The sequence below is a fragment of the Elgaria multicarinata genome, chromosome 3 (assembly GCF_023053635.1).
Source record: "Elgaria multicarinata webbii isolate HBS135686 ecotype San Diego chromosome 3, rElgMul1.1.pri, whole genome shotgun sequence".
NCBI classification, from domain to species: domain Eukaryota; kingdom Metazoa; phylum Chordata; class Lepidosauria; order Squamata; family Anguidae; genus Elgaria; species Elgaria multicarinata.
The window spans coordinates 165,443,458-165,731,815 of record NC_086173.1 but is presented as its reverse complement, the minus strand read 5'-3'; the positions used below and the strand labels follow the sequence as shown (position 1 = coordinate 165,731,815).

General features: G+C 46.1%; 5 protein-coding genes and 1 long non-coding RNA gene across 10 annotated transcripts; 3 read left to right on the top strand and 3 right to left on the bottom strand.

Moving 5' to 3' along the window:
* The first annotated feature begins 15,928 nt into the window (after positions 1-15,928).
* On the top strand, positions 15,929-30,057 carry LOC134396308 (zinc finger protein 420-like). Of its 2 annotated transcripts, XM_063122755.1 has the most exons (5): positions 15,929-16,131; positions 21,309-21,435; positions 26,615-26,718; positions 26,935-27,061; positions 27,725-30,057. In XM_063122755.1, exons 1-5 carry the CDS (start codon positions 15,982-15,984, stop codon positions 29,776-29,778), a joined length of 2,562 nt encoding a protein of 853 aa, XP_062978825.1. In that variant the 5' UTR covers positions 15,929-15,981; the 3' UTR covers positions 29,779-30,057. The 2 variants fall into 2 exon arrangements, with proteins under 2 accessions (XP_062978825.1, XP_062978826.1); XM_063122756.1 differs by lacking the exons at positions 21,309-21,435; positions 26,615-26,718.
* Positions 30,058-55,805: 25,748 nt separating this feature from the next.
* Positions 55,806-64,917, top strand: LOC134396386 (zinc finger protein 420-like). Of its 2 annotated transcripts, none has more exons than XM_063122869.1 (3): positions 55,806-55,818; positions 60,613-60,739; positions 62,808-64,917. In XM_063122869.1, the coding sequence occupies exons 2-3, from the start codon at positions 60,706-60,708 to the stop codon at positions 64,451-64,453; spliced, it is 1,680 nt and encodes a 559-aa protein (XP_062978939.1). In that variant the 5' UTR covers positions 55,806-55,818; positions 60,613-60,705; the 3' UTR covers positions 64,454-64,917. The 2 variants fall into 2 exon arrangements, with proteins under 2 accessions (XP_062978939.1, XP_062978940.1); XM_063122870.1 differs by lacking the exon at positions 55,806-55,818 and adding an exon at positions 60,321-60,399.
* Positions 64,918-96,936: 32,019 nt separating this feature from the next.
* Positions 96,937-132,845, top strand: LOC134396316 (uncharacterized). Its single transcript, XM_063122764.1, has 8 exons — positions 96,937-97,003; positions 105,770-105,852; positions 108,482-108,608; positions 113,647-113,727; positions 114,386-114,447; positions 116,325-116,451; positions 127,212-127,241; positions 130,679-132,845. The coding sequence occupies exons 2-8, from the start codon at positions 105,778-105,780 to the stop codon at positions 132,649-132,651; spliced, it is 2,475 nt and encodes an 824-aa protein (XP_062978834.1). The 5' UTR covers positions 96,937-97,003; positions 105,770-105,777; the 3' UTR covers positions 132,652-132,845.
* A 10,871-nt stretch (positions 132,846-143,716) lies between these two features.
* On the bottom strand, positions 143,717-235,913 carry LOC134396271 (alpha-2-macroglobulin-like). Of its 2 annotated transcripts, none has more exons than XM_063122690.1 (37): positions 235,732-235,913; positions 230,919-231,099; positions 226,751-226,913; positions 224,480-224,532; positions 219,631-219,651; positions 215,327-215,513; positions 212,942-213,026; positions 207,073-207,199; positions 204,481-204,595; positions 201,385-201,494; positions 198,604-198,762; positions 197,758-197,979; positions 194,443-194,506; positions 192,458-192,541; positions 189,473-189,615; positions 186,031-186,180; positions 185,373-185,546; positions 178,329-178,416; positions 176,761-176,905; positions 172,762-173,014; positions 170,145-170,271; positions 168,418-168,539; positions 167,465-167,516; positions 165,358-165,441; positions 163,749-163,925; positions 161,620-161,704; positions 160,396-160,552; positions 159,453-159,527; positions 157,468-157,633; positions 153,619-153,848; positions 151,516-151,734; positions 149,382-149,509; positions 147,390-147,480; positions 146,450-146,518; positions 145,824-145,926; positions 145,522-145,563; positions 143,717-143,926 (listed from the first exon to the last, which is right to left on the bottom strand). In XM_063122690.1, the coding sequence occupies exons 1-37, from the start codon at positions 235,821-235,823 to the stop codon at positions 143,901-143,903; spliced, it is 4,569 nt and encodes a 1,522-aa protein (XP_062978760.1). In that variant the 5' UTR covers positions 235,824-235,913; the 3' UTR covers positions 143,717-143,900. The 2 variants fall into 2 exon arrangements, with proteins under 2 accessions (XP_062978760.1, XP_062978761.1); XM_063122691.1 differs by having other exon boundaries at positions 176,761-176,902.
* LOC134396495 (uncharacterized) lies at positions 156,212-157,193 on the bottom strand. Of its 2 annotated transcripts, none has more exons than XR_010025269.1 (3): positions 157,128-157,193; positions 156,717-157,035; positions 156,212-156,253 (listed from the first exon to the last, which is right to left on the bottom strand). It is a non-coding gene; the product is annotated as an uncharacterized LOC134396495 (long non-coding RNA). The 2 variants fall into 2 exon arrangements; XR_010025270.1 differs by lacking the exon at positions 156,212-156,253 and adding an exon at positions 156,452-156,486 and having other exon boundaries at positions 156,762-157,035.
* A 25,251-nt stretch (positions 235,914-261,164) lies between the features above and the next one.
* Positions 261,165-270,281, bottom strand: LOC134395745 (zinc finger protein 420-like). Its single transcript, XM_063121908.1, has 4 exons — positions 270,219-270,281; positions 268,641-268,767; positions 266,211-266,294; positions 261,165-262,760 (listed from the first exon to the last, which is right to left on the bottom strand). Exons 1-4 carry the CDS (start codon positions 270,279-270,281, stop codon positions 261,202-261,204), a joined length of 1,833 nt encoding a protein of 610 aa, XP_062977978.1. The 3' UTR covers positions 261,165-261,201.
* Positions 270,282-288,358: the final 18,077 nt, after the last annotated feature.

Genomic DNA, 288,358 nt, shown 5'->3' with positions numbered 1-288,358 from the left:
TCTTGATAGGCTATCTCTGTCTAACTACCGACCTGTCTCTTTGTTGCCGTTTGTTTCAAAGATCCTGGAGCGTGCGGTCTACTCTCGCTGTCTTGACTTTCTTTCTAGTAACTCTGCTTTGGATCCATTTCAATCTGGATTCCATCCTCTGCATTCCACCGAAACAGCCCTTACTAAGATCACCAATGATCTCCTTACTGCCAAGTCTAAAGGCCATTATTCCGTTCTTATTCTCCTTGATCTAACTGCAGCCTTTGACACGGTTGATCATGATCTTCTCTTAGATTCCCTTCATGACCTTGGATTTTGTGGCTCTGTCTATAACTGGTTTGCCTCCTATCTAGCGGGTCGCTCTTTCAGCGTGTTGACTAATGGCAGCTCGTCTTCCTCCTTTCCCCTTTCAGTAGGGGTTCCGCAAGGCTTGGTGCTTGGCCCGTTGTTGTTTTTCTTATACATGTTGCCCTTGGGCAAGCTTATTCAATCTCATGGCCTCCAATACCATCTGTACGCCGATGATACACAACTATATCTGTCATCTCCGGAACTTTCTCCTGATGTTCATGATCGTATCTCGGCATGTCTTTCAGATATCTCAGCTTGGCTGCTTCATCGTCGCTTGAAACTTAACATGGCAAAGACTGAATTGCTTGTTTTTCCTCCTAAACCTTCTCCCCATCTCTCATTCTCTCTTACTGTCAATGATGTTACGCTTACTCCGGTCAAGGAAGCTCGTAGCCTTGGCTTTATATTCGACTCCTCGCTCTCCTTTATTCCTCATATTGAGGCAGTAGCTAAATCTTGTTGATTTTTCCTGTATAATATTGCCAGGATTCGATCATTTTTGTCTGTCTCTTCTGCCAAGACGCTTGTTCATGCACTGGTTATTTCACGGTTGGACTACTGCAACCTTCTTCTCTCTGGCCTTCCTTCTTCTCACATCAGTCCATTGGTTTCTGTTCACCACTCTGCCGCAAAGATCATCTTCTTGGCTCGCCGCTCTGACCATGTTACTCCGCTTCTGAAATCTCTTCATTGGCTTCCAATTCACTTCAGAATCCAATATAAACTTCTCCTGTTAACCTTCAAAGCTTTTCACGGTCTAGCTCCTTCCTATCTCTCCTCTCTCATCTCACACTATTGCCCCGCTCGTGCTCTTCGCTCCTCTGATGCCATGTTTCTCGCCTGCCCAAGGGCCTCTACTTCCCTTGCTCGGCTTCGTCCATTTTCGTCTGCTGCCCCTTACGCCTGGAACGCTCTTCCAGAACACTTGAGAACTACCAACTCAATCACAGCTTTTAAAGCTCAACTAAAAACTTTTCTTTTTCCTAAAGCTTTTAAAACTTGATGTTGTGCAGACTTCTACTGTTACTTTCTACTGTTAGTTTTACCCTACCCTGTGCCTGCTTACCCTACCCTGTACCTGTTTGCATTCTCTTCCCCTCCTTATTGTTTTACTATGATTTTATTAGATTGTAAGCCTATGCGGCAGGGTCTTGCTATTTACTGTTTTACTCTGTACAGCACCATGTACACTGATGGTGCTATATAAATAAATAATAATAATAATAATAATAATAATAATAATAATAATATGTGGCCAAAGTACTTCAGTTTTGCCTTTAATACCATTCCCTCAAGTGAGCAGTCTGGCTTTATTTCCTGGAGTATGGATTGGTTTGATCTTCTTGCAGTCCAAGGCACTCTCAGAATTTTCCTCCAGCACCACAGTTCAAAAGCGTCTATCTTCCTTCGCTCAGCTTTCCTTATGGTCCAGCTCTCGCAGCCATAGGTTACTACGGGGAATACCATTGCTTTAACTATGCGGACCTTTGTTGTCAGTGTGGTGTCTCTGCTCTTAAATATTTTATCAAGATTTGTCATTGCTCTCCTCCCAAGAAGTAAACGTCTTCTGATTTCCTGGCTGCAGTCAGCGTCTGCAGTAATCTTTGCGCCCAGAAAGACAAAGTCTGTCACTGCCTCCACGTTTTCTCCCTCTATTTGCCAGTTATCAATCAAGCTAGTTGCCATAATCTTGGTTTTTTTGAGGTTTAACTGCAACCCGGCTTTTGCACTTTCTTCTTTCACCTTTGTCATAAGGCTCCTCAGCTCCTCCTCGCTTTCAGCCATCAAAGTGGTGTCATCTGCATATCTGAGATTGTTAATGTTTCTTCGTGTGATTTTAACTCCAGCCTTGGATTCGTCAAGCCCAGCACGTCGCATGATGTGTTCTGCATACAAGTTGAATAGATAAGGTGAGAGTATACAACCCTGCTGTACTCCTTTCCCAATCTTAAACCAGTCCGTTGTTCCGTGGTCTGTTCTTACCGTTGCTACTTGTTCGTTATACAGATTCCTCAGGAGGCAGACCAGATGACTTGGTATCCCCATACCACCAAGAACTTGCCACAGTTTGTTATGATCCACACAGTCAAAGGCTTTGGAGTAGTCAATAAAACAGAAATAGATGTTTTTCTGGAACTCCCTGGCTTTCTCCATTATCCAGCGGATATTGGCAATTTGGTCTCTAGTTCCTCTGCCTTTTCTAAACCCAGCTTGTACATCTGGCAATTCTCGCTCCATGAATTGCTGGAGTCTACCTTGCAGGATCTTGAGCATTACCTTGCTGGCATGTGAAATAAGTGCCACTGTCCGATAGTTTGAACATTCTTTAGTGTTTCCCTTTTTTGGTATGGGGATATAAGTTGATTTTTTCCAGTCCGATGGCCATTCTTGTGTTTTCCAAATTTGCTGGCATATGGCATGCATCACCTTGACAGCATCATCTTGCAATATTTTAAACAGTTCAGCTGGGATACCGTCGTCTCCTGCTGCCTTGTTATTAGCAATGCTTCTTAAGGCCCATTCAACCTCACTCTTCAGGATGTCTGGCTCTAACTCACTGGCCACACCGTCTGAGCTATCCCCGATATTATTATCCTTCCTATACAGATCTTCCATATATTCTTGCCACCTTTTCTTGATCTCTTCTGTTTCTGTTAGGTCCTTGCCATCTTTGTTTTTGATCATACCCATTTTTGCCTGGAATTTACCTCCGATGTTTCTAATTTTCTGGAAGAGGTTTCTTGTCCTTCCTATTCTATTGTCTTCTTCCACTTCCGCACATTGCTTGTTTAAAAATAATTCCTTATCTCTTCTGGCTAACCTCTGGAATTTTGCATTTAATTGCGCATATCTCCCCCTATCACTGTTGCCTTTTGCTTTCCTTCTTTCTTGGGCTACTTCCAGTGTCTCAGCAGGCAGCCATCTTGCCTTCTTGGTTTTCTTTTTCTTTGGGACGTTTTTTGTTGCCACCTCTTGGACAATGTCGCGAACTTCTGTCCATAGTTCTTCCGGGACCCTATCTACTAAATCTAGTCCCTTAAATCTGTTCTTCACTTCCACTGCATATTCATTAGGAATATTATTGAGCTCATATCTAACTGATCTGTGGGTCTTCCCTATTCTCTTTAGTTTGATTCTAAATTGTGCAATAAGAAGTTCGTGATCTGAACTACAGTCAGCTCCAGGTCTTGTTTTTACTGTCTGTATAGATGTCCGCCACCTTTGGCTGCAAAGGATGTAGTCAATCTGATTTCGGTGTCGGCCATCTGGTGAAGTCCATGTATAAAGCCATCTTTTTGGTTGTTGGAAGAGAGTGTTTGTTATGCACAGTGAGTTGTCCTGGCAGAATTCTATCAGCCTATGTCCCGCTTCATTTTGTTCTCCTAGACCATGCTTACCTGTAATTCCAGATGTCATTTGACTGCCCACCTTAGCGTTCCAGTCTCCTGTAACGAAAATAACATCTCTTTTTGGTGTATTATCCAGTAGGTGCTGCAGATCCTCATAGAACTGATCTACTTCTGCTTCTTCAGCATCTGTGGTTGGGGCATATATTTGGATCACTGTGATGTTAAATGGCTTACCCTGAATTTGAATTGAGATCATTAAGCCACCATTTCTTTCCTGTGTCTTTTACTACTCACGAATCTGAAGAAAGCCTTTTTATTGCGTTTAGCATCCCTCGCTAATCTCAGCTCATTCTCAGGTTTAGCCTTCCTGGCGAGTCCATGGATCTTCACGACATACCTGGGTTTCAATACCACACAGCAGGAAGTCTACCACAACAACTACTCTTCTCTTCTTCTTGGTCGACAGATCTTCTGAGTCTTGTTCACTGCTGCATTGTGTCTCCTGTAATTCTTCCTCTGCAGACTGTCCTCTAGTAGCTGAAAGTGGTCGTTTAACTCTAATTGTTACACCGGTGTAGAATGCCTTCTAGTTCTTCTGCTCCTAACTGTCACCCTTTTCCAGGGAGTTTCCTCTTCATGTCGAGTTCAGGCAGGAACACGAACATTGCGCACACTTTGCGGGTCACCAGTGCTAGAGACTCCTTTCTGCCCGCACTGTCTACCGATTATAGGAGAATTGCCTTGCTTTGTCCTATCTTCTCTGAAGGTGCACAATTTATTTATTTATTTCACTTATATTTATTTCACCGCTCCCATAGCAAGGGCTCTCTGGGCGGTTTACAGAAATTCTAAAATTGAGATAAAAACAAGTATACAAAACTTAAAACTCTAAAACACAGAACATACACACATAAAGCATTAAAAACCGTTAAAAAACTAAACATGTGGGTGATTAAGATGTGCTGCCATATGCCTGGGCAAAGAGGAAAGTCTTAACCTGGTGCCGGAAAGATAGCAGAGTTGGTGCCAGGCGGGCCTTGTCAGGGAGATCATTCCACCATAGTCTGGGGGCCACCACCAAAGAGGCCCTGTCCCTCGTTGCCACACTCCGAGCCTCTCTCGGAGTAGGCACCTGGAGGAAGACCTTATATGTTGAATGTAGTGACCAGGTATATTCACGTCGGGAGTGGCGTTCCATCAGGTATTGTGGTCCCAAGCCATGTAAGGCTTTATAGGTCAAAACCAACACCTTGAATTGGGCTCGGAAACATACAGGAAGCCAGTGCAAGCAGACCAGAGCAGGTGTTATATGGTCAAACCTTCTGGTTCCCGAAATCAATCTGGCCGCTGCATTTTGCATGAGCTGCAGCTTCCGAACCGTCTTCAAAGGCAGCCCTACATAGAGCGCATTGCAGTAATCTAACTTGGAGGTTACCAGAGCATGAACAACTGAAGCCAGGTTATCCCTGTCTAGATAGGGGCGTAGCTGGGCCACCAACCGGAGTTTGTAGAAGGCACTCCATACCACGGAGGTCACCTGAGCCTCAAGTGACAATGATAGATCTAAAAGAACCCCCAGGCTACAAACCTACTCCTTCAGGGTGAGTGCAATCCCATCCAGAACCGGTAGAACACCCCCCCATCCTGTCAGCGGAATCACCTACTAACAGCATCTCAGTCTTGACTGGATTGAGTCTCAGTTTATTAGCCCTCATCCAGTCCATTGTCGCAGCCAGGCACCAGTTCAACACATCCACAGCCTCTCCTGCTGAAGATAAAAAGGAGAAATGGAGCTGCGTGTTGTCAGCATACTGATGACAGCATACTCCAAAGCTCCGGATGGCCGCACCCAGCGGCTTCATGTAAATGTTAAACAACATGGGTGAGAAAACCGACCCCTGCGGGACCCCATACTTGAGAGTCCACGGGGCCGAGTAATGTTCCCCAAGCACCACCTTCTGTATCCGTCCCACCAAATAAGAGCGGAACCACTGCAGACAACAAGAAGACCTGAGGAAAACACCTGGAAAGGCAAGTGTTCTTCAACAAATTAAAGTGCTTCAACGACAACTATCAACAGTATGGTATATGGGCGGGGGGCATTTAGTGAAACAAAGAAATTTTGAATCACCAAATATCACTATTAAATAATGATTAGAAGTTATTCACAGCAACCTTGGCGGAAAGACTGAAGAAAGTCCTACAAGAATCCATTCATAAGGATCAAGGTGGCTTCTTATCCAAAAAAACAGATGGGAGACAAAGTAAGAATAGTTTTAAATGTTGTGGAATATCTGGCGAAACATCATGTTTGCAGAGAAAGCATTTTACAACCTTAGTTGGATTTTTTTACTTAGAACCTTAGAAGAACTGGACTTTGGAGTAAATGTTATAAAGTGGGTGAAATCCATCCATAACTCTCAAAAAACACAAATAATGATTAATGGAGATGTCTCCAAACCATGTGAAATACAAAGAGGGACAAGACAGGGCTGCCCACTGTTGATTTTAGTGTTGGAATTGCTGGATTCAGATATAAGACAAGCTGAGAGAATAGGAGGAGTAAAGATTAAAAAAAAGAGAGACCTATAAGTTGAGGGCATTTGCGGATGATTTTGTTTTGAGCCTGGAAGATCAGAAGGGTATTGAAATTTTGATAGAGAAGACAGGTTTTCAAATTGAAAAGAAGGAAAAATATTTGGGAATTGTTTTGACAAACATGAATTATATGTTATTTCATAATAATTATGTTAAGGTTTGGAATGAAGTTAAAAAGGTTTTTCAAAGGGTTTTGGGGAGAATTGCAACAATTAAAATTAATGTTTTGCCTAGAATGTTATTTTTGTTTCAAACAATACCTATTGTAACATTGGATTTACCATTTGAGCAGTGACAGAGAGAGAAAGATCTACGTTTATACGACAATCAAAAAAACCAAGAGTTAAAATTAAAATATTGCAGGATTTAAAAGAAAGAGGAGGGCTGGGCCTACCAGACCTCAAAGTGTATTTCTTCGACTGCTGTTTAATGTGGATGAAAGATTGGTTGTTGATGATAAACAGGAGACAGTTGGAACTGGAAGGACACGAATTGAGATTTGGATGGCATGGCTACTTGTGGTACGATAAAGCCAAGGTTAACGTAAAATTTAGTAATAACCTAAGACGTGCTGTTTTAAGAATATGGAACAAATATTAACCAAGGTTCTGTCAGAAAATACCACTTTGGGTATCAGCCCAGGGGAGTATTCATAGAAGGGAATTGACAAGTATGCCTAAATGGTTGACATATAATGATGTATTACAAATGTCACAAGATGAATATCAGTTAAAATCAAGGGAGGAACTGCTGAAAGATGGTCATACGTGTTTTGGTATGTACAAATTAGGTTTCCTTGTGCACAACTCATGGAAAGGTTTAAAATAGACAAAAGAATGGTGGGTTTGAGCAATCAAAATCTGAATTTGAAATGACGTTATGTCCAAATGATGAACGTGTTATCTCAAAGATATATAAACTTTTATTAAAGTATGAGATGGAGGATGAGCAGGTAAAAGATTGTATGATAAAATGGGCTCAAATGTTTGGATACAACGTTTCAATGGAACAGTGGGAGAATTTGAGGGAGGGAGTTTGAAATTTACATGATGTTCAAGACTTAAAGAGAATTTTTATAAAAGATGATGTACAGATGGTATATATCTCCTGTAAAGTTAGCTAAAATGTATAAGAGTGCCTCAGGAAACTGTTGGAAATTAGGAAGAGGAGGAGGAGAAGAAGAAGGAACCTTTTATCATCTTTGTTAGACTTGTAAAAAAGCCAAAGCATTCTGGATACAAATACACTCTTGAATTCAAAAAAATACTAAAGACTAACATACAAATGAAACGGGAGCCTTCCTACTGGGACTAATGAAACACCAACAATGAATGAATGGATGTTGAAGATGTTGGAGTTGGCGGAGATGGCAAAACTCACATTGATAATGAGAGAAAAGTCCACGTCCACATTTACATCTGAACGGAAACCTCTGATAATTTTTTTGCAAGTAACAGAGAGAAATGATGTATTTGTCTGTGGAGATATAGTTAAGATAGAAGAAAGAAATGAATTTGTTTATTGTGTTAAATGTAATGGAGGAATGAGAAAAGATAGTTCGCATTTCTGATATGAAGAAAGCCGAAAGTACACCTTAACCATAGATGATTTTTTAATTGTATTTTTGTTTGCACTTTTGTTTGTACTCTATGTAATGTTCTTGTGGTATGGATCTCTGTGATGTTTGAAATAATAATAAAAATATGCTAGGAAGATACGTTGTCTGTCCCTTCGGGGACAGTACTGTACAGGTGCCACAGGGAAGAATTTATTAAATAGTGCCGCCCTCGCCTTGCCTCGCTAGTCCCTGCCACTACCACAGCAGCCTCTCCCACAGGGATTGTCCGTCCGGGCGCAACTATTCCCCAGCCAGGCTAATGGCAAATGCGATCTGTGCACTTTCCTGAAGCATAGAAAATGTGTAGCCTGCTCCCCTACTTCCCGCACTCTTTTCCCAGAGGTTTTAAAATAAATTGGAACCCCCCTCCCCAGGGGGTATGAAAACCCAGAGATTCTGGGGGAAACCGGCCAGGTGTTTACCCGAGCTGCACTCCTGGAACAATCCTCATGGCCATGGGGACTCACAGCATCAGGCAAAGTGTATTCCTCCCAGATCAGCAGGCAAGTGCTTAAGCCAGGACTACTCAGACAGCTTTGGAAGGTGCTGGCTCCAGGGAAAGTTCCTTCCCCACAGTCAGACATGCTGTGGGGACTTTTCTTCCACATTTTCAGCACTCCATGCTTGTGTGAATTTTCTATGGGTCATCAAGGTTGATTGTTGAAATACTCTACTCCAATTGTATTCATTCTTCTGGGAGTCTTTTAAAACTGAAGGATCTGCTCTACTGAAAGGTGTTACTATTAGAATTTACTGGACTCTTCCTCATGTGTGACCTTGATGAAATATTCTACTCCAATTGTATTCGTTCTCCTGTAACGGAGTCTTCTAAAACCAAGGGCTCTGCTCTACGGAAAGGTTTTTCCACATTCCAGTTACTATTAGAATTTGCTGGACTCTTCCTTATGTGTGACCTTCAATGCGAGTTCAAGCTTTTGCTATGATGGACGCTGACTGCACAGTTTGAGCGCTGATGGAGCTTCTGCCTGCATGAATTCTTTGATGCGATTTAAGATGTATTGCATGACTACAACGTGAATAAATACTACTACTACAATGCCAAACAAGAAGATAATTAATCACAATAAATAAAATTAAAAGTCAGAAATATAAAATCAAATTACACTAAATAAAACCTAAGTGCAGCTGACTGAAAGACAAGGACTGTGCTATGTTTTCTCTGTGGGCAAGTATGGATTTGCTATGGGCAAATGCTTTCATTGGCTTTATTATGTCCTGCTTTTGTGGATGAAGGGAGCCCCGCTGTTCACATCCTAAGAGCAGGTGGAAATCATGGTTCGCTTCCGTCCCTGTTTGGGGTTCAAGTGCAGGGAACAGAGAGGGCTTATAGTGGAGCCATGGGATGCATTGGGAGAGAAACTCTGGTTCATCAGCAGACCTCTTATTTCGAGGAGGGCCGAAGGTTTTCCTGCCTTGAGCCTGAGATGGATTCAGACCTGCTCTCAAAGAAGGGGTCCAGGTGTGCAACAAGAGGCCACCATGAGAAGAAGTTGCCGTGTGTGTTTTGGCCTCACGACTAAAACACACACGGCTCCATGGCTCCATAATCTTCCTGTACCCTGATAAAACCTCACCCAACATTAGGGTGAACCTATGGAAAGGAGGACAGGGCTCCTGTATCTTTAACAGTTGCATAGAAAGGGGAATTCCTGCAGGTGTCATTTGTATACATGGGGAACCTGGTGAAATCCCCTCTTCATCGCAACAGTTAAAGCTGCAGGAGCTATACTAGAGTGACCAGGTTTAAAAGAGGGCAGGGCTCCTGCAGCATTAACCGTTGTGATGAAGAGGGAATTTCACCAGGTTCTCCATATATACAAATGACACCTGCAGAAATTCCCTTTTCTATGCAACTGTTAAAGATACAGGAGCCCCGTCCTCCTTTTCTCAGGGTCACCCTACTTAACCTCCGTCTTTTTAGAGCATCTATTCGTGTTTCGAGTTCTGAGGGGCACCAGGTTGGGGAACGCTGTTCTGCAGCAAGGGCAGGCAGAAGGACGGAGGGCTCCCATGCCGGAGGCTGCGTTACGCACTCAAAGGGGAAACGGCTGTGGATCCCACAAAGCCCCCAGGAGCAGATGGGGCGGCGATGCTGCTGGGGGGATAAAAGACCCCCTCCCCCAATGGAAAAGCCCCCTTCCCAGGTCCGTGTCTCTGCCAGGAGCCTCTGCGGCTCTCTAGTGCTGCCTCGACCGAAGGGTTAAAGAGGCGGAGAGGGGGCTGGGTCCTAGAGCCCAGGCTGGATGAGGCCCCTCCCTTCCGGCCCCACACTTCCTCCTCCCCCCCATTGCAAAGGAGCCTGGGATTTCCCCCCTGCTCCTGCGAGCGTCGTCGTCCGCCCCGCCCCTCCGCCTGCAGCCTCTTTTCCCCTGCAAAGGAGCCGGTGAGTGCAGATTGCAAGGGGGTCCCAGGGGGGAGGGGGCAGAAAGAGAGCCCCCCCAAGGACGGGGGGTGCAGGTTTGGGGCAGGGGGTGGGTGGAAGAGAGAGGGAGCCCCGAGCCCCCCCCCCCCACTTACAGCCTCTCCAGGAGACCCCCGCCTTGCACCTCCTTCCCCACCCCCCATGACTAGGGGATCGCGGAAGAGAAGGCTGCAGAAAGGAGGGGGGTCTGGGTGGGACACAAGAGGAAAGGTCCCGGGTGGGGAGGAGGAATGTCCCCCCCCCCCCCGTGGGTAAAAGGCTGCCCTGGTGTCCTGTTTGCATTGCAATTTTTATTTTGTTTCCTCTCCCTGATTCAAACCTAGTGAATAAGTAAAATTCATAAGTCACTTTGGCCACGAGGCCTTCGAAATACAACCTGGGGCGCTTTTGTTTGTTAAGAAGGGAGCCTGCTGTTGGTTTTAGTCCGTCCCTCTTTGACGTATTAAATGAGTCCGATGTTCATATCCTGAGAGTGGGGAGAAACCGCAGTTACTCAGGTCCCTGATTGGGGTTCAAGTGCTGGGAGCAGAGAGGGCTTAGAAAGGGAGCAGTGGGACGGATTGGGAGAGAAACTCTGGTTCATCAGCAGACCTCTTATTTCCTGGAGGGCCGAAGGTTTTCCTTTCTGGAGCCTGAGATGGACTCAGACCTGCTCTCAATGCAGGATCGTGAACAAGAGGCCTCCATGAGAAGAAGTTTCAATGTGTGTTTGATGCCTCAAGGCTAGAGGCTCCTTGAGTTCAGAATTTTCCTTATATTCAATAAACAAAAAACCTACGGTTTACAAAACAACGTTAAAGGCGCTACAGTTTTCAACCAAACTCCAAAAAGCAGGGAAATTGGGAGTTAAGGCTCACAAGCCTTTAACGCCACATCCTCCCTAAGGAGGCAGAAAGTGCCAGTGAAATTCTCATTCTCCAAAAACAGATATAAACCATGAGGACAGGATGGAGAATAGGATATGCAGAGGTGGCGGTGGGGTTGTGGAAAACTGATGATGAACAACTTAGCGCCACCTACTTCTCTTTGTTTTGTTTAGAGCAGCCCTTCCTCAACCTGGTGCCCTCCAAAGGTGTTGGACTACAACTCCCATCATTGCAAGTCAGTATGTCCCATGGTCAGGAAAGTTGGGACAGCGGGATAGGGAACGCTGTTCTATATCCTTACCAAATACAGGGGCTGCACAATATTTTTTTCTCACACACATCTCGCATAGAGCAGCACGATTGATAACAGAAGGGACACTATTTGTTGGAGATGTAGAACTGCTTTGAGAGAATGAGAATTTCACTGGCACTTTCTGCCTCCTTAGGAAGGATGTGGCGTTAAAGGCTTGTGAGCCTTAATTCCCAATTTCCCTGCTTTTTGGAGTTTGGTTGAAAACTGTAGAGCCTTTAATGTTGTTTTGTGAAACATAGTTTTTTTTATTTATTGAATTCCATGGCTTTGTGTAACGGATGACCACACAGGAAAGAATCCATATAAATGTATGGGATGTGGGGAAAGCTTCAGCTGTAGTGTGACCTTGAGTAGACATCAAAGAACTGACACAGGGGAGAAAAAAATATTTTTAAAATAATTTCCCAATTTACACTATTTAAAAAATTTAAATTATGACACTATAGTTTAATTATTTTAAAAACCACACTAAAATTTAAAATTTTTACTATATTGACATTAAAGAATCCACTTAAAGCAAGGATCAGAGTATCTAGCATTTTTCATATAACTGCTTGATAACCCACATATCACATAACTTCCAAATGAAAGGCATCACCAAATGTTGCTTCCTTTCTCGTATTTTCTTGCTATGTCAATAACTGGAGATCGTTGCTAACAATACATTTAGGTATTTATTGCAGAGCTTTGGCTATGGGGTGGTTTATCAATGTAATAAATAAATACACCCAGGCTATGGGGCGGTATATAAATGTAATTCCTTATGCCCCCCTTTCCCGGCTTTCCTTCAGCCTACACTACCTTACAGGGTCATTGTGAGGATAAAATGAAGAGGAGGATGAAGAGGACTACATGCCCTGGACTACTGGAACTGCTGAGGGGCATTGAATTCTATGATTCTGTGAATCTAAATCTACAGCAACTGGAGGGTGCCGGGTTGTAGCAAAAACTAGGTCCCTTAACCATTTCTCTGGTGTGAAGTAATGTTTTGGGTATAAGATTCATGGATGTACATTTTAGAAAATGTTTTCCTTTCATACAAACATAAAGCAGCAGATTTAGCTTCTAAGAAGCAGGGACACAGAGAAAGGAAAATATTTTCTATGTACAACCAAAACCATTCACCTTCCTTCACACCAAATATTTTTTAAGAGACCTATATCTGTGTTCAAATTCAAAATACACACACACACACACACAAATCTATAAAAGAAAGCTTAAAATGTAGTTCAGCACCTTTAAAAGAAACACATACTAGTTGAATAAGCTTAAATTCATGGCAGATAGGCCAGGGTTAACCTCCTCTCATTCCTAGTCTCAACTCAATATTCCTTATAAAGTTTAAACTTTATAAGAGGCTTGGGTGAGGAACTGCCACCGCAAAGGAAAGTTTGCCATATATTCTTTACGTTGAATTAAGAAGGATGCACCAGCACTTCAAACACACCCACCCACCCCTCCCTCTTCACAATCACAGACACACAACAAAGTCAATCAAACCCCTACCTGAGCCAGCCAGGTTTTCTTTTTCCTTGGAGGCCAGGAAAGACTTCCTTCCAAGCAAGGCAGATAGTTTCTCCCTCCCTCCCTGGCCTCCACAGCAGTGTGGGGAAGGAGAGGGTCCAGACAGGGCTTTGGCTCAACTGCAGAAGGAAATGGCTCCTAGATGAGCCAGGCGACAAATCATATTTCCAACATTCCAATCTATTTGAGACAGGAGGGAGGGGGGAGAGCAACTCTACTGAGTATGCTCCTGCTCTATTGGGCCTTCCATTCACTTTAATGGGGCAAAGAAATATATTAATTAAAATCAACTGAAGCGAATTTTAAAAAAAGAAAAGCCATTCCAAAAACTAGAAGGACAGGGGGACACGATCCCACCACTGGTTTGAAGGGTAAGGGTCCCAATTCAGAGCTTTTAGTGAGCAAAAAAGTCATCGCCACCCAGAAGCAGATCTGTGTCAGTTTGAAGCAGAGAGGCTTTTCCCACTTTGGTACTTTGAACTGCCATCCTGCCCTCAATATATCACCAATTTTCTTGAAACGTGCAGGGTGTGTAAAACCAGCATTTCTTTCTGGCAGGTCTCCGTTTCAGAAAGATTGGTGAATCATTTTCCATTTTATGAACATCGGAATGACCCACCCTCAATTTCGGCCTTAACATGATGGAATGCTCTTTTCACTGATCACCTATAACACAGGGAAACACTCCCGTAATACTGATAAGGCCGGGCGTAACATCGGCTGCCTAAAACCATGAAATTGTAGACTATATTGTTATGTGGTTGAAAGCTTTTATCATTGCATCTATCTACTTTGGACTGGTGGAAGTTTAACTAGAGATCAATAGCAATTCAACTCCTGCTAGTTGGGCCTGGCACTCTTTCCACGTTGTTTTCTGACACGCCTTAGGAAGAGTTAAACTGCAGTGTGTTTGGCAGAGTGTACACATGTATTTCTTTCCAGTCATTGCGTGTTTCACGTTTTGCTTCCGTATGTGACGTCCTTTTCCATTTACTTCCCTTAAACCATTCATCTCTTAAGGCTTCCTTAGTGGCATATTTCATTTGTTTAACAAGCTGAAAAAGTATTCACTGTTTTCTTGCTTAATTTTAAAATAAACGTTCACACATTATTAACTTTTAACGGCATTAATTCAGCTCTGGTTACACACACACTCTCTCCCATCGGGGCAGAGTAAGAGCTTCATTTTCAACCACAAATCTAGTTGAAAAATCTGCCCGGGGGTCGCGGAGCCCCCTTTGAGACAGGTGCTGGCTCTTACGAACAAGGCGGTCTGTTCTCAGCTTCACCCTGTCCAGGAATTCAAGCAAATAGGTATGTGGGCTTCCCCTGTGCCCACCCTGTGCTCATAAAATTGCTTTGGGCCTTTTCTCTAGAAATCAAAGTATCTACGCTTCCGCAGTAACTGGGAAATGTATTAAGGATGCAACCATGACACCAACTCTTGTGAAGAGTATTGAAACACTAGTTTCACAAGATTGTGTGCCTCCTAGGAAGAGGGTGTCGTGGCTTGCTTTAGAAACAGCGAACAGTAAAATGAACAGATAGAATAATAGAATCATAGAATAGCAGAGTTGGAAGGGGCCTACAAGGCCATCGAGTCCAACCCCCTGCTCAATGCAGGAATCCACCCTAAAGCATCCCTGACAGATGCTTGTCCAGCTGCCTCTTGAAGGACTCTAGTGTGGGAGAGCCCACAACCTCCTACATCTTAAGAGTCTTTGTCCACCACTCAGCGATCCCACTTAGAGGAGACCCACCTTTTCCGGGTTCCTCGACACACCCTCGAAATACCAGCTCTGAAGCTTGGATTTGTGGTCTACCTTGCCAGGCTGGTGTTTACAAGAATCAAATTATTGGGGAAGGCACATGGGCCTTGTAGCTGGCGGGGGGGGGGGGGGGGCGTTCGGCCGTCCTTCGGCAGAATGATCAGTCAAGCAGCCATCTGGCTCAGTTACCAGGTTTTATCAAGGCAGCCGGTAGCCCAAGGCCGTTCCACAGGGTTGTTGATCTGTGCAGCTGAAGGTGGGAACCTTCTCGCCTCACCGGGAGCCCTGGAGAGCTTCTTGTTTGTGGATTGGTGGAGCCAGGCCACCCCACCTGCTTAGCTCTGGGGATAAGTTAGTTGGTTTCTAGTTTTTGGTCTCTGTTCATTTGGGGAAGGGTCATTCGGCTCGAGGTCCAGAAGGGTGGCAAAGGGACCCCCGTGCCATCAGGTATTAGGTAGCCAGGACTGAGTGTCTTTCTTTGGGTGGCTCTGACTCAACGGCTTGCCGTGATGTGGCTTTTATTGCTCTTTTAAAGTTGTTTAATTTCTGCTGTGGCCTTTTAGTTTCATTGTAACTTTTAGACTGTTTTCCCACACACACCCTCCCCTGTCTCCTGTTAATTGTTCATACGCTCAGGGCCTTACTCTGATTTAATAAATTGCCTGAAGCCTTGGTGAAGTGTGGTTATTTTCAGGTGAACTGGCTCCAGTTCCAGTGTTTCACTGGGAAACGGTGGGAGAAGGACGGCTGGGTTGGGAACTTTAACCAGTTCTACCTTGTGTGCCTCCTTCACAATCTCCATTTTAATTCCTACAGCACAGTCCCTGCCTCAAAGGAGAAATTGGCAGCCAAGGCAGGAGACTGTTTCGAGTCCTGGTGGGAGCAGAGATGGAGAAGAGCGTGAAGATGGAAGAGCAAAGCTTTGCAGGCCCTGAACCAGAAAACGTCTCCTGCAACATCCAGGAAGGGAGCCGTGCAGAGCCCTGGGAAGGAAGAGTGCAGCAGGACCAGCCTGGGAGCAACACCTGCTCAGACGTGGAGCTTCAGCCCTTCAGGGACTTCTGCTACCAGGAGGCCGTGGGGCCCCGAGGGGTTTGCAGCTGTCTCCACCACCTTTGCTGCCAGTGGCTGAAGCCAGAAGAGCACACGAAATCTCAGATGCTGGACCTGGTGGTCCTGGAGAAGTTCCTGGCTGTCCTGCCCCGGGAGATGGTGAGCTGGGTCAGAGAATGTGGAGCGGAGACCAGTTCCCAGGCGGTGGCCCTGGCAGAAGGCTTCCTCCTGAGTCAGGCAGAGGACCAAGAGCAGGTGAGAGCATTTCATCTTGATAACTAACAGGGAAGGAAGAAAAGGAACCTCTCGTGCAAGCACTGAGTCATTACTGACTCTTGGAGGGACACCAGCTTTCGCTGACGTTTTCTTGGCAGGCCTTATAGCGGGGTGGTTTGCCGTTGCCTTCCCCAGCCATTATTACCTTTCCCCCAGCTAACTGGGTACTCATTTTACTGACCTCGGTAGGATAGAAGGCTGAGTTGACCCAAACCGGCTGCCTGAAACCAGTTTCCACTGGGATTGAACTCGGGTTGTGGGGAGAGTTTCGGCTGCAGAAATTGCTGCTTTACCACTCTGCGCCACACGAGGCTTAACTAACAGGGACTGTGTTCTTACTACTTATCTCAACATTATTTTACATGTCCTTTAAGGAAAGGATGCCCCAATTTCCAATGGTCCAACCCCCAAGTATAGTTGCTCTTCATGTGTAGAGCAGGCCCTCATTGGAGGATAGTTAAGCTAACACTGGATGGTTAAAATATGCAGTTCCCTACCAGAGGATGTAGTGATGGCCACCAATTTAGATGGTTTAAAATGGGGGTTAGACAAAATCCTGTAGGAGAAGGCTGTGGATGGCTGCTAGTCCTGATGGCTATATCCTACCTCCAGGTGATGGACCACTGTGGGGAGAGAATGCTGGACTAGATGGACCCTTGTTCTGATCCAGAATGGCTCTTCTTAGTTTCTCATGACGACAGGAGAACTGAATGGGTTTGTGAAGTTCTGGGGAAGGAGGGGATCCTTCTTCAACTGGTGTCAGAGTCCTCCCAACAGAACAGGAATACCATTTGTAGATACCAACCTCCCATGTTTACAGTGGAAAATGCTGGGTATCAGGGAATGTCTGGGGGGTTCTGTCTTTCCTTGTGGCTGGTGTTCTAGCACTTTGCTTATAGAGTCATAGAATTATAGAATAGCAGAGTTGGAAGGGGCCTAAAAGACCATCGAGTCCAACCCCCTGCTCAATGCAGGAATCCACCCTAAAGCATCCCTGACAGATGGTTGTCCAGCTGCCTCTTGAAGGCCTCTAGTGTGGGAGAGCCCACAACCTCACCAGGCAACTGATTCCATTGTCGTACTCCTCTAATAGTCAGGACGTTTTTCCTGTTGTCCAGCTGGAGTCTGGCTTCCTTTAACTTGAGCCCGTTATTCCATGTCCTGCACTCTGGGAAGATCGAGAAGAGATCCTGGCCCTCCTCTGTGTGACAACCTTTGAAGTATTTGAAGAGTGCACTCATGTCTCCCTTCAATCTTCTCTTCTCCAGGCTAAACATGCCCAGTTCTTTCGGTGTCTCTTCATAGGGCTTTGTTTGCAGACCCCTGATCGTCTTGGTTGCCCTCCTCTGAACACGCTCCAGCTTGACTGCGTCCTTCTTCAATTGTGGAGCCCAGAACTGAATGCAATACTCTAGAAGCCTAACCAGGGCCGAATTAGAGGAACCAGTACCTCACGTGATTTGGAAGCTATACTTCTATTAATGCAGACCAAAATAGCATTTGCCTTTTTTGCAACCATATCGCACTGTTGACTCATATTCAGCTTGCGATCTACAGCAATTCCAAGATCCTTCTCGTTTGTAGTATTGCTGAGCCAAGTATCCCCCATCTTGTAACTGTGCCTTTGGCTTATATTTGCTAAATGTAGAACTTGGCATTTATCCCTATTAAATTTCATTCTGTTGTTTTCAGCCCAGCACTCCAGCCTATCAAGATCACTTTGAAGTTTGTTTCTGTCTTCCAGGGTATTAGCTATCCCACCCAATTTGGTGTCATCTGCAAATTTGATCAGCGTTCCCTGCACCTCCTCGTCCAAATCATTAATAAAAGTGTTGAAGAGCACTGGGCCCAGGACTGAGCCCTGCGGCACCCCACTCGTTGCCTCTCCCCAGTTTGAGAAGGTTCCATTCATAAGTACTCTTTGAGTCCGATTCTGTAGCCAACTGTGAATCCACCTAATAGTTGTTCCATTTAGCCTACTTTTTGCTCTTTTGTTATTCACAATATCATGGGGCACTTTGTCAAACGCTTTGCTGAAGTCAAGATATATGACGTCCACAGCATTCCCACAGTCCGCAAGGGAGGTTATCCTATCAAAAAATGAGATCAAATTAGTCTGACAGGATTTGTTCTTGACAAATCCCTGTTGGCTTCTAGTAATCATTGCATTGTTTTCAAGGGGCTTACAGATTGACTTATTTAGTATCTGCTCCAGAATCTGCTCCAGGGATGGATGTCAGACTGACTGGTCTGTATTTCCCAGGTTCCTCCTTTTTGCCCTTTTTGAAGATAGGGACAACGTTAGCCCTCCTCCTGTCGTCCGGCACCTCACCCATTTTCCATGATTTTGCAAAGATAATAGACAAAGGTTCTGAGAGTTCTTATCCCAGGGCTTAATTCTCAGCCCCGTGACAAAGACACAAGTTCCTGTGCTGTGTGGCTTTGATGGTAGATCAACTTTGTGAACCGCCCAGAGAGCTCCAGCTATTGGGCGGTATTTAAATGTAATAAATAAATAAATAAACAAACTTCAGAATGAGACCTGAAAGTCAAACCGATTGGGAAATGCTGCCCTCGGCCCTGACCTGACCCATTTCATTCCTTCCCACCTCCCCCTTCTCTGTCTGGGATCCTCCCTCCTGTAAACAAAGTAAGTTTAAGAAAACTTACACTTTTGGAGCGAATGCAGCTTTTGTGCTCACAGATGCGGGTTCTGATGCTTCTTGTGGTCATACCAATGTACAATAAATTACATGGACTCTTGATGGCATGAATCACAAAAGCTGCATTCGCTGCAAAAGACTTCAGGCACCTCTGGTCAAGCATTTTCTTGATATGGGCCATGATGACAAAGACCTGAGATTCTGGATTATTGAAAGGATTGGAGGATATGGGACAAGAGTAGACCATCGACTAAGAAGGAGGGAAATATTCTGGGTTTTCACCTTAAGGACATTACAACCACAAGGACTCAACGAAGAGTGTAATTGGAGGCCTTGGTTGTAATCCTGTTCTTCTATTTTAAAGTACAGCTCTATTGTATTCCTTTTCTGTCATTTCTTGACATTGTTTTGATATATATTTTCATTCTTATATGTAGTAAGTATTATTAGATTTGTATTAACTATGTTTTAAGCATCATATCAGTCCACTCAGTGCCCTTTTAGGGATCATACAGGCCGTGAGTATGGTTGCTACACGTTTTAGGACTTGAAAAGCAGCCTAATCAGGAGCAAATTTCGGAGATTACTTACAATGAGATTGAACAGATTGTGGGATTTAAAGTAGAGGTTACACCAAGGATTGCATTACTCTCACTGCATGATGATCTTAAATGTAATAAAGAAATGAAATAATTGATAACGAACCTGCTGACAGCTGCAAGGTTGATAGTAACTAGGAATTGGAAAATTACAGGAGATTATTGTATTGAAGAATGGTATAAAGAAGTGTGGGGCATTGCTATAAACGATAAATTGACATGTAATATAAAAATGAAAAGAGGCATAGTAAAAACGAATGATTTTGAGAGTATATGGAAAAAGTTCCTGGAGTTTGTATTTTCTAAAGGAAGGGGGGATCCACCAACAGATGAAACTATGAGTTTTTGGAAACAAGAATGAGATCCCGAGGTGGGGGGAGCACTGTTATGTTTATTATATTATGTTTAACAGGTTAACATCGAATATATGATAGTAAGGTATTATAATGTCTTTGTATTAAGTGATTTTGATTTGTGTTTGTTGTTTCAAAAATATATATATATGTGTATATATATATATATATATATATATATATATAAAAAGGACCAAATTTCGGAGATTACTTACTCCTCAATTAGTTGAGGAGGGGCAGGGAACGCTGATCAAATTGACAGATGACACAAAATTGGGTGGGATAGTTAATACCCTGGAAGACAGAAACAAACTTCAAAGTGATTTTGATAGGCTGGAGTGCTGGGCAGAAAACAACAGAATGAAATTTAATAGGGATAAATGCCGAGTTCTACATTTAGGAAATAGAAACCAAATGCACAGTTATAAGATGGGGGATACTTAGCTCAGCAATACTACAAAGGAGAAGGATCTTGGAATTGTTGTAGATCGCAAGCTGAATATGAGCCAACAGTGTGATGTGGCTGCAAAAAAAGCAAATATTATTCTGGGATGCATTAATAGAGGTATAGCTTCCAAATTGTGTGAAAAACTGGTTCTCCTCTATTCAGCACTGGTTAGGCCTCATCTAGAGTATTGCGTCCAGTTCTGGGCTCCACACTTCAAGAAGGATGCAGACAAGCTGGAGAGTGTTCAAAGGAGGGCCATGAGGATGAACAGGGGTCTGGAGACAAAGCTCTATGAGGAGAGATTGAAAGAATTGGGCATGTTTAGCCTGGAGAAGAGATTGGGAGGAGACATGATAGCACTCTTAAAATATTTAAAAGGTTGTCACGCAGAGGAGGGCCAGGATCTCTTCTCGATCCTCCCAGAGTGCAGGACCCGGAATAACAGGCTCAAGTTACAGGAAGCCAGATTGTGTCTGGACATCAGGGAAAACGTCCTGACTGTTAGAGCAGTACGAAAATGGAATCAGTTCCCTAGGGAGGTTGTGGGCTCTTCCACACTGGAGGCCTTCAAGAGGCAGCTGGACAACCATCTGTCAGGGGTGCTTTAGGGTAGATTCCTGCATTGAGCAGGCAGTTGGGCTCTATGGCCTTGTAGGCCCCTTCCAACTCTATGATTATATGTACACCACTTTCTGGGGAACGTGGGCAGGAGGGTGCTGTTGCACTCATGTCCTGCTTGTGCTCTTCTTACGTTCTTATGATCACAGGAGAAATGAATGGGTTTGTGAAGTTCTGGGGAAGGAGGGGATCCTTCTTCAACAAGTGTCAGAGTCCCCCCAACGGAACAGGAATAGCATTTGTAGATGCCAAACTGCTGTGTTTACAGTGGAAAATGCTGGATATCAGGGTTGAACTCTTAGCCCCCTGACAAAGGCACAAGTTCCTGTGCTGTGTGGCTTGGATGGTAGATCAACTTTAGAATGAGACCTGAAGGACAAAGCTATTGAGATATGCTGCCCTTGGCCTTGACCTGAGCTGTTTCTTTCCTTCTCTAATCCCTCTTCTCTGCCTGGGATCCTCCCTCCTGCTCCAGGTCCAGGGGATGTTGGCCAGAGCACCCACAGATTTCCCTGAGGCAGGGAAGGCTCCACCGGGCATCACACAGAGGCTGCTGGACAGGTGGATCTTGCAGGAGGGAGACGGAGGACCCTCCTCACTGGGTAAGGATTAGTGCACGTATTTCCCCATGGTCTCCCTCCCTCAATTACGCCTGAAGTGCATGAGCTGTCTTAATGTTCTTCTTATATATATATATTAACTTTTACCTACCACAATACAATTAACAACAAAAAAACATAGTACATAAACATAAAATAGCATTTGTATCATATATACATACTTAAGCTATTAAACATATTCATGCTCAACATAAAAGTGCACCCCCCACCTCGGGATCTCATTCCTGTTTCCAAAAACTCATAGTTTCTTCTGTTGGTGGTTTCCCGCTTCCCTTAGAAAACACAAATACTAAGAACTTTTTCCAAATTCCCTCAAAATCATTCGTTTTTACTATACCTCTTTTCATTTTAATATTACATGTCAATTTATCATTAATAGCAATATCCCACACTTCTTCATGCCATTCTTCAACACAATAATCTCCTTGTGTCTTCCAGTTCCTAGCTACGATTAACCTTGCAGCCGTCAGCAAATTCGTTATCAGTTCCTTAATTTCTTTACTACATTTAAGATCTTCTTGCAGTGAGAGTAATGCAATCCTTGGTGTATCTTCTATTTTCATTCCAACAATCTGCTCAATTTCGAAGAACACCATCTTCCACAACTTTTGCACATATTTACAATCCCACCACATATGTAAGTATGTTCCTTTTTCACCACAACCCCTCCAACAATCTGCTGAATGCTGATTATTAATCTTGTTTAATCTAACCGGAGTTAGGTACCACCTCCATAAAATTTTATAATAGTTCTTTATTCTTACTGACATATTTCTCAACACTCTCAGTCTCCATAGTCTTTCCCAACTCTGCTGTCCTATTTGTATCTTCAAATCTGTCTCCCAAACCGATTTTCCTACACTATCCAACAATCCTTTCTCAGTTAATATATTATATAATTGACTCATTAACCTTTTTGTCCCTATATTTTGTCCCTTATCGATTTCTTTTTTTACAATTAATTTCTCAAACTTGGTCATCTCTCCACACTCTCCATTTTCTCTTACCCAATTTTTAGTCCATTCCATAATTTAACCAAGTTAATTTTTTATCTTTTAAAACCTCTTCCATCTTCTCTCTTGTATTCATCCCTCTTAACCATTCTCTTAATTTCATTTTATTTTTCTCTATTAGAACTTTACTTAATCTATTCTTTAAATCTTCAGGAAAATTCTTTAACATTATCACCGGTGTTAAAGGGGAGCTGCTTGAAAGCAATTCCTTTTTATATTTGTTCCAAAGTTCCCAATGGAACTTCAAAAACTGATTACCTAAATCATCAACCCATTTTCTTTTCCCTCTTTCCTTAAAGAATACATTATGCAAATTTAATTCTATATTACTTGTGCTTTTTTCATCCATCCAATCTAAATCACCTACACCTAAAATTGCTTCAACAATATGAACTAATGTTTGGGAGTCCCAATCCTCCCTTTCTTTGTCTTAAATACCATTTACTTTTATTAATCCTAGATTTCTTCTCTGCATTACAATAATTATTTATAATATTCTGCCAACTTTTTAACTCTAGATCTGAGATTCTTATTGGTAACATCCTAAAAACAAAATTAATCTTAGGTAAAATCTTCATCTTTATTAAAGCTATTCTTCCAAACCATGAAAGGTTCAATCTTTTATATTTTTTTAATTTTTCTAATATCTCTTTTTTCAAACCACTTAAATTCTCGTTTTCTAAATCTTCTAAATTTTTAGTAATCCTAATTCCCAAATATCTATTTTTCTCTTTACTTTTCAATTCTGTAACATTCCCTTCCCGCTCCTTTTCCTCCTTTTTAGTGTAGTTAAATAACATCAATTCCGATTTTGCCCAATTTATTCTTAACCCAGTAACTTCTTCAAATTCTTTCAACTGCTGTTTAATTCTTTCCATCTTACCTATAGGATCTTTAATAGTTATCAAAGTATCATCTGCAAACATATTCAATTTTATTTTATTACTACTACCTATCCCCTCTATCTCCCCATCATCTCTTATTACATTTGCCAATAATTCCATAACCAATACAAACAGGACCGGCGAGAGTGGGCAACCTTGTCTTGTCCCTCTGGCTAGTCGTATCTTGTCCGTAACTCCATCATTTACTACCACTACAGCTGTATTTTGGGAGTATAACTGCTCTATTATAGCTTTAAATTTGTTTCCAAACCACATTTTATTTAGAACCATCTTTAGTGCTTGCCAACTCACACAATCAAAAGCCTTAAAAATGTCCAACGCTAAGATACCTGCTTTAATCTTTGACTTTTTTATCCCCTGAATTACATTCAAAACTCTACCCACTAAAGTGTGCATCTGTCTTCCTGCTATAAAACCACATTGGTCTTCCCCTACATAGTTAGCTATAAATTTGTTTAATCTTTTAGCCAAAATAGTTGGAAAAAAAATTGCATCTTGATTTATTAACGAAATTGGTCTATAAGAATCAGGGAGAGTCAAATCCTTATCAGGCTTCGGAATTAAAATTATTATAGAATGCTCCCATGATTCTGGAATCTTCTCCCCTTCCAAAATAGCATTATATAATTTCAATAACTTTGGCACTATTAATGGTTTAAATTTTTTATAAAGCTCTGGTCCTAGACCATCTGCCCCAGGTGCTTTCCCCACTTTCAGCTGGTCTATAACCTCCTCTATTTCACTTTGCAATATAATTTTGTCCATTATTTCCTTATGCTCTTTTTCTAATCCCTTCTTCAAGAATTTGTCCTCATACACTTCCATCCTCTTCTTTTGGGTATCTTTTCCCTTATATAAATCTTCAAAAAATTCCTGAAATTTTTTTATTTTATCCTTCATCATGTGACAATAATTGCCTTGCTTATTTTTTACTGATCCTATCCCATTTTTAGCTTTTTCCTTTTGTGTGAGCTTAGCAAGCATTTTCGAATTCTTATTACTATTTTGAAAATATTCTCTTTTCATATAAATTAAATTCCTCTGAACTTCTTCTAAGTTTATATTCTCGAATTCCTTTTTCTTTGCTTGTAGTTCTATTAACTTATGTTCATTTTTAGATTGCCAATATTCTTTTTCCCATTATTATCTCTTTCTCTAATTTAACCTGCAATACATCCTGTTGTCTTTTTAGGTTGCACGTTTCCATGATACAAATCCCCCTAATCACAGCCTTCATGGTATCCCAAACACTGCGGTCCTTGTTCCTCCCTTTTCATTTATTTCCCAGGTTTCTGACAATTCCTCTTGCATTTTCTCAATCACTTTAATATGCTTAAATATCTTGGTATTCAATCTCCACCTTAACACTTCTTTGTAATCCTTACTAACTGTAAAATCTAAACTTACCAATGCATGATCCGTTACTCTAATTACCCCTAATTCCATTCTGCATAGCTTAGTTACAAACTCTCTGGAGACAAAAATATGATCTATCCTAGAATATGTATGATGGACTGGAGAGTAAAACGTAAATCCAGGATCCGCCTCTCTAAGAACTCTCCAACAATCAACAAAATCTTTTTCTTTAATTAATTTATTTAAAATAGTAACGTTATTTCTCTTTTCTACCTTAGTGGGGTTTGACCTGTCTACTCTATTATCCGTAACCATATTAAAATCTCCCACCAAAATAACATATCCCTCCTTAAATTCTTCTAACTCTCTGAGTACCTGTTCATAAAATTCTCTTTGTTTATCATTTGGTGCATAAACATTAATCAAAGTATACATTTTCCCTTCAATTTGACCTTTAATCAAGAGATATCTCCCATTCCCATCCTTTTTAATATTCTCCAGCGTAAATCCACTTCTTTTTGAAATTAAAATGGCCACCCCATTTTTTTTTAAGTCCTCAACGACTTTCCATAATAAACTGACCATTTCAGGCGAATTACATTTGTCTCATCGTTACATTGAGGCATTTCCTGCAGAAAAATAATGTCAGAACCATCACTATTTAACAATTGTTCCATTCTCCTCCTTTTCATGACTGCCCCCAGACCCTTAAAATTAAGCGTTGAGATTCTTATCTTCTTATCCATACTTAATTCTTTGGTCTTCTTTCCGATCCCTTATGTGCTGAGAATCTAATTTATATACATAAGAACATAAACCCCCATTCATACCCTTCCCTCCCACCCCACTTCCCAACTCCCTCCCCCCACCCTCCCTCCCATATCTTTTCCCCGGGAGTCTAACACTCCAGCCATAATTATTAACCTGGGGGGGGGGAAGGTGAGCCAGGAAAACAGAACCAGTAAGACTTCTGATATAATTATACTGCTTATCATCACAATATTAACCAATGTACATCCCACCCCCTACTGCGCCTCTTTCTTCCTCCTCCTCATCCTTTGCATCATCGCCGACGTCATCTCGTGGACCCAAACCTAAACTCTCAAGAAGCTCCAGGCCTTGCTGAAAAGAAAAAACTTTGTAATTTTTCTCCTTATATGAAAAACGCAGAAAAACTGGGTACCCCCGAGCATAGGGTATCCCCCTCTTCTTCACCTCCGCTGTTATGGGCTTGACGCTGTGTCTCCATTCCAAAGTTTGTTGACATAAATCATTAAAAACCTGCACTGGAACTCCTTGGAACTTCAGCTCTCCCAGCGATCTCAGCTCCCTTCTCCCAGCGATCTCAGCTCCCTCTTAATGTTCTTCTTGAGCCTGGTTTTGCTGGGGGAAATACTCAAAAAGGAAATGTTTAGTAATGTTGTTTGAGGGTATCAGACCCACTCTGGCTTGGTCTTACACACTCAACAACTAAGGTCCTCCTCCAGGCGCCTACTCAGAGGGAAGATCGGAGGACGACAACAAGGGAGAGACCTTCTCTGTGGTGGCCCCCCAGCTGTGGAACAATCTCCCCAATGTGGTTCACTTCACATGGCACCGACATTGTTATCTTTTCAGTGCCAGGTCAAGCAATATGTAATTAATTAGCCTGGGTCTGTTTTTTTAGGGTCATAGTTTTAAAACTTGTTATAGTAGGTTTGTATGTATGTGTATATTGTATGTTTTCGCAGTTTTAAATATTTGGATATTGTTTTTAAGTGCTTCGGCTATCGTATGGTAAAGAAATGCAATAAATGAATAAACACTGAAAATAAACAATGAAAATGGGAATAGTTAAGAATGTTAACTTACCTACTCACCTTCCCACCTTCTTTGCCTTCCTCACAGGGAGCAAAACAACCTGCAGGGGAAGTGAACTGATCCTGGTGGGTCCTTCTGGGCCTCGTTCGCTTGGCGGTGGAGCGGAAGCAGTTTCTGCACAGCCTGGGCAGGTAGGGGAGTCCTGGGGGCCTCCGTCTCCTGCACATCTCTTTGGTCCTGGAAGAACCTGTCCCTTTAGCCTTTGCTCTTCCCCAAGATGGCGGCTAGGAAGGCCTTGAAGGTCACTCACAATGCTTTGGCATTCAGAAAAAGGACCTCACCATCCTTGTCTTCATGGATTGCTACATAATGCTTAAAGAGAATATCATTTCTTCTTCTTCTTTCAGGGTCTGGTGACCTTTGAGGAGGTGGCCGTGCATTTCTCGGAGGAGGAGTGGGCTCTGCTGGATCCAGGCCAGAGGACTCTGCACAAAGAAGTCATGGAGGAGAACCGTGGGATCCTGACCTCTTTGGGTAAGGAATGGGACTCCTCTGGGTAAGGCTCCCTCTCTGCCTTCTTGCCAGATCCTGGAAGGTGGAATTTCAGCTCTTCTTTCTTTGTGTCAGTGCAGAATACAAAAGTCATTGACTCCGAAGACCTGACAAAACGTTGAGAAAAGCCCCTTGATGGACTTGCTCTGTGGCAGAGATGGCTGCCAACCCATCTTACTTTGCTGCTATAATTGCATCTGCGTAATATTGAAGACAGATATTATCTTAATGGTCTCCATGGAGGAGAGGAGAGTTCAGCCTTTTCAGAAGACAGCTCTGGACAGCTTGCTTTTCATTTTAAGATATAACTAGACATTGAAAATAACCATTAGGATTGAATTCCCACTTTCCTGTTCCCAGTTAAACGATCAGCTAGGAGAAAATGGCAGCTTTTAAGTGTATTTTATTTTTACAGTATTTTATGTTGTTCATTTATTCTCTCAACTACTTTATATGAGCTATTCCATATAAATGAAAGCATTGTATGGCAGTCTAGTTCTCAGTTCTATTTATCATCAGGATATCTAATATCTCTAGAAGGATCTGCCTCACCAACGATTTTTTATTTTTTATCCTGTGAATTAAATCAGCAACCATTTCTTTTGTTCCAAGATTTCAAGATGATTTCTATGTTTATACTTGCAGGTGATCACAGGGAGACCAAGACAAATGACCCACACCAGAGAAGGGAAACTGAAACTGAAGGGGAGAGGGAAAACGAATCCATTTCTTTTGAAGGATCAGAGGTCTGTGAAACTCCAATACTGGAAGCACCAAGTAAAAAGAACATTTGTAAAAGGAAGAAACAGAGTAAAACTCAGAAGATTCAATCTAACAAATATCAAAGGTTTCAGTGCTTAGTGTGTGAAAAACAATTCACTTTCAACTCACACCTTAACTTGCATAAAAGAATTCGCACTGGGGAGAAGCCCTATAAATGCTTTGAGTGCGGGAAGAGCTTTGCTCGCAGAGAAAGCCTTAAGCTGCATCAAACAATTCACACTGGGAAGAAGCCCTATAAATGCTTAGAGTACGGGAAGAGCTTTGCTTGCAGTGCAAGGCTTAAGCTGCATCAAAGAATTCACACTGGGGAGAAGCCCCATAAATGCTTAAAGAGGGGGATGAGCTTTGCTCGCAGCACGAGTCTTAAGCAGCATCAAAGAATTCACACTGGGGAGAAGCCCTATAAATGCTTTGAATGCGGGAACAGCTTTGCTCAGAGCACACTCCTTAAGCGCCATCAAAGAATTCACACTGGGGGGAAGCCCTATAAATGGTTTGAGTGCGGGAAGAGCTTTGCTCACAGCGAAAGCCTTAAGCGCCATCAAAGAATTCACACTGGGGGGAAGCCCTATAAATGCTTTGAGTGTGGGAAGAGCTTTGCTCGCAGCGAAAGCCTTAAGCTGCATCAAACAATTCACACTGGGGAGGAGCCCTATAATTGCTTTGAGTTCGGGAAGAGCTTTGCTTGCAGCGAAAGCTTTAAACTGCCTCAAAGAATTCACACTGGGGAGAAGCCCTATAAATGCTTAGAGTGCGGGAAGAGCTTTGCTCAGAGCAATCTCCTTAAGCGCCATCAAAGAATTCACACTGGGGAGAAGCCCTATAAATGCTTTGAGTGCGGGAAGAGCTTTGCTCACAGCGAAAGCCTTAAGCGCCATCAAAGAATTCACACTGGGGGGAAGCCCTATAAATGCTTTGAGTGTGGGAAGAGCTTTGCTCGCAGCGAAAGCCTTAAGCTGCATCAAACAATTCACACTGGGGAGAAGCCCTATAATTGCTTTGAGTGCAGGAAGAGCTTTGCTAGCAGCGAAAGCTTTAAACTGCATCAAAGAATTCACACTGGGGAGAAGCCCTATAAATGCTTAGAGTGCGGGAAGAGCTTTGCTCAGAGCACACACCTTAAGCAGCATCAAAGAATTCACACTGGGGAGAAGCCCTATAAATGCTTTGAGTGCGGGAAGAGCTTTGCTCGGAGCACAAGCCTAAAGCAGCATCAAAGAATTCACACTGGGGAGAAGCCCTATAAATGCTTTGAGTGCGGGAAGAGCTTTGCTCGGAGCACAAGCCTTAAGCTGCATCAAAGAAATCACACTGGGGAGAAGCCCTATAATTGCTTTGAGTGCGGGAAGAGCTTTGCTTGCAGCAAAAGCTTTAAACTGCATCAAAGAATTCACACTGGGAAGAAGCCCTATAAATGCCTTGAGTGCGGGAAGAGCTTTGTTGTGAGCTCAAACCTTAAGCATCATCAGAGAATTCACACTGGGGAGAAGCCCTATAAATGCTTTGAGTGCGGGAAGACCTTTGCTCGAAGCACACACTTTAAGCAGCATCAAAGAATTCACACTGGGGATAAGCCCTATAAATGCTTTGACTGCGGGAAGAGCTTTGCTCGGAGCACAGGCCTTAAGCAGCATCAAAGAATTCACACTGGGGAGAAGCCCTATAAATGCTTTGACTGCGGGAAGAGCTTTGCACAGAGCAGCAGCCTTAAGCTGCATCAAAGAAATCACACTGGGGAGAAGCCCTATAAATGCTTTGAGTGTGGGAAGAGCTTTGCTGTCTGCAGCAGCCTTAAGCTGCATCAAAGAATTCACAATGGGGAGAAACCCTATAAATGCTTAGAATGCGGGAAGAGCTTTGCTCGGAGCACACGCCTTAAGCAGCATCAAAGAATTCACACTGGGGAGAAGACCTAGAAATGCTTTGAGTGTCGCAAGGTCTTTGCTCTGAGCTCACACCTTAAGCAACATCAAAGAATTCTATTAAAGCAGCCCAAAACAGCATTTGCTATTTTTGCAGCCATTTCACAGTGTTGGCTCATATTCAGCTTGTGATCTAGAACAATTCCAAGGTGGTTCTTGTTTGTAGTATTGCTGAGTCATGTATCCCCCGTCTTGTAAATGTGCATTTGGTTTCCTTTTCCTAGGTGTAGAATTTGGCATTAATCCCAATTAAATTTCATTCTGTTGTTTTCAGCCCAGCACTCCAGCCTATCAAGATCACTTTGAAGTTTGTTTCTGTCTTCCAGGGTATTAGCTATCCCACCCAATTTGGTGTCATCTGCAAACTTGATACACATTCCCTGCACTTCCTTCAATATTTAATAAAAATGTTGAAGAGCACTGGGCCCAGGACTGATCCCTGTAGTACCTCACTCCTTACCTCCCCCCAGATTGAGAAGATACTGTTGATAAGCATTCTTTGAGTCTGAGTCTGTGGCCAACTATGTATCCATCTAATAGTTGTTCTATCTAGCCCACTTTTAGCTCTTTTGTTTATCGGAATATCATGGGGCACTTTGTCAAAAGCTTTGCTGAAGTCAAGATATATGACATCCACAGCATTCCCACAGCCCACAAGGGAGGTTATGCGATCGAACAATGAGATCAGATTAGTCTGACAGGATTTGTTCTTGACAAATCCCTGTTGGCTTCTAGTAATTATTGCATTGTTTTCAAGGTGCTTACAGATTGACTTCTTTAGAATCTGCTCCAGAATTTCCCCAAGGATGGATGTCAGACTGACTGGCCTGTCTTTTCCCAGGTTCCTCCTTTTTGCCCTGTTTGAAGAAGAGACAGTGTTAGCCCTCCTCCAGACATATGGCCCCTCACCCGTCTTCCATGATTTCCCAAAGATAATAGACGGTGGTTCTGAGAGTTCTTCCACTAGCTCCTTCATTACTCTAGGATGCAGTTCATCAGGCCCTGGAGATTTGATCTCATTCAAGGAAATTAGGTGTTCCTTGACCATTTGTTTATCAATCTCAGACTGCAATCCTGCCCCCTCATACTTGTGCTTCACTTTTTCCAGAGGGGTCATAGACCCGCTTTTGGGAAAAGACTGACCAAAGCAGAAATTGAGCACTTCAGGCTTTTCTTTGTCATCTGTTATCAATTACCCATCCTCGTCAAGCAGTTGAACCACCATTTCTTTCCTGTGTGTTTTACTATTCACGTGTGTGAAGAAAGCCTTTTTATTGTTTTAGCATCCCTCGCTAATCTCAGCTCATTCTCAGCTTTAGCCTTCCTGATGCCATTTCGGCACTTCTGTGCCCCCTGTATGTAGTCTTCTTTTGTAGCCTGGCCTTCTTTCCTCTTCCTGTATGTATCCTTTTTTTGTTTTCAGGTCATCTCTAAGCTTTTTGTGGAGCCACATTGGTTTCTTCTGTTGTCTTCTATCTTTTTTTCCTTGTTGGAATGGTTTGTAATTGTGCTGTTAAAATTTCTTTTTAATACTCCCACCCATCTTGGACTCCTTTTCTCATTAGGGTCACTTGCCATGGGACCTTGCTTATCATAGTCCTAAGTTTATTAAAATCAGCTTTTCTAAAATCCAGAGTATGTGTACAGCTACACTCAGCTTTTGTCTCCTTTATAACCAAGAATTCAAGTACGAGGTGGTCACTTTCCCCCAGAGTTCCCGTAACTGCTACTTTATCCACTAAGTCATCCCTATTGATCAATATCAAATCAACGATTGCTGATCCTCTAGTTCCTTCCTCCACTTTCTGTAGGAGGAAGTGATCACCCACACTTTTGGCAGTATTTGTCTCCCAAAAGATATCAGGGCAATTGAAGTCCCCCATCACTACTACATCACACTTCCTTGAAACACTGGCAATTTGTTTCTCAAAAGTTTAGTCCTTGTCTTCTCCTTAATTGGGTGATCAGTAGCACTCCAATTATAATTTTCTTTTTAGTCCTCACCACATTTCTTTTAACCCTGATGCTCTCGATGGGGCTCCCAGTCTGATCCGCCTGTATTTCTGTGCAGGGATAGGTATTTTAAACATATAGTGCAACTCTGCCTCCCTTTCTATTTTTTCTGCTCTTTTTGAATGAGTTATATCCTTCAATTGCTATATTCCAGTCATGGGAGGGCTGGGTCTACTGGACCTCAAAGTGTATTTCTCAGACTGCTGTTTAATGTGGATGAAAGATTGGGTGTTGGTGAAAAATAGGAGACTGTTGGAACTGGAAGGACACGAATTGAGATTTGGATGGCATGGGTATTTGTGGTACGATAAAGCCAAGGTTAATGTAGAATTTAATAAGAACGTGAACCAAGGTTCTGTCAGAAAATACCACTTTGGGTATCAGCCCAGGGGGCTATTCATAGAAGGGAATTGACAAGTATGCCTAAATGGTTGACATTTAATGTTGTATTACAAATGTCACAAGATGAATATCAGTTAAAATCAAGGGAGGAACTGCTGAAAGATGGTCGTACGTGTTTTGGTATGTACAAATTAGGTTTCCTTGTGCACAAGTCATGGAAAGGTTTAAAATAGACAAAAGAGGGGGGGGCGAAGCTTGACGGCCATGGTGCTGGTAAGGTTTTTGTAATTCTCTAACCGGCCATGCCAGGAAAATCAATTATCTCTTTTTAAAAGGGCATAAATCTCAAAACAACACAATGGAAAAGGACTATGAATATTAGGTGTTTTAGTTGCTGATATGGTTAAAGTTTAAAGGATGTTTGAAGTGAGATTTTTTAAAAAAGCGAATGGAGGAACGTCTCTGTCTATGCCTAGCTATTTCGTCCATCTCAGTGGAAAGCGAAACTAATTAACTGCTAGATGCAGGCAGTTAATGGTTTGTTTTTGTTAGAGATGCGGACTTGATTTATGGCGAATCTCACTTGTACTGGAAAGTGAAGAACTGTGAAAACTTGCTTTTAAGAGTGAAAGTAACTTAGACACAAATTGACTGAATGACGGTTGCTAATTGAGTCGGGGGGGTGCTTTACTACTGTGGACTGTTAGCAGCGTTTTGAGGGGAGACGGTCGTCTGTTGATTCGGGACTTTGTGTTTGTATCGGTCTCCCCCGGTGAATGCTGTTTTGATGTGTGGTGGAATTCCCCCCCCCCCCAAAGAAGAAAGAGTGATTAAGTATTGGAGCAGAGAGAAAGGAAAAAAAAACCAGTTTGCTAGAAGGGAGCTGGGGCTGGATGAGATTTATACCCTATGTCTAACATCAAAAAGAGGATTAAGAAAGAATTTCAAAAGTTAAGTGTTCAGAAAAACGACCAAGTAATCATAACCTAGCCCACCTGGAAGAATCAGCTTTAGAAGGAGAAAAGGAAGACACAAACCCAGCTCTTTTAGATACAAAGCCAGTTAAAGAAGAAAACATGGCTGAAGGGGGAAAAGAAACTGGCACTCAGCCAGCCTCCATAGCTGAAATCCAAGCTGTTGTTGCAGGAAATAACACAGTCATTTTTTAAAAAATGGACCAGCAAACGGACAGTCTTAAACAACAGATGCGTGTCCTGGTGGATAAAATTATGCAGAATTCCAACGCAATCAAGGATTTGGAGGCAGGAGCAGACCTGACCCAGAAGAAGCAAGAGGCTTTTGAAAAATCAACAAACGTGCGATTTAATGAACATGAATTAAGGCTAATAGCTTTGGAGGATCAATCTCGCCGTTCATCAATTCAAATAAAACATTTAAAGCAAACACGAGAGGATCTCAGAGAAATAATCCTGAATTGGTTCAAAGAGTTGATGCCTGATTTGCAAATTGATGGATTTGAAATTGATAGAGTACACAGAGTGGACGGGCAAAATTACAAAGGGGCGATTAGAGACATTTTGGTGAAATTTGGTAATTATTATAAAAAAGAGCAAATCATGAAGAAATTGAGGTCTATGGCCCAGATACAGTATAAGGGCAAATCAGTGCAAATTTACAATGATCTTTCTCAGCATACATTGAATTGGAGGCGTAGTGTTAAGCCAATAACTGAAATATTAGTGAAGAAAAACATCACATATTCGTGGGGTTATCCTGTTTTTCTAAGATTTACATATGGAGGGGGGGAGCACAAAGTAACCTCTCTGGATCAGGGTAAAGAGTTGTTGAAGAGCTTGGGTCTGTTTGGGGAAGCAAGCGGGATTGGAACAGGTGGGGGGGATGAGGCTGGGGCATCTGGGATGTAACAGAATTGTTAATTGTATTATGAGATAATTGTAGTCAGAAATGTTAAGCATAGAAACCTTGCCGGCCTGGCGCAGCACTGCCTCCCCCTCCCCTTAAAGTAGATGGCTGGAGTATTAGACTCACAGGGATGTGGGGGGGGGAAGAGTTGGGGGGAGGGGAGGGGGGAAGGGAGGATGGTAGGGGGTAGAGTAAGGGGAATGAGGGTTATATTTTGGTGTTTGTGTTTTTTGTTTCTATGTAAATTTGAGTTTCAGAGCACAAGGGATCGAAAGAGACTCCAAAAGTGTTAGGCCCTCTGAAGAGTTGTTGGGGATGGATTCAGAGGAGGAAGAAGCAGAACCTTTACAGGCAGAGGCTAGTGTCACTGCTGCTGAACTGGTGCCAGCTGGGAGTGGGGTCAACGCAGAGAATGAAGTGGAAGCAGAGCCAAGTACCAGCAAGCCGGTGATTAAACCAGCAGGGAGTTTGGCCAATTCAGAAGACACAGAGGGAGAAGCAACAAACTTACCCGCACAGTTGTTTAGGCAGCATAGGGCAGAAAAGGAAGCCCAGCGCAGATCTCTGCGTATTTATACTAGACGCCAACTAAATAGGGAACACCTGTAGCTGCCAGGGAGGGGTATTTAGAGAGCTGGGAAGCAACAGGAACTTTGCCAGAGATTAACTGAGCATCCTGGCGAAAGCTCTTGATTCCTGCTTCGGATCGTGGTGACCCTGTATCCTGGTTGAACTTTGGACTGGCTTGGAATTCGTGACCTGCTCCTATCCCTGAACTTCTGGACTGTTTCATGGACTCTCGCTACCTCTCGTAAGCCCTTGACTTTTGGAACGGAACTGGACTTTGCTTTATGTTTAAATGTCTTGTACTCTGACATTAAAGAGTTAACTGTGTTATTTCACAGCACAGATAAAGACGAACTTCATTGTTTGCTGAGTTTGTGGCCAAGTTCTTGAGGTTTTGTCTGGGCACGCTGCCCACATCTGTATCTCTGTCTAATTAGCTGGTCTTGCTGGCAGCTTTCCCGGACAGAATAATCTCTGGCCAAACGGACCAGCAGTTGGACATGGAGGGATTCTTAGAACAACAAAAACAGTTAGCAGAGCAGGTGGCACACCTGACGCAATTAGTTACAATGCTCCACGCCCAAGTTGCTCAAACAGTCAGCAGGCCTCCTCCTCCTCTTCCTCCACGAAAGAGTAAATGTTTTGCTGCATTACCAAAGAAATTTGCTGGTGACAGGGGCATGCTGGACAGTTTCATTGCCAATTGCAAACTGCATTTTAAGGTCAGGCCGGAGGATTTTGTGAATGATTCCCTAAAGGTAGCTTTTATGGTTTCCTTATTGTCTGGGTCTGCTAGCAAATGGGTGACGCCGTATTTGAATCAGGATAGCCCCCTGCTGGACAATCTGGACAATTTCATAAAGGAGATGACAGCTACCTGGGGAGATCCTGTCAAGGCTGAGACAGCGGAGCAGCGCATTCGAGACCTGCATCAGGGGAAAGGATCTGTGGCAGAGTATGCCACTAATTTTCGGCTCATAGCTCAGGACTTGCAGTGGAATGACAGTGCGCTCCAGTCACAATTCTGCTATGGGCTGTCAGATGGGGTGTTGGATGAGTTGGCCCGGTCAGCACCTCCGGCATCACTTGCCTTACTCATCAAACAGGCGAACAGGATGGACGCTCGGCTGACTGCACGTCATCAGGCCCGGAGAGGAGTGTCCCTGGGGAGTGGGGAACCAGTTCCAGTATCAACATCAACATCTTCAGCAGGTTTTTCTCCTGGCACAGGGGAGGAGCCCATGCAGCTTGGAGGCACCCGGGCCCGCTTGTCAACGATGGAGAAACAATGCAGGAGAGCGGAGGGTTTGTGTTTGTACTGTGGACTTGAGGGGCATTTCGCTCATTTTTGCCCGGCCAAGGGACGAAAGGCTCCCCCGTCGGAAAACGGGTTATCCCAGGCATAGAAGGGTTCGCTAGTCTGGGAGAGTGCGGGGCAGGTGCTTCCTCATCTCCACCTGGACCCCGTAAGGACCCTTTGCTGGTGCCTGCCACACTTGGGGTGGATAATGCCCAGGTGTTTTTCGTGGGAGCCATGATTGATTCTGGTGCTTCTAGCAACTTTATGGACTCAGATTTTGCTCGCCAGCAGCAGATTTCGCTACAACCATTGGCAGAGCCAAGGCCGGTGGAAACTATTGATGGGCGGCTTTTGAAGTCCGGTCCAGTGACGCACCAGACAGTTTTACTTACGCTGGAGATCCAAGGGCATGTGGAACGGTTGCGGTTCTATGTGACGGCAGTTCCGCACTTTCCAGTAGTTTTGGGAATGCTGTGGTTGACCCAGCATGATCCGCATATTTCTTGGGGGAGGCGGGAAGTGCTTTTTGCTTCCCCATATTGCCAAGATCACTGCTGGCCGGAGTGGGTGCCGGCTGCTGTGGTCAAAGACTCCGCAACAGACTGTGTAGCCCTCCCGGCGAAATACAGTGAGTTTGCGGATGTGTTTGATCAGAAGGAAGCCGATAGACTCCCACCACATAGGGTGTATGACTGCTATTGATCTAGTACCTGGGGCCTCTATACCGGCGGGGCGTCTCTATTCTCTCTCTGAGCCGGAATTGGCAGTACTGCGGGACTTTTTAGAGAAAAATCTACGGAAAGGCTTTATTCGACCTTCCAAGTCTCTGGCGGGCGCCCCTGTGTTCTTTGTCCGTAAAAAGTCAGGGGAGCTGTGCTTATGTAATGACTATAGAATGCTAAATCGCATCACGGTGCGTAACCGGTATCCCTTACCTCTGATCCCAGAACTGTTAGAGCGCTTGCAGCAGGCCAAGTCTTTCACCAAATTGGATCTCAGGGGGGCGTACAATTTGGTGCGGGTAGGGGAGGGGGACGAATGGAAGACGGCCTTTCTGACCAGATATGGTCACTACGAGTATACCGTCATGTCTTTCGGGCTTTGTAATGCTCCCGCTATTTTTCAGCATTTTGTTAATGATGTTTTCAGAGATTATTTGGACAGATTTGTTATTATTTATTTGGACGATTTTCTTATTTATTCCCCGAATCAGACAGCACATGACGCTCATGTCCGGGCAGTCCTGCAGAGGCTACGTGAGCACAGGCTGTATGCCAAGTTGGACAAGTGTGCCTTTGACTTGCAGGAGGTGGACTTTTTGGGGTATCATATTTCTGCCAAGGGGGTGGAAATGGATCGGTCCAAGGTAGAGGCGGTTCTTTCTTGGCAACTGCCTCAGAATCGGAAGGAGGTGCAGCGTTTCTTGGGATTTGCAAATTTTTACAGCCGCTTCATTCCGGAGTTTGCGGCCCTGGTGGCACCCATCACGCAGCTATTGAGGGGCAAAGTCCTGTTTTGTTGGACTTCCATGGCACAGCTGGCATTTGTGCGGTTGAAGGAGCGGTTTACAGCTGCCCCAATCCTGCAGCATCCAGATCCTCGCAGGCCATTTGTGGTGGAGACGGATGCCTCGGATGTCGCGGTCAGGGCCGTGTTACTGCAGGCGGGCAACATGGAATCATCTTTGTTGCCATGTGCTTTTTTCTCGAGACAGCTTACAGCTCCAGAGCGAAATTACACAATTTGTGAGAAGGAGCTTTTAGCCATGAAGGCTGCTTTCGAGGTTTGGCGGCATTTGTTGGAGGGAGCAGCACATCCAGTGGAGGTACGCACCGATCACCGTAATCTGGAGTACCTGCAGACGGCGCGGAAGTTGACTCAACGGCAGAAGCGGTGGTCGTTGTTTTTCAGTCGGTTCAATTTTAAGTTGAAATATATACCCCGCGCCCAGAACCGGCAGGCGGATGCTCTCTCTCGTAAGCCAGAATACGCCGCAGAGCCAGAGGGGGAGATGCGGGCCACGATCCTCCGCCCAGAACATTTTGCAGTTGCCTCATTGCCCCCGACATTGTTGGATCAGATTTGTGTGCTGCAGGGGAGGGACACTTTTGTATCTGACCACGCGAAGGAGGAAGCTCCAACACCATTCACCATGCGGGAGGGGCTCTTATATCATCGGAGTTGGCTGTACGTGCCAGCCGGTTCCTGTCGGGACATGGTGCTACGGTTGGGCCATGATAGTCGGCCGGCAGGACATTTCGGTTTATACAAGACTCTGCATTTGCTCACCAGGGAGTTCTGGTGGCCCCGTGTTCATGCTGATGTTGCACACTATGTTCAGAGTTGTCCAGTGTGCCGGCGGGCGAAGGTGGCAAGGGGAAAGCCGGTGGGTTTGTTGCATCCTTTAGCCACTCCTGCGGGGCCCTGGCGTGTGATATCCATGGATTTCATTAATGATCTGCCACTATCTGCGGGACATACATCCATTTTTGTAGTGGTTGATCTTTTCTCAAAGATGGCCCATTTCGTTCCGTGTGCAGGCTTGCCTACGGCAAAGGAGACGGCTTGCTTATTTGTTCATCAGGTCTTCCGGTTGCATGGACTTCCAGAGGGGATTGTTTCAGACCGGGGTGCGCAGTTTACGGCCCGTTTTTGGAGGTCGCTGTTGCAAGTTTTGGACATTACTGCACACATGTCCTCGGCGTACCATCCACAGACGGATGGTCAGACAGAACGCACCAATGCTACCTTGGAGCAATATCTAAGGTGTTATACTAATTATCAACAAGATGATTGGTCCGAGTTGCTCCCTTTGGCGGAGTTTGCATACAACAACTCGGTGCATGCCTCAACACAACAGACTCCATTTTTTGCAACAGGGGGATTTCATCCACGGTGGTTTCCAGCGGTTCTGCCCTCTACGGCAGTTCCCGCAGCGGATCAGTGGTTGCGGGAGTTGCAGGCCGCGCAGTCCCTGTTGCAGGAGCAGTTGCAGGTGGCCAAGGAAGCTTACAAATTGGGGGCGGATCGAAAGAGACAAGAGGGGCCAGCTCTAAAGGTCGGGGATCATGTGTGGCTGTCCACCCAGCATCTTCCTCTTCAACGACCATGTCGAAAGTTGGACGCCCGTTTTATTGGTCCATATCCTATCACGGCGCAGGTCAATCCTGTGGCGTTTAGGTTGCAGTTGCCTCGAACGTTAAGGATCCACCCTGTATTTCATCGCTCGTTGTTGGTTCCAGCTACAGGGGTGCAACCTGACGCTAGTGCTACTGCTCCCCCTGTTCCACTCATGGTGGATGGGGAAGAGGAGTTTGAGGTAGCGCAGGTGTTGGATTCCTGTCAACATCGGGGTCGGCTCCAGTATTTAATTGACTGGCTGGGGTATGGTCCAGAGGAGCGCTCCTGGGAGAATGCGGGGGACGTACATGCTCCAATCCTCATTCAGGCCTTTCACAGGCAGTACCGGGCAAAGCCGGGTCCTCCTGGTGTGGCGGGAGGAGACTCTAGGGGAGGGTGTAGTGTTAGGCCCTCTGAAGAGTTGTTGGGGATGGATTCAGAGGAGGAAGAAGCAGAACCTTTACAGGCAGAGGCTAGTGTCACTGTTGCTGAACTGGTGCCAGCTGGGAGTGGGGTCAACGCAGAGAATGAAGTGGAAGCAGAGCCAAGTACCAGCAAGCCGGTTCTTGAGGTTTTGTCTGGGCACGCTGCCCACATCTGTATCTCTGTCTAATTAGCTGGTCTTGCTGGCAGCTTTCCCGGACAAGAAGGGTGAATATGGATAAAAAGATAAAAGCATCAACACTCAATGTTAAAGGTTTGGGGGCAGTCATGAAAAGGAGGAGAATAGAACAAATGTTTAATAGAGAAGGATCTGATATTATGATGATCCAAGAAACACACCAAGGCTTTGATAATGTGAATATGATAAAATTAAAGCGGCTAGCTTATTATGAAAAGTCATTGGGGACTTCAAAAAAAATGGAGTGGCCACTATTAGAAGATATGAAAAAGGATGATAGTGGTAGATATCTTATGATAAAAGGTAAAATTGAAGGAAAGACATATACATTAATTAATGTTTATGCCCCAAATGAAAGACATAGAGAGTTTTTTATAAAATTATTTAAAGAAATAGAAGATTTTAAGGAGGGGTATGCTATTTTAGCTGGGGACTTTAATATGGTTATGGATAACAGATGGGACAGGTCGAACCCCACTAATGTTGAAAAGAGGAATAATATAACTATATTGAATAAATTAGTAAAAGAAAATGATTATTTGGATTCTTGGCGTTTACTCAACGGGGTTAAGCCTGGGTTTTCATATTTTTCCCCAGTTCATCATACATACTTCAGGATAGATTATATTTTTGTTTCAAAAGATTTGGCAGCGAAGATTTGTAAAATGGAAATGGGGGTAATAAAGGTAACTGATCACGCTTTGTTAAGTTTAGAATTTGCAGTTAAGAAGAATTACAAAGAGGCGTACAGATGGAAACTGAACGCAAAAATATTGAAATATAATAAAGTGGTAGAAAAAATTCAGAAGGAATTGTCAGAGTCATGGGAAATTAATGAAAAGGGAGGAACAGCGGGGTCAGTCGTTTGGGACACCATGAAGGCTGTAGTAAGAGGAATTTGTATTAGAGAAATGTGTAGCTTAAAAAGACAACAACATGCAGAGCAGGAGAAGCTAGAGATAGAAATTAGAAGTTTGGAGGAAGAATATTGGCAAGGTAAAAATAAATATAAATTAGTGGAAATACAAGCTAAGAAGAAACAATTAGAAAATTTAAATTTGGAGGAGGTTCAAAAAAATTTAATATATATGAAAAGGGAATACTTTGAAAACAGTAATAGGAATTCTAGATTGCTTGCCAGGCTCACACAAAAAGAAAAAGGGAGGAATGGGATAGAAGCATTGAAGGATAATAGGGGGAATTATCGTTATACAATGAAAGATAAAATAAAAATCTTTCAGAAATTTTATCAGGAATTATATAAGGGTAAAGAAATTCAACAAGAGAAGGTGGAGGAATATATTGGAAGGTATATAAAGAAGGGAATAAAAACAGTACATAAAGAGCAAATGGAGAAGGTAATAACTCAAAGAGAAGTTGAGGATGTAATTGATAATTTGAAAGTGGGTAAATCACTGGGAGCAGATGGGATAGGATCAGAATACTATAAAGTTCTTAAAGAGTTTCTAGTTCCGAAATTAGTGAAACTTTATAATGATATATTATTAGGAGATAAGATACCAGAATCATGGGAACATTTATTGATAATATTAATTCCAAAACCAGATAAAGATTTGACTATCCCTGATTCATATAGACCTATCTCATTAATAAATCAGGATGCCAAAAAATTTTCATCGATTATGGCTAAACGGTTAAATAAATTTATATCAGAATATATAGGAGAGGATCAATGCGGATTTGTGGCAGGAAGGCAGATGCATAGTTTAGTGGGGAGAGTTTTAAATGCAATAAATGCAATAAAAATGTCATATACTAAGGCAGGAATTTTGGCACTGGATATTTTTAAGGCTTTTGATTGTGTGAGCTGGCAGGCATTAAAGATTATTGTAGATAAAATGGGATTTGGAAATAAATTTAAAAATATAATAGAACAGTTATATTCCCAAAATACAGCTGTAGTGGTGGTAAACGACGGACTCACTGAAAAGATACGACTAGCCAGAGGTACAAGACAAGGATGTCCGCTCTCGCCGGTCCTGTTTGTAATGGTTATGGAAGTATTGGCGAATGCATTAAGGGATGATGGAGAGATAGAAGGAATTGGAGAGGTAATAAATAAAGGGAAATGAAGTTGAATATGTTTGCGGACGATACCTTATTGACTATTAAAAATCCAATAAGAAAAATGGATAGAATTGAATATCAATTGAGAGAATTTGAAGAAGTTACAGGGTTAAGAATAAATTGGTCTAAATCAGAGATGATGTTGATTAATTATACTAAGAAGGAAGAAAAGGAATGGGAGCATAAGGGAATAGAAATGAGAGTTAAGGAGGAAATTAAATACTTGGGAATTAAACTTACAAAAAATTTAGAGAATTTAGAAAAGGTGAATTTAACGAGGTTAAAGAAAGAGGTATTAGAAAAATTGGAAAAATATAAAAGATTAAATTTATCTTGGTTTGGAAGAATAGCACTAATAAAAATGAAGATTTTAGCTAAAATTAATTTTGTGTTTAGGATGTTACCAATAAAAATCTCTGAAAATGAGATAAAAAGTTGGCAAAATATTATTAATAAATTTTGTAACAGAGAAAAGAAAGCGAGGGTAAATAAGAATAATTGGTATTTAAGCCAAAAAAAGGGTGGATTGGGTCTCCCAAATATAAAATTATACTATGTAGCAAATAGATTAAGACATATTGTAGAAGCAATAATAGGAGTAGGAGATTTACATTGGATGGAGGACAAAATTACAAGTAATGTAGAGATGAGTTTGGAAAATGTCTTTTTTAAGGAATGAGGGAGAAAGTGGGTTGGAAGTATAGATAATCCACTCCTGAGGACTCAATGGGAAATTTGGAGTAAATTTAAAGGGAAGTTGCTTCCGAGCAACTCTCCCTTATCACCGGTGATAATGTTGAAAAATTTCCCAGAGGATCTGAAGGGTAGATTATGTAAAATATTAAAAGAGAAAAATAAAATGAAATTAAAGGATTGGTTAAGAGATATAAAAACAAGAGAAGATATGGAAAATTTGTTAAAAGAGAAAAAATTATCTTGGTTAGAGTATGCGCAATTAGAACAATGGAATAAAAAGTGGATTAAAGATAATAGAGTTTGTAGAGAAATGACGAAGTTTGAAGAGTTAATAGTAAATAAGGAAAAAGGTAAAGGAGGTAGTATAGTCTTAAAAGGGTTAATGAGCGAAATATATAAAATATTGTTAGAAAAGGAGTTAAGGGATAGCTCATGGAAAATGGTATGGGAGACAGATTTGAAAGTACAAATAGGGCGACAGAGCTGGGAGGGACTGTGGAAACAAAGAGTGTTGAGAAGTATGTCAGTAAGAATAAAAGAGAATTATTTTAAAATTTTGTGGAGGTGGTACCTAACCCCGATAAGATTGAATAAGATAAATGAGCAGCACTCAGCAAATTGTTGGAGAGGTTGTGGGGAGAAAGGAACGTATTTACATATGAGGTGGGAATGCAAAGATGTGCAAAGATTATGGAAGATGGTGTTTTTTGAAATTGAAGAAATAGTTGGAATGAAAATAGAACAAACACCAAAGATTGCATTACTGTCACTATTTGAAGATTTAAAATGTGGAAAAGAAATTAAAGAGCTGATATCAAGCTTGCTGACTGCAGCACGATTGATGGTAGCTAGGAACTGGAAGATTCAAGGGGAATACTCTATTGAAGAATGGTATAAAGAAGTATGGGATATAGCTATTAATGATAAACTGACTTGTAATATTAAGTGGAGAAAAGGTATAACCAAAATAAATGAGTTTGAAGGAATCTGGAAACAGTTCCTAATATTTGTGTTTACTAGGGGAAGTGGGAAACCGCCAGCAGAAGAAACGATAAGATTTTGGAATCAGGAATAGATCCCGAGGTGGGGGGTGCACTTTTATGTTAAAAATGATTATGTATGGTATGATATTTTATAGTTAATATCTATTCAACATATATGTATTCAACATTTATTCAACATGTATGTAGTGGTTGTTTGGATGTAATTTTTTATTGTAATGTTTTATTGTATGTTTAATTAATGTGGAAAAGCAATAAAAAAAAGATAAAATAGACAAAAGAATGGTGTGTTTAAGCAATCAAAATCTGAATTTGAAATGACGTTATGTCCAAATGATGAACATGTTATCTCAAAGATACATAAACTTTTATTAAAGTATGAGACGGAGGATGAGCAGGTGAAAGACCGTATGATAAAATGGGCTCAAAACTTTGGATACAACGTTTCAATGGAACAGTGGGAGAATATGGGGGGGGGAGGTTTGAAATTTACATTATGTTCAAGACTTAAAGAGAATTTTTATAAGATGATGTACAGATGGTATATGTCTCCTGTAAAGTTGGCTAAAATGTATAAGAGTCCCTCGGGAAACTGTTGGAAATTAGGAGGAGGAGGAACCTTTTATCATCTTTGGTGGACTTGTAAAAAAGCCAAAGCATTCTGGATACAAATACACTCTTGAATTCAAAAAAATTCTCAAGACTAACATACAAATGAAACGGGAGCCTTCCTACCGGGACTAATGGATAAACAGCCGAAAGAGAAGGGGGGAACTTTATTTCTATATATGACAACGGCAGCGAGACCATTGTATGCACAAAAATGGGAGAATGAAACACCAACAGCGAATGAATGGATGTTGAAGATGTTGGAGTTGGCGGAGATGGCAAAACTCACATCGATAACGAGAGAAAAGTCCACATCCACATTTATATCTGAATGGAAACCTCTGATAGCATTTTTGCAAGAAACCGAGAGAAATGACGTATTTGTCTGTGGAGATATAGTTAAGATAGAAGAAAGAAATGAATTTGTTTACTGTGTTAAATGTAATGGAAGAACGAGAAAAGATAGTTCGCGTTTCTGATATGAAGAAAGCTGAAAGTACACCTTAACCTTAGATGATTTTTTAATTGTATTTTTGTTTGTACTCTTTGTAATGTTCTTGTGGTATGGATGTCTGTGATGTTTGAAATAATAAAAAAAAATTATGCTAGGAAGACATGTTGTCTGTGACTTTGAGCAAAAATAAATAGAAGGCAGTAGTTTTTAAATGACTAATTTATATAAGGTTCCTGAAAGCACACAACTACCCAAACCACTAGTGAAGAGAGATGATTAACAAGAAACCCATTTATGGTTTGGGTCGTTGTGTGCTTTCCGGCACATTATATATATCAATCTGTGCCTTTGGGGACAGTACTGTACGGATGCCACAGGGAAGAATTTATTAAATAGTGCCCGCCTTGCCTTGCCTCACTGGTCACCACCACTACCGCCACCTCGCCCCATGCTGCTGCTGTCACTACTGCTACCACAGCAGCCTCTCCCACAGGGATTGTCCATCCGGGCGCAAATATTCCCCAGCAAGGCTAATGGCAAATGCGATCTGTGCACTCTCCTGGAGTCCAGAAAACGTGCAGCCTGCTCCCCCACGCTTTTTCCAGAGGTTTTAAAATAAATTGAAAATTCCCCCCGGAACCCCCCAGAGGGTATGGAAACCCAGAGATTCTGGGGGAAACCGGCCAGGTGGTTACCAGAGCTGCACTCCTGGAACAATCCTCATGGCCATGGGAACTCACAGCGTCAGGCAAAGTGTATTCCTCCCAGATCAGCAGGCAAGTGCTTAAGCCAGGACTACTCAGACAGCTTTGGAAGGTGTTGGCTCCAGGGAAAGTTCCTTCCCCACAGTTGGACATGCTGTGGGGAATTTTCTTCCCCATTTTCAGCACTCTGTGCTTGTGTGAATTTTCTATGGGTCATCAAGGTTGATTGATGAAATATTCTACTCCCATTGTATTCGTTCTTCTGGGAGTCTTTTAAAACCAAGGGATCTGATCTACTGAAAGGTGTTACTATTAGAATTTACTGTACTCTTCCTCATGTGTAACTTTCAAAGCGATTTCAAGCCTTTGCTATGATGGACGCTCACTGCACAGTTTGAGCACTGATTTTCAAAATCAATTTACCTTAGGGCAGGCCCACCACATATGTTCTATTTTTTAAAAAAACTGTTTAAAGCATTTTTATAGCGCCGCATCACCATTTCTGGCATCGTGGCGCTTTCCAATAACGTATAAAAGAATTCCATTAAACCCCTCAACATATGCTTATATGTCCGTTCTCTACACTCCGGGGATGCCCCGGCCCTCACCATCGATAATTTCCTTGGTGTAAGATACCATTTGTGGGTCAGTTTTACTATAAATTCCCTATTTTAAACCGATATTGTTTTAAGAAGCCTTCCAAATATCTTTCTCTACATGGATTCCAAGATCCGTTTCCCACACCATCCAGAGTGGGTCACTTATGCCTATTTCAGATGCTATAATTCAATGAGGACCACAATTATACTTCCAAATTGGCAAGACATTGTACATGTTCAAAAGACATCTTAAACCCTGCTGGTTAAGGCTTTTTGGTTAAGCAGCATGGTTTGAGTGTCGTGTCCGATGCAGTTTACTAAGCCTTGGTTACTTCCTAACCTGCCAGACTGTCTGCAGCGTACTTAGAGGTTCTAACCTTAGCTTAAAGTGTTTTGTGCGAAAGCACAGCTTATGGTTAGTGCTAACCCCAGAGAACCACAGTCTAACTAACCACAGTCCCTGGAATGTCGTCCGAACACGCACACCGAAACTCCCTCCCACTTTATCCCTTCCATGTGAATCCACTGTTTAGAAACAACGTCTTCCATCGAGGGATTTCTATGGTGGGGTGGGGGTGGGGTCTCAGAATAATGAGCTTTGACTCACCCAGGAGGGAGGGGGGGAAAGGAGCAGGGATTTTGCTACTTAAACTTTGTGCATGCTCAATAAAGGACTTTGGTCACTTCAACCCTCCATGTGTGCGTGAGTATTACTACAGGGGTGGTCTCAGAATAACCTGCCAAGTCCAGGGATCCCCCACCCACCCTTCTCATATTGCTACATTTAATTGATACTGCCAATGTTGTGGTGGGCTTTCAATGATCCAAACCGGACAACGTTTGAAATAGGAATAAGTGCTTTTGGCACCAACATCATTTGAATGGCTGCTGAACACTCCTGAAGGCCTAACTGTTGCTTCTTCCACTTCCTAGGGTTTTTTGAGTAGCGCCCCTTGCTTGCTGATGAAAACGTCAACTTGAGCATCGGTTTCCACCCTCTGAATAAATTTTCTACATTCTAAGCACCTATAGGGCTTCTCCCCTGTGTGAGTGCTTTGATGAAATCTAAGTTTGCAGCTCTGGCTGCAGCTACTTCCACTGTCTAAGCATTTATAGGGCTTCTCCCCTCTGTGAATTCTTTGGTCATCCCACAGGGCAACCAGGGCAGTTCTGTTCCAAAACCAGGCCTGAAGCCCGATGGAACAGGATCTAGATAACCCAACCAGTCACAGCCCCTCGGCTAGCTTTTATTAGCCAGGAGGGACAGGGATCGAGAGGGCAAGGGGTTGGCTGCATGGCTGCAAGCACCTTGTCCACATCCTCAGTCCGCAACAACTGGAACTGATCCCACAAAACCGGGCAGACGGAGGCATTGGACACATTCTGTCCTCAAAGTGCAATGCAAAAAGTTCGCAGTGGGTCCTTGACTGGGCCAGGGCCCCATTTGCTGGGGAGGATGTGAACACCCCACGGACCACCCAGAAGAGCTCCGTTGGACGGCTACTCAAGGACGCAACAGAGGCAGCAAAAGAAGCCTTCTTATGACAATGGGGTTACTTGGATACACACACTCCTTCTCTTCAGACTGCCCATCTCACAACTTGGAGCAAAAACAAAATCAAAATCCTGGACTCCACAATCAGAGCACTGGAAGAGCTTTTCTCCAGTGTAAATTCTTTGATGCAAGTTACAGTGTGTGCTCTGACGAAAACGCTTTCCACATACAAAACATTCATGGCGCTTCTCACCTGAATGGATCATTTGAGGCAAGCTACAATCTGTGATTGAATTACTTTCCACACTCTGAGCATTTATAAGGCTTTTGAGAACCCTCTGAAGCACTGAAGCTCCACGTCTGAGCAGGTGCTGCTCCCAGGCTGGTCCTCCTGCACTGTTCCTTCCCAGGGCTCTGCACTGCTCCCTTCCTGGATGTTTCCTGCTTCAGGGCCTGCAAAGCTTTGCTCTTCCATCTTCACGCTCTTCTCCATCTGCGCTCCCACCAGGACTCAAAAGGTCTCCTTCCTTGGCTGCCAATTTCTCTCTTCAGGCAAGGACTGTCCTGTAGGAATTCAAATGGAGGAGCTGCATGAATTAGATACAGCTCTGGCCAACTTAATACCCAGGACCTGTCTCCGATGGGTCCCTACAACCCTGGTCCCACAGGAACCCGGCTCCTGATTGAAAAAGAGGGTCTGACTCTGCCCCAATGGGAGAGAAAGTGTAACCAGAGCAGACTTAAGGCTATTGAAAACGCGTGAAGGTTTATTTTAAAAGCTAAGCAAGAAATCAGTGAACAAATGAAACATGCCACCCAGGAAGCCTTAAGATACAAATGTTTCTTAAGGATCTATCCTAGAGTGACCAGATTTAAAAGAGGGCAGCTTTAACTGTTGTGATGAAGAGGGAATTTCACCAGGTTCTCCATATATACAAAAGACAACTGCTGAAATTCCCTTTTCTATGCAATTGCTAAAGATACAGGAGCCCCGTCCTCCTTTTCTCAGGATCACCCTATTTAACCTCTCTCTTTTTAGAGCATCTATTCTTGTTTAGAGTTCTGAAGGGCACCAGATTGGGGAAGGCTGTTCTGCAGCAAGGGCAGGCAGAAGGATGGAGGGCTCCCATGCAGGAGGCTGCGTCTGTGGAGCCCACAAAGCCCCCAGGAGCAGATGGGGCGGCGATGCTGCAGAGGGGATAAAAGACCCCCCCCCCAAGGAAAAGACCCCTTCCCAGGTCCATGTCTTCGTCAGGAGCCTCTGCGGCTCTCTCGTGCTGCCTCCACCGAAGGGTTAAAGAGGCGGAGAGGAGGCTGGGTCCTAGAGCCCAGGCTGGATGAGGCCCCTCCCTTCCGGCCCCACACTTCCTTTCCCCCCCCCCCCATTGCAAAGGAGCCTGGGAGTCTCCCCCTGCTCCTGCGAGCCTCGTCTGTCTGTCGTCTTCAGCCTCTTTTCCCCTGCAAAGGAGCCGGTGAGTGCAGATTGCAAGGGGGTCCCAGGGGGGAGGGGGCAGAAAGAGAGCCCCCCCAAGGACGGGGGGTGCAGGTTTGGGGCAGGGGGTGGGTGGAAGAGAGAGGGAGCCCCGAGCCCCCCCCCCCACTTACAGCCTCTCCAGGAGACCCCCGCCTTGCACCTCCTTCCCCACCCCCCATGACTAGGGGATCGCGGAAGAGAAGGCTGCAGAAAGGAGGGGGGTCTGGGTGGGACACAAGAGGAAAGGTCCCGGGTGGGGAGGAGGAATGTCCCCCCCCGTGGGTAAAAGGCTGCCCTGGTGTCCTGTTTGCATTGCAATTTTTATTTTGTTTCCTCTCCCTGATTCAAACCTAGTGAATAAGCAAAATTAACAAGTCACTTTGGTCACGAGGCCTTCGAAATAAAACCTGGGGCGCTTGTTGATTAAGAAGGGAGCCTGCTGTTGGTTTTAGTACGTCCCTCTTTGATGTATTAAGTGAGCCCGAAGTTCACATCCTGAGAGTGGGGAGAAATCGCTGTTACTCTGGTGCAATTTTGGGGTTCAAGTGTTGGGAGCAGAGAGGGCTTAGAAAGGGAGCAGTGGGACGGATTGGGAGAGAAACTCTGGTTCATCAGCAGACCTCTTATTTCCCGGAGGACCGAAGGTTTTCCTTTCTGGAGCCTGAGATGGACTCAGTCCTGCTCTCAATGCAGGATCGTGAACAAGAGGCCTCCGTGAGAAGACATGTGTGTTTGATGCCTCAAGGCTAGAGGCTCGCTGAGTTCAGAATTTTCCTTATATTCAATAAACAAAAAACCTACGGTTTACAAAACAACGTTAAAGGCGCTACAGTTTTCAACCAAACTCCAAAAAGCAGGGAAATTGGGAGTTAAGGCTCACAAGCCTTTAACGCCACATCCTCCCTAAGGAGGCAGAAAGTGCCAGTGAAATTCTCATTCTCCCAAAGCAGATATAAACCATGAGGACAGGATGGAGAATAGGATATGCAGAGGTGGCGGTGGGGTTGTGGAAAACTGATGATGAACAACTTAGGGCCACCTACTTCTCTTTGTTTTGTTTAGAGCAGCCCTTCCTCAACCTGGTGCCCTCCAAAGGTGTTGGACTACAACTCCCATCATTGCAAGTCAGTATGTCCCATGGTCAGGAAAGTTGGGACAGTGGGATAGGGAACGCTGTTCTATATCCTTACCAAATACAGGGGCTGCGCAATATTTTTTTCTCACACACATCTCACATAGAGCAGCACGATTGATAACAGAAGGGACACTATTTGTTGGAGATGTAGAACTGCTTTGAGAGAATGAGAATTTCACTGGCACTTTCTGCCTCCTTAGGGAGGATGTGGCGTTAAAGGCTTGCGAGCCTTAATTCCCAGTTTCCCTGCTTTTTGGAGTTTGGTTGAAAACTGTAGAGCCTTTAATGTTGTTTTGTGAACCGTAGGTTTTTTTATTTATTGAATTTCATGGCTTTGTGTAATGGATGACCACACAGGAAAGAAGCCATATAAATGTATGGGATGTGGGTAAAGCTTCAGCTGTAGTGGGACCTTGAGTAGACATCAAAGAACCGACACGGGAGAAAAAAATATGTTTAAAATAATTTCCCAAGTTACACTATTTAAAAAATTTAAATTATGACACTATAGTGTAATTATTTTAAAAACCACACTAAAATTTAATTTTTTTACTATATTGACATTAAAGAATCCACTTAAAGCAAGGATCAGAGTATCAAGCATTTTTCATATAACTGCTTGATAACCCACATATCACATAACTTCCAAATGAAAGGCATCACCAAATGTTGCTTCCTTGCTCATATTTTCTTGCTATGTCAATAACTGGAGATCGTTGTTAACAATACATTTAGGTATTTATTGCAGAGCTTTGGTTATGGGGTGGTTTATCAATGTAATGAATAAATACACCCAGGCTATGGGGCGGTATATAAATGTAGTTCCTTATGCCCCCCCTTCCCGGCTTTCCTTCAGCCTACACTACCTTACAGGGTCGTTGTGAGGATAAAATGAAGAGGAGGATGAAGAGGACTACATGCCCTGGACTACTGCAACTACTGAGGGGCATTGAATTCTATGATTCTGTGAATCTAAATCTACAGCATCTGGAGGGTGCTGTAGCAAAAACTAGGTCCCTTAACCATTTCTCTGGTGTGAAGTAATGTTTTGGGTATAAGATTCATGGATGTACATTTTAGAAAATGTTTTCCTTTCATACAAACATAAAGCAGCACATTTAGCTTATAAGAAGCAGGTACACAGAGAAAGGAAAATATTTTCTATGTACAACCAAAACCATTCATCTTCCTTCATAGTAGATTTTTTTAAGAGACCTATATCTGTGTTCAAATTCAAAACACACACACACACACACACACACACACACACACATCTATAAAAGAAAGCTTAAAATGTAGTTCAGCACCTTTAAAAGAAACACACACTAGCTGAAGAAGCTTAAATTCATGGCAGATAGGCCAGGGTTAACCTCCTCTCATTCCTAGTCTCAACTCAATATTCCTTATAAAGTTTAAACTTTATAAGAGGCTTGGGTGAGGAACTGCCACCCCAAAGGAAAGTTTGCCATATATTTTTTACTTTGAATTAAGAAGGATGCACCAGCAGTTCAAACACACACACACACCTCTCCCTCTTCACAATCACAACAAAGTCAATCAAACCCCTACCTGAGCCAGCCAGGTTTTCTTTTTCCTTGGAGGCCAGGGAAAGGCTTCCCTCCAAGCAAGGCAGATAGTTTCTCTCTCTCTCCCTGGCTTCCACAGCAGTGTGGGGAAGGAGAGGGTCCAGACAGGGCTTTGGCTCAACTGCAGAAGGAAATGGCTCCTAGATGAGCCAGGTGACAAATCTTATTTCCAACATTCCAATCTATTTGAGACAGGAGGGAGGGGGGAGAGCAATGCTACTGAGAATGCTCTTGCTCTATCGGGCCTTCCAGTCACTTTAATGGGGCAAAGAAATATATTAATTAAAAATCAACGGAAGCGAATTAAAAAAAAAGAAAAGCCATTCCAAAAACTAGAAGGACAGGGGGACAAGATCCCACCACTGGTTTGAAGGGTAAGGGTCCTAATTCAGAGCTTTTAGTGAACAAAAAAATCGTCACCACCCGGAAGCAGATCTGTGTCAGTTTGAAGCAGAGAGGCTTTTCCCACTTTGGTCTGCCATCCTGCCCTCAATATTTCACCAATTTTCTTGAAACGTGCAGGGTGTGTAAAACCAGCATTTCTTTCTGGCAGGTCTCCATTTCAGAAAGATTGGTGAATCATTTTCCATTTTATGAACATCGGAATGACCCACCCTCAATTTCGGCCTTAACATGATGGAATGCTCTTTTCACTGATCGCCTATAACACAGGGAAACACTCCCGTAATACTGATAAGGCTGGGCGTAACATCGGCTGCCTAAAACCATGAAATTGTAGACTATACTGTTATGTGGTTGAAAGCTTTTCTCATTGCATCTATCTACTTTGCACTGGTGGAAGTTTAACTAGAGATCAATAGCAATTCAACTCCTGCTAGTTGGGCCTGGCACTCTTTCCACGTTGTTTTCTGACACGCCTTAGGAGGAGTTAAACTGCAGTGTGTTTGGCAGAGTGTACACATGTATTTCTTTCCAGTCATTGCGTGTTTCACGTTTTGCTTCCGTATGTGACGTCCTTTTGCATTTACTTCCCTTATAAACTAGGGTGACCTTATGAAAAGGAGGACCGGGCTCCTGTATCTTTAACAGTTGTATTGAAAAGGGAATTCCAGCAGGTGTCATTTGTATATATGGGGAACCTGGTGAAATTTCCTCTTCATCACCACAGTTAAAGCTGCAGGAGCTATACTAGAGTCACCAGATTTAAAAGAGGGCAGGGCACCTGTAGCTTTAACTGTGGTGATGAAGAGGGAATTTTACCAGGTTCTCCATATATACAAATGACACCTGCTGGAATTCCCGTTTCAATACAACTGTTAAAGATACAGGAGCCCTGTCCTCCTTTACATATGATCACCCTATATAAACCATTCATCTCTTAAGGCTTCCTTAGTGGCATATTTCATTTGTTTAACAAGCTGAAAAAGTATTCAGTGTTTTCTTGCTTAATTTTAAAATAAACTTTCGCATATTATTAACTTTTAATGGCATTCATTCAGCTCTGGTTACACACTCTTACTCCTGTTGGGGCAGAGTCAGAGCTTCATTTTCAACCACAAATCTGGTGGAAAAATCTGCCCGGGGGTCGCGGAGCCCCCTTTGAGACAGGTGCTGGCTCTTACGAACAAGGCGGTCTGTTCTCAGCTTCACCCTGTCCAGGAATTCAAGCAAATAGGTATGTGGGCTTCCCCTCTGCCCACCCTGTGCTAATAAAATTGCTTTGGGCCTTTTCTCTAGAAATCAAAGTATCTATGCTTCCGCAGTAACTGGGAAATGTATTAAGGATGCAACCATGAGACCAACTCTTGTGAAAAGTATTGAAACACTAGTTTCACAAGATTGTGTGCCTCGTAGGAAGAGGGCGTCGTGGCTTGCTTTAGAAACAGCGAACCGTAAAATGAACAGATAGAATCATAGAAATGCAGAGTTGGAAGGGGCCTGCAAGGCCATCGAGTCCAACCCCCTGCTCAATGCAGGAATCCACCCTGAAGCATCCCTGACAGATGCTTGTCCAGCTGCCTCTTAAAGGCCTCTAATGTGGCAGAGCCCAGAACCTCCCTAGGTAACTGATTGCATTGTCGTACTGCTCTAACAGTCAGGAAGTTTTTCCTGATGTCCAGCCGGAATCTGGCTTCCTTTAACTTGAGCCCGTTATTCCGTGTCCTGCACTCTGGGAGGATCGAGAAGAGATCCTGGCCCTCCTCTGTGTGACAACCTTTCAAGTATTTGAAGAGTGCTATCATGTCTCCCCTCAATCTTCTCTTCTACAAGCTAAACATGCCCAGGCTAAACATGGATGTCAGACTGACTGGTCTGTAGTTCCCAGGTTCCTCATTTTTGCCCTTTTTGAAGATAGGGACAACGTTAGCCCTCCTCCAGTCGTCCGGCACCTCACCCGTCTTCCATGATTTTGCAAAGATAATATAGAAAGGTTCTGAGAGTTCTTATGCCAGGGCTGAATTCTCAGCCCCCTGACAAAGACACAAGTTCCTGTGCTGTGTGGCTTGGATGGTAGATCAACTTTAGAATGAGAAGTGAAAGCCAAACCGATTGGGAAATGATGCCCTCGGCCCTGATCTGACCCATTTCTTTCCTTCCCACCTCCCCCTTCTCTGTCTGGGATCCTCCCTCCTGTAAACAAAGTCAGTTTAAGAAAACTTACACTTTTGGAGCGAATACAGCTTTTGTGCTCACAGGTGCGGGTTCTGATGGTTCTTGTGGTCATACCAATGTACAATAAATTACATGGACTCTTGATGACATGAATCGCAAAAGCTGCATTCGCTGCAAAAGACTTCCGGCACCTCTGGTCAAGCATTTTCTTGATATGGGCCATGATGACAAAGACCTGAGATTCTGGATTATTGAAAGGATTGGAGGATATGGGACAAGAGTAGACCATCAACTAAGAAGGAGGGAAATATTCTGGATTTTCACCTTAAGGACATTACAACCACAAGGACTCAAGGAAGAGTGTAATTGGAGGCCTTGGTTGTAATCCTGTTCTTCTATTTTAAAGTACAGCTCTATTGTATTCCTTTCCTGTCATTTCTTGTCATTGTTTTGATATGTATTTTCATCCTTATATGTAGTTAGTATTATTAGATTTGTATTAACTATGTTTTAAGCATCATATTAGTCCACTCGGTCCCCTTTAAGGGAGCATACAGGCCGTGAGTACGGTTGCTACATGTTTTAGGACTTGAAAAGCAGCCTAATCATGAGCAAATTTCAGAGATTACTTACTCCTCAATTAGTTGAGGAGGGGCAAGGAACGCTTATCAAATTGACCGATGACACAAAATTGGGTGGGATAGCTAATACCCTGGAAGTGTGATGTGGCTGCAAAAAAAGCAAATACTATTCTGGGATGCATTAATAGAGGTATAGCTTCCAAAATGTGTGAAGAACTGGTTCTCCTCTATTCGGCCCTGGTTACGCCACATCTTAAGTATTGCGTCCAGTTCTGGGCACCACACTTCAAGAAGGATGCAGACAAGCTGGAGAGGAAAGATTGAAAGAACTGGGCATGTTTAGCCTGGAGAAGAGAAGAAAATATTTAAATGGTTGTCACGCAGGGGAGGGCCTGGATCTCTTCTCAATCCTTCCAGAATTCAGGACACGGAATAACGGGCTCAAGTGACAGGAAGCCAGATTGTGTCTGGACATCAGGAAAAACTTCCTGACTGTTAGAGCAGTAAGACAATGGAATCAGTTACCTAGGGAGGTTGTGGGCTCTCACACACTAGAGGCCTTCAAGAGGCAGCTGGACAACCATCTATCAGTTATTCTTTAGGGTGGATTCCTGCATTGAGCAGGGGGTTGGACTCTGGTCTTGTAGGTTTCTTCCAACTCTATGATTTCTGGGGAATGTGGGCAGGAGGGTGCTGTTGAACTCATGTCCTGCTTGTGCTCTTCTTACGTTCTTATGATCACAGGAGAAATGAATGGGTTTGTGAAGTTCTGGGGAAAGAGGGGATCCTTCTTCAACAAGTGTCAGAGTCCTCCCAACAGAACAGGAATAGCATTTGTAGATGCCAAACTGCTGTGTTTACAGTGGAAAATGCTGGATATCAGGGTTGAACTCTTAGCCCCCTGACAAAGGCACAAGTTCCTGTGCTGTGTGTCTTGGATGGTAGATCAACTTTAGAATGAGACCTGAAAGGTAAAGCTATTGAGAAATGCTGCCCTTGGCCTTGACCTGAGCCGTTTTCTCTAATCCCTCTTCTCTGCCTGGAATCCTCCCTCCTGCTCCAGGTCGAGGGGATGTTGGCCAGAGCACCCACAGATTTCCCTGAGGCAGAGAAGGTTCCACCGGGCATCACACAGAGGCCGCTGGACAGGTGGATCTTGCAGGAGGGGGACGGAGGACCCTCCTCACTGGGTAAGGATTAGTGCACGTATTTCCCCATGGTCCCCTCCCTCTATTACACCTGAAGTGCATGAGCTGACTTAATGTTGTCCTTGAGCCTGATTTTGATGGGGGAGATACTCAAAAAGGAAATGTTGTTTAGTAATGTGGTTCAAGGGTATCAGACCCACTCTGGCCCGGTCTTACGCACTCAACAACTAAGGTCCTCCTCCAGGCGCCTACTCAGAGGGAAGATCAGAGAACGACAACAAGGGAGAGGCCTTCTCTGTGGTGGCCCCCCAGCTGTGGAACAATCTCCTCAGTGTGGTTAGCGTGGCACCGATATTGTTATCTTTTCAGTGCCAGGTCAAGCAATATGTAATTAATTATCTTGGCTCTGTTTTTTTAGGGTCATAGTTTTAAATCTTGTTAAAGTAGTTTTATATGTATGTGTATTTTATATGTTTTTGCAGTTTTAAATATCTGGATATTGTTTTTAAGTGCTTCGGCTATGGTATGGTAAAGAAATGAAATCAATAAATAAACAATGAAAATGGGAATAGTTAATCATAGAATCATAGAATAGCAGAGTTGGAAGGGGCCTACAAGGCCATCGAGTCCAACCCCCTGCTCAATGCAAGAATCCACCCTAAAGCATCCCTGACAGATGGTTGTCCAGCTGCCTCTTGAAGGCCTCTAGTGTGGGAGAGCCCACAACCTCCCTAGGTAACTGATTCCACCGTCGCACTGTTCTAACAGTTAGGAAGTTTTCTTGATGTCCAGCCGGAATCTGGCTTCCTTTAACTTGAGCCCGTTATTCTGTGTCCTGCACTCTGGGAGGATCGAGAAGAGATCCTGGCCCTCCTCTGTGTGACAACCTTTTAAGTATTTGAAGAGTGCTATCATGTCTCCCTTCAATCTTCTCTTCTCCAGGCTAAACATGCCCAGTTCTTTCAATCTCTCTTCATAGGGCTTTGTTTCTAGACCTCTGATCATCCTGGTGCCCTCTTCTGAACACGCTCCAGCTTGTCTGCGTCCTTCTTGAATTGTGGAGCCCAGAACTGGACGCAATACTCTAGATGAGGCCTAACCAGGGCCGAATAGAGAGGAACCAGTACCTCACGTGATGTAGAAGCTATACTTCTATTAATGCAGCCCAAAATAGCATTTGCCTTTCTTGCAGCCATATCGCACTGTTGGCTCATATTCAGCTTGTGATCTACAACAATTCCAAGATCCTTCTCATTTGTAGTATTGCTGAGCCAAGTATCCCCCATCTTGTAACTGTGCCTTTGGTTTCTATTTCCTAAATGTAGAACTTGGCATTTATCCCTATTAAATTTCATCCTGTTGTTTTCAGCCCAGCACTCCAGCCTATCCAGATCACTTTGAAGTTTGTTTCTGTCTTCCAGGGTATTAGCTATCCCATCCAATTTTGTGTCACCTGCAAATTTGATCAGCGTTCCCTGCACCTCCTCGTCCAAATCATTAATAAAAATGTTGAAGAGCACTGGGCCCAGGACTAAGCCCTGCGGCACCCCACTCATTGCCTCTCCCCAGTTTGAGAAGGTTCTATTGATAAGTTGCGATTTTCTGTTTTACTCTGTACAGCACCATGTACATTGATGGTGCTATATAAATAATAATAATAATAATAATAATAATAATAATAATAATAAGTACTCTTTGAGTCCGATTCTGTAGCCAACTGTGGATCCACCTAATAGTTGATCCATCTAGCCCACTTTTAGCTAGTTTGTTAATCAGAATGTCATGTGGTACTTTGTCAAAAGTTTTGCTGAAGTCAAGATATATTACGTCCACAGCATTCCCACAGTCCACAAGGGAGCTTATCCTATCAAAAAATGAGATCAAATAAGTCTGACAGGATTTGTTCCTTGCAAATCCATGTTGGCTTCTAGTAATCACTGCATTGGTTTCAAGGTGTTTACAGATTGACTTCTTTATAATCTGCTCCAGAATTTTCCCAGGGATGGATGTCAGACTGACTGGTCTGTAGTTCCTAGGTTCCTCCTTTTTGCCCTTTTTGAAGATAGGGACAACGTTAGCCCACCTCCAGTCGTCCGGCACCTCACCCGTCTTCCATGATTTTGCAAAGATAATAGACAAAGGTTCTGAGAGTTCTTCCGCTAGCTCCTTGATTACTCTTGGATGCAGTTCATCGGGCCCTGGAGATTTAAACTCATTCAAGGAAATTAGGTGTTCTTTGACCATTTGCTTATCAATCTCAAACTGCAATCCTGCCCCCTCAACTTCTGCTTCACTTTTTCCAGGGGGGTCATAGACCCGCTTTTAGGAGAAGACCGAGGCAAAGTAGGAATTGAGCACTTCAGCCTTTTCTTTGTCATCTGTTATCAATTTGCCATCCTCATTAAGCAGTTGAACCACCATTTCTTTCCTCTGTCTTTTACTATTCATGTATCTGAAGAAAGCCTTTTTATTGCTTTTAGCATCCCTCGCTAATCTCAGCTCATTCACAGCTTTAGCCTTCCTGACGCCATTTTGGCACTTCTGCGCCACTTGTCTGTACTCTTCTTTTGTAGTCTGGCCTTCCTTCCACTTCCTATGTGTATCCCTTTTTGTTTTCAGGTCATCTCTAAGCTTTTTGTGGAGCCACATTGGTTTCCTCTGTTGTCTTCTATCTTTTCTCCTTGTTGGAATTGTTTGTAACTGTGCCTTTAAAATTTCATTTTTTAGATACTCCCACCCATCCTGCACTCCTTTTCTCATTAGGCTCCCTTGCCACAGGACCTTACTTGTTATAGTTCTGAGTTTGTTAAAATCAGCTTTCCTAAAATCCAGAGTACGTGTATGGCTACGCTCGACTTTTGTCTCCTTCATAATCAAGAATTCAAGTATGACGTGGTCACTTTCCCCCAGAGTTCCCGTAACTGCCACTTTATCCACTAAGTCATCCCTATTGGTCAATAACAAGTCAAGGATTGCCGATCCTCTAGTTCCTTCCACCACTTTCTGTAGGAGAAAGTTATCACCCATACATGTCAGGAATTTCTTGGAAGGGCCGCTTTTGGCAGTAATGGTCTCCCAACAGATATCAGGGTAATTGAAGTCCCCCATCACTACTACATCACACTTCCTTAAAACACTGGCAATTTGTTTCTCAAAAGTTTCGTCCTCGTCTTCTCCTTGATTGGGTGGTCGGTAGTAGACTCCGTTTATCATATTCTTTTTATTCCTAGCCCCATTTATTTTAATCCAGACGCTCTCGACGGGGCTCCCAGTCTCATCCGCCTGTATTTCTGTGCAGGGATAGGTATTTTTAACATATAGTGCAACTCCACCTCCCTTTCTATTTCTTCTGTTCTTTTTGAACAAGTTATATCCTTCAATTGCTATATTCCAGTCATGGGAGTCATCCCACCAAGTTTCAGTTATACCTATCAAGTCGTATTTGCCTTCATGTAATAAGAGTTCAAGTTCATTCTGTTTGTTTCCCATGCTCTGGGCATTAGTATATAGACATCGAAGACCATGTGTTTTATAGTCTGGCTTTGTTCCTACCTTGTTGCAGACACTATTTTGGGACTCTGTTGGAGCTGTTCTCTGTACTGTGGTGCATTGGCCTTCATCCATTGTTGCCTCAATATGTACGTCTCCCACCCCCATAAGATTCAGTTTAAAGCCCTCCTTATGAAGTTCTTCATGCTGTGGCCGAACTCATTCTTTCCAGCCCTTGTGAGGTGCAACCCATCCCTTGCCAGCAGTCCATGTTCCAAGTAGCGTAGTCCGTGATCCCAGAATCCAAACCTCTCACAATGGCATCACCTTCGAAGCCAGTCGTTCATTCGGAGTATTTTTCTTTCCCTTTCTAATCCTCTTCCAAGAACCGGGAGGATGGATGATAAAACTACCTGGGCCCCAAAGTTCTTCAGTTTCCTTCCCAGAACTTCAAAGTCTGAAATGATTTCTTCGTAGCTCTGCTTGGCGACATCATTTGTTCCCATATGGATGAGAAGAAAGGGGTATGTGTCCGTGGGCTTTATGAGCTTCGGTAACCCTTCAGTCACATCTCTAATCTGTGCTCCAGGGAGACAGCACACCTGGCGAGTCCATGGGTCTTCACGACATACTTGGGTTTCAATCCCACGCAGCAGGGAGTCTCCCACAACGACTACTCTTTGCTTCTTCTTGGTTGACCTACCTTCTGCCTCTTGGTCACTGTTGCATGGTGTCTCCTGTACTTCCTCCTCTGCAAACTGTCCTTCAGTCTCATTCTCCAGAAGCTGAAAGCGGTTGCTTAACCCCAATGGCTCCACCGGTGCAGAACGCCCTCTAATTCCTCTGCTCCTAACTGTCACTCTTTTCCAGGGAGTTTCCTCTTCATTGGCTTTCCTCCCCTCAGCATACTCCACTTCTGCTTCAGCTGGCTGTTGTTCTTCAATCTCATGTGCTTCTTGTTGCTGTTGCAGTTGTTGTAAGAATGTTAACTTTCCTTCTCACCTTCCCACCTTCTTTACCTTCCTCACAAGGAGCAAAAAAACCAGCAGGGGAAGTGAACTGATCCTTGGAGGTCCTTCTGGGCCTCGTTCGCTTGGTGGTGGAGCGGAAGCAGTTTCTGCACAGCCTGGGCAGGTAGGAGAGTCCTGGGGGCCTCCGTCTCCTGCACATCTCTTTGGTCTTGGAAGAACCTGCCCCTTTAGCTTTTGCTCTTCTCCAAGATGGCTGCTAGGAAGGCCTTGAAGGTCGCTCACAATGCTTTGGCATTCAGAAAGAGGACCTCACCATCCTTGTCTTCATGGATTGCTACATAATGCTTAAATAGAACATCATTTCTTCTTCTTTCAGGGTCTGGTGACCTTTGAGGAGGTGGCCGTGCATTTCTCGGAGGAGGAGTGGGCTCTGCTGGATCCAGGCCAGAGGACTCTGCACAAAGAAGTCATGGAGGAGAATTGTGGGATCCTGGCCTCTCTGGGTAAGGAATGGGATTCCTCTGGGTAAGGCTCCCTCTCTGCCTTCTTGCCAGATCCTGGAAGGTGGAATTTCAGCTCTTCTTTCTTTGTGTCAGTGCAGAATACAAATGTCATTGACTCCGAAGACCTGACAAAACATTGAGAAAAGCCCCTTGATGGACTTGCTCTGTGGCAGAGATGGTTGCCAACCCATCTTCCTTTGCTGCTATAATTGCATCTGCGTAATATTGAAGATGTTACAGATATTATCTTAATGGTCTCCATGGAAAAGAGGAGAGTTCAGCCTTTTCAGAAGACAGCTCTGCACAGCTTGCTTTTTATTTTAAGATATAACTAGACATTGTTATCGAGCAATTTATTGTTATCAAGCAAAATAGACATTGTTATCCAGCAAGTTTGGAAAACCCAAGAATGGCCATCAGACTGGAAAAAATCAACTTATATTCCCATACCAAAAAAGGGAAACACTAAAGAATGTTCAAACTATTGGACAGTGGCACTTATTTCACATGCCAGCAAGGTAATGCTCAAGATCCTGCAAGGCAGACTCCAGCAATTCATGGAGCGAGAATTGCCAGATGTACAAGCAGGGTTTAGAAAAGGCAGAGGAACTAGAGACCAAATTGCCAATATCCGCTGGATAATGGAAAAAGCCAGGGAGTTCCAGAAAAACATCTGTTTCTGTTTTATTGACTATTCTGAAGCCTTTGACTGTGTGGATCATAACAAACTGTAGCAAGTTCTTGGTGGTATGGGGATACCAAGTCATCTTGTCTGCCTCCTTAGGAATGTGTATAACGAACAAGTAGCAACGGTAAGAACAGACCACGGAACAACGGACTGGTTTAAGATGGGGAAAGGAGTACGGCAGGGTTGTATACTCTCACCTTACCTATTCAACTTGTATGCAGAACACATCATGCGACGTGCTGGGCTTGACGAATCCAAGGCTGGAGTTAAAATCGCAGGAAGAAACATTAACAATCTCAGATATGCAGATGACACCACTTTGATGGCTGAAAGCGAGGAGGAGCTGAGGAGCCTTATGACGAAGGTGAAAGAAGAAAGTGCAAAAGCCGGGTTGCAGTTAAACCTCAAAAAAACCAAGATTATGGCAACCAGCTTGATTGGTAACTGGCAAATAGAGGGAGAAAACGTGGAGGCAGTGACAGACTTTGGATTTCTGGGTGCAAAGATTCCTGCAGACGCTGACTGCAGCCAGGAAATCAGAAGACGTTTACTTCTTGGGAGGAGAGCAATGAGAAATCTTGATAAAATAGTTAAGAGCAGAGACACCACACTGACAACAAAGGTCCGCATAGTTAAAGCAATGGTATTCCCCGTAGTAACCTATGGCTGCGAGAGCTGGACCATAAGGAAAGCTGAGCGAAGGAAGATAGATGCTTTTGAACTGTGGTGTTGGAGGAAAATCCTGAGAGTGCCTTGGACTGCAAGAAGATCAAACCAGTCTATACTCCAGGAAATACAGCCAGACTGCTCACTTGAGGGAATGGTATTAAAGGCAAAACTGAAGTACTTTGGCCACATAATGAGAAGACAGGATACCCTGGAGAAGAGGCTGATGCTAGGGAAAGTGGAAGGCAAAAGGAAGAGGGGCCGACCAAGGGCAAGATGGATGGATGATATTCTGCAGGTGACAAACTTGACCTTGGGGGAGCTAGGGGTGGCAATGGGCTGGTCCATGAAGTCACGAAGCGACTGAACAAATAAACAACAACATTGAAAATAACCATTAGGGTTGAATTCCCACTTTCCTGTTCCCAGTTAAATGATCTGCTAGGAGAAAATGGCAGATTTTAAGTGTATTTTATTTTTACAGTATTTTATGTTGTTCATTTATTCTCTCAACTACTTTATATGTGTTCCTCCGTATAAATGAAAGCATTGTATGGCAGTCAGGTTCTCAGTTCTATTAATCATCGGGATATTTAATATGTTTAGAAGGATCTGCCTTACCAACGATTTATTTATTTTTATCCTGTGAATCAAATCAGCAACCATTTGTTTTGTTCCAAGATTTCAAGATGATTTCTGTGTTTATACTTGCAGGTGATCACAGGGAGAGCAAGAAAAATGGCCCACACCAGGGAAGGGAAACTGAAACTGAAGAGAAGAGGGAAAACGAATCCATTTCTTTTGAAGGATCAGAGGTCTGTGAAACTCCAATACTAGAAGCACCAAGTAAAAAGAACATTTGTAAAAGGAAGAAACAGAGTAAAACTCAGAAGATTCAATCTAACAAATATCAAAGGTTTCAATGTTTAGTGTGTGAAAAACAATTCACTTTCAACTCACAACTTAACTTGCATCAAAGAATTCACACTGGGGAGAAACCCTATAAATGCTTAGAATGCGGGAAGACTTTTGCTCAGCTCACACATCTTAAGCAGCATCAAAGAATTCACACTGGGGAGAAGCCCTATAAATGCTTAGAATGCGGGAAGACTTTTACTCAGCTCACACATCTTAAGCAGCATCAAAGAATTCACACTGGGGAGAAGACCTATAAATGCTTAGAGTGTGGGAAGAGCTTTGCTCTGGGCAAACAACTTAAGCAGCATCAAAGAATTCACACTGGGGGGAAGCCCTATAAATGCTTTGAGTGTGGGAAGAGCTTTGCTCTGGGCAAACAACTTAAGCAGCATCAAAGAATTCACACTGGGGAGAAGCCCTATAAATGCTTAGAGTGCGGGAAGAGCCTTGCTCACAGCACAAGCCTTAAGCGGCATCAACAAATTCACACTGGGGAGAAGCCCTATAAATGCTTTGAGTGTGGGAAGAGCTTTATTCAACGCACAAGCCTTAAGCTGCATCAAAGAATTCACAATGGGGAGAAGCCCTATGAATGCTTAGAGTGTGGGAAGAGCTTTGTGCGCAGCTCAAGCCTTAAGCACCATCAGGAAATTAACACTCGGGAGAAGCCCTATAAATGCTTAGAGTGCGGGAAGAACTTTTTTCAGAGCAACGTCCTTAAGAAGCATCAAAGAATTCACACTGGGGAGAAGCCCTATAAATGCTTAGAGTGCGGGATGAACTTTGCTCAGAGCACAACCCTTAAGCAGCATCAGGGAATTCACACTGGGGAGAAGCACTATAAATGCTTAGAGTGCGGGAAGAACTTTGCTCATAGCAATGTCCTTAAGCAGCATCAAAGAATTCACACTGGGGAGAAGCCCTATAAATGCTTTGAGTGCGGGAAGAACTTTGCTCAACGTGCAAACCTTGAGCGGCATCAAAGATTTCACACTGGGGAGAAGCCCTATAAATGCTTAGAATGTGGGAAGACCTTTGCTCAAAGCGCAAGCCTTAAGCTGCATCAAAGAATTCACACTGGAGAGAAGCCCTATAAATGCTTAGAGTGTGGGAAGAGCTTTGCTCAAAGCGCAAGCCTTAAGCTGCATCAAAGAATTCACACTGGAGAGAAGCCCTATAAATGCTTACAGTGTGGGAAGAGCTTTACTCAAAGCACAAGCCTTAAGCTGCATCAAAGAATTCACACTGGGGAGAAGCCCTATAAATGCTTAGAGTGCGGGAAGAGCTTTGCTCAGGGTATGCATCTTAAGCAGCATCAAAGAATTCACACTGGGGAGAAGCCCTATAAATGCTTTGAGTGCGGGAAGAGCTTTGCTCGGGGTATACATCTTAAGCAGCATCAAAGAATTCACACTGGGGAGAAGCCCTATAAATGTTTTTAGAGTCGGAAGATCTTTGCTCTGTGCTCAAGCAGCATCAAAGAATTCTATTAAAGCAGCCCAAAATAGCATTTCCTTTTATTGCAGCCATATCACAGTGTTGGCTCATATTCTGCTTGTGATCTACAACAATTCCAAGATCCTTCTCGTTTGTAGTATTGCTGAGCCAAGTATCCCCCATCTTGTAAATGTACATTTGGTTTCCTTTTCCTAGGTGTAGAAGTTGGCATTAATCCCCATTAAAATTCATTCTGTTGTTTTCATATCAGCACTCCAGCCTGTCAAGATCACTTTGAAGTTTGTTTCTGTCTTCCAGGGTAGTAGCTATCCCACCCAATTTTGTGTCATCTGCAAACTTTATAAGCGTTCCCTGCACCTCCTTCAATATTTAATAAAAATGTTGAAGAGGACTGGGCCCTGGACTGATCCCTGCGGTACCCCACTCCTTACCTCCTCCCAGATTGAGAAGGTACTGTTGATAAGCATTCTTTGAGTCTGAGTCTGTGGCCAACTATGTATCCATCTAATAGTTGTTCCATCTAGCCCACTTTTAGCTCTTTTGTTTATCGGAATATCATGGGGCACTTTGTCAAAAGCTTTGCTGAAGGCAAGATATATGACATCCACAGCATTCCCACAGTCCACAAGGGAGGTGTACATTGATGGTGCTATATAAATAAATAATAATAAAATAATAATAATAATAATTCTTTCCTGCGTGTTTTACTCTTCACGTATCTGAAGAAAGCCTTTTTATTGCTTTTAGCATCCCTCGCTAATCTCAGCTCATTCTCAGTTTAAAATGAATGCTTTGCCTAGAATGTTATTTTTGTTTCAAACAATACCCATTGTAACATTGGATTTACCATTTGAGCAGTGACACAGAGAGAGATATCTCAGTTTAAATGGCAAGCAAAAAACCCAAGAGTTAAAATTAAAATATTGCAGGATGCAAAAGAAAGAGGAGGGCTGGGCCTACCAGATCTCAAAGTGTATTTCTCGGACTGCTGTTTAATGTCGATGAAAGATTGGGTGTTGGTGAAAAATAGGAGACTGTTGGAACTGGAAGGATACAAATTGAGATTTGGATGGCATGGGTATTTGTGGTACGATAAAGCCAAGGTTCATGTAGAATTTAATAATAACGTAATAACGTAAACCAAGGTTCTGTCATAAAATACCACTTTGGGTATCGGCCCAGGGGGCTATTCATAGAAGGGAATTGACAAGTATGCCTAAATGGTTGACATATAATGATGTATTATTATTATTCCCTTTCTCGGCTTCGTCCATTTTCCTCTGCTGCCCCCTACGCCTGGAACGCTCTTCCAGAACATCTGAGATCTAGAAGTTCAATCGCAGCTTTTAAAGCTCAGCTAAAAACTTTTCTTTTTCCTAAAGCTTTTAAAACTTGATGTTGTTTGGACTTTATACTGTTAGTTTTACCCTACCCTGTGCCTGTTTACCATACCCACTGCCTGTTTGCATTCTCTTCCCCTCCTTATTGCTTTACTATGATTTTATTAGAATGTAAGCCTATGCGGCAGGGTCTTGCTATTTACTGTTTCACTCTGTACAGCACCATGTACATTGATGGTGCTATATAAATAAATAAATAAATAAATTAATAATAATAATAATAATAATAATAATAATACAAGTGTCACAAGATGAATATCAGGTAAAATCAAGGGAGGAACTGCTGAAAGATAGTCATACATGTTTGGGTATGTACAAATTAAGTTTCCTTGTGCACAAGTCATGGAAAGGTTTAAAATAGGCAAAAGAATGGTGGGTTTGAGCAATCAAAATCTGAATTTGAAATGACGTTATGTCCAAATGATGAACATGTTATCTCAAAGATACATAAACTTATTAAAATACGAGACGGCGGATGAGCAATTAAAAGACTGATAAAATGGGCTCAAAACTTTGGATACAACGTTTCAATGGAACAGTGGGAGAATAAGGGGGGGGGGAAGGTTTGAAATTTACATTATGTTCAAGACTTAAAGAGAATTTTTTAATATGATGTACAGATGGTATATGTCTCCTGTAAAGTTGGCTAAAATGTATAAGAGTCCCTCGGGAAACTGTTGGAAATTAGGAGGAGAAACCTTTTATCATCTTTGGTGGACTTGTAAAACAGCCAAAGCATTCTGGATACAAATACACTCTTGAATTCAAAAAAAATTCTCAAGACTAACATACAAATTAAACGGGAGCCTTCCTTCTGGGACTAATAGATAAACAGCTGAAAGAGAAGGGGGGAACTTTATTTCTATATATGACAACGGCAGCGAGATCTTTGTATGCACAAAAATGAGAGAATGAAACACCAACAACGAATGAATGGATGTTGAAGATGTTGGAGTTGGCGGAGATGGCAAAACTCACATCGATAACGAGAGAAAAGTCCACATCCACGTTTTTATCTGAATGGAAACCTCTGATAGCATTTCGAGAGAAATGATGTATTTGTCTGTGGAGATATAGTTAATTTAGAAGAAAGAAAGGAATTTGTTTACTGTGTTGTAATGGAGGAACGAGAAAAGATAGTTCGCATTTCTGATATGAAGAAAGCCGAAAGTACACCTTAACCTTAGATGATTTTTTTATTGTATTTTTGTTTGTACTCTTTGTAATGTTCTTGTGGTATGGATGTCTGTCATGTTTGAAATAATAAAAAAGAATTATGCTAGGAAGACATGTGGTCTGTGACTTTGGGCAAAAATAAATAGAAGGCAGTAGTTTTTAAATGACTAATTTATATAAGGTTCCTGAAAGCACACAACTACCCAAACCACTAGTGAAGAGAGATGATTAACAAGAAACCCATTTATGGTTTGGGTAGTTGTGTGCTTTCCGGCACCTTATATATATTAGTCTGTGCCTTTGGGGACAGTACTGTACGGATGCCACGGGGAAGAATTTATTAAACAGCGCCCGCCTTGCCTTGCCTCACTGGTCACCACCACTACCGCCACCTCGCCCCATGCTGCTGCTGCCACTACTGCTGCCGCAGCAGCCTCTCCCACAGGGATTGTCCATCCGGGCGCAAATATTCCCCAGCCAGGCTAATGGCGAATGCGATCTGTGCACTTTCCTGGAGTTCAGAAAACATGCAGCCTGCTCCCCCACGCTTTTTCCAGAGGTTTTAAAATAAATTGAAAATTCCCCCCCGGAGCCCCCCAGAGGGTATGAAAACCCAGAGATTCTGGGGGAAACTGGCCAGGTGGTTACCAGAGCTGCACTCCTGGAACAATCCTCATGGCCATGGGGACTCACAGCGTCAGGCAAAGTTTATTCCTCCTAGATGAGCAGGCAAGTGCTTAAGCCAGGACTACTCAGACAGCTTTGGAAGGTGCTGGCTCCAGGGAAAGTTCCTTCCCCACAGTCGGACATGCTGTGGGGACTTTTCTTCCACATTTTCAGCACTCCATGCTTGTGTGAATTTTCTATGAGTCATCAAGGTTGATTGATGAAATATTCTACTCCCATTGTATTCGTTCTTCTGGGAGTCTTTTAAAACCAAGGGCTCTGCTCTACTGAAAGGTGTTACTATTAGAATTTACTGGACTCTTCCTCATGTGTGACCTTCAAAGCGATTTCAAGCCTTTGCTATGATGGACGCTCACTGCACAGTTTGAGCACTGATGGAGCTTCTGCCTGCATGAATTGTTTGATGTGATTTAAGATGTATTGCATTGACTGAAGTTCGTTCTGCACTCCGAGCATTGAAGGGGCTTCTCCCCTGTATGCCTACTTTGATGGGATGGAAGACTTGCACAATGACTGAAAATCTTTCCACGAGCATTTATATGGCCTCTCCCCAGTGTGGATTCCTCCATGGGTTTGAAAGATCAAACTGTGAGTGAACCTCTTTCCATGCTCCATTACTGAAGGTGAGCAATTTCTGCTACACTCTTGGTTACCACCTTTCAATAGGAAGGCCGTTCCAATCCTTCCAGTGTTTTACTATCAACCATCTTGCCGCTGACGATAAGAGTCTCACTAGTTTTTTTCTTTTCAGCTCACCATCGAATCCCAAATATACAGTAAATCTTAGTAGGCTAAATCTGGAGATGGCTGATCCCATTGCCCATGATCAAACTATTCTCTTAAACACTGATTTTCAAAATCAATTTACCTTAGGGCAGGCCCACCACATATGTTCTATTTTTAAAAAAAACTGTTTAAAGCATTTTTATAGCGCCGCCTCACCATTTCTGGCATCGTGGCGCTTTCCAATAACGTATAAAAGAATTCCATTAAACCCCTCAACATATGCTTATATGTCCGTTCTCTACACTCCGGGGATGCCCCGGCCCTCACCATCGATAATTTCCTTGGTGTAAGATACCATTTGTGGGTCAGTTTTACTATAAATTCCCTATTTTAAACCGATATTGTTTTAAGAAGCATTCCAAATATCTTTCTCTACATGGATTCCAAGATCCGTTTCCCACACCATCCAGAGTGGGTCACTTATGCCTCAGATGCTATAATTCAATGAGGACCACAATTATACTTCCAAATTGGCAAGACACTTATTGTACATGTTCAAAAGACACCTTAAACCCTGCTGGTTAAGGCTTTTTGGTTAAGCAGCATGGTTTGAGTGTCGTGTCCGATGCAGTTTACTAAGCCTTGGTCACTTCCTAACCCGCCAGACTGTCTGCAGCGTACTTAGAGGTTCTAACCTTAGCTTAAAGTGTTGTGTGCGGAAGCACAGCTTATGGTTAGTGCTAACCCCAGAGAACCACAGTCTAACTAACCACAGTCCCTGGAATGTCGTCCGAACACGCACACTGAAACTCCCACTTTATCCCTTCCATGTGAATCCACTGTTTAGAAACATCGTCTTCCATCGAGGGATTTCTATGGTGGGGTAGGGTGGTCTCAGAATAACCTGCCAAGTCCAGGGATGCCCCACCCACCCTTCTCATATTGCTACATTTAATTGATACTGCCAATGTTGTGGTGGGCTTACAGTGATCCAAACCGGCAACGTTTGAAATAGAAATAAGTGCTTTTGGCACCAACATAATTTGAATGGCTACTGAACACTCCTTAAGGCCTAACTGTTGCTTCTTCCACTTCCTAGGGGTTTTTGAGTAGCGCCCCTTGCTTGCTGATGAAAATGTCAACTTGAGCATCGGTTTCCACCCTCTGAGTAAATTTTCTACATTCTAAGCACCTATAGGGCTTCTCCCCTGTGTGAGTGCTTTGATGAAATCTAAGTTTGCAGCTCTGGCTGCAGCTACTTCCACTGTCTAAGCATCTATAGGGCTTCTCCCCTCTGTGAATTCTTTGATGTCGTTTGAAGTGTGCACTCTGAGCACAGTTCTTTCTGCGCTCTGAGCCCTTATGGGCCTTCTCCCCTATTTGTATTCTATGAGGCCACTTCAGATGTGTCCTGCAAGCAAAGCACTTTCCGCATTCTAGGGCTCCTCGCCTATGTGGATGTTTTGATGTGCTTTAAAGATTCACGTTGCGATTGAAACTCTTTCCGCATACTGAGCATGTGGAACCACCAGGAGCAGGCCCTCACGTGACCACAATGACAGGGCAGGTTCATAGGGGAGAAGGCGCTCTCTCAGGCATCCTGGTCTCAAGTCGTTTGTGACTTTGTACACTTGGACTAGAACCTTAATCCTGGCCCAATAGCAAATAGGCAGCCGGTGCAGTTCCCTCAGCAACACAGATGGGTCTCAGAGTTCCCATGAAAGTACGAACTGGAGCTTTCACAGGGAGGAGGGGGGCCCACCCAGAACAGGCAAGGAGCCTCTCCGCCAGAGTCTGGAACCACTCACCCACAAAGCTCCCATCCTGCCAGGATTCCGTTTCAGTTTATTTATTGCATTTCTGCACCATCCAACCGCTGAAGTTTTCAGGGCGGTTTACAAAAATTAAAACCATAAAATACAACCACAGTATAAATCTACAATATAAGAGTACAGAAGAATCAATGGGGTCAATTGCCCCTTGTCCCTCTCCCTGCAAAGGTCATCCCACAGGGCAACCAGGGCAGTTCTGTTCCAAAACCAGGCCTGAAGCCCGATGGAACAGGATCTAGATAACCCAACCAGTCACAGCCCCTCGGCTAGCTTTTATTAGCCAGGAGGGACAGGGATCGAGAGGGCAAGGGGTTGGCTGCATGGCTGCAAGCACCTTGTCCACATCCTCAGTCCGCAACAACTGGAACTGATCCCATAAAACCGGGCAGACGGAGGCATCGGACACCTTCTGTCCTCAAAGTGCAATGCAAAAAGATCGCAGTGGGTCCTTGACTGGGCCAGGGCCCCATTTGCTGGGGAGGATGTGAACATCATAGAATAGCAGAGTTGGAAGGGGCCTACAAGGCCATCGAGTCCAACCCCCTGCTCAATGCAGGAATCCACCCTAAAGCATCCCTGACAGACGGTTGTCCAGCTGCCTCTTGAAGGCCTGTAGTGTGGGAGAGCCCACAACCTCCCTAGGTAACTGATTCCATTGTCGTACTGCTCTAACAGTCAGGAAGTTTTTCCTGACGTCCAGCTGGAATCTGGCTTCCTTTAACTTGAGCCCGTTATTCCGTGTCCTGCACTCTGGGAGGATTGAGAAGAGATCCTGGCCCTCCTCTGTGTGACAACCTTTTAAGTATTTGAAGAGTGCTCTCATGTCTCCCCTCAATCTTCTCTTCACCAGGCTAAACATGCCCAGTTCTTTCAGTCTCTCTTCATAGGGCTTTGTTTCTCGTCATCCTCCTTTTGCTGAAAACACCCGTGCTGAGAGGCAGTAGGCAACTGGGTCTGAGTATACACTTCAAATGGAGCACTGCCTGTGCATAGCTCGAGCTGATGAGGGGAGCGCACACCACAGGTGTGGGTGAAAAGTGAGGCTTCAGTGGAAACAGCTGGGACTCATCAGCCTGTAGCTATCAGGCACTGGGAATGAACAGGAACAGGAGGGTGGTGTGAAGAGCAAAACAAGGGGAAACAGGCTGGTGAACACTGTTCAAATTTGCAGATGACACAAAATTGGGTGGGACAGCTAATACCCTGAAAGACAGAAACAAACTTCCAAGTGATCTTGATTGGCTGGAGTGCTGGGCTGAAAACAACAGGATGAAATTTAATAGGGATAAATGCCAAGTTCTACATTTAGGAAATAGAAACCAAAGACACAGTTACAAGATGGGGGATACTTGGCTCAGCAATACTATGAAGGAGAAGGATCTTGGAATTGTTGTAGATCGCAAGCTGAGTAAGAGCCAACAGTGCGATACGGCTGCAAGAAAGGCAAATGCTCTTTTGGGCTGCATTAATAGACGTATAGCATCCAAATCACGTGAGGTCCTGGTTCCTCTCTATTCGGCCCTGGTTAGGCCTCATCTAGAGTATCGCGTCCAGTTCTGGGCTCCACAATTCAAGAAGGACGCAGACAAGCTGGAGCGTGTTCAGAGGAGATGATCAGGAACAGGAAGGTGTAACTCCTCACTCTGTTGTGAGTTTGCATGCTTACCAGCCTTCAGTGCTGTATCTAGAGGAAAGGACATATAATAAAAGCTTACTGCACTGACTCGTTTACCTCTGCAATTATGGAAACTTAGGAAGAGGGTAGGTTTAATGTGCCTCTAATGGGGACCCACTCCCAGTTCAATTCCATTTGGAGGAAAGGTGAGGATGTGGAGCAGGTGAGGAAGCAACAATGTATAGAGCTATGCAGGGACCTCCCGATCCATTCTGGATCCCAATCCAGACCTTCCGGATTGGGTCGGAACCACTCTGGATCAATTCAGATCTCTTCTGAACCGATCCAGATCCGGAGGTCCGGATTTCCCCCCATAGACATACATTGGAAAAGAAAAACGCCTATAACATTTTTGTTTTTCAAGATACAGACATGTAACTGAGCACCATGATAGCTTCCACTTAGGACCTTAGGCATGGCCACATTGAAGGAAAATGGATCATGCCCTGATTTTTAACGATTTAACTGAACTATTCCCTCAATTTACAAAACTGCATTCGTCTCTGTCATTTTTGAAGATACATACATGTAACTGGGCACCATGATGGCTTCTAAATAGATCCTTAGTCGTGCCAATTTTGAAGCAAAGTGGATGGTCCCCTGATTTTTAGGAAATTTTTAAAGTTAAACCTCAACCACAGTATCCTTCAGAAATAAAGTGTATTGGAAAGGAGAATGCCAGACTTCCCCTTTCAGCTTCCTTTTCACCAGTTCCCTCATTTTAGAGAGGGTTCCTCTTTTGAAGTCAAATGTGTCTGTGTTGAACTTCCTCGGAAGTTTCCCACTTAAATACATATGAAATCTTATAGCACTGTGGTCGCTGTTGCCAATTGGTTCAACAACATTTACATCTCGTACTAGGTCTTGGGTGACACCACTAAGGATTAAATTCAGGGTCACCTTCTCTCTGGTCAGTTCCATGATCAGCTATTCTAGGACACAGTTGTTTCAAGCATCAAGAAATTTGACCTTTGTGTCGTCACTAAAATATGCATTTATCCAGTCAATATGGGGGTTATTGAAGTTGTTTTTTCATTCCCCATCTGAGGATCAACCTGAGCATTTTGGTCAGAAGGGGACAATAACATCTGAAGTACTTTGGCCACATAATGAGAAGACAGGATACCCTGGAGAAGAGGCTGATGCTAGGGAAAGTGGAAGGCAAAAGGAAGAGGGGCCGACCGAGGGCAAGATGGATGGATGATATTCTGGAGGTGACAGACTTGACCTTGAGGGAGCTGGGGGTGGCGACAGCCAACAGAAAGCTCTGGCGTGGGCTGGTCCATGAAGTCACGAAGAGTCGGAAACGGCTGAACGAATAAGCAACAACATATCATGTTCTCAACTAACGCCATTGAAGCCCTGCAACAAACCCCATTCTCCAGGCTGAGCGTAGCCAACGAGCTACGAATCAAGGAGATGGGACCAGATATGCCCAAGCTGATGGTCCGTCATTGTGCGAGTGAAAGAGGCAAGGAATATACCCGGAAGTTCACCTCGTTCGTGGTAAGAACGCAAGGCCTGGCTCTGTGGGAGCAAAGTGCATGATGCTGTTTTCTGCTTCCCTTGCTTGCTGCTGTGGGGCGAGAAGGCATGGACAAAGACGGCCATCAGGGACTTGAAACATCTCACTGAGAACACCAAGAAGCACAGGAAGAGGGGCCGACCAAGGGCAAGATGGATGGGTGATATTCTGGAGGTGACAGACTTGACCTTGGGGGAGCTAGGGGTGGCGACAGCCGACAGAAAGCTCTGGCGTGGGCTGGTCCATGAAGTCACGAAGAGTCGGAATCGACTGAACGAATAAACAACAACAGTCCTAAATTACTTTTGGTATCGTCACCCACAGCAATTCTACAGAGGATGCCCCTTTTAAGGTTTCTATTCTGCTTTACGTTATGCCTTCATTTGTGAATCACTTTGGGAAGCAGCAGAGGTGATCTCTACCTCCTTGCTCTCTGATCCCCTCTTTTTTCTTGAAATGGGCTTCTCCAAATCACGCGAGGTTCCCCTCTATTCAGCACTGGTTAGGCCTTATCTTAAGTATTGCATCCAGTTCTGGGCTCCTCACTTCAAGAAGGATGCAGACAAGCTGGAGCATGTTCAGAGGAGGGCAACCAGGATGATCAGGGGTCTGGAAACAAAGCCCTATGAAGAGAGACTGAAAGAACTGGGCATGTTAGGGGCGGATCTACACTAGTCCTATACCGTTGCTAGTGTCCCTTTCTAACGTGGTTCTCTGTATCGGTTCTCTGTAGCGGTAATGTTACTGCAGGGCACATGGTGCAATCCTTCCTTTGTTCTCCCTCTTCTCCGAGAGTTGCTGGGTTTGCTCTGCCCATTGCCTGCCTCATTCCTAGCCAGCATTGGCACACACACAAACCCTCTCCCAAAACATCTTAATGCAGGTCTCAGGGAATAGCCTGAGTGCATAGGAGCCAGCCACTTTGCTGAAGCTAAGCAGGGTTGGGTCTGGTCAGGGTTGGGATGAGAGACCAAATTGAAAAGTTTTAGCAGCAGCCGCATTTAAGCATTTCATGAGTTTTGGACTTTGGACCCTTGTTAATTTTTCTGCACGGAGCTACAGCAATCCTTTGAGCGCTCCTCAGCTCCTTTGGAAAGAGGGGGGAAATGTTAAAAAAAAACTCATAAAAAATCAACCGATGACCCAATTTGATTCAAATTTGGTACTTGAATTACTGTGCCAATTTTGGTGTCTTTATCTATAAAGCTTACGTAGAAGTAAGCATTTGTTTAAAATCCTGCTCCTGCGCCCACAGCAGCGGCTGGGGCGAATCTTTTGCAAAGGAAGGAAAGGAAAGGAACCTCTCGTGCAAGCACTGAGTCATTACTGATTTACGCTGGATGCATGGGACTACTTCACAATCAAAGCAGATTCTAAGGTGGGAAACTTCTGAGTCCTTTGCATGCAATTGTCAGTGATTGCACAGTATAACGCTGGTGTGATTTATCTGCTGTAGCAGATAAGATAGCAAACGGGGCGAAGGAAGGAGAACAGGAAGTGGGCGGAGCAAACCCAGCAGCTCTGAGAAAGGGAGAGGAGAATTACCGGTAGGACGAGGCACATGAATCTGTAGCCACGCTGGAACTAAGAAATAGAACCTGTAAGTACGACTCATTTACAACGTTGGAGACCCAGGGTCACGTGACGCTATGTGTCACAGTAACCCATTCATAACATTAGAATAACACCAGTGTAGATTCCCACCTGGAGAAGAGAAGATTGAGGGGAGACATGACAGCATTCTTCAAAGACTTGAAAGGTTGTCACACAGAGGAGGGCCAGGATCTCTTCTCGATCCTCCCAGAGTGCAGGACACAGAATAACGGGCTCAAGTTAAAAGAAGCTAGATTCCAGCTGGACATCAGGAAAAACTTCCTGACTGTTAGAGCAGTACGACAATGGAATCAGTTACCTAGGGAGGTTGTGGGCTCTCCCACACTAGAGGCCTTCAAGAGGCAGCTGGACAACCATCTGTCAGGGATGCTTTAGGGGGGATTCCTGCATTGAGCAGGGGGTTGGACTCGATGGCCTTGTAGGCCCCTTCGAACTCTGCTATTCTATGATTCTATGATCTATTCCTGTATTCATATCGTGTTGTAGTAGTGTTATACAGATTTCCACTGTTACAGGAAATCAAAGCTACTAACCAATAACACCATCCAGAAAGTCCTCCCAGAGGGAGGTTCCACGTATGGGGATGTAAGAGTTACATGCACGCACACACGAAGAAGAGATACAAATTAGTACATGGTGTGATGTTAGAGAGGAGTTCCCATGGCCTGAAGACAAAGAAGCGTGTGTAAGTGATCAAACGGACCAATAAAGTTTGAATACTAACCACACCAACTTAACCCATAAGCTGCCTTTGCACATGCGTGTTTACACATGTGTGTCAATAAATGTTTGATTGCACTAACAAGCACACATCAACATCACTAACCACATGGTAAATCACACGGACCAATGAATGTATGCTGATGGTGTTGATAACATAAATGTATAAAAACAACCCCTCCATGTTTGAGGGGCGTGACATTGCTTCTGAGTGAGCGACAGTGTTCACCCTAACTGCAGTTTAGTAAAATAAGAAAAACCCAAGAATCCTCTGCCTGTCTTTCTACCAAGTGTATGCATATCTGGACATTCTGTTGCACTTGGTCCAAACATACTTGTGTAACAGTAGTGTGCTTTGGGAACTTTGTAACATTAGATTACACTACTGCCTTCCTTTTTTTGAATGAGAGGTGTAGTGCTGGCATGTCACTCTCTCTCAGCCCCCATTTTCCTGACCTCTCGCTAACTCTCCTTGTTCTCCTTCTAACTGCTTTTCTCCAGCTGCCACTCACCCCGCCCACCATTCCGTTCTAGCCTCAGCTGCCAGTCATTCCTCCATTCACCCTTCTGTGTCAATGGCAAAGTCAGGCTTTTACATAAAAATCATAAACTTTATTCAGTAATTCTTGCATCTGTCTTGGAATGTTGTGCTTTTGTTATAACAGGGGTGAATGCAGCATAAAAAAATCTCATCAAGTTAAAAGGCCTTGGAAATATATAATCAGTCACTTGGCACTTAAAAGCCATTAACGCAGTCACTAGGCAAGCCTGCCTGGGAAAAAGAAATCCTTAAGCAGAGTGCTACAACTAAGAGAGGCCGACCAAGGGCGAGATGGATGGATGATATTCTGGAGGTGACAGACTTGACCTTGGGGGAGCTAGGGGTGGCGACGGCCGACAGAAAGCTCTGGCGTGGGCTGGTCCATGAAGTCGCGAAGAGTCGGAAACGACTGAACGAATAAACAACAACAAACAACTAAGAAGGCCGGCTCTCCCACCACACCTCAGATGTGTTCAAAATTTAACATGTTATTCAGGGACCTAGGCTTGTGCCTATAACTCCCAGCATGCCTTGGGTGGGAGGGAAGCCTACTAATCCATCTCTAGGCTCAGATGGCATGTTTGTTTTTGATCATGAGATGCTCCTTTGTATTCAGCTCAGGCCTTAGTACAATAATGTAGCACTTGGGAAGAAAGATGCAGCCCAATAAACCAGCACTGGAGGCCAACATAGAGAAGACCTGCACGGCTACCATGTATTTCCCCTTGGTACTCAGGTAGGTGGGCACAAAGGACACCCAAACACTGCAGAAGACCAGCATGCTGAAGGTGATCAGCTTGGCTTCATTGAAGGACCCAGGCAGCTTCCTGGCTAGGAAAGCCACCGTGAAGCAGATGGCAGCCAGGAAGCCCATGTAGCCAAGGGCAGCATAGAACATGACAGCAGACCCTTCGTTGCATTGCAGGATGATCTGTCCAGGCTGGGAGTGCAGGTCAGAGTCAGGGAATGGCAGAGAGCTTCCCAGCCAGATGATGCAGATGAGAACTTGGACACTGGAAGAAGAAATGACAATGGAGTTGGCCAAAGTCTTCCCCAGCCATCTCCTCAGATTGTTCCCTGGCTTTGTGGCCAGGAAGGCCAGCACCACCGTGATCGTCTTGGCCAACACAGAAGAGACGGCAACTGAGAAGATGATGCTGAAGGCCGTTTGTCTGAGGAGGCAGGTCCCTTTCCTTGGCTGGCCGATGAAGAGGAAGGAGGACAAGAAGGAAAGCAGGAGGGAGATGAGGAGAATGTAGGAGAGGTCCTGGTTGTTGGCCTTGACTATTGGTGTTTCAAGGTTTTTAATGAAGATGCCTAACACAAAGCCTGTGGTTAAGGACAGGAAGAGGGCAAAGCAAACCAGGATGATCCCCAAAGGGTCTTCATAGGAGAGAAAGATTATGATCTTGTGGACACAGTGATCTTGGGCCTTGTTCGGATGCTGATCTTCTGGACACTTGCTGCAATAGTCTGCATCTGAAAAGAACATCAGAAGTGCCATTCTGGATCAGGCCAAGGGTCCATCTAGTCCAGCTCTCTGTTCACACAGTGACCAACCAGCCATCAGCCAGGGATGAACTAGCAGGACATGGTGCAACAGCACCCTCCCACCCATGTTCCCCAACAACTGGTGCACACCGGCTTATTGCCTCGAATACTGGAGATAGCACACAAGTATCAGGGCTAGTAGCCATGGATAGCCTTCTCCTCCAGGACTTTATCCAACCCCCTTTCGAAGCAATCCAGATTGGTCGCCATCACCACGCCTTGTGGTAGTGAGTTCCATAATTTAACTATGCGCTGTGTGAAGAAGCACTTCCTTTTTGGAGAGCAACTTCAGCATCACTAATATCAATCGTACATCCAGAACATTCTGTTCTCTATTCCATTTGGAACAAAGACGGGGATGTGAGGTCAGGAAACCACAGCGACCTGGTTCACAGAAAAAACAACGGTTAATAAGCCACAGAAGGTTGCTAACCAGGGTATGCATGGGTGTGGGTTGATGTGCCTTCCGAACCCAGCAAGGCTGGCTGGCTGTGGTGGCTAACAAAACCACCCAGAACCCGAGGCAACTGGCACACATAGGGTGGCTAACAAACCACCATGGCTTATTAACCTCCCTGTGATTGTGTGAACCCACGCAATGCATATTATTATTATTATTATTATTATTATTATTATTATTATTATTATTATTATTTGTATCCCAACTTTTGCCCAAGACTGGGCCTCAGGAGGGAGAGGAGAGAAGCTGCTCTTTTTCCTTTTTAAACAGATTTTATTAGTTTTCCAAGATTAATTAATTTATTTATTTACAGCCGAAACTCTCTGGGCGGTTCACAAAAATTAAAATCATGAAAAGAATCAAAACAACGAACAACCTGAAAGCACAAATACAAAATGCAGTATAAAAAGCACAACCAGGATAAAAGCCACGCAGCAAAATTGATATAAGATTAAAATACAGAATTAGAACGGTAAAATTTAAATTTAAGTTAAAATTCAGTGTTAAAATACTGAGAGAATAAAAAGGTCGTCAGCTGGCAATGAAAAGAGTGCAGTGTAGGCGCCAGGCGGACCTCTCTGGGGAGCTCGTTCCACAGCTGGGGTGCCACAACCGAGAAAGCCCTCCTCCTAGTAGCCACCAGCCTCATTTTCTTTGGCAGGGGCTCACGGAGAAGGGATGAAAGGAGAAAGAGAAGAAGAAGGAGGAGGAGGAGGAAGAGGAGGAGGAAGAGGAGGAGGAGGAGGAGGAGGAGGAGGAGGAGGAGGAGGAGGAATCACAATTAAAATAAAACAAAGAACATCAACATTCAAGTAGAATGGATAAAGCCATCAGTAAAACCACATTCTCTCTATGTGCTGAAACAGCTGTGGAAATACAAGCATCCTAAGCTGGTAGAAATGGTAGGAGATGGTACTTCCTGGGGAGGGCATTCCATTAGCAGATTGCCACAACTAAAAAGGTCCTCTCTGGTCACCGCCCAACTAATTTCTGATGCTCTCAGCATCTGGAACAAGGCCTCTGATTATGAACGTAGAGTTTGGGTACTCTTGAATCTTTGACCTATTTCCCAAGGGAACGCTCATACCTCTGAGGTCACCCACCTTCCTGAGTGGAGACCGTCCCTTCCTTACACGGAGCGCAAGCATAGCAGCAAGGCGGCTCTCCTTCCCGGACCTCCTTGGCATACCCATGGCGACAGCTCTCGACGCACCTGGAACGAGGCACCGTCTAGCAACGAAGAGAAGGAGCATCAAGGGGAAAGTATATTTGGGTCTACGGGAATGAATCATAGCATTTAGAAAGGACCCCGTGGGATCTCTAGGTTTCATTGCCCCCAAGTAACTCCAGTGATTGTTTATTTGTTGAGGGAAGCATTTTCGGTGCACAACGGCATGGCGGAGAAACCACTTTGGTGTATTTCTTTGTTTCAGCATTTATATCTCAACTTTCTGAACATAGATATATTGAAGACAGCAATAAAACATGTCACCTGATTAAGGGTGCAATCCTATGCATGTTTAGACATTAACAATGCCTTACAACTCCCATCATCCCCCAGCCAGCATCTGTATTTCGACCAATGCTTCTTAACTTCCAAGTGTGGTGTAGTGGTTAGAGTGTCGGACTGGGAGTCGGGAGATCCGGGTTCTAGTCCCCATTCGGCCATGGAAACCTACTGGGTGACTTTGGGCCAGTCACAGACTCTCAGCCCAACCCACCTCACAGGGTTGTTGTTGTATGCAATCCTGTATGTGTTTTCTCCACAACAATTCCCTCTATGCTCAATGGGATGTACTTCCAGGTAAGTGTGCACGGAATTGCACTAGACACCACATATGTATGATTCCATATATTATTAGAACTTCACAGATGCCACAAACCCATAATATGACGCAACTCTTCTCCTCCTACCGCTTTAAAATGCCTGGGCCACACAATGGCATCTAGGTTAATGGTGAGCTTTATATCATGGGACGCCTGTCGTTGGATACTTCCAATTTTCTCCCTTCCGTAAGAATAGTTGGGAAACAGCACCCAGTTCACAATCTCAAAGTCGGCTTCCAGATCCTCATTCCCGTCCAGTCTCAGTCCGTCTATAGAAATATTAGAAAGCTGGGCTTCTCTTAAGAAAGTGTGAAGCTAGAGTGACAGAGAAAAGAAACAGCATTTAAAAAACATAAAAGGGGATTCAGTCCGTTAGCCCTCTTCACTTTCAACTCTAACCTTCTGGACTAGTGCACAACGTCATAGAATCATAGAATCAAAGAACAACAGAGTTGGAAGGGGCCTCCAAGGCCATCAAGTCCAACCCCCTGCTCAATGCAGGAATCCACCCTAAAGCATCCCTGACTGGTGGTTGTCCAGCTGCCTCTTGAATGCCTCTAGGGTGGGAGAGCCCACAACCGCCCTAGGTCACTGATTCCATTGTCAGAGCAGCATAGAATAGTAGAGTTGGAAGGGGCCTACAAGGCCATCGAGTCCAACCCCCTGCTCAATGCAGGTATCCACCCTAAAGCATCCCTGACAGATGGTTGTCCAGCTGCCTCTTGAAGCCCTCTAGGGTGGGAGAGCCCACCACCGCCCTAGGTAACTGGTTCCATTGTCAGAGCAGCATAGAATAGTAGAGTTGGAAGGGGCCTACAAGGCCATCGAGTCCAACCCCCAGCTCAATGCAGGAATCCACCCTAAAGCATCCTTGACAGATGGTTGTCCAGCTGCCTCTTGAAGGCCTCTAGTGTGGGAGAGCCCATCACCGCCCTAGGGAACTGGTTCCATTGTCGTCCTGCTCTAACAGTCAGGAAGGTTTTTCTGATGTCCAGCCGGAATCTGGCTTCCTGTCGCTTGAGCCCGTTATTCCGTGTCCTGCACTCTGGGAGGATCGAGAAGAGATCCTGGCCCTCCTCTGTGGGACAACCTTTTAAGTATTTGAAGAGTGCTATCATGTCTCCCCTCAATCTTCTCTTCTCCAGGCTAAACATGCCCAGTTCTTTCAGAGCTTCATCCCACGTACCTGCTTCCCTCGGATTATCCCCCGTAGCACTAAGCTTTCACGGCTGTTGTTGTTTTTGCTACCGGGCAACAGAGATCCTTTGCATACCAGGAAATGAGTTTAACGGGGGAAATGTAAAAAAAATCATTTTAAAAAATCAACAGATGACCCAATTCAATTCAAATTTGGTATGCTTAAAGCTCTCCCTAACATCTATTACTGTGCCAATTTTGGTGTCTTTACCTTTAAAGCTTACACAGATGTAAGCATTTCTTTAAAATCTTTCTCCTGGGCACCAGAAGAGGCTCAGAAGATTCGTTCAAAAAGAAGGGGCTAAATATGGTGAATCTTTTTTTGCTTTATAGCACAATTAAGGCAGGATGCATGGGAGTACTTCACAATCAAAGCAGATTATAAGGTGGAAAACTTCTGAGTCCTTTGCATGCAATTCACTGTGATTGCACAGTATAACGCTGGTGTGATAAAGCTCTCAGGATCTTGCTAGACCTCCCTGATAATCCGGTGGGGAGTAGGGGCGAGGCTGCGCTGCAGCTAGCGCGGGCCGTCGCCCCTAGCTAGACGTAACACGCGACGGGGTAAGGGAAAGCCCCGTAGCATCGGCCATTTTTTTAACCTTAAAAGGGCCATGTGCGCAGGAATGCACCAACGAAAAGGTAAGTCTTTTTTTAAAAAAAATAAAGGGTTCCCCGCTCCCCCTGCCCCCGATTTCCCCACACACAATGTCTGATGGCCCCCCTGCTCACTCGCCTGTCCGCCCATCTGTCCGCCCACTCACCCGCCATGTCCACCCCCTGCTCGCCTTGTCCACCCCCCTCTTGCCTGCCCGCCCACCCCCTGCTCTCCATGTCCACCCCCCACTCACCTGCCCGCCCGTCCACCCAGCCCCCCGCTCGCTATGTTCGCTCGCCCGCCTGCCCATCCCTCGCTCGCCATGTCTGATGTCCCCTCCACTACCTCCAGCCGTGATCTCCCCACCCTGGCTCCGCTCTTCCCCCCATCTCTCCTGGCCCGGGTCTGCTCCTTTAGGGTGACCAACTGTCAGGATTTCCCCGGATTTGTCCTGGTTTTTGTTCTTTCCATGGCGTCAGGGAGGATTTTCTATAATTTTCAATAATGTCCTGGAATGACACACCTTCCTCTTTAAGGCTGCCATTAGCATGGCAGGAGGGAGTGACATACTTTCTTGAGGCACATCATTCCCCCACCCCAAGCTCCAGTTGAGGTCTTAAAGGGGAAAGTGGGTCATTCGTGGACATTATAGAAAAGGCCCCAATTGGAGTGGATGGTGGTGGTGCAGAATGAAATCCTTTCCCCTCCTCCACTCCAATCGGGTTCTTTAAGGTGGCAGGGGAATAATGTACTTTCTGCAGGACTCAGAAAGCTGCTTCCCCACACACACACTAGGTGTCCTCTTTTTTGGTTTCCCAAATATGGTCACCCTAGCTCCTTCCCCCCCCGGCCCCCATCTCCCCCCCCCCCCCGTGTTTCCCTCCTGGCCCGATGGGCACAGCGCTCCTATGGAGCACTGTGTCCCATCCGCCACTTTCCTGGCTACTCGCACATAAGTGCGGCAGCCAGGGAAAGCGGTGGAACGATCCACACGCTCGCAGTTCCGGCCTCAGCCCGAAGCGTGGTCATGTTGCAAAAGAAAAAGGGAATACCTGCCACGGCTGCAGCTTGGGGTGATCCAATTTTTCTCCTCTGCTGATTATCGACTTCTGCTTAGATCGGGATGCATATGCAGCGTGAAAGGCCTGGGCCACTGCTTGCACACTGATGTATGTTCTGTAGCTGTCTTGAGACAGGACTCTCTCAATCTCCTCCTGGGGTAGCCTCCACCGATTCCCATTCTCTGTGAACCTCGTCCAAATTCTCATGGACAAAACATGTTTCGAAATGAAACAGTCCAAGGTTTTAACCCAAAACCATTCAGTAACCATGGAAAATGGTTCATAATAGTCACGTTTTGTCCTTTTGGGGGTCTTCAGTATAAAGGACAAAGAGCCATGAAGGGATGCGAAGGAATCTGGTGCAAACGTCAAGCTCAGGTTGATGTCCTGAAAAGTTGTCGTGATCCAGACTTTTGTCCCGGTTTGCTCCTTTTCAAGAACACTTTGCATTACGACAATTGGATAAAGGCCGTAGTGAGAGTCTGCATAGTAGACAACTACATTCACTTGTCTCCACGTGACAGGTAGTCCGCTCTCAAACAGCTGGTGTAGGATCGTTCGTGGGAGTCTTTTTGAGAAGGCCACACAAATGCCACTCCTGCTCATCAGGGGTGCCAGGGCACTCATGAACCTCTCCCCATTGTCACTGTCTGGAGCAAAGAGACCGATCCACGTCCATCCGAAAAACAGCAGCAGTCGGGCGATCCCCGGGTACTGGGTTTCTTCTTTGGGGGCCGTCCGGTAGACCAAAGGGAAGTGAGTTTTATCGTTAAGAAAATGAGCAGCAAAGCCATAACTGATCTAAGGATAAAGGAAGAGGTAGGTTTTGTTTTCAGAGCAAAGATCACATACAGTATTTATTAAACTGAAAAAATATTAATGTCTATGAGAGCTGTGGGGTATATGGTGATGTGGAGAGCCAAAGGATCTGGAGGATCTTTCCTGGGGCAGCCATATTATTTTATGTGACTTGGTCTAAGAGGTATGGCAGGGTCCTCACCAGTGGAGCCAAAATATCTGACAGAACTTTTCTGGGGAAGATGTGGGGCCACTAGAGGTGGATTAATTCTGCCCCTTGCCATGAGTTAGCTCACAGTACCTGGACACTGAAGGCACCCAAGCCCTTTCCCCCTAGGCATGAATAGAATCATAGAATAGTAGCGTTGGAAGGGGCCTACAAGGCCATTGAGTCCAACCCTATGCTCAATGCAAGAATCCACCCTACAGCATCCCGGACAGATGGCTGTCCGGCTACCTCTTGAAGGCCTCTAGTGTGGGAGAGCCCACGACCTCTCTAGGTCATTGGTTCCATTGTCGTACTGCTCTAACAGTCAGGAAGTTTTTCCTGATGTCCAGCTGGAATCTGGCTTCCTTTATCTTGAGCCCATTATTCTGTGTTCTGCACTCTGGGAGGATCGAGAAGAGAATACAAACCTTCCACTTACGCATGGGCCTTTGTGAGCATATGAGCCCTTGGCCATTGCTGGATCATGCCCAACCCAATTATTTGGGTTGGCATGATATTATTATTATTATTATTATTATTATTATTATTATTATTATTATTCCAACCCCAATTACGGTCTTCCTCCGGCCCCACTTTTGAATGCCCTGGATCTCCTTCCAAAACAACAACAGCACAGCTCCAACACACACTCCAAATGCAAACATCCCCACCGGCAGAAGGGGAGATAATTCAACCCAGTGCACAGTTTCCATTTCTATGCAGCTGGCTCCTCTCCCTTCCCCATTCATACCTGTGGGATTTTGTAGATGCTCGACATGGACGAAATAAAGATGGAGAGTTCAGATTCAACACCTTCAAGGACAGCCAGCAGGTTATTCCTTCTCCCACAGCTGTAATTTGGAATCTCGCTTTGACCACCAGCAAGCAGATGTAGCATGGCGTAGGAGGTCGTTCTTCCATAAAAATTGGTCTCATAGATGTTGTAGCCTAGGGTGATGTTGGGTAAGAGCATGGGGTTCTCATTGATCTCCTGAATGGCCAACAAGAAGGACAACATACGCCAGTACCTTGGGGGAAGCAATCTGAAAAGCAATGCATGAAAATAAAAATTAGGGCTGTGCAAGGACCCCCCTATCTGCTCTGGATCCCGATCCGATCCGCTTCGGGTCAATTCCCCGAATCGGAGTGGAGCACAGCCCTAAAATAGACGTGTCACACTGTCATCCTCTATGCAATGAGAACAAAGTGTCCATTTCTTTCTCTTATAAATCTAAAGCGTTCTTAAGGCATTATTATTGTTGTTGTTGTTATCATCATCATCATCATCATCATCATTCTCTTTTCTTGCTCCTGGTGTTTTTACTAGACAGGCATGTTGGGCTTTGCCAAGTCATGATGTCTTTTACTGACTGTTAGAGCAGTGCGACGGTGGAATCAGTTACCTAGGGAGGTTGTGGGCTCTCCCACACTAGAGGCCTTCAAGAGGCAGCTGGACAAGCATCTGTCAGGGATGCTTTAGGGTGGATTCCTGCATTGAGCAGGGGGTTGGACTCGATGGCCTTGTAGGCCCCTTCCAACTCTGCTATTCTATGATTCTATGATTCTATGATTCAGAAATTTCCTGACTATTGAAAATGTTTAATGTATGACTGCTTTCAGGATGTTGGTGTGGATGTACTTTGGGAAGCTCAGTTTCTGAAGGGATTCTGTAAAACAAAACAAAAAACAAAACACAATGACGTGATGCCAGTGACTAATGTGACTAACAGACGTGCTGGGCTGAAAACAACAGCATGAAATTTAATAGGGATAAATGCCAAGTTCTACAACTAAGAAATAGAAAACAAATGCACAGTTACAAGATGAGGGATACTGGGCTCAGCAATACTACAAGCAAGAAGGAACCTGGAATTGTTGTACTCAAAGAGTACTCAAAGAGTTGTACTCAAAGTACTCAAAGAGTACTTATCAATGGAACCTTCTCAAACTGGGGAGAGGCAACGAGTGGGGTGCCGCAGGGCTCAGTCCTGGGCCCAGTGCTCTTCAACATTTTTATTAATGATTTGGACGAGGAGGTGCAGGGAACACTGATCAAATTTGCAGATGACACAAAATTGGGTGGGATAGCTAATACTCTGGAAGACAGAAACAAACTTCAAAGTGATCTTGATAGGCTGGAGTGCTGGGCTGAAAACAACAGAATGAAATTTAAGAGGGATAAATGCCAAGTTCTACATTTAGGGAATAGAAACCAAAGGCACAGTTACAAGATGGGGGACACTTGGCTCAGCAATACTACAAACGAGAAAGATCTGGGGAATTGTTGTAGATCGCAAGCTGAATATGAGCCAACAGTGCAATATGGCTGCAAGAAAGGCAAATGCTATTTTGGGCTGCATTAATAGACGTATAGCTTCCAAATCACATGAGGTACTGGTTCCTCTCTATTCGGCCCTGTTTAGGCCTCATTTAGAGTATTGGGTCCAGTTCTGGGCTCCACAATTCAAGAAGGACGCAGACAAGCTGGAGCGTGTTCAGAGGAGGTAGGGTGACCATATTTGGGAAACCAAAAAAGAGGACACCTAGTGTGTGGGGGGGAAGCAGCTTTCTGAGTCCTGCAGAAAGTATGTTATTCCCCCGCCACCTTAAAGAACCCGATTGGAGTGGAGGAGGGGAAAGGATTTCATTCTGCACCACCACCATCCACTCCAATTGGGGCCTTTTCTATAATGTCCACGAATGACCCACTTTCCCCTTTAAGACCTCAATTGGAGCTCGGGGTGGGGGAATGATGTGCCTCAAGAAAGCATGTCATTCCCTCCTGCCATGCTAATGGCAGCCTTAAAGAGGAAGGTGTGTCATTCCAGGACATTATTGAAAATTATAGAAAATCCCCCCTGACACCATGGAAAGAACAAAAACCAGGACAAATCCGGGGAAATCCTGACAGTTGGTCACCCTAGAGGAGGGCAACCAGGATGATCAGGGGTCTGGAAACAAGGCCCTATGAAGAGAGACTGAAAGAACTGGGCATGTTTAGCCTGGAGAAGAGAAGATTGAGGGGAGACATGAGAGCACTCTTCAAACACTTCAAAGGTTGTCACACAGAGGAGGGCCAGGATCTCTTCTCGATCTTCCCAGAGTGCAGGACACGGAATAACGGGCTCAAGTTAAAGGAAGCCAGATTCCAGCTGGACATCAGGAAAAACTTCCTGACTGTTAGAGCAGTTGCCTGGTGAGGTTATGGGCTCTCCCACACTAGAGGCCTTCAAGAGGCAGCTGGACAACCATCTGTCAGGGATGCTTTAGGGTGGATTCCTGCATTGAGCAGGGGGTTGGACTAGATGGCCTTGTAGGACCCTTCCAACTCTGCTATTCTATGATTCTATGATTCTATGAAGCCAGATTCCACCTGGACTTCAGGAAAAACTTCCTGACTGTTAGAGCAGTACGACCATGGAACCAGTTACCTAGGGAGGTTGTGGACTCTCCCATACTAGAGGCCTTCAAGAGGCAGCTGGACAACTATCTGCCAGGTATGCTTTAGGGTGGATTCCTGCATTGAGGTGAGAGTTGGACTCGATGGCCTTATAGGCCCCTTCCAAGTCTACTAATCTATGATTCTGTGAATTATTGTAAACGTTTCCTGTTGCTATCATTCTTTAGCTGAACAAGAGAAGAGAGGAGCCCTTACTGTATATAAGCAAAACACATGAAGAATGATACAAGCTACAGGAAAAAGCTGTGCAAATCATAACTGTATTGGCCAAAGAGTCAGATAGCATATTACATATAACATGACATTGCTAATATATGTAAATACATTTAAATTTATACAGATTCTTATACTTGAAATCCATGCAAACATATATGTGATAAGAGAACCAGCCAATACGTAGAATAATAAAACGACTCCGGATTGTGATAAACGTTTCAGTACTTCTTCAGTCAACTCTGCATGACGAAACCTTGAAACTTTAATAATTAAAGGTGCTTAATGTCCCCCTCGCTACACCTTGGAGGTGAGCTAAAAACAAGGGAAACAAGTAATTATTCCTGCAAAACTTACTGGAAATTTGTCTAAATATTATTAAATAACGTAATCGAATGTGATACCTTCCTATATCAGGACTTTAAATCTTTTAATTTCTTAGAAAAAGGCTCCAGTTGTATTCGGCAGGATCTCACCTACGGCAACAGTTAAAGGTGAGTGAAAATGACTATAAATTGTAACCATCTTAGAGGTAGGATAAATATCAAATCACTTGCCTGCAAGAGTCCCCCTTGTATAAATCTTATCTTGAAAACAAAGGTGAGGGAGGCAGTGAATTTCTAATAAGGAGCAGCAATGTATGAGGTACAATGTAGTGAAAACAGCTGCGTAAGAGTGGTAATATAATCAGTGGTAAGACAACATGCTAATGGTCCAAGTGAGGGGTTGATTTAGCTTTCATAGCCACTCGTGTGTATTTCTCTCTCTTTTCCTCTTCCTTGCCTACATCATTTTGTCATTAGGTATTGCTAGGTCAATGAGGTATGTGTGTTTTTCTGTTTTGTCCATAACTGTTATGTCTGGTTGATTGCAAAGTTCTCGGTTGCTATACCTTGGTCCCGGATGACGATGATTTATATTGCCCCATCAACAATAAAAGAGTAAAGCAGCAAATTCCTGCCACAATCTTAAACATTCAAATAAAATTACAAATCTAAACCAAGAAGAAGGGAAGGCATTCCTGCAGCTTTAAGCCAAATGTGCTTCCAGTCTGTGCCTTGTCTTTCTTTTAAAGCAAAGAGGGTGTTTGCTTTTTAGGGTGAAACTATGCAACTATGCAAGGAACCCCTATTTATCCAGCCCTATGTGATGATGTCCCACTATTGATATCCTATTTCTCTTTCAAAAGGCACCACAAGGAAAATGGATGGAGGGTGAATGACCAGAGATGACCTACACTACTGCTTTATAACAGTATATAATGGTTTTGACAACAGTTTGAGCTCAGGACACATTTCAAGCATTTTCAAAGTGTTATATCCTGTGCCTTCGATCTGGCCCAAGTTTGCAAGAAGCGCTCTAGGAGTAATTGAGAGCAATCCTGACTAAAACCAGGAAGCCATAGCTGTGTTCTATTTTGCTATAACTAGTTAGTGACTGACCAAACTCTCCCAAGCGTCCTAATTTTTGTGATAAATCTGATGTGAAGTATATTTGCTTTAACCAGGGCAGGATCTACACTCCTGCTTTAAAATGGTTTATATTTATTTATTTATTTATTACATTTTTATACGGCCCAATAGCCGAAGCTGTCTGGGCGGTTCACAAAAATTAAAACCATAATAAAACAACCAACAGGTTAAAAGCACAAAAACAAAATACAGTATAAAAAGCACAACCAGGATAAAACCACGCAGCAAAATTGATATAAGATTAAAATACAGAGTTAGAACAGTAAAATTTAAATTTAAGTTAAAATTAAGTGTTAAAATACCGAGAGAATAAAAAGGTCTTCAGCTGGCGATGAAAGGAGTACAGTATAGGAGCCAGGCGGACCTCTCTGGGGAGCTCATTCCACAACCGGGGTGCCACAGCGGAGAAAGCCCTCCTCCTAGTAGCCACCTGCCTCACTTTCTTTGGCAGGGGCTCACAGAGAAGGGCCCCTGTAGATGATCTTAAGGTCTGGGTAGGTACATATGGGAGGAGGTGTTCCTTCAAATAACCTGGCCCCAAACCGTTTAGGGCTTTAAATGTCAATACCAGCACTTTGAATCGGGCCCGGACCTGGACTGGCAGCCAATGAAGTTGTAAAAGGACTGGCGTAATGTGATCTCACCAGCCAGTCCCTGTTAGTAAACGGACTGCCCTGTTTTGTACCAGCTGAAGCTTCCGGAAGCTTATAACAGTAGTGACAACTTTTGGGGCCAGTTTTCAAAACGTTTTCAAAGTGTTATCTCCTGCTTGGTGTAGATCTATCCCAGGGGTACCAGGAAATATGGGAAGAGTTCACTCTAGTTGGGAATCATTAAACCATCCTGACTTACGCATCAACTCTGTTAGAAGGGGACTTGGAAAAGACGTACGGTTGTTGAGTCTTAAAATATTGTGAGGATATAACTCCACTAATGAGGTAGTCTCCTGGCCGGTGATAATGTGATGCTCCTTTTGCATCTCCAATCAGATTCTCGGGACATTTTATCTTCTGTATCTCCTGGGCTGCATGGGACAGCAACAGCAACAGCAGCAGCACTGATATCATTCTGTGTCTACCTGCTTCCTACAAGTCCCCTGTGACTGCTCCTCTCACCTCCGTAGACATCAGATTAGAAGACATTAAAAAAAAAAAAACCTTGCTAGACAGAAGGTGCAATTTCTTTACAAATACAATAAGTACTGAATTGGGAAGAGGAGGTTCTATTAAACTGCACCACAGGCATCATCATCTTCCTCCACCCTAGATTTTAGCTCCGGCTCTCGATTGTTTTCAGAACCTATTTAATGCACCAAGCTTTTCAGGCACAGGTCAACAGTTTTCCTGATACTGCCTTGATTCTGATGTTTAGTTGATTGGTCTCAGCGGCAATCTCCAGTAAGCTCCCTTGTGCCTTGGCAAGAATTAAAACAAATCACTATCTTTCCGATAATTCTAAGGGGAAGTGTCGCTTCTGAAACTTCGTGGACTCTGCATGGCAAAAGGCGCAGATGCAGAGCTGGGGAAAAACATGTTTGTGGGAACGCATTGACATGGGACCATGTTCTGAATCTGATGTGGCTCCATGAGGGGAGAAGCTCAGCTGGGCCTGAACTTTATTAAGGAAATACAACAAAAGATCAAGAATGAAGAACAACTAGTCAAGTTGGAGCGTGTTCAGAGGAGGGCAACCAGGATGATCAGGGGTCTGGAAACAAAGCCCTATGAAGAGAGACTGAAAGAACTGGGCATGTTTAGCCTGGAGAAGAGAAGATGGACGGGAGACATGATAGCACTCTTCAAGTCCTTGAAAGGTTGTCACACAGAGGAGGGCCAGGATCTCTTCTCGAGCCTCCCAGAGTGCAGGACACGGAATAATGGGCTCAAGCTACAGGAAGCCAGATTCCGGCTGGACATCAGGAAAAACTTCTTGACTGTTAGAGCAGTACGACAATGGAATCAGTTGTCTGGTGAGGTTGTGGGCTCTCCCACCCTAGAGGCCTTCAAGAGGCAGCTGGACAAGCATCTGTCAGGGATGCTTTAGGGTGGATTCCTGCGCTGAGCAGGGGGTTGGACTCGATGGCCTTGTAGGCCGCTTCCAACTCTGCTATTCTATGATTCTAGAACATCTGGACTTCCACAGCATTAGAACATAAGAAGAGCCAAGCTGGATCAGACTGAGGGTCCATCTAGTCCAGCACTCTGTTCACACAGTGGCCAACCAGCCATCGCCCAGAGACCAACAAGGCAGGACATGGTGCCATGTTCCCCACCAACTGTGTACAAAGCCATCAGAACTAGTAGCCATTGATAGCCTTCTCCTCCAGGAATTTATCCAACCCCATTTAAAGCCATCCAAATTGGTGGCCATCACTACATCTTCTGGTAGTTAATTCCACAGTTTAACTATGCACTGTGTGAAGAAGTCCTTCCTTTTATCTGTCCTGAATGTCCCACCAATCGGCTTGATGGGATGACCCCGGGTTCTAGTATTATGAGAGAGGAAGAAAAAATGTCTCCCTCTCCACATTCTCCACACCATTCAAACTTTTGTACAACTCAATCATGGTTCCCCTTATCGCCCTTTTTTTGCCAAGTGAAACAATCCCAGCTGTTGTAACCTTCCTTCTTGGGGAGATGTTCCAGAGCCTTGATCCTTTTAGGTGCCCTTGTCTTGTGTTTTTTCCAACTCTACAATGTCTTTTTTTTAGGTGTAGTGACCAGAACTGCACACAGTATGTGATTGTACCGTAAATTTGTATAAAGGCTGTATGATTTTGCAATTTTTATTCTCAGTTCCTTTTTCTAATTATGTTTAACATGGAGTTTGCCTTTTTACACCCCCCACACATTGGTTTGTCATCATCAAGCTGTCCACCACAACCCCAAGATCTATTGGTTGGGCACCACTAGCTCCGATCCCATCAGGTTATATTTGAAATTTAGGAGGGGGATTGCCTGAATGTACATCCCTTTACACTTACATTCAACGGTACACCTTTCCTACTGAGCGCATGCATGCTAAGGTTGAAAAAGGCCTCTGTATTCACTCTTAAGGGGCAAAGAAATATTCATTAAAAATCAACCGAAGGGAATATTAAAAAAAGAAAAGCCATTCCACCAACTAGAAGGAAGGAGGAGGAAGACTCCACCACTGGATTAATTACTAAGGATTTCCTGACTTCAGAAATCATGAGCACATATCCACAACTGCCTATGTTACCAGAGTCATTTTGATTCAGAGGGTTTCCCCCCCTTTTGTACTTTAAACTGCCCTCCTTCCCAAAATCTTTCACCAAACTTCTTGAAATTTTCAGGGTATGTAAAACCAACATTTCTTTGTGGCACATGTAAATTTCAGGAAGATTGGTGAAACATGTTCAATTTTATGAACGTTAGAATGACACACACCCCAATTACTGGTTTATAATGGCGGAATGCACAATCTACTCATTGTCCTTAACTACATGAACACTGCAGTGTCCTGGTAAATTCACACAATTAATTCTTGCGAAATAATTCTTGAGAAATAACAACAATGTCACAGAATCATAGAAAGGCAAAGTCACAGAATCATAGAATAGCAGAGTTGGAACGGGCCTACAAGGCCATCGAGTCCAACCCCCTGCTCAATGCAGGAATCCACCCTAAAGCATCCCTGACAGATGGTTGACCAGCTGCCTCTTGAAGGCCTCTAGGGTGGGAGAGCCCACAACCTCCCTAGGTAACTGATTCCATTGTCGTACTGCTCTAACAGTCAGGAAGTTTTTCCTGATGTCCAGCTGGAATCTGGCTTCCTTTAACTTGAGCCCGTTATTCCGTGTCATGCACTCTGGGAGGATCGAGAAGAGATCCTGGCCCTCCTCTGTGTGACAACTTTTTAAGTATTTGAAGAGTGCTATCATGTCTCCCCTCAATCTTCTCTTCTCCAGGCTAAACATGCCCTGTTCTTTCAGTCTCTCTTCATAGGGCTTTGTTTCCAGACCCCTGATCATCCTGGTTGCCCTCCTCCTTGTCTGCGTCCTTCTTGAATTGTGGAGCCCAGAACTGGACACAATACTCTAGATGAGGCCTAACCAGGGCTGAATAGAGAGGAACCAGTACCTCACGCGATTTGGAAGCTATACTTCTATTAATGCAGCCCAAAATAGCATTTGCCTTTCTTGCAGCCATATCGCACTGTTGGCTCTTATTCAGCTTGCGATCTACAACAATTCCAAGATCCTTCTCGTTTGTAGTATTGCTGAGCCAAGTGTCCCCCATCTTGTAACTGTGCCTTTGGTTTCTATTTCCTAAATGTAGAACTTGGCATTTATCCCTATTAAATTTCATTCTGTTGTTTTCAGCCCAGCACTCCAGCCTATCAAGATCACTTTGAAGTTTGTTTCTGTCTTCCAGGGTATTAGCTATCCCACCCAATTTGGTGTCATCTGCAAATTTGATAAGCGTTCCCTCCACCTCCTCGTTCAAATCATTAATAAAAATGTTGAAGAGCACTGGGCCCAGGACTGAGCCCTGCAGTACCCCACTCGTTACCTCTCCCCAGTTTGAGAAGGTTCCATTGATAATTTATTTATTTATTTATTTATTTTATTTTATTTTTATACCGCCCAATAGCCGAAGCTCTCTGGGCGGTTCACAAAAATTAAAACCATCATAAAACAACCAACAGGTTAAAAGCACAAGGACAAAATACAGTATAAAAAGCACAACCAGGATAAAATCATGCAGCAGAATTGATATAAGATTAAAATACAGAGTTAGAACAGTAAAATTTAAATATGTTAAAATTAAGTGTTAAAATACTGAGAGAATAAAAAGGTCTTCAGCTGGCGACAAAAGGAGTACAGTGTAGGCGCCAGGCGGACCTCTCTGGGGAGCTCATTCCACAACCGGGGTGCAACAGCGGAGAAAGCCCTCCTCCTAGTAGCCACCTGCCTCACTTCCTTTGGCAGGGGCTCACGGAGAAGGGCCCCTATAAATGATCTTAAGGTCAGGGCAGGTACATATGGGAGGAGGCGTTCTTTCTAATAACCTGGCCCCAAACCGTTTAGGGCTTTAAATGTCAATACCAGCACTTTGAATCAGGCCTGGACCTGGACTGGCAGCCAATGAAGTTGTAAAAGGACTGGCGTAATGTGATCTCACCGGCCAGTCCCTGTTAGTAAACGGGCTGCCCTGTTTTGTACCAGCTGAAGCTTCCGGACCGTTTTCAAAGGCAGCCCCACGTATAACGCATTGCAGTAATCCAAACGAGAGGTTATCAGAGCATGGATAACTGTAGCTAGGCTATCTCTGTCCAGATAAGGGCGTAGTTGGTATGTCAACCTAAGCTGATAAAAGGTGCTTTTTGCCACTGAGTTCACCTGTGCCTCAAGTGACAGTTCTGGATCCAAGAGCACACCCAAACTACGGACCCGATCCTTTAGGGAGAGTGCAACCCCGTCCAGGACAGGGCAAACATCACCTCGCCGGACAGATGAACCACCCGCTAACAGTACCTCTGTCTTGTCTGGATTGAGTCTCAGTTTGTTAGCCCTCATCCAGTCCATTACCGTGCCCAGGCACTGGTTCAGAACAGTCACTGCCTCACCTGGGTTTGATGAAAAGGAAAGGTAGAGCTGGGTATCATCTGCATATTGATGACACCTCAGTCCACATCTCCGGATAACCTCCCCCAGCGGCTTCATGTATATGTTAAACAGCATAGGGGATAAGATAGAGCCCTGTGGAACCCCATGGCTTAGGAGCCACGGCACAGAGCAATAATCCCCCAGCACCACCTTCTGGAATCGGCCATCCAAGTAGGAGCGGAACCACTGCAATGCAGTATCTCCAACTCCCAGCTCAGACAACCTATCCAGAAGGATACCATGGTCGATGGTATCGAAGGCCGCTGAGAGGTCCAGGAGAACCAACAGGGTCACACTCCCCCTGTTTCTCTCCAGACAGAGGTCATCCCACAGGGCGACCAAGGCAGTTTCCGTTCCAAAACCAGGCCTGAAACCCGATTGAAATAGATCTAGATAATCCGTTTCATTCAAGAGTGCCTGGAGTTGTCCTGTACTCTTTGTTGTCTAAGTACTCTTTCAGTCCGATTCTGTAGCCTACTGTGAAAACCACCTAATAGTTGTTCCATCTAGCCCACTTTTAGCTAGTTTGTTAATCAAAATGCCATGTGGTACTTTGTCAAAAGCTTTGCTGAAGTCAAGATGTATGATGTCCACAGCATTCCCACAGTCCACAAGGGAGGTTACCCTATCAAAAAGTGAGATTAAATTAGTCTGACAGGACTTGTTCTTGACAAATCCATGTTGGCTTCTAGTGATCACCACATTGATTTCAAGGTGTTTACAGATTGACTTCTTTAGAATCTGCTCCAGAATTTTCCCAGGGATGGATGTCAGGCTGACTGGTCTGTAGTTCCCAGGTTCCTCCTTTTTGCCCTTTTTGAAGATAGGGACAATGTTAGCCCTCCTCCAGTTGTCCGGCACCTCACCCATCTTCCAAGATTTTGCAAAGATAATAGACAAAGGTTCTGAGAGTTCTTCCACTAGCTCCTTCATTACTCTAGGATGCAGTTCATCAGGCCCTGGAAATTTGAACTCATTCAAGGAAATTAGGTGTTCTTTGACCATTTGTTTATCAATCTCAAACTGCAATCCTGCCCCCTCAACTTCTGCTTCACTTTTTCCAGGGTGGTTAATAATATTAGGGTGACCCAATGAAAAGGAGGACAGGGTTCTGTATCTTTAACAGTTGTATAGAAAAGGGAATTTCAGCAGGTGTCATTTGTATATATGGAGAACCTGGTGAAATTCCCTCTTCATCACAACAGTTAAAGCTGCAGGAGCTATACTAGAGTGACCAGATTTAAAAGAGGGCAGGGCACCTGCAGCTTTAACGGTTGTGATGAAGATGAAATTTCACCAGGTTCTCCATATATACAAATGACACCTGCTGAAATTCCCTTTTCTATGGAACTGTTAAAGAAAGATACAGGAGCCCTGTCCTCCTTTTCATGTGGTCACCCTAAATTGAAGTGCACTGACAGCTGTTTGGGCCCACTGACAAAGCTTCATTCCACTTTCATAGTGTTGTATCCTGCTCGGTGTAGATGTGACAGTGGGCCCCAACAGTTGTCAGTGCACTTCATTACCACTATAAAGCAGTAGTGTGGCTCCTACCTTTTATATACTGCTTTCATAATGGAATATCCCGCTTGGTGTAGATGAGCCCCAGGCGAAGACCTTTTTATTCTCTCAGCATTTTAACAGTCTGTAAATTCGATTTTAACTTTGCTGTTTTAAAACTGTATTTTCAATTTGCATGTCTGCACCGCTGCTGGTTTTCTCCTGGTTGTGCTTTTATATTGTATTTTGCATCCTGTTTTAATTTTTTTGTGAACCGCCCAGGGAGCTTCGGCTACTGGGCGGTATAAAAATGCAATAAATAAATTGATTGATATAATATTGCAACGGTTTCAGCCCTAAAATATTGTTCTCAAGGGGTTTTAAGATACGCCACTATTTTGGGCATGGGTTTTTAAATAAAGGGGTCATTCCGGCCTGCTCCATTCCGGCTTTTGCAGCTTGCCCTAGGCTGAGGGTTAAAGGGAGGAAGGGTTCAACTTCCTAGAGAGGCATTTTTTTTGGGGGGGGGAGAGATTCCGTCACTTCCTGCCTTTCCCCCCTCCCACCCCAATCCCCCCCGCAGCCTTCCCTTCCCTTCCCTTGCAAATCCTCGCGTGGCTCCAGCTGCGCCCGGTGAGCGCAAAAGCGCAGCGGAGACAGGGTAAGCGGGGTGGGGGCAGCCGGGGAGGGGGCTTGACGTGGGCGGTCCCGGGTGGGCGAGTTAGGGGGCAGAGAAGCCCCTGCTGCAAGAGAAGGGGGCAGAGGGGTCGGAGGCAACTTAAGAGTAGACCCATTGCAATGAACGAGACTTTGGGGTCGGTCGGGGCTCACTTCTCCATGGGGCTTGGGGTGGCTTTTACTCGGACGCATCTCCAAGTGGGAAGGTGGGGAGACCCCCACCGCACCCCCCCTTGGATCGGTGCCACTGCAGGCTTGGGAGTGGGGCAGGACGAAGCCGAGGAGGGAAGGGGGGGCTTTGGAAAATGCCCAGGCGGAGAAAGGCAGGGGGTGTATTCAGAACAGCCTTCCGTGTAATTGGGGGCAGGACAGAGGAGTTAGATGATTATTATTATTATCATTATCATTAATAATAATAATAATAATAATAATAATAATAATAATGTATTTACATTTGTATACCGCCCCATAGCCGAAGCTCTCTGGGCAGCTACCTACACTTCCCAGTTTCTCCCAATCAGCATAGCTGGCTGGCTGGGGTAGGGGATGTTGGGAGTTGTAGTCCAAAACACCGCCTCCCCAACCCAGTTTGGGGAGGCTGTTCCAGAGGGACGATTGTGGAACACCACCAGTCCAAAAGCCTCGTGCAGAAATGGTTCCATCTTATTTTTTATTTTATTTATTTATTAAATTTAAATTTATTTATTTATTTATTAAATGTATATACCGCCCCACAACCGTAGCTATATTGCATTTATATACTGCCTTTTTTCCTCGAAGGAACCCAAGGCGTCGTCCATAATCCTCCTCCTCTCCGTTTTTATCCTCACAATACAACAACCCTGTGAGGTGGGTTGAGCTGAGAGGCTGTGCCTGGCCCAAAGTCACCCAGTGGGTTTCCGTGGCCGAGTGGGGACTAGAACCCGGATCTCCCGACTCCCAGTCCGACACTCTAGCTGCTACACCACGCTGGCTCTCCTTCTTCTCCCCCTTAAAGGATTTGAAGGGGAAGAGACCTACGAAGTGGTGGGCGAAGTTGGGAGGGTTACACCCAGCCACACCACACCCTCATTCTGCATTTGGGGGGCAGAGCGAAGCACAATAAAATTTCTCCTCTGAAAACACGAAAAGATGGCAAAGGGCAAGGAGGCAGCTGCCAATTTGAGCCGTGTGGGTGTGTGTTGAGAGCCTGACACACACACACACACCCTCACACACACACCATCACACACACAATTAATTTGCCCCAGGGGAAGGTGGCCTCATCCTGGGTTCCTTACCACCCACCACTTGGAGCTTCTTACTTTCCTGCTCTCTGCAAGGCCTAGAAGCCAAGTGGGTTTGGGTGGAGAAGGGGAGACAGATGGAGACCCCCACCCACCCACCCGTACCCCGCTGCAAAACTTCCAGCCAGGCTGAAAAGAGAGACTGCAGGCAGGCAGAAAGGGGAAAAGGCACGTTGATTTGGACTGGGGGAGGGAAGGAATAAATTTGCTGTTTTAACGGCTTCTGCATTATAGTTTTTGATTCTGCCAAACCCAACCAGAAATAGGGGTGAAGGGTAATGAAAATACTCTTAAGTAAATACATGTACTGTTCCTGTCTGGTGGAGTCCAGGAGCAAGGCCCGTGTGTCATAGATCACATTACGCCAGTCCTTTTCCAACTTCATTGGCTGCCAGTCCAGGTCTGGGCCCGATTCAAAGTGCTGGTATTGACATTTAAAGCCCTAAACGGTTTGGGGCCAGGTTATTTGAAGGAACGCCTCCTCCCGTATGTACCTGCCCGGACCTTAAGATCATCTACAGGGGCCCTTCTCCGTGAGCCCCTGCCAAAGGAAGTGAGGCAGGCGGCTACTAGGAGGAGGGCTTTCTCCGCTGTGGCACCCCGGTTGTGGAATGAGCTCCCCAGAGAGGTCCGCCTGGCGCCTACACTGTACTCCTTTCGTCGCCAGCTGAAGACCTTTTTATTCTCTCAGTATTTTAACACTTAATTTTAACTTAAATTTAAATTTTACTGTTTTAACTCTGTATTTTAATCTTATATCAATTTTGCTGCGTGGTTTTACCCTGGTTGTGCTTTTTATACTGTATTTTGTATTTTTTGCTTTTAATCTGTTGGTTGTTTTATGATGGTTTTAATTTTTGTGAACCGTCCAGAGAGCTTCAGCTATTGGGCGGTATAAAAATGTAATAAATAAATAAATAAAATAGGGCAGGAGTGGACAACATCTGGCTTTCCAGATGTTTTGCTTCGCGCTCCCATTATGTGCTGGTTAGGGCCAAAGCATCTGGAGGGCCATTGAAGGGTCAAGTGCAGATATGCCCACACCATTGCTTAACTCTCCCATAACACACATGTGCCAGGTTTGCATGCCATGACAAACAGGACTTGGATAAACAAAATGGCGCCCAGCGGGCATTGCGAACTGCAGGTCTTACACTCAAGCAGCAATAATAGGACAATGAGGTCTCTCAAACGTTATAAAATTCATAAAAAGTGGCTTAAAATTGCACAGGTAAAGCCATAAAGACAAAGTAATAATACAATCCTTAAAAAATTTCTAAGAAATTGATCAATAATATTGCTAAAATTATATGGGAGAAGGTGAAAGGCAACTTTTGAACCAACTCATTTTAAATCTACCAGGCAAAATACCTGGTCCACCACTCTGCCGCTAAGATCATCTTCTTGGCCCGCCGCTCTGACCATGTCACTCCACTTCTGAAATCTCTTCATTGGCTGCCAACTCACTCCAGAATCCAATATAAACTTCTCCTGCTGACCTTCAAAGCTCTTCACGGTCTAGCTCCTGCCTATCTCTCTTCTCTCATCTCACACTATCGCCCCGCTCGTGCTCTCCGCTCCTCTGATGCCATGCTTCTCGCCTGCCTAAGGACCTCCATTTCCCTTACTCGGCTTCGGCCTTTTTCTTCTGCTGCCCCTTACGCCTGGAACGCTCTTCCAGAACACTTGAGAACTACAAACTCAATCACTGCTTTTAAAACTCAGCTAAAAACTTTTCTTTTCCCTATAGCCTTCAAATATTGAGTTTGTTCTGACTCTATACTGTTTAGCTTCACCCTACCCGGTGCCTGTTTATACTTCCCTGTGCCTGTTCGCATTCTCCTCCCCTCTTTATTGTTTACTACAACTTATTAGATTGTAAGCCTACGGTGGCAGGGTCCTGCTATTTACTGTGTTATCTGTACAGCACCATGTACATTGATGGTGCTATATAAATAAATAATAATAATAATAACCTCTCTATCCTGTTCATATAATAAGAGTTGGAGGGGGGCCTATAAGGCCATCAAGTCTAACCCCCTGCTCAGTGCAGGAATCCACCTTAAAGCATTAGCGTTATAAACACAATCTGTAGAATGTAATGTTGTGTGTTTTCACTGGATAGTCTTTGCTGACAGGTTTGCAAGCATTCAGATGTGTGCTACAGCATTTTCAATTTCAAAAACAGTATCACTCAGAATATGTGCTTTGGGGAGGGGGGTTAAAATAAAGAAATATTAGTTTTACATCTTGTCAATCTTCCTCCACTGTTTACAAAACACCCACTACCTTCGTTTCAAATAAAGCTCACCATATATTTAAGAGTGGGTCCTGTGAAGTACTTCCCCACTCAGACCAGTATGACCTAAATAAAAATTATAAATTCAAAGTTGAAGCAACAAACATCTATAAAAGTAGATTACACCAGAGTAGCAGTGGTTCTCTAGGCAAAGGGAACCATTTTTTTCACTGTGGAATATCCTCCAACAGGTACAAGAACCTGTTAATACCTGTCTTGCTTTGCCTTGGGTAGACATAGAAAGAATTGGTGCTGTCATTCTGTTCGTCTGTTTTCTTTGTATTTTGGGCTGGAGGAATACTTTTCTATCCACGCTTTTAGCTTTATATAGTTGCTGTATTGTATTAACACCTCTTGGTTTCCTTTAGGTGTCACTTTCTAATTTCTACATCATGGAAGTTCACGCTGCCTTTTACCCTTTGTAAAGTCAAATTTTATGTTGTGTTTAGAATTCATAAATTCATCAAATCCCTTAACTAAGGGTCCATCTAGTCCAGCATTCTGTTCACACAGCTGTCAATAGGAAACCCCCAAGAGTTTTCTCCAGCCCATGTTCCCCAGCAACTGGTGTACATAGGCTTTCTGCCTTGGATATTGGAGATAGCACACAACCATCAGCCATGGATAGCCTTCTCTTCCAGGGATTTGTTTAATTCCCTTTTAATTTGGATGGCTTTAAGAGGGAGTTGGATAAATTCCTGGAGGAGAAGGCTATCCAGGGCTACTAGCTCTGATGGTTGTGTGCTATCTCCAGTATCCAAGGCAGTAAGCCTATGTACACCAGTTGCTGGGGAACATGGATGGGAGGGTGATGTGGATCTTATGCCTTGCTTATGGGTTTCCCATGGGCAGCTGATTGGTCATAAGAGCCCTGTTGGATCAGACCAAGGGTCCATCTAGTCCAGCACTCTGTTCACACGGTGGCCAACCAGCTGTTGACCAGGGACCCGTAAATGAGGTCATGATAGCACTCTTCAAATACATAAAAGGTTGTCACTCAGAGGAGGGCCAGGATCTCTTCTCGATCCTCCCAGAGTGCAGGACACGGAATAACAGGCTCAAGTTAAAGGAAGCCAGATTCCAGCTGGACATCAGGAAAAACTTCCTGACTGTTAGAGCGGTACGACAATGGAATCAGTTACCTAGGGAGGTTGTGGGCTCTCCCACACTAGAGGCCTTAAAGAGGCAGCTGGACAACCACCTGTCAGGGATGCTTTAGGGTAGATTCCTGCATTGAGCAGAGGGTTGGACTCGATGGCCTTGTAGGCCTCTTCCAACTCCACTATTCTATGATTCTATGAAACTGGACTCGGGTGCAACAGCACCCTCCTGCCCATGTTCCCCAGCAACTGATGTATCCTGGACTAGAGGAACCCTTGGCCTGATCCATCAGGGCACTTCTGATCTCTTAAATCTCCTAATGTTATTGTTACTTGTGTGAAAGATTTGCAGTTCGCCCTGACGTCTCATTCTCCTTTGGTTAGGAAATTATCTTTAACCTTTTGCTTTTCTTACTCTTACCCTGCACTTTGGCCTTGGAAGAGAGAGCAAAATAACATCACCATGGGGCAATTCAGGGGCTGCATTTGCAAAGTCTTGCAAATAACTTTCTGGTTAGTCATTTTGTTCCTCCGGGTTTACACTTTAAAATTTCAGATCTGGGGTCTCAAGGTAACAAACCACAAACACACACACACACACACACACACACACCCCTCAAGAAATACTTTATGCTGATTTCTAACCATCCTATTTAAGCCAGATGGAAGGAAAGAGTATCTGCCGAATTTACTTTTGTTTAATCTTTTACCCTTTAAGCTGTGAAACCCTTAAAAAAAAAAAACATACTGTGTCAGAATTGCAAACGGGAAAAGGCTACTTCTACCTCTAAAAGAGGTCTCAGCAGGAAAAATTGACTCACCTAGGTGACCTTTTGTCACTTTAATGAGGTCTTTGTTTAAGACAATTATCCAAATCACCCAGGCTTATCTTTTTTGCCTGGAGGGGTGAGGACCAGAAATATTAATGCAAAAGACCCATCAACTCCCCATTTTCCTTGCCACAATGGCTGGCTGAAAAGCATTGTGAGCAACTTATTTTGATTTGTGTTCATTGCTAAATCCTGCTGTTCCAAAAAGTGCTTCTACCCCATTCAAATTACCCCAGACTTTAAAAATGGCTTTCCTCACACCTCCATTTCCTTCCCCCTTTTCTATTAGCAGCCACACACTAGCAAGGCACTCACGGCCACTGATTTTGGTCTGGCATTTGCCTCCCTCTCCAAAGGGCTAGTTCCACCAACCCCATCTAAAGTCAGCTGCTGTCTTTTGGCTCAATGCATGACTTAAAACCAAGGTGGATTTGATTTAAATCAATTTGATTTAACTCAGAAAGACTCGATTTAATCATGTGACTTCCCCCTCTCCCAAAAAAGTGCACTCTATTGAATTTTTTGAAACTTCGCACTTAAAAGGTTAAAGGGGTTGATTCTGTGTACATAGATTTGCAAAGGCACAATGGGATTGTGACCTCTGTAGACACAAATTCACAGTTTTGAGAACTGTAAAACCAAGCAGCTGTGACAATATCTTCTAGATAGAAAAATTGCCCAATAATCCTACCGAAACCTCTGGAAGAGCATGACATGGTGAATGGATTAATGGAATTCATTTGCCCCCAAAATTTAAACATTGCATGAATATTCAACCTCGTGTTACATAACTAAAAACTAATCCTTATTTCACATTGAATAATCTTTGTACTATAATGTATCTTAAATAGAAAACTATCTTTAGATAGATTTTCCTCAAAAAGCATTTTATTTAAAAAAATCCGATTTAAATAAAAGAAAAATCCGATTTTTATTTTATTTTTTAAATCATTGATTTTTATCCACCCTGCTCGAAGTAGAGGGTGTTGGTTTAGCCCCTTAATTTTGATGCTCTAGGAGAGTGCTGTGAGTCTCTTGTGCTGTGAAGTGCTGTGAAGATTGAGGGGAGACATGAGAGCACTCTTCAAATACTTAAAAGGTTGTCACACAGAGGAGGGCCAGGATCTCTTCTCGATCCTCCCAGAGTGCAGGACACGGAATAACGGGCTCAAGTTAAAGGAAGCCAGATTCCAGCTAGACATCAGGAAAAACTTCCTGACTGTTAGAGCAGTACGACAATGGAATCAGTTCCCTAGGGAGGTTGTGGGCTCCCCCACATTAGAGGCCTTCAAGAGGCAGCTGGACAACCATCTGTCAGGGATGCTTTAGGGTGGATTCCTGCATGGAGCAGGGGGTTGGACTCGATGGCCTTGTAGGCCCCTTCCAACTCTGCTTTTCTATGATTCTATGATTCTTGGCTCAGACTGAAGTGAGTGTAAAGTAGGGCTATGCACAGACCCCCCCCAAAACCTCTTCATGGCCCGATCCGGAACTTTCGATCCACCCCTCCCCCGCTCTGCTCCATGGAGCAAGATCCGGAGGGGTGGATTGAGATTCCCCCCCCTTCCCTACTTACTTGCCTCCACCACGGAGGCAAGTAAGTGGGGAAGGGGGGACAAAATGGGGGCCGAATAAGCCCCCCCTGCCCCCTTACCTGGCTCCGCCACCATCGCCACACGGACTGCAGTGGCGGAGCCAGGTAAGCCCCCCTCCCCCACTTACCTGCCTCCATCGCGGTCCGTCGCAGGCTTCAACTGAGACCCGGGCCTCAGTTGAAGCCTGTGCCAGACCTCGACAGACACCGGTAAGCCCACTTCCCCCCTGGCCCCTTACCTGGCTCTGCTGTCGTCACCGCATGAACTGGTGGCGCCAGGTGAGCCCCCCCTCCCCACTTACCTGCGTTCGGAGCTCCGGATGGAGGCGAACCGCTTCGCCGCGATCCGCAGCTCCCCCTATCCAATTTGGATCCGCCTTTGGCAGAGGCGGATCGGGTCGCTCCATTCCAGATTCGCGATCTGAATCGGAGTGGAGCACAGCCCTAGTGCAAATGAGGTAACTGTTTGCCCACTGCCTACACTGCAGGGAGCCTGGAGATCCCCCTTCATTCATGTGCTTGGTTTACAAATTATATGCATGCCATGTGCACACCTCCATGCAGACTAAGGCAAAACGTCTTTAACACCAGGGATGTGTTACTCCAGCTTTTCTTACTTTTATGTGGATAAGAGGAGTAAGACTTTTTCATAGAATCATAGAAGAGCAGAGTTGGAAGGGTCCTACAATGCCATCCAGTCCAACCCCCCGCTCAATGCAGGAATCCACCCTAAAGCATCCCTGACAGGTGGTTGTCCAGCTGCCTCTTGAATGCCTCTAGTGTGGAAGAGCCCACAACCTCCCTAGGTCACTGATTCTATTGTCGTACTGCTCTAACAGTCAGGAAGTTTTTCCTGATGTCCAGCTGGAATCTGGCTTCCTTTAACTTGAGCCCGTTATTCCGTGTCCTGCACTCTGGGAGGAGCGAGAAGAGATCCTGGTCCTCCTCTGTGTTTGGATGTTCAGGCATAGAACAGAAGATGCATGAGGAGAGACATGACGGTCCAACACTCTGAGCGTTTTTGATCAAACGCACAGAGGGAAACCACTGATTTTCATACCTGGAACTTCCAGAGGAAACATGAATTCTTGTTTTTGAATTGTTTTATGATGTTTCGGTTATTTTTAACAGAAATTGTTTTTACATACTTTTATAGTGTGTATTCTGTATTGACTACGTTACATTAGTTTTGTAATGATTTTCTTTTTTAAGTTGCCTTTGGGTGTTTTTAAAAGGAAATTTTATCTGTTTATTTATTACATTGATGTACCGCCCCATAGCCGAAGCTCTCTAGGCGGTTTATAAAGGGTAAAAACAGTGAACATTAAAAACAAATAGACAAAAATTTCAAACCATCAAAAGCATAAAAACAAGAAAACCCATTTAAAACAACTATTCTGGGGTCAGCATATGTTGTTAACTACCTGGGAGAAGAGAAAAGTCTTGACCTGGCGCAGGAAAGGTAACAATGTTGGCGCCAGGCCAGCCTCGCGTGGACATCATTCCATAATTGGGGGGGTCACCACTGAAAAGGCCCCCTCTAGGTAGGGCATAATAGGATTGAATATCTTAGAGCGTAATCGATCAAGAAATAATGACAGATTAAAAACAACACATGCAAACCTTTATCTTCCTCACAGGCAGTATAATGTTCTCAGTGACACATTCTGGACCATCTCTTTTTCTTGGTGAAGTAGAAAGAGTCACTCTGCGTTCAGCTCAGGTAAGGGAAGGACAGCAGGAATGCTTCCTTTTGAGTTACGAGGACCTTCTGTTCTTACTTCTACAGCTGGAAAATGTCAGGGCTGCCCAGTAAAAAGTGGTGGCCAAATTCCTGCTCACACGGGGGTTGGACTTGATGGCCTTATAGGCCCCTTCCAACTCTACTATTCTATGATATGGTTCTATGAAACATTTTTATCTTCCAGGACAGCACCAAAATACCCCTCCCTATCTTCACCTTCTAGAAGGAGAATTGTTTCTATCTCAGTGGGCCGGTTCACACGTAATGCTAACCCATGGCATGGGTTCTTGAATCCTGGGTTGTCGGGATGTGCGAAAGCAGCCGCGCTAACTAACCATAGTTTGTTAACCACAAACAACACAGAAAGGGAACTCACAGTTTGTTGTTGGGTTGTGAACTCTGGATTGTTTAAATCATGGGTTGTCGTGTGCAAATCCAGAGGGCGGGTTGTTTCAGCAGGAAACAGAGGTGGCAGTACTACTACAGCCCTGTTCAAACAACACGCTAAACCATACTGCTTAACCCCCAAAATGGTTAACGGAGTGCATTAACCTTAATGCATTCCATTAACCATTTGGGGGTTAAGCAGCATGGTTCAGCGTGTTGTCTGAACAGGGCCAGAGAGAGGGAGAAGTCAAAGGAAGAGGGAAATAAACAACCCAGAGACTGAGAAAACAAACCACAGTTTGTTCAACTCTCTACCATGAAACTAAACTGTGGCTTACGTGCGAATCACAGGCCTGTGTGATTAAGTGGAGTGTAGGACCTTCCCATGCATGTGTTGGAATGCATGGGAGGACAAAACCAAAAAGAGGGTGTTAAGAAAAAAGGAAAGGAAAGGAACCTCTCGTGCAAGCACTTGAGCCATTCTAACTCCTAGAGGGACGCCTGCTTTTGCTGGCATTTCCTTGGCAGACTTTGTAGGTGGTTTGCCATTGCCTTCCCCAGTTGTAGCGGGGTGGTTTGCCATTGCCTTCCCCAGTCGCAGTTACCTTTCCCTCAGCTAGCTGAGTACTCATTTTACCAACCTCAGAAGGATGGAAGGCTGAGTCGACCTGAGCCGGCTGCCTGAGAACCAGCTTCCGTTGGGATCGAACTCAGGCCGTGGGGAGAGTTTCGGCTGCAGTAACTGCCGCTTACCACTCTGTGCCACACGAGGCTCGTTAAGAAAAAACATAGGCCTTAATTTGAACCAAACAAAAAATACAACCCAGTGAACTGTCAGGTTCAAGAGAACTCTCCTTCTGGGCTGATGTTAAAAGTGTGTGTTCAGGGCTGGGTTTCCTGACAGAGGTGATGGTGGTAGACTAATGTGGCGTAGGTTAATTTACAGAGGAGGGCAACCAGGATGATCAGGGTCAGGAAATAAAGCCCTGTGAGGAGAGATTGAAAGAACTGGGCATGTTTAGCCTGGAGAAGAGAAGATTGAGGGGAGACATGGTAGCACTCTTCAAATACTTAAAAGGTTGTCACACAGAGGAGGGCCAGGATCTCTTCTCTGTCATCCCAGAGTGCAGGACATGGAATAACAGCCTCAAGTTACAGGAAGCCGGATTCCGGCTGGACATCAGGAAAAACTTCCTGACTGTTCGAGCAGTACGACAATGGAACCAGTGACCTAGGGAGGTGGTGGGCTTTCCCACACTAGAGGCCTTCAAGAGGCAGCTGGACAACCATCTGTCAGGGATGCTTTAGGGTGGATTCCTGCAATGAGCAGGGGGTTGGACTCAATGGCCTTATAGGCCCCTTCCAACTCTACTATTCTATGATTCTATGAAATCACTTTCCAAGTATATTAGCTTGTGCCTGGTATCAAAAAATCTGACACATGGTGGGATACAGGTAGAGGAGCCAATGTCCCCAAACACTTGAACAGAGGCATATATATTTGGGGAGCTACTCTTCCTTTGAAAACGGCAAAGTCCCAAATTATCGAAATAAATTTCAGGCAGGAATTAGGAGTCGTAGGAATCCTATGTGGAAGTGTTTTTTTTCATTGGCATGCATGAAGATGCTGTTTGAACACGCTTGTTATGGATTATGATAGAGGTGTACAAAATTATGCATGATATGGAGAATGTGGATAGGAAGACATTTCTCTCTCTCTCTCTCTCTCTCTCTCTCTCTCTCTCTCTCTCTCTCTCAAAATACTAGAACCCAGTGGGGTCATCCCATGAAGCTGATTGGTGGGAAGTTCAGGACAGATAAAAGGAAGGACTTCTTCACACAGCACAGTTAAATTATGGAACTCACTACCACAAGATGTAGTGATGGCCACCAATTTGGATGGCTTTAAAAGGGGGTTGGATAAAGTCCTGGAGGAGAAGGCTATCCATGGCTACTAGCCCTGATGGTTGTGTGCCACCTCCTGTATTCAAGGCAGTAAGCCTGTGTGCACCAGTCACTGGGGAACATGGGTGGGAGGGTGCTGTTGCACCATGTCTTGCTTTGTTAGTCCCTGGTCGAGAGCTGGTTGACCACTGTGTGAACAGAGTGCTGGACTAGATGGACCTTCCATCTGATCCAGCATGGCACTTCTTATGTTCTATGGGGCTGACAAGGTTACCTGTGATTTTTCCAATGAGAAATGCATTCTTTTTCTTTTAAGGTCCCAGTCTCCTTTGAGGAGGTAGCTGTGCATTTCACCAAAGAAGAGTGGTCTCTGCTGGGTCCAGCCCAAAGGGCGCTGTACAAGAATGTCATGCTGGAGAATTATGAGCATGTGACCTCTCTGGGTGAGGCTCCCTTAGCTTTTGATAGTGTCAAAAGTTTTAAATACTTAAATACTTCAAATGCTTAAATACTTCAAATACTTAAAAGGTTGTCACACAGAGGAGGGCCAGGATCTCTCCTCGATCCTTCCGGAGTGCAGGACACGGAATAATGGACTCAAGTTAAAGGAAGCCAGATTCCAGCTGGACATCAGGAAAAACTTCCTGACTGTTAGAGCAGTATGACAATGGAATCAGTTACCTAGGGAGGTTGTGGGCTCTCCCACACTAGAGGCCTTCAAGAGGCAGCTGGACAACCATCTGTCAGGGATGCTTTAGGGTGGATTCCTGCATTGAGCAGGGGGTTGGACTCGATAGCCTTGTAGGCCCCTTCCAACTCTGCTATTCTATGATTCTATGATTCTATGAAATAGCCACTGTGATAAATGTGTATTTTCCTGTATTGTATTTATATGCCTTTGTGAGGCCATTTTAGCAGAAAAGCGGCAATTTTTTTTTAACGTTAACATATAAAGCAGGGATGTTTAGATATTTTGCACCACCTTCCAGAAGGCCTTGCTAGGATGGCCGGTATTGGTATAGTGTTAGAGTAGACCTGAGGACATGCGGGTTCTAGTCCCCATTCGGCCATGAAGCTCACTGGGTGACTTTGGGCCAGCCCAACCTACCTCTCAGGGTTGTTTTGAGGATAAAATGGAGAGGAGAAGGGGGATCATGTACTCTGCCTTGGGTTCCTTGAAGGAAAGGCAGGATATAAATGTAACAAATTAATAAATGAAATGACTGCTAGAAGTTGAAGTCCAGAATGTCTGAAAATCTACTTTCTTCCCACCCTTAATATAGAGAATTTATTTATTTATTACATTTATATCCTGCCTTTTTTCCTCCAAGGAACCCAAGGCAGCATACCAAATCCTCCTCTCCATTTCTGTCCTCACAACGACAACCCTGTGAGGTAGGTTGGGCTGAGAGTCTGTGACTGGCCCAAAGTCACCCAGTGGGTTTCCGTGGTGGAGTGGGGACTAGAACCCGGATCTCTCAACTCCCAGTCCAACACCTTAGCCACTACACCACACTGGCTCCTATTGCTGTCCTAACATATCAGAAATGACATCATAAAAGAGAAGGCACATACCGGGCTATCTGCCCTGGTCATTCTCTCTACATCTTGCTATCCTGTGCTGTTTGCTTCCAGCCTGGCAAGAATCCAGAGACTGGGTTCAGACAGTGACGTCAGTAAAAGAAGCCATTTTCATAATGCCCCATGACACAGTCCAGGTTGGCACGTCAAAGAACAAAATAGGTTTTAGGAAACTGATTAGGAACAACGTGCCGTGTTCAAGTGGACCTAGCTATACCTGATGAAATAAAATCATGTGTCCATAGAAAATATATATTTAATCATAAAACAAATATATACACTTAAAATTTGAGCAGAATAGTCCACAAACATACAACCAACGATAATCCCAAATGCGTTTCGACCCACAAGGTCTTCATCAGTGTGTGTGTGTGGGGGGATTATACAGATTTTAAAAACTTTTTTTAATGCCTCAAATACATGAATTTCCAATAGGACCTGAAAAGCAGAAACAAAAACAGAATTGTTTTATTAGTGTTATAGAATCATAGAATAGCAGAGTTGAAAGGGGCCTACAAAGCCATCGAGTCCAACCCCCTGCTCAATGCAGGAATCCACCCTAAAGCATCCCTGACAGATGCTTGTCCAGCTGCCTCTTGAAGGCCTCTAGTGTGGGAGAGCCCACAACCTCCCTAGGTAACTGATTCCATTGTCGTACTTCTCTAACAGTCAGGAAGTTTTTCCTGATATCCAGCTGGAATCTGGCTTCCTTTAACTTGAGCCCGTTATGTCCTGCACTCTGGGAGGATCGAGAAGAGATCCTGGCCCTCCTCTGTGTGACAACCTTTTAAGTCTTTGAAGAGTGCTCTCATGTCTCCCCTCAATCTTCTCTTCTCCAGGCTAAACATGCCCAGTTCTTTCCGTCTCTCTTCATAGGGCTTTGTTTCCAGACCCCTGATCATCCTGGTTGCCCTCCTCTGAACACGCTCTATCCCCACCTTGAGCCCAAGAAATTGATCTAATAGTAATTATTCTATAAAAAACTGGCTCTTATAAATCTTCAAAGATATACCAGAAAAGACAGGGGACTTCATGTACCCTCCTGTCTCCAAGAAACTAGTGGACAGAAAACCTACCTAATTAGGTTTTACAAAATCGCACAATCTAAAACAACGCTCCCACAAAATAATAATAATAATAATAATAATAATAATAATAATAATAATAATAATAATCTTGCCTTGACTCCCATGTTGTATCTGAAGTATAAATAATATCTTTAGTTTGTGCAGTGGGTTCAGACATCACCACCAACCCATTCATGAGGGGGGCGGGAGAAGCCATGATGGTTTCTTTTACCGACGCAATCGTCCAAACACCCCCAATATCTCTTGGCAGAGAGAAGAGGACCTCCTTGGTGGCCCTGAGCCAGGATTGTTTCAGAAGGCATAGAATAGAGGCCAAATGATGATTCCTGACTCTTTGGGAGGATCCGTGTGGTCTAAGCAGACATGTCCTCCTCTGCAGAGGAATGGCTGTCAGAGAGAGACCACTGGCTTCTGCTCAATTGCATCATTTCCCATCTCATACCTTGCCTCTTCGTTTGTGTTAGGGTGAGGGAGAGAACAGAGGCAGCTTAGTCTGGAATCGCTGACAGTGACTGGGTTCAGCCAACGCAATAACCAATGGTGGTTTAAATACTCAACGGTTGGTTGTTTAGCCCACCGTGGGTTGTTGCTGTTGCTGCTGCTGCTATTATTATTATTATTATTATTATTATTATTATTATTATTATTATTATTATATATTTTTTATTGCTTTTCCACACTGATTAAACATACAACATTACAATCAAAGAAAACATCAAAACAACTATTACATACTACATACATGTTGAAGAAATGTTGAGTACATATGTATTGAATAGATATTAACTATAAAATATTATACCATAACATAATCATTCTTGACATAAAAGTGCACCCCCCACCTCGGGATCTATTCCTGATTCCAAAATCTTATCGTTTCTTCCGCTGGTGGTTTCCCACTTCCCTTAGTAAACACAAATATTAGGAACTGTTTCCAGATTCCTTCAAACTCATTTATTTTAGTTATGCCTTTTCTCCACTTAATATTACAAGTCAGTTTATCATTAATAGCTATATCCCATACTTCTTTGTACCATTCTTCAATAGAATATTCCCCTTGAATCTTCCAGTTCCTGGCTACCATCAATCGTGCTGCAACCAGCAAACTTGATATCAACTCTTTAGTTTCTTTTCCACACTTTATATCTTCAAATAGTGACAGCAATGCAATCTTTGGTGTTTGTTCTATTTTCATTCCCACTATTTCTTCAATTTCAAAAAACACCTTCTTCCATAATCTTTGTACATATTTGCATTCCATTATTATTATTATTATTATTATTATTTACATTTATATACTGCCCCATAGCTGAAGCTCTCTGGGCGGTTTACAAAAGTTAAAAACAGTGAACATTAAAAAGAAATATACAAAATTTAAAATCGTAAAAATCATAAAATACTAACAAAACAGACAGTATCCATTTAAAAACTACTATTCTGGGGTTAGTTAAAAAACTCAGGGTATGCTGTTAAATGCTGCTTGACCCGGCGCCGAAAAGATAACAGTGTTGATGCCAGGCGAGCCTCGTCAGGGCGATCATTCCATAATTATTACTGTATTTCTTCGATTGTAAGACGCCATCGATTGTACGACGCACGCTCATTTCAGTACCACCAACAGAAAAAAAACACCCTAAGACATACCCGCGATTCGAAGATGCACCCCATTTTTCGAGATGTTTATATGGGGGGGAAAGTGTATCTTAGAATCGAAGAAATCGGGTATTTGTTTATTTATTATTTATTGCATTTGTATACCGACCCATTGCCGAAGCTCTTTGGGCGGTTTACATACTATTAAGACACTTAAAAACAATATACAAAAATTAAAAACTACCAAATGTATACACATACCTTTAAAACCACTATAACCCCTTTAAAAACGATGAGCCTAAAAAACAGACCCAGGTTCATCACATATTGCCAAATGCCTGGGTGAAGAGAAAAGACATGGTGCTGAAAAGATAACAATGTTGGCGCCAGGCGGGCCTTGTCAAGGAGATCGTTCCACATTTGGGAGGGCCACCACCGAGAAGGCCCTCTCCCTTGTTGCTGTCCTCTGAGCTTCCCTCGGGGTAGGCACCTGGAGGAGGACCTTAGATGTAGAACGTAGTGTACGGGTAGGGTCATGTCGGGAGAGGAGGCGTTCCTTCATGTATTGTGGTCCCAAGCCGTGTAAGGCTTTATAGGTTATGGTGTTGTGTAGGGAGAGTTTTTTTAACCAAGAGTTGGTTCTTTGGCCAAGATAACCAACGCTGTGCAGAGTTGGCTGTTCTGAACTACCGTTGGCTATCGTGTTGTGTGAAGGGCACAGCTGGTTATTTCGTCAGTCACAGAGTTGCAAGGCAAGAGCAGACAAAGCGGCGTTGGTTGCTCTAGTCCAGTTGGCAGGATAGATTTTCGGCAGCAGTGGCTGATGGGATACTAGTGGGAGGATTGAAAGGGGGAGGGAGATGAGTGAGTCAACTCTGCATGGACTAATAGTCATAGAATCATAGAATAGCAGAGTTGGAAGGGGCCTACAAGGCCATCGAGTCCAACCCCCTGCTCAGTGCAGGAATCCACCCTAAAGCATCCCTGACAGATGGTTGTCCAGCTGCCTCTTGAAGGCCTCTAGTGTGGCCTCTACTGAGTCAACTCAGTGTTGATCTTAATCCACACCATGGTTGATTATTAGCATGTTGTATGGAGAGTACTCCCTAGATAAACAACTTCCGAGTTGATTATTACTCTACTGTTGACTATCGTGTTGCCTGAACGCAGCCAATGAGAATTAGAAATTTATTGATTTATTTTTTGTTTCCTCTTGAAGACGGGCCTTTGATTCCCCCGCCCCACCTCATCTCCTGGTTGAAAGAAACAGAAGAGCGGTTTGCCCAGGAGAGACTGACAGGTCAGTGCTTTGATTCGTGGTTAAACTGTATCTTGCCTGATTCCCTGAGCCAGGGAATTTCTGTCTTTGGATTATTGCAACACGGTATACGTGATGCTGCCTTTGAAAACGTTCCAGCGAGTCCAAAGTAGATTGCTGACCGAGACTGGCCAGTGTGATCGTCTTATGCCAGTGTTTCTCTGCCCACACTGGCTTCTGGTCCACTTCCACACCCAATTCGAAGGGAGACGGGGACTGTATTGCAGGACTGCCCTCCGGATATTTTGGACTACAACTCCCATAATCCCTAGCCCTGGGCCATGCTGTTGCCTGCTTCTGCCGTACTGCCAAGCTCCAGGCTGGTAGAAAGGAAAGAGGGTTCTCCGCCCACCCCAATCCTCTTCCTGAAGGTTTCTCTCATGAGATTCCTCTTTCCACACTATTGAGGTTTCAAGGAAAGGAGGCTGATGCATCCGTAAGGTGGCGCCCTGCCCCAAGGAGCAGAGGACAACGGTGGTGGGGAGAGAAATATTGGTCCAAACTCTCTGGACGTTCCTAGATCAAATCTGACTCTTGAATTCTTCCGGAAATAAAAATGATGCTTTAGTCTTTGTACTAGGAATTACCATAAAGAATACTTATCCTGATGTCTTGTCTTTTTTTTTGGACACCTGCACAGTGACGTCTTCCAGATCCTTTATTGGTGGTGGTGTGGAAGGATCTGTTCTGCCCTTTACGGAGGTAAGGGAGGCTTCTCCTTCAGGGGTGGAGGTTACCCAAGAGGGCCTGCCCCTCCCACTTTGTCCAGAGGCGGGGCTATGCAAATGACATCACACTTTACTCCCCTTCAGTGGGAGGAGCTTTCCCAAGTCCTAATCCTGCCTGCTTCGAGGTAACAGGGGTTTTCACAAAACTCTAGCTTAACAACCCTTTTCGATCACTCTTGATCATTTACATGACACTTGATCCCTGCCATGTCACACGCCATGTTCAGACGACATGCCAACTCGGGGAGCCGTGCGAATAGCGGGCATGTGTGCTGCACGCGTGGGGGCAGGGGAGGAAGCCGCAATGGCTTCTTCCCCCACTGTGATCATCCGAACCAAGTCACTCGGTGTTGTTGAACTGTGGGTTAGAGTGTTGTCTGAACACAGTATGTTTTCCACAGGGTGGGTTATTGTGTTGTCTGCATGTAGCCAGGGTGGCTTGTTAACTACCCTGAATAACCCAACAACAAACCATGGGTTCTCAAGGTGGCTTGTTGGAGAAAATAAGCCCATCCTGCATGGTTACGTTCAGACAACACATTAAACCATGGTTCAGCAAACAACCTACAGTTCAAAGCAACCACACTCAACCAGTGAGTGCCGGTGCGTATGTTGTGTCAGCCAGCAACGGCTTGGTTCACACAACACACCAATCCACAGTCAAGATTTGAGTGTAGGTTCATAGAATCAGAGAATAGCAGAGTTGGAAGGGGCCTACAAGGCCATGGAGTCCAACCCCCTGCTCAATGCAGGAATCCACCCTAAAGCATCCCTGGCAGAGGGTTGTCCAGCTGCCTCTTGAAGGCCTCTAGTGTGGGAGAGCCCACAACCTCCCTAGGGAACTGGTTCCATTGTCGTACTGCTCTAACAGTCAGGAAGTTTTTCCTGATGTCCAGCTGGAATCTGGCTTCCTGTCACTTGAGCCCGTTATTCCGTGTCCTGCACTCTGGGAGGATTGAGAAGAGATCCTGACCCTCCTCTGTGTGACAACCTTTTAAGTCTTTGAAGAGTGCTATCATGTCTCCCCTCAATCTTCTCTTCTCCAGGCTAAACATGCCCAGTTCTTTCAGTCTCTCTTCATAGGGCTTTGTTTCCAGACCCCTGATCATCCTGGTTGCCCTCCCCTGAACATGCTCCAGCTTGTCTGCGTCCATGGTTGTTGTTGAACCATGGTCTGTTGTTCTCTGCATCCAGCCATGCTAACGAAACCATGGTCTGTGAACCATGAAGAGAACCGATGTTTTGTTATTGGGTTATGAACTATGGGTAGTTCATGGTTAGCAAGCCATGGTTTGTTAGCATTGCTGGGTTCAGACAACACAACAACCCATGGTTCAATGGCAACTAACATTCAACCTTGAAAGTGGGTTCTGTGAACTCACCCAAAATCACAGGGAGCCCTGTTTAGGGGCTCCCCTAAAGAACCGTTCATCGGGGAGACATTTGGAGACAGGTTGGTGCTTCCTTTCAAAGGACTGGACTCTTTCAGCTTTGCTTCTGGTGCTGCACGATGACCACTCGGCTGCTCACTCAGAAAATGCGTTGCTGCCTTTTGAGTGCCACAAAACTCTCCCTCGCGAGCTAGGAGAGCACTAGTGGGAGGCAGTAGCAGAAAACAGAGAAGCCAGAAGTTATGGAGATAAGGAAAGCCAGAAGTCATCTAAATATTTGTAAGGCAGAGTGTCTAAGTAAAGAAACACATGTTAGTGTGTGTATTAAGACTCACTGTTTATGGTGGGTCCTCCAAGTATTTTTCTACTGCCACTGGTTCAATTTTTATTTCATCGTTAAGACTTGAACACGATTATTCTCCATTTTAGTAAAGAGAAAATCTTTTTTTTCTTTTTCCAGGGTTTGGTGTCCTCTGAGGAGGTGATTCCAGGTTTCACCAAGGAGAATTGTGCTCTGCCGGATCCAGGCCAGAGGGCCCTGTATGCGGAAGGAATATTGGAAAATTATGGGAACGTGGCCTTTCTAGGTAAGGATCCAATTCCCCTTTCTTGATACATGCTGAATTCCTGTTATTCTCATTAGCTAATCTAGCAATTACGGATATAGTATATTTGTGTTAAGCTGAAGTAGTGCGTCTATTTTGAATGACTGTCCTGCAAAACAAAACGAAGAGTTATATAACAAAACAAAAAATTATTGCGGGTCGGATGCCTTCTCGTTTGGGTCTGGTAGAAGGCTACAAAATAATGGTTCTGCTACCTACAAAGAGTCCCTGCATCATTACCAAGCAAGAAAAAAGTACCTCAGGCAGGGCTGGGCGAAGCTGGTAGTAGGCCCGGGCCAGATAGGAAACGTAGGCCCCATTTCAAACTGCTCATTAAGTATTTTTTAATCAGTTCTACATACATATGAACTCGGACTGCAGGAAGGCTAGAATTCACCAGAATGGCCAAGAGAGACCCACCAGATGATATTACTAGTAGATAAAGTCTGGATTAGATATGTAAAATTTCTGAAAATTTTGAAGCCGTCACTTCCAGGTGGTGGTGGTTTTTGGCCAAGTATAGCCCAAAACTGCAGCTGTTCCGGTCCTTGTGAATGATCTCTGTTCCCTAAACCTGCCTAGCAACGGATTGCATGGCCACCTGCGCCGTCCTTCCTTCGCTGGCAGACACTGCCCTTCCTCTCTTCACCAATGCACATGGCTGCAAAGTTGCAGCCTTGTTTTCACTCTGCCGTTGTGATCCAGTGGAGTGCAATCGGTGGAGCGGCCTTGAGTGTTTCCCCACCAGATTCAACTGTGGCTGAAAACTCCCATCCATTTCCCCCAATCCCTCCCACCTGGTTCCCAATTTATTTATTTATTTATTTATTACATTTGTATACCGCCTCATAGCCAAAGCTCTTAACACAAGGCGGTTTACGTAGCATAAAAACACTTAATAACAATATACAAAAATTTAAAACCACAAAAAACAAACCCACGCTAATTACATATTGCTAAATGCCTGGGAGAAAAGTCTTGACCTGGCGCTGAAAAGATAGCAATGTTGGCGCCAGGCGGGCCTCATCAGGGAGATTGTTCCACAATTGGGGGGCCACCGCAGACAAGGCCCTCTCTCTTGTCGCCGTCCTCGGAGGAGGACCTTAGACGTTGAGGACCAGAGGAGGACCTTAGACGTTGAGCGTAGTGGACGGGTAGGTTTATGTCGGGAGAGGCATTCCGTCAGGTATTGCGATCCCAAGCCGTGTAAGGCTTTAGAGGTCAAAACCAGCACCTTGAATTGGGCTCGGAAAGGCATAGGCAGCCAATGCAAGCAGGGCAGAGTGGGTCTTATATGTTTGAACCTTCTGGTCCCGGTTATCAATCTGGCTGCTGCATTTTGCACAAGCTGCAGCTTCTGAACCTACTTCAAAGGCAGCCCCACGTAGAGTGCATTGCAGTAACCTAACTTGGAGGTTACCAGGGCATAGACAACTGAAGCCAGGTTATCCCTGTCCAGATAAGGGCATAGCTGGGCCACCAACCGAAGCTGGTAGAAGGCACTCCATGCCACCAAGGGACAGAGATGGTTCTAGGAGAACCCCCCAGCTACGAACCTGCTCCTTCAGGGGGAGGGCAACCCCCTCCAGAAATGACTTAGCATGTGCATAAATCCTCATTTGCCATGAAAATGGAAAGTGGTGCATCATTTCAACACTGCGTGTAGGTGCATCCCAGTATGTGGAAGATGTGTACTAAATTTTGTCACATTTGTACAGACTTCTGAGTTCCGCACCCCTTTTTGGTAAAGCGTTCCCACGGGTACCCTAATCTATACTCCTTGTTGCACCGAATCTGTGGTATAGGATGGGATGCAAATCTATATCTATAAAAGCCCAGAGGCCTCCTCCAAGCCACTTATGCAAATAGGAGAGAAGGCAGAGGCAGTGGATTGGCCTGCTGGTTGGCGATGTCACAATGCCTTTGTCTTCTCTCCTATTTGCATGTTCTCTTCTATTTGCACTTATAGGCCAATCCACTGCCTCTGCCTTCTCTCCTATTTGCATATTTAAACATTCTGAGCTCGCAGGGCCTTCTATGGAAGTGCTAAGAAAAATAACTGCTATCAACCAAGAAAAATAACTGCCATCTAGGGAAGTTCCAAGATAGAAGGCCAGAGGGCGCCTCCAAGCCACTTCTAGGTTTTGCCCTCTGGCGCCATCTAGTGACGTTTCTCGGAACTGCGACCTTCTAGGGAAGTTCCAAGTTCCAAGAAATAGTTTTTGCCCTCTGGCGCCATCTAGCGACGTTTCTCGGAACTGCAACCTTCTATGGAAGTTCCAAGTTCCAAAGAAAGATCACTGCCAGGAGCTTCCGGCCTAGCAAAGGGGCCAAAACCCACTAACCTCCTCCCCAGACTGCTCCTCTACACCTGTCGTATGACGGGCTTTTTCGCTAGTGTTTTAATAAATAAGTAAGAAATAATCTATACTCTCCATGTAGCTGCCTTCCTAGGGCGGGGGGAAAGTGGCCATTCTGAGGGACTTGCGTCTAATATTATTTCCAGGGGCATCGGCCGTTTCTAAAGCCGTAGGATCCCTAAGCGGCGACATGGAGACCGGGGAGAATGCCGACGGTGAACCCTTGCTACCCTTCTTCTCCGAGGATCCCTACCCGTGGCCATCGCAGGCGATGGCTCCCCCTGCGGCCGGTGGCCCTACCCAGGCGGAGGGAGAGAAGCCCCGCGGGAAAACCAGGTCGCAACATTGGAGGGAGCAAGAGGTGGACACGTTCTTAAACCTCTGGATGAGTCCCGAGGCCCAGGAGATCCTGAGCACCACCCGCCACGACAACCTCTTCCCCTGGTTTTCAAAGCATATGTCCCTTCACGGCTACTTCCGCACCCCCAAGCAGTGCAAAGATAAGCTGCACGGGCTGAAAAAGAAGTTTAAAGAAATCAAGGCGCGCAACAAGCAGAGAGGCGTCGTGCACCGCAAGGTGCCGTTCTATGACAAGCTCGCGAGCCTCCTAGAGCGTCGGGATGTGGCGCCTGGTGGGGGAAGTGGAAAACCGTTGACCCAGCCCCCAAGAGAGCAGCATCCGCCCATGAAATATGTCTCTCGTGGCTCGTCCTCTCCGGGCCCATCCTGGCGTGGTCAGCCCTACAGCATGGGTGTGCTGTCCAGCACGCTAAGGCCCCGAAGCTCACCGTCCACGACTGTAGATTGTCCCTCCAGCCCTTCTTTGCTGGCCCACCACCCATCCTGTGGCCCTTCAGGAATGGGTTTGCCGACGACGTACTCTTCTGGTGCAAGCAGCCCGACGTATTTTGCTTCTGCTCTCAGGGAAGAGCCGCAGAAGGGATCCTCACAAGCGGAGGCGAGTCCCGCTCAGCAACGAAGGGATGAATTGGCCACAGTTACCAAGGAATCTGTCTGGGGTAGTTTCCCCCAAGAGATGAAGTCAGAGGTTGAGTACACCGGGGCTTGCTCCCAAGAACAGCTACCTCTACTCCCAGTCACGCAGAGGCAGCTGTCTGAGATTAAGGAGGAGCAGCCCGCCCAAGACAGCATTGCGGACTGGGACACTGTCACAACGCAGTCGTTCACCGATACAGGGCAGCCCCCAGAAGGACTTGAAAGGGAGCAAGAGGCGACCCTCTTTCCCAGAGTTTCTCAGGTGAGGTCTGGTGCACGTTCTCCTCCCCACGCTGCCCTGCATGGTGACCAACGCAAGGCTGCGGCAGAGGGGATGGAAGGAGGGGCGCCAGCACCGGGTGCATTGCTTCGTGGGCGGGAGGTTCCGCTTACACCGACAGGAGAAGACCGCTCAGTCTATGGGGGAAAGGCTCCCGCAGCAGAGCCGCCACTTACTGATGCGCAGCGGTCTGCGCGTCAGCGCAACAAGCAGAAAGCCGAAAGGATGCAGCTCGCCAGGGACTTGGTGAGCGCCACGGAAGCCGCCGGGGCGCGCACGTATACCCTGTTCAAGGACATGGCGGAGAAGGAAGAGAGGAGGCGGTCCGCCGAGTGCCAGCTGACCGTCTGGTCGACTCGCACCATCGCCGAAAGCATCCGGGCGTCCGCGCAGGCGATCCGGGCGTCCGGGGAGTCCGTGCGGGCGGGCATGGCGGCCTTCGACGGCGTGTTTGAATCCGTGATGAGAGAACGCACGGCCATGCTGGAGAGGCAGACCGACGTCATCCGGACTCTGGCCACGTCTTTGCAAGCGGCGCTGCAAGGCCAGCAGGCGCAAGGGCCGTACCTTCCCATGCCACCGGCTGCGGCTGATGCCCTTCCCTCTCAGGCACCCATCCTCCCTGCCTCCCAGTTCAGTGATCCGTCCCCGGGGCCCTACGATAGCCAACTGGCAGTTGAGCAACCACCCCCACCCCCTGCTATGGAGATGCAAGGAGTGGAAGCGTCCCCTGGGCAGGGCGTTCTAAGCCCTCACCCACAGCACTCCTCAACAGAGCAGGCTCTGGAGGAATGGGATGGGTCTGGCGATAGCAGCCGCTCTCCCTAGCCCCCCTTTTACCCACAACGTCACTTCATATTTCCCCCCCTGACCCCTTACCACTCTCTTCCTCCCTATCTGTGCCTATATTAGCCAAATGGAAAACGAGAAAGCCTTTACCAGCTGTGCTTTCAAGGCCACTGACGGCTTTCGGGAAGCAACAGTGGCCCCGTTCAGACAACACACTAAACCATGCTGCTTAACCACAAAATGGTGAACGGAATGAATTAACCTAAATGCCTTCCATTAACCATTTTGTGGTTAAGCAACATGGTTTATAGCGTGTTGTCTGAACGGGGCCATTGTTGTTATGCGGGCACCAAAGTGAGGGGGACTGTTGGGATGTTTCTTTTGGAAAGCACACACGCACACCCCGCAGCAGGAGAAGAGCGTTCCTCGCAAGGGCCGAAGGCTCTGCTGGTCACACAGAGGTGTGGAAACTGCCTGTGCCACAGAGGTGGATTTCCATCTGTTCTCAGGTAGAGGGGAAGAGGGGAGGGGGAGGCAGGTTGGTCTGGGTCACCTCGGCAAAATTAGTTCCTGTCTCTTCACTCTTCTCTCCCTCCTTCTCTGCCCCTTGATCCCGCTCCTTTAACAACACAAATGTCGTCCGAGCCTTGGCCATTTAACAATCCCGTCTTCCTGGCTCTCCCTTCCCCTTTCTGCATCCCCGTTCCTACTCCCTTCAGAGGCCGAGACAGTAAGCACCAGTAGCGGCTGAGATTTCTCACGTCTCTCCTCGCATCTCTGGCAGCCCCTTCCTCTTCTTGCCCTGTCTCCTATCGGCCCTGTTCAGAAGACACCTTAAACCATGGCTTTAACCGCAGTGAATAAAGTAAAAAGCCTTAGATTGTAAGCCTATGCGGCAGGGTCTTGCTATTTACTGTTTTACTCTGTACAGCACCATGTACACTGATGGTGCTATATAAATAAATAATAATAATAATAATAACTGTGGTCAGAGTTGTGGTTTAAGGTATCTTCTGAACAGACCCGCTGTCTCCACAGTGCTCTCTCCACCCTACCAAAGCCCTGCCCAGTGTTCGGAGGAAGAAATGGCTGTACAAACTCTTCTGTCTGCTGTGATGGACATTCCAGTGAGAGCCCTTACGGGTCAGCACATGGAGCAGGAGAAGCTCCTTGCATGTCACTGTGTTACAGCTGAGACAGATTTCCAAGCTGGTTTGCCTCACCTGCGCACCGCAGGTGCTGAGGAGTGTGCAGAGAAGGTCTACTTCAGGAACTTATTTTGGGACAGGTGTGGGAAGTTTCAGCAGGCTGCAGTGGCTGCTGGTTTTGGCCTCCGTGGACATGGGTGGCATTGACATGGCCGCCACTGTGAACCTATGCAAACAGAGATGTGCCGTGCACCCTTCCGTGTATAGAAGCAGTCTGGACTTCGATGCTGGAACTGGATGCTTGGGACGATTCAAAGGAACTTTCCGCATGTCCCAGGCAACTTTTGAACTCCTAAGTGATACCGTAATGAGGCGCACAATTGGTGTAAAAACAAAAATACCTCTCCCTGAAATTTTACAGACTGTCTTTCAAGCTGGGCTACCTGCTGCTCAGCACAACTTTCGGAGTCAGCAAGTCTACCCCTTGCGAAATCTCCCTGAAGAAAATGAAAATGTGAAAGATTTCCATGACCTACGGTTCCCTCTGGCTGTGGGAGCCGTGGACTGAACGCATATGCGCATCCTGTGTCTAATCCGGGAGAAACAGAAACTCCTTCTACGGCATGGACTTGCAGGCTTTTGTAGTCTCCAAAGAGATTTGTACGTTTGGCATGTCAGGGAGAAGACTTGACATGGCTATCTTTTGTTATTCTCTTTGGCAGACAAGCTCACCACGGGGAGATTATTTTAGCAGTAGCCGCACCAGCACCCCATGATGGTTAGCGGCCTGCCCGTGCACCTGCTCAGCCACTTTGTATACCAATAAAACCTTTGTGCCGTTAAAAACGTATCTCTTTACTGCTGGTGAGGGTGGTACAGTCTGCGGGTAGAGGAGAGCAGGTAAAAAATCGGCACGTTGGGTGGTGAGTAGGTGTGGGAAGGGGCCGAGGTCAGAGCAGAAGAATATCAGGGTAGGGGGTGCGGAGGCAGCACGTTAAGAACCAGCTGTACGGGAAAGGAAAGAGCCAGTCCAAGAATTGGTGAGGGATACAGGTATGGGTTGCTGGGTAAAGAAATCAGGACCTCATGTGGAGGCAGGCAAGGGAAGAGAAGAGAAGGCACCAAGAAAGCTGGAGGCATAGTGCTCAGAAGTCGAAGTGAGAAAGGGGGTGCAAGGATAGTAGGCTTTAAGAATGGGGGAGAGGGGAGCAAGGGAAGGGAACAGGATGAAAGTGGAAGGAGCAGGCAAAGGCAGAAGAAGCTAATAGCTAATACCGTGGAAGACAGAAACAAACTTCAAAGTGATCTTGATAGGCTGGAGCAGTAGGCTGGAAACAACAGAATGAAATTTAATAGGGATGAATGCCAAGTTCTACATTTAGGGAATAGAAACCAAATGCACAGTTACAAGATGGGGGATACTTGGCTCAGCAATACCACAAACGAGAAGGATCTTGGAATTGTTGTAGATCACAAGCTGAATATGAGCTAACGGTGTGATGTGGCTGCAAAAAATATATATGCTATTTTGGGTTGCATTGATAGAAGTATAGCTTCCATATCACAAGAGCTACTGGTTCCCTCCATTCAGCCCTGGTTAGGCCGCATCTTGAGTATTGCAACCAGTTCTGGGCTCCACAATTCAAGAAGGATGCAGACAAGCTGGAGCGTGTTTAGAGGAGATGATCAGGTGTCTGGAATCAAAGCGCTATGAGGAGAGACTGAAAGAACTGGGCATGTTTAGCCTGGAGAAGCGAAGATTGAGGGGAGCCATGATAGCACTCTTCAAATACTTCAAAGGTTGTCCCACAGAGGAGGGCCAGGATCTCTTCTCAATCCTCCCAGAGTGCAGGACACGGAATAACGGGCTGAAGTTACAGGAAATCAGATTCCGCCTGGACATGAGGAAAAAATTCCTGACTTTTAGAGCAGTACAACAATGGAACCACTGACCTAGGGAGGTGGTGGGCTGTCCCACACTAGAGGCCTTCAAGAGGCAGCTGGACAACCATCTGTCGGGGATGCTTTAGAGTGGATTCCTGCATTGAGCAGGGGGTTGGACTTGATGGCCTTGAAGGACCCTTCCAACTCTGCTATTCTATGATTCTATGGACAACCATCTGTCAGGAAGAAGGGGGGTTGGACTCAATGGCTTTGTAGGCCCCTTCCAACTCTTCTATTCTATGATTCTATGTACAACCATCTGTCAGGAATGCTTTAAGGTGGATTCCTGCATTGAGCAGGGGGTTGGACTCGATGGCCTTGTAGGCCACTTCCAACTCTACTATTCTATGATTCTAAGATGCCTCTAGAACAAAGCAGATTATACGAACATAGGCTGCTGTAGTGACAGAAGAAGGGGCAGCAGGGTATAGTTTCTGCCGCAAGGGTAGCTGGGATACATGCCCAAGAGGGCAGGAGGACTAGCGGGGATGGAGGGAGAAAACCGACAGCGCACTGAGGGGGGTGAACCCATCGTTTGGTGAGCTCCCCAACTCCGCACCATAGGTTGTTTGCAGAACAATCAACAGTGTGTAGCATGTTGCCCATCATGCGTTAGCAAGCCTTTTGAATGCACCCATTGAGAAGTTTATTAAAAATGGTGTCTGTGAGTTCTACAGATTCAACCATCAAAGCTATTTAAAAAAACAAAACAGGTAGGATAACTCACATGCTGTTCCATTGCATTTGGTCGCAACTGACAGGTGGTGGGTTTTTCCCCTCTCCACGTGTGGATTTTTGATTAGAACTACATTGACGGCTACAGAATCTAACCAGAAGTCCAGAAACAGGACTCTTTGGTCTGGGGAGCAAGCAGGGATAGCTATAGCCCTAGGAGACTGGATGTGGTATACACATATACACAACAGGAAAAATGGTTACGTCCACCGTCGGATAGACACTAATCGGCTCAGTTGAGACAACACGTTTCTCAACGGTGGTTTTAGAACTCGACGTTGGAGTTTTTACACCGTTGAGAAATGTGTTGTCTGACGGGAAGACTCCACGCAACAGTGGAGGTTTTTTGGGAAACACTTCTCGCAGAATGTCCACGCTGTGCAAAGGAGAGTTCCTGCACGAAGGTTGTGTTGCATGGCAGGCTCCATGGAGTTTCCCACTGCGTTGACTTTTCCCACTGGATAGAATTATAGAATCATAGAACAGCAGAGTTGGAAGGGGCCTACAAGGCCATCGAGTCCAACCCCCTGCTCAATGCAGGAATCCACCTTAAAGCATCCCTGACGGATGGTTGTCCAGCTGCCTCTTGAAGGCCTCTAGTGTGGGAGAGCCCACAACCTCCCTAAAGTTCCGTGGCAAGAGTGGCAAAAGGAGCGAATGCCGTTCTAGGAGAGCTGCCGGGATTGGGTGTTTTTTTTTTGCAGCAATGAATGATGGGATACCATCAGGAGGACGGGGGAACTGTCAATCAAACGTCCTGATGGATTTTACTCAACTCAACGGAAGCCCACAGTCACACAACAGTGGAGTTAGAACATGTTGCGTGGGGACTATCCCCTACAAACACAACCGTTGAGTGGAGTTTTCACACTGATTACCGTCTGAGCTGAGTTTTCTAGTTGTTTGGTGATAATACTTAATATTAGGAATTGAAAGTTCTCTAGCTCTCCCCCATTGCAATATTTGATCTCACCTGTGCCTTTTTATAGCTCCATATATATTGATTAATTCCTCATTGAATTTTAGTTTTAAAAAAAACCTTTGTGGAACTTCACCCAGCACATAGTTAAATTATGGAACTCACTACCACATGATGTAGTGATGGCCACCAATTTGGATGGCTTTAAAAGAGGGTTGGATACATTCCTGGAGGAGAAGGCTGTCCATGGCTACTAGCCCTGATGGTTGTATGCTTTCTCCAGTATTCGAGGCAATAAACCTGTGTGCACCAGTTGCTGGGGAACATGGGTGGGAGGGTGCCGATGGCTGGTTGGCGAACAGAGTGCTGGACTAGATAAATCCTTGGTCTGATCCAGCATCAGGGCACTTCTGATGTCCTTAACTTAATTGGCAATGTAAAGGAAAGAGGAATACAAATCTAGGCGGACATTTCATCTTGACAACTGCAATTCACTTCAGCCACGAAATAGCTGACTTTGCCCTCTTCTTGGGATCCTGTCCAGCTTTACCCAACACCTTATTATTATCTTCAACTAAATTGTATGCATGATCAGAGAACGTTATTCCCAGATATTTGCCCCCTCTGGTTTTATAGTTTGAGCCCATTATAAAGTCAAGTTCTGCTTTTCGTTCCATCTCCAAATACAATAGTTCTGATCTTCTTTGATTCACTTTATATTCAAGTATAGTCCTATACTCATTTAACTTGTTTTTAAGAACTCTAGCTAACCTTATGGGGTCTTGTCGTAAAAACCCAGCATTGTCTGCATATGGCATTGTTTAACATGCATATTGATTTAGAGTAATATCTTTTATTAGGATGACCATATGGAAAAGAGGACAGGGCTCCTGTATCTTTAACAGTTGTATAGAAAAGGGAATTCTAGTAATGGTCATTTGTATGCATGCAGCACCTGATGAAATTCCCTCTTCATCACAACAGTTAAAGCTGTAGGAGCCCTGGAGTCTTTTGTATCTGGCCAAGAAGGCAGTGCTCCTGCAGCTTTAATGGTTATGATGAAGAGGGGATTTTACCAGGTGCTGCATGCATACAAATGACCATTACTAGAATTCCCTTTTCTATACAACTGTTAAAGATACAGGTGCCCTGTCCTCCTTTCCATAGGGTCACCATACCTTTAGGCCCCCAGTTCAGCTATTATTTCAATACATAAATTTCAAAGTAAGGGGGGCAATGGAATTTGTTCTGCGACAGCTCTTTGTAGAATCCTACTAACTGATAATAAAAGTATCGGTGGAATCCAAATATCCACAAATTTCCATTCAAATAGAAGCAAATGCTTTTTCAGTTTCTACAAAAAAATACGATGTTGGTAATTTCTCCGCTGTATACATTCTGTCAAATTCATCATTTCTTGAGTGTGCCAGATAAATTGCTTCTCCATTATAAAGCCTGTATAATGACCCAACGTTTTATTTACTCTGTTGGTCATTATTGTCATCAGTATATAATACATATGGATATTGATTTGTGCTGTTCTAATTGCTCATTTCCCCCTTTTCTTATAGATCATAATTATGTATGCTTCTTTCCAAAAGGTAAGGTATTCTTTTCCTCAGTAATGCCTCACTATTTTAACTAGCTTTGGGGTTAGTAAACTACTAAATTTTTGATAAAATTCCTCAGTTATGATATCTGGACCTGGTGCTTTACCAATATGAATGTTAGATGACAGACTCTAATTGGTCCTGATGGTCCACGTTAAGCATAATTACGTATGTACGATCCAAATAATTATAGATTTCTTCCTCCGAAGGGTTATTCTATTTATATAGATTCGCATTTGGAAACTCATAGACAATGTCTTGATTTGTATATAACTTAGCACTTATTCCCTGCACGTCTTTATTCTTCAAGAGAGGTACTAACTGAGAGTTACACTTCCGTGGCTTGATTTCACATTCAAATATTCTTTGTTGTGAATAACGTGCTGCTTTGGCGGTCAAATAGGCATCCGTTAGTCTTAATTTACTATTTGTTGCTGTGTCCAGACCAGCACCAAGTGATGCTTCCTGGTTCTCCATTGGAGGTGGTGGGATGGTCTAAGCAGGTGCTTCTCTCTAGACTAGGAGTTCGCTTTCCACTGGCCTCTACACTACACGGAACTGGTTCTCACGACACAACAACCTGCAGTGCGTTGTCAGTCTGGTTTGTGTCAGCATGGGTTGTTCTGTTGTGCAAACCCAGCACTGTGGCTTGTTTACCACAGACAAACCACCCTGAGAACCCATGGCTTGTTGTCCGGTTGCTCACGGTGGCTTGTTCCCGGAGTGGCTTGTTGTGATGTGCAAACCCGGCACCATGGCTTGTTCAAAAAGAGCTTAGGAGCCGCCTGGTCAGAGCAGCAAAAAAACTGACCACTACTTGCAAACTTGCTGGTGCCATCTGCTCCCCCAACTCCCACAGTGACCGACTTTCCACACACCCCGTGTTGAGTTGGGTTTTCTCTTATCGTTACTGAGCGACCTTGAAAATGGCGGCTGTTCTTACTATTATTATTATTATTATTATTATTATTATTATTATTATTTATTTATATAGCACCATCAATGTACATGGTGCTGTACAGAGTAAAACAGTAAATAGCAAGACTCTGCCGCATAGGCTTACAATCTAATAAAATCAAAGTAAAACAATAAGGAGGGGAAGAGAATGCAAACAGGCACAGGGTAGGGTAAGCAGGCACAGGGTAGGGTAAAACTAACAGTATAAAGTCTGCACAACATCAAGTTTTAAAAGCTTTAGGAAAAAGAAAAGTTTTTAGTTGAGCTTTAAAAGCTGCGGTTGAACTTGTAGTTCTCAAATGTTCTGGAAGAGCGTTCCAGGCGTAAGGGGCAGCAGAAGAAAATGGACGGAGCCGAGCAAGGGAAGTAGAGGCCCTTGGGCAGGCGAGAAACATGGCATCAGAGGAGCGAAGAGCACGAGCAGGGCAATAGTGTGAGATGAGAGAGGAGAGATAGGAAGGAGCTAGACTGTGAAAAGCTTTGAAGGTTAGCAGGAGAAGTTTATATTGGATTCTGAAGTGAATTGGAAGCCAAAGTTTACGAGTTTAGCTCTGCCCTTTCTCAAAAACAAGCCCGAATTCTCAAGTTTTTGAAAGGCTACTGGAACAAAAGAAGTTACACCCTTAATCCCATATCCACTCTGAAATTAGTACAGTTTATTTATTTATTTATTTTATTACATTTTTATACTGCCCAATAGCCGAAGTTATACCCTTGGTATTGGTTATCAGAAACCAAACCTTAGTGATATCCACCAATGCCCCTTATCCCCCCCCATCTTCCCTCCTTATTAGACAGTCCTGTAATTTACCATTTTATTTTATTTATTTATTTATTTATTTATTTTATTACATTTTTATACCGCCCAATAGCCGAAGCTCTCTGGGCGGTTCACAAAAATTAAAACCATAATAAAACAACCAACAGGTTAAAAGCACAAATACAAAATACAGTATAAAAAGCACAACCAGGATAAAACCACGCAGCAAAATTGATATCAGATTAAAATACAGAGTTAGAACAGCAAAAATTGAATTTCAGTTAAAATTAAGCGTTAAAATACTGAGAGAATAAAAAGGTCTTCAGCTGGCGACGAAAGGAGTACAGTGTAGGTGCCAGGTGGACCTCTCTGGGGAGCTCGTTCCACAACCGGGGTGCCACAGTGGAGAAAGCCCTCCTCCTAGTAGCCACCTGCCTCACTTCCTTTGGCATTTTACTTATTTTATTTTATTTAAAACATTTGTATCCCGCCCTATATCATTAAGATCTCAGGGTGGTGTACAGATAAAAGCATACAGTATAAAACAATAAATATACACAGCTAGAAACAAATTAAACCATGAACCAAGTTAAAACAATATATAATTGAACCGCCCAGGGAGCTTCGGCTATTGGGCGGTATAAAAATGCAATAAATAAAATAATAATAATAAAAAGGTGAAGACCTTTTATCAGCTTAGGCTGATATACCAACTGCGCCCTTATCTGGACAGAGATAGCCTAGCTACAGTTATCCATGCTCTGATAACCTCTGGTTTGGATTACTGCAATGCATTATACGTGGGGCTGCCTTTGAAAATGGTCTGGAAACTTCAACTGGTACAAAACAGGGCAGCACGTTTACTAACAGGGACTGACCGGCGAGACCACATCACGCCAGTCCTTTTCCAGCTTCATTGGCTGCCAGTCCAGGTCCAGGCCCGATTCAAAGTGCTGGTATTAACATTTAAAGCCCTAAACGGCTTGGGGCCAGGCTATCTGAAGGAACGCCTTCTCCCGTATGTACCTGCCCGGATCCTAAGGTCATCCTCAGGGGTCCTTTTTCCGCGAGCCCCTGCCAAAGGAAGTGAGGCAGGTGGCTACCAGGAGGAGGGCCTTCTCTGCTGTGGCACCCCGGCTGTGGAATGAGCTCCCTAAGGAGGTTCCCTTGGCACCTATGTTATATGCTTTTAGACGCCAGGTGAAGACCTTTTTATTCTCCCAGCATTTTAACCGTCTATAGATAAATTTTAACTTGGTGTTTTAAATTCGTAATTTTGCATTGCTGCTGTTTTTCGCGGGTTGAGCTTTTCTATTGTATTTTATAGTATGGTTTTATACTGTTGTTTTATACTTTGAATGTTTTTAATTTTTGTGAACTGCCCAGAGAGCTCCGGCTATTGGGCAGTGTAGAAATGTAATAAATAAATAAATAAATAAATAATTTAAAAGCAGTAAAAACAATTAATTTACCATCCAGCTTAACGCCCTTCTCTGGGCGTGGGAACTGGTGGAGCGATAGCTGCCCCCCGCCAGGGAACAGTTCACCCCTCAACTAGTCCGGCCTTACTTCCAGCTGCTGGAACAGGTCCACACTCCACCCATGGCTAGGAAAGCCCCCTGGTCCCCAGGCTCATGAATGGAACTGGAGGAGGAGGAGGAGGAAAAAGTTGACCATTCAACCTCACTATTCTCACCCGATCCCTTCGCAGAAGCATCGCAAGACACAGAGTGGCTGACGGCAGTGGCACCCCCCGAGACGCCGCCCGCCCAAGAACACCAGCGGATACGCGCCAAGTTCTGGTCCGACGAGGAAATCGGCACTTTCATCAACCTCTGGATCAGCCCAGAGGCTCAGGAACACCTTCAGACCAGCAGGCATGACAGCCTGTACCCCTGGTTTTCCAAACAGATGTCGCAAAGGGGGTACGCCCGCAGCCCTGCGCAGTGCAAGGAAAAGCTGCACGCGTTGAAGAAGAAGTTTAAGGAAATCCGCAGACACAACCAGCAGTCCGGCGTCGAGCCTCGTACGATGACGTTTTACGACAAGCTGGCGATTATTCTGCTGGGCAGGAAGGACGTGACGTCCCGTTATACCTTTGGCGGCGGCGTTCCCTTGCCGCACCCGCCGAGAGTCAGGCGTCGTCCCGAGGAGACCTGCTTTTCTCCAGGGATGTCAAGGCAAGCGTCTGCACAAAAAGAGGGACACTCACAGATCGAACCCAATGCGCCCTGGCCGCCCGGTACACCAAAGCAGCGGAATGTCCCATCTGCTTCTGTCTCCAGATCCACCAACAGGGGTCCCCACCATAAGGTGCTCCGTATTGAGCCGCTTCGTCCTACGGTACACCCCCTGAGTCCTTCGCTGTTGTCCCTCCAAGCTGCTCATTCTATGTCAGAGACAAGCAGCCCCCCAGCCTGCTCTTCCAGTACAACCAGCCCCACATCCTTGGCTACGGATCTGACAAAATCTCCCTGTGCCTCACAGCTGGTTTTCCGGGCACAACGTGAATCTGAGGATGCTTCGTCTAAATCGAAGGACGTCGTCAATGCCGTTCGGGAAGAAGTGTGGACTACCGTCCCTAGGGAATTGCAGTTGGAGCTTGAGTTTCCTGGGAAAGCTACGGATGTCTGCCCTGAAGAGGGTCGGGTACCATCGAGGCACTTGCCCCAAGAAGAAGAGGACCAGCGCACGTACCCAACTATAGCGGCTCTAGACAAGATGGTGATGCAGTCTATCGCTCGTTCCGGAGTGCCCCCACCTGAGGTGGGAATTGATCTGCTAAGAGCCATTCTTCCAGAATTGGCTCAAGGTCAGGGGTGTGTCAATATACCCCCTCTCGAACTGGGTTTGGGACACCCATTTGCAGAACTCTGTGACCCCACATTTACCAGCTTCCCGACAATGGAGGATTTGTCCGGACCAGAAGATCCACCTATTGGACAGAGGCCTCAGCCACCAGCAGAGGAGGAGACACCCGCAGAGGCTGTTGAACCCAGGGAGGCAGCGGCGGAGACCGAGGGTCCACTAAGCAACGCGGAGGAGACCCCTCGTGTACGGAACAAGCGGAAATTCGACCGCGCACAGCTCGCTCGGGACTTGGTGAACACCATCGAAGCGTCGAGTGAGTGCACGTTTAAACTTTTCAAGGACCAGAACGCTGAGGAGAATCGAAGGCGAGCCAGTGAACGTCTGTTGACGGTGTGGTCCACCCAGACCATCGTGGAGTGCATCCGCAGTTCCGTAGAGTCGCTGCGCGCCGGCTTGGACGCCTCGGATCGTATGTTTGAGCGGGTCATGAGGGAGCGGAACGCCGTCCTGAAGCAGCAGACGGAAGTTCTGCGGACGTTGGCGGAGGCCCTGCGAGCAGCTGCTCCAGGGTTGCAGGCCCGACCCGCTTGTGCTCCCTCACGGCAGTTCCTGTCCCCTCCTGCTCAGGGTCTGCAGCCCGCCACAGTGCCTCTGCTCCATCAGCCACAAGGCACCGCACTGACTCATCCCATGTCTCCTAAGCCTGACCTTCCGGGAGAACCTACCACAGACTTTTTGGATGCACCACACCCGGGGCAGGGACTTTCTGATCCAGTTGTTGCAACACAGCTGCAGCCAAGGACATCTGTCCAGCAGGCCCCAACTGGGATGGAAGCAGAAAGCCCCCAAGGCAGAGACGTGGCTTCAAAGTAGCCTTTCTCTTTCTCTCCAACCCCTATTGCTCACCCCCTACCCTTGTAACATTGCATTGATACATCAGGTAAGTCCTTTTCTGGGCAGCTTGGAAAACACTCAGAGCAAGGCAGTAATATATACGAGGAACTGGGCATGTTTAGCCTGGAGAAGAGAAGATTGAGGGGAGACATGAGAGCACTCTTCAAATACTTCAAAGGTTGTCCCACAGAGGAGGGCCAGGATCTCTTCTCGATCCTCCCAGAGTGCAGGACACGGAATAATGGGCTCAAGTTAAAGGAAGCCAGATTCCAGCTGGACATCAGGAAAAACTTCCTGACTGTTAGAGCAGTATGACTAGAACCAGTTACCGAGGGAGGTTGTGGTCTCTCCCACACTAGAGGCCCTTCAAGAGGCAGCTGGACAAGCATCTGTCGGGGATGCTTTAGGGTGGATTCCTGCATTGAGCAGTGGGTTGGACTCGATGGCATTTTAGGCCCCTTCCAACTCTACTATTCTATGATTCATCAAACTTTACGTCCTGAGATCTCACCTTCCATTGTTTTTGTAGGCCCCTTCCAGCTCTGCTATTCTATGATTCTATAAGGAAAGCAAGCTACATATCTCAATGCAAAAAAGAATATCCGAGGCAGGACCTGGGATAGTCTTTTCTGCCTTAAGATATTCAGCTGGCTTTCCTACCTCGGATATAGAGATATGAAGCCCCGGAAAAATCTGGGGGTTTTCTCCCATTTCCCCCCGGAGCCTTTTGCGGGGGGGGGGGTCCAAAATTTTTTTGGGGGGGGGGATGAAGAAAAATGGATTATGGGATGTTTTATTTTAGCATGATGAATACAATATTTAAGACAAGGTGTTCATATATTTACTTCTCCAAATGATTTCTAAAAGCTATGTGTACAGTATCAGATTATCACAATTTCTGTGCGCCGAGGACAAGCAAGTCCTAGGTTGCAAATTGAGACTACAACTCTCCAATGCAAGAGCAAGATGCATGTCCGCCTCTAGGGGGCAGCACTGCCCCTGAAGCAGGGACTGAAACTGATAGTGGTTAGCTATAGCTCAGGAAATGAGTCTGATGAAATTTCATGCAAATTCATTGAATCATGGTCCCCCCCCCCACTTTTTCTCAGATCTTTTATGGGAATGGGTGCTTTATGACTGCTGGACACTATGGAGGACTTGCAGAGACAAGTTAGAGCAGTGCGACGGTGGAATCAGCTACCTAGGGAGGTTGTGGGCTCTCCCACACTAGAGGCATTCAAGAGGCAGCTAAACAGCCATCTGTCAGGGATGCTTTAGGGTGGATTCCTGCATTGAGCAGGGGGTTGGACTCGATGGCCTTGTAGGCCCCTTCCAACTCTGCTATTCTATGATTCTATGAAATCATTTTCTTTGTTACTAATGTTGATGGTTTTCTGTGTTGTTGTTTTTAAGTTATTTTTTGCCTGCTCCTCATAAACTGGCAAAACCAAAGAGGTTCCTTACAGTTCAGGTGTTCCTCACAGTTCAGGAGCTTGTAGCTCCATTTGTTACCAAAAATAAAAAAGCAAATTCAATTTGTAATAATTGTTTGAATACACTATACTTTTGATGTACCAAATGTAATAATTTTATGCCAAGCCAACTTGAACTTAATTACATTTTATGTTCCAAAAGTAACAAAGCGACTTTCAATCTGTAAAATGTGCTAATACTGCATTATTTCAGTTTTTCTGAAAATTTCTGTTTTTCCCCAGAGAAAGGGGGGAAACGGGGCTTTTCCATGGCTTCAAAATTTCTGGAAATTTTACATCTCTACTCGGATATATTACTACCCTGCTCTGAACTCTGCAAGAGTGTTTTCCAAGCTGCCCAGAAAAGCACTTAGCCAATGTATCCTGTTTTGTGCTGTGCCACACACATCAGCCTATGTCACCTGTCCATGCAGGTGCTTCACAATGGAAGGCCAGGATCTCTTCTCGATCCTCCCAGAGTGCAGGACACGGAATAACGGGCTCAAGTTAAAGGAAGCCAGATTCCAGCTGGACATCAGGAAAAACTTCCTGACTATTAGAGCAGTACGACAATGGAATCAGTTACCTAGGGAGGTGGTGGGCTCTCCCACACTAGAGGCCTTCAAGAGGCAGCTGGACAACCATCTGTTGGGGATGCTTTAGGGTGGTTTCCTGCATTGAGCAGGGGGTTGGACTTGATGTCCTTCCAACTCTGCTATTCTATGATTCTATGAAGACTGGGAAAAATATTTCAGTAGACCCTGGGTGATGGAAGGGGGGATGTGGGGGTGGTTGTTACTTGATAAGGAAAGGATTCGGTGATCTCAGTGGAGGGAGTGGGGAGCAGACAGAACAGGATGGAGCTTACAGTGGGGGTGTAATTACTGCGGGAGAATGTGCTGCAAAGCTGAAAGCTTTATTATTGGTAAGGTTTCCTTGAGAGGAAATCAAATGGCACAGGTTGGCTTTGTGTGTCTAGGAGGACAGACACAGAACAGACGGAGAGGGGAGATGGCGGTGGAGAAGGAGGAGGAGGGTGAGCAAACGTGAACTAGCCATGATGGGTTACGCTTCCTGTGATTGGGTTAATTTTTTACAACAAGCTACGGCGTTTCTAGCTTTTGGAGATGACCCAAAAGAATACTGTGGTTGATGGTATCAAAACACACTAAGAGACGAGGCAGGCTCCATAGTCTTGTGCTTCCTCTATCTCTGTCCCACAAGTCGTCATCCATCAGGACAACCAACGCCAGTTTTGTCCCAAACCCTAGACTGGAATTGGTCGAGATGATGGGTGTCGTCCAAGAAGTCCACTGCTGAACCACCGCTGTGACAAAACGATAATTTATGCTATTGTTTATATGTGTATATTTATTTGAGTGTTTGGTTCAGGTTTGGATTTGCTGTGGCCAATCCTTTTCTTTTCAGGAAATGGTTAAGTAAGTGAGAGGGAGGAGTTAGAATGGTGAGCAGCGTGAATGGCGTCATCTGATTGGTTGGTTGATTTGAATGGAGGGGGCAGTGAGAGACAGTTAAGGAGGTTTGGGGCAGTTAGAGGAGTCGCTCATGGTTAGAGAGTCAGTGAAGGTAGGAGGGAGTGGAGTTTAATAGAGGCTTGCTTCAGAATAGTATTAGGAAAGTGGGGTTACAGGATTTGGAGGTGGTTAGTATTCCCTGGGAGGTTGAGGGAGATAGATGTATGTTTATAACTTAGAATAATCTTAAAAGTGTCTTTTAAAATCTTTTCCTATATGAATAAATTTAATTCTTAGTTTGTTTTATCAACCACTGTCTGCTCAGTCGTATGTGTTACTTCAGGTGGACAATACACACGCACACTCACACACACAAAGTTTATTATTCCCTGATTCTTTTAGAATATAAAAAATAGGGTGGTAGCAGTGAAGGAGAGGTTTAAAAATTAGGGCTGTGCAGCGCCTTGGGCCAAGGCCCCGAATCTGAGCCAAGGTGGGCTGAGTTGGCTCGGCTCAGTTCTGAGGCTGTTTAGGCGAAGACTGAGGTGCCCCGAAGTTGAAGCCAATTGGCTCCGAAGCTTTGGGGCACCTCGGCGCTTTTGAGCGGCCCTTGGCGGTCCCTTACCTGCTGTCGCCTTCCGCCGCCGTCCACCGCCTCTGTCCTTGTGTCTGGCAGCTGCTGCCAATGCATATGACCGGAAGTAGGCTGTGGCGGCCCACCAGATGCAAGGATGGAGGCGGCAGCAGAGGCCACAGGTAAGGGCCCTCCGCTGCTGTCATCCTTGCATCTGGCGGCTTCTGCTGCCATATGCATTGGCAGCAGCGGAAGCCACCAGCCACAAGGACAGAGGTGGCGGACAGCAGCAGCAGGTAAGTGGGGAAAGGGAGCCTTTTCTGGGTGCCTGCTGCACAGCCAGCACCGAGAAACGTCCGAGTCACCTCGGAGGGCCCGAATCTCACCTCCGCTTCGGTGCCGAGTCGGGTCAGGCAACCCCCGAAGCATCCCCGAGCCAAACTGGGGCTGCTTTGCGGTCTCCGAAGCGGCCTCCGAGGCAGATTGGGTGGGTGGGTGCACAACCCTATTAAAAATAGATGCCACAGAGGCTGGTGACGCCACACACCACCCTCTCAAGGAACTTTGCCCCCTCCCAAAAAAGGGTATTTGTAACTGGGCAATTTATTTATTTATTTATTTATTTATTTATTACATTTCTATACCACCCAATAGCCGAAGCTCTCTGGGCGGTTCACAAAAATTAAAACCATAGTAAGACAACCAACAGGTTAAAAGCACAAATACAAAATACAATATAAAAAGCACAACCAGAATAAAAACCACGCAGCAAAATTGATACAAAATTAGAATACAGAGTTAAAACAGTAAAGTTTAAATTTAAGTTAAAATTAAGTGTTAAAATACTGAGTGAATAAAAAGGTCTTCAGCTGGCGACGAAAGCAGTACAGTGTAGGCGCCAGGCGGACCTCTCTGGGGAGCTCGTTCCACAACCGGGGTGCCACAGCGGAGAAGGCCCTCCTCCTAGTAGCCACCTGCCTCACTTCCTTTGGCAAGGGCTCACGGAGAAGGGCCCCTGTAGATGATCTTAAGGTCCGGGCAGGTACATACGAGAGGAGGCGTTCCTTCAAATAACCTGGCCCCAAACCGTTTAGGGCTTTAAATGTCAATACCAGCACTTTGAATCGGGCCCGGACCTGGACTGGCAGCCAATGAAGTTGTAAAAGGACTGGCGTAATGTGATCTCGCCGGCCAGTCCCTGTTAGTAAACAGGCTGCCCTGTTTTGTACCAGCTGAAGCTTCCGGACCGTTTTCAAAGGCAGCCCCACGTATAACGCATTGCAGTAATCCAAGCGAGAGGTTATCAGAGCATGGATAACTGTAGCTAGGCTATCTCTGTCCAGATAAGGGTGTAGTTGGTATATCAACCTAAGCTGATAAAAGCAATTATGGTTATGGCCCTTAGATATATCATGAGACTGTGTTACTTCACTTTATAAACCACCTTAATGCATGTGGCCTGCAGGGTAGCGAATAACAATAAAAATACAGTAAAACGTTTTCTTTTAAAAATGTTTCTAACTTTCCAAGTCACAGTAAAAAAGAACAGCAGACAAAACCCGGACCCCACCAGAGGCCACATTAAAACAGATGTATATGACATATATTAGAACATATACAGACAAGCCATGAAATTAAAAGTGTCCGATCGGCTCATGAAGCCACAGTCCTGTCTAAATGTAAATGTCTTTGCTTGAAGAAAATGAAAGAGGAGGCTAAGCAGGAACCAGCCTTAGCTACGCTGCTCCTCCAGCCTCAGCGTTGCAAAGCTGCTCCAGGCCAACGTTGAGATCGGGACATCCAGTCTTGGAAGTAACAAGCTTTTTTCTTTCTTTGAAAGAAACTCCCTAGACAGACCTCCTCTCCTGGCTGGATGAAGGAGAAGATCCCTTTGTCCAGGACTCTGATGAAGACGAAAGCTCAGCAGGTGCCTACTTAGGTGTATGATCGGATGTAAGCAAGTATAAGGTGATGCACGTTGGGGCAAAAAAACCCAACTTCAAGTAAAAACTGATGGGATCTGAGCTGGCGGTGACCAAACAAGAAAGATCTTGGGATTGTGATGGACAGCTCGGTGAAAATGTCCACCCAGCGTGCGACCGCTGTGAAGAAGGCAAACTCCATGTTAGGCATTATAAGAAAAGGAATTGAGAATAAAACAGCCAGTATCATACTGCCCTTATGCAAATCGATGGTGCGACCACACTTAGAGTACTGTGTACAGTTCTGGTTACCACACCTAAAGAAGGATATTATGGATCTGGAAAAAGGGCAGAAAAGGGCAACTGAAATGATGAAGGGGCTGGAGCATCTCCCGTTTGAGGGAAGGTGACATCAACTGGGATGGTTTAGCTTGGAGAAAAGGAGGCTGAGGGGAGACATGATAGAGGTGCACAAAATGATGCACAGCGTGGAGAATGTGGAGAGGGAGGCATTTTTCTCCCTCTCCCATAATACTAGAACCCAAAGGGGTCATCCCATGATGCTGATGGGTGGGAGATTCAGGACAGATAAAAGGAAGGCCTGCTTCACACAGTGGAAGACGTAGTGATGGCCACCAATTTTGATGGCTTTAAAAGGGGGTTGGACTCATCTCACTCACTTAACTATATAATGTATAGATGCATCTCTAGCTCCTCCCACTCTTACTCAGCCAATCTGCACACCCCCTTAACCATCCAATCAACACACAGGCATTCAACTCCCCTCTACTAATTGTAAGTACCTTGAGGCCTACTTATTTCCTATACCTAATATAAACAATAACTCTGTGGGTGTGGGTGCATATATATATATATATGCAAAAAAGCCCATCATATGACAGGTGTAGAGGAGCAGTCTAGTGAGGAGGTTAGTGGGTTTTGGCCCCTCTACTAGGCCAGAAGCTCCTGGCAGTGATCTTTCTTCGGAACTTGGAACTTCCATAGAAGGCCGCAGTTCCGAGAAACATCGCTAGATGGCGCCAGAGGGCAAAAACTATTTTTCAGAACTTGGAACTTCCATAGAAGGCCACAGTTCTGAGGAACGTCCCTAGATGGCGCTTTTATATATATAGACTAGCAAAAAAGCCCATCATACGACAGGTGTAGAGGAGCAGTCTGGTGAGATTAGTGGGGTTTGGCCCCTCTGCTAGGCCAGAAGCTCCTGGCAGTGATCTTTCTTCAGAACTTGCAACTTCCATAGAAGGCCGCAGTTCCGAGAAACATTGCTAGATGGCGCCAGAGGGCAAAAACTATTTCTCGGAACTTGGAACTTCCATAGAAGGCCGCAGTTCCGAGGAACGTCCCTAGATAGCGCCAGAGGGCAAAACCTGGAAGTGGTTTGGAGGCGCCCTCTGGCCTTCTATCTTGGAACTTCCCTAGATGGCAGTTATTTTTCTTGGCACTTCCATCGAAGGCTCTGTGAGCTCAGAATGTTTAAACATGCAAATAGGAGAGAATGCAGAGGCAGCATTGTGACCTCACCAACCAGTAGGCCAATCCACTGCCTCTGCCTTCTCTGCTATTTGCATAAGTGGCTTGGCGGAGGCCTCTGGGCTTTTATATATATTATTTATAACATATAAAGCAGCTGAACATCACCGGGACGATCTCTCTTAAATGGAAATTTGCATAAAATAAGCCCCTCTGCTTTTGCGGATAGGGCCCCGTCCGATTCGGCTGCTTACGGGGCATCAGTGCTGGTGACCGGACCAATCGGGGACCCACACCAAATTGAGCTTTAAAAAAGCACACACCGACCCCGTTCAGAAGACACCTTAAACCACGGCTTTAACCACGGTGGTTAAGCCAGAAAGCCAGGCTGTGTTCAGAAGACACCTTAAACCACAGCTTTAACCATGGTGAATAAAGCAAAAAGCCTTATTCGCTGTGGTTAAAGCCATGGTTTAACGTGTCTTCTGAACATGGCCTGGCTTTCTGGCTTAACCACCGTGGTTTAAGGCGTCTTCTGAGTTGTGCCTCACTGGTTTAGCTTGCCAAAGTTCATGCTGGTTAAAATACATCGGTTTTTTGACGCTAAATATATAAATTAAAATGAATGAAGTATTGCAACGAGAACGTCCCGCTTTGTTTAATGGGTCTTGCGCTCATGTGACTGTGCGTAGAACTTCAGTGTTGCAGCACATGGGATTGAGATTCTTATTTTTATTTTCTTGCTTTCCAGGGCAGTATATCACGTTCTCAACTAACGCCATTGAAGCCCTGCAACAAACCCCGTTCTCCAGGCTGAGCGTAGCCAACCAGCTACGAATTGAGGAGATGGGACCAGACATGCCCGAGCTGATGGTCCATCAGTGTGCGAGTGAAAGAGGCAAGGAATATACCCAGAGGTTCACCTCGTCGTGGTACGAACACAAGGCCTGGCTCTGTGGGAGCAAAGTGCATGATGCGGTTTTCTGCTTCCCTTGCTTGCTGTTGTGTGGCGAGAAGGCATGGACAAAGACGGGCATCAGGGACTTGAAACATCTCACTGAGAAGACCAAGAAGCACGAGGCGTCCAGGAGCCACATTGAGAGCTGCATGCAGCTGTCGATGTTAGGCAGGCCGGACGTGGTGCACCAACCGGACGGAAGCCGGTGTTCCTCTGTGAGGAAGCACAACCAGGAAGTGAAGAAGAACAGGCACTTCCTGTTCAAGATCGTTGACTGCATACGCTACTGTGGGGCCTTTGAACTGGCGCTTCGTGGGCACGACAACGAGGAGAACTCGGAAAACCCAGAGATTTCCAGGGGGCTGGTAAATCTTGTGGGGTCCATCAAGGAACTTCTTGTGGGATCCAACTGTGGAACTTCACCTGCAGAGTGTCCAGGTGTCAGAGGACTCTTAAAGTCAGTCCAGGACAAACTGCTGGACTGCATGCTGACGGTGGCCAAAGACCACATCAAACGGGAGTTGAAAAGTACCCCTTTCGTGGCCATTGAAGCCAACAACACCACGGACGTCGCCACCGGCCGCCAAACCGTTCTGATTATCCGCTTCCTGGACGAAGCGGGCTCACCGGTGGAACGCTTCTACAGCTTCACGGAAGTGCCTGACACTCGGGCCGAAACCGTCGCTGCCGCCTTACTTCAGCAGCTGACGGAGTTGTTCCCCGAGGAGAGCGATAAGAAGAAAGTCCTTGCGCAGAGCTACAACGGCTCGAGCATGAAGCGTTTTGAGCCCTCCAGAGTGCACCAGAGGATCTGTGAGGTGTTCCCTAACGCCCTGTATGTCCACTGCTACGCGCATCAATTGACCTCGGTCATGCAGCAGGCAACGTCCCAGATCGGGGAAGTTCGGCTTCTCTTTGCGAACCTCTCTGGGTTTCCGGCCTTCTTTGGCCGTAGCCCGAAATGGAGTGCGCTGCTGGAGAAAGTTGTGAGAAGAAGACTCCCAAATTCGCCTCAGACACACTGGAACATCAACATCCGGGGGGTGAACGCGGTGTGTGAGAAGAGGCAGGAACTCATCGAATGCTTCCAGGTAATCCGAGATTGGGGAAAGTTTGGTGGCACCACAATCCATGAGGCCTGCGCATTTATTTACCTGTTGCAAAAAGATGGTGTTTTCCTGTACCTGTTGCGTCTTTTCCACAGGATCACTCCACACACCAAGGTCCTGAGCGACCAGCTTCAGCGATCCCCCCTTGAGCCCGTAGGAATGAGGAGAGCGACCTCAGATTTCGTGAAGGCCGTCCATTTGGTCAAGGATTCGATCGGAACCTTGTTCTCCGAATTCCCTCCGGGATCCAGGCTGCCCAAGGGCAAGACGAAGGCCACCATGGTTAAAGCTGTGGTTTAAGGTGTCTTCTGAACACAGCCTGGATTTCTGCTTAACCACCGTGATTAAAGGCATGGTTTAAGGTGTCTTCTGAATACAGCCAGCTTTCTGGCTTAACCACCATGGTTAAAGCCATGGTTTAAGGTGTCTTTCCCTCAGAAAGCATTGAACGACGCCATGGCAGTTTATCCGATGTTGGAGAAGAATCAACTCAAGACGGAGCTTTCCATCTTGTACAAGAGGACAGAGTTCAGCGGCTGCAAGAAGGCCCGGGCCCTACTTCACTTCCTTTGGGAGAGCTGCCTAGAGGCCACTTTGGAGCAGACCGTGACGTTGCTGAGAATCCTCATCACCACGCCCATGAAAATGGCGGCCGCGAAGCGCTCGTCCCCGGCCTTAAAGAGTATCAGAACGTTCCCGCAGAACACCATATCTTGAGAACAGACGCAGCGCCCTGGCGATGGTCTCCATCGAGAAAGTGATGATCCAAGAAATCTCCGATGTCAATCACTGGGCAATTGAGCTGTTCGCCAGGCGCAAAGACCGCCGGGTCCAACTTCTCTACAGGTGAGGTAATGCCTACGTGGGGGAGGGGCCGCAAGGGGAAGTGGAGGCCATACCCTTAACCTCCCACTTAGCCCAGTGGAAAGGTAAGGGGTGTTCCTGTGCTTTTCCGATTTGCTGCACGCGCTCCTTTCTGGCCTCTTTCCCTCAATTGTCCCTATTTTCCAGTCAGGGGTTCCCTCAAAACCTACAGGAGATGACCTGCTCAACCAGCGGACACCCCCCGGTGCACCTCCACGTCTTCTCTCCCAGCTCACAGCCAAGTGTGACAGCATCCAGTCCCTGGTAAGAGATTTTGTTTCACCACTCTCAGCTCTGGGGTATACCACGGAGCCGTATGAACTCTACAGGGGAGAGGGCGCTCAGGAGCAATCGTGTCAACCAATTTCTGCATTCCACAGATCAACCAGGGTTTTGACAGGAGAACCAGCCCTATCAACCGGAAAACTCCCCAGAGCCCTCTGGAAACCATCTGGATCCATTAGCCTCCGGGAGCCTCATGGGTCCCCCACCCTTGCAGAGGGGAAAAGCTGCTGTAAGTCTAAACCTCAGCAGGTGGTGATCTGACCATGACAAAGGGGTTGATCATAGAATCATAGAATAGCAGAGTTGGAAGGGGCCTACAAGGCCATCAAGTCCAACCCCCTGCTCAATGCAGGAATCCACCCTAAAGCATCCCTGACAGACGGCTGTCCAGCTGCCTCTTGAAGGCCTCTAGTGTGGGAGAGCCCACAACCTCACCAGGCAATTGATTCCATTGTCGTACTGCTCTAACAGTCAGGAAGTTTTTCCTGATGTCCAGCTGGAATCTGGCTTCTTTCAGATCACCATCTTCACATCCAGTTGGGAAAAAAAACAGGTCTAGGGTGCGCCCCGCTACATATGAACCGCATCTGCCATTTGGACGCCCACTTTCCCAGCTTGGAGAGATCCCTTTGGAGCTCTTCACCATCCCTTTGTGTTTTCACAACCTTCAATAATTTGGTGTCGTCGGCAAACCTGGCCGCTTCACTGCTCACTCCGGATTCCAGATCATTTATGAACAAATCAAAAAGTATTGGTCCCAATACCAATCCCTGTGGTGGTTTCATCTTATTATTCTGGATATTATTTTGGAGCATAATTCTTATTCTTCTGGATGTTATTCGGGAGCATTTGCTGCGGGGCTCATAAAACAGTGGAATGAGGACGTCACACAGATTTGGTAGGAAACGAAACGGGACAGATCTTTATTTTTTATTTTATTTTTGACAGTGTCTGAAAAACAGGTATTCCGTCTCTGCGTTGTTCTCCCTGCTGAACTCTGTCTTGACATTGGCCGGTGGTAGGAAGATGCCAACAGGATCTAGCAGGGATGTGTGTGTGATGGACGTGACTTCATGCTTCATGCCTTCACGTGTTTAGCTGCACCTGTGGTGGAGAAAAGAGTGTAAAATAAGCCTCCTTAGGCCTAGTATTCAGGCAGAGATGGCACAAGGTGTTGGAGGCAGAAAATCCAAACGATCTCTCTCTCTCTCTCACACACACACACACACGCACACACACACACACTGCATTGACCCAGACAACTATGAGCCAAAGAAGTTTCCTGCCCTTTTCACAGTAGCCCTGAATCTACAGCCCCAGGTGGGGCACCTTGACTAGCTCACGGTCTCCTCTGATGCAGGTGTCCGTTTCAGAGGGTTCGCTGCCAGGGTGTCAAATAGGGCTGTGCATGGAACCCCCAACCCCCGATTCGCTTCGGATTCCGATTCTGACTTTCCGAATCACCCCGCTTTGCTTCGGATGCGGGATTCCGATCTGAAGCGGTGCACAGCCCCAGTGTCAAACCTCTCTCAGCCCGAGGGCCGGATTCAGCTCTCGGGGGCCACATTCCAGTGATGGGCAGAGCTGAAGAGAAAAGGGGCGGGGCCAGAATCCCAGCGTATTTCCCCTTGAATCCCTCAGGGCCAGGGACTTAGTCTCAGGAGAGACATTTCGAACCTTTCAGAATAGGGGGGAAAGATGCACAGCAGCCGGAAATCATGAAAAGATTGGTGGTTGTGGAGAAAAGGGGTGAAGCTAGGGGGAAAAGGGTAGGGCCTTCTGGGGAATCCTAGACTGGGACCCATTGGCTGGATTTTGACCCCAGGAGGGCTGAGGTTCCCCCAGCCCCGGTTTAGACGGTGGGAAGTTGGGAATTGCAAGGGATTGCGTCGAGCTCAGGGGAGGAGAGATCCTGGTGCTTCAGGGCTTCAACGGTGCTGGCACCAGGTTCTGCAGAAGCACCGTGTTGAATCATAGAATAGCAGAGTTGGAAGGGGCCTACAAGGCCATCGAGTCCAACCCCTTGCTCATGGCAAGAATCTACCTCAAAGCATCCCTGAGAGATGGCTGTCCAGCTGCCTCTTGAAGGCCTCTAGAGTGGGAGAGCCCACCACCTCCCTAGGTCATTGGTTCTATTGCCATACTGCTCTAACAATCAGGAATTTTTTCCTGATGTCCAGCCGGAATCTGGCTTCCTTTAACTTGAGCCCATTATTCCGTGTCCTGCACTCTGGGAGGATCGAGAAGACATCCTGGCCCTCCTCTGTGTGACCACCTTTGAAGTATTTGAAGAGTGCTCTCATGTCTCCCCTCCATCTTCTCTTCCCCAGGCGAAACAGGCCCAGTTCTTCCAGTCTCTCCTCATAGGGCTTGTTTCCAGGCCCCTCCTCCTCCTCCTCCTTGCCCCCTTCTGTTGATCTCAGGATTGGTTGGCAAGGGGGTAGCTTTTGCGGTTCACCCCGGGTAATGCCATCCTGAACCCACCCTGTTGAAATGGGCAATTCTGTAAAGCCCTCTCTGAAGCATCCACTGAGTAGGAAGCTTTTACATTTCCAAGCCACGGACGCTTGAAGAGTTCCATCTTGGCAAATTCCAGGGAGCCCCAAACCGGGACTTCCACACCAAGAGAGAGGGAAGCATTTGAAGCAAAGGTCAGGATGGAAGGTTCCAGCAAGAGGCCGTCATGGTTCATACTCTACCTGTACTGCAGGGGGCGCTGTACGTGTCGATGGCATATTCATCTGGAAATGCAAGGGAAAGATGGTTAGGTGTGTCTTTCTCCCTGCCTCTTCCTCCCACAAATCCTTCCACAGGAGTCAACTATTGCTACCGTCATCCTGCTTTATCGTGCATTCCTTTTAAGGGTTGGTTTCTAGGATATTTATAAATATCCTTTTTGTATGGCATTTTACATTTTTGGGGTGAGCTGCTTTACGGGTTAATGGAGAAGCATAAAATACGCAGAGCAAGTCTGGATTGCTGGAGCTGTTCCCTTTCTCACCTGTTTCGTAGTAATCGTAGATCTTCACTACGGCAGCCTTCAGGCCCTGGACAGCCACGTCTCGCTCCACTGCGAAGGAGAAACTCTGGGTCTTGTTGGTCACCTGTGGAAAAGCAGCCGGGGTCATTTGTGATCTGATCTGGTGAAGATAGTCCAGGAATGTGGAGCTTCCTGCCTGTGGACCCAGTCCAGCCCATGGAGCCCCCTGGAGGAATGTCCCCTGCTGTTATCTCCAATATCGGGTTGGAGATAACATCAAGGATGCCAGCCATGGTGGGGGGCTGTGCCACTGCTGAAGGGAGAGTGCCTCTTCAGAGCACCACCTGAGCCTTCCTTTGCATGCCTCTCACTGCCCTGGATGGAGATGAGGAGAGGTGCATTTCAGTTCACAGAGTCAATCATTAATGGGAGGCAAGCCGAATGCATTTCTCCCCCATCAGAAGAAGAGGGTGTCGTGGACAGTCAGAGCAGTTCTATTCATCAGTGGCTCATCAACACGTTCCTGTTTCTCAGGTTATGGGAAGACGAGGCGGGAGGGTGAGGGCAAAGCACCCTCACCCTGCCCACGAACCCTCCCAAAGGAACGGCTTTCTCGCCCCCGCACCTCTGCCCTCTCGCTCGCTCACCTGATCCAAATACAGCAGGACGTGTCCAGGGCTCACTTCGGTCCGCTTGATGTGATTTTGGTGTTCCAGCTGTAGGAGGCGAAACAGAGAGTTTTATTGTTGCCGTGGTTGAGTGATGGACTGAAGCCACCCTGCCTGCCATCCTCTGAGATCTCCAGGGAATGGAGCAGAAGGTGCTTTGAGGTGAGGGGGAAAGGAGGACCCTCTGTACGGTCCTGGAACATCAGGCTGAGCTGGGAAATGCCCTTGACCAACATGTGAGGCTAGCAGCCGCTACCAGAGATGAATGGTCAGGATAACACCCATCAGCTGCAATTGCTTAATGGAGCCTCTGTGTGCAGGGGAAGTCTACCTCTGAATAGCAAAAGCTGGAGAGCGATAACGGAAAGAGGCCACCACCTTCAGGTCCTGTTTGTGAACCTCTGGCTGGTTGCTTTTAGACTAGATGGACATTATGTGTCCATCTAGTAGCCACTAGGTGGCTACTAGGAGGAGGGCCTTCTCCACTGTGGCACCCCGGCTGTGGAATGAGCTCCCCAGAGAGGTCTGCCTGGCGCCTACACTGTACTCCTTTCGTCGCCAGCTGAAGAACTTTTTATTCTCTCAGTATTCTAACACTTAATTTTAACTGAAATTTAAATTTCGCTGTTCTAACTCTGTATTTTAATCTTATATCAATTTTGCTGCTTGGTTTTATCCTGGTTGTGCTTTTCAGACTGTATTTTGTATTTGTGCTTTTCACCTGTTGGTTGTTTTATGATGGTTTTAATTTTTGTGAACCGCGCAGAGAGCTTCGGCTATTGGGCAGTATAGAAATGTAATAATTAAATAAATAAATATGGGGGAGATCCAGCAAGGTAGTCCTTGATTTCTTAGGCCTTCCGTGGTCTTTGGAGTGGGTGGTGAGTGAGGGGGGGGGGTAAACACACAGAGCCATTACCTTCTTTACAGATGACTTCACCGGGAAGTGTCCTGAGAGCATCTTAACGTCTACGATGGCCATGTTGGAGACGTGGCGCTTGCCAGTGTAACTGGGAAACCAAGAGGGAAAGGGGAGAGAGTCACATAGGCGCCCTTTGTCATCCCGTTTCTAGGAAGCACTAAATAATGGAAGATGAGATCTCAGGACGTAAAGTTTGATGAATCATAGAATAGTAGAGTTGGAAGGGGCCTACAAGGCCATCGAGTCCAACCCACTGCTCAATGCAGGAATCCACCCTATAGCATCCCTGACAGATGGTTGTCCAGCTGCCTCTTGAAGGCCTCTAGTGTGGGAGAGCCCACAACCTCCCTAGGGAACTGATTCCATTGTTGTACTGCTCTAACAGTTAGGAAGTTTTTCCTGATGTCCAGCCAGAATCTGGCTTCCTGTCACTTGAGCCCGTTATTCCATGTCCTGCACTCTGGGAGGATCGAGAAGAGATCCAGGCCCTCCTCTGTGTGACAACCTTCCAAGTATTTGAAGAGTGCTGTCATGTCTCCCCTCAATCTTCTCTTCTCCAGGCTAAACATGCCCAGTTCTTTCAGTCTCTCTTCATAGGGCTTTGTTTCCAGACCCCTGATCATCCTGGTTGCCCTCCTCTGAACACGCTCCAGCTTGTCTGCGTCCTTCTTGTATTGTGGAGCCCAGAACTGGACGCAATACTCTAGATGAGGCCTAACCAGGGCCGAATAGAGAGGAACCAGTGCCTCACGCGATTTGGAAGCTATACTTCTATTAATGCAGCCCAAAATAGCATTTGCTTGTTTTGCAGCTACATCACTCTGTTGGCTCATATTCATCTTGTGATCTACAACATGTGTGCATATATTAATATCAGCTGGTATTCTGTAAAAGTGCTGGCCAGTTCTTCTCTGGGCTTGTGGAAGTTCTGTAAAGGATGTACCAGCCCTTCAGCACCCAAGGGTGCCCTCAGAATAGTAGAGTTGGAAGGGGCCTACAAGGCCATCGAGTCCAACCCCCTGCTCAATGCAGGTATCCACCCTAAAGCATCCCTGACAGATGCTTGTCCAGCTGCCTCTTGAAGGCCTCTAGTGTTGGGTTTGCCAGAACTTTTCTCTCTGGGATTCTGTTTGTGCTCGGAAACAAACGCACACCATGCAGGTCTTACTTAGCAGAGCTAGTTTATTCAGTTCAGGCTTCTGTGCAGTCCAGTTCCATTTTACAAGAGTGAGAAGCTATATACACATATACACAGTTCTTATCTACATTACATACAGCTGTGATTAGGCTAACCCAGCCTCAAGGATCTTTGGTATATTCATATCATTAACACCATGATATCTTAGAGAATCCTGGCAAGGTTCCCAGTACAGCTTCTATCTCAAGGTAATTGCACACAGATAGTCTTTCTCTGTTTAACCCTGAGATAGCCATACACACACAATTTTAATGACTAAGCAAGTATCACTTTTCATATACTTAACATCTAGTGTGGGAGAGCCCACAACCTCCCTAGGTAAGTGATTCCATTGTCGTACTGCTCTAACAGTCAGGAAGTTTTTCCTGATGTCCAGCCAGAATCTGGCTTCCTGTCACTTGAGCCCGTTATTCCGTGTCCTGCACTCTGGGAGGATCGAGAAGAGATCCTGGCCCTCCTCTGTGTGACAACCTTTTCAGTATTTGAAGAGTGCTATCATGTCTCCCCTCAATCTTCTCTTCTCCAGACTAAACATGCCCAGTTCTTTCAGCCTCTCTTCATAGGGCTTTGTTTCCAGACTCCTGATCATACCTTTAACCCTTTAACTTGAGCCCGTTATTCCGTATCCTGCACTCTGGGATGATCAAGAAGAGATCCTGGCCCTCCTCTGTGCAACAACCTTTCCAGTATTTGAAGAGTGCTATCATGTCTCTCCTCACCCTTCTCTCCCCTGACCCAGTGCTAATGCTGTGGCTCCGATTCCTGCTCAGCCTTAGCTGGGAAGAGATTACCTGACATTGATTGAGATCTGAAACGTCCTTTCAGCTTTGGCTCCTGTGCAGGTCTCGGGAACCGTGTACACATCCAACTCGAACGGTGCACCCTCGTGGTGCGGATGGACGTTGTACTTCAAGGTGGTCTGGAAAGGAAACGGCACACGTCTCTCTCCCTGTGGCTACATCTTCCACGATCCAGGCATGCAGAAGAGGTTTGGACCATGACTCAAGAGGGAGAGAGGCCACTTACACAACCCACCAAGGTGCTGGATCTGGGCCCTGACACCACTGCAGCAACCTGGGATCTTCGGATTCTGAGGACCCCAAACCCAGACCCCTGATGACCGGAGTCCCTACACCGTATCCCGCCATGGACGCCACATCCTCACGGACGTAACGTCACTTGCAGCAGGATCTGTGCCTAACATCCACAGAGAGTGCGCATAGAAGCAGCGTTCAGGGAGGGAGTCAGGCGGAGGGACTATGGGAGAGCCCACATGCCACCCAGCCTTCATCAGAATGAGTCCCTTGGGACCCAGGTAGGGTCTGGTCTCTGTCTGCTCCTCTTTCCTGAGCAGCTACATTGCCACACGGTTGCTCTGTGTTCCTGACTGCTCTAGACTGAATTATTATTATTATTAATATTATTATTATTGTCAATCTAATAGTTTCTATGCCTCCTATATTCTCGTTTATTTATCTTTTCCAAAATAGACCTGCCAAATATTAAAATGTGGATTGCCTTTGCTTGGGCAAGATTAAATGCTTTTCCATGGGCAGACTGGGTGAGTTGGCACAAGGTAACAATTATTATTATTATTATTATTATTATTATTATTATTATTATTAAATAATTATTATTATTGGGGTTCCTAAGAAGGATAGAGTATGCAGTTGCAATTCTGTATCAGTTGAAGATGCTATTCATGTACTGCTAGAATACTCTCTGTATATTGACCTCAGAACCAAATACCCTATTTCTTCGATTCTGAGACACACTTTTTTCCCCATATAAACATCTCTAAAAATGGGGTGCATCTTAGAATCGCGGGTGTGTCTTAGGTTTTTTTTTCTGTTGGTGGTACCGAAATTAGTGTGCGTCTTACAATCGATGGCCTCTTACAATTGAAGAAATACGGTACATTCATCCGTTGTTAAGATCATTCAATTGAAGAACATAAGAAGAGCCCTGATGATGGATCAGACCAAGGGTCCATGTAGTCCAGCACTCTGTTCACACAGTGGCCAAGCAACCATCGGCCAGGGATGAACAAGCAGGACATGGTGCAACAACACCCTCCCACCCATGTTCCCCAGCAACTGGTGCACATAAGCTTACTGCCTCGAATCCTGGAGATGGCACACAACCATCAGGGCTAGTAGCCATTGATAGCCTTACCCTCCAGGAATTTATCCAAACCCCTTTTAAAGCCATCCAGATTGGGGGCCATTACTACATAGAATCATAGAATAGCAGAGTTGGAAGGGGCCTATAAGGCCATCGAGTCCAACCCCCTGCTCAATGCAGGAATCCACCCTAAAGCATCCCTGACAGATGCTTGTCCAGCTGCCTCTTGAAGGCCTCTAGTGTGGGAGAGCCCACAACCTCCCTAGGTCACTGATTCCATTGTCATGCTGCTCTAACAGTCAGGAAGTTTTTCCTGATGTCCAGCTGGAATCTGGCTTCCTTTAACTTGAGCCCGTTATTCCGTGTCCTGCACTCTGGGAGGATCGAGAAGAGATCCTGGCCCTCCTCTGTGTGACAACCTTTGAAGTATTTGAAGAGTGCTCTCATGTCTCCCCTCAATCTTCTCTTCTCCAGGCTAAACATGCCCAGTTCTTTCAGTGAGTTCTTGTAGTGAGTTCCATTATTGAACTCCGCTGTGTGAAGAAGTCCTTCCTTTTATTTGTCCTGGATCTCCCACCCATCAGCTTCATGGGAAGACCCCATTGGGTTCTAGTATTTTGAGAGAGGGAGAAAAATGCCTTCCTATCCACATTCTCCGCACCATACATCATTTTGTACACCTCTATCATGTCTCCTTTTAGCCTCCTCTTTTACAAGTTAAGCAATCCTTCTGCCTCCTGGACCTTCTCCTCAGTCCAGAACCTCCATGGGAACGAAGAAGCCCTTTACTGGGATGCTCACCCGCAAGAAGGCGCAGCCTTGTTTGGACACCACTGCCGTGTAGTCCCCGGGCACGTTGGGCATCGTCTGGCACTGAAGCAGCAAGCGGTTGGTGCTGTCCAAGTGGAACTGGTGCAGGACTTGGTCTCCAGAGCTCAAGGTCACGTCTGCAGCTAGCGAGCCCTTGGAATGGATCAGGGCCGCATACTTGGAGAAGGCCTGGAGCGCCACCACCGTGTCCTGAAACCGAGACCAAGGGGAGGGAGATTATCCCAGGGATGTGGGCACTGGAACGTGGATCCCCATTTGTGAAGACCACAGGGGGTGGGTCTTCACTGTTTGCCTTGGATGGGTGTCAAGGTTTGCATTTCTGAGCCCAGGAAACCCAACTTTGGTGACATCCGTCATGATCCCTGACCTCCTGCCCGGGGATGTGTGTGTGAACCTCTTTTAACCCAAGGGCCGGATTCCTTTTCAGAGAAGCTCTCTGGGCTGAACTCCAGGGGTGGGTAAAGGCAAAGGGCAGCATGGCCAACCCCCCTGGAAATCCCAGCACATCTTTAAGCTAGGATGTGCTAGGATTTCTGAGGGGTTGGGACCACAATACCTGATGGAACGCCTCTCCCGACATGAACCTACCCGTACACTACGCTCAACGTCGAAGGTCCTCCTCCGAGTGCCTACTCCGAGGGAAGCTCAGAGGACGGCAACAAGGGAGAGGGCCTTCTCAGTGGTGGCCCCTCAATTATGGAATGATCTCCCCGACGAGGCTCGCCTGGTGCCAACATTGTTATATTTCGGCACCAGGTCAAGACTTTTCTCTTCTCCCAGGCTGAGGCATGTTTTTTTTTTAAGTGACCCCAGAATAGTTGTTTTAAATTAGGGCTGTGCACACCCTCCCTGAAGTGCTTCGGATCCCGTTCTGGACCTTCCGAATCGGGCCCAAAGCGGTTCAGGTCGAACCGGACCTCCTCGGATCCACTCTGGAACTGGATCCGGAGCAAGATCCGGAGGTCCAGATCGATATTCGGCCCCCATTTCCCCCCACTTCCTTGCTTCCACGTCAGGCAACGGAGGCAGGTAAAGTGGGAAGGGGGGGAAATGAGGACCGAATAAGCCCTCTTCCCAACTTACCTGGCTTCGCTGTCCACCACTGCATGGACTACAGCCACGGCTCAGCCAGGTAACCCCCCCTTCCCCACTTACCTGGCTCTGCCACCGTTGCCGCATGGACCACGGTAGCGGTGGACGGAGGAGCCAGTAAGCTCCCCTCCCCACTTGCCTGCCTCCGAAGCTTCGGAATGGTCCGAGCCGCTTTGGACCGTTCCGAACTGCTCTGGGCCAATCCGGACCTCCCCCAATCTGTTCCAGAACCGGGCTTAGGAGGTCCGGATCGGCCCACTCTGCTTTGGATCCGGGGATCCATAACGGAGCAGAACACACCCCTATTTTAAATGGATAGCGTCGATTTTATGCTTTTGATGGTTTAAAATTTGTGTATATTTGTTTTTAATGTTCACTGTTTTTAACTTTTGTAAACTGCTTCATGTGGCGCAGAGCGGTAAAGCAGCAGTTTCTGCAGCTGAAACTCTCCCCACGGCCTGAGTTCGATCCCAGCGGAAGCTGGTTTCAGGCAGCCGGCTCAGGTCGACTCAGCCTTCCATCCTCCAGAGGTCAGTAAAATGAGTACCCAGTTAGCTGGGGGAAAGGTAATAATGGCCCGGGAAGGCAACGGCAAACCACCCCGCTATAAGGCCTGCCAAGAAAACATCAGCGAAAGCTGGTGTCCCTCCAAGAGTCAGTAATGACTCGGTGCTTGCACGAGAGGTCCCTTTCCTTTTCCAAACCGCCCAGAGAGCTCCGGCTATGGGGCAGTAGATAAATGTAATAAATAAATTACTAATAAAGCTCTTACTCCCTGAGGAGAGGTATTTCTACCTTTTAGAGTTGGGGTTGGATGGGGAAAATACGCAAAAGCAAAATAAGCAAAATTCCAATGGTCAGGGGTTCGGGGGGAGGAGCTTGGGGCTGGGGGGAGGGGCATGGCTCCACAACCCCAGCTGTGCCCCCCACCATCCCAGCCTTCCACCCCCAGCACCTTTTTCACGGAGGGAAGGGGCTGACCTGGGTCGAAGAGAAGCCCCCGTTGGGATTCTGTTGCTTGCTGAGCCAGCTGACAATCTCCGTTGGCTTCGTCAGTTCCTCCCAGATCGGTTCCGGCTTCCTGGCCACGTAAGCAAGGAGCACGTAGGCCGTCATCTCTACCTCGGCAGAGGGAGCGCGGGGCTGAAAGTACGGAGTGTCGCTGTGCTCCACCAGCTTCTCAGGCCGCTGCCAATGAAGGGCACCGCTGTCTTCAGAGGCGGAAGGAACGGTTAGCGAGATTGGAATCCGCGATCATTTCTGCACTCATCGGTCCCCTTGCTCAGCCCCGGTTCCCTAACGTAGGCTGACCCTATGAAAAGGAGGGCAGGGCTCCTGCATCTTTAACAGTTGTATTGAAAAGGGAATTTCAGCAGGTGTCATTTGTATATATGGGGAACCTGGTGAAATTTCCTCTTCATCACAACAGTTAAAGCTGCAGGAGCTATACTAGAGTGACCAGATTTAAAAGAGGGCAGGGTTCCTGCAAGTTTAACTGTTGTGAGGAAGAGGGAATTTCACCAGGTTCTCCATATATACAAATGACACCTGCTGAAATTCCCTTTTCAATACAACCGATAATGATACAGGAACCCTGTCCTCCTAGAGTGACCAGATTTAAAAGAGGGCAGGGCTCCTGCAGCTTTAACAGTTGTATTGAAAAGGGAATTTCAGCAGGTGTCATTTGTATATATGTGGAACCTGGTGAAATTCCCTCTTCATCACTGCAGTTAAAGCTGCAGGAGCCCTGCCCTCTTTTAAATCTGGTCACTCTAGTATAGCTCCTGCAGTTTTAATTGTGGTGATGAAGAGGGGACTTCACCAGGTGCGGCATGCATGCAAATGACACCTGCTGAAATTCTTTTTTCAATGCAACTGTGAAAGATGCAGGAGCCCTGTCCTCCTTTCCATAGGGTCACCATACCTAACACACTTTGCATCGTTTTTAGTATGGGGTGTTTTGGGGGCCGTTTCATTGTGTTTCTTTAAAATATCTCTAGGCCACCCGCCAGGACGAAAAACCCTCCAAAGGCGGCTTAGGTAAAAAGGAACATAAATCTACAGTATATTATTGCCATAAAATTGTCTTATTCAAAAAGGCTGATGAACACGTCTCAAAGTTCAGCTCCCGAGTCAATGAAGCTAATTAAGCCACTAGAAAACCAATTATAATGATGATAATAGCAGCAACAAAAGCCATGAAATCAAGGGTAAGGGGCTTGTAGCTCACCAGACGTTCTGGCCTACAACTCCCATGATGCCTCCCCAACGACTTATGGGAATTGTAGGCCCAAACGACTGGAGGGGCGCCAGTAGTCAAAGCTCAACTAGAAAACACCGCTGCAAAATGCAACGTGGAACGAATGGGTTTCAAGGCCTCTTTAAAAGCCGGCACGAATGGAGCCAAACCGTATATCTCTGAATGAAGAGAGTTCACAGCCAGGAGGCCGCCACTGAGAAGTCCCTGTTCTGAATTGTAAGCCGTTTTCTGCGTTCGTCAAGGAATCAGGGTGCCGAACCGTTAAATAAACGCTCTAACCCCACACTCATTTCTGAGGAGAATCCCCCTGGCAGAGGGGAGGAGGCAACGCTGGTTGACCGCACGCGGAAGTAACAAAAGGAGCGACAGGAACGTCTGTCAGGTTTTGCCCTGCAGCACCACCTGGCAGCCGCAGGGCACATTGCCGGCCGTAGGGTATTTGAGATCTGATCTAGTGAAGATAGTCCAGGAATGTGAATAAATACCGTAGGGTATTTGCAGGATCCAGGCTGATCTGGGCTGATGGAGACTAGCTGGGAGCAGCCAGGAAAGGGCTATATAAGAACTCCAATTCCACTCCAGCCTTTGCCACAGCAACATGGTCTCCTGTGTCCTGACTACCTGTGATCCCAGACCTCGCCTGACCTTCTGCTTCTCCAGACCACACCTTTTGCCTCCGGCCCTGCCTGAACTCTGTTCGCCTCCGGACCTTGCCTTTTGCCTCCGGCCCTGCCTGAACTCTGTTTGCCTCTGGACCTTGCCTTTTGCCTCTGGCCCTGCCTGAACTCTGTTTCCTCCGGACCTTGCCTTTTGCCTCTGGCCCTGCCTGAACTCTGTTTCCTCCGGACCTTGCCTTTTGCCTCCGGCCCTGCCTGAACTCTGTTTGCCTCTGGACCTTGCCTTTTGCCTCTGGCCCTGCCTGAACTCTGTTTCCTCCGGACCTTGCCTTTTGCCTCCGGCCCTGCCTGAACTGTTTGCCTTTGGACCTTGCCTTTTTTCTCCAGCCCTGCCTGAACTCTGTTTGCCTCCGGACCTTGCCTTTTGCCTCCGGCCCTGCCTGAACTCTGTTTGCCTCTGGACCTTGCCTTTTGCCTCTGGCCCTGCCTGAACTCTGTTTCCTCCGGACCTTGCCTTTTGCCTCCGGCCCTGCCTGAACTGTTTGCCTTTGGACCTTGCCTTTTGTCTCCAGCCCTGCCTGAACTCTGTTCGCCTCCGGACCTTGCCTTTTGCCTCCGGCCCTGCCTGAACTCTGTTTGCCTCTGGACCTTGCCTTTTGCCTCTGGCCCTGCCTGAACTCTGTTTCCTCCGGACCTTGCCTTTTGCCTCCGGCCCTGCCTGAACTGTTTGCCTTTGGACCTTGCCTTTTGTCTCCGGCCCTGCCTGAACTCTGTTCGCCTCCGGACCTTGCCTTTTGCCTCCGGCCCTGCCTGAACTCTGTTTGCCTCTGGACCTTGCCTTTTGCCTCTGGCCCTGCCTGAACTCTGTTTCCTCCGGACCTTGCCTTTTGCCTCTGGCCCTGCCTGAACTCTGTTTCCTCCGGACCTTGCCTTTTGCCTCCGGCCCTGCCTGAACTCTGTTTGCCTCTGGACCTTGCCTTTTGCCTCCGGCCCTGCCTGAACTCTGTTTCCTCCGGACCTTGCCTTTTGCCTCTGGCCCTGCCTGAACTCTGTTTCCTCCGGACCTTGCCTTTTGCCTCTGGCCCTGCCTGAACTCTGTTTCCTCCGGACCTTGCCTTTTGCCTCCGGCCCTGCCTGAACTCTGTTTCCTCCGGACCTTGCCTTTTGCCTCCGGCCCTGCCTGAACTCTGTTTCCTCCGGACCTTGCCTTTTGCCTCCGGCCCTGCCTGAACTGTTTGCCTCCGGACCTTGCCTTTTGCCTCCAGCCCTGCCTGAACTGTTTGCCTCCGGACCTTGCCTTTTGCCTCCAGCCCTGCCTGAACACTGTTTGTCTCCGGACCTTGCCTTTTGCCTCCGGCCCTGCCTGAACTGTTTGCCTTTGGACCTTGCCTTTTGCCTCCAGCCCTGCCTGAACTCTGTTTGCCTCCGGACCTTGCCTTTTGCCTCCGGCCCTGCCTGAACTGTTTGCCTCCGGACCTTGCCTTTTGCCTCCAGCCCTGTCTGAAATGTTTGCCTCCGGACCTTGCCTTTTGCCTCCGGCCCTGCTTGAACTCTGTTTCCTCCGGACCTTGCCTTTTGCCTCCAGCCCTGCCTGAACTCTGTTTCCTCCGGACCTTGCCTTTTGCCTCCAGCCCTGCCTGAACTCTGTTTGCCTCTGGACCTTGCCTTTTGCCTCCTGCCCTGCCTGAACTCTGTTTGCCTCTGGACCTTGCCTTTTGCCTCCTGCCCTGCCTGAACTCTGTTTGCCTCCGGACCTTGCCTTTGGCTGGTATCACCAGACGCCCCACCCACCAAGCCAGTCCCACCGCCGTCCATCCCGGCCCCGGCGTTCCTGCGCGGAGGCCTTGCCACCCATGCCCCGGACCCTGACAATGTCCCAGCACCCACAAGGAGCAAAAATCCACGGAGGCTGCCCCTAACACTCCCATCTCACACCGAGAGCTGCCATCTCACCTTCTCTCACTGCTCGCCCATCAAGGACGCGCAGCGCCTCCTGCCTCTTGTCCTCTTTGCCTGCCAGGGTGAAGGCATACGCCATCAAGGCCCAGCTGTAAACGTCGGCGTCTTTTGCTTGTGCCGCCGTCTCCAAGCAGAACATGGCATTGCGTACCACAGAGTGCTGGGGAGAGAGAAGAAGGAGTCTAAGGGCTTCATCCCTCGTTCCTGTTTCCCTCGAATTATCCCCTGCAGCGTTTAGCTGTTGTTGTTGCTAGCTAAATCACACCCCGGGCGGCAGCGCTCCTAAGATCCTTTGCATACCAGGAAAAGCGTTTAAGGGGGAAACGTAAAAAATCATTTTAAAAAAATCAACGGATGACCCAATCCGATTCAAATTTGGTATGCTTAAAGCTCTCCTTCGTATCTATTACTGTTCCAATTTTGATGTCTTTATCTTTAAAGCTTGCGCAGATGTAAGCATTGGTTTAATTTGTACTTTAAACGTCTGAAATCCTGCTGCTGCGCCCCCAGTAGCCGCTCAGAGAACAACGAATGATTCGCTCCAAAACTAGTCGCGAAATAGGTCAGGTCTTCTGGCTTTAAAGCAGGACGCATGGGAGTACTTCACAGTCAAAGCAGATTAGAAGCTGGAAAACTTCGGAGTCCTTTGCACGCAATTCGCCATGATGGCACAGTATAACGCTGGTGTGATGAAGCTCAAAGAGAAGGCAAGATAGTTTAGAATAGGTGGGGAGGGTGCAGGATGGACGTGGAATTCTCCACCTGGTGTTTGCTGCATGCCCAGCCAAGACTGAAGTGCCAGGTGGGTAACCGTGTAGAGAGAAGCTGTGGCATTGCCCCACAGTTCTGTTCCCTTAGGTATGTCTGGGCTTTGTGTGTCTAGCGAGTGCAGAATGTTGGACTGAGTGGGTGTGGCTGATGATGCTGTGAAAGAGGGAGGAGTCTAAATGGGGGAGTTTGGTTGGTTAGTGGGTGGGGAGTTGGGAGTGTCCCTTAGGATTGTCAGTGGTGTGGAGCGTGAAAGGAGGTAAGATTTTAAAGGACTGCAAGTATTTTGTCAAGGTGCCCACAACTCTCCCTCATGATTCCAAAGCCAAAGAGGTCTAAGTCGTTGCAGCAATGTTGAAAAACCTGGTGAGACCATGAAAGACCATGAGAAGAGCCCTACTGGATCAGACCAAAGGTCCACCTAGTCCAGCACTCTGTTCACACAGTGGCCAACCAGCCATCGGCCAGAGATGAACAAGCAGGACATGAGTACAACAGCACCCTCCCGCCCATCTTCCCCAGCAACTGGTGTACATAGGCTTACTGCCTCAGACACTGGAGATAGCACTTAGCCATCAGGGCTAGTAGCCATGGATAGCCATTTCCCCCTCCAGGAATTTCTCCAACCCCCTTTTAAAGCCATCCAAATGGGTGGCCATCACCACATCCTGTGGAAGTGAGTTCCATAACTTAACTGTGTGCTGTGTGGAGAAGTACTAAATTTTGTACTTTTGATGGTCTTTCACTTTGTTTTTATCAACTATTTCCATCTCTTCCAGCAGGCCTACCCAGTGGAATTTTAGGATGCTTTTAGGATGCTTTTAGGATGTTTCAACAATGTATACTATGTTTTTAATCAGTATTTTATATATTTTATACCTATTGCTGTTCCCCGCCTCGATCCAAACAGAGAGGCGGGTAAAAAATAAGATGATGATGATGATGATGATGATGATGTTAAGCCTAGTACCTATTTGCAAGTGTGTTTTTACGGCCAACATATCTACACACACACCGCCCCTCCAATGTCTACCAGCACAAATGTCGCTCCTCTGAAGTGACACACTTCTGGAAGTGAATTACCATCCAATAGCCTTGACTATTGGGCAGTATAGAAGTGCAATCAATCAATCAATATTGGCCAGGGAGTGTTTGGACTTCATGGGATCTTTCTTTTCAAGCGGAGCGGGAGGGGGGGAGAGTTTACTTACAGTGAGTGGCAGACCCATCTCCAGCAAAGCGATGGTGATGTAGGCAGAAAGCTGGACTTCATCATCAACCCCGCCCTGTAGGAAAGACGGCAGGAAGACGTTGGGCTCCGGGCAATACGTGGAATTTTAGGACATTTTTAGAATGCTTTTAGGATGTTTTAACAATGTATGTTTTGTTCTTAATTCAGTTTTATGTACTGTTCCCTGCCTCGATCAAAATGGAGAGGCGGGTAAGAAATAATTTATGGAATAACAGCCTCAAGTTACAGGAAGCCAGATTCCAGCTGGACATCAGGAAAAACTTCCTGACTGTTAGAGCAGTATGACAATGGGACCAGTGACCTAGGGAGGTTGTGGGCTCTCCCACACTAGAGGCCTTCAAGAGGCAGCTGGACAAGCATCTGTCAGGGAGGCTTTAGGGTGGATTCCTGCATTGAGCAGGGGGTTGGACTCGATGGCCTTGTAGGCCCCTTCCAACTCTACTCTTCTATGGTTCTATGATCTTCTAGTCCAACCCTCTGCAATGTGCAATCTTCTACCTTCCTCGCATGATAGGAGTGTGCTCCTTCCCTGAGTGGGAGCGCCCACCCACGTGGTCTACTTGCCACTGGTTTTCATGGAAAGACTTCCCATCTCTCCGCCCCCCTGCCCTGCTTCCCATGTATTTTTCCCCTTCACCACCACAACATAGTTTCCCATCTGTTCCTCGGAGCTTTATCTCCCCCCTGGAAACACTATTTATTAGCAGCCAGGACAGCAGACTTCATTACAGAGGTTGGTGCTGCTCTGTTGGCCTTGGCAGCTGCTAAGCCAGCTGGGGATAATGGGAGGTGTAGTCCGGCCCGCCTGGAGGGCATCCGGTGGGGGACGGCCCTGTTAGCATGTGCCGTGCCAAGAGGGTGCTAATCTATGGTTCCGACAATGACACGGAAGTTGAGTTTACCTTCAGGGAGACTTGCCAGAGGGATCCGGTGCTCTGGAAGCAGCCGTTTTCCTTCTGCCGGATGGCCAACGCGGCCAGGGCCTCCGTGATGTGCCTCTCTTCGATAAAGATGAGCCCCCTGGCTTGAGCGAAGGACTTGAGCACAAACGCCGTCAGCCTGCAAGACAAACCGGAGCGGAGCGTTACCTTCCCCTTCCGGTTGCCCCATCGCCAACCCGCCGAGAGAGATTGGTACCCGGGAACTCTCCCTAAGGTGGCCTCGTCACCCTGCGTGGTGACAAGGAAATCTGAAAAGCGTCCCTTTGCAACCCCTCACTTCAAACACACCCCTGACACTTTCCCTCTACCTCCCCATCCACCCATCTTCGTGCCTCTAATAATGAAGAGACACAGGAAGCCTCAAGGCTGTCCTCATCTCTTGGCTCCTTCATCATAGAATCATAGAATATCAGAGTTGGAAGGGGCCTACAAGGCCATCAAGTCCAACCCCCTGCTCAATGCAGGAATCCACCCTAAAGCATCCCTGACAGATGGTTGTCCAGCTGCCTCTTGAAGGCCTCTAGTGTGGGAGAGCCCACAACTTCATCAGGCAACTGATTCTATTGTCGTACTGCTCTAACAGTCAGGAAGTTTTTCCTGATGTCCAGCTGGAATCTGGCTTCCTTTAACTTGAGCCCGTTATTCCGTGTCCTGCACTCTGGGAGGATCGAGAAGAAATCCTGGCCTTCCTCTGTGTGACAACCTTTCAAGTATTTGAAGAGTGCTATCATGTCTCCCCTCAACCTTCTCTTCTCCAGGCTAAACATGCCCCGTTCTTTCAGTCTCTCTTCATAGGGATTTGTTTCCAGACCCCTAAACATCACAACCGTTAAAGCTGCAGGTGCTCTGTCCTCTTTTGTATCTGGCCACTCTAGTATAGCTCTTGCAGCTTTCGCTGTTGTGATGAAGAGGGAATTTCACCAAGTTCCCCATATATACAAATGACACCTGCTGAAATTCCCTTTTCTAATCAACTGGTAAAGACACAGGAGGCCTGTCCTCCTTTTCATAGGGTCACCCTACGCAAACTGCCGTTCTTGGAATCCATTCCACATTCACAGCTCCTGATGAGGGCGGAAGCCAACCTGTTTAGCTCTCAGGATATTTTGAAACTGCTCTGTTGTTACTTTATCTATCTTTTCTATTCACACACACAAAGAAACATCAACGATGAAAGAGCCTCACCAGGTGTTCCCCGTCTCCTGACTACGTTGTCCAAAGGTGCTGTAGGAGCCATCTGAGTGCTTGTAGTTAAGCTGCCTCTGGTAGCCTAAAACGGAGGGTGGAAAACAGTGGTGTGTGGCTGCACCATCCTCAGCCCACAAGTAGCTTCCCATCGTGACCTTGCGCAGGTGGGCGCCACTCCCCGCGTGTACGTACACTTTCCCGATTTGGAAGTGGGCGTCATGTGGTCCGAGTTTTGGCAGGCACCATCTCTCAACAGTGCCGTAATAGCCCTGTTACACAGGGCCTAACATCTAGGATGCCTCTTGTGCATCTACCCGTACACTGCGCTCTACATCTAAGGTCCTCCTCCGAGTGCCTACTCCGAGGGAAGCTCAGAGGACGGCCACAAGGGAGAGGGCTTTTTCAGTGGTGGCCCCCCAATTATGGAACGATCTCAACAATGAGGCTCGCCTGGCGCCAACATTGTTATCTTTTCGGCGCCAGGTCAAGACTTTTCTCTTCTCCCAGGCATTTTAACAGCATTTAACAACACTCAGTTTGTTTGCTTTTAACGGACCCCAGAACTGTTGCTTTTAAATGGATGCTGCTGTTTTCATACTGTTTATGTTTTTGATGGTTTTAAATTTTGTATACTTTTTAACGTTCACTGTTTTTAACTTTGGTAAACCGCCCAGAGAGCTTCAGCTATGGGGCAGTATATTAATGTAATAAATCATATTATTATTAATTATTATTATTATTATTATTATTTATTGTATTTATATACCGCCCCATAGCCGAAGCTCTCTGGGCAGTTCACGTAAGATACAACATTTAAAAACAATATACAAAAACTAAAAACCACCAAAACATGCAAAATTCACATACATTTAAAACCACTATATTAACTTGTCAAAAAACAGACCCAGGCTCAATGCCTGGGAGAAAAGTCGAGTCCTGGTGCCGAAAAGATATCGATGTCGGCGCCAGGCGGGCCTCATCAGGGAGATTGTTCTACAGTTTGGGGGCCACCACTGAAAAGGCCCTCTCCCTTGTTGCCACCCTCCGAGCTTCCCTCGGAGTAGGCACCCGGAGCAGGACTTTAGACGTTGAGCATAATGCTCAGGTAGGTTCATGTCGGGAGAGGCATTCCATCAGGTATTGTGGTCCCAAGCCATGTAAGGCTTTATAGGTTAAAACCAGCACCTTGAATTGGGCTCAAAACGTACAGGCAGCCAATGCAAGCAGGCCAGAATCGTTATTATATGCTCGAACCTTCTGGTTCCAGTTATCAATCTGGCCGCTGCATTTTGCACAAGCTGCAGCTTCTGAACTGTCTCCAAAGGCTGCCTCACATAGAGCGCATTGCAGTAATCTAATTTGGAGGTTGCCAGAGCGTAGACAACTGAAGCCAGGTTATCCCTGTCCAGATAGGGGCATAGCTGGGCCACCAACTGAAGCTGGTAAAAGGCACTCCATGCCACCGAGGCCACCTGGGACTCAAGTGACAGAGATGGAGGCTGAGAAATGCACCCATGGTCCCCTTCTGCAGAGTAATGCTCTTTCGCCACACACACAGCAACGGAAAGGACCTCCAGATGACAGAGCCGGCCATCAAATATACCCTGAACTTGCCAGCCTCCATTATTAAATTGCCCCACCACTTAATCAACCAAAGCTTCAGTTGATTAATCTGCCAAGGATGCAGAGCCCTGAATATAAACAGTCAGTCAGAAGGACTCTGTAGTTAGGGTGATCATATGGCGAGGAGGACAGGGCTCCTGTACCTCTAACAATTGTATAGAAAGGGGGAATTTCAGCAGGTGTCCTTTGTATGCATGCAGCACCTGGTGAAATGCCCTCTTCATCACAACAGTTAACGCTGCAGGGGCTCTGCCCTCTTTTGTATCTGGTCAAGAGGGCAGGTCTCCTTCAGCTTTAACTGTTGTGATGAAGAGGGCATTTCACCAGGTGCTGCCTGCATGCAAAGGACACCTGCTGAAATTCCCCCTTTCTATACAACCGTTAAAAGATACAGGAGCCCGGTCCTCCTTTCCGTGTGGTCACCCTACTGTAGTCATCTGCCACCACCCATGGACAAGAAGAAGGGTCAAATTGCTCCTGCGCTGCCCTGTGGGTCTTCTCACCAGCCAACAAGTGTCTGGTGATGGTGGATTGGATGTGTTCCGTCAGCTGCCCGGTCTTATTGAGGTACTCCATGACGTAGATATTGGGTGCAAAGAGGGCCATGTTCTGCTCCCCACAGCCATAGGGCATTTTGACGAGGTTCTGGAGGTTCTGGATGGCTCCACCCAGCATGTCGCCTGAGATGGGGGAAGAGAAGGACAGGAGACGCTGAGGCAAATATGGCCAATGGGGCAGAATGCAGTCAGCAGAGGAACGAGGGAGGCAGGCAGGTTTGGAAATCGTGTGTGTGTGTGTGTGTGTGTGTGTGTGTGTGTGAGAGAGAGAGAGAGAGAGAGAGAGTTAAATTAGTGAAAAATGCAAGGGAAATGCATCAAATGAAAAGACAGAAACACGCGGAGGCCTTCCTCTCAGTGCTGCTATTATTATTATTATTATTATTATTATTATTATTATTATTATTATTATTACATATATATCCCGCTTTTTTTCCCTCCAAGGAACCCAAGGCAGCATACATAATCCCCCTCCTCTCCACTTTATCCTCACTACAACAACCCTGTGAGGTGGGTTGGGCTGAGAGGCTGTGACTGGCCCAAAGTCACCCAGTGGGTTTCTCCTGGCTCGCAGTCCGACAACTGCTGAAAACAACAGAATGAAATTTAATAGGGATAAATGCCAAGTTCTACATCTAGGAAATAGAAACCAAAGGCACAGTTACAAGATGGGGGATACTTGGCTCAGCAATACTACAAACGAGAAGGATCTTGGAATTGTTGTAGATTGCAAGCTGAATAGGAGCCAACAGTGCGATACGGTTGCAAGAAAGGCCAATGCTATTTTGGGCTGCATTAATAGAAGTATAGCTTCCAAATCACGTGAGGTCCTGGTTCCTCTCTATTCGGCCCTGGTTAGGCCTCATCTAGAGTACTGTGTTCAGTTCTGGGCTCCACACTTCAAGAAGGACGCAGACAAGCTGGAGCGTGTTCAGAGGAGGGCAACCAGGATGATCAGGGGTCTGGAAACAAAGCCCTACGAAGAGAGACTGAAAGAACTGGGCATGTTTAGCCTGGAGAAGAGAAGATTGAGGGGAGACATGATAGCACTCTTCAAATACTGAAAAGGTTGTCGCACACAGGAGGGCCAGGATCTCTTCTCGATCCTCCCAGAGTGCAGGGCACGGAAGAACGGGCTCAAGTTAAAGGAAGCCAGATTCCGGCTGGACATCAGGAAAAACTTCCTGACTTTTAGAGCAGTACGACAATGGAATCAGTTCCCTAGGGAGGTTGTGGGCTCTCCCACACTAGAGGCCTTCAAGAGGCAGCTGGACAACATCTGTCAGGGATTCTTTTGGGGTGGATTCCTGCATTGAGCAGGGGGTTGGACTTGATGGCCTTGTAGGCCCCTTCCAACTCTACTATTCTATGATTCTATGAGCTCTGACAGAAGTGCACGTTTGCTTGACGGCTTCGATGTATCTAATTAACAGCTATTTCAGCCTGTGCAGAGTCAAGCTCATTCCTTCACAGAAAATAAAGTTGTGGGAGCGTGAAGGCAAAGGAAGGCCAGATACAACACAATTCAGAAGGTCTGTACCAGAGCGGCTCTTACCCAACACACAGTGCGTGGCCCTGGCTGAACCTTCCACAACGTTTTCTGGCAGCTTCAAAGAAATATCCGTTGAACGTGAAGTCTCTGCAAGAGAAGAGAGAGGTGTTTTCGTTTTTAATCACGCTATGTACTTAATCGCTGCGTCGAAGAATCCGAGCGGCCCTCCTTAGCCTTTGCTGCCCGTCTGCCGCTTTTTTTCCCCTCAAAAAAATTTTTTTCCCTCAAAAAAAATTTTTACCTCAAAAAAAAATTTTTTCCCTCAAAAAAATTTTTTTCCCTCAAAAAAATTTTTTTCCCTCAAAAAAATTTTTTTCCCTCAAAATTTTTTTTCCCTCAAAAAAATTTTTTCCCCTCAAAATTTTTTTTCCCCTCAAAAATTGCCAGCACACTGAGGGCCATGGGGAAAACCAATCCATGGTTTTTCTTGAAGACATGGCGTGTGAGGAGAATCCAGCATGTCTAGAAGCAAAATGGTGCTTGTGGCAGGCTTCGGGGAGCAGCATTTTGTTTCAAAACAAGCTATGGTTTCTAGGGGAAAAAACAGCTTTCCCCCCCTGCGACTATAGCAAATTCAGCGGTGGTGGAGACTGCAAAAATAAAAATTAAAAAAATCAGGGGAGCAGCCCTAGATGCTCAGTGGGCCCAGGGCCGACACTACCATTAGTCCTCAGAGGGGTGCAGTACTGACCTTTTAGGGTCACAGTTTTATACAAATTAGCTGTTTTAAGAAGAAAAAACATAATAAGTTCAAGTTTTGTGCTTTTTATTTTTTCTACAAAACATCTGTTCTTAAAAATCGAAGCTGGCAAAAAAAATAAAAATGGGGGGGTTTCAAGTAGCTCGCCTTCCCTAGGCCGCAAAATAGTCTGGCACCAGCCCTGGGTGGGCACAGCAAACACACTGGGTCAGTTGAGAGGTTGTCTGACCCAGAATGATGTAGCTTAATGAAATTGGACCTTTATTTATTTCATTTATATCTCAACTTTTTTCCTCGAAGGAACCCAAGGCAGCGTACATAATCCTCCTCCTCTCCATATTATCCTCATAACAGTAGGGTGACCATATTTTGGAAACCAAAAAGGAGGACAACATGGTCGCCCCCCAAGGGGGCGTGTCCAGTACCAAACATAGCCTTGGTCACATGTCTGATTTTACAGCACACATTTAAGACAAATTATGTTCTACATAACATCTTAATGTTAAAATCACTGAAATAAAGAACAAGTGAGAGATTCAATGTATCTGAAATTAACTTCACTCACTCCTACTTTTGTAGGTTTTGCTGTACTTTGAAGCTTTTGCTATACTCTGTGTGTTACATTCTCCCCTTCCCTCAAATATCTTTTCTGACTGTATCTTCACTCATTGCAAGCTGCTGCTGTTGTTAACAGGGTTTGCTACTGGCCCCAGATCTGTTTCAAATTTGGTATGGCTAAAGCTCTACCTAAATCCTATCATGGTACAAAGTTTCATCTCTTTATCTTTAAAAATGACAGTTTTAAAAATAATAATTTTAAAACCTCAATTTTTAAAAAAAAATCCTACAAAATTAATGGATAAACAGATCTGTTTCAAATTTGGTGTGGCTAAAGCTCTACCTAAATCCTTTCACGGTGCAAAGTTTCATCTCTTTATCTTTAAAAATGACGATTTAAAAAATAATAATTTTAAAACCTCAATTTTAAAAAAATTCCTAAAAAATCAATGGATGAACGGATCTGTTTCAAATTTGGTAAGACTAAAGCCCTTCCTAAGAGCTACTGTTGTGCCAAGATTCATGTCTTTATCTTAAAAAATGATGGAGTTATAAGCATTTTTGTTAATTCCCATTAGAGCTGCTCTTTGAGAAAAAAATCCGGATTTCCCCTCCCCCCTCCCAGATTTGCCATCAAAAACCCGGGCAAATCTGGGCAAATCTGGTCATATGGTCACCCTACATAACAACAACATTGTGAGGCGGGTTGGGATGAGAGTCTGTGATTGGCCCAAAGTCACCCAGTGGGTTTCCGTGGCCGAGTGGGGACTAGAACCCGGATCTCCCCTGCAGTGAACTGCCTCCTTCCACCTCAGGTCACTGAAGGAGGAGAGGCCTCCAGCTGGCACTCACCATCTGCACAGAGCATGGAGTTGATGGCCACGTCGTTCTCGATCCCTTCAGGCTACGTGAGGAAAGAAGGGAAAGGAAAAATGGGAGAATGAGGGTCAGGAAAGAAGAAACTTGCCTGGTCACCTGTGGAGAGTGAAAACGCCTCCAGGTGACCAGGAGAGGAATGTTGAATTTCCCCCTTATTGGCCCCGTTCAGAAGACACCTTAAACCACGGCTTTAACTACGGTGGTTAAGCCAGAAAGTCGGGCTGTGTTCAGAAGACACCTTAAACCATGGCTTTAAACATGGTGAATAAAGCAAAAGGCCTGTCACTGTTTTCCTGCAACTGCCGTGTTTCTCAGAAAACAACTGCTTTTGATGGGAGGCAAATGACGAGGCTTGCTAAGAAATCTACAAAGCTTTTATTAAGCAACAATCCTCTCTTCTACCTGAAGAGAGTCTAGCCTCTTGGAAACGTCCCCCTAAGCAAAACTATGCAAACTAAGCAAGATAATTGTCCGCTCAAGAAGAAAAAGGAAGCCACTTCCCAAATGCCCGTAACTTCAGAGTGCCTGGTGCGGATGCAGGTTCTGAGGCAATCAAACTGACTTTCTCACACCTTCCTTCCGCCCCGTGTGTTTGAGCTTCTGGCGGACCCTAGCATCAGCTAGCTTGTTGGGATGCTCACCTCCGGAAGAAAGCTCACTTCCCACCGAGTGTGTAGGATTTGGCCTTGAGGAGATAAGCTCTGGAGGGGGCTGACTCCCAGCTGGGGAATCGCCCGTGAGAGCTTTCTCCCCCACTGGTCCAGGCTGGCTGGTGTCTGGCGCTGCATCTTCTAGTTCTGAATCTGATTCTGAGTGATTACCTGAAACATCTTCTCTCAAAACAGGGGCAGTACGGTTAGCCATGACAGCAAACGTTTCTGCAGCGATACATATGTGATTGCTTCAGCCCCAAGCAGCTCACGTACCTCGACCAAGAGTGTCTTGATCACGGTGTCCTTCGCCCCTTTGCTGGGCACCACCACGACTTCATTCCCGCAGGGCTGGTCCGATTCCACGGCCTCTGCGCTGACAGTGAAGTTAATCTCACCTAGGAAAGAAACGGCCCCCACCTCAGCACGCTATTCTTGTCATTACGGCGCCGAGAGACCATCTTACGTGGTTCTCTCTGGCCCTATTTTATCCTCAGATGAAAATACCAGCGTCAGACGGGCTGAAGACGAGAAGCAGAGGCTGCCCAGTCTTCTCCCCCAGACTGTGTCAACTTTCCCTTGGGCCTGTCAGTCCCTGGATCCCAGATCGGGCCCTGCCCTGTTGGGAGACCTTCCGCTGATGTAGAGGAGAGGCTTTGGGACTGGCCGACGAGACCACATCACGCCAGTCCTCAGCTACACTGGCTACCAGTCCATGTCCGGGCCCGATTCAAAGTGCTGGTATTAACATTTAAAGCCCTAAATAGCTTGGGGCCAGGCTATCTGAAGGAACGCCTCCTCCCGTATGTACCTGCCCGGACCCTAAGGTCTTCCTCAGGGGTCCTTCTCCGTGAGCACCTGCCAAAGGAAGTGAGGCAAGTGGCTACCAGAAGCAGGGCCTTCTCTGCTGTGGCACCCCGGCTATGGAATGAGCTCCCTAAGGAGGTTCGCTTGGCACCTACATTATATGCTTTCAGACACCAGGTGAAGACCTTTTTATTCTCTCAGCATTTTAACAGTCTATAAGTTCATTTTTAACCTTGCTGTTTTAAGTTTGTATTTTAAGTTTGTATTTCTGCACTGCTGCTGATTTTATCCTGGTTGTGCTTTTATATTGTATTTTACATCGTACTTTTATACTGTTTGTTTTATACTTTGAATGGTTTTAATTTCTGTGAGCCGCCCAGGGAGCTTCGGCTATTGGGCGGTATAAAAATGCAATAAATAAATAAATATTTCTTTTCTTCAGCCTGAAGGATTGTTTCAAAGGTTAGAATCATAGAATAGTAGAGTTGGAAGGGGCCTATAAGGCCATCAAGTCCAACCCCCTGCTCAATGCAGGAATCTACCTTAAAGCATCCCTGACAGATGGTTGTCCAGCTGCCTCTTGAAGGCCTCTAGTGTGGGAGAGCCCACAACCTCCCTAGGTAACTGATTCCATTGTCGTACTGCTCTAACAGTCAAAAAGTTTTTCCTGATGTTCAGCCGGAATCTGACTTCCTGTAACTTGAGCCCGTTATTCCCTGTCCTGCACTCTGGGAGCTTTGCATAAGCTTTGACCCGTTCCCTTTTCCCCTTCCCAAAGGAACACCAGATCTACCTCCAGAACTCCGCGTCCCTCTTTCCAGGTAAACGTCAGGACTACTTTCAACGCCTTCGGCCGGGCTTATCGCTCTCGTGTAACGTTCCAGGCTCACGAAACGTTACACGGCTCAAACGCTTATGCTGGCACCCCGAGTGTGTCCTGAAAGGTCCGAGGGTCCCCTGGTTGAGATGCAGGGGGGGTGGCAGGCTGCTAAGAGACATGAACAAGACCACAGCCATCTTGGCCGGTCTTCACACTGGGTATTTCCTCATCCCTGCCTACACCGCAGGGAGTTTGTGCAGCTCCCTTTCTCCCTTCACTGCCTTCTTCTTGAACGGCCAGGGAGGGGGTGGCCTTGTCTCGCCTTCCTCCCTGGCCTTCCCAACTCCCCGAGGTGTGAATCAGTGTCGCCGCTTACCCAGAGTTTTGGGGGTCACGTTCCAGGAGAGGGTTTTCCTTTCGTTCTCACACAGGCAATAAGAGTCCTCCACCGGCGTCACAGGGGAAGCGTCAAATTCGTCCGAAGGAGCCAGAGTTACATGGACCTGTCCGGAGAGAAAAGGCCATTACCAGAGAGGTCGCTGTGTCAGTCAGAAGAGGGATGAGAAGAGGAGGTACCGGATCTGGGTTTCGGAGGGCTCATAGCCAAGACATCTTCAACGGGCCTCCTCCCTCGCTGAGCCCACCTTCTCACTCCCATTGTCACCAGCTGCTGTCCCTCCTCCCCCTCTGTGTGAACAGAGCGCTGGACTAGATGGACCCTTGGTCTGATCCAGCAATTCTGGCGCAATCGAACTGACTTTCTCACACCTTCCTTCCGCCCCGTGTGTTTGAGCTTCCGGCGGACCCTAGCATCAGCTAGTTTGTTGGGACGTCTTCTTAAGTTGGGGGATTATTGCTCTGTGCCGTGGCTCCTAAGCCATGGGGTTCCACAGGGCTCTATCTTATCCCCTATGCTGTTTAACATATACATGAAGCCGTTGGGGGAGGTTATCCGGAGATGTGGACTGAGGTGTCACCAATATGCGGATGATACAAAGCTCTACCTTTCCTTTTCATCAAACCCAGGTGAGGCAGTGGCTGTCCTGAACCAGTGCCTGGGAACGGTAATGGACTGGATGAGGGCTAATAAACTGAAACTCAATCCAGACAAGACGGAGGTACTGTTAATGGGTGGTTCATTTGTCCGGCGAGGTGATGTTTGCCCTGTCCTGGACGGGGTTGCACTCCCCCTGAAGGACCGGGTCTGTAGTTTGGGGGTGCTCTTGGATCCAGAACTGTCACTTGAGGCACAGGTGAACTCAGTGGCAAAGAGCACCTTTTATCAGCTTAGGTTGATATACCAACTACGCCCTTATCTGGACAGAGATAGCCTAGCTACAGTGATCCATGCTCTGATAACCTCTGGTTTGGATTACTACAATGCGTTATACGTGGGGCTGCCTTTGAAAACAGTTTGGCTTAACCACCATGGTTAAAGCCATGGTTTAAGGTGTCTTCTGAACACAGCCCGGCTTTCTGGCTTAACCACCATGGATAAAGCCATGGTTTAGGGTGTCTTCTGAATGGCCCCATTGAGAGAGGTCAAGTCTGGGGCCACAGAATTACAGAGGGAAGGGAGGCCTCCGTACTTCACAGAGTACTGAGGAAGTGAACTCCAGTCCCCAAAAACTGAGGCCACAATAATATGGTGACCATGTGAAAAGGAGGACAGGGCTCCTGTATCTTTAACAGTTGCTTAGAAAGGGGATTTTCAACAGGTGTCATTTGTATGCATGCAGCACCGGGTGAAATTCCCTCTTCATCACAACAGTTAAAGCTGCAGGAGCCCTATCCCCCTTTTCATATGGTCACCCTAAATGTATTTTCAACACCAATTGATAACATAAAAAAGGAACGCTGATTGTAAATAACAGCTGGATCAGCACCTGAGCTCAAATGGGGTGTAATCTAATACCATCTGCAGTATATAAGACACACGAAAAGGTTTGTTTTCTGCTATGAGTTACAAAAGCGCAAAAACCAGCATTTACAGCACTCAAAAAAGTTGGACAGAAGAACATCAGAAGAGCCCTGATGCTGGATCAGACCAAGGGTCCATCTAGTCCAGCACTCTGTTCGCCCAGTGAACAACCAGCCATCGACCAGGGACCAACAAGGCAGGACATGGTGCAACAGCACACTCCCACCCATGTTCCCCAGCAACTGGTACACACAGGCTTACTGCCTCAAATACTGGAGATAGTACACAACCATCAGGGCTAGTAGCCATGGATAGCCTTCCCCTCCAGGAATTGATCCAACCCCCTTTTAAAGCCATCCAGATTGGTGGCCATCATCACTACATCTTGGAGACCAGGAAATTCAAAACAGCCAAGTTATGTCTGTGGGGTCTTGGGAGGCTCCTAGCTTAGGTTTATGTCGGTGGATAGTGGGGGAATAATGACTCCGGTTGAAAGTGAACCAAAAGGGAACGTTTTCACTACTGTTAAGAAATTTGAGAGGAGAAAAAATATGGGAACAATGTCTAAAAAGAGGGAATTCATGATTATGATGATTATTTTTTTAAAAAAAATAAAATTCTCTCTAAAGTTGTCTAAGAAAATGTAGTATTCCTTTGTAGAAAAGCCCCTTGAAGCTTTGTTTAAAAGCATGGAGGTGTTGTCCACAAGATACTACTCTTACTTTTGTTTTATAGCTCCTGAAGAAGGAGGTCATCCCTCCGAAACACGTAGAGCAAAACAAATTTATCTGTATTCTGAGAACCGGAGTTTGACTCCTCCTTTGCCATCGGTCGACAGCGTCTTTCCCTCCACATTTCTGGAAATTGGCCACCGGACCCCCGAAATTGGCTATCGCAGCCATCGAGGATGGTACTGTTGCTAAAAAAACGGCTCAGAAATGTTCCAAAATGCGTAAAAGTAAATAAATACGTCCCGGAATGTGGCTCCTGGGCCATTGGCGAGCCTTAACCCAAGAAACGGAGAGATAGAGAGACCAAGGTAGACGGGTTGGGGGAATGGAGCATTGCTCACCCTGAGGCAGATGTTCAGGTAGTTGAAGGTGGTGGCCTTCATCACTGCCACCTCACCCCGCACCACGGAGTAGGGCAAGGTGACTTCGATGAAGAAGGGCTGGAAGGAGTAGACGGAGGTGGACGGGGCCAGGCCGAAGCCCGCCTCCTCCGACAGGCAGAAGGCGCCAGCTTTCCATTCTGTGATGGTGTCCGGAACGGTCACAGGGATATCGGTCTGTGCTTGGAACTCGCCCCCCTTTTGCTCAGAGGCTCTGTGGGACACAGGAGAAGAAGGGGTGAGGAGGAATCCCACGGCACCCTTCCGCAAGCCGGCTCCTTCTTGTCTGCAAGAAGGACGCAGACAAGCCGGAGCGTGTTCAGAAGAGGGTAATGAGTACCATCAGGGGTCTGGAAACAAAGCCCTATGAAGAGAGACTGAAAGAACTGAGCATGTTTAGCCTGGAGAAGAGAAAATGGAGGGGAGACATGATAGCACTCTTCAAATGCTTGAAAGGTTGTCACACAGAGGAGGGCCAGGATCTCTTCTCGATCCTCCCAGAGTGCAGGACACGGAATAACGTGCTCAATTTACAGGAAGCCAGATTCCGGTTAGACATCAGGAAAAACCTCCTGACTGTTAGAGCAGTACGACAATGGAATCAGTTGCCTGGCGAGGTTGTGGGCTCTCCCACACTAGAAGCCTTCAAGAGGCAGCTGGACAGCCATCTGTCAGGTATACTTTGGGGTGGATTCCTGCATTGAGCTGGGGGTTTGACTCGATGGCCTTGTAGGCCCCTTCCAACTCTACTATTCTATGATTCTATCTGCCACTGAAAGGGCAACTCTCATCATTGTCATTGTCAACACCACACCACAATGACAACAGCTTTCGCATTTGTACGGGGCTTTCAAGGGTTCAGTTGCTCTCGACTTGCACTATCCAATCGCCATTTCTACCACAACCTTGTAAGGCAGGCTTCCCTCCAAAAGCGTTGGACTTCATGGGCTGTCCTTGGGTTCCGGGGTGGCTTGCTTACCACAGTCACAAGCCACCCTGCCCAGGTTCGCACAACACAATAAGCCGTGGTGACGGTCCACCGTGGCTTGAATATTCAAAATGGTGCCTGTGACAAAATGATAATTTACGTTATTTGCTGTGGCCGATATCTTTTATTTTTGGGAATTGGTAAATAAGTGGGAGGGGGGAGTTAGAATGGTGAATGGCGTGAATGGAGTCGTCTGATTGGTTGGTTGATTTGAATGAGAGAGAGAGGAGGGGGAGTGAGAGACAGTTAAGGAGTTTTGGGGGCAGTTAGAGGAGTCACTCAGGGTTAGGGAATCAGTGAGGGTAGGAGTGAGTGGAATTTAGTAGAGGCTTGTTTCAGAATAAGAACATCAGAAGTGCCTTGATGCTGGATCAGACCAAGGGTCCATCTAGTCCAGCACTCTGTTCGTACAGTGGCCAACCAGCCATTGGCCAGGGATGAACAAGCAGGACATGGTGCAACAGCTAGTAGCCATCGACAGCCTTTTCCTCCAGGAATTTATCCAACCCCCTTTTAAAGCCATCCAAATTGGTGGCCGTCACTACATCTTGTGGCAGTGAGTTCCATAATTTAACTCTGCGCTGTGTGAAGAAGTCCTTCCTTTTATTTGTCCTGGATGATCCCCCACCAATCCACTTCATGGGATTTATATTTATTTATTTATTTATTTATTTATTTATTTATATTAAATTTATTTACCGCCCCATAGCCGAAGCTCTCTGGGCGGTTTACAAAAGTTAAAAACAGTGAACATTTTAAAAAAAAAAGTATACAAAATTTAAAACCATCAAAAATTATAAAAACAACAGTATAAAACAACAGTATCCATTTAAACAACCACAGTTCTGGGTTCCATTAAAAAAAAAAACACCTCAGCATATGTTGTTAAATTCTGCCTGGGAGAAGAGAAAAGTCTTCACCTGGCGCCGAAAAGATAATGTTGGCGCCTGGCTAGCCTCTTTGGGGAGGTTAATCCACAATTGGGGTGTGTGAGGAATAATCTCCTCACTCATCACAAGATCTGCTCTAATCAGAAATAAACAAGCTCCAGTATCTAGAATAGCTTTATGCTTTCTTCCATTTATTAAAACATCTTCCCACAAAGATTGATCTGATTCTTTCATTTCTCCCCACACTAATGTGCAACACTGGGAACTTTGGGGACGTTCGGCATCTTTATTTATATCCACTCTCCTTACTGAGGTACTTTTCTCTTCTCTCAGCCTGGGACATTGTGGTCTAATATGCCCCACCAACGCCACGGGGGGCCACCACTTTAAAGGCCCTCTTCTTTGTTGCCATCCTCCGAGCTTCCATCGGAGTAGGCACTCGGAGGAGGACCTTAGATGTTGAGGTTTATTATTCCCTCTTTCTTTTAGAATATAAAGAATACGGTGGCGGCAGCGAAGGAGAGGTTTAAAAATAAATGTCACAGAGGCTGGGGAACGCCACAGTGCCCAGCACACACCTGGATGCCAATCATGCAAAAAATAAAATAGAGAAGAGGAAGATTATGTAAGCTGCCTTGGGTTCCTTGGACGAAAAAATGCGGGATATAAATGTATGTAAAAAAAAAATTAAAATTAAAAACAAAACAAAAACACGGCCCACTGTCTCTCACGCTAACCTCACGCAGTGAGTTGTTGTCGGGGCTGGGGGTCAAGGGCGGCATACTGGAAAAGTAGAACAAAATTCTAAATAAACCAATATTGCCCAGGTTGCAGGGCCGACATAACATCATTTACTCTTCATCGTGCTCAGTTGGCTGGCTGGTTAAGATTTATAGTTACTTAAAAAAAAACGTAAGCCACCTTTAGCTTTGAAAAGAGAGCGCGGGGAGCGGGGCCTCGCCACCAGTGGCCCCTCCGTCTTGGTGCAACTCTTTCTGTTCTGTTTTAAGTCTCATAAAGCTGGTAGAAACTTTACTCCGGGAGGCCTCTGTGGGGCAATGCCATTGTTTTATTTTATTGTTTTCAATCATTTGACGCTGACTTTGAGTTCCTTTTTTGTTTTACTGCTGGTTTTAGATTTCTGAATTATTTCTGGCCGTTTAACGGGTTGTTCCCGCTTGCTTTATTGTGTCCTGCTGGGAGCTGCCCTGAGGGTACTAAAGGATCATGGAATCCTCCTGGTCCCTAAGGTCATTATTTGGGGGCCTTCTCTGTGAGCCCGTCAAAGGAAGTGAGGTAGGCGGCTACCAGAAGGAAGGCCTTTTTTGCTGTGGCACCCTGGCTGTGGAATAAGCTCCCCGGAGAAGCTTGCCTGGCTCCTAGAATCATAGAATCATAGAATAGTAGAGCTGGAAGGGGCCTATAGAATCATAGAATCATAGAATAGTAGAGTTGGGAGGGGCCTACAAGGCCATCAAGTCCAACCCCCTGCTCAGTGCAGGAATCCACCCTAAAGCATCCCTGACAGAGGGTTGTCCATCTGCCTCTTGAAGGCCTCCAGGGTGGGAGAGCCCAAACCTCACCAGGCAACTGATTCCATTGTCGTACTGCTCTAACAGTCAGGAAGTTTTTCCTGATGTCCAGCTGGAATCTGGCTTCCTTTAACTTGAGCCCGTTATTCCGTGTCCTGCACTCTGGGAGGATCGAGAAGAGATCCTGGCCGTCCTCTATGTGATAACCTTTGAAGTATTTCAAGAGTGGTCTCATGTCTACCCTCAATCTTCTCTTCTCCAGGCTAAACATGCCCAGTTCTTTCAGTCTCTCTTCATAGGTCTTTGTTTCCAGACCCCTGATCATCCTGGTTGCCCTCCTCTGAACACGCTCCAGCTGTAAGGCCATCAAGTCCAACCCCTGCTCAACACAGGAATCCCAATCAAATGCATGCATGTGAGAATTAATCTGCATAAATTTGCATGAGCACACCCACCCACAGCAGAGGGGCTTCGATGCATGACGCAGGGCCTCTGTGGATCTTTGCCACTGTATTTTCTCCTCTCTCCATGCAAGAAAGCCACCACTTACTTCACCACATGCAGTAGCCACAACCACGTCTCAGGGAAAAACTTCCTGGCAGGTTTCTCTGCTACAGCAGCAGAAGCAGGAAGAATATCAGAGCTCCGGCTCCTTTCTAAACTTGCAGCAACAGGTGGGGAATGGAATCTTTCTGCTGGGAGGAAGAATACAAGATTTATTTCTACTAAAACGGATACCTCCGCCACCTTTCAAAGCAAGAATGCCTAACTCAACTTCACTTCACGGCTTGTCATAAAGGTACAGATCCTCCAGCGTAATCCCTAATTCCTGTGCCCTTTGATGGGAAAAGAATATTCATGTTATCTCCGATTTGTGGTTGGAGATAACAAACAGATTCCCACCCACCCCCGCCCCTCATGCCACCCTCTTCCCAACTGGGATGCAAACACGTCTCGGGGAAGTAGCTCCTGATATGGCAAGCACCTGTTGAGTCCCTTTCTCTGTGCAGAGAGGCAGGGAGCTCCCTGCCTGTCTCTGCACGGAGGGAAGAAAAATGGGCCGGGTGGATGATGTCACAGGAAGGGGCGGGTTTTGGAAGTGGAAGAGGCAGGACCCCCTTGATGTCATCTGGCCAGACCTCTTTTCCAAAGGGGAGCATTCCTGCCCCCGGACCAATAGAGGTTCCCCGCCCCAGGCCTATTGGATGGCTGGTGCATGCGCGCTTTCCATCCCTTGAGGGCCGCTGAAATGCTTCCATTGCCACGTTGGTGGCATCTGTGGTCCTGGATCAGCTTTTTGCCGCTTGAGGCCGGAACCTGGGCCCCGATTTGCATCATCATCTTCCAGTTGTTGCCTAAGCTCAGCCCCCTCTCGGGGCTGCGCTTTGTCATCCACCCCACTGTTCCTCACCTCACCCTGCCCCCAAAACATATGTCTGCTAGGGCACCTGCCGAGGGACCACACCCCAGCCCTGCCCCACTGACGGCAGCCCCCTGGCCTCACTCCTCCTCTTCAGCATTGCAGGACACGGAATAACGGGCTCAAGCGACAGGAAGCCAGATTCCGGCTGGACATCAGGAAAAACTTCCTGACTGTTAGAGCAGTACGACAACGGAACCAGTGACCTAGGGAGGTGGTGGGCTCTCCCACACTAGAGGCCTTCAAGAGGCAGCTGGAGAAGCATCTGTCAGAGATGTTTTAGGGTGGATTCCTGCATTGAGCAGGGGGTTGGACTTGATGGCCTTGTAGGCCCCTTCCAACTCTGCTATTCTATGTTTCTATGATTCTACTGGTCATCCTTACTATAAAGGGCTCAAAAGTAGGGAGATATGCGGCAATTACAGTTGCCTGAAAAGCCCTCCCATCGAGATCACCAACAGCATCATCTTCATCATCTTCATCATCTAGTTTTAATTAATGCTCCCTTTTAGAGCCACTCACTCAGGGGAGGGTTGATAGCACAGCAAGGCCCCGAGAGAGGTAGAGGGGCGTTTCATGAATCATTCGCCTTGTATTTCCCCAGCCCACGTCCACGGTCGCAACCCCAGAATGAAGACGGGAATAATTCACGCTAAACGCAGGAGAACCCCCGTCACCAGCCTGGTTCAAGTTCTTACCATAATAAACTCCTCCAGACGTTTCATGTTGCTGGCAAATGTTAGGCTTGTGTATCTTGGTGCTGGTAAAAACTTTCAAGCCGAAGTCCTGTAAAACGAACAAGCAAGCTGCGATGAAGCGTCTTATACAGCTTGGATAGAAAAAGGTTATCCGTGGGCCGGCAGTGTACCTCAGGGGCAGGCCACCATTTCAGGCGACGGGCGCACGTTTGGCAATTTGAGGAACTGTCTTGGGCACCATTATTAGGGAAATTTCCCCAAACCCAGTAGAGAAGTAACAACTCCAGAACGGTCCAGATGCAGAGGCTTTATTTTACTACGTACGTAGGAGAACGGCCCACCCTCAGCAAACCGAAGCGCATCATCCACAACAGCATAAGAACATACGAACATCAGAAGAGCCCTGATGCTGGATCAGACCAAGGGTCCATCTAGTCCGGCACTCTGTTCACACAGTGGCCAAACAGCCATCGACCAGGGACCAACAAAGCAGGACATGGTGTCCTGCATTCTGGGAGGATCGAGAAGAGATCCTGGCCCTCCTCTGTGTGACAACCTTTTAAGTATTTGAAGAGTGCTATCATGTCTCCCCTCAATCTTCTCTTCTCCAGGCTAAACAGGCCCAGTTCTTTCAGTCTCTCCTCATAGGGCTTTGTTTCCAGACCCCTGATCATCCTGGTTGCCCTCCTCTGAACACGCTCCACCTTGTCTGCGTCCTTCTTGAATTGTGGAGCCCAGAACTGGACGCAATACTCTAGATGAGGCCTAACCAGGGCCAAATAGAGAGGAACCAGTACCTCACGTGATTTGGAAGCTATACTTCTATTAATGCAGCCCAAAATAGCATTTGCCTTTCTTGCAGCCATATCGCACTGTTGGCTCCTATTCCGCTTGCGATCTACAACAATTCCAAGATCCTTCTCGTTTGTAGTATTGCTGAGCCAAGTATCCCCCCATCTTGTAACTGTGCATTTGGTTTCTATTTCCTAGATGCAGAACTTGGCATTTATCCCTATTAAATTTCATTCTGTTTTCAGCCCAGCACTCCAGCCTATCAAGATCACTTTGAAGTTTGTTTCTGTCTTCCAGGCTATTAGCTATCCCACCCAATTTTGTGTCATCTGCATATTTGATAAGCGTTCCCTGCACCTCCTCATCCAAATCATTAATGAAAATGTTGAAGAGCACTGGGCCCAGGACTCTCTTCTTCTTTTCAGCACCCAAAGACTTGAGGAGCTGGACTCATCTCCATGCCTTGATACTCTTCCTTCCCTTGTCTGCCCTTTCTGGTCTGGCTTATGACCCAGAGCTTCATCCCACCTACCTGTTTCCCTCAAATTATTCCCTACAGCACTAAGCTGTCACCGTTGTTGTTGCTACCGGGCGGCTAGATCCTTTGCATACCAGGAAATGGGTTTAAGGGGGGAAATGTAAAAAAAAAAATCATAAAAAATCAACGGATGACCCAATCCAATTCAAATTTGGTATGCTTAAAGCTGCCCTTAATATCTATCACCGTGCCAATTTTGATGTCTTTGGCTTTAAAGCTTATGCAGATGTAAGCATTTGTTTAATTTTTCTTCAAATCCTGCTCCTGCGCCCCAGTGGCCGCTTGGAAAACAACAAATGATACGCTCGAAAACTAGTAGCAAAATATTGCACTTCTTTTGGTTAAGAAGCACAATTAAAGCAGGATGCATGGGAGCACTTCACAATAAAAGCAGATTATAAGCTGGAAAACTTCGGAGTCCTTTGCATGCAATTCGCAGTGATTGCACAGTATAACGCTGGTGTGATAAAGCTTCCAGTCTTTCCCCCTAGGATTTCTAAGGATTTCCCCCTAGGATTCAGAGAGCTTCGGCTATTGGGCGGTATAAAAATGTAATAAATAAATAAATAAATAAATAAAATAAGGATCCCATCTATGCTAAGCTGCGAGAACTCTTTCCTGGTCTTAACTAGGGCTGTGCATGGACACACACACACCCCAATTCACCTCAGAGGCCATTTCAGAGCCCCCAAAACAGCCTCAATTTGACTCGGGGTGTTTCGGGGGTTGCCCGCCTCACCTCAGTGCCGAAGCCAAGGCGAGATTCGGGCCCTCCGAGGTGACTCGGCCTTTTCTGGGTACCGGCTGTGCAGCTGGCACTCAGAAAAGCCTCCCTTTCCCCGCTCTCCCTCTTCACCTGCTGCTGCCATTGCCTCCTCCTCCTCCTCCTCCTCCTCGCTCCTTCCGGCTGCCATCATTGATGCTGACACCGCATCTGAGAAGAACCATGCCACGACTTTAAGATATCGCAGGGGCTCTGATTAGTACTGTGGCGTTACACCCCACAGGTCAATTCCAAATGTATGTCTGCGGTTTGTAAGTCTGTGGTTTTTAGAATGTTGGCCTGAGTGGGCGGAGTTAGAATGTCTGGGGAGGGGGAGGAGTCATATATAAGGGAAGGACGGAGGGGATTGGGAGGGACTTTTTAGGTCCTCTTAGAGTCTTTAGTGCTCTCTGTGTTTATGGTACTTAAGTTCTGGGAAATTTGAGAGTCAGTGTAAAGAGTGGTGTCTTTGGAGTGGGGTGTGCACGTAGTTGATGTATATTAATCAATACTGATAATAAAGAAAGTTCAAGAGTGATTGTGTGAGAAAAAGGAAAGCGCGAATGTGAATGAGTGACCGGATTGTATGGAAGGTTTCAAAAAGGTTTTTAAATGTTGTTATTTGAAACAAAGCTTATGAACTTTTAAAAATAAATTTTAATTGTTTTGTTTTTAAAACTACCACAAAAATCCCACGTGTCTGTTTGGCATTTATCATCTTAAGTTTATTTATTTATTTATTTATTTATTTATTTAATTACATTTATATACCGCCCCACAGCCGAAGCTCTCTGGGCGGTTTACAACATTTAAAAATAGTAAACATTAAAAGTATACAGTTTAAAAACACACACACACACACACACACACACACACATAAAAACAGTATAAAAACAACAGTATCCATTTAAAAACAACAATTGTGGGGTCCATTAAACAAACTTAACGTTGTTAAATGCTGTTAAAATGCTGTTAAAAATGCCTGGGAGAAGAGAAAAGTCTTGACCTGGCGCCGAAAAGATAACAATGTTGGCGCCAGGCGAGCCTCATCGGGGAGATCATTCCACAGTCGGGGGGCCACCACTGAAAAGGCCCTCTCCCTTGTTGCCATCCTCCGAGCTTCCCTTGGAGTAGGCACTCGGAGGAGGACCTTAGATGTTGAGCGCAGTGTACGGGTAGGTTCATGTCGGGAGAGGCGTTCCATCAGGTATTGTGGTCCCAAGCCATGTAGGGCTTTATAGGTTAAGACCAGCACCTTGAATTGGGCTCGGAAACATATAGGCAGCCAATGCAAGCGGGCCAGAATCGGTGTTACATGCTCAAACCTCCCTGTTCCAGCTATCAATCTGGCCGCCGCATTTTGCACAAGCTGCAGCTTCCGGACCGTCTTCAAAGGCAGCCCCATGTAGAGGGCATTGCAGTAATCTAATTTGGAAGTTACCAGAGTATGGACAACTGAAGCTAGGTTATCCCTGTCCAGATAGGGGCGTAGCTGGGCCACCAACCGAAGTTGGTAGAAAGCACTCCGTGCCACCGAGGCCACCTGAGCCTCAAGTGACAAAGATGGTTCTAGGAGAACCCCCAAGCTACGAACCTGCTCCTTCAGGGGGAGTGCAACCCCATCCAGAACCGGTTGAACACCCCCCATCCAATAAGAAGAACCACCCACCAGCAGCATCTCAGTCTTGTCTGGATTGAGCTTCAGTTTATTAGCCCTCATCCAGTCCATTGTCGCAGCCAAGCACCGGTTCAGCACATCCACAGCCACACCTGATGAGGATGAAAAGGAGCAGTAGAGCTGAAGGAGCAGTAGAGCTGCGTGTCGTCAGCGTACTGATGACAGCGCACTCCAAAACTCCGGATGACCGCACCCAACGGTTTCATGTACATGTTAAACAGCATGGGGGACAAGACCGATCCCTGCGGAACCCCATACTGGAGAGTCCACGGGGCCGAGCAATGTCCCCCAAGCACCACCTTCTGGAGCCGTCCTGCTAAGTAGGAGCGGAACCACTGCAATGCAGTGCCCCCCACTCCCAACTCAGCCAGACGTTCCAGAAGGATACCATCGTCAATGGTATCGAAAGCCGCTGAGAGATCAAGGAGAATCAACAGAGTCACACTCCCCCTGTCCTTCTCCCGACATAGGTCATCATACAGGGCGACCAAGGCTGTTTCCGTGCCAAAGCCGGGCCTGAAACCCGACTGAAATGGATCCAGCTAATCAGTCCCATCCAAGAATGTCTGGAGCTGGCCCGCCACCACCCGCTCAAGGACCTTGCCCAAGAATGGAACATTTGCTACCGGCCTGTAGTTACTAAGATTTTCCGGGTCCAAGGAAGTTTTCTTCAGGAGTGGTCTCACTACCGCCTCTTTCAGACGGTCTGGGACCACTCCCTCTCGTAGAGAGGCATTAATCACCTCCTTGGCCCAGCCGGCTGTTCCATCCCTACTAGCTTTTATTAGCCAAGAGGGGCAAGGATCCAGTACAGAGGTGGTTGTGCGGACCTGTCCAAGCACCTTGTCCACATCCTCGAGCTGTACCAACTGAAACTCATCCAAGATTACAGGACAAGACTGTACTCTGGACACCTCACTAGATTCACCTGCTATAACACTGGAGTCTAAGTCCTGGCGCGAATTTGTTTTGTTTTTAAAACTACCACAAAAATCCCACATGTCTGTTTGGCATTTATCATCTTAAGTTTACACATATAACACCCACTCTGACAATCATTCACCTGAGCAGATATAACTCACAGCGCATTATTATATATATTTAAAATCCATTCTCCATTTTAAACCCCTTTCTCCACATAGTTTGGAGGAAGGTGGGCTTTATCCCTTGCCTCAGGCGTATCAAGCGGTGGTGCTTAGCTTGAGCAGGGAGTAGCCTCGGCCGGGTCTGGTGTTCAGAGCCTGTGTCGCCCCATAAGAAGTGGTGGCAGACGGGAGGTCTGATGTACAGAGCCTGTGTCGTGGCAAGTACCTCTATGGCCACCATAATTTGTGACCATAGAGGTACTAAACAGTTTTTGGCCATAGAGGTACTAAACTTAAAATCGCGGCCTGGTTCTTCACAGATGAACCTCGCAGCCAGCAGGAGCGAGGGGGAAGCGGTGGTGGCAATGGCAGCAGGTAAGTGGCCCAGTGCCACTCCAAAGCGCCCCGAGGTGCCCTGAAGCTTCAGAGCGGATCAGCTTCGGCTTCGGGGTGCCTTGGGCTGACCCAGAACCACCTCGGAGGTGGGCCGATTCAGGCCACCTCGCCTCGGTTTCGGGGATTCAGCCCGAGGTGATGCACAGCCCGAGACTTAACTGCCTACACCTCGCTTTCGCTTTTGATAATGTCCTTCTCGGTTCATCTTAGCCCTCTTTATTGCCTGAGGTTCCTTCTGGGTTCTGCTGGTGTCTCGCAACGCCTTCTCCTAAAACAGGGTCTCAAAACCTCAGAACCAGGGGCCGAATTCAGCCTCCGGGGTTCCACAGACAGCCACGCAGCCTTCCTCTGGTCCCACCTCCTTCCCACCTAGCCACCCAATCGTTCTGGAGGTTTCCTGGCTTTTGTGCATTTTGCCTCATTCTAAGATATTATTATTATTATTATTATTATTATTATTTATTTATATAGCACCATCAATGAACTAAACCATGGGAGCTTTGAGCTAAACGATGGTGGGATATCTGGGGCCCAATCCTTTTGCCCCTGCCCCCATTTGGCTTTCAGCCCCACCCGTCACTGGACTGCAGACCCGAGAGCATCTCCCAAATCGAATTCGGCTTCAATGTCCCTGTTATAAAGTTGCACATTCTCTCTCTCAATCCCCCTCTGTCTCCCCTCGATTTACTTTCTGAACTCAGTACTCATCGCGCTCCTTTGCCCATTTTATCCTCCCTTGCTTTTGCTAATTTTCTCGCCCTCTTCCGTTTTGCTGCATCATTGTCATTATCGTCACCATCATCGACGTAGCAATACCGAATGACAAAAAAAAAATGTTGTTGGAAAGGAAGAGGAAAAGGGAGGAAAATATACACCACTGGCCATGGAAGTCAAAGAACGAAGGCAACAGGAAAAGGTCACAATTATTCCGTTAGTCACGTCAGTCATCGGCATCACATCTAAAAGCTATACAGAAAGCCGTCATAAACCGGGCCTACCAAAATACATCCACACCGCCATCCAGAAAGCAGTCATAATTAAAGCATGCTCAATTGTCAGGAAATTCCTGAATCTGTCTGTAAAAGATAGCATGACTTGGCAAAGCCCATCATGTCCATCTAGAACAGCCTTCCTCAACCTGGGGCGCTCCAGATGTGTGGGACTACAACTCCCAGAATGCCCCAGCCAGCTCTGATAATAATAACAACAACAAAAACAACAACAGTTTGGGTTGCCTTTCTCTTAAACAAAAATACCTAAGGTAACTTACAAGAGAATTATTAGAACATACAAAATTATGAAATAGCTAAAAACAATTGCTATTACAAAAAATAACAAACCAAACATAATAAAATTAAAACATCAGCATGGGCTGGAATCAAAACAATGAATGCATAAAACCCCATCATATGCCTCCAAATGCCTGGGAGAAGAGGAAAGCTTTGACTTGGCACCAAAAGCATGGCAATGTTGGTGCCTGAAGGGCCTCCCTGGGGAGTGTTACACAATCAAGGGGCCATCACCAGGAAGGCCTTTTCCCTTGTGGGAGAACTGTGATTTGATCTCCCCAAAGGTTTTTTCATTAATCAAGTGCGCTAAATGCATCACTTTTATTGGTTTTTTTTTTTTTACTAAATGCAAAGTTCACTAAATCAGCTACCCCTGATTTTGGGAGGCTGAGACCCCCGTCGACACAGGCTTCCTGCAATGCAGGTCTTCCCTCCGCTCACACGTGCCTCTTGTCTGGCGTGGCGATGGGCATTTCACTTGAAAAAACCGCAGTGGTGCTCACCTGCAGGACTTGATAGGAGTCGCCCTCGCTATAAGAATAAGGGTCTGGACGGTAACGGACACCATCTTTGATGAACTTCTTTCCGTGTATACAGGGACTGATGTTTGTTTCAGTTAAATAGTGGCCTTCGTAGTAATACCCTCTGAGCTCCTTCACAGGGAGCAAATTGTACACCTGAAAACAAAGGAGTCACAGTTCAGGGCACCATAACATGCTCCCATCCTGGTGACCACCACCCAAGTCCCAACTCATGAGCCCAAGGGATGGGGTTGGATCAAGAGGCCTGGGCACCTGCTTGCAGGGGGTTATGGAATCTGTCTAAGAATATCATAGAATCATAGAATCATAGCGTTGGAAGGGTCCTAGAAGGCCATCGAGTCTAACCCCCTGCTCAAAGCAGGAATCCACCCTAAAGCATCCCTGACAGATGGTTGTCCAGCTGCTTCTTGTCTCCCAAGAGGTTTTGAGAAACACGACACCGGTCCTTGTCCTGCTCCTCCTCCCTAAACAATTCAGCACACTGTTGGAATAATGCTTAGCTTGTGACGGGAGCACGCTGGGGAGAAGCCTTGAGTGTTTTGCAAGACTCTCCCAGAAAAGAAAGGGCAAAGAACGGCTGTGAAAACGTTATGCGGCCTCAACGGCAGCTCGGACTCACGGTCTTAGGAGAGAGCTCAGCTTCGGGCTTCAGGAGAAAGACACTCTTGTCTACAGCGTGGATGGCGCAGAGGGAAGGTTTGGAGACGGACAGATGGAGGTGCGTCTTGGTGGCGGGGAGGCTGTTGGGCTCCTCGAACTCCAGTTTCACCTGTAAATGTAAAGGAGCTCTGAAAAGTTCATTCCTCTGCACGGCAGCGTCAGAGGATTGATTCTCCAGGCTTCAGTTCCCCTCTGCACCCAGACAGCGGCCATGTTTGGACGACACATTAGGCAACACTACCCTCATTGTCCGCTCCACAGGTGACTATTTGCATGTCTCACTTGGGAGACGTGCAAATTGTCATGCAGTGAGTTGGCTATAAGGGCAGGGTTGCCTAATGCTCCCTCCCCACACCGAATGGCAGCGGTGATTCCTCCTCACCTGATCAGGAAGCCGCCATTTTGTGGGGAGGGGAGGAATAAGCTCCCCGCCTCCCGCCCAGAGAGCTTCGGCTATTGGGTGGTATAAAAATGTAATAAATAAACAAACAAACAAACAAATAAATAAATAAATAAATTCTTCCTGCAGCGGTGACTGCTGAAGCCAGGAGGCAGGACAGCCCTGCCAGGAAAGGTAGGGTGACCATATGAAAAAGAGGACAGGGCTCCTGTATCTTTAACAGTTGCATAGAAAAGGGAATTTCAGCAGGTGTCATTTGTATATATGGGGAACCTGGTGAAATTCCCTCTTCATCACAACAGTTAAAGCTGCAGGAGCTATACTGCAGCTGTACTGTGACCAGATTTAAAAGAGGGCAGGGCACCTGCAGCTTTAACTGTTGTGATGAAGAGGGAATTTCACCAGGTTCTCCATATATACAAATGACACCTGCTGAAATTCCCTTTTCAATACAACTGTTAAAGATACAGGAGCCCTGTCCTCCTTTTCATAGGGTCACCCTAATACAACTGTTAAAGATGCAGGAGCCCTGTCCTCCTTTTCATAGGGTCACCCTAATACAACTGTTAAAGATGCAGGAGCCCTGTCCTCCTTTTCATAGGGTCACCCTAATACAACTGTTAAAGATGCAGGAGCCCTGTCCTCCTTTTCATAGGGTCACCCTAATACAACTGTTAAAGATGCAGGAGCCCTGTCCTCCTTTTCATAGGGTCACCCTAATACAACTGTTAAAGATGCAGGAGCCCTGTCCTCCTTTTCATAGGGTCACCCTAATACAACTGTTAAAGATGCAGGAGCCCTGTCCTCCTTTTCATAGGGTCACCCTAATACAACTGTTAAAGATGCAGGAGCCCTGTCCTCCTTTTCATAGGGTCACCCTAATACAACTGTTAAAGATACAGGAGCCCTGTCTTCCTTTTCATAGGGTCACCCAAGGAAAGGAAACAGTGCGATGTGATCCCCTGTCAGGGGATCCAATCGCATCGGATCCTTGAATTCCACCCCCTTCCTTCTGGCTGCAGCCAGCACACCAGCAGCCAGGGGTGATGACGATTTATTCCATTCACGAATCGCCCCGTAGCCGAAGCTCTCAGGGCGACACAAACAGTAAAAGCAAAAAGCGACACAACCGAAATGAGGAAAATCAATAATAAAGCACATTACGAAGCATTACTTTAAAAGCAGAAATTAAAAAAAAAAAAAAAAAACAGCATCTGAAAGAGATAGATAAGAGAACAGCTAAAAACAGAGAAGATGAATTTAAAACCCCGAGGCTCGACTTCTGCAATGCGCTCTACATAGGGCTACCTTTGTGCCTGCCTTGTTTTATTATGGTTTTAATTTTTGTGAACCGCCCAGAGAGCTTCGGCTGTTGGGTGGTATAAAAATGTAATAAATAAATAAATAAATAGTCCGGAAATTTCAACTAGTTCAAAATATGGCAGCCAGGCTGGTCATCGGTACACCTAGGGGGGACCACATTACACCAGTTTTAAAATCTCTTCACTGGCTGCCAATTAGTTTCTGGCGAAGTATAAAGTGTTGGTTATTACCTTTGAAGCCCTACATGGTTTGGGTCCAGGCTACTTGAGGGATCGCCTTCTCCTGTACAATCCGTCCCACACACTCAGGTCCTCTGGGAAGAATTTACTCCAGCCAACAAAAACAAGGCTGACAACTAGTACCCAGAGGACCTTTTCTTCTGCAGCTCCCAGACTGTGGAATGGCTTTCCGGGAGAGATTCGTCAACTTAATAGTCGTTTAGCATTTAAGAAAGGTATAAAGACTGATTTCTTCTGGCAGGCCTATCCAGTGGAATTTTAGGATGCTTTTAGGATGTTTTTAGGAAGTTTTGACAACATATACTATGTTTTAAATCAATATTTTTATGTATTTTATAATTGCTGTTCCCCACCTCGATCAGGATGGAGAGGCGGTTAAGAAATAAAATTATTATTATTATTATTATTATTATTGTTAAAATGTAGCGGTAGACATGTTAAAAAAATCATAGAATAGCAGAGTTGGAAGGGGCCTACAAGGCCATCGAGTCCAACCCCCTGCTCAACGCAGGAATCTACCCTAAAGCATCCCTGACAGGTGGTTGTCCAGCTGCTTCTTGAAGGCCTCTAGTGCGGGAGAGCCCACAACCTCCCTAGGTAACTGATTCCATTGTCATACTGCTCTAACAGTCAGGAAGTTTTTCCTGATGTCCAGCTGGAATCTGGCTTCCTTTAACTTGAGCCCGTTATTCCGTGTCCTGCATCCTGGGAGGATCGAGAAGAGATCCCGGCCCTCCTCTGTGTGACAACCTTTGAAGTATTTGAAGAGTGCTATCATGTCTCCCCTCTATCTTCTCTTCTCCAGGCTAAACAGGCCCAGTTCTTTCAGTTTCTCTTCATAGGGCTTTGTTTCCAGAACCCTGGTCATCCTGGTTGCCCTCCTCTGAACACGCTCCAGCTTGTCTGCATCCTTCTTGAATTGTGGAGCCCAGAACTGGACGCAATACTCTAGATGAGGCCTAACCAGGGCCAAATAGAGAGGAACCAGTACCTCACGTGATTTGGAAGCTATACTTCTATTAATGCAGCCCAAAATAGCATTTGCCTTTCTTGCAGCCATATTGCACTGTTGGCTCATATTCAGCTTGCGATCTACAACAACTCCAAGATCTTCCTCGTTTGTAGTATTGCTGAGCAAGCAATCGTTTAAAAGGGCTGTGAGTGGATGAGGATGCTTTTTGCCTGACACCAAAAAGTTAGCAAAGTAGGGACCAGGAGGGACCTCACCCTACACTTTGGATCGAATCCCGTCATTGTCCCTCACATTCCTCCCAAGTCCCCCCCCACCTCAACCCATTCTGCCCTGCCTCCATTGCCCAAATTCACCAGCCCCAGCAACCCAAACTAAGCCGGCCGGCCTCTTCCCTTCGTCACTCTGTCCATAGTATTTCTCCCTCCGTCTTTCTGCACTGGAGCTGAGCGCATCCAGACGCCCTTACCTTATTCGCGAAGCAGTTCTCAACGGTGAAGTCCGCCGAGTGGGCCACAAGTTCTCCGTTGGGCAAAACGGTGTAGACAAGCAAGCGGGCCAGAGGCGCGGAATGGATGTCCAGCAGGAGATTCAGCGAAAACACCCCTTTGACTGGTAAATGAAGACATTCACAAAGAGAGAGACGGGTAGGGGAGATGATGATTTATTTATTTATTTATTTATTTATTTATTACATTTATATACCGCCCCATAGCCGAAGCTCTCTGGGCAGTTTACAAAAGTTAAAAACAGTAAACATTAAAAAATATACAAAATTTTAAACCATCAAAAATGTAAAACCAACAGTATCCATTTAAAAACAACGGTTCTGGGGTCCGTTAAAAAACAAACTTAGCATTGTTAAATGCTGTTAAATGCCTGGGAGAAGAGGAAAGTCTTGACCTGGCGCCTGAAAGATAACAGTGTTGGTGCCAGGCGAGCCTCATCAGGGAGATTATTCCATAATTGGGGGGCCACCACCGAAAAGGCCCTCTCCCTTGTTGCCATCCTCCGAGCTTCCCTCAGAGTAGGCACTCGAAGGAGGACCTTAGATGTTGAGCGCAGTGACCGGGTATATTCATGTCAGGAGAGGCGTTCCATCAGGTATTGTGGTCCCAAGCCATGTCAGGCTTTATAGGTTAAAACCAGCACCTTGAATTGGGCTCGGAAACATATAGGCAGCCAATGCAAGCGGGCCAGAATCGGTGCTATATGCTCAAACCTCCCTGTTTCAGCTATCAATCTGGCCACTGCATTTTGCACAAGCTGCAGCTTCTGAACCGTCTTCAAAGGCTGCCCCACGTAGAGCGCATTGCAGTAATCTAATTTGGAGGTTACCAGCGTATGGACAACTGAAGCTAGGTTATCCCTGTCCAGATAGGGGCATAGCTGGGCCACCAACCTGAGTTGGTAGAAAGCACTTTCAGAGGTAGGCATCATCAAAAATGATGATGATATTTATGTATATTCCGCCTTTTTCCCATTACTTGGACTCAAGGCGGTTTACAAGATTAAAACATGTACAATTAAAACATATGATAATAAATTACAAAAGCAAAAACAGAATTAAACCTACAGTAAAATTAAAAACATCTTAAAAATTATAAAAACTGTAACAGGTTAAAAAGAGGGGAATCCAATACATTAACACAGGTCCAGTATAGTTCCAAAAGCCCGCTGAAACAAAAAAGTTTTTGCCTGCCTCTGAAAGTGTAGCACAGAAGGAGCCAGCCTAGCCTCCCTGGGAAGGGAGTTCCAGAGCCTTGGAGCAGCCACCGAGAAGGCCCTGTCCTGCGTACCCATCAGGCATGTCTGGGATGTTGGTGGGACTGAGAGAAAGGCCTCCCCAGAAGATCTCAGAGCACGGGCAGGCTCATACGGGAGAGTACGGTCTTTCAGATAACCTGGAGCTGAGCCTTAGAGGGCTTTATAGGTGATAACCAGCACTTTGAATTGTGCCCAGGAACAGACCGGAAGCCAGTGGAGCTGTTTTAACAGAGGATGGACAAGATGGCACCAGGGCCGGCCCTCCCATGAGGCAGGGTGGATCTCCTGCCTCAGTTGGCGTATCTGGAAGGGCATCGCATGCACTCCTTACCACCAAGAAGGCCACGTGCCACCGCCTCACGATGTGACATTTTAGGACCATCTGAGAGTGAGGCATAGGACAAGTGGCCATTCCAGAGAGCTACAAGGACTGCTCTCCTGCCAGGACAGCAGCTGGCACAGCTCTCTGGAGAGCTGCTTCCCCACTGCCTCGCTCTTGGAGGTCCTCAGAAGGAGGCCTCAGGCTTCTTCCCTGATTAGGAGATCAGCTGGCACAGCTGTCCAGAGAGTCTGCATGGCCCAAATGCCTTGCTCTGAGGGGCTGTTCCTCGGAGCAAGGCATTCATGGAGAGGTGGTCCTAGAGGTCAACTGTGCTGCCATGACACAGGCAGGGTCCAGGGCCACCTCACAGCCAATGCCTTGCTTTGAGGAAGGATCCCACAGAGTGAGGCATTGAGTGGGGAAGCAGCTGCGTGGGGAGAGGAGGAGGAGGAGGGCGGTGGCATGTCCTTCTGCCTCAGGGGATGGTACATCTTGGGCTGGCTCGGCATGGTGCCCACACACCCTTGCAGGGCCAAAAATGTAATGAAATAGAGTTAAGGATAGATATAGTTGTGGTGGTGGTGGGGAACATGATCCTTACAACTTCCTATAAATACTTCTAAACAAGGCTTGCAAAATGACCGCCTGTGCACGGGTTCTTATAATGTGCACTCATGGAAATCCTTGAACAAAGATAAGATGCATCCAATAAGAGCCAGCGTGGTGTAATGGTTAGAGTGTTGGACTGGGAGTCGGGAGATCCGGGTTTTAGTCCCCACTCGGCCATGGAAACCCTCTGGGTGACTCTGGGCCAGTCACAGACTCTCAGCCCAGGCTAACTCACAGGTTTGTTGTTGTGAGGATAAAACGGAAAGGAGGAGGATTATGCACGCCGCCTCGGGTTCTTTGGAGGAAAAAAGGCAGGATATAAATGCAAAAATAAATAAATAAATGACTGTTAATGGCCCGGATGGCATTTACCAGTTGGGTATAAATCTAAGTAATTACTTCATTAAGGTACCTGCTTTGAGATGAAATTTATAGAGACCTTGGGAAGACAGCTAAGGCTGCCATCCTAGTCACGCTCCCCTATGGAAAAGCCCAATTGACAATTAAACATAGCGGGGCTGATGTCTGAGTAAATATGCAAAGGTCGAATGCTAAAAACTGGCACAAACCGACTGTTACAGTAATGAATAATCCCATAGCTGGACAAGACACTCTCTTGCTTCTCTTTTGCACCAACCACTGGCCTCCATCTTTTTTTCATGATCATCAAGACGTGTAAGAACCTTCGCTATACGATTTCCCCAGCCACCCCTGCACTGTAAAGCATGAAAAGGCCCTGATTCTAAATACACTTACTGCGGGAGCTGGTGTGATACTCTGACTCTGTCGTCTTCTCCTGTTCTGGTGCGTCAGCTGCCTCTTGCTGCTGGCTCTGGAGAACTGCCAAGAACACGTTTAGGCATCAGGAGTTTTAAAGGGTGGTGCAATAATGAGACACCCCCCTCATTTAAGAGTCTGTAAAATCAGCGTTATCAGTTGTTGTTTTTAAAAAGCTTCAAAACGACGGGGCATATTTTCAAGAGGAGGACAAAGGCCTGGCCATTTACATGTCCACACGCTTACTTCCTAAAAGCACATTATATCGAAAAGATGAGGCGAAGGAGAAAAAGGAGAAAAAGGAGGAGGAGGAGGGGGAGGAGGAGGAGGAGGAGAAGGAAAAGGAGAAGGAGGAGGAAAAGGAGAAGGAGGAGGAGGAGGAGGAGAAGGATGAAAAGTAGAAGGAGGAGGAGGAGGAGGAAAAGAAGGAGAAGGAGGAGGAGGAGGAAAAGGAGGAGGAAAAGGAGAAGGAGGAGGAGGAGGAGGAGGAGGAGGAGAAGGATGAAAAGTAGAAGGAGGAGGAGGAGGAGGAAAAGAAGGAGAAGGAGGAGGAGGAGGAAAAGGAGGAGAAGAAGGAGGAGGAGGAGAAGGAGGAGGAGGAGGAAAAGGAGGAGGAGGAGGAGGAGGAAAAGGAGAAGAAGGAGGAGGAGGAGGAGGAGGAAAAGTAGAAGGAGGAGGAGGAGGAAAAGAAGGAGAAGAAAGAGGAGGAGGAAAAGGGGAAGGAGAAGGAGGAGGAGGAGGAAAAGGAGAAGGAGAAGAAGGAGGAGGAGGAGGAAAAGGAGAAGGAGGAGGCAGAGGAAAAGGAGGAGGCAGAGGAAAAGGAGGAGGAGGAGGAAAAAAGGAGGAGGAGGAGGAAGAGAAAAAGGAGAAGGAGAAGGAGAAAAAGGAGAAGGAGGAGGAGGAAAAGGAGAAGGAGGAGGAAAAGGAGGGAGAAGGAGGAGGAGAAAAAGGAGAAGGAGAAGGAAGAGGAGGAGAAGAAGGAGAAGGAGAAGGAGAAGAAGGAGGAGGAGAAGGAGGAAGAAAAGGAGGAGGAAAAGGAGAAGGAAAAGGTGGAGGAGGAAAAGGAGGAGAAGGAGAAGAAGGAGGAGAAGGAGAAGGAGGAAAGAGAAGCAGCAGCAGTAGGAGGAGAAGCAGGAGGAGGAGGAGGAGGAGGAGGAAAAGGAGAAGGAGGAGACGGAAAAGGAGAAGGAGAAGGAGAAGAAGCAGGAAGAGGAGAAGAAAAAGGAGAAGGAGAAGAAGGAGAAAAAGGAGAAGGAAGAGGAGAAGGAGGAGGAAAAGGAGAAGGAGAAGAAGGAGAAGGAAAAGGAAAAGGAGAAGGTGAAGAAGGAGGAGGAAAAGGAGAAGGAGAAGTAGGAGGAGAAAGAGGAGGAGGAGGAGGAGAAGTGTTCTGAGGACAGGCTCACTGTTGCTTGAACCTGAGTTGGGAGGGGGTGATTTCTTGTGAACTGATAGCTTCTGTAAACAAGCAATAAAACACACTCCTCTATAGGGATTTCTTCTTGTGGAGCCATTTTTCGTGTGTTAAATCTCAGCGGAATAAACCACAAAAGCAGTGTGAGAGGCACTGGAGGATAACAGCATCATGAAAAGGACTTGGAAACATCCGTGGATAACCAATCTTAATTGCACAACATACGCTCCATGTGAAGGAGCCCTGAGAGACACAGACATGTGCACGTGCGCAGCTTTGAGATGTCGGTGGTGGTGGAGAATCATATGAGACTGAGGGTGTGAGTGGTGTGAGGACGACAGCGGCTGCAGTGGGCAGGTGGGGGGGGGGAACCCAGCTGTCAGGTGACAAGTGGTGACAGCAGCAGGCGTGAGTGGAATGGAGGAGGACCAGTTAGCAGTGCCCAATCGGCAACTCCTTGAAATGCGCCACCTCACGCAGGTGCTTCACCTTGTGTTATGGAAGGGCCGGCCCTGCCGTGCAGAATGAAGGAACTGTGGGCAGAAGCATTTACCTTCAGCGTGTTCCAGCGGCTCAGTGTGGGTCCCTGCATGCACAGGTGTTCCCTTCCCCATCAGCTGCACAGAAGGAGGAAAACGTCTGTTATTGATTGATTGATTGATTGATTGATTACGTTTATATACTGCCCTGTAGCCGAAGCTCTCTGGGTGGTTTACAAAAGTTAAAAACAATGAACATTAAAAACAAATATACAAAACTTAAAACCATCAAAAGTATAAAAAACAACAATATCCTTTTAAAACAACTATTCTGGGGTCAGTTAAAAACAAACAAACTCAGCCCGTGTTGTTAACTGCCTGGGAGAAGAGAAAGGTCTTAACCTGGCACCGAAAATATAACAATGTTGGTGCCAGATGAGCCTCATTGGGGAGATCATGCCCACAATTGGGGGGCCACCACCGAAAAGGCCCTCCCCATTGGTGCCATCCGCCGAGCTTCCCTCGGAGTAGGCACTCGGATGAGGACCTTAGATGTTGAGCGTAGTGTATGGGCAGGTTCATGTCGGGAGAGGCGTTCCGACAGGTTAGCAGACAAGACTGATGTAGGAGGCAAAAATTTCGGTTGCATGAATATGCCATTAAAAAAAAAAAGATAGTTTGCCTGGACCACGATAATAATGATAGTAATTTTAAAAACAACAACGAAATCCACAGTTGGGCAATACCAATTAGGATACACCAAGAATGCCCCAAAAGAGTGTGCAAGGATTTGTGCCTCCCAGAATACCCCACGTATTCCACCTCCTGTAGGGGACTGGAGACTTCCCGGCTACCTGTCTCCTGACAGGGGGAAATGAATTTCCATCCTTCAAGTCAGTTTGAAGTTGGAAGCAAATATGGGGGGGGGGGGGCGGTGATCTACACATCGCACACGTTTTTTTAATATGCACCTAAATGAAGCGTGCCTGAATTTTCTGTCTCTGGCGCTTTATCTTTATATATACTGCATTTTGTTTCGTTGGACTCATTCACACAATCCTCAAATTCCGTCGCAAGTGGGCATTGGTTATAGGCGGGCTTTGGTCAACGCTTATGATGTTCTCCAGTGCCCCCTTTTTTAAAAAAAAGTGTAATTCCTTATGCGCATGTGCGCACGTGCGCAGGAATAACATTAACTTTAAAAAAATTAAAAATTTGAAAGAAAAAAGAAGATAGGAATAGGAAAAATAGAACCTACCTCACCTCTCTTCGAGAGCGAAAAGAGAAGATTTAAAATGGCAGCTGCCGTTCACGCTGGATTTGTCCTGCTGAACAGTCATTGGTTCAGATATTTTTAACGGACGTGTAACCATATATGGAAAGCCCACAAAATAAGATGGGGCAGTGAGGAAACAGCGCAGGAATGCTACACACTTTGGAAGAAGGAACGCCTTAAATCGACTTAAGATGGAGTAAATAACACTGCTCAAAAGGCGAGAAACGGCGATTTAAAAGTAAATTTCAGGCACACTCGAGGCACGTGAAAGCGCCTTCACAATGATGTGTAGATCCCCCTCCCCGATTTAGCAGCTGGGTATGAATTTGAGAAACAGCTGTCCTGAAGTAGAAATTCCATACAAGCTTCATCTTATGGACTTCAAACAGGCTTAACCAGCCTTCTGTTAGAATACTTAAGGTGGCCAGGTTGGAAGGCACTAGGCAAAAACCAATGTTTTCAATGCAACATTGTTCATTCAAAGTTCATTTAAGAAAAGGCAAGGGGTCGTATTGGAACAGAAGTGGCTCACGGAACGGGCTTCCACTTCCCTTGTAGACCCTTACATGAACCCCCTACATGAACCCACCCAAATCTGCTCCCAAACTTTTATCCTCCTGGTGGGGAAGGGGGGGCGTGGAAATAAAAAAAAAGTGAAACAGTCCAGGGGAGGTTCTGCCCCCCCACCCCCCTGATTTTCTTTGTGGGCACTTTGAAAATCCAATAGATTCAATGGGAATGATCTACATTGGATTCCATTCGATTTTCAAGTGCCCCTTCTGAAGTTTGGATGTGAGGGGATCCCACCCCCTGCCATGGGGTCCTGTTGCCTGGAAATGCCTGGGATTGGATCTAGACCTTCTTTACACTGAACTATAGGGCACCTCTAAACAAGCGATTTATTTCAAACTTGTGATTGGCCACTCACGAAAGTTCACGGGTCTTTTAAATGACGCTGTGGAGAACCAGGACGTCTCCCATGGCATCTGTTGGAAATTCCACCATGAATAGAACCACTTTTAAAGTGGTACTAGCAGGGGAAAAGTGAGATATTTCACCACTAGATGGCGCTGTCTCAATTGAAGTGAACAGGGCACGCTTAGGAGGGAAGTATTCAATTCCAACCACATAGTTGTTTCTCTCTGTCCATGTAATGTAGCCCATAACAATCACGCCCCCCCCAAAAAACGAAGCACATACAACCTGCTAAGCAACGTGATTTCCCCTTAATGTAAAGATGTCTATAGTAGGGCTGTGGTCCGCTTCACTTTGGTTTGGAGAAGCGGTAGCGGAGCGGCCTGATTCACCTCTGACAAAGACGGAGACGGATTGGGTCGGGGGGGCTGCGAAGGCGAAGCGGTTCACCTCGATCTGGAGCACCAGACGCAGGTAAGTGGGGGGGAGGGGGACTCATCTGGTGGCGCCGCTGCAGTCCGTGTGGCGATGGTGATGGAGCCACGTAAGGGGGCAGGAGGAGGGGGGCTTACCTGTGTCCATCGCGGGCTTCAACTGAGGCCCTGGCTTTAAGCTGGAAGAGGCTGTGGCCTCCTCTTCCAGTTTCAAGGTGGGGCCTCAATTGAAGCCCGCGACGGGCACAAATAAGGAGGTGGGGGGGAGTTTCATTTACCTGGCTCCGCCGCCACAGTCCATGCAGTGATGGAGCCAGGTAAGGGGGCAGGGGGGAGGGAGGTTTACCTGCCTCCATCACAGTCCGTCACGGGCTTCAACTTCAAGCCAGGGCCTCAATTTAAGCCCGCGACGGACACAGGTAAGGAGGTGGGGGGAGTTGGGCTTATTGACCCCCATTTTGTCCCCCCTTCCGCACTTACCTGCCTCCACCATCCACCATGGAGGCAAGTAAGTAGGGAAGGGGGGCAAAACCCCGATCCGCCCCTCTGGATCTCGCTCCGCGGAGAGGAGCAAGGGACGGGTGGATCAGCCTAAAGCAGTTCAGGCCCGATCCGTAAGTTCCAGATTGGGCCACGCAGTGGTTCGGGAGGTCTGTGCACAGCCCTAGTCCATAGGCTCTCCCCACAGCATCTTGCATGATTTTAGCCCCTAAAATTCAAGTAATTTTAGCCCCTAAAATTCAAGTAACTCTGCTCAGACTTACCATGTAGTGAAAAACCACCTCCTCCCCTTTCACGGCATTTGGGTTCAAGGCATAATGCACTCGCACTGGCTGGGTTTGATCACAGCTTAATGTCCCAGGAACAGACTCAATTTGGAGGTAGCTTCCACTTGGCGAGTAAAAGTGATATACTGTGTGATATGCCTGGCTATGATGAGGATTGATCCAAGAATTATCACACCACTGTTCTGATTTATAAAATGCCTGTTGGAAAAGAAGAAAACCACAGATGCCCCCAAATGGGGACAAAGGATTATTATTATTATTATTATTATTATTATTATTATTATTATTATTATTATCATTTGTATACTGCCCCATAGCCGAGGCTCTCTGGGTGGTTTACATTGGATAAAAACACATAAAAACAATATACAAACATTTGTGAACCACTGTGGGGCGGTACATAAATGTAATAAATAAATAAATAAATTTAAAATCAGAAAAACATACAATTTTAAACCACAAAAAACATACAAAAACAAAGACAGGCTCATTACATATTGCTAAATGCCTGGGAGAAGAGGAAAGTCTTGACCTAGCGCCAAAAAGATAAATACGTCGGCGGCAGGCAGGCCTCACAATTGGGGGGCCACCACAGAAAAGGCCCTCTCTCTTGTTGCCGTCCTCCGAGCTTCCCTCAAAGTAGATACCCTGAGGAGGACTTTGGATGTGGAGTGCCGAGTACAGTTGGCTGATAAGTAACGTTCTCTTCTATCCTATTGTCCCACGCTACTGCCAGGGTGAAGTCTATCGGTCTGCATTCTCCTCCAGAACCACTTCACCAGTGTGGACAGCAGCCGTTCCCAGTTCCCCCAGAACTCTCACCTGGATATTAACAGCATCATCCGTGAACTTATCCGTGTTGATGGAAAACTGTGCTTGCCCGTGGTCATCCGTGATGGTGACATACTTGCTCAAGGACCCTGCACGGACCTCAACCGTTGCATTGGTGATTGGCTTGTTGGTACCATCCTGTAATGTCAACTGGAAGCAGAAAAACCAAACACACACCACAGCAATGTATTATCAATGGGGGACATTAACATAGTCCTAACCCTAACGTAGTCCGAGGGACATCTTCAATTTTGGAGAAGCTCTGGAGGGCCGCAGTCCAAAGGCAAAAGGGCCAAGAACAAAATGGCAATATTTCCAGACTATTTCAGCTTACAGCTCTCCCTGCCAGTAACTAAGCATCAGGAAAGGCATTTCAGGCTCTGAAAATGAGGGGAGTGGGTGGGGGAAACCTTGGTAAAACAACAACAACAACAACAACAATAATTTCTTTCCCACCTCTCTGTTTGGATCGAGGCGGGGAACAACAATAAGTATAAAATACATAAAACTGAATTAAAAACATAGTATACATAATTAAAACATCCTAAAACATCCTAAACTTCCACATCACTACCTTCTTTTCCTGAAAACATCCTAAAATTCCACATCACTACCTTCTTTTCCTGAAAACATCCTAAACTTCGACATCACTACCTTTTTTTCCTGAAAACATCCTAAAATTCCACATCAATACCTTCTTTTCCTGAAAACATCCTAAACTTCCACATCAATACCTTCTTTTCCTGAAAACATCCTAAACTTCTACATCAATCCCTTCTTTTCCTGAAAACATCCTAAACTTCCACATCAATCCCTTCTTTTCCTGAAAACATCCTAAACTTCCACATCAATACTTTCTTTTCCTGAAAACATCCTAAACTTCCACATCAATACCTTCTTTTCCTGAAAACATCCTAAAATTCCACATCAATACCTTCTTTTCCTGAAAACATCCTAAACTTCCACATCAATACCTTCTTTTCCTGAAAACATCCCAAACTTCTACATCAATCCCTTCTTTTCCTGAAAACATCCTAAACTTCCACATCAATCCCTTCTTTTCCTGAAAACATCCTAAACTTCCACATCAATCCCTTCTTTTCCTGAAAACATCCTAAACTTCCACATCAATCCCTTCTTTTCCTGAAAACATCCTAAACTTCCACATCAATACCTTCTTTTCCTGAAAACATCCTAAAATACCACATCAATACCTTCTTTTCCTGAAAACATCCTAAACTTCCACATCAATACCTTCTTTCCTGAAAACATCCTAAAATTCCACATCAATACCTTCTTTTCCTGAAAACATCCTAAAATTCCACATCAATACCTTCTTTTCCTGAAAACATCCTAAAATTCCACATCAATACCTTCTTTTCCTGAAAACATCCTAAACTTCCACATCAATACCTTCTTTTCCTGAAAACATCCTAAAATTCCACCTCAATCCTTTTCCTAAAAACATCCTAAAATTCCACATCAATCCCTTCTTTTCCTGAAAACATCCTAAAATACCACATCAATACCTTCTTTTCCTGAAAACATCCTAAACTTCCACATCAATACCTTCTTTTCCTGAAAACATCCTAAACTTCCATGTCAATACCTTCTTTTCCTGAAAACATCCTAAACTTCCACGTCAATACCTTCTTTTCCTGAAAACATCCTAAACTTCCACGTCAATACCTTCTTTTCCTGAAAACATCCTAAACTTCCACATCAATACCTTCTTTCCTGAAAACATCCTAAAATTCCACTAGATAGGCAGAACCAGCATCATCCCCAAAGGATTGCGAACTGTTGGTCTTCTGGTATGATGGACAAGGCAGCAAAGACCTCTTGCAATGTTTCCCCTACTATGTGAAATACTTGGGGCCTTCAGAAAGCCTGTGTGTCTAGGTGTCTCTAGAGTTGACATTCCCTTTCATTTCAAGGAAATGATCCATGGTCAGAGGAGAGGGTGTGTGGACATCTGGAGGAAAGTGGATGGTTGGACTGAGATCCCAGGAGGTCCAGATTTGGCCAGGAAATTGAGGTTGTCCACCCCACCATACAAGATGGGGCCTTCAGGGCAGATGTTGTTGTATGGACAGTTGAGGTGGTGGTGGAATTGATGGTCTGAGGAAAGCCGATACTGGAGACTGAGATAAGGGAAAGGGAGAAGTTCTGGGTTCAGGGACCAGAGGAGACTGGAGAGTCTGACTTTTGAACAAGCCCCTGGCTGCCCTGGCCTCTTTCCCTCCCACTAAGATGCACCCCAGTTAGACAAGCGAAAAAGCCAGTCTAGCCAAAACGCAGCGCAGGCCGAGCGCAGAGGCCATGATGGCTTCCTCACTCCTCCCGCCTTTCATATTGTTGTAGTTGTTTGTAAACTTTTCTACAACATTATTTTTTTATTTATTTATTGCATTTTTATACGCCCAATTGCCGAAGCTCTCTGGGCGGTTCACAAAAATGCCACATTATTGGCATCAGGTATTGCTATGTCAATGAGGTAAGCGTTTTTGTTTTTTGGGGGGGTCTATAACTGTAACATCTGAGAGATTCTGCATGAGAGGCAGGGGAGAGGGGGGCATTCTATGGACAATAGCGGTGGTGGCGGAGATTATGATCTGAGGAAATGACATCCCAGAGCCCAGACTGGGCTTGACCCAGGGGGCTTGAAGGACTATCACCCTCGAGCACTCCTCTGCCAGGTGCACACAGAGCTTTAAAAGACATGCTCAGCTGAAGCATCGTGCATGATGGGGATCGATCAGCCAGACTTACCTGCCCCGTGAGGGGGAGCCCTTGCCTATAGTGGCGCTCCATCCTTTGCAAGGTGATGGTGCTGAGAGTCGAAGTAACATCAGTGGAACCGATGCCTCTAAGTACCACCCCTGCCAAAAAGAAACAGAAGTCCATTCAATGTAAAGAGAGTAAGAACATAAGAAGGTACTGGTTCCCCTCTATTCGGCCCTGGTTAGGCCTCATCTTGAGTATTGCACCCAGTTCTGGGCTCCACACTTCAAGAAGGATGCAGACAAGCTGGAGCGTGTTCAGAGGAGGACAACCAGGATGATCAGGGGTCTGGAAACAAAGCCCTATGGAGAGACACTGAAAAAACTGGGCATGTTTAGCCTGGAGAAGAGATGATTGAGGGGAGACATGATAGCAGTCTTCAAATACTTGAAAGGTTGTCACACAGAGGAGGGCCAGGATCTCTTCTTGATCCTCCCAGAGTGCAGGACACGGAATAACGGGCTCAAGTTACAGGAAGCCAGATTCCAGCTGGACATCAGGAAAAACGTCCTGACTGTTAGAGCGTTATAACAATGGAACCAGTGACCTAGGGAGGTTGTGGGCTCTCCCACACTAGAGGCCTTCAAGAGGCAGCTGGATAACCATCTGTCAGGGATGCTTTAAGGTGGATTCCTGCATTGAGCAGGGGGTTGGACTCAATAGCCTTAGAGGCCCCTTCCAACTCTACTATTCTGTGATTCTAAGAGTCATGCTGGATCAGACCATGGGTTCATTGAGTCCACCATTCTGTTCACACAGGGCCAACCAGCAGTCGACTGGAAACCCGCAAGCAGGACATGGGTCCAATAGCACCTCCCACCCATGTTCCCCAACAACTGGTGTATATTAGCTTTCTGTCTCTGATACCACAGGTAGGACATAACTATCAGGACTTACTAGCCATTCATAACCTTTTACCTCCAGGAATTTATCCAACCCCCTTTTTGAGCCATCCAAATTGGTGGCCATCACTACATCTTCCACTGTGTGAAGAAGTCCTTCCCTTTATCTGTCCTGAATCTCCCACCAATCAGCTCCATGAGAAGATCCCAGGTTTTAGTATTTTGAGAGTGGGAGAAGGATGTCTCTCGATCCAGCTTCTCCACGCTATGCATCATTTTGTACAACTCTAGCCTGTCTCCCCTTAGCCTCATTCCCCCCCTCCCACCCGCAGCTAAACAATCCCAGTTCTTGTAATCTTCCCTCACTGGGGTAGATGCTCCAGGATCTCATTCCTTCCAGGCTTTCCAGTCCCAAATCCCCTAGCAGTAGGGTGACCATATTTTGGAAACCAAAAAGAAGGACAACATGGTCGCCCTCCCAAGGGGGCGTGCCCAGTACCAAGGGGGCGTGCCCACCCAAACATAGCTTTGGTCACATGTCTGATTTTACAGCACACATTTAAGACAAATCTCTTCTACATAACATCTTAACGTTAAAATCACTGAAATAAAGAACAAGTGAGAGATTCAATGTATCTGGAATTAACTTCACTCACTCCTACTTTTGTAGGTTTTGCTGTACTTTGAAGCTTTTGCTCTACTCTGTGTGTTACATTCTCCCCTTCCCTCAAATATCTTTTCTGACTGTATCTTCACTCATTGCAAGCTGCTGTTGTTGTTAACAGGGTTTGCTACTGGCCCCAGATCTGTTTCAAATTTGGTATGGCTAAAGCTCTATCTAAAAGCTATCATGCTGCCAACTTTCAGCTCTTTATCTTTAAAAATGACAGTTTAAAAAATAATAATTTTAAAACCTCATTTTTTAAAAAAATCCTAAAAAGTCAATGGATGAACGGATCTGTTTCAAATTTGGTGTGGCTAAAGCTCTACCTAAACCCTTTCATGGTGCAAAGTTTCATCTCTTTATCTTTAAAAATGACGATTTTAAAAATAATAATTTTAAAACCTTAATTTTTTAAAAAATCCTTAAAAAATCAATGGATGAACGGATCCGTTTCAAATTTGGTAAGACTAAATCCCTTCCTAAGAGCTACCATTGTGCCAAGTTTCATGTCTTTATCTTAAAAAATGACAGAGTTATAAGCATTTTTGTTAATTCCCGTTAGAGCTGTTCTTTGAGAAAAAAATCCGGATTTCCCCTCCCTCTCCCGGATTTGCCATCGAAAAACCTGGCCAAATCCGGGCAAATCTGGTCATATGGTCACCCTACCTAGCAGGCCTGCTGCGACATCCTTCAAGCCTGGGCTGCAATTCATAGGAATGCAGGAAGTGGCCCTCCTGGCAGGTAAGAGCATTTGTCTACCAGAAGGGGAGCAGAGTGCAAAGAAATACTGTTGTTATCTTCCAGGGTGACCCTATGAAAAGAAGGACAGGGCTCCTGTATCTTGGAGCCAGGTTATCTGAAGGAACGCCTCCTCCCATATGTACCTACCCGGACCCTAAGGTCATCCTCAGGGGTCCTTCTCTGCGAGCCCCTGCCAAAGGAAGTGAGGGAGGTGGCTACCAGGAGGAGGGCCTTCTCTGCTGTGGCACCCCAGCTGTGGAATGAGCTCCTTAAGGAGGTTCGCTTGGCACCTACATTATATGGAAGCCAGATTCCAGCTGGACAACTTCCTGACTGTTAGAGCAGTATGACAATGGAACCAGTTACCGAGGGAGGTTGTGGGCTCTCCCACACTAGAGGTCTTCAAGAGGCAGCTGGACAACCATCTGTCAGGGATGCTTTAGGGTGGATTCCTGCATTGAGCAGGGGGTTGGGCTCGACGGCCTTGTAGGCCCCTTCCAACTCTGCTATTCTATGATATGATTCTATAATATGACAGGGCCCTTCCTTCTGTCAACTCAATGGTCTTTTAGCATTTAAGAAAGCTATAAAGACTGATATCTTCCAGCAGGCTTATCCAGTGGAATTTTAGGATGGTTTTAGTATGTTTTTAGTATGTTCTTAGGAAGTTTTAACCATGTATACTATGTTTTTAATCAATATTTTATGTATTTTGCACTTAATTGTTGTTCCCGACCTCGATCGGGATGGAGAGGCAGGAAAGAAATAAAATTATTATTATTATTATTATTATTATTATTATTATTATTATTATTATTATTATTTCCTGGAGCATACCTGTGCCTTCCTCTGTGATCTTGCATTCCACATCGAGTTTCATCTGGTATCCACTCCGCTTCAGCTGAAACACCTTCGTTTTCACCAAATGAGAGAAGCAGCCGTGTGCGTCCGCCTGCATGGGGAGAAACCCAAGTGCAGTAGCAAGAATGGCACTGCAAGTAGTTTAACAGTTCACAACTTCCTTTAAAAAGACCTGGCTTAACAGGTATTCCCTCTTCACAAGGAACTCTGGGAACTCTTTCTCTATTGGGCGTTGATCCAATCAGAAATGTCTTCCTGCTCTGTATCTCTCAACCACTGGGGCCAAGATGCCTGGAATTCTCTTCCAGAGCATTTGCGGATCACGAGTTCAATTACTTAGGGTGACCCTATGAAAAGGAGGACAGGGCTCCAGTATCTTTAACAGTTGTATTGAAAAGGGAATTTCAGCAGGTGTCATTTGTACATAGAGCAGTACAATGGAATCAGTTACCTAGGGAGGTTGTGGGCTCTCCCACACTAGAGTCATTCAAGAGGCAGCTGGACAACCATCTGTCAGGGATGTTTTAGGGTGGATTCCTGCACTGAGCAGGGGGTTGGACTCGATGGCCTTGTAGGCCCCTTCCAACTCTGCTATTCTATGATTCTATGATTCTATGATATGGAGAACCTGGTGAAATTTCCTCTTCATCACACCAGTTAAAGCTGCAGGAGCCCTGCCCTCTTTAAAATCTGGTCACTCTAGTATAGCTCCTGTATTTATTTATTACATTTTTATACCGCCCAAAAGCCGAAGCTCTCTGGGCGGTTCACAAAAATTAAAACTATAATAAAACAACCAACAGGTTAAAACTGTTGTGTTGAAGAGGGAATTTCACCAGGTTCTCCATATATACAAATGACACCTGTCGAAATTCCGTTTCCTATGCAACTGTTAAAGATACGGGAGCCCTGTTCCTCCTTTTCATATGCTCACCCTAAATTACTGTTTTTAAAGCTCAGTTGAAAACTTTTTTCCCCCTACAGCTTTTAGAACTTTACTTTGTTCTTACTTTCACACTGTGCCTATTTGGTCTGTTCTCGTCCCTTTCTTGTGGTTTCATTATGATTTTATTAGAATGTAAGCCCATGTGGCAGGGTCTTGCTATTTACTGTTTTACTCTGTACAGCACCATGTACCCTATTTCTTCGATTCTAAGACGCACTTTTCCCCCCATATAAACATCTCTAAAAATGGGGTGCGACTTAGAATCGCAGGTGTGTCTTAGGGTTTTTTTTTCTGTTGGTGGCACTGAAATTAGTGTGCGTCTTACAATCAATGGCGTCTTACAATCGAAGAAATATGGCACATTGATGGTGCTATATAACATAACATGGCATATCTACATCACAGACTTACACTGGTTAATTAGTAACTTCCTCCTCCCCAGAGAGACCTGGGGGCAGGGACTGGCAGGAGGACCCCCACCCCAACAATACAATTTAAACTATTGTCAGTGTGAGGACACACATTCATTTTGTCTGTCCCATTACAGTAAAGAGAGGTAACGTTTTTGCAGGTATTTTAAGAGACCTTAATTGTGGTGTGGTGTAGTGGCTAAAGTGTCGGGCTGGGAGTTGGGAGATCCTGGGTTCGAGTCCCCACACAGCCATGGAAACCCACTGGGTGACTCTCAGCCCAACCCACCTCACAGGGTTGTTGTTGTGAGGATAAAGTGGAGAGGAGGAGGATTATGTATGCTGCCTTGGGTTCCTTGGAGGAAAAAAGGTGGGATATAAATGCAATAATAAATAAATAAATTTGGGGTAGGGGGGACCAGAACAAACTGAGCGAATACCATGCATAAAAGGAGAGTGCAGTTACATCTCCTTATTTGTTAAATCTGCACCTCACTCTTTCTCCTGGGAGCTAAAGGTGCCTTACATGGTTCTCTAACTCCACCGTTCCATCCTCACAGGCAACCTGGTGCCCTCCAGATGTTCAGAGGACAACTGCCATAATCCCTGGCCATTGACCATACTAGCTGGGACTTATGGGAGTTGTAGGACAAAACAACTGGAGGCACCTTCTCTAGACAGTGACTTGAGCTTCATGGCTGAGCGAAGACTTGAACAGGGGTTTCCCAAATTCTGGTCCAAAGCACCAAACCAGGAATAATGAAGTTACAGGAAGCCAGATTCCGAATGGACATCAGAAAAAACTTCCTGACTGTTAGAGCAGTACGACAATGGAACCAGTGACCTAGGGAGGTTGTGGGTTCTTCTCCCACACTAGAGACCTTCAAGAGGCAGCTGGACAACCATCTGTCAGGGACGCTTTAAGGTGGATTCCTGCATTGAGCAGGGGGTTGGACTCGATGGCCTTAGAGACCCCTTCCAACTCTGCTATTCTATGATTCTATGAACCTCTTTGAGGGCCAAATTCAATTTTGGAGACACTCTTGAGAGTCACGACCCAGGCCTGCCCCCTCACCGGCTTACAACCTAACTGGACTCCAAAGGAAGGGGCTTCAGACACCAGAGGAAGGAAAGGATGACTGGGTAGTATTTAAGGCAATCCTCAAATGGTCTTTGTCTCTGAAAGGCCTCCGCTTCAGTCTCAGGACTCACCGTTCCACTGAACTCTTCACATACAGCTTCCGACTCTTTCCCGAAACATTGGCCTCCGTAATGGTAGCTAAATGGCCGGCAAACGCTTATATTGACCAGTCCAGAGACAGGCTTCCCATAGGTGTATCTGCAGCCGGAAACAAAGCACAGCATCGATAAAACGGGGATTACAGGTAAGTATGGAAGCCGACGGGACCTGCCTCTTGTTTGATACCCTGGGAACATTTTCAGGGTGTCTTATTATCCGGGGGCCCACCTTGATGATGGCGCATTGGCACCACATGCTCCTTCACATTATTCCTCTGTGAAGGAGTGAGCACTGTTTGCAGGCGAGGAGGAGTGGCTGTTCCGTGCACTCCTCGGTCCCTTCAGATTTTAATTTTTTTTTACATTCTTTTCCTGAGGCACAGACGCAGCCATTCAGCTCACGCCCGGGCACGCGGGCACCCCAGCACCCACACCTCCTCACATCCCGCCCGGATGGTGGACCGGATTGTCCCGGAGGCCTAAGGCTCAACACCCTGGTCACTGGCTGCCAATTAGTTTCCGGGCAAAGTATAAAGTGTTAGTTATCACCTTTAAAGCCCTACATGATTTGGGTCCAGGTTACCTGTGGAATCGCCTTCTCCCATACAATCCGCCCCGCACACTCAGGTCCTCTTGGAAAAATCTACTTCAGCCAGCCAAAAATAGGCTGACGGGTATTACCCAGAGGACCTTCTCTTCTGCTGCTCCCAGACTGTAGAATAGCCTGCCGGAGCAGATCTGTCAACTTAACAAACTTTTAGCACTTAAGAAAGCTATAAAGACTGATCTCTTCCGGCAGGCCTATCCAGTGGAATTTTAGGATGCTTTTAGGATGTTTTTTTAGGATGTTTTAACAATGTATAATCAGTATTTTATGTATTTTATACTTACTGCTGTTCCCCGCCTCGATCAAAATAGAGAGGCGGATAAGAAATAAATGTATTATTATTATTATTATTATTATTATTATTATTATTCCGACTGGCAACTGCTCTCCAGAACTTGACTGGACATACTGGGACCGAAGATTAGGCCTTCTGCGTGCAATACACGTGCTCCGCCCCCAAACCCTGGTCCTTCCCCAATGCCCTCCTCCAGAACTTCTCACAGCCATAGGACTCAGGATACGATGATGTGATGAGTGAGGTGGCCTTGCCCTGAAGGTGCCTTGAGCCGGGGGATGCAGCCGGTCATGGTGTTCTGCTCAACACAGCTACTGTAAGAGTGTGCCTCACCACCAAAGGCTGCTTATGCCACATGCTAAGACAGCCCAGCTGCAGGATGGAATAGCAGAGGTTGATGGAAATGGGGGCATGGCATGAGAGGAAAAGCCAGCGGGGAAGGGAGGGGAGCTGAGCTGGCATTAACCAAAGTTCTCCATTCCCTGGTTCCAAGTATGCAAATGAAGAAAAGAAATCCAGACTCAGCTCACTTATTGGCCGCAACAAGTCACTTCTGAAAACAAAATAGGTTTAAGGAAACTGATTAGAAACAATCCCGTATTTCTTCGATTCTAAGACGCACTTTTCCCCCTAAATAAACAGCTCTAAAAATGGAGTGCGTCTTAGAATCGATGGCGTCTTAGAATCGAAGCAATACGGTAAGAGGAAAAGAGGAAGCTCCTGCAGCAGCCTCGAGCCATGCGAGCGAGGAGGAGCTGGGAGGGTAAGCGCCTGGTTTTTTGTTAGTCAAATTTATTCGTAAGTCCCATCGATTTCCATGGGACTTACTCACGTGTCGTCGTCCCCTGGTGCATAGACAAGTAAAGAGCGGGACTGGAGAGTTAAGCGTTTTAGCTCCTTAATTGCGTCTTCTCCTCTCTCTCCCTGCCCGAAAATATTGTTTACTCTTTGTTTCAACGCCCCCCCTTCTTCCCGCGCAAACGGCGGTTTCTTCTCTCACAGAGGGAAAAAAGAAAAGGACACAACCATTAGAAGAAAGCGTGGAGAGGTGGGGAGGAGGTTGGCTGGGCGGTGAGGGAAGTATTTCTTCGATTCTAAGATGCCCTTTTCCCCCAAATAAACATCTCTAAAAATGGGGTGCGTCTTAGAATCGATGGCGTCTTAGAATCGAAGAAATACGGTATGTCAAATTCTGGCGTGACTACGGCCTTAGCTAGGCCTACCTGTTAGTCCACGACGGAGGAGTGAAAACCTCGCGATGGTTTTATCGCAACATCCACCCTGTGTTTACTCTTGTGCGCAAAAGGTAAGTTTTTTGGAAAATATTCACCCTACCCCACCCAATGGGCACAGTGCGGGTCCCGGCTCCTTGCGAGGAATCGTGAGGAGCCGGGACAAAGTTCCGCAGTCTTGGGCTCAGGCTGAGACCGCAGAAAAACTGGGCCTAAAGGGAGGAGGCAAGATCCCGGGGCAAGGGTAAGATCATCCCTCCCTGATCCCGGGATCCCTTGTGCGTCATGTGGATGCACAGGGATCACCCCGGGATTTTGCCTGGACTAGCTATGGCCTCTGCCTGTTGAAATAAAATAATGTGTCCATAGAAAATGTATTTAATCATGAATCAAATATGTTCTCTTAAAATTTGAACATGCATACAACAAACATAAATCCCAAACGCATTTCGACCCACAAGGTCTTCGTCAGTGGGGAAAGAATTTTATACAGATTTTTTTTAAAAAAAACACCTTTATGCAAATTTAATCTAATAGGTGGGGAGAGTACTAATAGGTATTTAGCAATCAATATTTCTGTTTCTGCTTTTCAGGTCCTATTGAAATCTGTGTATCTGGGCCATAAAATACTTTTTTAAAAAATTGCATAAAGTTTTTAAAAATCTGTATAAAATTCGAGAGAAGCAGAAGCGGATCGGGGTGATCCGCCTCCGCTACAGGCGGAGGAGAAGCGGATCGGGGGCTGGAGTAGCATGGCGAAGAGAAGCAACCATAAGCGGATCACTTCTCTTTTTGCGGAGTGCTCAGCCTGCCATTTTGGATTTTTTTGCCCATAGGATTTCATCGCAGAAAAGATTAGTGGATAACTTTTTTGTTTTTCAAGCTATCTATTTGAAACTCGCTGTGCTTAGAGAGTCATGGGTGGGGGTCATTTTGAGCCTATTTTCAGCACTTTGCGTGCTGCGGTTTGCTTGCTATTTTTTTTAAAAAAATAGGGCAAAAAAGCGGGAGAGGTACCTTTTTGAAGTGCTGAGAGGCAGATTCAACTCCCAATCATGATCACTTGATGAAGCATCCTCCAATCCCAAAGTTGGAGGGGGGATAAGCAAAATGGGATACTTAGTAACTTGGAATTCTGGGAAACTTTTCTTTCTTAGTCTCTGAACAGACTTTTCCCAGTGTTTTTTTAAACAGTAGCCCCACCAAACGCACAAACACAACCTGAAATCATATACTAAGCAAATAAATAACAGATAGGAAACACAGCACTACTACCCACCCTAACCTTGGGGAACAACTGAATAGATGTGGTGCAAGGGCATGAGGTCCCCTAGGGCATGTGGATGTGCCCAGTGCACACACTCCTGTCCTTGGAGGGTCATCAGAACCCTCCAAAGTTTAACCAGTGGAGAAGCTATGCCTGTCATGAGGTAGCTTCTTAAAGACTGGTATTTACTTAGGGCCAGTCAAATTGGCATAGTTCCCCCTCCCCCTGGGCACATCCACTTTCCTCTTACTGGTAAAAGACAGACATAGCCTTTTTAAAAAAAATCTTGTTGTTTATTCAGCAACACTGCTGCTTTTAATTCCACCCCTCCTTTGTTTATTTATTTATTTATTACATTTTATATTTATACACCCCATAGCCCAAGCTCTCCTGGTTTTTCCTCTTCAGTGAAATCAGGCAAGCTTTCATTGTGGTTCAACTCCTTATTGTTGTGGTTGTTGTTATTATTATTGCTATTAATATTAATTAGTACTGCTATTATTAACGTTATTATTTTGTTGTTGTTTAATAATGGCTGTGATCACAATGCAGTCAATCAACTCTGAAGCAAGGATCACAAAGCTTTACTCTTATCCTCCTTGCCTCCTAGTTATGGGATGCAAAAGAAAAGGCATCTCTCTGTGCTGTTCCTGCTTCACAGGGATGGTTTGCATTACTGGCTTTGAAACAATCCTTGGTTCACTTCCTTGTGTCCCCAGAAATGTCTGCTGCCTGCCTGCCTTCCCTTCTCTGCCTGGGTGCTGTTGTGGTGGGGCATCTGCTGGGACTGTCTTCCCCATAGATCTTTGGCATAGTCGTACATCTCTGCCTGCCTCTCTGCCCATCTGGTGCCTGGGAGCTGTACTAGATGATGGGCTTTGGGGTTCAACCCCACAAGCCTCTGGCATGCTTGCTCCCAGTGCTGCCTGTCCACCTCTGTGCCCACCTTGCAGGGATGGTTTGTGTGTGTCTTGCTTTGACTCAGGGGATAAGTCCTTCCTGCGCTCACTTAGACTTTTTGAAGTTTCAAATAAATTTTTCACGTGTGGAAGAAGATTCATATTTAGGTTTATCTACTCCCCAGTTCATGGCATGTTGGGATTTCCTTTGAAATGGCCATGAATAAAGCCCACTGAGCTGTCTGCAGCTTTAAAAATCCCTGAGATACTGGGGTGTGAGATTTTCAAAAATCCCCCATTAATCAGGGGAGGCTTGGATTTGCTTGAGGCTTGGCAAGCATGTGTATACATGGATCAGCTGTCATGGTGCCTAATTTGATGTTTCTAACATGAAAATTGATGGAGTTCTAGCATGGGACTTGAATTGGGTTGAGTTAAAAGGGAAAAACCCTGCCAAAAATCAGGGGATGATGGGATTTACTTGAAACTTGCCATGAATGTGGATCTCGATGGCATCTGTGAGGGTGCCCATTTCAAAGTTTTTATCTGTAAAAATGTCAGAGTAAATCCCATTTCTGAAAATGGGGTGTCAGATTTTCAAAAATCCCCCCAAAATCAGGGGATGCTTGGGTTTACTTGAGGCTTGGCATGCATGTGTATACATGGATATGCTATTATGGTGCCAAGTTTGAGGTTTCTAACTTTAACAGAAAAAAAGTTGTAGACATTTTTGGATTTCAATGCAAGTCTATGGAGGGGAAAGTGGAGCTCTGATACAGATGCAGAGCTCTGCAGAGAAGCGGAGCGGACCATAGGTGGAGCGGAGCGGACCTGATCCAGAAGTTGCGAATCTGGAAGAGAAGCGGATTGGGGGGTCCATGCACACCCGTAGTTTGTTGTATGCTTGTTGATCATTCTGTTCAAATTTTAAGTTTTTGCTTCATAGAATCATAGAATAGCAGAGTTGAAGGGGCCTACAAGGCCATCGAGTCCAACCCCCTGCTCAATGCAGGAATCCACCCTAAAGCATCCCTGACAGATGGTTGTCCAGCTGCTTCTTGAAGGCCTCCAGTGTGGGACAGCCCACAACCTCCCTAGGTAACTGGTTCCATTGTCAGAGAAGCAAAGAATAGTAGAGTTGGAAGGGGCCTCTAAAGGTAACTGATTCCATTGTCGTACTGCTCTAACAGTCAGGACGTTTTTCATGATGTCCAGCCGGAATCTGGCTTCCTTTAACTTGAGCCCGTTATTCCGTGTCCTGCACTCTGGGAGGATCGAGAAGAGATCCTGGTCCTCCTCCGTACGACACCCCCCCCCCATGATTAAATATATTTTCTATGGAGACATGATTTTATTTCAACAGGCATCGTTACACCAGTATTTGACACATTCTTTCTAATCAGTTTCCTTAATCCTATTTTGTTTTCAGGTTTGTTTTTGGTTTAAGTTAACACTTTTTTTATATCAGATTAACCAAAGTTCTCCATTCCCTGGTTTCTAGTAGGAGAACAAAGAAAACGAATCCAGTCTCAGCTCACTTACATGCCGCAACAAGACACTTCTAGTTCGTCATCCATCATTGTCAGGAGTTTGGGTGCTTTCACCGAAACTTCAAACTTAGGCAGTACTATAGGGAGGAAAGAGATACCAGGAGAAACGAGAGTGAAGGACAACAACTGTACAGTTACCTCCACACCATGTGAGAACCATTATTCCCCACCAGAGCAACTTTATTAAAATCATCATAGGAAGGGAAGGAAAGGAACCTCTCGTGACAGCACTTGAGTCATTACTGACTTCTAGAGCCTGCTTTCGCTGGCATTTTCTTGGCAGACTTTGTAGCGGGGTGGTTTGCCACTGCCTTCCCCAGTCGTGGCTACCTTTCCCCCAGCTAGCTGGGTACTCATTTTACCGACCTCGGAAGGATGGAAGGCTGAGTCGACCTGAGTCCACTGGGATCGAACTCAGGCCATGGGGAGAGTTTCGGCTGCAGTAACTGCCGCTTACCACTCTGCGCCCCATGAGGCTCTAAAATCATCATAGCCAGGCTGAAATGGATGACCCATTTCTAAGAGCCAAGCTACATAAACAGCTGGCTAAGAGCCTGTTTCCTGATATGAAAATCTGTAGAGAGTTGTTGTTTTTAATGTAGGAGAGCATTTAAGTCAGAAGTTCCACCACGTTTTTTAGTCCTGAAGCTGGAGGCAGGTTCAGGGCATGAAGTAAAAGCTGGCAGAAGGGCCCCAGAGAAAAAGCAGGTGTGGAGCTGCTGGCTTTGCGGGCCCCACACAGGGAGAAGCCAAGGGCTGCATGTGGCCCACAGGTTAAGCACCCGTGATTTCAGCCATCAATCCCCCAATATGTAATCTGAACTGGGACAGCTGAGCCAGAGCAAAACAGATCATAAGATTTTGCTGATTATCCAGTGGTATCTTTTGCACATAACATAGGTGGAGAAAGGAACTACAAAAGGGGGGGGGGTGTCTTTACCACTTCCTGATTTCTTCCATAAAACCTCCAGGCTTTAGCTTCCAATTTCTTGGTTTTGTGGCGTTTGGACCAACATGAGATAAACCTTAGCTTCTGGTCTTTTTTTAAACAGGAAAGTTTTTTGATGGTTGAATCTATATCTATGGGCATGTCCAGACGGGGCGATATCCCAGGGATTGCCCCGGAATCGTCCCTTTCCCCGGGATAACTGAGACAGCTTTAATCCCGACTTTTCCCGCGGTCTCAGGATGTGTGGGGAGTTGTCCCGGTGTCATCCCGGCTCCTCGTGAGTAAATGCAAAGAGCCGGGAACTGGCCATGGGGCACAGAGGTCTTTAGGATCTCCGTGCCTATCAGGGGTGTGAGGTTGGGAGCAGGGTCTTCTTTAAAAAACAACACAACTCTACTTTTAGCAATTGAGCACTCGTGCGCTCATTTTTGATAAAAAAAATATGGCGTGTGCGAGATCCTCTTCCTCCCAGGACGTCATGCGCCACATGTAGACCAAGAGGGAGGACCTCATGATCACTATGTCGCGAGAGCCTTGTCGAGGAAATATGTGAATGGGCTGTTTTGTCTGTGCCCACCCTGTTTTGATGTAAGCCCTTTCTATTAGAAATTAAGTTCTATAGCAATTTGATGCAAACTGTAGCTGAAAATATATTGAGCAACACTTGCTCAACCAAGTGTTGACACATTAGTCAGAGTGTGAGCCTCCCAGCGAGGACAGGAAGAGTAGTAACCACAAAGGAACAGATGTTCCGGGATTGCAATACCCATCTACGTATTGTTTTTCTAGTCTTAGAATTAACTGCACTTTGCACATGCATAAATGCCATGTCACAAGACAGACGGTTAGACAGATAGAGGGTGGAGTGAGATATTTTTAAGGCAAGCTAACCGGGGGGGGGGGGGGAAGGAAACAGCTGGAGATGTATTTCCTGTAACTATTGCAATATCCATTTATGGTATTCTAGTCAGAGAAGTACTTAAACTCTGTACATGCCTAAATGCTTTCCTTCTCATTGATTATTGGATTGCAGAGCTGTATTATGATTGGTGTGAAGGTTCTGCCATTGTATCTGAGGAGAACTGACCCTATAAATATGTTAACCTCTCCTGAAATTATCGGGCAGCTCCTCAGGTCTTCTGAGACTGTCACCTTGCAGCACTGCAGGCTGCTCGTAATAAACCTTCTAAGGAGAGAGAAATTGTGTCTTGAGAGTCTGTGACCACCACTCAGTGAACCACGGAGACCGGCCCTTTCAGGTCTCACCACATCCTTTCCCCCACCCCATCCCTAGGTCTAGACATGCCCTATCTCTCTATATATTCCATTTAAACATGCTTCGCTCCATAAAGTAGTGCAGAGGACAAATCAGTGGAAATGGAGAATGGCCATCTCATCACCTGGTGCAAGAGAATGGATCCTTCTTACCGTATTCTTCCACTTCAAAGTGACTTTCAATAAGATTGTTGTTGAGAGATAGACCGCTGGAGTCTTTCTGTACCATCACCTTGTAGATGCCTTGGGCAGGCTCAGAAGCAAGAGGGAAGGAAAGTTGGGTGAGCCCCACATCAAGCTGTACGTCTCGCCACTGGGCCAAACGATTTCTCTTGGGGTCCTGGAAGTCACAAGAGGACATAAGCACAATGTTAAACACAGCAATGGGGGGTATCGCTTCCGCTGCTGCGGCTGCTGAACCTAAGTCGTACAACACCCTAGGGCAGCCTTCCTCAACCTGGGGCGCTCCAGATGTGTTGGCCTACAACTCCCAGAATGCCCCAGCCATCTCTGCTGGCTGGGGCATTCTGGGAGATGCAGTCCAACACATCTGGAGCGCCCCAGGTTGAGGAAGGCTGCCCTAGAGTCTATTCTCATTGTCCAGGGCCAGATCTACACCTCACATCGTATCAAAACAATCCCATCACGGTGACGCTACATCCCTCTGGCGCATTTATACCTAGTGGCACACAGAGTGATGTCTGTTGCGGTGTTTGGGATAACGCGGGGGAGGTAAGGCTAGAAAAGCGGAATGCATAACGTGCCCCCACGGTTTTCCATGCAATTCGAAACCGATAAAAAGAGCTAGGTTTGGGACCTAGGGTAGGGTGACCCTATGAAAAGGAGGACAGGGCTCCTGTATCTTTAATAGCTGTATTGAAAAGGGAATTTTTGCAGGTGTCATGAAGAAGCTGGTGAAATTTCCTCTTTATCACCACACTTAAAGCTGCAAGTGCCCTGCCCTCTTTTAAATCTGGTGACTCTAGTATAGCTCCTCTACCTTTAACTGTTGTGATTTATTTATTTATTTATTACATTTCTATACCGCCCAAGAGCCGGAGCTCTCTGGGCGGTTCACAAAAATTAAAACCATTCAAAGTATAAAACAACAGTATAAAACCATAATATAAAACACAATATAAAAGCTCAACCAGATAAAAACAGCAGCAATGCAAAATTACAAATTTAAAACACCAAGTTAAAATTTATTTATAGACTGTTAAAATACTGGGAGAATAAAAAGGGGGAAGAGGGAATTTCACCGGGTTCTCCATATATACAAACGACGCCTGCTGAAATTCCCTTTTCTATGCAACTGTTAAAGATACAGGAGCCCTGTCCTCCTTTTCATAGGGTCACCCTAACCTAGGGCATGGCTAGACAGGGTGATATCCCAGGGATCACCCCAGTATCATCCCTGTGCGCACACATGTTGCACAGGGGATCCCAGGAGCAGGGAGAGATGATCCCTCCCATTCCCCGGGATATCACCCTGCCCTTCTATCCTGACTTTTCCCACAGTCCCAGGATGATCCCGAGACTGTGGGAGGTGTGGCCGGGCATCCCATTTTCATCCCAGCTCCTTGCAAGTAACAGCGAGGAGCCAGGAACTGGGCATGGAGCTCCTCATGACCTCCGTGCCCATCAGGGGTGGGGTGGGGGGAACATGTCTAATTTTTATTTTTTTAAAAACTTACCTTTGTGCAGGAGCGCTCCTGCGGTCTTTTTCGATAAAAATAATAATAAACAAAATGGCGGGCGCGACATCCTACATCCTCCCGGGACGTTGCGTGCCACATGTAGGCAGAGGGCGACGATACCGGAAGTAGGTAAAGTCCGGGATCACCCCCTCTCCGGCCCTCTACACCCACAGGTGTAGACATGCCCCTGGCTATTTGAAGGACTGCCTCCACCCATATCAGCCTGCCCACACTTTAAGATCAGAAAGACAGGCCCTTCTTGTTTGCCCACCTATGAGAGCAATCAGGTGGGTGTCCTCACAGGAGAGAGCCTTTTCTGCGGTGGCCCCAAACCTCTGGAATAAACTTCTGTCAGAGGCCCGCCCTGCACCTTCCTTGCAGGCAATTAAGAAGGCCTTAAAAACATTTTATTTTACAATGGCCTACCCGTGATGTATACCATTCTTGCTGTTCTTGTTGTTCTTTCTGGTATTATTGTTTTAATTGCTGTTTGGGGGCAGGTTATCTGAAGGAACGCCTCCTCCCATATGTACCTGCCCGGACCTTAAGATCATCTATAGGGGCCCTTCTCCGTGAGCCCCTGCCAAAGGAAGTGAGGCAGGCGGCTACTAGGAGGAGGGCTTTCCCCGCTGTGGCACCCCGGTTGTGGAATGAGCTCCCCAGAGAGGTCCGCCTGGCGCCTACACTGTACTCCCTTCGTCGCCAGCTGAAGACCTTTTTATTCTCTCAGTATTTTAACACTTAATTTTAACTTAAATTTAAATTTTACTGTTCTAACTCTGTATTTTAACCTTATATCAATTTTGCTGCGTGGTTTTATCCTGGTTGTGCTTTTTATACTGTATTTTGTATTTGTGCTTTTAACCTGTAGGTTGTTTTATTATGGTTTCAATTTTTGTGAACCTCCCAGAGAGCTTCGGCTATTGGGCGGTATAAAAATGTAATACATAAAATAAAAATAAAATAAATAACTATTTTATTGTAAACATGTTTTTATTGCTTTCAGTATTTTAATATTTTATTGTTTTTAATATACTATGTATTTTATTGTCGTAAGCCGCCTTGTGAGGGCCCCTGCCCTGAAAGGTGGCCAAGAAATGTTTTAAATAAATAAATAATATAGTGTAGATTAAGCCCAGCATAGAATCATAGAATCATAGATTAGCAGAGTTGGAAGGGGCCTGCAAGGCCATCGAGTCCAACCCCCTGCTTAATGCATGAATCCACCCTAAAGCATCCCTGACAAATTCTTGTCCAGCTGCCTCTTGAAGGCCTCTAGTGTGGGAGAGCCCACAACCTCCCTAGGTCACTGATTCCATTGTCGTACTGCTGTAACAGTCAGGAAGTTTTTCCTGATGTCCTGCCGGAATCTGGCTTCCTTTAACTTGAGCCCATTATTCTGTGAGTACACACACACACAAATACAGGTTTCTGTGAATTATGCATAAACATCAACAAAACTAGATCAAATATCCAAGTTCCATTTAGCTCAAATCCCATTAAGTTAAATGGAACTTACTGCCAAAGAGTTCAGTTTCAGATTGCAGGCACATGGTTAATGTTTAAATCTCTCTGTCCTGGTTTTTTTCTTCTTCTTCCAATGTATCACATAACAAGTCTATTTGCTCTAGATATACCCAAGGTAACCGTCTGATCCATTGGAAGCCCAAAGGCAGATAAAACTGTGTGAATGACATTGCAGTCACTGGCTTGGGGAAAGAGGATCAGGTTCTGGGGACACCATGGAAAATTCCCACTGGGACACTAAAGTTTGAGAGAATCGTAGTTTATTACTGCAATTTGCATGGAATTGCAGGTAACTGCACAATTCTACATGGAATCATACAGAACGAAGAGGTTCTGGCGATCGGAATTTGGGGACTGCAGCAAAGGTGAGCTTTGTCCCCCAAATGGACTATTTAAGGCAAGGGGGAAGAAATGAATGCCCTCCAGATGTTTCGGCCTAGAATTCCCATAATCCCACAGCAATGCCTATGCCAGTCAGGGCTGATGGAGCTGTAGGCCAGAACATCTGGAGGCCCATAGATTGACCATCCCTCACTTAAGAAACTTTCGTTCATAATCCTATGCATGTTTAGACTGGGGGGAAAGTCATACAACTCCCAGCATGCCTCAGTCAACATGGCAGTGTGAAGGGATGCTGGGAATTGTAGGACTTTCTATCCGTCTAAACTTGGACGGGATTGCACCCTTAAATAGGGTGACCATATGAAAAGGAGGACAGGGCTCCTGTATCTATAACGGTTGCGTAGGAAAGAGAATTTCAGCAGGCATCATTTGTATATATGCAGAACCTGGTGAAATTCCCTCTTCATCACCACAGTTAAAGCTGCAGGAGCTAAACTAGAGGGACCAGATTTAAAAGAGGGCAGCTTTAACTGCTGTGATGAAGAGGGAATTTCACCAGGTTCTCCATATATACAAATGACACCTGCTGAAATTCCCTTTTCTATGCAATTGCTAAAGATACAGGAGCCCTGTCCTCCTTTTCATAGGGTCACCCTACCCTTAAAGAATGAACAGCCTCACAAGCAGAGCTAACAGACACATTGGGTTTTAGGGTGCTGTCACCTCACTAGTTGTCAGGCACCGACCCACTTTTATTCCCTGGCTTTCTGAGATCGCTATTTTCCTGTTGTGGCAGAGAAACCAGGACCTCAGCAGCAAATGTCCCCAACCCTAACCCTAACCCCCACCCCCAGTGATCCCTAGATTTCAGCAGAATTCGCCACGTACCTCGATGTAAACCAAAGGAAACTGTGGAGACAAAAAATAGGAGAAAGAAGAGACAGGGATGAATGAAAAACTACACACAAGAGCTATGTATATTAAGGCAGAGAGCCTTTACCACGTTCTGTCATTCTAAGTAGCTGAATTGTAGCAGTTCAAAATGTTGATACTGAGGTAAAAGAGCCATTTATTTTTTAGTGTTTTAGTGACCACTCCAAACATCTTCCTTTAATAATAATAGTAATAATAATAATAATAATAATAATAATAATAATAATAGATATAGTGCTTTGCTGCAAAGCGTTGTCCCTGAAATAAAATAGGTCAGCAGCTAAAAAAAATGCAATAAGTACAGTGATAAAAGACCTTAACTGGATTTTAAAAGAATATAACAATAGAACCTAAAAATAAAACCCATATAAAATGTGTAGTGGTAGGGTGACCCTATGGAAAGGAGGACAGGGCTCCTGTATCTTTACCAGTTGCATAGAAAAGGGAATTTCAGCAGGTGTCATTTGTATATATGGAGAACCTGGTGAAATTCCCTCTTCATCACCGCAGTTAAAGCTGCAGGAGCCCTGCCCTCTTTTAAATCTGGTCACTCTAGTATAGCTCCTGCAGCATTAACTGTTGTGATGAAGAGGGAATTTCACCAGGTTCTCCATATATACAAATGACTCCTGCAGAAATTCCCTTTTCAATGCAACTGTTAAAGATACAGGAGCCCTGTCCTCCTTTCCATATGGTCACCCTACATACAAAGTTTGTGTTTTCTGGCCATGCCCACTGTGGCAGCCATTTTCTGAATGGGCAAGCCTCCTCCCCATGATAGCCTTTTTTTGTGACAGTGCCCACAACTGTCTCTCTAGATTTTAAATGTGTCCAGAGGCCTAAAAATATCAGGGACCCCTGGTCTACCACTGGCTTTCAGTCAAGGAAGGCTTCCTGGGATAGAGCTATTTTCAGGAAGTGCAGAAGCAACACTGTTGGCACCTGCTTGACCTCCAGGGGATTGGAGTTCCAAAGAAAGGAGACCACCACGCTGAAGGCTCTTCTCCTGGTGGACCATGCTGAAATTCCCTTTTGTATGCAACTGTTAAAGATACAGGAGAACGGTCCTCCTTTTCATAGGGTCACCCTACTCCTGTATCTTCAACAGTCATATTGAAAAGGGAATTTCAGCAGGTGTCATTTGTATGCCTGCAGCACCTGGTGAAATTCCCTCTTCAGCACAACAGTTAAAGCTGCAGGAGCTATACTAGAGTGACGAGATACAAAAGAAGGCAGGGCTCCTGCAGCTGTAACAGTTGTGATGAAGAGGCAATTTCACCAGGTGCTGCAGGCATAACAATGACACCTGCTGAAATTCCCTTTTCTCTCCAACTGTTACAAGAGGAGAATAGCGCTGGTGCTATGAAATAACGTGCAACTAAATAAAAGAAATTATTTATGACTATATAGCTGGGAACAAATTTAGGGAGTGTAGGAGAGTGCCAAGTTAATATAAATAACTACACTTACTGTAATAATAAAAAATACAAACTCAATAAGCTATGAGCGTTTCCTCTAATACAAGCGGTTGAGTGGATTATATCATGAATAGGTTAGTCCAGTGAAAACTTAGTGTAAAGGTCCATATATTGTATTAGAGCAGTGGTTCCCAAAGCGGGCGGTACCGCCCCCTTGGGGACGATGGGATTGCATGGGGGCGTTAAGAGGCAAAGGGGCGGCAGGGGGGCGCTCGACATGGTCTTTTCCGAAAAGCGCCTCTCCAGAAGGTCTTGAAACCCAGGGACATTTTTATGGAAGAAGGTAGTTTGGTCCCAAGCCATACAGGGGAAGAATCCAGACATGTATTAATACCGTTTAAGAAGAGTCCTTTTAATGATGAATTGAAATGTTTCAAAAGCACCAAAACGCTAATGAAGAGACATACCCTGCTTGGTGTGCCCTGCCACGCTGGCTGCAAAATAGAGGCGTTCACTCTCTTTTCCCTCCCTCCCTCGGCAAGCCTGTGGCGGGTGCTTCGGATTTTGAATAAATATTCAATTAATTGTTACTGTTTTGAATTTTATTGTTGTTACCTTCCTTAGTGGGTCACTGAAAACCGCTATTCTGAATAATGATTTTTATAGTGTAGGGTAGGGGGCACTGGGCATGAGTTTGTGGAACCAAGGGGGCGGTTACCTGAAAAAGTTTGGGAACCACTGTATTAGACTATGAGTGTTGTTTCCTTTTATTTAATTTTAAGTTAGATGAACTTGTTTACAATGTAATATGATTTTTATACATATTTTACTTGAATGTCTTATAGCTCCTGACGAAGGATCTCCAGATCCAAAACGTTGAGCATGTGTACAAGTTTGGTTGAAAGTTTTTTGAACATTTTTTGCATTTCAGATAAGAAAAATAAAGAAACCTGTTTTGACCTTGCATTGCACCAGAGCTAGCCTCCTCTTTTTCTCATAAACGTACAGGAGTCCTGATCAGCCTAGCGTACGTCTTGCAACTTGTCATAAATAGTGAAGGCAGGTCACATTCATTTCAGGGACCCACTGGTTCTGCCTCCAGTGGTCCCAAAATGGCAACCAGGCCTTTCGTGCAGGGCAGACTTTTGCTCACTGGTGATCTTTGGGAGTTTTGGACTCTAACATCTGTCAGCCCCAATCACCAAGGCCAGTAGTCAGGAAAGATGGGAGTTGATTCAAAACATCTGGAGAACAAAGTTGGGAAAGTCTGATAGAGACGTTACTCATTAATAGGCTGCTCTCAGGGCAAGGACATCTCAGCATCAAAGGAAAGCACAGTTGAGGACCTTCAGGGGCCCACTGACAAGACTCTCATCCTCTTTACCGTTGCAACCTGGTGGATCACCTAGGGTGACCATCTGGAACGGAGGATAGAGCTCCTGTATCTTTAACAGTTGTACAGAAAAGAGAATTTCAGCAGGCGTCATTTGTATACATGGAGCACCTGGCGTGATTCCCTCTTCATCACAACTATTAAAGCTGCAGGAGCCCTGCCTACTGTGACCAGATACAAAAGAGGGCAGGGCTCCTGCAGCTTTAACGGTTGTGATGAAGAGGAAATTTCACCAGGTTCTCCAAATATACAAATGACACCTGCTGAAATTCCCTTTTCTATGCAACTGTTAAAGATACATGAGCCCTGTCCTCCTTTCCATATGGTCACCCTAGACAGCATGTTAGTCTAGGAATGCAACTGTCTGACCATGTTCAGATGACACGCTAACCACGGTGGTTAAGCATTTTGAGCAAAACATTATGGCTTAGCATGTCATGTGAACCATTCCTAACCATAGTGGCTATGTATGTAACACCCACCAACAGGCTATCATGCTGCAGAAACAGACGAGTGTAACATTAAGCCAACATCATGGTCAGGGAGCATTAGAATTGGGGTGAATATATGAAAAGGAGGACAGGGCTCCTGTATCTTTAACAGTTGTACAGAAAAGGAAATTTCAGCAGGCATTATTTGTATGCATGCAGCACCTGGTGAAGTTCCTTCTTCATCACAACAGGTACAGCTGCAGGAGCCTTGCCCTCTTTTGTATCTGGTTCACTAGACAGGGCTCCTGCAGCAATAATGGTTGTGATGAAGAGGGAATTTCACCAGGTGCTGCATGCAAAAATCACAATTGGTGAAATTCTCCTTTCAGTACAACTGTTAAAGATACAGGAGCCTGGTCCTTCTTTTCACAGGGTCACCCTATAGTAGCACCTGTTGACAATGTGAGTAAGAATCATAGAATCATAGAATAGCAGAGCTGGAAGGGGCCTACAAGGCCATCAAGCCCAATCCCCCCCCCCCCCCGCCAGGCTCAATGCAGGAATCCACCCTAAAGCATCCCTGACAGATGGTTGTCCAGCTGCCTCTTGAAGGCCTCTACTGTGGGAGAGCCCATAACCTCCTTAGGTAACTGATTCCATTGTCATACTGCTCTAATAGTCAGGAAGTTTTTCCTGATGTCCAGCCGGAATCTGGCTTCCTGTAACTTGAGCCCGTTATTCCGTGTCCTGCACTCTGGGAGGATCGAGAAGAGATCCTGGCCCTCCTCTGTGTGACAACCTTTTAAGTATTTGAAGAGTGCTATCATGTCTCCCCTCAATCTTCTCTTCTCCAGGCTAAACATGCCCAGTTGTTTCAGTCTCCCTTCACAGGGCTGTTTCCAGACCCCTGATCATCCTGGTTGCCCTCCTCTGAACATAGGTCTCATCTCCTCTGAAGATAAGACTCACTGAAGGAGGGGACCCATTGTGGGTATCTGGGCCAAGGGAGCTCAAATCCTGGAGCCGGCACTGGGCAAAGTGGTCTATCTAAGCAGCTGCACAAATTTGATTGTTTTTTTTAAAAGGCAGCCTAACAGCTGGTGGTGTGAATTGATCTAGACATGACTCTTGTGTTGTCTTTAAGTCTTTTAAATATTGGTGTTGTCCGTTATGTTTTTAACTGTTCCTATGGCATTTTAGTCTTTTTAACTGTTTGTAATCTGCCCAGAGCATGTTGGTTACAGGGCAGATGAAAAAAATATATAAATAAAATAAAATTCCAGCCAGATTCCAGCTGACGTCCAGCCAGATTCCAGCTGGACATCAGGAAAAACTTCCTGACTGTTAGAGCAGTATGACAATGGAACAAGTGACCTAGGGAGGTTGTGGGCTCTCCCACACTAGAGGCCTTCAAGAGGCAGCTGGACAAGCATCTGTCAGGGATGCTTTAGGGTGGATTCCTGCATTGAGCAGGGGGTTGGACTCGATGGCCTTGTAGGCCCCTTCCAACTCTGCTGTTCTATGATTCTATGATTCTATGAAAATAAAATGATGGAACTTACCTTCTCGTTTATGGGATGGAAATCTTCATCCAGACAAACGATGCGGAACTGAACTGGAAAAGGAAGAAAGGAGGCGTTTCAATGCGACTCTGCAGCCACGTGGGCGGGCGGGCTTGGCGTCTGCATGTCAGGGCTCCGTGGCGGAGCGCATGCGCGGCATCCGGAAAGTTCCTGGCAGCATCTCCCTCACCAAAAGAAGACACGGGCCTAGTCTGGAAACTTCAACTACTTCAAAATATGGCAGCCAGGCTGGTCACCGGTACACCTAGGGGTGACCACATTACACCAGTTTTAAAATATCTTCACTGGCTGCCAATTAGTTTCTGGGCGAAGTATAAAGTGTTGGTTATCACCTTTAAAGCCCAACATGGTTTGGGTCCAGGCTACTCCAATACAATCCGCCCCGCACACTCAGGTCCTCGGGGAAGAATCTACTTCAGCTAGCAAAAACTAGATTAACAACTGTTACCCAGAGGACCTTCTCTTCTGCTGCTCGTCAGCTTGACAGTCTTTTAGCATTCAAGAAAGCTATAAATACTGCTCTCTTCCAGCAGGGCTATCCAGTGGAATTTTAGGATGTTTTTAGAATGATTTTAGGATGTTTTTGTTGGATCCTGGAATGGATCCTGGTTATGTTTCCATCGATTTACTAATTGCTGAGGAGCTGGAGGAATCAGAAGACTCAGCAGAAAACTTAAAGGTCAACGTTGCACCTGGACATTGATGTCATGATTGAATAATTGGTAACTTGATTGTTTCAATTAAGGGATTGCAAGCAGTTGCATCACTGTACAGTTAGCCTATAAAAAGGAATGTATTCCCATGTACATGTATCAGAAATGATCACTCAGAAATGATCACTCAGTAATGATCACTATCAGAGCTGTATTGACTGACCGTATGTAAGTATTTGTATTTGTGATTGCCATAACTAAAATATATATTTTATATGCCAGTAAAGGTTTGTTTAAACCTACTGAAAATCTCAGTCTTTAATCTGTGTCTGTGCTGACTTTGCTGGAAACCGCTGCAAAAACTCTGCTATATGGTTATTGGCCAGAAGCCCAGTCTGGCAATAACTAAATAAGGTTGTAAATATAAACCAACATATCCCAACAGTTTTAACAATGAATATTATGTTTTAATTCAGTTTTATGTATTTATATTTACTGTTGTTCCCTGCCTCGATCAGAATGGAGAGGTGGGTAAGAAATAAATTTGATGATGATGTGTGAATCCATAGGCGTTTCTTTCTCTTGTCTCTCTAGTCTCTCTGGCTGACGCAGCTGGTCTCATAAATAGCATGAGCCAGAGGTACCAACCCAGGCCTTTCCCTAGAGGTCAACAAGAAGTGGCATGGCAGAGGCAGGGCTGGAAGGGAAGCCGCTCTCCATCACTCTTTTCTTAGCAGGGATAATGATGGCATCTGCCACACTCCCTGTTCCCTCTGAGCTTGGCTGAAATCTTCACAATAGCTCTGTGTGCGTGTGTATTTTCTCAAGATATTGGTCTTGCTTGTATGTAACAACAAGTCACCATGGGTTAAACTCCCACCAGGTCTTGGCAGAATGCGCTGGCCGCCATTTTGAATATGAAAGCGCCGGTGTGCTCATAGCTTGCTGTGTTGTGCGAACCCAATGTCATGGGTTGATTTGAGGGAGCAGACAACTTTCAAATGATCCATACCTTGTTTTAGGGTTATGTAGGCCCCCGCAAACAGCCCATGATGCTGGGTCTGCACAACACGGCAACCTATGAGCACACTGACGCTGGTGTATTCAAAATGGCGGCCGGTGCATTCTGCTAAGCGCTCGGCAAACTACACAGAGGCCCGCAGGCCCCGGGAAAACACAACAGCACCCACAGCGAAAATAGGCCAGCAGGCGTGGTGCCATGCAAACTGAGACATTGTTTTCTGCAATCCCTGTTGCAAGGCAACGTACTTTGGGGCGGCTTGGTTTTGAATGGGCGATTAAGACGCAGGAGCCTTACAAAAGACACTCTTGGTGCAGGCAAAAGCTGGCTTGCTAAGAGGGATCCACACAGCCGCTGGAATGTTGGGCCCCTCCTTGGGGGCGTGGCTACGGGGACTGTCAGGATGAGCAACTACACTCCGCTGCTATCAACGTGGCAACAAAGAATGTGTCCCCAGGCCCGGGGAGGACCAACGTGGCCACCGACAGGACTCGTCCGAAGAGGCTTTGGGCGGTTCGCAAAGGTGACGCAGGATTTGCCAAGTGTCCTTTCCCCACTGGAGCCTCTCCTGCTTACCTTCCTGTCCAGGCTTGTAGATGGGTTTGTCCGTCTGGACGAAGACAAGGCCCTCCACGTTCTTGACCAGCACTGTTTTCCGGCTCCAAAAACGCAACGTCTCCCCCTCCACCAACACGGTGAGAAACACCTTTGTGGAGCCCGGACTGGCCCATTTGGGAATCTGCAGCACAGGAAAGGAGGAAGTCAGCGGCCTTCATAGAATCACAGAAGAGTAGAGTTGGAAGGGTCCTATAAGGCCATCAAGTCCAACCCCCCACTCAATGGCGGAATCCACCCTAAAGCATCCCTGACAGAGGGTTGTCCAGCTGCTTCTTGAAGGCCTCTAGTGTGGGAGAGCCCACAACCTCCCTAGGTAACTGGTTCCATTTGTCGTACTGCTCTAACAGTCAGGAGGTTTTTCCTGATGTCCAGCCGGAATCTGGCTTCCTGTCACTTGAGCCCGTTATTTCGTGTCCTGCAATCTGGGAGGATCGAGAAGAGATCCTGGCCCTCCTCTGTGTGACAACCTTTTAAGTCTTTGAAGAGTGTTATCATGTCTCCCCTCAATCTTCTCTTCTCCAGGCTAAACAAGCCCAGTTCTTTCAGTCTCTCCTACTGTTAAAGATACAGGAGCCCTGTCCTCCTTTCCATAAGGTAACCCTAATTAAAATTAATTTAAAAAGACACTCGGTGGTAAAACACACTCGATACCCATGCGCACGCCCCTCACAGCTGATTGGCTGTTCGCTGAGACCAGAACTCATGGTGAAGAGCGATAACCTTGCAAACGGGGGTAGGGGCACACTGCAAACATCCTTCTGAAGAGAAGCAGGAGAGCCAGAAAAACCGTGACAAAAGCAGTCAGGAGGCATGGCTAGACGTATCTGAGGACGTATGGCTGGGCATCGCGGGGAGTAACTGTAAGGAGCTCGGACCCGAGCACAGGACCTCTCTGGGGAGCTCGTTCCACAACCGGGGTGCCACAGCAGAGAAGGCCCTGCTCCTAGTAGCCACCTGCCTCACTTCCTTTGGCAGGGGCTCGCGGAGAAGGACCCCTGAGGATGACCTTAGTGTAGGTGCGAGGCGAACCTCCTTAGGGAGCTCATTCCACAGCCGGGGTGCCACAGCAGAGAAGGCCCTGCTCCTAGTAGCCACCTGCCTCACTTCCTTTGGCAGGGGCTCGCGGAGAAGGACCCCTGAGGATGACCTTAGTGTAGGTGCGAGGCGAACCTCCTTAGGGAGCTCATTCCACAGCCGGGGTGCCACAGCAGAGAAGGCCCTGCTCCTAGTAGCCACCTGCCTCACTTCCTTTGGCAGGGGCTCGCGGAGAAGGACCCCTGAGGATGACCTTAGTGTAGGTGCGAGGCGAACCTCCTTAGGGAGCTCATTCCACAGCCGGGGTGCCACAGCAGAGAAGGCCCTGCTCCTAGTAGCCACCTGCCTCACTTCCTTTGGCAGGGGCTCACGGAGAAGGGCCCCTGAGGATGACCTTAGTGTAGGTGCGAGGCGAACCTCCTTAGGGAGCTCATTCCACAGCTGGGGTGCCACAGCAGAGAAGGCCCTGCTCCTGGTAGCCACCTGCCTCACTTCCTTTGGCAGGGGCTCGCGGAGAAGGACCCCTGAAGATGAACTTAGGGTCTGGGCAGGTACATATGGGAGGAGGCTTTCTTTCAGATAGCCTGGCCCCAAGCCATTTAGGGCTTTAAATATTAATACCAGCACTTTGAATCGGGCCCGGACCTGGACTGGCAGCCAATGAAGCTGGAAACGGACTGGCGTGACATGGCACCTGCAGAAAATTCCCTTTTCAATACAACTGTTAAAGATACAGGAGCCCTGTCCTCCTTTTCACATGGTCACCCTAGATTAGCCCTCACTCTGCCTAAAGGTTGTTGTTGGGAGTAGAGATTGAATTTTTGTGTGGAGTGAAAGATTAATTGCTAGAGATTTAGGATTGGTAGAGAGAGAGAGAGAGAGAGAGAATGAGAGAGAGAGAGAGAGAGAGAGAGAGAGGTGGTATGAGTGTGAGAGGTTTGGATTAGGCAGGATTGGAAGCATTATATTTTCATTTGAAGCTTTTAACGTGACAATAAACTTATTATTAGCCTAGCTACCAATTACCACGTGTCAGCTTGGCATTATTTACCTGCCTCACAGTTAGCAAACAGCCTCACTCACCAGTATATACCCACAGTACATTTTTAAAAAGACCCTATATTAAACCTGTTTCCCTCACAGCTTGGGGAAAGGTTTTATTTAACCTTTGAGAAGGGTTTGTGCAGCGGGTCTAGTATAGGTGTCACACATATTTGGGCATAGGCCTGGTTCCTGAGAAAATGGGACCACCCACACACCCACACACATACACAGGGTGACACTATGAAAAGGAGGACAGGGCTCCTGTATCTCTTAACAGTTGAATAGAAAGGGGAATTTCAGCAGGTGTTATTTGTAGGGATGTACAATTTGTAGGGATGTACTGGTGAAATTCCCTCTTTATCACAACCATTAAAGCTGCAGGAGCTCTACTAGAGTGACCAGATATAAAAGAGGGCAGGGCTCCAGCAGCTTTAACGGTTGTGATGAAGAGGGAACTTCACCAGATGCTGCATGCATACAAATGACACTTGCTAAAATTCCGCTTTCAATAACACTGTTAAAGATACAGGAGCCCGGTCCTCCTTTTCATATGGTCACCTTGTGTGTGTGTGTGTGTGTGTGTGTGTGTGTGCGCTGAAATTCCCCTTTCATAGAATCATAGAATAGTAGAGTTGGAAGGGGCCTATAAGGCCATCGAGTCCAACCCCCCCGCTCAGTACAGGAATCCACCCTAAAGCATCCCTGACAAAAGGTTCAATACAACTGTTAAAGACACAGGAGCCCTGTCCTCCTTTCCATACGGTCACCCTTCACACACACACCAGACCATTCCTCTACCTATGTGTTTTGCCCCACTTGTGTGAACAGGATTTTAACTTTGCGACTTGATGTTCTCCTGTCTGCTCTTGCAATTAGTTCTGACCAAATGTTTTTCCTGGCCATCCAGCCTGGGAAAGAATCCCATGTAGCCGGAAAGCTTGCACACTGGCCGATCCTACTATGGAATGCTTCTTAATTGTGCATTGCTTCTTTTTATTGTTTCAAGGAGCACTGGATTAGAAAAGGCAGGGTAAAAATGATGTATTATCACTTATTCCTAGATATTACATTTCTGAGTCATTTTTACTGTTGCACATGGCAGTCCAGGGGGAGATCTACACAGCGTCTTGAAGGCGCTAGCGTGCGCCTCCAGGGCGCCCTGAAACTCTTTGTGTAGATCCTGCCCTACCTGGCCAGAAGAGGTGGCGGCGGCGGCGGCGGCCCCGCATCGTCCCTCGCGGGGACGGGGCGAAAAGTTCTCGGGCTTGGCGGCTTTGCTGGGGAGTCCTTGCCGCCGCCGTCGCCCACCTCCCCGCCGGCCTCCTGCTGCCGGCGGAAGAGCCACGCGGGTCGGAGAGCCCGGCAGAAGAAGATCCTGTGTAGATCCTCTCATGGCTTTACTTGGCAGAACACCTGGGAACACGCGGTTCAGATGAGAAACAGAAAACAGCGCGCGAGAGATTGTGTTGGAAATTAAACTGGTTCTTTTACCTAATGCCCACAGATCTAAGAAAATAGCTTTATAACACATACATCATAAAGTTTATATCTTCTTGCTTAATTTAAACCTATTTTTTAATGTTACACTTGCTGCACTACCTGATGTTGAAACATGTCACAAGATAGTTAAACCGTTGTAGTACATTTAGTAAGGCAAGCTAACCACAACTAAGAAACAGATGGAGATGTAGTTCCTGTAGCTATTGAAATACCAATTATGGTGTTTTAGTCAGAGAAGTATCTGAACTCTGTATATGCCTAGGCACTTTGCTTCTCATTGGTTGTTGTGTTGCATAGCTGTATTATATATGATGATTTGGTGTATTATGATTGGTAGGAAAGTTCTGCCATTGTATCTAAGGGGAACTGACCCTATAAATATGTTGACATTTCCTGAAATTGTTGGGCAGTTCCTCCGACTGCCACCCTGCAGCGCTGCTTGTAATAAACCTTCTAAGGAGAGAGAAATTGTGTCCTGAGAGTCTGTGACCACCACTCAGCGAACCACAGGGACCCGTGGTTTCGGGTTCTACCACAATACTCTCACCTTGAATGGGACACACTCGAAAACGTCTTTCTCTGTCGTCACTTCTCTGAGGCTTCTGTTCTCTGCTCCATATTCTAGTGTGACACTCAGGGTGACCGATTCGTTCAGGTGGCTCAGCTGGACGCAGATTTTCTCAGAGGTCTCCGTGTGGATCAGGACAGGCACCAGGACCAAATACTGTCTGGAGAACGGAAGTGGGAGGGAAGAGTTCCGGTCACAGGACTAGGAGGACGGTGGGTGTCTTATGATCTTCAGCAAAGCTACAACAATCCACGGTTCAAATTCTAAGGTCAGGGTGGGTTTCGCCATCTCCATCACCTCTCTCTGCACAGTGGTGGTTTCAAATTAAGAGAAAGGATGGTTGAAAGAAAGACCTCTCAGTGGCTGGACTGAGTCGGCCGTTCACCTACCATCTCAGAGGCAACGGCAGTTTGAAAGAGGGACCTCTGTGGGTAGTGTAGATGCTCATCCCACTTTTGCCTCTGGTTAAACAGTAGGGGTGTGCACGGACCCCCCGATCTGCTTCTCTTCCAGATCCACAATTTGAGGATCGGGCCGCTTCGCTCTGCCCCGCTTCGCCTATAGTCCGCTCCGCTCCGCTGCGGAGCTCCGGATCCGGATCGGAGCTCCGCTTTTCCCCCCCATAGGATTGCATTGAAATCCAAAAAAGTATACAACTTTTTTTCTGTTACAGTTAGAAACCTGATGTTTGGCACCATGACACCTCATGCACGTGTATGCCAAGACTCAAGCCAATCCCATCATCCCCTGATTTTTGGGGAATTTATGAAAATCAGACACCCCATTTTCAGACATGGGCTTTTCTCCGACATTTTGACAGATAATTTTTTTTGAAGTAGGCACCCTCACAGATGCCATCTAGAGCCACATTCATGGCAAGACTCAAGCAAATCTCGTCATCCCCTGATTTTTGGCGGGGCTCTAACCTTTTAACTCACCCCAATTCACACCCCTTTCGATATCTCCATAAATTTTCATGTCAGAAACCTCACATTTGGTCCCATGACAGCTTATCCATGTGTCCACATGGAAGCCAAGTTTCAAGCCAATCCCATCATCCCCTGATTTTTGGGGAATTTTTGAAAATTAGACACCCCATTTGCAGACATGGGCTTTTCTCCGACGTTTTGACAGATAAAAAAAATTGAAGTGGGCACCCCCACAGATGCCATCTAGAGCCACATTCATGGCAAGACTCAAGCCAATCCCATCATCCCCTGATTTTTGACGGGGCTCTAACCTCTAACGCACCACCCATAACCCCAATTCACACCCCTTTCGATATCTTCGTCAATTTTCACGTTAGAAACCTCAAACTCGGCACCATGATAGCTTATCCAGGGATACATATGTATGCCAAGACTCAAGCCAATCCCATCATCCCCTGATTTTTGGGGAATTTATGAAAATCTGACACCCCAGTATCTCAGGGATTTAAAGCTGCAGACAAGTCAATGGGGCCATTTCAAAGGAAATCCCAACATGCCATGAATTGGGGAGTAGAGATAAACCTAAATATGAATCTTCTTCCACACCTGAAAAATTGATTTGGAACTTCCAAAACTCTAAGTGAGCACAGGAAGGACTTCTCCCCTGAGTCAAAGCAAGACACACACAAACCATCCCTGCGAGGCGGGCACAGAGGAGGAGGACAGGCAGGCAGGCAGCAGACATTTCTGGGGGCATAAGGAAGTGAGCCAAGGATCGTTTCAAAGCCAGTAATGCATATAAAATGGAATAAATAAATAAATAAACAAATAAACAAAGGAGGGGTGGAATTAAAAGCAGCAGTGTTGCTGAATAAACAACAAGAAGAATTTTTTTTTAAAGGCTATATCTGTCTTTTACCAGTAAGAGGGGAGTGGACGTGCCCAGAGGGAGGGAGAATCATTGGTGCCAATTTGACTGTCCCTGTCTAGGGACCAGTCTTTAAGAAGCAAACTTTCACTTCAACTCATGATAAGCATTCTCTCCACGGGTTAACTTTTGGAGGGCTCTGATGGCCCTCCAAGGACAGGAGAGTGCACTGGGCACGTCCACATGCCCTAGGGGAGCTCGTCCCCTTGCACCACATCTATTCAGTTGTTCCCCAAAGTTAGGGTGGGTAGCAGTGCTGTGTTTCCTATCTGTTTGTATATGATTTCAGGTTGTGTTTGTACATTTGGTGGAGCTACTGTTTTAAAAAACACTGGGAAAACTCCATTCAGAGTAGAAAGAGAAGTTTCCCAGAATCCCAAGTTACCCGTTTTGCCTATCCCCTCCTCCAACTTTGGGATCATGTGATCATGACCGGGAGTTGACTCTGCCCCTCGGCCCTTCGGAAAGGTACCTTTTCCCACTGTTTTAAAACGATTTTTTCAAAAAATTCTAGCAAGCGAACTGCAGCACACAGAGAGCTGAGAGTAGGCTCAAAATGAGCCCCAGCCACGACTCTCTAAGCACAAGAAGTTTCAGAAAGATAGCTTTAAAAACAACACAGTTATCCTCTATTCTTTTCCGCAATGCAATCCTATGGGCGAAATTTTTCAAAATGGCGATCGGATCGCGCCGCGAAAAGAGAAGCACTCCGCGTATGGGCGCTTCTCTTCCCGTGCTTCTACGGGTCCCTGGTCCGTTTCTACTCTGCCTCTGGGCAAGGCGGAGCAGGCCAATTCGCTTCTGATTCTCCACTTCTAATTGGAGCGGAGCACATCTCTATTAAACAGGCCTGGTGGGTTCATAGAACCGTAGAGTTGGAAGGGGCCTATAAGGCCATCAAGTCCAACCCCCTGCTCAATGCATCCCTGACAGATGGCTGTCCAGCTGCCTCTTGAAGGCCTCTAGGGTGGGAAAGCCCACAACCTCCCTAGGTCATTTGTTCCATCGTCATGCTGCTCTAACAATCATGAAGTTTTTCCGGAAGTCCAGCCAGAATCTGGCTTCCTGTAATTTCAGTCTATTATTCCATGTCCTGCACTTTGGGAGGATCGAGATTAGATCCCGGCCCTCCTGTGTGTGACAACCTTTCAAGTATTTGAAGAGTGCTATCATGTCTCCTCTCAATCTTCTCTTCTCTAGGCTAAACATGCCCAATTCTTTCAGTCTCTCCTCATAGGGCTTTGTTTCCAGACCCCTGATCATCCTGGTTGCCCTCCTCTGAACACGCTCCAGCTTGTCTGCGTCCTTCTTGAATTGTGGAGCCCAGAACTGGACGCAATACTCTAGATGAGGCCTAACCAGGGCCGAATAGAGAGGAACCAGTACCTCACGTGATTTGGAAGCTATACTTCTATTAATGCAGCCCAAAATAGCATTTGCCTTTCTTGCAGCCATATCGCACTGTTGGCTCCTATTCAGCTTGCGATCTACAACAATTCCAAGATCCTTCTCGTTTGTAGTATTGCTGTGCCAAGTATCCCCCATCTTGTAACTGTGCATTTGGTTTCTATTTCCTAGATGTAGAACACAGATGGGTCTAAGAGTAACAGTTGTAGAGAAAAGGGATTTTCAGCAGGTGTCATTTGTATGCATACAGCATCTGCTGAAATTCCCTCTTCTCACAATAGTTAAAGCTGCAGGCAGCCTCCTCTCTTTTGTCAAGAGGGCAGGACTCCTGCAGCTTTTACTGTTATGATGAAGACAAAATTTCACCAGGTGCTACATGCATTCAAATGACACTTGCTGAAATTCCCTTTTCTATACAACTTAAAAGATACAGGAGCCCTGTCCTCCTTTTCATATGGTCACCCTACCACTGGGTGACTTTGTGTCAGACACAGACTCTCAGCCCAACCTTCCTCACAGGGTGGTTGTTGTGAGGATAAAATGGAGCAGAGGAGGAGGATTATGTATGCCGCCTTCGGTTCCTTGCAGGAAAAAAGGCAGGATATAAATGTAATAATAATAATAATAATAATAATAATAATAATAATAATAATAATAATAATAATAATGTTGTGACCCTATGAAAAGGAGGACAGGGCTCCTGTATCTTTAACAGTTGCATAGAAAAGGGAATTTCAGCAGGTGTCATTTGTATGCATGTCGCACCTGATGAAATTTCCTCTTCATCACCACAGTTAAAGCTGCAGGAGCTATACTGCAGCTGTACTGTGACCCAGATTTAAAAGAGGGCACGGCACCTGCAGCTTTAACTTGTGATGAAGAGGGAATTTCACCAGGTTCTCCATATATACAAATGACACCTGCTGAAATCTCCTTTTCAATACAACTGTTAAAGATACAAGAGCCCTGTCCTCCTTTTCATATGGTCACCCTAATAATAATAATAAGAAGAAGAAGAAGAAGAAGAAGAAGAAGAAGAAGAAGAAGAAGAAGAAAAAGAAAGAAAGAAAGAAAGAGATAGCTATTTCTTCATAAGGCAATATTAAACCACAAGACCTAACACTGACGGGGTTCAAGCCAGAGTTGAAGGCTGGTTCGGAAGCGAACCCTGCCGCTCACCCTCCCCAAGTTCGGACAACACGATAACCTGCACCCGGCAAGGGTAATTCTGGCAGCGCTGCCATGGGTAGGAGGGGGTGGGGAAGTCCATTTCTACCAGTGCAACTGATCCAGATTAAATCCGGATCCAAACCTTTGTCAGCCCCTCTGCGCAGCATTACTGGGGGGGGGGGAGATTCACACCGCTAATTTCTTTGCAGATGGAATTCGCGGCTGCTTCTTGTGGCAGTGAATACCATGGGTCAAACGCCAGTAGCGCTAATTCACTGCTCTGTAAAGCTGTGCAGAGAGACTTGGGGTTTGCTCTCCGGAGGCGGGGAGAGTCTGAGAAACCCAGCAAGCGGCTTACGGTTCTGGGGCGGACGCCGCGGTGTCCCAAGGAAGGAGAAAGAGGAGCAGGAGAAAGCTGGTGGATCCCCCGAGTCTCCGTCCCGTCCCCATGGTGCTGAGAGGGCGGCCTGTGGTTGGATCAGACGGAGGCAGAAGCTGGATCTCTGCACCTCTGGCTGCTCCCTCTTCTGCCAGCCTGGCAACCCCCTTTATAGCAGCTCCCTGCCATGGGGCCCACAAGGCGGAGGAGAAAAGAAAAAGGCGGGGAGAGCGACATTGCGACAATCAAGACCAGAGGCTGGACGTTCTGCCAAAAGAGCACACAGAAAAGCCCTTGGCAAGCAAACAGGGAAGGAAGAAGAGGGCATTGACAGTGCCTATTACACAAGGGCCCTGGCCTGCCATTGAACTGTTGGTGTGTTACAGTCTGTTCTAGCAGGGCCGCTGCCCCGTTGGTTTGCCTCTAGCAGGGGCCAAAAAAACATAGGTTCCCGGGTATATATATATATATATATATATATTTTAGTGTGCAGTTGGACACAACATGTGCAGTTGGGGGGGTGGAATGTGCAGTTGGAAATCTGATCATGTGCAGTTGAAAAAAGTGGTGGAAAAGATAAGACTTGTCTTATGTGTACGTGTTTATTAAGAACTTAACAACAGACAGAGTCAGGGATGACATGTCACACAAATTATATAAGGATGCAAGTGAAAGAGCCTTTGATGGTGTGACTGATGTTGTTGGGTCCTGTGACAGTGTTGCCTGAATAGATGTGTTGGGGGCAGAGTTGTCACTTGGGTCTATTGCAGGGAGTGGTCCCTCTGTCTGTGTCTCTGTCCTGTGTACTATTGCTTGTTAGCAGGTTGGGAGGTGGTCTGGAGGCCAGGACTGTTCTGCCTCCCAAGGCCTGTGAGAGAGGCGTGTCTGTGCTGGTGATGGGTTGGAGTTCCCTGATGTTCTGTTGACGTGGTTTCAGTTGGGGGCTGTAGGTGACAACCAGTGGTGTACTTTTCTGGGTCCGGGGTCTTTCCTGGGTATCCATATGGCCCTGTCAATCTGCCTTTAAGTTTAAGGTGCTACTAGTTTTCGTGATAATCTGTCCCATAATTGGGGGGTGGGTCATTCTAACGTTGATAAAATGAAAAATGTTTCACCAATCTTGCTGAAATTTACATGTGCCAGAAAGAAATGCTGGTTTTACATACCCTGAAAATTTCAAGAACATTGGTGAAAGATTGAGGGAAGGATGGCAGTTTAAAGCACAAAAGGGGGGGGGGAAACCCCTCTGGATCAAAATGACACTGAAAACATGGGGTGGTCACTCTAGAGGGCAGGACTCCTGCAGCTTTCACTGTTGTGATGAAGAGGGAATTTCACCAGGTGCTGCATGCGTACAAATGACACCTGTTGTAATTCCCTTTTCCATACAATTGTTAAAACCACAAGATCCCTGTCCGGCTTTTCATATGGTCACCCTAGCTAAAGAAGAACCCATTGGAAACTCTGTAGTATGGAAAAAGAAATGCTAATCTGCTCTAAAACAACTTATTTGGATTTGCAGTCCAATGCATCAGGGGGTGGGGTGACCATATGGAAAGGAGGACAGGGCTCCTGTGTCTTTAACAGTTGAATAGAAAAGGGAATTTCAGCAGGGGTCAGTTGTATGCTTCCAGCACTTGGTGAAATTCATTGAAAGCTGCAGGAGCTCTGCCCTCTTTTGTGTCTGGTCTCCCTCTCCACATTCTCCACACCATGCATCATTTTGTACACCTCTATGATGTGTCCTCTTAGGCTCCTTTTTTGCAACCTGAACAATCCCAGTTCCAGATCCTTGATCAGTTTAGATCAATTCGGGTGGTGCTTTTGTAACATCTCCCACTATTGTTTGGAGAGAGATTTTAACACCTTCCTCGTGGCTGCTATCCATGTCACGGATCTTACCTACTTGGCACTTCAGCAAACAGGTCCAATCTATCTTTTATTCTCCTATCATGCCGTCAATATCACCACAATTGGGTGGGATGCAATGGAGGGAAAGAACAACAGCAGCTGGGGACTTTATAGCAGCCACGTCTACCTTGACTAAATTGTGATCAATGACTTCATTAGCATGATTAAAAACTTCAGAAGTGCCCTGCTGGATCAGACCAAGGGTCCATCTAGTCCAGCACTCTGTTCACACAGTGGCCAACCAGCCATCGGCCAGGGATGAACAAGCAGGACCTGGTGCAACAGCACCCTTTATTTTATTTATCCTCAGGGGCCCTTCTCCGCGAGCCCCTGCCAAAGGAAGTGAGGCAGGTGGCTACCAGGAGGAGCAGGGCCTTCTCTGCTGTGGCACCCCGGCTGTGGAATGAGCTCCCTAAGGAGGTTCACCTGGCACCTACACTCTATTCTTTCAGATGCCAGGTGAAGACATTTTTATTCTCCCAGCATTTTAACAGTCTATAAATTCAATTTTAACTTGGTGTTTTAAATTTGTAATTTTGCATTACTGCTCTTTTTATCTTGGTTGTGCTTTTATATTGTATTTTATATTATGGTGTTATACTGTTGTTTTATACTTGAATTGTCTTAATTTTGTAAACCGCCCAGAGAGCTTTGGCTATTGGGCGGTATAGAAAGGCAATAAATAAATAATAAATTTATTGCCTTTCTATACCGCCCAATAGCCGGAGCTCTCTGGGCGGTTCCCTGGGCCCTTCCACCCAGATTCCCCAGCATGAGCTGCACTTCTTCTTCAGCAGGGCCGCTGATGTCACCTGCTCCCGCCTCTGCCTCAGAATTTCCTATGAGTTTTGCTGCGGTCCTCACAGGAGCTGGGGGAAATGAATTTCCCCCAACAACCATCTCTTGTTTCTTATTGCAATGTAAAATGTTTTGGACTTGTTCGGTCTATAATTTTTAATTTTGTTTATTTCTGCATTTATATCCCGCCTTTTCCCTCCAAGGACCCCAAGGCGGGGTACATAAGACTCCTTCTCTCCATTTTATCCTTACAACAACAGCCCTGTGAGGTGGGTTGGGCTGAAAGTCTGTGCCTGGCCCAAAGTCACCCAGTGGCTTTCCATGGCCGAGTGGGGACTAGAAGCCAGATCTCCTGACTCCCAGTCCAACACTCTAGCCGCCACACTACACTGGTATGCAGATATGCCTCAGATACTGGAGGCAATACATAGGCCACAGCTAGACCTAAGGTTTATGCTGAGATCATCCAGTGTTCATCTCTGTCTGAGCACTGGATCCCCTGTGTGACACCTAGATGAACAGGTTTGACCCCTGGATGATCCAGGGATAAACCTTAGGTCTAGCTATGGCCCTTGTCATTATGACCAGTAGCCAGTGGTAGCCTTCTCCTCGGTGAATTTATCTAATTCTCAACTGCATTCAGGTTAAGAACATAAGAAGAGCCCTGCTGGATCAGACCAAGGATCCATCTTGTAAACCGCCCAGAGAGCTTCGGCTATGGGGCGGTATATAAATGTAATAAATAAATAAATAAATAAATAAATAAATAAAAATCTAGTCCAGCACTCTGTTCACACAGTGGCCAACCAGCCATCGGCCAGGGACTATCAAGGCAGGACATGGTGCAACAGCACCCTCCCACCCATGTTCCCCAGCAACTGGTGCACACAGGCTTACTGCCTCTGGTACTGGAGGTAGCATTTCGCCATCAGGACTAATAGCCAGGGATAACTTTCTCCTCCAGGAATTTATCCAACCCCCTTTTAAAGCCATCCAGATTGGTGGCCGTCACTGGTAGTGAATTCCATAATTCCACTTTGCATTGTGTGAAGGAGGACGTCCTTTCATCTGTCCTGAATCTCCCACCAATCAGCTTTATGGGATGAACTGCCCAGAGAGCTTCGGCTATTGGGCGGTATAAAAATGTAATAAATAAAATAAAATAAATAAATAAATAAATAAATGACCCCTTTGGGTTCTAGTATTTTCAGAGAGGGAGAAGAATGTCTTCCTGTCCACATTCTCCACACCATGCATAATTTTGTACACCTCTATCATGTCTCCCCTTAGTCTCCTTTTTCCAAACTAATAGAAATTGAGTTTCCTGTAACTCAGTTTTTACCTAATCCTTTTATTCTTAAGTAGTTCTTTCTTGCTGCAGAGGAGGGTGAGAGATGAGGTTTTTCAAAGATAGAAAACCGAAAAAACCGAAAAATGTAGGGGGTAAGAGTAGTGAAAACAGAGAGAAGTGATTCCATGTGTTGTGTGTCCGAGATGAGTGTGTGAAGAAGAAAAAGGCATATCCTAACCCAAAACTAACATTGCACAGGCTGTGTGGGGACATTTATTTACAGAACCCTGACCTCACCCATGTGCTGTAATGCAAATGCATTCTCTTCCAATATACACAGCAGTAGAACTGTCTTCTTTGATGAACAATCAAGAATTATTTATAAATCCTAGGGGGATTTAAATGAACAATTAAGAATTATAAATTCTAGGGGGAAATATTTCCCCACTAAGGATACAATCCTATGCCTATTTAGATTGGGGGAGGGGGACACAATAACTCCCAAAATGCAAGCATGGTTGGCTTAGGCATGCTGAGAATTGGAGGACTTGTTTCTGAGGGTGGATTCCTGCATCGAGCAGGGGGTTGGACTGGATGGCCTTGTAGGCCCCTTCCAACTCTGCTATTCTATTGTTGCCCAAGGGGCAAGGGAGTTCGTCCCACTGCTCAATTTGTCCTTCAGAGTAGAATCAGACGCGTAGACCTTTGGCGGATATAACTCAGCTTTATTTCTCGAGAAAGGCAAGACACCAGCAAGCTAACGCCCTGCAGGATCTGGCCCCGAACAATCTAAAGGTATTTCCTTATATTAGCCCACAAACAAAGGAGATGAGCCACAATTCACATGAGTTTACTTCAGAGTCACGAGTTTAAACACCACGTCGCTGTTGCTGGGCAGAGTTTGCACTCGGCTCCCAAAGTTTGCACCCTGCCTGCTGTTTTTGCACTCTTTACTCCGGAGCTGACAGTCCTTATACGGCCATTCTTTGCACTCAGAACTCGAGACTATGCTCCCAGCCTACTACCTTAGGTGCGGCGGTGACAGTATACAGGGTCTTGTAATTAGATGATTCAAGCAGGCATTTTGCAATTCATAGAATCATAGAATAGCAGAGTTGGATGGGGCCTACAAGGCCGTCGAGTCCAACCCCCTGCTCAATGCAGGAATCCACCCTAAAGCATCCCTGACAGATGCTTGTCCAGCTGCCTCTTGAAGGCCTCTAGTGTGGGAGAGCCCACAACCTCCCTAGGGAACTGGTTCCACCGTCGCACTGCTCTAACAGTCAGGAAGTTTTTCCTGATGTCCAGCTTCCTGTAACTTCAGCCCACTAGTCCGTGTCCTGCACTCTGGGGTGATCAAGGAGAGATCCTGGCCCTCCTCCTTGTGACAACCTTTCTTGACTATTGTCTACATTTTGTTTAATAACTGTGCCAAGGTATTGATAATCCTTCACTAGTTTTATTTCCTCATTGTCAACTTTAAAATTACATAAGTCCTCTGTTGCAATCCCTTTAGTCTTTCTGACGTTCCACTGAAGTCCGGCTTTTGTACTTTCTTCCTTGACCTTCCTCAGCAGACCTTCAAATCATTGCTAGTTTCTGCCAATAATATGGTGTTGTCTGCATGCCTTCAATTATTAATATATCTCCCCTTGATTTTGACCCCCTCCTTCATCTTGATCTCATCTTTCTGTATAATGTTCCACATCTAGAATAAACAAAAAATGTGATAATATACATCCCCATCTCACGCCCTTGGCAATGTGGAACCATTCAGTTTCTCCATATTCTGTTCTTGCCATGAGTATAAATTCCGCATCAGTACAATCAGATGTTGTGGCACCCGTATTTCTTTTAAAACATTCCATAGCGTTCTGTGATCTACACCATCAAAGGCTTTGCTATGAAGCACAAGGCGACTTTCTTCTGGAATTTATTTATTTATTATTATTGCATTTATATCCCACCTTTTTTCCTCCAAGGAACCCAAGGCAGTGTACAAAATCCTCCTCTCCATTTTATTCTCACAACAACAACCCTGTGAGGTAGGTTAGGCTGAGAGTCTTTGACTGGCCCAAAGTCACCCAGTGGGTTTCCATGGCTGAGTGAGGACTAAAACATGGAATAATGGGGCCAAGTTACAGGAAGCCAGATTCCGGCTGGACATCAGGAAAAACTTCCTGACTGTTAGAGCAGTATGACAATGGAACCAGTTACGTAGGGAGGTTGTGGGCTCTCCCACACTAGAGGCCTTCAAGAGGAAGCTGGACAACCATCTGTCAGGGATGCTTTAGGGTGAATTCCTGCATTGAGCAGGGGGTTGGACTGGATGGCCTTGTAGGCCCCTTCCAACTCTATTATTCTATGATTCTATGATTCTAGAACCCAGATCTCCTGACCCCTTTTCCAACACTTTAGCCACTACACCACACTGCCTCTCCAATTCTTTAGTCTGTGCCATTATCCTACGTATATTTGCCTCTGCCTTTCCTAAATCCAGCTTGGACATCTGGCATTTCTTGCTCCATGTATTGTAAAATACTTTGTTGTGGAATCTTTAACCTTATTTTGCTGGCGTGGGACATTAGTGCTATGGTTCTGTCGTTACTATACTCCTCAGAATCCTCTTCCTTTGGAATTGGGATGTATATTGAGTGTTTCCAGTCTGTCGGCCATTGGTTAGTTTTCCATATTTGTTGACAATTTTTTTTGTCCAAATTTGGACAGATTCTGTCTCAGTAGTGTGTAACATCTCTATTGGTATCCCATCGATTCCCGGCGATTTATTCCTCCTCAATATTTTGAGTGCAGCTTTCACCTCGCTTTCTAAAATTTCAGTTTCTTCTTCATACTGTTCCTCCTTAAAGAAGTCTGTTATTATAGAATCATAGAATAGTAGAGTTGGAAGGGGCCTGCAAGGCCATCGAACCCAACCCCCTGCTCAATGCAGGAACCCACCTTATAGCATACCTGACAGGTGGTTGTCCGTAGGGCTGTGCTCCGCTCCGCTTCAATTTGTAGAAGCGATAGCGGAGCGGCCTGATTCGCCTCCGCCAAAGGCGGAGACGGATCGGGTCAGGGGAGCTGCGGATCTAGGCAAAACAGTTTACCTTGATCCAGAGCTCCGGACGCAGGTAAGTGGGTGGGGAGGAGGACTCATCTGGCACTGCCACCACAGTCTGTGCAGCGACGGCAACGGAGCCAAGTAAGGGGGCAGGGGGGGCTTACCTGTGTCCATTACGGACTTTAATTGAGGAGGCCCGTGGCCTCCTCTTCCAGCTTCAAGCCGGGGCCTCAATTGAAGCCCATGATAGACACAGGTAAGGGGGCTGGGGGGGAGTTTGACTTACCTGGCTCCACTGCGCCGCCCATGCAACAACAGCGGCAGAGCCTGGTAAGGGGGCAGGGGTGAGGGGGGCTTATCTGCCTCCATCACGGTCTGTCGCAGGCTTCAACTGAGGGCCAGGCCTCAAAGAGGAAGCAGGCCACGGCCTTTGAGGCCTGGCCCTCAGTTGAAGCCCGCACCAGACCACGACGGAGCCAGGTAAGGGGGTGGGGGGAATTCGGCTTATCGGCCCCCATTTTGTCCCCACTTACCTGCCTCCACTGTCCACCACTGAGGCAAGTAAGTAGGGAAGTAGGGGCAAAATCTCGATCTACCCCTCCGGATCTCGCTCCGTGGAGTGGAGTGGGGAAGGGGCGGATCGACTCAAAGCGGTTCGGGCCAGATCCGGAAGTTCCGGATCAGGCCACGAAGCGTTTCGGGGTGTCCTTGCACAGCCCTAGTTATCCCTATGCCTCTTTGATATAATTCTTCAGTATACTGATTCCATCTTCTTTTTATTTTATCTATATCGGTCATTATGTCCCCCTGTTAGTCTTTCAACATCCAAACACTTGGTCTGAATTTCCTTTGAATTTCTTGAATCTTTTGGAATACAAATTCTGTTCTCCTTATTTTTATTATTATTTTCCTCCTCTATTTCTCTACAATATTTACTGTAGTATTTCTCGTTGTCCCTATGTTCTAGTCATCGGGATTACTGCATTTAGGATTTGGACCGTATTTCTATCTCCTTTTGCTTTTGCTTGTTTTTGATTTCTGACCATTTCAAGAGTTTCATTCGTCATCCATTGAGGTCTTTCTCTCTTTTTAATTAGTGGTATTGACTTTTTGCATTCTTCCCTAATAAGCTCTCTAACTTTGGTCCACAAATCTTCTGGTTCTCTATCAAATTTAGTACCTCAAATCTATTTTTTTATTTAATCTATAAATTCTTCTGGGATGTCACTTAGGTGATATTTTGGCGTTAAAATTGTGTTATCGTTACATGAAGAGGGGCTCTCTGGGAGTCGGGAATGCCGCCGGTGGCACCTTCTCCTCCTGCTCCTCCTCTTCCCACGCCTTCCGCTTGCACCTCGGGCCAGGAGGTGGCTGTGTGAGGCAGCAGGAAGCGGGAAGAAGGCAGGCAGGAAAGCCAGACCGCCAGCAGGAAGAGGGGAAAGAAAAGCGAACCCGAAGAGCGCTGGCGCAGCGCCAGCAGGTAAGGGGATTCATGCCGTGGGAAGGCAGCTTGTGCTGCGGTCTTGCCTGTGGAAATAAGCCCCCGCCCCCGGGCTTCTCTCTGCGGCTGAAATGAAGAGGCGTCATGTAGCAATAATCTCGGAATTACCCTTCGCTTTCTCGCCTGTTTAATCCCGCACTCCTCTTCCTAAAGGCAATAAGGGGTGCCAGAAGCCTTCCCCCCTCCTTCCCTTCCTCACCTAGAGGGAATCTACATGTCGTTGTGAGGGCGCTTGCATGCGCCCCCAGTGCGTCCCCAAAACGACTGTGTAGATCGTGCCTAGATCATGCCCTGAAGAGACGGAGGAAGAGGCGGAGGAGGAGGCGGCTGGGGAATCTGGCTGCGTCCTGCTGCCGCTGCCGCCCACCTCCCCGCCGGCCTCCTGCTGCCGGCGGAAGAGCCAGCTGGGTCGGAGAGCTTCTTCCGCTCTCCGCCCGCCTTCTTCCGCTGAGCTCTCCGACCCGGCCGGCGGGGAGGTTGGCGGCGGCGGCAGCAAGGACTCGGCCGGATTCCCCAGCTGCCTCCTCCTCCACCTCTTCCTCCGTCTCTTCAGGGCCGGCCGGGTCAGAGAAATCGGCGGAAGAAGGCGGGGGAGAGAGCGGAAGAAGCTCTCCCACCCAGCTGGCTCTTTCGCCAGCAGCAGGAAGCCGGCGGGGAGGTGGGCAGCAGCGGCGGCAAGGATGCGGCCGGATTCCCCAGCCACCTCCGCCTCCGCCTCTTCCTCCGTCTCTTCAGGGCACGATCTACACAGTCGTTTTGGGGGCGCACTGGGGGCGCATGCAAGCGCCCTCACAACGAAGTGTAGATTCCCTCCTAGAATTTCCATGCTGAATGTGGGGCTGCTGTGAATCAAATGGCGAACCTTGAGCCGTATGCTAGCTATGTGTATTTACATGAAGAGGTAGTTCAAAAACGAAATGCTGTCAGAACAAATCATTGTTCTGCCTTTGTATCTTTGAGCCAGTGATGAAAGGAACACAAAACCTAGGTGAACTGGAATTTGCTGAAGCAGGCATGAAACGGTTCGGATTTATCTGAGCTGGTTGGCGTGCCAAATGCACAATAGGACCATTGTTTTTTGAGGGTGCAGGAAACTGGTAAAACCCTGATCTACTTATGGATGTCGTGGCATGTTGTCATCCTTCACACAGACATTCACATGGTCTTTCCTTTGGGGAAACAGGTACAAATGTAAGAAATAGCAGGCCTAACTAGATTCTAGATAGGAGGGACGGGCAAGTGTTTCTGAGCTCCTGTCACCCCACCCACCCCTCATTCCTGTCATCATTACAAATCTCGCCAAATAAAGCCGAGCATAGGCATGCACAACGGGTGTGCCGGGTGTGCCCAGGCACACCCTAAAGCAGTGGTTCCCAAACTTTTTCAGGTCACCGCCCCCTTGGTTCCACAAACTCATGCCCAGCACCCCCTACCCTACCCTATAAAAATCATTATTCAGAATAGTGGTGTTCAACAACCCACTAATGAAGATAATAACAATAAAATTCAAAATAGTAACAATTAATTGAATATGCGGAATAGGAGGAGAGCTTTCTCTGCTGTGGCACCCCGGTTGTGGAACGAGCTCCCCAGAGAGGTCCGCCTGGCGCCTACACTGTACTGCTTTCGTCACCAGCTGAAGACCTTTTTATTCACTCAGTATTTTAACACTTAATTTTAACTTAAATTTAAATTTTACTGTTTTAACTCTGTATTTTAATCTTATAATCAACTTTGCTGTGTGGTTTTATTCTGGTTGCGCTTTTTATACTGTATTTCGTAATTGTGTTTTTAACCTGTTGGATGTTTTTTGTGGTTTTAATTTTTGTGAACCGTCCAGAGAGCTTCGGCTATTGGGCGGTATAAAAATGTAATAAATAAATAAATAAAATAAATAAATAAATATGCATTCAAAATCCAATTACATTTTTTTAGTTTATTCAGTTAAACATAATTGATGAACTTGATGCAGTGAGATCATCTTTTCAAAGTCTGATAGTCATTTAGCAAGAATATTAGATATCACATTTAGTAACTAGGGAAGAGTACCTCACTATTCTGTAAATTCTTAATGTGATGGATGGGCTTGATGAAGTGATACCAGTTTCCCAATGTCTGGTTTGAAGTCACTTAACATGAGTCTTAAATCACCACGTTTAGTAATCTGGAGTCGATTTCTTTGCTTGGAGAGAAGTAGGCAGACCACACTAAAACCACATTCCATCACATAGGATGTTGGAAATGCAACCAGGAGCTTCTGAACCACTCTCCGTAGTGCAGGATAGCGATCAGAAATTTCCTTCTGTAACCAAAACTCCTGGTACGGAAAAGACCACTTCGAACGCCCCCCCTGCTGCCCCCTTGCCTCTTAGAGCCCCCCTATGCAATCCCACCGCCCCCAAGGGGGCAGTACCGCCCACTTTGGGAACCACTGTCCTAAAGTCTCAAGCAATAAGCATGAATTGAGGGGGCCATTGAGTTGGGATCCATAGGGGGAACCAGACGCAGCAGGAATGGCCCTCTGGTTGCCCTCCAGCTGCTCCACCATTGTGCCAAAGAACTGGTTCCTCCAAGAGAACTCCCATTGCTCCCACCAGCAGGAGCAAAAAGTAATCGCTCTGCTGGGAGCCGCTCTTCAAAGAGGCCAGGAGGAGGCCCCCCGAAGGCTAATATCACCTTCTAAGCCCTTCCTCCAGCCAGTATCACCACAAAGCTAGGGTGACCATATGACCGGATTTGCCCGGATTTGCCCAGGTTTCTGATGACAAATCCGGGAGGGGGAGGGGAAATCCGGGTTTCCCCCCAAAAGGCAGCTCTAATGGGAATGAACAAAAATGCTTATAACTCTGTCATTTTTTAAGATAAAGACATAAGACTTGGCATGATGGTAGCTCTAAGGAAGGGCTTTAGTCATACCAAATTTGAAACAGATCCGTTCATCCATTGATTTTTTAGGATTTTTTTTAAAATTGAGTTTTTAAAATTATTATTTTTAAAATTGTCATTTTTAAAGATAAAGAGATGAAAGTTGACACCATAATAGCTTTTAGGTAGAGCTTTAGCCATACCAAATTTGAAACAGATCTGTTCATCCATTGATTTTTAGGAATTTTTTTAAAATTTAAGGATTTAATTTTTCTTTAAAAAATGTTATTTTTAAAGATAAAGAGATGAAACTTGGCACCATGATTGCTCTTAACAAGGACTTTAGCTATGCCAAGTTTGAAACAGATCTGTCCAAACATTGAGTTTTAGGATTTTTTTAAAAAAGTTTGAGGTTTAAAAAAATTTTTTTTTAAATTATTTTAACATAGCGACCATGTTGTCCTCCTTTTTGGTTTCCAAAATATGGTCACCCTACACAAAGCCCCATCACTGCTGGGGGGCTTGAGGAGCATCTCCTCATTCCCCCCCCCACCTTCAACCTGCAACAGCCCTGCTGCAGTCAGGCAAGCTGAACTCAGAGTAGGGCATCAGAGTCTACAGTGTATAATAAATAAATGAATAAAAATAATATCCTTTATTATGAAGCCAAGCAAGAAAGACAAAAAGTCCCCAGCATCCCCAGTAAAAAGCTTAAGGTAGTAGAAGTTGGGAAAGAAAGGAACTCTATGAGTTGTTAGGTACGTTGGGAATTTTGAGAGAGTGTTATGGATACTCTCCTAAAATGGCTGCCGGGAGGTGTTCCCTTGTTTTAAAATGGCTGCCGTGGTCAGCATGGTCAGCCACAAAACACTCATTTCCCAGAAGACTACTCCTGAACATAGGCGCACGCAGCACATTTCATTAGGGTGTGTACCTTAAAGGCCCCAGTTGGAGCGGAGTAGGGGAAAGTGTGCTTTCTCTCCTCCCGCTGCTCCAATCAGGGCTTTAAGGCCCTGAAAGGAGCAGTGGGGGTGAGGAAGTGCACTTTCTGGAGCTTCTGGAAAGTACGTAATTCCTCCAGGCTAATGGCAGCCATCCCTGTTTTCATAGAATCATAGAGTCATAGAACAGCAGAGTTGGAAGGGGCCTACAAGGCCATCGAGTCCAACCCCCTGCTCAAAGCAGGAATCCACCCTAAAGCATCCCTGACAGACGGTTGTCCAGCTGCCTCTTGAAGGCCTCTAGTGTGGGAGAGCCCACAACCTCCCTAGGTAACTGATTCAATTGTCGTACTGCTCTAACAGTCAGGAAGTTTTTCCTGATGTCCAGCTGGAATCTGGCTTCCTTTAACTTGAGCTTGTTATTCCGTGTCCTGCACTCTGGAAGAATCAACTTCTGAAAGGACCACTTCTGCTTTCCCGCCCTCCCACACACACACACTGCTCCAATTGGGACCTTTAAGGAAGATGGGAAAGCACTTTCTGGTTGGAGCAGGGGGGGGGGCACAGGAAAGCAGAGGCAGCCCTGGAGATATTAGGGTGTGCCTGGGCACAAGTGGCACACCCCGTGTGCATGGCTATGCTGGTTGTTGTTTATTCGTTCAGTCGTTTCCGACTCTTCGTGACTTCATGGACCAGCCCACGCCAGAGCTTTCTGTCGGCCGTCGCCACCCCTAGCTCCCCCAAGGTCAAGTCTGTCACCTCCAGAATATCATCCATCCGTCTTGCCCTTGATCGGCCCCTCTTCCTTTTGCCTTCCACTTTCCCTCGCATCAGCCTCTTCTCCAGGGTATCCTGTCTTCTCATTATGTGGCCAAAGTACTTCAGTTTTGCCTTTAGTATCATTCCCTCAAGTGAGCAGTCTGGCTTTATTTCCTGGAGTATGGACTGGTTTGATCTTCTTGTAGACTAAAAGAAAAGTAATTTGCCCAAGAACCTAAGTAAAAGGCAGACGTAGGGTCTGAACTCCTAATCATAAAACCACTCTTTTGAACCCAAACCAAGATGGGGCTGTCACGCAGAACTTCACATTGCTGCATGTAAACCCTGATAATAATAATAATAATAATAATAATAATAATAATAATAATAATAATAATAATAATAGGAGCCCAGGTGTCCATGAGCAACACATTCCAGATCGTTGGAGTTGACAGTACAGTGTTAGACTGGAAGGATGTGATGCTCTGAGCCTTTTGAGTCTTAACCTGACACCAGGTGCCAGCAATTGTGGGCTCTCCCACCATAAAAACATTCAAAAGGCAGCTGGACACCCATCTATCAGGGATGCTTCAGGGTGGATTCCTGCATTGAGCAGGGGGTTGGACTTAGTGGCCTTGTAGGCCCCTTCCAACTCTACGATTCCATGATTCTTTGAATTCACCCCATAGCTTGCTCGGGCAGCTCCTCACTCTCAGTAACCTGCATTCAGCTGGGGTTGGAGGAGCCTCGTGACCCACTTCATCATTCTCTGAGTCCATGAAAGGGGCTTCTGCCAGGTCTCTCCTGCTCCCGGGATCCCCTGTGCTTTATGAACAGAAGGGCCGTTTCTTGAAAGGTTGTCACACAGAGGAGGGCCAGGATCACTTCTCGATCCTCCCAGAGTGCAGAACACGGAATAATGGGCTCAAGTTACAGGAAGCCAGATTCCAGCTGGAAATCAGGAAAAACTTCCTGACTGTTAGAGCAGTATGACAATGGAATCAGTTACCTAGGGAGGTTGTGGGCTCTCCCACACTAGAGGCCTTCAAGAGGCAGCTGGACAACCATCTGTCAGGGATGCTTTAGGGTGGACTCCTGCATTGAGCAGGGGGTTGGACTCAGTGGCCTTGTAGGCCCCTTCCAACTCTACGATTCCATGATTCTTTGAATTCACCCCATAGCTTGCTCGGGCAGCTCCCTCACTCTCAGTAACCTGCATTCAGCTGGGGTTGGAGGAGCCTCGTGACCCCCTTCATCATTCTCTGAGTCCATGAAAGGGGCTCCTGCCAGGTCTCTCCTGCTCTCTGAGAGTTCACCTTGTCTGCTAGTCCCCTCCCTAAGATATGCTTGAGCTTTGCTCTTTCCCTTCGTCCTCTGATGATGAGGACTCTGGGGGAGTCATGACACATGGCTACGCAAAGCTCAAGCTCTACCTCCCTGTAAGGAAAGACCTGCTTCATTGCTGGGCCGTTGCTGCTTTCTCCCTCTGAATCCAATGGATTGCTATGAGGATGGTGAGTGGACACTGTAGCGTTACCCCACAATTGAGTATCTTGCATATGTCTAGATTAGTATGTCTGGCAAGTATGGAATGTGGGAATTGAGTGGGTGTGGTTTATGATGTCATAGATGGGAGGGGGAGAGGAGTATATAAGGAGAGTGTTGGGAGTTCGTGAGGTATGTGAGTTTGAGGAGTGTGTGTGAGGAGGGTTGTTTATTGAGGTGTTTGGATTCTAGGGTCTTAAGACTGGTGTGAAGAGAGTGAGGCGGTTGGTGTGGAGAGAGTTTATATTAGGCAGGATTGAAAGTATTATATTTTTATTTAAAGCTTTTAAACAACAATAAACTTATTATTATTGTAGGGTGACCCTATGAAAAGGAGGACAGGGCTCCTGTATCTTTAACAGTTGCATAGAAAAGGGAATTTCAGCAGGTGTCATTTGTATACATGGAGAACCTGGTGAAATTCCCTCTTCATCACAGCAGTTAAAGCTGCAGGTGCCCTGCCCTCCTTTAAATCTGGTCACTCTAGTATAGCTCCTGCAGCTTTAACTGTTGTGATGAAGAGGAAATTTCACCAGGTTCTCCATATATACAAATGACTCCTGCAGAAATTCCCTCTCCATCACAACAGTTAAAGGTGGTGCTATACTAGAGTGACCAAATTTAAAAGAGGGCAGCTTTAACTGTTGGGATGAAGAAGGAATTTCACTAGGGCCGTTGCTAGACCACGGGTTAGCGCGGTGCGAGGCCCATGCTCGTCCCTGTGCGTCCACATGACGCACAGGGGATCCCGGCCTCAGCCAGGACGCGAGCCGCCCTGGCACCGCGCTAACCGGAACCACTTGTAGCGCGGTTCTTCCCGCGGTCCCGGCCTCAGGTCGGGCTGAGGCCGGGGCTACGGGCGTGTGGACCGTTCCGCCGCTTTTTCCGGCTACTGCACTTACACGCGAGTAGCCGGGAAAAGCGGTGGACGGGCTGCAGTGCTCCCATGCCCCTTCCCCCCCAATTCCCCTCCACGACCTCCCCTGTCCTCCGATCCCTCCCTGTCCTCACGTGCATGTCTCACCACACCTCCCCTTGTCCCCACCTGCTGTGTCCTCTGCTGCTGCCGCCGCCACCGATGTCCCCAGCCTGCTTTTCCTGTTGTCACCATGTCCGGTCATATGGTCAACCTAAGTAAATGAAGCATGTACAGCCAAACAGGAACTAGCTTTGGCCAACTTCGTTTAGGAGATAACCCGACAGACAAATGGTTTGTGGATAAGACCCAAGGAGTACAAGGCCAAGCCAACTGGAAAGGTTAGTAGCTTGGTTCAGGGACCAGTCAACAGCAAATGCAATCATTTACACACCTGGGCTGCTCTCTTGGCACATTTTGGTCTGTTTCTTCCCCCAAAAAAGATCCTGCTGTCCAGCCTTTCCCCACCCCCTGCGCCACCAAAATTCACTGCGTTACTGAATTCGAATTTCAGTAGCAAACCACTAGGCTGTGATAAGATGGTAAAAGTTAGTGGTAGGAATGCGGCCCGTTTGAAGAAGTACTTCGTTTTATCTGTCCTGAATCTCAACAATAATAATAATAATAATAATAATAATAATAATAATAATAATAACAACAACAACTCTCTGAGTGTGGTAAAGGGTGTGCACAAACAGGGGAGCCTGAGATGGTGGCCGTACAACATATCCTCCAGTATCCAAGGCAGTAAGCCTGTGTGCACCAGTTGCTGGGGAACATGGGTGGGAGGGTGCTGTTGCACCATGTCCTGCATGTTCATCCCTGGCCGGTTGGCCTCTGTGTGAACTGAGTGCTGGACTAGATGGACCCTCAGTCTGATCCAGCATCAGGGCACTTCTTACGTTCATAGAATCATAGAATAGCAGAGTTGGAAGGGGCCAACAAGGCCATCGAGTCCAACCCCCTGCTCAATGCAGGAATCAACCCTAAAGCATCCCTGACAGATGGTTGTCCAGCTGCCTCTTAAAGGCCTCTAGTGTGGGAGCCCACAACCTCCCTAGGTAACTGATTCCATTGTCGTACTGCTCTAACAGTCAAGAAGTTTTTCCTGATGTCCAGCTGGAATCTGGCTTCCTTTATCTTGAGCCCATTATTCCGTGTCCTGCACTCTGGGAGGATCGAGAAGAGATCCTGGCCCTCCTCTGTGTGACAACCTTTCAAGTATTTGAAGAGTGCTCTCATGTCTCCCCTCAATCTTCTCTTCTCCAGGCTAAACATGCCCAGTTCTTTCAGTCTCTCCTCATAGGGTTTTGTTTCCAGACCCCTGATCATCCTGGTTGCCCTCCTCTGAACACGCTCCAGCTTGTCTGCGTCCTTCTTGAATTGTGGAGCCCAGAACTGGACGAGGGAACAGAACTGGACTAGCTACGAGGGAAATTTTGGAACTCGCTACCACAGGATGTGGTGACGGCCACCAATTTGGATGGCTTTAAAAGGGGGTTGGATAAATTCCTGGAGGAGAAGGTATCAATGGTTACTAGACCTGATGGTTGTGTGCTATCTCCAGTATCCGAGGCAGTAAGCCTGTGCGCACCAGTTGCTGGGGAACATGGGTGGGAGGGTGCTGTTGCACCATGTCCTGCTTGTTCATCCCTGGCTGATGGCTGGTTGGACACTGTGTGAACAGAGTGCTGGACCAGATGTACCCTTGGTCTGATCTAATGTTTTTATGTTGCCTCTTCCCCTTCTCCTCCGAGGCTCTGACATTAGACAGCCGAAACCGCCAATATTATGCCTTCGCTCTCCTCCCGCTCTGCAATACACAGCAGCCTCCAAATTCATAGGCTGCCAACTGACTGGACAGGATGGTGCCCTGTGGAACACTTCCCACCTTTCACTCAAAAGGAACGCCAGATCCAGTGCTGGACTTTGTGACTTGTTTGTTTTCCTAAGCTGCAATGCTTGTGGACGTGGCTAGCGAGTGGGTGCACTGTTCATTTTGACTGGACATCCGCTGGACTTTGCAAAACTCATCAGATATGTTTTTGATTGGCCACCCCCACACGATCAATAGTCTTGAGTCAGACTTGAGTCAATAACACCGAATAGAAGCAGAGAGCCAGAATAAACCATCAGCTCACGCAATGCAGGGGGTTCCCCCAAGGATCTGCACTGGGGTGCTGCTTTCTAACTTGTTGATAAATAATCTGGAGTTAGGGTCATCAATCCAATCAGAGGTCCAGATCAATTAATGATCACTGTTTTTAATTTTTGTAAACTGCCCAGAGAGCTTCGGATATGGGGTAGTATATTATTATTATTTTTATTATTATTATTATTATTATTATTATTATTATTATTATTATTATTATTATTAATAATAATAATAATAATAATAATAATAATAATATGCTTCTGGATACGAGAAGGATCTTGGAATTGCTGTAGATCACAAGCTGAATATGAGCCAACAGTGTGATGTGGCCGCAAAAAAAGCAAATGCTATTTTGGACTGCATTAATAGAAGTATAGCTTCCAAATCGCGTGAGGTACTGGTTCCTCTCTATTTGGCCCTGGTTAGGCCTCATTTTGAATATTGTGTCCAGTTCTGGGCTCCACAACTCAAGAAGGATGCAGACAAGCTGGAGCGTGTTCAGAGGAGGGCAACCAGGATGATCAGGGGTCTGGAAACAAAGCCCTATGAAGAGAGACTGAAAGAACTGGGCATGTTTAGCCTGGAGAAGAGAAGATTGAGGGGAGACATGATAGCACTCTTCAAATACTTGAAAGGTTGTCACACAGAGGAGGGCCAGGATCTCTTCTTGATCCTCCCAGAGTGCAGGACACGGAATAATGGGCTCAAGTGACAGGGAGCCAGATTCCGGCTGGACATCAGGAAAAACTTCCTGACTGTTAGAGCAGTACGACAATGGAACCAGTTACCTAGGGAAGTTGTGGGCTCTCCCACACTAGAGGCCTTCAAGAGGCAGCTAGACAATTAATTAATTAATTATTATTTATTTATATAGCACCATCAATGTACATGGTGCTGTACAGAGTAAAACAGTAAATAGCAAGACCCTGCCGCATAGGCTTACAATCTAATAAAATCATAGTAAAACAATAAGGAGGGGAAGAGAATGCCAACAGGTACAGGGAAGGGTAAGCAGGCACAGGGTAGGGAAAAACTAACAGTAGAAAGTAACAGTAGAAGTCTGCACAACATCAAGTTTTAAAAGCTTTAGGAAAAAGAAAAGTTTTTAGTTGAGCTTTAAAAGCTGTGGTTGAACTTGTAGTTCTCAAATGTTCTGGAAGAGCGTTCCAGGCGTAAGGGGCAGCAGACGAAAATGGACGAAGCCGAGCAAGGGAAGTAGAGGCCCTTGGGCAGGCGAGAAACATGGCATCAGAGGAGCGAAGAGCACGAGCGGGGCAATAGTGTGAGATGAGAGAGGAGAGATAGGAAGGAGCTAGACCGTGAAAAGCTTTGAAGGTCAACAGGAGAAGTTTATATTGGATTCTGAAGTGAATTGGAAGCCAATGAAGAGATTTCAGAAGCGGAGTAACATGGTCGGAGCGGCGTGCTAAGAAGATGATCTTTGCGGCAGAGTGGTGAACAGAAACCAACGGGCTAATGTGAGAAGAAGGAAGGCCAGAGAGAAGAAGGTTGCAGTAGTCCAACCGTGAAATAACCAGTGCATGAACAAGCGTCTTGGCAGAAGAGACAGACAAAAATGATCGAATCCTGGCAATATTATACAGGAAAAATCGACAAGATTTAGCTACTGCCTCAATATGAGGAATAAAGGAGAGCGAGGAGTCGAAGATAAAGCCAAGGCTACGAGCTTCCTTGACCGGAGTAAGCGTAACATCATTGACAGTAAGAGAGAATGAGGGATGAGGAGAAGGTTTAGGAGGAAAAACAAGCAATTCAGTCTTTGCCATGTTAAGCTTCAAGCGACGATGAAGCAGCCAAGCTGAGATATCTGAAAGACATGCCGAGATACGATCGTGAACATCAGGAGAAAGTTCCGGAGATGACAGATATAGTTGTGTATCATCGGCGTACAGATGATATTGGAGACCATGAGATTGAATAAGCTTGCCCAAGGGCAACATGTATAAGGAAAACAACAACGGGCCAAGCACCGAGCCTTGCGGAACCCCTACTGAAAGGGGAAAGGAGGAAGACGAGCTGCCATTAGTCAACACGCTGAAAGAGCGACCCGCTAGATAGGAGGCAAACCAGTTATAGACAGAGCCACAAAATCCAAGGTCATGAAGGGAATCTAAGAGAAGATCATGATCAACCGTGTCAAAGGCTGCAGTTAGATCAAGGAGAATAAGAACGGAATAATGGCCTTTAGACTTGGCAGTAAGGAGATCATTGGTGATCTTAGTAAGGGCTGTTTCGGTGGAATGCAGAGGACGGAATCCAGATTGAAATGGATCCAAAGCAGAGTTACTAGAAAGAAAGTCAAGACAGCGAGAGTAGACCGCACGCTCCAGGATCTTTGAAACAAACGGCAACAAAGAGACAGGTCGGTAGTTAGACAGAGATAGCCTATCAAGAGTAGGTTTCTTGAGAATGGGAGAGACTGTAGCATGTTTAAAAGCAGAAGGAAATGAACCAGAGGACAGAGAAAGATTAATAATATGTAGCAAGGAAGGGAAGATAGCAGGAATAATATTAATAAAGACGCGAGAAGGAATCGGATCACGAGAACAAGTGGAAGGCTTCGAAGAGCGCAGTATTGTAGACAGTTCATCCGCAGAGACCGAAGGAAACGCAGAGAAATTTGCAGGAGGAGCTGACAGATGAGGAACAGGAACTGGAAGAGGAGCAGAGCTGGCCAGATCAGAGCGGATAGTTTGGATTTTAGCATTGAAAAAAGAGGCAAAGTTATTAGCAGACAGAGAGGCGGGGAGAGATGGCGGATTAGGCTTCAGAAGAGAATTGAAGGACGCAAAGAGCCGCTGAGGATGCCTAGCATTTGACTGGATCAGCGTTGAGTAGTACTGCTGTTTGGCCAGTGAGATGGCAGAAGAGAAAGAGGAAAGTACAAATTTGTAATGGACAAAGTCTGCCCGGTCCCTGGTCTTACGCCAAAGGCGTTCAGCTGCCCGGGAACAAGAGCGAAGGTAGCGGAGGGAAGAGGTGAGCCACGGTTGGGGTTGAGAAGGGCGAACTATCCGAGTTGTAGATGGAGCAAGGACAACCATCTGTCAGGTATGCTTTAGGGTATTCTTGCATTGAGCAGGGGGTTGGACTCCATGACCTTGTAGGCCCCTTCCAACTCTACTATTCTAATACCATTATCAACAAAATCTTTCCTCTCTGCATACACTGCAGGAACCATGGTTAATTTTCCGGCACACTACTATCGCAGAAAACCAATGAATTCCTTTCTGGCCCATTTTTGCATTCTGTCATCCTAAGCCTTTGGTTATTGTTGTTAGCCACATAGCATAGTATATGCAATATTTATTTTATTTATAAAGTGAAGTAATACATACATACAGTCTCACTATCTATCCAAGGATCTACCTGTCAGCCTCTTCTGAACAAGCATCCTTCCTTCCTTATCTTCAAGCAACCGGATGAGGTCAGGTTTAGGCATCAGACGCTCTTCTTCGTGGGAGAATAGAAACCTAAGTATTACTTCCAGCACTTTGCGGCTGTAAAAGTATTCAGAAAACCCTGGTGGTTCCACATAGATCCATCCTCCGTTTTGAGTCCACCAGGGGAAGAGCCTTCAGCGTGGTGGCCCCCCTCTTATGGAATTTCCTGCCTCTGGAGGTCAGGCAGGTGCCAACTTTGTATTCCTTTCAGCGCCTCCAGGAAACGTCATTATTCCAGGAAGCCTTTTCTTAATGACCAGCCACAGTTCACTGTATATCAGTGGTTCTCAACCTTCCTAATGCCGTGACCCTTTAATACAATTTCTCATGTTGTGGTGACCTCCAAACATAAAATTATTTTCGTTGCTACTTCATAACTGTAATTTTGCTACTGTTATGAATCGTAATGTAAATATCTGATATGCAGGATGTATTTTCATTGTTCCAAATTGAACATAATTAAAGCACAGTGATTAATCACAAAAACAATATGTAATTATATATTGTGAAATATTTATTTCTAATTACAAATAAATGAAAGCATGGTGTAGCATGGGTAACACTCTTAATGGAGACGGATAGAGGAGCGGTGTCTCGGTTCCTAAGACCATCGGAAATATGTGTTTTCCGATGGTCTTAGGCGACCCCTGTGAAAGGGTCGTTCGACCCCCAAAGGGGTCGCGACCCACAGGTTGAGAACCGCTGCTGTACATGTTGATTCTTTTAAAATCTATTTTAAAGTGTTGTATTCTGTTTTTATTTCATTTTATCTTGTACACCGCTCCGAAATTTTCAACGGGGAGCAGTGAAACGCCCAGAGAGCTTCGGCTATTGGGCGGTATAAAAATGTAATAAATAAATAAATAAATATTGTAAATAAATAAATAAAACCCAAAGTACACTGTCTTTGTTCTCCACTCCCCGTCCTATTCAATAGGCAGTTAGAATGAATGGCAGATATTTTAAAACGGGGAAGGAATAGGTGGAGAAATGACCGCAGATGCGGTTCAATGTAAGCAAGTGTTAGGTGACGCATGTTGGGGCAAAAAAACCCAGCTTCAAGTATAACCTGATAGGATCTGAGCTGGTGGTGACCGAACAAGAAAGAGATCTTGGGGTTGTGGTGGACAGCTTGAGGAAAATGTCCACCCAGCGTGCAGCCGCTGTAAAGAAGGCAAACTCCAAGATAGGCATGATAAGAAGAGGAATTGAGAATAAAACTGCCAGTATCGTACTGCCCTTATATAAATCAATGGTGCGACCACACTTAGAATACTGTGTACAGTTCTGGTCACCACACCTAAAAAAGGATATCATAGAGCTGGAAAAAGTGCAGAAAAGGGCAACTGAAAACGATGAAGGGGCTGGAGCATCTCCCGTTTGAGGGAAGGTGACAACAGCTGGAATTGTTTAGCTTGGGAAAAAGGAGGCTCAGGGGAGACATGATAGAGGTGCACAAAATGATGCATGGTGCGGAGAATGTAGACAGGGAGGCATTTTTCTCTCTCTCTCAAAATACTAGAACCTGGAGTCATCCCATGAAGCTGATGGGTGAGAGATCCAGGACAAATAAAAGCCAAATTCCCCCCGCCCCCTTACCTGGCTCCGTCGTGGTCTGGCCCTCAGTTGAAGCCTGCACATCTGTTATATTGGGAGGATCTTTGGGAACCAAATTTCTGACTCAAAGATTTTATGGCTCTCGTAAGCACATTTCTCGGTACCTCTGAAAACCGAACGAAAAATGAAACGTGTACTCCTGCTGCCAGCTCTTTTGGAAACTATGAGGGATGCCAATCACCCCTTTAATGTAACTACATTTTTAAAAAGAAAAAAAAGTATGAAATCAAGGGCCTGTTCAGATGACCCGCTAAGTCACGGTGGTTAAACATTTTGAGCTAAACATTTATGGCTTAGAGTGTTGTGTGCCGTGTGAACCATTCCTAACCATGGTGGCTACATAACCATGGTTTAATCAGATTCACTCTCCATTTGCCGTAGAAGGATTAGCGGCCTAACCATGGCTTAGCTAGGGTGACCATATGAAAAGGAGGACAGGGCCCCTGTATCTTTAACAGTTGTATTGAAAAGGGAATTTTCTCAGTATTTTCAACACCTAATTTAACTTAAATTTAAACTTTGCTGTTTTAATCTCATATTTTAACCTGTATTAATTTTTGCTGTGTGGTTCTATTCTAGTTGTGCTTTTTATATTGTATTTTGTATGTGTGTTTTAAATTTGCTGGTTGTTTTTTATGCTCTTCATGGTTTTAATTTTTGTGAACCGCCCAGAGAGCTTCGGCTATTGGGCGGTATAAAAATGCAATAAATAAATAGGTTTCATTTGTATATATGGGGAACCTGGTGAAGTTTCCTCTTCATCACAAGTTAAAGCTGCAGGAGCCCTGCCCTCTTTTAAATCTGGCCCCTCTAGTATAGCTCCTGCAGCTTTAACTGTTGTGATGAAGAGGGAATTTCACCAGGTTCTCCATATATGAGCCTCGTGTGGCGCAGAGTGGTAAAGCAGCAGTTTCTGCAGCTGAAACTCTCCCCACGGCCTGAGTTCGATCCCAGCGGAAGCTGGTTTCAAGCAGCCGGCTCGGGTCAACTCAGCCTTCCATCCTCCTGAGGTCGGTAAAATGAGTACCCAGTTAGCTGGGGGAAAGGTAATAACTGCCGGGGAAGGTAACGGCAAACCACCCCACTATAAGGCCTGCCAAGAAAACATCAGCGAAAGCTGGCATCCCTCCAAGAGTCAGTAATGACTCAGTGCTTGCACGAGAGGTTCCTTTCCTTTCCTTTCCTTCTCCATATATACAAACAACACCTGCTGAAATTCCCTTTCCTATGCAACCATTATAGATACAGGAGCCCTGTCCTCCTTTTCATTTGGTCTTCCTAGCTTAGCGCGTCATCTGAACAGGCTCATCGTGTCTTACGATCTAAAAGGGTCTTGCACCATCTGAAAGGGACTTCCACTTACAGCATCTCTGATCTGCAGTGATTTCCCAATATGGTCCAAATCCCACCCAGCACCTGGATTCTCAGTAGTAGCTTTGTTTGGGGGCCAGGGGAGAGGCAACGAGAGCTGCAGAAACCCCCATTACACAAGTGGGGTTCTGCATGTTTTTCTCTGGATCCAACCTAGTATTCCTATTGTTAGTAGGTGTCTTGCGTTTGGTTCACAAAAGCTAAGAAATGGCCCATTTCAGTAAAATTGATCATCTCGGGGCTGCCATTTGCTTTGTGGGAAAGCTGATCTTTGTAGCACAAATGCCTCTTTCTAGCATTTGTGTAATTAGACCAGCCTTCCCCAAAATGGGGAATCCAGATGTTTTGGATTTCAAATCCCATCAGCAACAGCCAGCATGACCAGTGGTCATGAAAGCTGGGAGTTACCAAAAATATCTGGAGGGCATCAGGCTGGGAAACGATGAATTAGAGCATTTATTCACCAGGGCATAACATCCCACATTCTGCAAACCATTTTTTTGTGTTGCGTATACTTGAGTGTTTTCACGTATTTTGCATAATAATATTTACATATTCTCAGTTCAATACAGCTATTGGTTCTAGGGCAGGAGAGGATTTGTGGTTGGAGTAAAGGGGTGGCCCTTATGGGGAAATGTCAGAGCGGACCCCCAAACCTGAAAGAACTGGGCATGTTTAGCCTGGAGAAGAGAAGATTGAGGGGAGTCATGATAGCACTCTTCAAAGACTTAAAAGGTTGTCACACAGAGGAGGGCCAGGATCTCTTCTCGATCGTCCCAGAGTGCAGGACACAGAATAATGGGCTCAAGTTAAAGGAAGCCAGATTCCAGCTGGACATCAGGAAAAGCTTCCTGACTGTTAGAGCAGTATGACAAAGGAATCAGTTCCCTAGGGAGGTTGTGGACTCTCCCACACTAGAGGCCTTCAAGAGGCAGCTGGACAACCATCTGTCAGGGATGCTTTAGGGTGGATTCCTGCATTGAGCAGGGGGTTGGACTCGATGGCCTTGTAGACCCCTTCCAACTCTGCTATTCTATGATTCTATGATTCTTCTAGGATCATCACAATGACAAAGGAAATCCCTTTTGATAAGCTAAGAAGCACAACAGATCACACAGGTCTCTGTGTTATTACTTTAGTTTTAGTACAGGCACATACTCATTTGAACCAATCTCAAAATATTGGGAAATGGTTTGAAAAGTTTTCCAGATTCCTTGAGCTTATGTGGTTTATTCCATGTGGGTTCTTTGATTAATACTCAGCTTTCTTCTGGCTGAAGCTTTGGCTAAACTCCGTATCGTTATAGATTTGCTCCTCTGCATGGGTCTCTTGATGACCCTCGGGGCTTGTGTGGTGTTTGAAGTTCTTCCCACACTCTGAGCATTTCCTTTTGTGTGTTTTTAGTCTCCTGCTATCACTGAAACCCTTTCCACATTCAGAGCATTTATATGGTTTCTCCCCTGTGTGGGTTCTTCGATGTACTCGAAGGTATTGACTTGTACTGAAGCTCTTTCCACACTCTAAGCACTTAAAAGGTTTCTCCCCGGTGTGAATTCTTTGATGGTTAAGAAGACGTACGCTCTCTCTAAAACTCTTTCCACACTCCATACATTTATATGGTTTTTCCTCTGTGTGGGATCTTTGATGTATATTAAGGTTTCTCTTCTGACTGAAGCTTTTTCCACACTCAATGCATTTATATGGCTTCTCATCTCTATGGGTTATTTCGTGTGCATGAAAGTTTCCACTAGTGTTGAAGCTCTTGCCACACTCCTTACATTGATATGGTTTTTCCCCTGTGTGGGTTCTTTGATGTGAAGTAAGACCTCCACTAGTTCGGAAGCTCTGTCCACATTCCTGGCATTTAAACGGTTTTTCCCCAGTGTGAATCCTTTGATGGAAATTAAGGTTTCCCTTCTGAGTGAAGCTCTTTCCACACTCCGGGCATTTAAATGGTTTCTCTCCTGTGTGGGTTCTTTGATGTACAGTAAGCTTTTGGCTCCAACTAAAGGTCTTTCCACATTCCATACACATAAATGGCTTCTCCCCTGTGTGGATTCTCTGATGTATTTTAAGGCCTCCACTATTGCTGAAGCTACTTCCACACTCAACACATTTATATGGTTTCTCCCCTGTGTGAGTTCTTTGATGTACCTTAAGGTGTTGACTTTGACTGAATCTCTTTCCACACCCTAAGCACATAAAAGGCTTTTCCCCTGTATGAATTCTTTGATGGGTAAGAAGGCGTACGCTATCACCAAAACTCTTTCCACACTCCACACATTTATATGGTTTCAATCCTGTGTGGGTTTTTTGATGAAAATTAAACTTAACACTAGTACTAAAGCTCTTTCCACACTCCATACATTTATATGGTTTCTCCACTGTGTGGGTTCTTTGATGTATATTAAGGTTTTGTTTCTGACTGAAGCTTTTCCCACACTCAATGCATTTATATGGCTTTTCATCTATATGGGTTACTTTGTGTGCATAAAAGTCTCTGCTAGTGCTGAAATGGTTACCATACTCCTTACAATGATATGATTTCTCTCCTGTGTGTGTTCTTTGATGTGAAGTAAGGTCTCCGCTACTGCTGAAGCTCTGTCCACATTCCTGGTATTTAAATTGTTTCTCTTCAGTGTGGATTCTTTGATGTATATTAAGCTGTTGACTCAAACTGAAGCTCTTTCCACATTCCATGCACTGATACGGCTTCTGCCCTGTGTGGGTTCTTTGATGTCGTTTAAGGCTTTCACTATTGCTGAAGCCTTTTCCACATTCAACACATATATATGGTGTATTCCCATCACCTGTTTGGGGGGGAGGGGGGGAGAAAGAGAAAATCCTGTTAGGAGTTCAAGTTACAAACTCTGGATCTGATCAGAGTTCAAGATGAATTAGTTGTTTCTCTTATTCTGGTGTCACAAAAATCCCACCCACCCCCTTTCCTCTCAGTATGCACTGCAAAAACACAGGTTAACTTTTAAACCACCACTATCTCAGGAAAACTATGAATTGCTTTATGGTTAATTTCCTACTTGTTTCACTAGAGACAACCATCTGTCAGGGATGCTTTAAGGTGGATTCCTGCAGGGGGTTGGACTTGATGGACTTATAGACCCCTTCCAACTCCACTATTCTATGATTCCATATGTATGCATATAGTTACAGTAAGTGTGAATAGATGTGAGGAAAGCCTCTTGCTACGTTCACTTGGAGAGAAACTGAATATGAGAGCCATGAACAAAGTGATTTTCAAATCAGGTTTGCAGCTGCGTCTGGATCTGTCCCTGAGCCTGGAGATGCAGATCTCAGAGGAGACCAGAGTATCTTGCAGAGATGAGACTGGTGCACCAACTCCACCCTTTCCTAGAGGTGTCAGTTCTGACCATAGTAACATATGTGCCTTAGTTAGATCACTTTTGGGATACTGTTATGTGATCTCTGCCTTTGAAGAGTAATACAGAGCTGGTACAGAATGCAGCAGCCAGTGTGGTGTAGTGGCTACCGTGTCGGACTGGGAGTTGGGAGATCCGGGTTCTAATCCCCACTCGGTCATGGAAACCCGCCGGAAAGATAGCAGCGTTGGTGCCAGGCGAGCCTCGTCAGGGAGATCATTCCACAGTCTGGGGGCCACCACCGAAAAGGCCCTGTCCCTCATTGCCACACTCCGAGCCTCTCTCGGAGTAGGCACCCGGAGGAGGACCTTAGATGTTGAACATAGCGACCGGGTATATTCACGTCGGGAGAGGCGTTCTGTCAAGTATTGTGGTCCCAAGCCGTGTAAGGCTTTATAGGTCAAAACCAGCACCTTGAATTGATTCATCCAAGAACTCCCTTCTCACATATAAGCCTACTCAAGTCTTAAGATCTTCCAAGAAGGTCATTCTTTAGCTTGTGCATTTAAATCTGTGTAAACTTCCTGAATGTTAGAGCAGTACAACAATGGAATCAGTTACCTAGGGAGGTTGTGGGCTCTCCCACACTAGAAGCCTTCAAGAGGCAGCTGGACAAGCATCTGTCAGGGATGCTTTAAGGTGGATTCCTGCATTGAGCAGGGGGTTGGACTCGATGGCCTTGTAGGCCCCTTCCAACTCTGCTGTTCTATGGCCACGGCTAGACGTGCCGATATCCCGGGAATCGCCCCGGGATCATCCCTGTGCGTCCACACGACACACAGGGGATCCCGGGAGCGGGAGGAATGATCCCTCCATTTCCCCAGGATATTGGCATAGCCTTTAATCCTGCTTTTTCCACAGTCACAGGATGATCCCGAGACCGTAGAACATGTGGGCAGGCATTGCGGGTTGTCCCAGCTGCTCGTGAGCTCTGTGCCCATCGGGGGTGGAGTGGGGGGAGTGGAGAAATTAACAGAGAGGTTCGCTTCACGCCTACATTGTTTTCCTTTCGTCCCCAGCTGAAGACCTTTTTTATTTTCTCAGTATTTTAACACTTAATTTAACTTAAATTTAAACTCTGCTGTTTTAATCTCATATTTTAACCTATATCAATTTCTGCTGTGGGGTTTTATCCTGGTTGTGCTTTTTATATTGCATTTTGTGTTTGTGTTTTTAAATTGTTAGTTGTTTTGTTAAGCTCTTCATGGTTTTGATTTTTGTGAACCGCCCAGAGAGCTTCGGCTATTGGGCGGTATAGAAATGAAATAAATTAAATAAATAAATGAAAATTATTTTTGAAAAATACACTCACATTTGCCGTTCGAGCACTCGTGCGCTTATTCCTCTTTAAAAAAACAAAATGGTGGGCGCCACGTCCTCTTCCTCCTAGGACGTCGCACGCTATGTGCAGACAGAGGGGGAGATCTTGCGATAACTATATCGCAAGATCCTCCCCCCTCCGTCGCGCTAGACCAGGTAGGTCTAGCCATGGCCTATGATTCTGTGATTCTAGCCCTGCCAATATCGGAAGCATATCTGGTGGAGACCTGAGAAAGGATATTCTTGGTAGCTGCACCCAAGCCGTGAAATTCCTTCCACACCGGAGCCTGTCCAGCCCTCTCTTTCATGTTTTTCTACTCTCAGGTAAAGACGTTTACATTTAGTCAAGACTTGGCTTCTCAAACCGACCTTTTTTAATACAGCTTGGTTTACTCTGGCCAGATCTACACCAAGCAGAATATAACATTTTGAAAGCACTTTGAAAACGGTGTATGGAATGTGTCATGGGCCCCAATAGTTGTCAATACCATTATGAACCATTATAAAGCAGAATAATAATAATAATAATAATAATAATAATAATAATAATAATAATAATAATAATTCTTACCCACCTCTCCAACTGGATCGAGGCAGGGAAAAACAACAAGCATAAAATACACAAAATACTGATTAAAAACATAGCATACACTGTTTAAAACCAGGCACCTCTCCATCGTGCCTGGGTCCAGCTCCAGCTGAGAGCACCCTCCCTCCTGCTGCCAACTGTCTCTGCAGAAGCCACCAGTGAGGGAGGAAGCAGCAGCCAGGCACCTCTCCGTCGTGCCTGGGTCCAGCTCCATCTGAGAGCCCCCTCCTTCCTGCTGCCAACTGTCTCTGCAGAGGCCACCAGTGAGGGAGGAAGCAGCAGCCAGACACCTCTCCACCATGCCTGGGTCCACCTCCAGCTGAGAGCCCCCTCCCTCCTGCTGCCAACTGTCTCTGCAGAAGTCACCAGTGAGGGAGGAAGCAGCAGCCAGGCACCTCTCCATCATGCCTGGGTCCAGCTCCATCTGAGAGCCCCCTCCCTCCTGCTGCCAACTGTCAACTCTCACTGCTGAACTTTGCAAGTAAGATTGTAGTGCCTGAATTTGCTTTCCTTCCCCCCCTCCTCCCTCCCAGTCCCCTTTCCTTTTGTGTCATGTCTTTTAGATTGTAAGCCTGTGGGCAGGGACTGTCAAGAAATACTTTTGTAAGCCGCCGTGAGAGCCTTTTTTGGCTGTATGGTGGCACAAAAATGCTTAAATAAATAAATAAATAAATAAAAGCACATTAAAAGTAGTTTAGATCCTGTCTAGGTTTTAAATGTGGTCTCCACAGCTATTTTGTTAGTTTAATCTGGTTTTCTTCTGCTTCTTGACATTAAAAAAGTTACAACCTTTTAGGCAATGAATTGTTTTATTTTTCTTGTTGTTAGTAACCTGGGATGCCACCTGTATTAACCTGGTTTAATTGGGTTTTTCCCTTGTTGTTATGCGTAATATTTTTTTATTTATAAAGTGAAATAATACATACAGTCTCACTATATATCGAAGAACCCACCTGTCAGCTTCTCCTGGACCAACGTCTCTTCTTCCTTATCTTCAAGCCAGCGGATGAGGTAAGATTTGGGCATCAGACGCTCTTCTTCATGGGAGAACAGAAACCTACGGGTTACTTACAGCACTTCGCGACTGCAAAAGTATTTGGAAAAACCGAAGTACACTGTCTTTGTTCTCCACTCCCCAACCCATTCAATAGACAACTAGAATAAATGGCAGGTATTATAAAACAGCAAAGGAGGGAACATGATGGGCCTGGAATCGTAGAATCGTAGAGTTGGAAGGGGCCTCTAAGGCCATCGAGTCCAACCCCCTGCTCGATGCAGGAATCCACCCTAAAGCATCCCTGACAGATGGTTGTCCAGCTGCCTCTTGAAGGCCTCTAGTGTGGGAGAGCCCACAACCTTCCAAGGTTACTGATTCCATTGTCGTACCGCTCTAACAGTCAGGATGTTTTTCCTGATGTCCAGCTGGAATCTGGCTTCCTGTCACTTGAGCCCGTTATTCCGTGTCCTGCACTTTGGGAGCATCGAGAAGAGATCCTGACCCTCTTCTGTGTGACAGTCTTTTAAGTATTTGAAGAGTGCTACTCATTCATCTCTCGTCTGAAACTTTCCCAGGAAGGGCTGAAACGTCACATGGTAAATGCTTACTGCAGGAAAATACAGCATTCTTTATCTCAAGTTATAATTTAGAACCAACAAGGAAAGGTACATATATTTATTTATTTATTTATTTATTATTATTATTATTAATATTATTATTATTATCTTGCCTTTTTTCCTCCAAGGAACCCAAGGCAGCCTACATAATCTTCCTCCTCCTCTCCATTTTATCCTCACAACAACAACCCTGTGAGGTAGGCTGGGCTGAGAGGCTGTGACTGGCCCAGAGTCACCCAGCGGGTTTCCATGGCCGAGTGGGGACTAGAACCCGGATCTCCCAACTCCCAGTCCAACACTTTAGCCACTACACCACACTGGCTAATCTAGGCCTAATCTAAACCTGGAGACCTTCTGGGAGTGGGGAGGGATGATCACGGGGTTTTGCGCTTCCGGGATCATCCCTCAGGGGCCATGTGCCAGTGAGTTTTCCTGGAAGTAAAGGAGGGCTGTATATTAGTAGCGGAGACATTTGTGCCACAGCACAGGCGCAATCCTGCGCGAAGGTACAATTTTTAAAAAACACACACAACAAACTCCGCACTGGAAAGCGATGAGAGCCATCGCAAACATGGCGAAAACGCTCTCCTCCTCACCCCCAAACTCTCCCCACACACCTCCTTGTCCGTTTCCTGAGCCTCGCTACTCGCAGGGAAGAGGGAGGACCCCGGAAGGGAGAAGCTACACTGCCCGCAGACTCGGGATTGTCCCGAGAATGGAGAAAAAGGCGGGACAGAAAGCACTCCCAGATATCTCCGGAGAACTGAGTGGTCGTGCCCGGTTCACCCCGGGCTCAGCTGTGCATCATTTGCACCCACAGGGATGACCTCAAGTCCACCCCAGGATAAATGGAAGGTGTAGCTTAGGCCTTAGAGAGACATGCCAGCTTAGAGCATACTACTCAGATACGTGAGTAGTAAAAGACAGAGGAAAGAAATGGTGGTTCAACTGCTTAATGAGGATGGTAACTTGATAACAGATGACAAAGGAAAGGCTGAAGTGCTCAATTCCTATGCCTCAGTCTTCTCCCAAAAGCGGGTCTATGACCCCCCTGGAAAAAGTGAAGCACAAGCTCAAGGAGGTTCAGAGGAGGGCAACCAGGATGATCAGGGGTCTGGAAACAAAGCCCTATGAAGAGAGACTGAAAGAACTGGGCAGGTTTAGCCTGGAGAAGAGAAGATTGAGGGGAGACATGAGAGCACTCTTCAAATACTTAAAAGGTTGTCACACAGAGGAGGGACAGGATCTCTTCTCGATCCTCCCAGAGTGCAGGACACGGAATAACGGGCTCAAGTTAAAGGAAGCCAGATTCCAGATGGACATCAGGAAGAACTTCCTGACTGTTTGAGCAGTACGACAATGGAACCAGTGACCTAGGGAGGTTGTGGGCTCTCCCACACTAGAGGCCTTCAAGAGGCAGCTGGACAACCATCTGTCAGGGATGCTTTAGGGTGGATTCCTGCATTGAGCGGGGGGTTGGATTCGATGGCCTTGTAGGCCCCTCCCAACTCTGCTTTTCTATGATTCTGTAATTCTATTATCCAGGGAGCATCTGGTCCCTATATATGCTTTGCACAGCAATGCAAAGAACTACTGAATATTTTCCAAGCCAGAGGAAGGAAGCTCAAGGAGGCTAGGCTTAGAATAGCCCAGGAACATGCTTTGGCTACATCCGTCCTCTTGGGTGGCCTCCTTACTAGTGAGTAAAGAGACTAACATGAACTCAATGCTTTCAGGATCTGTCAAGAAAGGGAAAAGGGATCCCTTACCCAGCGAGGCCACGTTCCCATAATTCTCCAGCATGACGTCCCTGTACAGCGTCTTCTGGCCTGGGTCCAGCACAGCCCACTCTTCCTCCGTGAAATGCACACACACATCCTCAAAGGATACAAAACGCTGAGAAAAGAGAAAGGTATTTTCCGTTCACCAAAGCTCTGAGTAATTGTTCCGCACGCTTAGCAAAATAAAATAAAATGAAAATACACGTAGCAGGAACAGCAACACAATTACAAAACAAATCATCTTTATATTCCAACTGTTCCCCCCTTTACTTCTCTCTGCTTTACAGGGAGCGTATTAATTAGTATCCAATTAGTATTCAAAACAAGTTGGGAGAACTTATTGGCTTTTTATTTTCCCTGGGGAGAGCACCAGCGTTTCCGCATCCCAGCACATAACATGCCGCAAAATGGGCTACACCAGGGGCCTCTGCTACTCTTCCTCTTCTTTCGCACAGACTTTGAGGAAGAGATCTGTGGAACTCAAAAGGCGGCACCGTATCTTCAGATTGGGAAGCACCAATGGTTTGCAGCAATAGAAGCATTTCAGCTTCTCCTGCACATCTGTCCACCCATCTCTCCCTTACCTGAGCTGAGAGATTCAAGACCCGAAGATACGTAAAAAACTACATCGCTCTTGGTGGCCAGAGCTGAGTTTCTCCTCCGTGTCAGAGATTTGCCCCTACTGCCAGTGGAAAGCTCCTTGACTGGGATGGAAGCAGTACCTCCTTGCCAGAAACTAGCCCTGGACCAGAGTTCCTCTAGTGGCCACAGCTGGACTTCATAGAATAGCAGAGTTGGAAGGGGCCTACAAGGCCTTCAAGTCCAACCCCCTGCTCAATGCAGGAATCCACCTTAAAGCATCCCTGACGGAGGATTGTCCAGCTGCTTCTTGAATGCCTCTAGTGTGGGAGAGACCACAACCTCCCTAGCAAGCTGGTTCCATTGTCAGAAAATCACAGAATAGCAGAGTTGGAAGGGGCCTACAAGGCCATCGAGTCCAACGCCCTGCTCAATGCAGGAATCCACCTTAAAGCATCCCTGACAGAGGATTGTCCAACTGCTTCTTGAATGCCTCTAGTGTGGGAGAGACCACAACCTCCCTAGCAAACTGGTTCCATTGACGTACTGCTCTAACAGTCAGGAAGCAGGATGATGGGAACTTACATCCCACCATTCTGCCAAAGAATGGCACTCGGGGTGTTTAGCACTGAGCAGGGGGTTGGACTTGATGGCCTTGTAGGCCCCTTCCAACTCTGCTATTCTATGATTCTATGAAAATCTAGATTAAAACAAAATCTTAATTGAACTATAACATTAAAAAAATAAACACACAGTAAGAAAAGAATAAATAGCATCAGCCTAATTATATATATATGAAAATATCCCACAACAGACCAGCTTACAGGCAAAAGTTGCCTTAAAGCAAGCAGTTCAGAACTGGGGGAGGCTCCTCCCACTGAATGGGGCGAAGCATGATTTTATTAGCATAGCCCCGCCTCTGAACCAAGTGGGAGGAGCAACCCCTTCCTAGGTCACCTAAACCACGGAAGGAGACACTTCCCTTACCTGAACACAGGGAACAGCAGCTTCCTCTGTTTCGCCACAAAGAGGAACTGATCTGGAACTCATCGCTGATGCTTCCCCACAGCCTGTGAAGGTGAAAAAAAAGATGGCAGGGTACATATTTCTATGCCCAATCCTTGAATCATAGAATAGCAGAGTTGGACGGGGCCTACAAGGCCATCGAGTCTAACCCCATGCTCAATGCAGGAATCCACCCTAAAGCATCTCTGACAGATGGAAATCCAGCTGCGTCTTGAAGGCCTCTAGTGTGAGAGAGCCCACAACCTCCCTAGGTAACTGATTCCACCGTCGCACTGCTCTAACAGTCAGGAAGTTTTTCCTGATGTCCAGCTGGAATCTGGCTTCCTGTAACTTGAGCCCATTATTCTATGTCCTGCACTCTGGGAGGATCGAGAAGAGATCCTGGCCCTCCTCTGTGTGACAACCTTTTAAGTATTTGAAGAGTGCTCTCATGTCTCCCCTCAATCTTCTCTTCTCCAGGCTAAACATGCCCAGTTCTTTCAGTCTCTCTTCATAGGTCTTTGTTTCCAGACCCCTGATCATCCTGGTTGCCCTCCTCTGAACACGCTCCAGCTTGTCTGCATCCTTCTTGAATTGTGGAGCCCAGAACTGGATGCAATACTCTAGATGAGGCCTAACCAGGGCTGAATAGAGAGGAACCAGGACCTCACGCGATTTGGAAGCTATACTTCTATTAATGCAGCCCAAAGGAGCATTTGCCTTTCTTGCAGCCATATCGCAGCCTTGGATGAAAACCATATAACCCTGTTTGCCATGGGGCACAATTCAAGATGGTGGATTTATTTATTTGTTATTTATTTATTTAGAATGTTTATATAACGCTTGAAAAATACCCATTGAAAAATTTCGGAGGGGTGTACAAGGTAAAATGAAAATAAAAACAGAATAAAACAGTTAAAACAAAATTTAAAAAGAAGCAAAAATCAGAAATCCAAGGCTGCATGTTAAAGAAAGGCTTCTTGGAATAAAGATGTTTTCAGGAGGCACGGAAAGGAGTACAAGGTTGGCGCCTGCCTGACCTCCAGAGGCAGGGAGTTCCACAGGAGGGGCGCCACCACGCTGAAGGCTCTTCCCCTGGTGGATTCCAGTTGGAGGATGGATCTATGTGGAACCACCAGGAGCAGGCCCTCGGAGGACCTCAGTGACCGGGCAGGTTGGTAAGGGAGAAGGTGCTCTCTCAGGTATCCTGGTCCCAAGTTGTTTAGGGCTTTGTACACAAGTACAAGAACCTTAAACCTGGCCCGGTAGCGAATAGGAAGCCAGTGCAGTTCCCTCAGCAGAGGAGTTACATGCTGGAAAGGGGCAGCTCCAGAGAACAGCCGAGCTGCAGCATTCTGCACTAGCTCCAGCTTCCGGAGCAGCTTCAAGGGCAGCCCCACATAGAGCGCGTTGCAGTAATCCAATCTTGAGGTTACCAATGCCTGTACCACCGTGGTCAAGCTATCCCTGTCCAGGAGAGGCCATAGTTGGCGAACCAACCGAAGATCTGGAAATACTCCAGGGATTTGGGCCAAGATTTCTCTCCACACCAAGGTCTTCCATTCTTTGCCCTGGGAGGTCCCACCCCACTTACCTATCAGGCCCCCCATTTCTTAAATTATCTGATGGAGGAAGCCCATCTTGGTCTCCTGCATGTGGAATGAATAAGTTTACCAGTTAGCTCCTATAATTAGGACACTTTGCCAAAGAACACATCAAGAATAGTTTAGGTGGGGGAACCAATTCTAGTTGTGTACTAACAAGAAATGTCTACAGCGTCGTTGTCTTAAGCTGTTGCATCAAAAACAAGGAAGAATTTTGTAACATCTGAACGACTAACCTGTTTATCCTGCTTTGGCCCTTTTAATCAGAGATAGCAAGGGCAAAAGCCGTGTTGTAAATATATACTCCTTCCAGAACAAAACATCAACATAACCAATCGCCTAGATTCTTGGCACTTCTCCGAGTATTATGTGACAAGGGACAGAGTCTTCTCTTTCGTATTGCTCCAATTTTCACACGCCCCACCCCTTTGTCCAAAATGGTGCCAACCCGATTTGGTGCCAGGTCAAAAACCTGTCTGTTTACCCAGACGGTTCAGTGTATGCTATTCAGCTGGGGGATGCAAGAATAATCTGGGTATTCCTGCCTTTCGGGCGTTATATCACTGTAGTTAAGAACTTAACACTAGATTGCGGGTAGCATCCCAAAACCAAGACAGAAAAGGCAATAGCAGCAGTTTCTGCAGCTGAAACTCTCCCCACGGCCTGAGTTCGATCCCAGCGGAAGCTGGTTTCAGGCAGCCGGTTCGGGTCGACTCAGCCTTCCACCCTCCCGAGGTCGGTAAAATGAGTATCCAGTTAGCTGGGGGAAAGGGAATCATGGCCGGGGAAGGCAACGGCAAACCACCCCGCTATAAGGCGGGCCAAGAAAATGTCAGCGAAAGCTGGCATCCCTCCAAGAGTCAGTAATGACTCAGTGCTTGCACGAGAGGTTCCTTTCCTTCTTCTCCCAACCTTCCAGTAACAGAGGGGAAACTGAGGCGTCTCTTTGGCGATTCAAGGCAGCCCAGGGTGGCTCTCCACCACCTCTGGAGCACAAAAAGAGCACTTTACTCCCAACCCAAGCCAACAAGGCTGTTTCCTCTGCACTAAGGTTCCTCCGCACCCCAGGGTGGCTGGATAGGGCTCCCTGAGGAGAGGAAAACTGTGCCACAGTATTTTAAATGTAAAGATGGTCATGCACGCGCTGGTAATTTCAAGGCTCGACTTCTGCATTGCGCTCTACATAGGGCTACCTTTGTGCCTAGTCCGGAAACTTCAACTACTTCAAAATATGGCAGCCAGGCTGGTCACCAGTACACCTAGGGGGGACCACATTACACCAGTTTTAAAATCTCTTCACTGGCTGACAATTAGTTTCCGGGCGAAGTATAAAGTGTTCGTTATCACCTTTGAAGCCCTACATGGTTTGGGCCCAGGCTCCCTGTGGGATCGCCTTCTCCTGTACAATCCGCCCTGCACACTCAGGTCCTCTGGGAATAATTTATTCCAGCCAACAAAAACAAGGCTAACTATTACCCAGGGGACCTTTTCTTCTGCTGTTCCCAGTTTGTGGAATGGCTTGCCGGGAGAGATCCGTCAACTTAATAGTCTTCCGGAATTTAAGAATGTCATAAAGACTGATCTCTTCCGGCAGGCCTACCCAGTTGAATTTTAAGATGCTTTTTTAATAATTTGCTACTTTTAATAATGTATTCGTTTTAAATGTTTAAATTAGTTATATGTATTTTATTGTGCCTTGGACTGCAAGAAGATCAAACCAGTCCATACTCCAGGAAATAAAGCCAGACTGCTCACTTGAGGGAATGGTATTAAAGGCAAAACTGAAGTACTTTGGCCACATAATGAGAAGACAGGATACCCTGGAGAAGAGGCTGATGCGAGGGAAAGTGGAAGGCAAAAGGAAGAGGGGCCGACCAAGGGCAAGATGGATGGATGATATTCTGGAGGGGACAGACTTGACCTTGGGGGAGCTAGGGGTGGCGACGGCTGACAGAAAGCTCTGGCGTGGGCTGGTCCATGAAGTCGCGAAGAGTCGGAAGCGACTGAACGAATAAACAACAAATTTTATTGTGCTTGTATTTATGTTGTACCTCGCCTCAATCCAGAGGGAGAGGCGGGTAACTACTTCTTCTTCTTCTTCTTATTATTATTATTATTGTTGCTCCCTGCCTCGATCAATTGCAGAGGTGGGTAAGAAATAATATTTATGATGATGATGATAACAAGGAAATCTGAAAGCACCCCATTGAAACCCCTCAATTTGATGTGAATCAAGTGCACAAGCATGCTTCAAACACACTCCTGACACTTTTCCCTGAAGCCCCCACCTTCATGCCTCTAAAACAAAGATACACAGAAAGCCCCTTTTGTCAACTGCTCAAGGCTGTCCTGATCTCTCGGCTCCTTATCTGCCATGGTCACGTGTTGCTTTTTCCTAGAACACGTCTGCTTTGCGTTTAGGAACCAGGCTGTGTAACACAGACTTGGAGGCGCATCATGTCATTTATTCATCACCTAAGCCCCCTGACCAGGCATTTTTGAAGGGTCAGGGTATACTCTGGAATTCCTATCTCTCCTTGAGGTGCTTATCAAAGAACAGGATGCAATATTTTGTACCAGTTATAGGCTGCCAAAATATGGCATTGTTTACGTAAGAACGGGATTCTGTTTATGGAACATGTATGGGACTTGTGATCAGTCACGGGAGGGAGGAGGGGAAAGTATGACTTCATCAGAGCAACTTTGATGAGTATAAAAGTATGCTGATGTGGGTGATGGGTAGCGAGTTCCGCCTTCAGTTTGCTGAGGGTGGGCTGCTCTCCTACGTAAGTAGTTAAAGAGCCTCCGCATCTGGGAGGTTGTGCAGAACCAGAGTGCAGGACACGGAATAACGGGCTCAAGTTAAAGGAAGCCAGATTCCAGCTGGACATCAGGAAAAACTTCCTGACTGTTAGAGCAGTAGGACAATGGAGCCAGTTACCTAGGGAGGTTGTGGGCTCTCCCACACTAGAGACATTCAAGAGGCAGCTGGACAACCATCTGTCAGGGATGCTTTAGGGTGGATTCCTGCATTGAACAGGGGGTTGGACTTGATGACCTTACAGGCCCCCTCCAACTCTGCTATTCTATGATTCTGGTTCTGGAGTTTGTTCTTTCCCTCCTGAGTTTGGGGAAATTTCTCTAACAATTATTATTATGCAAAAAAATGAAATTTGGGGGAGGTCGGGACTTTACAGCCAGATGAAGTTGGATGCTTTAAGGGTCTCTCTCCCCATTTTGCTTTTTGAGCGCTCTCTTTTTCTCTCCCCCACCCCACCCCACCCCACCCTCTAAGCAAGGCTTACAGCAGGGAGCCACTGCACCCTCCCCAACCCAATCACCGGCCCCATACCCTATATGGACTGGGCTGAAAGACGCGAGGGGGGCGGGTGCTTCAGAGAAGCGCATAGAACCGAAGGCCACGTTGCTTTCTGGGCCCCACTTTGCAGCTGGGTTGCATGGATCAGACCCTGATTCCCAGAAGAGCGTTAAAGGTGTGTGTGTGAGAGGGGGGGGTGTTTCTTCCCTCTTTCCCCCACCGATCCTTCCAGGAAACCAACTCCTTGCCCGCCCCCTTCCATCACCCGAACATTGCACCTTTACGCACGCAGCTCTCCGGGCCCCACTTTGCAGCTGTATTGCATGGATCAGCCCCTGTTTCCCAGAAGGACGTTAAAGGGAGGGTCTTCCCTCTCCCTCCCCCACCCAATCCTTCCCCCCCAAAAAAGCAACCCCTTGGTCCCGTCCCCCACAATCACCCCAATCTTGCGCCTCTACCTCTCTCCATCGACCTCCCCGCGTACCAGCAGCACCCACGACGCCTCCCCGAATGAGGAATCTCAGCTGGGCTGTTTCCTCCTCCCCCTGCCTCGCCTCCACTCTTAAGATTTCCTGCCTCTCTAGGAACCAGAGCTCAGTTCTCCATGGGAGGGAGCAGGGGGTGAAAAGTGGGGGGGCGCTTTCCCCCGCGCCCCCCCTCCTCTGCAAAACTTTCAGCTGCCTGCATTGAAGCTTAGCAAGGATTCTGGCGGCTCCTTCCAAGATGCTGCTTTTGTCTCCCCAGAATAAAGACTGAATGAGCTGGGGGGGGGGTTCTTTCCAGGGACGGGGAAAGACCCCCCCAAATCACCCCCCCCAAATCACCCCATGTTCAGAAGCCCTGAAAGGGAGAGTCTGGTTGGCCACCTAACAACAACAACAATTATTATTATTATTATTATTATTATTTCTTACCCGCCTCTCCGTTTTGATCGAGGCGGGGAACAACTGTAAATATAAAATACATAAAACTGAATTAAAATATAATATACATTGTTAAAAACATTCTAAAAACGTCCTAAAATCCCACTGGATAGGCCTGCCGGAAGAGATCAGTCTTGATAGCTTTCTTCTTGTTTCTATCTCACCCTTTCCCCTCTAAACTCCTTAAGTCAGGGGAAGGCGATATAATTTACTTACTTATTTACAATATTTATATACCGCTCCCCATTGGAAATTTCAGAGCGGTGTACAAGATATGATATCGTCCAGGCGCATTGGACTACAACTCCCACAATCCCCGCCCATTGGCCCTGATGCTTGGGGCTGGTGGGAGTTGAAGTTCTGCAAAACAGAACTCAGCTCTTAGCCGAAATAGGTTCCGCACACATACACCCGTCCTAGAACCATTTAGCTCTGTTGATCTGAGGAAATCATAGAATTGTGGAGTTAGAAAGGACCGCAAGGATCATGTAGTCCAACCCTCAGCAGTGTGCAGGAAAACCAATTAAACCATTGATGAGAGGTGGCTGTCCAGCCTCTTCATAAAAACATCCAGAGATAGAGAACCCGCAACCTCTGCAGGTAGACTGTTCCGCTGTTGTACAGATATTACCACCAGGAAGTTCTTCCTTATATTTAATTGGAATCTCGGTAGCTGTAACTCGTATCCATTATTTTGGGCCCTAATTTCTGAGGCCATGGAAAATAGCTCTTGACCATCTTCCCTGTGGCTCTCTTTTATGAACACTGCTAATATGTCTCCCCTCAGTCTTCTTTTCTCTGGACTGAACATCCCATGTTCCTTCAGCCTGTCCTCAAGTCCCTGTATCATCTTTGTTGCCCTCTCCTGGCAGCCAATATGTATAGCAGTTGCTGGGGAACATGGGCGGGAGGAAGCTGTTGCACTCATCTCCTGTTTGTGGCTTTCCTGTCACCAGCCGGTTGGCCACTGTGTGAACAAAACGCTGGACCCTTGGTCCGATCCAGCATGGCCCTTCTTATGTTTTTATGCATTAATTCCTACAAATCCCTGTCTGTTCTCATCATGTTCCTTTGCCTCCCTGCCCCCCACCGTATTCGAGTCATGACATTATTATTATTATTATTATTATTTATTTATATAGCACCATCAATGTACATGGTGCTGTACAGAGTAAAACAGTAAATAGCAAGACCCTGCCGCATAGGCTTACAATCTAATAAAATCATAGTAAAACAATAAGGAGGGGAAGAGAATGCAAACAGGTACAGGGTAGGGTAAGCAGGCACAGGGTAGGGAAAAACTAACAGTAGAAAGTAACAGTAGAAGTCTGCACAACATCAAGTTTTAAAAGCTTTAGGAAAAAGAAAAGTTTTTAGTTGAGCTTTAAAAGCTGTGGTTGAACTTGTAGTTCTCAAATGTTCTGGAAGAGCGTTCCAGGCGTAAGGGGCAGCAGACGAAAATGGACGAAGCCGAGCAAGGGAAGTAGAGGCCCTTGGGCAGGCGAGAAACATGGCATCAGAGGAGCGAAGAGCACGAGCGGGGCAATAGTGTGAGATGAGAGAGGAGAGATAGGAAGGAGCTAGACCGTGAAAAGCTTTGAAGGTTAACAGGAGAAGTTTATATTGGATTCTGAAGTGAATTGGAAGCCAATGAAGAGATTTCAGAAGCGGAGTAACATGGTCGGAGCGGCGAGCTAAGAAGATGATCTTTGCGGCAGAGTGGTGAACAGAAACCAACGGACTGATGTGAGAAGAAGGAAGGCCAGAGAGAAGAAGGTTGCAGTAGTCCAACCGTGAAATAACCAGTGCATGAACAAGCGTCTTGGCAGAAGAGACAGACAAAAATGATCGAATCCTGGCAATATTATACAGGAAAAATCGACAAGATTTAGCTACTGCCTCAATATGAGGAATAAAGGAGAGCGAGGAGTCGAAGATAAAGCCAAGGCTACGAGCTTCCTTGACCGGAGTAAGCGTAACATCATTGACAGTAAGAGAGAATGAGAGATGAGGAGAAGGTTTAGGAGGAAAAACAAGCAATTCAGTCTTTGCCATGTTAAGCTTCAAGCGACGATGAAGCAGCCAAGCTGAGATATCTGAAAGACATGCCGAGATACGATCGTGAACATCAGGAGAAAGTTCCGGAGATGACAGATATAGTTGTGTATCATCGGCGTACAGATGATATTGGAGACCATGAGATTGAATAAGCTTGCCCAAGGGCAACATGTATAAGGAAAACAACAACGGGCCAAGCACCGAGCCTTGCGGAACCCCTACTGAAAGGGGAAAGGAGGAAGACGAGCTGCCATTAGTCAACACGCTGAAAGAGCGACCCGCTAGATAGGAGGCAAACCAGTTATAGACAGAGCCACAAAATCCAAGGTCATGAAGGGAATCTAAGAGAAGATCATGATCAACCGTGTCAAAGGCTGCAGTTAGATCAAGGAGAATAAGAACGGAATAATGGCCTTTAGACTTGGCAGTAAGGAGATCATTGGTGATCTTAGTAAGGGCTGTTTCGGTGGAATGCAGAGGACGGAATCCAGATTGAAAAGGATCCAAAGCAGAGTTACTAGAAAGAAAGTCAAGACAGCGAGAGTAGACTGCACGCTCCAGGATCTTTGAAACAAACGGCAACAAAGAGACAGGTCGGTAGTTAGACAGAGATAGCCTATCAAGAGTAGGTTTCTTGAGAATGGGAGAGACTGTAGCATGTTTAAAAGCAGAAGGAAATGAACCAGAGGACAGAGAGAGATTAATAATATGTAGCAAGGAAGGGAGGATAGCAGGAATAAGATTAATAAAGACGCGAGAAGGAATCGGATCACGAGAACAAGTGGAAGGCTTCGAAGAGCGCAGTATTGTAGACAGTTCATCCGCAGAGACCGAAGGAAACGCAGAGAAATTTGCAGGAGGAGCTGACAGATGAGGAACAGGAACTGGAAGAGGAGCAGAGCTGGCCAGATCAGAGCGGATAGTTTGGATTTTAGCATTGAAAAAAGAGGCAAAGTTATTAGCAGACAGAGAGGCGGGGAGAGATGGCGGATTAGGCTTCAGAAGAGAATTGAAGGACGCAAAGAGCCGCTGAGGATGCCTAGCATTTGACTGGATCAGCGTTGAGTAGTACTGCTGTTTGGCCAGTGAGATGGCAGAAGAGAAAGAGGAGAGTACAAATTTGTAATGGACAAAGTCTGCCCGGTCCCTGGTCTTACGCCAAAGGCGTTCAGCTGCCCGGGAACAAGAGCGAAGGTAGCGGAGGGAAGAGGTGAGCCACGGTTGGGGTTGAGAAGGGCGAACTATCCGAGTTGTAGATGGAGCAAGATTATCAAGAGTTGAAGATAAGGAGGAATTAAAGAAGGAGACAGCTGAGTCCAAGGAGACAGCCGAACAGACAGAAGGAAGGGAGGAGGCTAGAGACTGGGAAAAAGCCTCGTAATTGATAGATTGCAAGTCACGACAAGAGCGAGAAGCGGGACGTGAAGGAGGAGGATTATGACATCATTCCGAGAGTCAGGGCCAGCGCTACCACTAGGTGAACTAGGCAGCCGCCTAGGGCGCAGACCTCAGAGGGGCGCAGTACAGGCCTTTAAGGGTCCTTTGGCCCATCCAAAGAGAACTTCGGCTATTGGGCAGTATAAAAATGTAATAAACTAATTAATTAATAAATCCAGCCCTGCTTTGGGGCTGAGGGGGATTGGCCTCTGCCTGATGGGGGCGGAGCGTCAGCCAGCTGCCCGTATGGTCCTGTGCTGGCATTCCCGAGCACCCCCCGGGGTGGGCCGTCTCCCTGGCCGGGAGGATGAAAGAAGCATGGAGAGGCTCCACGTCCCCCCGTGGCTTAATATGCGCCACTCTTGCCAAGGTGTCCTCCAAACTTCTGCCTCTCAACCACCTCTTTTCCCCTCTTCTCCCCACGTCAGATTCTAGGGACAGATCCTGCGGGCCTTTAAGGGCAATTTCTTTGGGTGGGTTTGTGCAAATAGCTCGCCTTGCCTAGGGCGCAAAATAGTCTGGCACCGTCCCTGCCAAGAGTGGCAACAGCACAGCTCAAGCTGCACCCGCCCTATCTCTCTCTACTTTCAGTTTCCAGCCCCATGGGCAAGGCTCAGGCCAGGAGGTCAGTGAATTACACATGGGAAGGGGGCTTTAAACAGCAGCCCAGGAGCAAGGCAAAGAAGTGGCAACAGGGCAGCGGCATGACCAGGGTTCCTCCCCGCCAAAGCAGCAATGGCACTTCCCCGTTTGGACACCTGCCCCATGAACTACTGAGACCTCCAATATAGCCCAGTTTACAAAAGTTAAAAACAGTGAACATTAAAAAGTACGCGAAATTTAAAACCATCAAAAATATAAAAACAACAGTATAAAACAGTATCCATTTTAAACAACAACAGTTCTGGGGGCCATTAAAAAACAAACAAACTTAGCATGTGTTGTTAAATGCTGTTAAGTGCCTGGGAGAAGAGAAAGGTGCCAAAAAGATAACGGCACCAGGCAAGCCTCATCGGGGAGATCATTCCATAATTGGGGAGCCACCACTGAAAAGGCCCTCTCCCTTGTTGCCCATTGCCAAAATCTGACTTGGAGGTTTGTTTCCTTGAAAAGGCATTTGACAACGATGAAGGCGAGGGAGCCAAGTTGGAGACAGAAGATTGTGGGAAGAGCTAGTGACTGTGGCTATGGAAGAAAACAAAAAGGCATTTGCTGCAGACAAAGGAAAAATTGACATATTTGGATTATGGGCAGCTGGAGATCAAACAAATGCAATTTGGAATGTTGCTGGATTTCCAGGAGACGTTAGGATTTTAAAAAATTATTTGAAACAGTGGGAATATTTGAGACAATGTTAATACAGATGAGTGTGTTTTTTTATCCAACTGACAGCGGGGAGTTTGATTATAAAAAGTTAAGGAAAGGAAAGGAAAGGAAAGGAACCTCTCGTGCAAGCACTGAGTCATTACTGACTCTTGGAGGGACACCAGCTTTTGCTGACGTTTTCTTGGCAGGCCTTATAGCGGGGTGGTTTGCCGTTGCCTTCCCTGGCCGTTATTACCTTTCCCCCATCTAACTGAGTACTCATTTTACCGACCTCGGGAGGATGGAAGGCTGAGTCGACTCGAGCCGGCTGCCTGAAACCAGCTTCTGCTGGGATCGAACTCAGGCCGTGGGGAGAGTTTCAGCTGCAGAAACTGCTGCTTTACAGACAGATCCACTTGTAATTCCTAAAAAAGATTTACAGTTGTATGTTGTTGCAGTACCAACAGATAACATGTGGACTGGTTTGTTTGGAGCAAGCTTTTATCAGCTTAGGTTGATATACCAACTACGCCCTTATCTGGACAGAGATAGCCTAGCTACAGTTATCCATGCTCTGATAACCTCTCACTTGGATTACTGCAATGCGTTATATGTGGGGCTGCCTTTGAAAACGGTCCGGAAGCTTCAACTGGTACAAAACAGGGCAGCCCGTTTACTAACAGGGACTGGCCAATGAGACCTCTTTACGCCAGTCCTTTTACAACTTCATTGGCTGCCAGTCCAGGTCCGGGCCCGATTCAAAGTGCTGGTATTGACATTTAAAGCCCTAAACGGTTTGGGGCCAGGTTATCTGAAGGAACGCCTCCTCCCATATGTACCTACCTGGACCTTAAGATCATCTATAGGGGTCCTTCTCCGTGAGCCCCTGCCAAAGGAAGTGAGGCAGGAGGCTACTAGGAGGAGGGCTTTCTCCGCTGTGGCACCTCAGTTATGGAATGAGCTCCCCAGAGAGGTCTGCCTAGCGCCTACACTGTACTCCTTTCATCGCCAGCTGACGACCTTTTTATTCTCTCAGTATTTTAACACTTAATTTTAACTTAAATTTAAATTTTACTGTTTTAACTCTGTATTTTAATCTTACATCAATTTTGCTGCGTGGTTTTTATCCTGGTTGTGCTTTTTATACTGTATTTTGTATTTGTGTTTTTAACCTGTTGGTTGTTTTATTATGGTTTTAATTTTTGTGAACTGCCCAGAGAGCTTCAGCTATTGGGCGGTATAAAAATGTAATAAATAAATAAATAAATAAATAAATAAAGTCAGATTTAGTTAGAATTGTTTTATTCGCTTTACAATAGCCACTTATTTCCATAATACTTGATTGCTGTCCATAAACTATTTTTTTCTTTCAAACCCTTTCCCCTGTGACCTCCTAAATTGCTCTCTTCAGCTGGGTTCACACATCACACTAAACCATGGTGGGTGGAAAGCTATGCTGGGTAGGTGGTTATGCAAACAACCAACTGGGCTCCCGTCAGATGATCAGGCAAACAAGCTACATAGTGGAGTTTATTTCGCCCCCTCTCCTCCTGTGGCCCTCCCACCCAGCCAGCCAATCAGATATCCCAGCTTCCTTTGCGGCAGAGATGGAGCTTGGTTAAGAGCAGAGCGGTGGCAGCAATTTTGGTCACTCTCGCTGAGCTACTCCATAGGCGATCTCTGTAACTCATGCTGGAGCAGCAAACAACACGCTAACCCACCATAGGTAAAATAACTCTTACTTAGGATGACCATGTGGAAAGAAGGACAGCTGTGTAGAAAAGGGAATTTCAGTTACAACTTGTGATCGCTTATATAAACTGAGAGTTCACAGGGTAGCCTTCAATATTGTCAAGTCAGGATTAACTGGGTACACACAACATGTTAACCCATGATGGTTTATTTCCAGAACAAACCATGATGGGTTAGCATGTTGTCTGTGGGATTTCCCCCACGTCTACACAGTGAGTTATTTTCCCCAAATATTATTATTATTATTATTATTATTATTATTATTATTATTATTATTTATATAGCACCATCAATGTACATGGTGCTGTACAGAGTAAAACAGTAAATAGCAAGATCCTGCCGCATAGGCTTACATTCTAATAAAATCATAATAAAACAATAAGGAGGGGAAGAGAATGCAAACAGGCACAGGGTAGGGTAAACAGGCACTGGGTAGGGTAAAACTAACAGTATAAAGTCAGAACAAAATCAAGTTTTAAAAGCTTTAGGAAAAAGAAAAGTTTTTAGCTCAGCTTTAAAAGCTGCGGTTGAACTTGTAGTTCTCAAATGTTCTGGAAGAGCGTTCCAGGTGTAAGGGGCAGCAGAAGAAAATGGACGAAGCCGAGCAAGGGAAGTAGAGGCCCTTGGGCAGGTGAGAAACATGGCATCAGAGGAGCGAAGAGCACGAGCGGGGCAATAGTGTGAGAACTGTGTGCCACTCTGAGAACCCATGCCCTGCAGTAAAGTAGGGAGGACAGGGCTCCTGTATTTTTAACAGTTGCCTAGAAAAGGGAGTTTTAACAGGTGTCATTTGCAGGCATACAGCACCTGGTGGAATCCCTTCTTCATCACAACAGTTAAAGCTGCAGGAGCCCTGCCCTCTTGACCAGTTACAAAAGAGGGCAGACCTCCTGCAGCTTTAACTGTTGTGATAAAAAGAGAATTTCACCAGCTCCTGCATGTATACAAATGACACCTGCTGAAATTTCCTTTTCTAGGCAACTGTTAAAAATACAGGAGCCCTGTCCTCCTTTCCACATGGCCACCCTACCTTACTGCAGAGCATGGGTTCTCAGAGTGGCATATTTAGGGGAAATAACTCACTGTGCGGAGGTGGGGGATATCCCACAGACAACATGCTAACCCATCATGGTTTGTTCTGGAAATAAACCATCATGGGTTGTATGTACCCAGTTAATCTTGACTTGACAATATTGAAGGACACCCTGTGAACTCTCAGTGATGTTTATTGTTTATATAAGTGTTTATATAAGCTATCACAAGCTGGAACAGAATACGAACCAAATGTTTGGATGGGTTCTCTCTTAAAACATTCTGAATTGTTTAGCTTGGAGAAAAGGAGGCTAGAGGTGTACAAAATTATGCATGGTATGGAGAATGTGGCTAGGGAAACATTTTTCTCCCTCTCTCAAAATACTAGAACCCAGTGGGGTCACCGCATGAAGCTGATTAGTTGGAGATCCAGGACAAATAGAAGGAAGGACTTCTTCACACAGCACAGAGTTAAACTTTGGAACTCACCACCACAAGATGTAGTGATGGCCACCAATTTGGATGGCTTCAAAAGGGGGTTGGCTAAATTCCTGGAGGCAAAGGCTATCCATGGCTACTAGCCCTGATGGTTGTGTGCTACCTCCAGTATTCGAGGCAGTAAGCCTGTGAGCACCAGTTGCTGGGGAACATGGGTGGGAGGGTGCTGTTGCACCATGTCTTGCTTGTTCATCCCTGGCCGATGGCTGGTTGGCCACTGTGTGAACAGAGTGCTGGACTAGATGGACCCTTGGTCTGATCCAGCATCAGGGCTGTTCTTATCAGCATATGTTAGCTTAAAGCTCTTACTTTCAAAAACTAAGCTTTCAACCTTTTAGAACCACAGGGAAAAACTGCATATGAACTGGCGAGGCCTTGTGGGACCATCACAATCAGGTAAAGGAGGCAAGAAATAACAGAACTTGATTTGATGATGGGTTATAAACTACGGCAACAGCTACTAGTTAAAGATCTATGTTAAAGATCTGGTCTTAGCTGACATTGTGGAAATGGTTCAATATGTACTATCAGCAGGTCTGTTAACAATATCTCCCTCCTCACTCCCATAACCTTTCCTTTTTTGTCATTTTTTTTACATTGTAAGCCTGTGGGCAGGGACTGCCTTAAGAAATATTTTTGTAAGCCGCCTTGAGAGCTTTTTTTGGCTAAAAGGTGGGATCAAAGTGCTGTCATAACTAATAAACATCCCGCAATTGGGAAAAAGCGCAATCCCCGACCTTGGATGAATGGTGGATTAAAATATAGGACATAGTGATTGAGGGGAGACATGATAGCACTCTTCAAATACTTAAAAGGTTGTCCCACAGAGGAGGGCCAGGATCTCTTCTCGATCCTCCCAGAGTGCAGGACACGGAATAACGGGCTCAAGTGACAGGAAGCCAGATTCCAGCTGGACATCAGGGAAAACTTCCTGACTGTTAGAGCAGTACGGCAATGGAACCAGTGACCTAGGGAGGTTGTGGGCTCGCCCACACTAGAGGCCTTCAAGAGGCAGCTGGACAACCATCTGTCAGGGATGCTTTAGGGTGGATTCCTGCATTGAGCAGGGGGTTGGACTCGATGGCCTTGTAGGCCCCTTCCAACTCTGCTATTCTATGATTCTATGACACTAGATTGTGGAGAAAGTGACCTTACAGAGCCTCTCCCTGTTCAAGGATCAATTTAGAAGGAGAAACCTAGGGTGACCATCTGGAAAGGAGGACAGGTCTTCTTTATCTTTCACAGTTGCATAGAAAGGGGAATTTCACCAGGTGTCCTTTGTATGCAGGCAGCACCTGGTGAAATTCCCTCTTCATCACAACAGTGGCTACTTCCTGGGAAGGAGACACGACTGGCATCCCAGACAGGAGCACCCTCCTTTCCGCAGGCAGGAAGGCCAACTCTCCCACCCAGGAGAGAAAACCAGATCTGGCCGCCAAGAGGGTCCTGGCGCCTGGGCTCTTTTCTTGTAAGGAGACTCAATATTCCTGGCACCCCAGCTCAGGTAAGGGAGGGATCGTTGCGGGGATCTGAAAGGGACGGACTGAGGGCTTCCTTCTTTGCTACAAGGTTCAAAGGAATGGACTCTTTTAGCCTGGCAGTTGTCCAGCTGTCTCTTGAAGGCCTCTAGTGTGGCAGAGCCCACCACCTCCCTAGGTCACTGGTTCCATTGTCGCACTGCTCTAACAGTCAGGAAGTTTTGCCTGATGTTGGACTGGATGGCCTTGTAGGACCCTTCCAATTCTGCTATTCTATGATTCTATGGTAAAAATTGCAAACTTGATCAGAGGGCAGACAGTTTTATGATACTTTTGAGGGAAAATGGATCTTTTTTTTAATTATGTACTTGTTCACTAAAGTGCAAGAGATTGCTAATCCACCTACCCTATTAGGGATATTATGAGGTTGTACAGACTGCATTTCATATCACACATTTTATTCTTGACTTGTAAAATGGAATAGGAATGATTTCTTAATTATTTGTTTGATGGAATACTTGAAAATAAATAAACAAAACTGAGGCCAAAAAATAAATAAATGACTGGGTACTTTTTATAAGATAAAGTTCCCAGTTATCTTATAAAAAGCACCCAATAATTTTCTTTTCTTTTCTGGCCTCAGTTAATTTTACAAGTATTCGATCAAACAAATAATTGTTAGCTGTTGGGTACTTTTTATAAGACGAGAGTTTATAGTACAGGGTTTATAGTACAGAGAGTTTATAGTACAGGGGCTGTACTATAACTCTAGCCTATGTGTGAGAACCTCCATAGATGGTGATTTATCAGAGCTCATCGCCGCTAACAAAGGAGTACGGCAGGGGTGTTTGTTAGCTCCACTGCTATTTAATTTATATGTAAATGAGTTTCCTCCTTGTCCAGCCCTGATTTCAACCCACCCCACCTGAGGGATAGGAATATCTCTGTGTTATTGTACGCAGATGATGCTGTCCTCCTTTCATACACTCAAGTGAGGATGTGAAGGATGTTAAGAGCTCTAAGCGCATTAATAGAAGTATAGCTTCCAAATCACGGGAGGTCCTGGTTCCTCTCTATTCGGCCCTGGTTAGGCCTCATCTAGAGTATTGCGTCTAGGTCTGGGCTCCACAATTCAAGAAGGACGCAGATAAGCTGGAGCGTGTTCAGAGGAGGGCAACCAGGATGATCAGGGGTCTAGAAACAGCCCTATGAAGAGAGACTGAAAGAACTGGGCATGTTTAGCCTGGAGAAGAGAAGTTTGAGGGGAGATATGAGAGCACTTCAAATACTTAAAAGGTTGTCACACAGTGAGGGCCAGGATCTCTTCTCGTTCCTCCCAGAGTGCAGGACACGGAATAATAGACTCAAGTTAAAGGAAGTCAGATTCCAGCTGGACATCAGGAAAAACTTCCTGACTGTTAGAGCAGTGCGACAATGGAATCAGTTCCCTAGGGAGGTTGTGGGCTCTCCCACACTAGAGGCCTTCAAGAGGCAGCTAGACAAGCATCTGTCAGGGATGCTTTAGGGTGGATTCCTGCATTGAGCAGGGGGTTGGACTCGATGGCCTTGTAGGCCCCTTCCAACTCTGCTATTCTCTGATTCTATGATTCTACTGTACGAGTGAAGCTTTCCAGATCAATTATGATAAAACCAAAATCTTAAGTTTTTTGGGGAAAAGGAAGATATACCGCTGGCAGATTGACAACCGTCAGCTCGACCAGGTGAATAAATACAAATACTTAGGAATCACAGTCCAGAGTTCGGGATCTTGGTCTGAGCACTTAAAAGTAACAGCTTTATCAGCCAATGTAACTGCAAATGCTATCTTCCGTTTTGCAGCTGGGCCTGGGGGGAAGATGACAGCTCCCCTAATAGAACTGTTTAAAACTAAATTACTCCCACAGATCCTGTCTGAGGCGCCCGTATGGGCCCATGCAGATATTACACCATTAGCGATTGAGCAACATAAATTTCTAACCAGAGCACTTGGGGTCCCCAGATCAACATCCAAAGATATTGTCCGTCTGGAAACAGCGTGTCACTCAATTCAAACGTTAGCTCTAAAAGCAGCGATCTCCTTCTGGCTAAAGATACTGTTCCAGTTGGTTTCTCCACTGGCTTATGGCCACACACGAGGATATGGGGAAAGATTCATGGGCAGAAAAGATGAGCTATTCTGTATCCAAATTGGGCTGCTCACAAGTTTATCTCCTTACAAGAGGGTTTGATGGGACTAAAGAGGAGACCTCAAGAAGACTGTATGATTGTGAAATACAATCATCATTGGCTGTCATCAAAGCGAGCCATTCAAATACGATATACAAAAGTATAATTACTGCCCCGGGAAAAGTTCCTTTATACTTAACTTCTGTTACCACACATGAGTTGAGATGGTTATTTACCCGGTGCAGGTTAAATTCACTCCAGTTAATGGAGGTGAAAGCGCGTTACAGGACCCATCCACGTGCTAAAGCTGACTGCCCAGCCGGCTGCCCCAAAACTGAGGACATGACATACTTTCTAGTTGAGTGTCCAGTGTATGTCGAGCTGAGGAAGCAATACCTTGAGCCCCTGATTCCCGGGTTCAACCACATGTCACCTAAAAATGTAACTCAGATATTATTGTTAGGCTCTGGTCATAATATATCGTTCAGGACTGCAAAATTTGTACAGCGGGCGCTGGAGTTACGGAAGCTTCTGTTTGCCATATAGGATC

Coding starts and splice junctions, on each gene's coding strand:
- LOC134396308 (XM_063122755.1), top strand. CDS start 15,982: ATGCTGGACCTGGTGGTCCTGGAGAAGTTCCTGGCTGTCCTGCCCCGG. Junction 21,436..26,614: donor CGGAGGACCCTCCTCACTGG/GTAAGGATTAGT, acceptor CCTTCCTCACAG/GGAGCAAAACAACCTGCAGG. Junction 27,062..27,724: donor TGGGATCCTGACCTCTTTGG/GTAAGGAATGGG, acceptor TTATACTTGCAG/GTGATCACAGGGAGACCAAG.
- LOC134396386 (XM_063122869.1), top strand. CDS start 60,706: ATGGAGGAGAATTGTGGGATCCTGGCCTCTCTGG. Junction 60,740..62,807: donor TGGGATCCTGGCCTCTCTGG/GTAAGGAATGGG, acceptor TTATACTTGCAG/GTGATCACAGGGAGAGCAAG.
- LOC134396316 (XM_063122764.1), top strand. CDS start 105,778: ATGTTCTCAGTGACACATTCTGGACCATCTCTTTTTCTTGGTGAAGTA. Junction 114,448..116,324: donor CTGTTCTGCCCTTTACGGAG/GTAAGGGAGGCT, acceptor TTCTTTTTCCAG/GGTTTGGTGTCCTCTGAGGA. Junction 116,452..127,211: donor TGGGAACGTGGCCTTTCTAG/GTAAGGATCCAA, acceptor CTTTTCTTATAG/ATCATAATTATGTATGCTTC.
- LOC134396271 (XM_063122690.1), bottom strand. CDS start 235,823: ATGGGGACGGGACGGAGACTCGGGGGATCCACCAGCTTTCTCCTGCTC. Junction 194,507..197,757: donor AGGTGGTTTTTCACTACATG/GTAAGTCTGAGC, acceptor CCTTCTGTGCAG/CTGATGGGGAAGGGAACACC. Junction 149,510..151,515: donor AAGGCTGCGCCTTCTTGCGG/GTGAGCATCCCA, acceptor TTTCCTTTCCAG/ACCACCTTGAAGTACAACGT.
- LOC134395745 (XM_063121908.1), bottom strand. CDS start 270,281: ATGAGTTCCAGATCAGTTCCTCTTTGTGGCGAAACAGAGGAAGCTGCT. Junction 268,768..270,218: donor CTGCTGTTCCCTGTGTTCAG/GTAAGGGAAGTG, acceptor CTCTTTTCTCAG/CGTTTTGTATCCTTTGAGGA. Junction 266,295..268,640: donor TGGGAACGTGGCCTCGCTGG/GTAAGGGATCCC, acceptor TCTCCCATGAAG/AAGAGCGTCTGATGCCCAAA.